This window comes from Balaenoptera physalus (genome assembly GCF_965194825.1).
Source record: "Balaenoptera physalus genome assembly, chromosome: 14".
In the NCBI taxonomy this organism is placed as follows: Eukaryota; Metazoa; Chordata; class Mammalia; order Artiodactyla; family Balaenopteridae; genus Balaenoptera; species Balaenoptera physalus.
Window position 1 is genome coordinate 18,655,101 of NC_138893.1, and position 288,358 is coordinate 18,943,458.

The window sequence follows — 288,358 nt, forward strand, 5'->3', positions numbered from 1 at the left end:
CATCTGCTTGGTGACAATTTGCATGTCTTGTGTGGAGAAGAGTTGATTTGAGTCCTTTATCCATATCTAAAATTGGGTTGTCAGTCTGTGTTGATGAGTTGTAAAAGTTCTTGATATATACTAAATAAAGACTCATCAGATATATAATGTGGAAATATTTTCTTCCATTCTGTGGGCTGTCTTTTCACCTTCTGTATTGCATCTTTTGATGCGCAAAGATTTTTAATTTTGAGGAAATCCAATTTTTTTTTTTTTTTAATTTTATTTATTTATTTATTTATTTATTTATTTATTTATTTATTTATTTATGGCTGTGCTGGGTCTTCGTTTCTGTGCGAGGGCTTTCTCTAGTTGCGGCAAGTGGGGACCACTCTTCATCGCGGTGCGCGGGCCTCTCACTATCGTGGCCTCTCCTGTTGCGGAGCACAGGCTCCAGACGCGCAGGCTCAGTAATTGTGGCTCACGGGCCCAGTTGCTCCGCGGCATGTGGTATCTTCCCAGACCAGGGCTCGAACCCGTGTCCCCTGCATTTGCAGGCAGACTCTCAACCACTGCGCCACCAGGGAAGCCCCCAATTTTTTTTTTTTTCATTTTGTTGCTTGTGCCTTGCTGTCAGATCTAAGGAACCGTTGCTAAATCCAAGGTTAGGAAGGTTTATCCCCATGTTTTATTGGAGAGTTTATACAGTTGTGCCTCGGTGTCTGTAGGGGACTGGTTCCAGGACACCACGCAGATACCGAAATTCACAGATGCTCAAGTCTCTTATAATAAATAGTATGGTATTTGCAAATAACCTAGGCACATCTTGGCTGTATACTTTAAATCATCCCTAGATTACTTATAATAACTAATACAATATAAATGCTGTATAAATGTTGTAAATACAATATAAATGCTATGTAAATAGCTGCTGGTTTGTGGCAAATTCAAGTTTTTCTTTTTGAAACACTTTCAAACATTTTTTTCTTATATTTTTGATCTGGAGTTGGTTGAATCCATGGATGTGGAACCCGTGGATACAAGGGGCTGACTGAAATTTTACTTTTTACATTTAAGCCTTTTATGTATTTTGAGATACTTTTTAGTATGTGGCATGAGGTAAGGGTCCAGTTTCATTCTGCTGCATGTGGATAGCCAATTGCCTAGCAGCACCATTTGTTGAAAACACCATTTCCCCCAATTTGGTGCTGTGGACCGTTGTGTAAAGTCAGTTCATCATAGATGGATGGTGTATTTCTGGGATCTCCATTCAATTCCATCTGTCTATATGTTTTTATTTGTTGTTGTTGATGTTTTGGCCGCGCCACGCATCTTGTAGGATCTTAGTTCCTGGACCAGGGATTGAACCCGTGCCCTTGCAGTGGAAGCGCGGAGTCTTAACCACTGGACCGCCAGGGAAGTCCACATCCGTCTATATGTATATCTTAATGCCAGCGTCACAGTGTGTTCCCACACAGTGGGGAAGTGTGCACCTCCAACTTTGATTTCCTTTCCAAAAATTGTCTTGGCTCTTTGGGGTCTCTTGAAATCCAATATTTTGGGGTGTCCTATTTTGCTCCCCTTCACACAGGTGTACCCCGATTTGCTTATGCATTCATCTGAAGACATCCTGATTCCTTTAAGGTTTAGACATTATGAGTAGAGTTCCGTGCATAATAGCGTCCTTGTTTCTGTTTGAATATAGTTTAGCAGTGCCATTGTGTGAAAACTGGAGGCATGATGGGTGGATCTTAAGGTGTGAAAATTGTTTGGCTTGGAAAATACTGCCAAACTGTATCTCAAGAGGCCGTGTGTGCGTTCCATCAGCAATGGAGAGTTGCTGTTGTTCCTCACCCTGCAGTGATCTCTATCGTCATTGTGTGAGGAGCTTAGCAGTTCTAATTGGGGTGTAGAGCTGTCTTGTTGTTTTACTTTGTGATTCCCTGATGGTATATGGTGCTGATCCTACTTTTGTCCACTTATTATCTGTATATCTTCTCTGACCAGGTGTCTGTTTCGATCTTTACCCAGTTTTTTATGCAGCTGTTTGTTATATAGTTCTTTGTGTAATGTGAGCACAAATTCTTTATCGGATATGTGTTTTGTAAATACTTCTCTCTCAGTTTTTTTGCTTGTCTTTTGGTTTTCTGAATATTTTACCGAGTAGAAATTTCTTTAAATTTTATAAAGTACATGTTACTAATTTTTTTCCTTTTGTGTGTGGGCTGTGGGTGTTGTGTGTTAAAAGTCAAACCTCATGATCTTTGTGACCTAACCCATGGCCATGTATGTTTTCTTCTATGTTATTTTTTAATATTGTTTGTAGTTTTCTATTTTAAATTTGTCTGTGGACAATGTTGAATGACTTTTGGTGTAAGTTGTAAAGTTTGTGTCTACATTCACTTCATTGCATATGGTTTCTTAACTGTTCTATAACTATCTTTCTAGAAGTCTGGGGATCTTTGCCTGCATCTGTTTGGATTTGCAAAATGTAGTTATTTCAGCAGGACGGCCAGCAGGGATCTAGGCCTCCACTGAACTGTGGGCAGGTGCAGCCTGCATTTCACAGTTAGCAGCCAGAGGGCGACAAGCCCGCCTCTCTTTCCAGGGCAGTGCCTGTCTGTTCTGCCCACAGTCTTGGCTCTGTGCACAGCTGACAGGAGCCTGGTCTCCTCAGGACCCACTGGGGTTTGGCCTTGGGACAACTTGGGGCTGCGTTCACACTGAGAGGAGCTCATTTTCCTCAGGACCAGCTGGGAGGGGCCTCCATGGGAAGAAAAGATGAGGAAAAAGTGGGGAGAAGTTTCTTGTGTGTGGCTGACTGCTGGGAGGGTGTCCGTCTTCAGAGGAAAATTGTGGGTTTTAGTGAGTTTTGTGTGCAGTGTTGATGGTGTCCAGTGTCCTTCTTTGGCTTGTGGTGTTCTGTTTTCCGGACGATTTATTGAGGGGACTGTCCTTTCCCTGGTGTATGTCCTTTGCAGCTTTGTCATCAGCTAACTCACCACATATGTGTGGGCTTACTCCTGCATTCTGTCTTCTATTCCTCTGGCCCATGTGCCTCTTTTTGTGCCACTTCAACACGGTTTGCTTATGTAGCTTCGTAATATGGTTTAAGTCATGCAATGAGTTTCCTCCAGCTGCTGTTCTCCTTCCTCAGGATCCCCTTGGCTGTTTGGGGTCCTACGTGGTTCCATACAAATGTCAGGATTGTTTGTTCAGTTTCTGTGAAAAATGCCATTGGAATTTTGGTTGTAATTGCATTGAATGCATGTACTGTTTTGGGTAGAATGAACATTTCATCACTACCACTTCTTTGCATCCATGAGCACAGGATCTCTTTCCATTTATCCGAGTCTTCAATTTCCTCATCAATGTCTCAACGATTTCAGTGTGCAGATATTTCACATCTTTGGATACATTTATTCCTAGGTGTTTTGTTCTTTTGATGTTATTGTAAATGGGATTGTCGTCTTAACTTCTCTCTCTGATGGTTCATTATTAGTGTATAGGAACATGACTGAAGTTTGTGTGTTGATTTTGTATCCTGCAGCTTTACTGAATTCATTTATTAGTTCTAAGAGCTTTTTGGTGCTTTGATGTGGAAAACAGGAACTAGAAATCCCTCTGTTTCTACCACATCCAGGTCATCCATAACACCCAAGACACGGTGGCTCCTAATAGAATCTTCCCACAGTTTCCCTTAAAAACAGGTGAAACCCTACAAGAGTGACTTGCATCATCACTTTGGGTGAGCAGGATCTGGGTAGGGCTTGGCCTCTGTAACCAAGTTTGATGTCTTCTCAACTTCTCTGTTCTTGTGTTGACATGGTTGTTTTGAGAAGTAATTTATTTTCCAGTCATTTCAAACGTACAGAAAATTTTCAATAGCAATACTCAAAGTACTCACATTTGCCCCTTCACACAAAATACTCCAGTGTGTTTTACCCCAAACAAGGACACTCTCCCAGGGAGCCAGCACATAACCCCCAAATGAGGATCACTACAGTTTTTTATAATAAATCCAATCTACAAGTCCACTTCAACTTTTACCAGCTGCCCCAACTCTATGGAAGTGTCTTTTTCCATTCTGACTTAGTTTTCCTTCTTTCTTTCTTTTTCTTTCTTTCTTTCTTTCTTTCTTTCTTTCTTTCTTTCTTTCTTTCTTTCTTTCTTTCTTTCTTTCTTTCTTTCTTCCTTCCTTCCTTCCTTCCCTCCCTCCCTCCCTCTCTCTTCCTCTGTCTCTCTCTTCCTCTATCTCTCTCTCTGTCTCTCTCTTTCTTTCTCTCTCTTCCTCTCTCTCTTCTCTCTCTTTCTCTCTCTTCCTGTCTCTTCCTCTCCCTTCCTCTGTCTCTCTCTCCCTCCTTCTTTCTTTCTTTCTTTCTTTCTTTCTTTCTTTCTTTCTTTCTTTCTTTCTTTCTTTCTTTCTTTCTTTCTTTCTTTCTTTCTTTCTTTCTTTCTTTCTTCCTTTCTTTCTTTCAACTCTGACTGAGACTCTCCCTTATATTCAAAAGCTTGATGGATTTAAAGCACAAGATAAGCATGTGATCTGGGTGGCATTTCCTGTGTGGCTTCTTTCACTTAGGACATTGTCAGTGTTCATCCATGTTGTAGCATGAATTAATCCTTCAGTTTTTTCATTGTGATTAAAAACACATAACGTAACACTTACCAGTCAAACCGTGGCTTTAACTACACCTGCATTGTTATCAAAATATCCTCCCTATCCCTCTCCCGGACTTTTTCGTTTCCCCAAGTGAAACTGTATCCATTAACCACTGAGTCCCCACAGCTCCTCACAACCGCATTCTTCCTGTCTATTCATGTGACTCATTTGGCTACCATATGTAAGTGGAATCATTGAATTTGTTCTTCTCTGACCAACTTATTTCACTTAGCATAGTAAATTCAAGGTTCAACCACATTGTAGCATGTGTCAGAATGTCCTTAGTTACCAAGGCTAAATAATATCTTCTTGTGTATGTACCACATTCTGTTTATCCATGTATCTGTCTGTGGACACTTGGGGGATTTTCCAGCCTTTGTTATTGTTGATGATACTGGTATGAATATGAGTATACATATATCTGTTCCAGTCCCTGCTTTCAAATGTTTTGAGTAAATACCCTGAAGTAGAACTGACAGATCATATGTTAACTCTGTGTTTAACTTTTTGAGGAGCTGCCATACTGTTTTCCACAGTGGCTGCACCATTTTACTTTATTGGTGTACATGGCAGACTAATATGTCAGTTCATGGATGTGCTGCATTTTGTTTATATACACACCTCTTGATGGGCCTTTTAACTATTTTGACCTTGTGGCTATTGTGAACAGTGCTGCCGTGAATATTCGTGTACAAGTTTTTGTTTGAACACCTGTCTTCACTCCTTGAGTGTCTAACACCAGGAGTGGAGTTGCTGAACCAAATTGTACTGTACATTTATATTTTTGAGGAAATGTCAAAGTATTGTACACATAAGCTACACCATTTTCCATTTCCACAAGCAATGTTTAAAAATTCCATTTGCTCCACATTGTTGCCAATATTCGGTATTTTGAATTTTTCTTTTTTTTAAATGTTACTAAAGATTTTTAATAACAAAAAAAACCTGGCAAACAAGTTTTCAAATCATATAGAAAGTGTTGAACAAACCAGAAAGAAGATTAATAAATAGAAACTCTATAAAAATCTAGGATGAAAATGCCATCTTCAGAAATCTTTGATACTATTACTGCTGTAAACATGGGTACATGCCTACTCAGACTCTTTTAATCTATTACTTAGAAAGCAATTTTATTTTATTTATTTTTTAAATCTTTATTGGAGTATAATTGCTTTACAATGGTGTGTTAGTTTCTGGTTTATAACAAAGTGAATCAGTCATACGTATACATATTTCCCCATATCCCCTCCCTCTTGCGTCTCCATCACACTCTCCCTATCCCACCCCTCTAGGTGGTCAAAAAGCACCGAGCTGATCTCCCTGAGCTATGCGGCTGCATCCCACTAGCTATCTATTTTACATTTGGTAGTATATATAAGTTCATGCCACTCTCTCACTTAATCCCAGTTTACACTTCCCCCTCCCAGTGTCCTCATGTCCATTCTCTATGTCTGCGTCTTTATTCCTGTCCTGCCCCTAGGTTCTTCAGAACCTTTTTTATTTTTCTTTTTAGATTCCATATATATGTGTTAGCATATGGTATTTGTTTTTCTCATTCTGACTTACTTCACTCTGTATGACAGTCTCTAGTTACATCCAGCTTATTACAAATAACTCAATTTCGTTTCTTTTTATGGCTGAATAATATTCCATTGTATATATGTGGAATATTATTCATTCATCTGTCGATGGACACTTAGGTTGGTTCCATGTCCTGGCTATTGTAAATAGAGCTGCAATGAAAACTGTGGTACATGACTATTTTTGAATTATGGTTTTCTCAGGGTATATGGCCAGTAGTGGGATGGCTGGGTCGTATGGTATTTCTATTTTTAGTTTTTTAAGGAACTGCCATACTGTTCTCCATAGTTGCTGTATCAATTTACATTCCCACCAACAGTGCAAGAGGGTTCCCTTTTCTCCACACCCACTCCAGCATTTATTGTTTGTAGATTTCTTAATGGTGGCCATTCTGACTGTTGTGAGGAGATACTTCATTGTAGTTTTGACTTGCATTTCTCGAATGATTAGAGATGTTGAGCATCCTTTCATGTGTTTGTTGGCAATCTGTATATCTTCTTTGGAGAAAAGTCTATTTAGGTCTTCTGCTCATTTTTGGATTGGGTAGCTTGTTTTCTGATATTGAGCTTCATGAGATGCTTGTAAATTTTGGAGATTAATCCTTTGTCAGTTTCTTCATTTGCAACTATTTTCTCCCATTCTGAGGGTTGTCTTTTCATCTTGTTAATGGTTTCCTTTGCTGTGCAAAAGATTTTACGTTTCATTAGGTATCATTTGTTTATTTTTGTTTTCATTTCCATTTCTCTAGGAGGTGGGTCACAAAGGATCTTGCTGTGATTTATGTCAGAGTGTTCTGTGTCTGTTTTCCACTAAGAGTTTTATAGTGTCTGGTCTTACATTTAGGTCTTTAATCCATTTTGAGTTTATTTTTGTGTATGTTGTTAGGGAGTGTTCTAATTTCATTCTTTTACATGTAGCTGTCAAGTTTTCCCAGCACCACTTATTGAAGGGGCTGTCTTTTCTCCATTGTATAGTCTTGCCTCCTTTATCAAAAATAAGGTGACCATAGGTGCGTGGGTTTATCTCTGGGCTTTCTATCCTGTTCCATTGATCTATATTTCTGTTTTTGTGCCAGTACCATACCATCTTGGTTACCGTAGCTTCGTAGTAGAGTCGAAGGGAGCCTGATTCCTCCAGCTCTTGTTTTCTTTCTCAAGATTGCTTTGGCTATTCGGGGTCTTCTGTGTTTCCATACAAATTGTGAAATTGTTTGTTCTAGTTCTGTGAAAAATGCCATTGGTAGTTTGACAGGTATTGCAGTGAGTCTGTAGATTGCTTTGAGTAGTAGAGTCATTTTCACAATGTTGATTCTTCCAATTCAAGAACATGGTATATCTCTCCATTTGTTTGTATCATCTTTAATTTCTTTCATTGGTGCCTTATAATTTTCTGCATACACGTCTTTTGTCTCCTTAGGTAGGTTTATTCCTAGGTATCTTATTCTTTTTGCTGCAGTGGTAAATGGGAGTGTTTCCTTAGTTTCTCTTTCAGATTTTTCATCATTAGTTATAGGAATGGAAGAGATTTCTGTGCACTAATTTTGTCTCCTGCTACTAATAGTTTTCTGGTAGCATCTTTAGGATTATCTATGTGTAGTATCATGTCATTTGCAAACAGTGACAGTTTTACTTCTTCTTTTCCGATTTGGATTCCTTTTATTGCTTTTTCTTCTCTGATTGCTGTGGCTGAAACTTCCAAAACTATTTTGAATAATAGTGGTGAGAGTGGACAACCTTGTCTTGTTCTTGATCTTAGAGGAAATGGTTTCAGTTTTTCACCATTGAGAAAGATGTTGGCTGTGGTTTGTCATATATGGCCTATATTATGTTGAAGTAAGTTCCCTCTATGCCTACTTTCTGGAGGGTTTTTAGCATAAATGGGTGTTGAATTTTGTCAAAAGCTTTTTCTGCATGTATTGAGATGATCATATAGTTTTTTCTCCTTCAGTTTGTTAATATGGTTTATCACATTGATTGATTTGCGCATATTGAAAGATCCTTGCATTCCTGGGATAAACCCCACTTGATCATGGTGCATGATCCTTTTAATGTGCTGTTGGATTCTGTTTGCTAGTATTTTGTTGAGGATTTTTACATCTATGTTCATCAGTGATATTGGCCTGTAGTTTGCTTTCTTTGTGACATCTTTTTCTGGTTTGGTATCAGGGTGATGGTGGCCTTGTAGAATGAGTTTGGGAGTGTTCCTCCCTCTGCTATATTTTGGAGGAGTTTGAAAAGGATAGGTGTTAGCTCTTCTCTAAATGTTTGATAGAATTCGCCTGTGAAGCCATCTGGACCTGGGCTTTTGTTTGTTGGAAGATTTTAAATCACAGTCTCAATTTCCGTGCTGGTGATTGGTCGGTTTCTATTTTCTATTTCTTCCTGGTTCAGTCTTGGAAGGTTGTGCTTTTCTAAGAATCTGTCCATTTCTTCCAGGTTGTCCATTTTATTGGCATAGAGTTGCTTGTAGTAATCCCTCATGATCCTTTCTATTTCTGCAGTGTCAGTTGTTACTTCTCCTTTTTCATTTCTAATTCTATTGATTTGAGTCTTCTCCCTTTTATTCTTGATCAGTCTGGCTAATGTTTTATCAATTTTGTTTATCTTCACAAAGAACCAGCTTTTAGTTTTATTGATCTTTGCTATTGTTTCCTTCATTTCTTTTTCATTTATTTCTGATCTCATCTTTATGATTTTTTTCCTTCTGCTAGCTTTGGGGCTTTTTTTTGTTCATCATTTTCTAATTGCTTTCGGTGTAAGTTTAGGTTGTTTATTTGAGATTTTTCTTGTTTCCAGATGTAGGGTTGTATTGCTATAAACCTCCCTCTTAGAACTGCTTTTGCTGTATCCCATAGGTTTTGGGTCGTTGTTTTTACATTGTCACTTGTTTCTAGGTATCTTTTCATTTCCTCTTTGATATCTTCAGTGATCTCTTGGTTATTTAGTACTGTATTGTTTAGCCTCCATGTGTTTGTATTTTTTAAAGATTTTTTCCTGTAATTGATATCTAGTCTCATAGCTTTGTTGTTGGAAAAGATACTTGATATGATTTCAATTTTCTTAAATTTACCAAGGCTTGATTTGTGACCCAGGATATGATCTATCCTGGAGAATATTCCATGAGCACTTGAGAAGAAATTATATTCTGTTGTTTTGGGATGGAATGTCCTATAAATATCAATTAATTCCATCTTGTATAATGTATTATTTAAAGCTTGTGTTTCCTTATTTTTTAGTTTTGGATGATCTCTCCATTGGTGAAAATGGGGTGTTAATGTCTCCCACTCTGATTGTGTTACTGTCGATTTCCCCTTTTATGGCTATTAGCATTTGCCTTATGTATTGAGGTGCTCCTATATTGGGTGCGTAAATATTTACAATTGCTATATCTTCTTCTTGGATTGATCCTTTGATCATTATTTAGTGTCCTTCTCTGTCTCTTGTAATAGTCTTTGTTTTAAAGTCTATTTTGTCTGATATGAGAATTGCTACTCCAGCTTTCTTCTGATTTCCATTTGCTTGGAATATCTTTTCCCATCCCCTCACTTTCAGTCCTTATGTGTCCCTAGGTCTGAAGTGGGTCTCTTGTAGACAGTATATATATGGATCTTGTTTTTGTATCCATTCAGCCAGTCTATGTCTTTTGGTTAGAGCATTTAATCCATACATTTAAGGGAATTATAGATATGTATGTTCCTATTACCATTTTCTTAATTGTTTTGGGTTTGTTATTGTATATCTTTTCCTTCTCTTGTGTTTCCTGCCTAGAGAAGTTCCTTTAGCATTTGTTGTAAAGCTGGTTTGGTGGTGCTGAATTCTCTTAACTTTTGCTTGTCTGTAAAGGTTTTAATTTCTCCATCAAATCTGAAAGAGATCCTTTCTGGGTAGAGTAATCTTTGCTGTAGGTTTTTCCCTTTCATCACTTTAAATATGTCCTGCCACTGCCTTCTGGTTTGCAGAGTTTCTGATGAACGATCAGCTGTTAACCTTATTGGGATTCCCTTTTTTGTTATTTGCTGTTTTTCCCTTGTTTCTTTTAATATTTTTTCTCTGTATTTAGTTTTTGATAGTTTGAATAATATGTGTCTTGGCGTCTTTTTCCTTGGATTTATCCTGTATGGGACTCTCTGCCCTTCCTGGAGTTGATTAACAATTTTCTTTCCCATATTAGTGAAGTTTTCAACTATAATCCCTTCAAATATATTCTCAATCCCTTTCTTTTTCTCTTCTACTTCTGGGACCCCTATAATTCGAATGTTGGTGCGTTTAATGTTGTCCCAGAGGTCTCTGAGACTGTCCTCAATTCCTTTCATTCTTTTTTCTTTATTCTGCTGTGTGGTAGTTATTTCCACTATTTTCTCTTCCAGGTCACTTATCCGTTCCTCTGCCTCAGAATAAGCTTCCTCTGCCTATTCTGCTATTGATTCCTCTAGAAAATTTTTAATTTCATTAATTTTGTTGTTCATCATTGTTTGTTTGCTCTTTAGTTCTTCTAGGTCCTTGTTAAACGTTTCTTGTATTTTCTCCACTCTATTTCCAAGATTTTGGATCATCTTTACTATCATTACTGTGAATTCTTTTTCAGGTAGGCTGCCTATTTTCACTTCATTTGTTTAGTCTTGTGGGTTTTTATGTTGCTCGTTCATCTATTGTGTGTTTCTCTGTCTTCTCATTTTACTTAACTTACTGTGTTTGTGCTCTCCTTTTTGCAGGCTGCAGGTTTGTAGTTCCTGTTGTTTTTGGTGTATGCCTGCAGTGACTAAGGTTGGTTCAATGGGTTGTTTAGGCTTCCTGGTGGAGGGAACTGGTGCCTGTGTTCTGGTGGATGAGGCTTGATCCTGTTTTCTGGTGGGCAGGATCATGTCTTGTGGTGTGTTTTGGGGTGTGTGACCTTATTATGATTTTAGGCAGCCTCTCTTCTAATGGGTGGGGCTGTGTTCCTGTCTTGCTAGTTGTTTGGCATACGGTGTCCAGCACTGTCGCTTGCTTCTCATGGAGTGGAGCTGGGTCTTAGCGTTGAGCTGGAGATCTCTGGGAGGGCTTTCACCATTTGATATTATATGGAGCTGGGAGGTCTCTGGTGGACCAATGTCCTGAGCTTTGCTCTCCCACCTCACAGGCTCAGGCTTGACATGCGGCCAGAGCACCCAGACCCTGTCAGCCACATGGCTCAGACTAAAAGGGAGAAAAAAAGAAAGAAAGAAAGAAAAAATAAAGTAAGATACAGTTATTAAAATAAAAGATGAAAAAATTATTAAAAATTTAAAAAATTAAGTAATAAATAGAAGAAAAAGAAAGAAAGAAAGAAGAGAGCAACCAATCCAAAAAACAAATCCACCAATGATAGCAAGCACTAAAAACTATACTAAAAAAAAGAAAAGAAGAAAGAAAAACGAGCAGACAGAACCCTAGGACAAATGGTAAAAGCAAAGCTATACAAACAAAATCACACAAAGAAGCATACATATACACACTCACAAAAAGAGAAAAAGGAACAAAAAAATATATATCTTTTGGGAAGTCTGAGATCTTCTGCCAGTGTTCAGTAGGTGTTCTGTAGGAATTGTTCCACATGTAGATGTATTTCTGATGTATTTGTGGGGAGGAAGGTGATATCCACATCTTGCTCCCCCACCATCTTGAAGGTCTCTCCTAATTTTTCTTGACTATAAGAATTCTAGTGTGTTTGAAAGGGTATTGCATTACGGTACTAGTTTGCATTTCCATCAGCTCTACTGATGTTTTACATCTTTTCATGTCCTTGTTGACCATTTTTATGTCTTGCCTGAAGAAGAGTCTGGTCATGCCCTTTGTGCATTTAAGAAATTGAGTTCTTGGAATTCTCTGGTGGTCCAGTGGTTAGGACTCCACACTTCCACTGCAGGGGGCGCATGTTTGATCCCTGGTTGGGGAACTTGGATCCTGCATGCTGCATGGCCCAGCCAATAAAAATAAAATAAAGGGGAAAAAATGAGTTCTTTATGGTTTTGTTGATGAGTTTCCTGATATGTTTTGGATAACAGACTCTTACTAGATGTATAGTGTGAAAATACTTTCTTCCATTCTGTGGGCTGTCTTTTCACTTTCCAGATAGCACTTTTGATGTGATAAAGTTTTTAACTTTGAGGAAATACTGTGTATCAACTTTTTCTTTAAAGCTTGTTCTTTGGTGTCACCTTTAAGAATCGACTGCTAAATGCAAGGTCTTGAAGACTTATTCCATTGTTTTATTTAAGGGATTATAGAGTCTTCCCTTGGTATCCACTTTGCTAGGGTTTCAGTCTGTGGTTAGAGCCACTGTCAGGGTTTAGGGTTACAGTCATGTTTATGGTTCAGCATTGGAGAGTCAGGGGAGAAGGTGATGGTTTAATGGTCAGGGTCAGGGATTAGAGCTGGGGTGTCGGGATGGAAGGTCTAGATTCCCAGGTTAAGATTGTTAGGTGTAGGGTTATAAGTTAGGAAATGAGGGTTATAGGTTAGGGTTAGGGTTACAGTTAGGTTTAAGTGTAACCTGCCCTCATACTCCTTCTCCATTCTCCATCTCCCTGAGGCCTCCAGGATGGACAGGATTCTCCCAGGGTCACACCTGAGTCAGGTAGGTGAGCTGTATCATTGTTTTCCTGCCCCGCCATCCCCTCCCTGTCCTGGGCTGTAAGAGAAGAATGAAATGTGTGTCCTTGTCTCTGACTGTTTCAATACAACTCAACCTCAGTCGAGGGTTGTGGAGGGCATCTGAAGTCACACAGTGTTTCCCTCTGCCCTTCCTCCCACCTGAAAAGGGTGGTGCTGGCCCCACTCTTCCTGGGCAGTCCCAGGTTCCAGCACAGTTCTGACACGAGGGCACTCAGAAGACATGTGTGTATTTATACAGGACTGTGTGCAGTGACCAGCTGGCCCTTAGGTGCTGCCTTCTTGAGGGCTGTTGGGCCCTCCTGGGACTTGATAGATCCTTTGTCCCATTTGAGCAGGCATCAAAAGAAAATGAAATCTCAGACAGGATAACCCTTGACCTCTGACCATCAAGCTAGGCACCCGTTGTTTCTCCAGTTCAGGCAGCCTAAGCCCTGTCAAGCCCCCATGACCAATTACACCCAAGCTGCATAGACAGCCCCTAGGGATGTTTCCATTACCAACATCCTTGTGGTTGAGAAAAGTGTCTCCTCCCTCAGAGCCTTTTAGCCTGCCAAGACAGGTAATGACCCTCAAAATGTTGAGTGTGGTCCTGCAACAAGAACCATGTGGCAGATCATGTCCCTGCAATCCTTTGGTCTTCTAGTCGTTATAAACTTTTGACATTTATACTTATTAAGCATCAAAGATATGGGGGCAACTGGGCCTCCCAACTGGTGGTTTCCCAGGGGCTGTGTGGCATTGGTGAGCCAAGTGCACCCAGGTGGACTTTGAAAAGTCTGTCGACTATGAATTCTGTGGTATTGAATAATCCTTGGGCCTCCCAGTTCTTCACTGAGCAAGAGTTTCCTTACCTCCCTAGCCTTTGGTCTCTACTCTTTGTACAGGAGAGAGAAGAGACTGGAAAATGAGCAACGTTGTTCTTCGAGGATGGTGAGTAACGTGGCCAGGGAGCAGGTATGCATCCTGGGCCACCACCTCCCAGGAACAAGAATGAGGTCCGGGAAAAAAAAAAAATAGAATGAGGTCCGTGTGGTTTCCTAGGGCACATGTGCTATTCTGGGCCAGTGTCTGAGATGCAAGGACCCGACAGCCAAGGCAGGATCCTTGAGTTTACCACCGTCCTCAACCTTGCTTTTCAGCAAATGAAAGAATTTCTTGCTCTCGTGGGAGGACAGCAAGAGCCTCGGGTGGGTGGCTGCAGCCCTGACCCTACGTGAATGCTTTCCTTCCTTGTGCTTCAGATTCCGTGCTGTGCATCAGGCCATCACTGATATGGAATCTGCTGCTTTCACTGAGGCAGCATCTGTCCTCATGTCCAAGTGCAACACATCAGCTTTCCTGTGGGAACTACATGTCACCTGCTTCCAGTCCAAACAGTTTCAGAGGGCTGACCCCACATTCCACCCACCTGGAAGATGGATGGATGATCGAAGTCTAGCCAATCCCATTTTCTGTCCTCTGCTTGCTGTGATGGGTTCAAGGATGAGAATGTGACCCAAGCCAGGCCAAAGGCATTCCAAATCATGTGTTTTCATGGAGTCCTAGGGAAGGCAAATCCCTTCCAGGTAGAATGGACGTGGAGTGGGTGCCCGCCTGGAGTTGCTGGAGGCCCTGGATGCAGTGAGGGAGACTGTGCCTGTGCATGGATGTCTCAGGTACTCAGCAGGACGGACGGTTGGAGAGGGACCAGGTCACTAGGATAACATGAGCCCTTGGGCCTGACACCTCCAACCCAACTTTTCAGCTTGTCTCTTGTAAGTATTAATTTATTTCTATCATTTATAATAATATTAATTTACTTGACATGAGTAAGCATTTCTAGTCCCTTGTAATCAAAAAAGCCTGACACATCAGGACGAATTGGGCGGGCATGTCTTGGGGAGATGAAGCCACTGGGTGGGGTCAGATCTTAGGGGAGCTGCCAAACAGCTCTGTGCCTGTTTCGTCTATGTCCCAGGAGAGGGAAACCCTAGAATAGCGAGAGAAGAACTAGCCCAGAGAAAGGGTCATAGGATGGTTCATTGGTGTGCTTGTATTTTCCGTATTTTAGGGTTTGTTTTGTGTGTTATTTTTTATTCTAGATTTACAGGGCGATGTAATAGCTTGCTCTTATTTGATTTTCAATTTCACCTCTCATCCTAGTTTTCTACAGAATTGTCACAGTCAATGAACAAATATGGATACCTTATTATGAACTATAGTCCATACTTTATTCTGGTTCCTTTAATTCTACTTTTTATGCCATTGGATCCCATCCAAGGTATCATATGGCATTGAGTCATCATGTCACTTTAGGATCTTTTTGGCTTTGACATTTTCTCACAGTATCCTTCCCTCAGTGACCTAGGCAGTGTTCAGGAGGACTAGTCATGTATATTGTAGACTGTATCACTTAGTAAATAACTTCGTGTTTTTCTTGTGTTTAGAATGGGGTTTTGCATTTTGAGGAAGTATATTGAATGACTTTTTATCATGGGAACGTACTTCAAGGCAGCTTATCACTGTTCATGTTAACTTGGCCTTCCTGGCTCAGGTAGTGTTTGTCAGATTTTCCCCACTGTGATATTACTTTTTCCCCAAGTCTGTACTGTGTGTTTTCTTTAGGATGAAGTCACTATGCAGAACCCACACGTCAGGAGATGGAAGTTAACCCTATCTTCTTAATAAGTGACTGAGTACAAACATCAACTATTTGGAATTCTTCCACATAGGAGATTTATATTAAACATAACTCATAAACACACACACACACACACACTGTTTAATCATTTATTTTTTACTATTGTGCACACTCCACCCAGATTTTTATTTTAAGCTTTTGGTTATATATCAGCAGAACAGTATTTGGTTGTTCAATTCACTCCTGCTTTTTTCGGACACAGTTCCATCTTGTGGGTTTCCTTTCTTCTTGGTACACATCTTTTTACATGCTTATTGACTGTTTGCATTTCTCTTCTAGAGAAGGGTCTGTTCAAGTCCTTTTCTATTCAGACAATTGGGTTGTCTTTTTGTTTTTGATGATTTGTAAAGGCTCTGGATGTATTCTGAAGAACAGACTTCTCACTCTTTCATAGAGACATACAAGCAAGCAGGCATGATTTCTTTTTTTTTTTTTTTAAACATCTTTATTGCTTTACAATGGTGTGTTAGTTTCTGCTTTATAACAAAGTGAATCAGTTATACATATACATATGTGCCCATATCTCTTCCCTCTTCCGTCTCCCTCCCTCCCACCCTCCCTATCCCACCCTTCTAGGTGGTCACAAAGCACCGAGCTGATCTCCCTGTGCTATGCGGCTGCTTCCCACTAGCTCTCTATTTTACATTTGGTAGTGTATATATGTCCATGCCACTCTCTCACCGGGAGGGGGAGGGGTAAGATGTGACAGGGTCAGGCATGATTTCTAAATAGAGAAACACTAGGCCAGGAATTTGTAGACTTAACATATTCTGCTCCCTGGTGGCCAATGTGCAGGGCATATTTTGGAGGGGTCACAGAGGTCATGGTGTGGTTGTGACAGTCATTCTTAACTTTGAGGATAAAAATCTGCAATTCTACCTGGGATCTTGGGATCCATCAAGGAGATTTTTCTGAATCACCCTGAACACGAAGAGAATCAAGAGCCAAGAGAAAATCTGGGCCGTTGGTTGAGTTGAGGGATGTGCTCAAGCATGTGTATGTGTGTGCTGTTAAAGAAAAAAAACAGTCACTGATACTTATCAAACATAGTAAGCAGACTTTATTCAGGACTGTTAAGATAGGGATACAGACCACTGCCATAGGATTTTACACTGCGGGAGAGAAATTGCATTCAACTCTGAACACAGCATGGGCAAGTGGGAACTTATAGCCAAGGAGGAGGGGAGGCAGGTGTCACTGGATGGAAAGTTCCTAAGAGGCGACAGCATGGATAATTAAGGGAGACTCTGGCTAAGCTGACCTGACAGGATTCCAACTGAAGACAAAGGTGGTCAGATATCATCTGAGGGATGGTGAGGATGAGAAGCCCAGTCAGATATGTATAATCCTTAAATAAATTCATGCAGATGAGAAATGTAGAACTTTGCCCACATGTTAGTCTTTTTTTTTTTAACATCTTTATTGGAGTATACTTGTTTATAATGGTGTGTTAGTTTCTGCTTTATTACCAAGTGAACCAACTATACATATACATATATCCTTATATCTCTTCCCTATTGCGTGTCCCTCTTTCCGACTCTCCCTATCCCATGCCTCTAGGTGATCGCAAAGCACCGAGCTGATCTCCTTGTGCTATGGGGCTGTTTCTCACTAGCTATCTATTTTACATGTGGTAGTGTATATATGTCCATGCCACTCTCTCACTTTGTCCCAGCTTACCCTTCCCCCTCCCCGTGTCCTCAAGTCCATTCTCTAGTAGTTCTGCATCTTTATTCCTGTCTTGCCCCTAGGTTCTGCATGAACTTTTTTTTTTTACATTCCATATAATGTGTTAGCATACGGTATTTGTTTATCTCTTTCTGACTTACTTCACTCTGTATGACAGATTCTATCTCCATCCACCTCACTACAAATAACTCCATTTTGTTTCTTTTTATGGCTGAGTAATATTCCATTGTATATATGTGCCACATCTTCTTTATCCATTCATCTGATGATGGACACTTAGGTTGCTTCCATGTCCTGGCTATTGTAAATAGAGCTGCAATGAATATTGTGGTACATGACTCTTTTTGAATTATGGTTTTCTCAGGGTATATGCCCAGTAGTGGGATTGCTGGGTCATATGGTAGTTCTATTTTTAGTTTTTTAAGGAACCTCCATACTGTTCTCCATAGTGGCTGTATCAATTTATATTCCCACCAAAAATGAAAGAGGGTTCCCTTTTCTCTACACCCCCTCCAGCATTTATTGTTTGTAGATTTTTTGATGATGGCCATTCTGACCGGTGTGAGATGATATCTCATTGTAGTTTCGATTTGCATTTCTCTAATGATTAATGATGATGAGCATTCTTTCATGTGTTTGTTGGCAATCTGTATGTCTTCTTTGGAGAAATGTCTATTTAGGTTTTCTGCCCATTTTTGGATTGGGTTTTTTGGTTTTTTGACATTGAGCTGCATGAGCTGCTTGGAAATTTTGGAGATTAAACCTTTGTCAGTTGCTTCATTTGTAAATATTCTCTCCCATTCTGAGGGTTGTCTTTTTGTCTTGTTTATGGTTTCCTTTGCTGTGCAAAAGCTTTTAAGTTTCATTAGATCCCATTTTTTTATTTTTGTTTTTATTTTCATTTCACTAGGAGGTGGGTCAAAAAGGATCTTGCTCAGATTTATCTCATAGAGTGTTCTGCCTATGTTTTCCTCTAAGAGTTTGATAATGTCTGGCCTTACATTTAGGTCTTCAATCCATTTTGAGTTTATTTTTGTGTATGGTGTTAGGGAGTGTTCTAATTTCATTGTTTTAATTGTAGCTGTCCAGTTTTCCCAGCACCACTTATTGAAGAGGCTGTCTTTTCTCCATTGTATATTCTTGCCTCCTTTATCAAAGATAAGGTGACCATATGTGCATGGGGTTATTTCTGGGTTTTCTATCCTGCTCCACTGATCTGTATTTCCGTTTTTGTGCCAGTACCATATGGTCTTGATTACCATAGCTTTGTAGTATAGTCTGAAGTCAGGGAGACTGATTCCTCCAGCTCCGTTTTTCTTCTTCAAGATTGCTTTGGCTATTCAGGGTCTTTTGTGTTTCCATACAAATTGCGACAATTTTTGTTCTTGTTCTGTGAAAAATGCCAGTGGTAGTTTGATAGGGATGTCATTGAATCTGTAGATTGCGTTGGGTAGTACAGTCATTTTCACAATGTTGATTCTTCCAATCCAGAAACATGGTATATCGCTCCACCTATTTGTATCATCTTTAATTTCTTTCATCAGTGTCTTATAGTTTTCTGCATACAGGTCTGTTTCTCCTTACATAGGTTTATTCCTAGGTATTTTATTCTTTTTGTTGCAATGGTAAATGGGAGTGTTTTCTTAATTTCACTTTCAGATTATTCATCATTAGTGTATAGTAATACAACAGATTTCTATGCATTAATTTTTTATCCTGCTACTTTACCAAATTCATTGATTAGCTCTAGTAGTTTTCTGGGAGAGCCTTTAGGATTCTCTATGTATAGTATCATGTCATCTGCAAACAGTGACAGATTTACTTCTTCTTTTCTGATTTGGATTCCTTTTATTTCTTTTTCTTCTCTGATTGCTGTAGCTAAAACTTCCAAAACAATGTTGAATAATACTGGTGAGAGTAGGCAACCTTGTCTTGTTCCTCATCTTAGTGGAAATTGTTTCAGTATTTCACCATTGAGAATGATGTTGGTTGTGGGGTTTTCATATATGGCCTTTATTATGTTGAGGTAAGTTCACTCTATGCCTACTTTCTGGAGGGTTTTTAGCATAAATGGGTGTTGAATTTTGTCAAAAGCTTTTCCTGAATCTATTGAGATGATCATATGTTTTTTTTTCTTAAACTTGTTAATATAGTGTATCACATTGATTGATTTGCATATATTGAAGAATCCTTGCATTCCTGGGATAAACCCCACTTGATCATGGTGTATGATCCTTTTAATGTGCTGTTGCATTCTGTTTGCTAGTATTTTCTTGAGGAGTTTTGCATGTATGTTCATCAGTGATATTGGCCTGTAGTTTTCTTTCTTTGTGACATCTTTGTCTGGTTTTGGTATCAGGGGGATGGTGGCCTTGTAGAATGTGTTTGGGAGTATTCCTCTCTCTGCTATATTTTAGAAGAGTTTGAGAATGATAGGTGTTAGATCTTCTCTAAATGTTTGATAGAATTCACCTGTGAAGCCATGGGATCCTGGGCTTTGGTTTGTTAGAAGCTTTTATTCACAGTTTCAATTCCAGTGCTTGTGATTGGTCTGTTTATATTTTCTATTTCTTCCTGGTTAAGTGTCGGAAAGTTGTGCTTTTCTAAGAATTTGTCCATTTCTTCCAGGTTGTCCATTTTATTGGCATAGAGTTGCTTGTAGTAATCTCTCATGATCCTTTGTATTTCTGCAAGGTCAGTTGTTACTTCTCCTTTTTCATTTCTAATTCTATTGATTTGAGTCTTCTCCTTTTTTTTCTTGATGAGTCTGGCTAATGGTTTATCAATTTTGTTTATCTTCTCAAAGAACCAGGTTTCAGTTTTATTGATCTTTGCTATACTTTCCTTCCTTTCACTTTCATTTATTTCTGATCTGATCTTTATGATTTCTTTCCTTCTGCTAACTTTGGGGGTTTTTTTGTTCTTCTTTCTTTAATTGCTTTAGGTGTAGGTTAGGTTGTTTATTTGAGATGTTTCTTGTTTCTTAAGGCAGGATTGTATTGCTATAAACTTCCCTCTTTGAACTGCTTTTGCTGCATCCCATAGGTTTTGGGTCATCGTGTTTTCATTGTCATTTGTGTCTAGGTATTTTTTGATTTCCTCTTTGATTTCATCAGTGATCTCTTGTTTATTAAGTAGTGTATTGTTTAGCCTCCATGTGTTTGCATTTTTACAGATTTTTTCCTGTAATTGATATCTAGTCTCATAGCGTTGTGGTCAGAAAAGATACTTGATATGATTTCAAGTTTCTTAAATTTACCAAGGCTTGATTTGTCACCCAAGATATGATCTATCCTGGAGAATGTTCCATGAGCACTTGAGAGGAAAGTGTATTCTGTTGTTTTGGGATGGAATGTCCTATAAATATCAAGTCCATCTTGTTTTATGTATCGTTTAAAGCTTGTGTTTCCTTATTTATTTACATTTTGGATGATCTGTTCATTGGTGAAAGTGGAGTGTTAAAGTCCTCTACTATGATTATGTTACTGTCGATTTCCCCTTTTATGGCTGTTAGTATTTGCCTTATGTATTGAGGTGTTCCTATGTGGGGTGCATAAATATTTACAATTGTTATATCTTCTTCTTTTATTGATCCCTTGATCATTATTTAGTATCCTTCTTTGTCTCTTATAATAGTCTTTGTTTTAAAGTCTATTTTGTCTGATATGAGAATTGCTACTCCAGCTTTCCTTTGATTTCCATTTGCATGGAATATCTTTTTCCATCCCCTCCATTTCAGTTTGTATGTGTCCCTAGGTCTGAAGTGGGTCTCTTGTAGACAGCATATATATGGGTCTTGTTTTTGTATCCATTCAGCCAGTCTATGTCTTTTGGGTGCAGCATTTAATCCATTTACATTTAAGGTAATTATCGATATGTATGTTCCTATTACCATTTTCTTAATTGTTTTGGGTTCGTTATTGTAGGTCTTTTCCTTCTTTTGTGTTTCCTGCCTAGAGAAGTTCCTTTAGCATTAGTTGTAAAGCTGGTTTTGTGGTGCTGAATTCTCTTAGCTTTTGCTTGTCTGTAAAGGTTTTAATTTCTCCGTCAACTCTGAATGAGATCCTTGCTGGGTAGAGTAATCTTGGTTTTAGGTTTTTCTCCTTCCTCACTTTAAATACGTCCTGCAACTCCCTTCTGACTTGCATAGCTTCTGCTGAAAGATCAGCCCCTTGTGCTGGGGTTGTGGCCTTAGAAAAGGTCAAAGTCAAGGTTTCCTCCTGTTCTGTCGACATTGGGTGAGGTCTCACCTGCAAGACTTGGGTCATTTGCCTGGAGGACTGCAAAGGTAAACCAGGGAGCCCCAGGCCAGGCCACCACCCTGGTGCCAACCTTGTAGCCCTCTGAACCTTGCCTGGATGTGTGGAGTGTGTTTGGGGGCTGGATGTTCCTGTCTTGGGGGGTAGGTCTGCCTTCGTCATGGGCAGGCTGATGAGGGGTGAGAAGCCCGGTGGGCTGGACACGTCCACAGCCCCGTCCCAAGCTGGCCAGTCAGTATGGAGTGAGTCCAGGCAGTGATCTTCGGCCCGAAGTTTATGCCAAAGACTCGAGGTCGATCTCTTTGATCCCAGATGGATATGTGATCCTACCTAGGTTTGTGCCTGATCTGGGAACAGAAGATCGAGTGGGCAGAAAAAGCAGTGATAATGGCTGGGCAAGGCCCTGATCCCTTCAGGCCGGGCCTGCCCATCTGCTGGTCACTGTCATGGCAGAGGCCCAGGTTGGAGATCGGCGAGGAGCTCATTGATGGGGACAACCAATGCATCTCCACAAGTGTATGGACACATTGCCCCAGCCCACACCCTGCCCCAACTGCCCATGAGGGCCAGTACCGGCTATGGGTAGTTTGGCCATGAGGGTTATCTGGATCCTGGGCACAGGAGACTATGGTTCCCAATTCTGGGCTACAAATTGAGCTCAGCACAGCTGGCTCTGACCAGGAGCACCGTGCCATGCTTCCCCCCAAGTCAGTTGCAGGACCCAGAGCTCTCCAAGGAGGAGTACAAAGGTGAGTAGGCCAGAGCTGAATGCTGGGCCCCACAGGGTGAGACCCCAGGTGCTGGTCTTGGGCCTGGACCAAAGGCTGGCCTCAGCTGACCCATCTGGTGGACTGCAATTTGCCCACATATAACGAACAGAGGATTGGTCTCAAAGGAGGGAAAGATCTGAAGCCACTCACACCTCCCAAACCCCACCCCCAGCCACAGAAGTGTCACAGATGGTAGAGCAAATTATGCACGGGATGGAGGGGCAGACAAACAGCCATCCAGTGCACTGAGCTGAGACCTACGGGGCCTTGGTCATGTCCTGCCATTCCTGGAGGTCCCAAAGAGATGGAAAGGGAGGAAGGAGAAGAGGACTAGTTATTACATATGCCTAACTCTAACCCTGGCATACTGGCTGCTTTCATTCACCAAGGCAGAGGAAATCATCGCCATAATAAGTGCATGGGAAGAAGAATGAAGACGTATCCAACAGCAGAGGAAAGACTCCAGTTGACCCGATTCCCTGCACAGAAAATGCTGAAGGCGATCCCCCCCCCCACAAATGTAAAACAAAACAAAACAGAACAGAACTCTGGAAACTCAGTTCGATTGCAGGGTAGAAACTTCATCAACATTACAGAAATCGGTTGCCTTTCTGTACACTCACAACAATCTATCTGAATGAGGAAGAAGACAACCCCATTGAAAGTGATGGTAAAACACAGAGAAAATACCTATGAGTCCATCTAACCTCCGCCCTACAAGACCCGCAATTCAGAAACGGGACGAGAGACATATTGATAAAAGAAAATGAAGATGACACGCATGTAACATGGAAAGTTAGGCAGTGCTCATGCATCAGAAGAGTCTGTCTTGTTCAATTGATTCCACACCCCCGAGGCAATCCAGAGAGTCGATGCCATTCCTCTCAAAATACCCACAGATTTTCTCAGACAAGTACAACTTAGAATACCGAAATGGGCCTGGAAACTCAAAAGAACCTAGAGAGTGTCCATACGCTCTTCAGAAAGAAGTACAGACTTCAAACGTCCAACGCTGCTTGATTTCCAACTAGACTACAAACCTAGCATCATCAAGACAGCATGGTATTGGCACACAAGACATCCACATAGATCCAAGCAAGAGAATGGAGAGCCCCGAAAAAAGCCGCACCTGTGTGTTCAAAGGAGGTGAGAAGGTCCCATGGGGACAAGATAGCCTGTACAATGAATGGTGCTGGGGAAGCTGGACCGCTCCACGCACAAGCATCACACTGGTTTCCTTTCTCATACCGCCTACAACAAGAAGCTTACGTTAAATCGACTACTGCAACTTAAATCCTGAAGCCAGGCCAGCCATAGAAGAAACCCATAGGCAGTACGTTCTTGGACCTCAGCCTTAGAAGCATGTCTGAGGATCAGTCTTCTCAGGCAAGGGAAACAGAAGCACAATAAAGGCAGTTGGGGCTCCAGGCGACTGAAAAGTGTTTTAGATGGCACAGAGAAAGCATCCACACTACGAAAAGGCAGCGGAGCGAACGTGAGAAAACATTGATTTGCAAACGATGGAAATGAAGAGGGGATCATCTGGATAACAGACTGAGAAGTCTCACAATGCACACCACTGAGACCCAAAAACACTAACTGAGGCTGAACCCTAACAATGTGTGTGTGTGTGTAAGTATGTGCACCTGTAGGTATTCTATACATAATATACCTAGATTATATATAATAAACATATTCTATATCATGAATTTATTATATAGAATAAGTTTAGGATACATAATATATATATATATAATAGACAATATGTATTATATATATTATGTATCATAAATTTCTCTACACAATATGTATATACTGCATATATATTATGTATCATACTTAGAGATACAAATACTTGTGTGCTCATGCACGCACACACGCACAAGCCACACGATCACAGGGAAGAGGAATTGAGTAGAAGTCACAGACTTTTCCTATGTCCGTCTATAGGCAAGGACCAAATCACAATGTCCATCCATTGTGGATGGGTGGGGATTTCCACAAGGATATGTGACCTGGAGGCAAGACTGCCAGGAGCCAATGCAGGGGCTGCCCACCCCAGAGGCTGAGGAGACAAGTGGACCTGAATCTACTTGTAACAGGAGGGGCTGGAAGGTTGTAAGCCAGAGAAGGCAATGTGTGAAATTTCTTGACCTTCAGCCCTCCCACGGCAGGAGTGGGATGTAGGCTGGAGAATGAGTGATTCTCTGGAGATCCCAGAGTAGACCCAGGCTTGTTTCAGCTGGATTCTGCACTAGGCCAGCCCGTGATGCCTTCCTTCCTATGTGCAGTTTGTGCCTGTGTCCATGTGATACCAGCCCTCCATTTGATACCAGCCTACGAGTTTGACAGGCACTGTAGGTGCTTCTAGGTCTATCCGCCTAATGGCTTCCCTAGGAAGTTGATATGAGAATGAGCACCACTGTGCAGATGGGGAGACTGGGGAGGAGAGGCCCATGGCTTGTACAGGGCCACATCACTGATGACATGGAGGAGAGTCACCAGGTCTTGAAAGCAGCTGTGTCCACAGAGGTGGCACCCTGGCTCTGCCCCAGCCATGTTGTTGTCACTGGTCTGGGCCAGGGGACAGCAGGACTTGACCTCACTTCCCTGGCGATAGAGCCCAATGCAACCTGGAACTTGAGGAATGAGGCATCCACACCCTAGAGGAGTCCTCACCCCAGGTCATGGGGCTGCAATCATGGTTCTGCTGTGTCCAAATGTGTTGCAGCTGTGACCTCAGGAGAGGTCACAGTCAAGGTGTATTACACGGCAGTCAACCTTGGGTCAAGTCTCACCTGAACTGTCTTGGGCCATTGGACCGGGGGACCCCAAATGTAAACCAGGGAGCCCCAGACCAGGCCACAGCCCTGTCGCCAGCTGGGTAGCCCTCAGTCCCTTGCCTGGAGGCGTGGAGTGGGTTTGGGGGTGGGTGTTCCTGTCTTGTGTGGTGGGTCTGCCTCCAGCTTGGGCAGGCTGATGAGGGGTGAGAAGCCTGGTGGGCTGGACACGTCCACAGCCCTGCCCCAAGCTGGCCAGTCAGTATGGAGTGACTCCAGGCAGCAATCTTCGGCCCGAAGTTTATGCCAAAGACTCGAGGTCGATCTCTTTGATCCCAGGTGGATATGTGATCTGACCTAGGTTTGTGCCTGATCTGGGAGCAGAAGATCGAGTGGGCAGAAAAAGCAGTGATAATGGCCAAGCGGGGCCATGATCCCTTCAGGCCGGGCCTGCCCGTATTCTGGTCACTCTCATGGCAGAGCCCCAGGTTGGAGATTGGAGAGGAGCTCATTGATGGGGACAACCAATGAGTCTCCACGAGCGTGGAGACAGGTTGCTCTACTCCGCACCCTGCACCAACTGCCCACGAGGGCCAGGACTGGCTCTGGGGAGTGGGGCCATGGAGGTTTCTCTGGATCCTGGGCACAGGGGACTACAGTTCCCAATCCTGGGCTATGAAAAGAGCTCAGCACAGCTGGCTCTGACCAGGAGCACCATGCCATGCTTCCCCCCAAGTCAGCTGCATGACCCAGAGCCCTCCAAGGAGGAGTACAAAGGTGAGCAGGCCGGGGCTGAATGCTGGGCCCCACAGGGTGAGACCCCAGGTGCTGGTCTTGGGCCTGGACCAAAGGCTGGCCTCAGACCACCAATCTGGTGGATGGCAATTTGCCAACAGATATGAACAGAGGATTAGTCTCAAAGGAGGGAAAGGTCTGAAGGCACCCACAACCCCCAAGCCCCAACCCCCAGCCACAGAAGGGTCACAGATGGTAGACCAAAGTACGTACGGGAAGGAGGGCAGACGAACAGCCGTCCAGCTCACTGAGCTGAGTCCTATGGGGCCTTGGCCATGTCCTGCCATTCCTGGAGGACCCAGAGAGATGGTGAGGGAGGAAGGAGAAGAGGGCCAGTTATTACATACACCTAACTCTAACACAGTCTGCTTTCATTTACCAAGGCAGGGTACGTCATCGCCATAATAACAGCATGGTAAGAAGAAAGAAGTATCTGACGGCAGAGGAAAGACTCCAGTTGACCCAATTCTCCGCATAGAACCTACTGCCGGGAACCCCAGCTCCCCCACAAAAAGTAAAACAAAACAAAACAGAACAGAACTCTGGAAACTCAGTTTGATTGTAGGGTAGAAACTTCATTGACGCTACAGAAATCGGTTGTGTTTCTGTACACTAACAACAATCTATCTGAATGAGGAAGAAGACATCCCCATCGACAATGACGGTAAAACACAAAGAAAATACCTATGAGTCCATCTAACCCACGACCTACAAGACCCGTAACTCAGAAAACTGGATGAGAGACATACTGATGAAAGAAAATGAAGATGACATACATGCAACATGGAAAGATAGGCGGTGCTCATGTATCGAAAGCGTCCATCTTGTGCAAATCATTCCACACACCCGAGGCAATCCAGAGAGTTGATGCCATTGCTCTCAAAATACCCACAGATTTTCTCAGACAAGTACAACCTAGAATACCGAAATGGGTCTGGAAACCCAAATGAACGTAGAGAGTGTCCATACGCTCTTCAGAAAGTAGTGCAGACTTCGGACATCAAACACTGCCTGATTTCCAAATAGACTGCAAACCTGGCATCATCAAGACAGCATGGTATTGGCACAGAAGACAACCACATAGATCCAAGCAAGGGAATGGAGAGCCCCGAAAAAAGCCATGCTTAAGCCATCAAAGGAGGTGAGAGGGTCCATGGGGAGAAGATAGCCTGTGAACTGAATGGTGCTGGGAAAACTGGACCGCTCCATGCACAAGCATCACACTGGATTCCTTTCTTGTGCCATGTACAACAAGAACCTCACACCAAATCGACTACCACATCGTAAAACCTTAAGCCAGGCCAGCCCTAGAAGAAACCCATAGGCAGTAAGTTATTGCACCTCAGCCTTAGAAGCATGTCTGTGGATCGTTCTCCTCAGGCAAGGGAAGCAGAAGCACAATAAAGGCAGTTGGGGTTCCAGGCGACTGAAAAGTATTTTAAACGTCACAGGAAAACTGTCCTCACGATGAAAAGGCAGCCGAGTGAACGTGAGAAAACATTGATTTGCCAACAATGGAACTGACAAGGGGATCAGCTCCAATACAGACTAAGTCACACAACGCAAGCCTTTCAGACACAAAAACCCTAATTCGAAACTGAACCCTAACAAGGTGTGTTTGTGTACGTATGTGCATCTGTAGGTATTCTATACATAATATACCTAGATTATATATAATAAACATATTCTATATCATGAATTGATTATATAGAATAAGTTTAGGATACATACTTTATATATTATAGGCAATATGTGTAATATATATATTATGTATCATAAATTTTTCTACATAAAACGTATATAATACATACATATTGGGGAAAGCTGGGAATCCAGAATCCGCGAAAGACATTCTCCATCCTGTCCCAGCCACTGAGTGACCTGGGCCCTTTGGCTGAGAGGGTCTTCATTGTCTTGCCAGGTGTCAGGCCTGTGCCTCTGAGGTAGGAGAGACAAGTTCAGGACACTGGTCCACCAGAGACCTCCTAGATCCATGTAATATCAAATGGAGAATGCTCTCCCAGAGATTTCCTTCTGAACGCTAAGACAGAGCTCCATTCAACAACCAGCAAACTACAGTGCTGGACACCCTATGACAAACAACTAGCAAGAGAGGAACACAACACCATCCATTAGCACAGAGACTGCCTAAAATCATAACAAGGTCACAGACACCCCAACACACACCACTGGATGCCATCCTGCCACAAGAAAGAAAGGATCCAGCCTCATCCACTGGAACACAGCCACCAGTCTCTTCCACCAGGAAGCCTACACAACCCACTTAACCAACCTTAGCCACTGGGGGCAGACACCAAAAACAATAGGAACCATGCACCTGCAGCATGCGAAAAGGAGACCTGAAACACAGTAAGTTAAGAAAATGAGAAGACAAAGAAACACACAGCAGATGAAGCAGCAAGTTAAAAACCCCAGACAAAACAAATGAAGAGAAAAGAGGCAGTCTACCTGAAAAAGAATTCAGAGTAATGATAGTAAAGTTGATCCAAAATCTTGGAAATAGAATGGAGAAAATACAAGAAACGTTTAACAAGGACCTAGAAGAACTAAAGAGCAAACAAACAATGATGAACAACACAGTAAATGAAATTAAAAATTCTCTAGAAGGGATCAATAGCAGAATAACTGAGGCAGAAGAACGGATAAGTGATCTGGAAGATAAAATAGTAGAAATAACCACCACAGAGCAGAATAAAGAAAAAAGAATGAAAAGAATTGAGGACAGTTTCAGAGACCTCTGGGACAACATTAAACACAACAACATTCGAATTATAGGGGTCCCAGAAGAAGAAGAGAAAAAGAAAGGGGCTGAGAAAATATTTGAAGAGATTATAGTTGAAAACTTCCCTAATATGGGAAAAGAAATAGTCAATCAAGTCCAGGAAGCACAGAGAGTCCCATACAGGATAAATTTGAGTAGAAACACGCCAAGACACATATTAATCAAACTATCAAAAATTAAATACAAGGAAAATATATTAAAAGCAGCAAGGGAAGAACAACAAATAATATACAAGGGTATCCCCATAAGGTTAATGGCTGATCTTTCAGCAGAAACTCTGCTAGCCTGAAGGGAGAAGCAGGACATATTTAAAGTGATGAAAGGAAAACACTTACAACCAAGATTACGCTACCCAACAAGGATCTCATTCAGATTCGACAGAGAAATTAAAACCTTTACAGACAAGCAAAAGCTAGGAGAATTCAGAACCACCAAAGCAGCTTTACAACAAATTCTAAAGGAACTGCTCTAGGCAGGAAACACAAGAGAAGAAAAGACCTACAATAACAAACCCAAAACAATTAAGAAAATGGTAATAGGAAATACATATCGATAACTACCTTAAATATAAATGGATTAAATGTTCCAACCAAAAGAGATAGACTGGCAGAATGGATACAAAAACAAGACTCATATAAATGCTGTCTACAAGAGACCTGCTTCAGACCTAGGGACACATACAGATGGAAAGGTAGGGGACGGAAAAAGATATTCCATGCAAATGGAAATCAGAATAAAGCTGGAGTAGCAATTCTCATATCAGACAAAATGACTTTAAAATAAAGACTATTGAAAGAGACAAAGAAGGACACTACATAATGATCAAGGGATCAATCCAAGAAGAAGATATAACAATTGTAAATATTTATGTACCCAACATAAGAGCACCCTAATACATAAGACAAATGCTAACAGCCATACAAGGGGAAAATGACAGTAACACAATCATAGTAGGGGACTTTAACACACCACTTCCACCAATGGACAGATCATCCAAAATGTAAATAAATAAGGAAACACAAGCTTTAAATGGTACATTATACAAGATGACTTAATTGATATTTTTAGGACATTCCATCAGAACAACAGAATACCCTTTCTACTCAAGTGTTAATGGGATATACTCCAGAATAGATCATATCTTGGGTCAAAAATCAAGCCTTGGTAAATTTAAGAAAATTGAAATTGTATCAAGTATCTTTTCTGACCACAACACTATGAGACTAGATATCAATTACAGAAAAAAATCTGTAAAAAATGCAAACACATGGAGGCTAAACAATACACTACTTAAGTACCAAGAGATCACTGAAGAAATCAAAGAGGAAATCAAAAAATACCTAGAAACAAGTGACAATGAAAACACGACAACCCAAAACCTATGGGATGCAGCAAAAGCAGTTCGAAGAGGGAAGTTTATAGCAATAAAATCCTACCTCAAGAAACAAGAAACATCTCAAATAAACAACCTTACCTTACACCTAAAGCAATTAGAGAAAGAAGAACAAAAAAACCCCAAGGTTAGCCGAAGGAAAGAAATCATAAAGATCAGATCAGAAATAAATGAAAAAGAAAGGAAGGAAAATATAGCAAAGATCAATAAAACTAAAAGCTGATTCTTTGAGAAGATAAACAAAATTGATAAACCATTAGCCAGACTCATCAAGGAAAAAAGGGAGAAGACTCAAATCAATAGAATTAGAAATGAAAAAGGAGAAGTAACAACAGACACTGGAGAAATACAAAGGATCATGAGAGATTACTACAAGCAACTCTATGCCAATAAAATGGACAACCTGGAAGAAATGGACACATTCTTAGAAAAGCACAACCTTCCAGACTGAACCAGGAAGAAATAGAAAATACTAACAGACCAATCACAAGCACTGTAATTGAGACTGTGATTAAAACTCTTCCAACAAACAAAAGCCCAGGAAAAGATGGTTTCACAGGTGAATTCTATCAAACATTTAGAGAAGAGCTAACACTTATCCTTCTCAACATCTTCCAAAATATAACAAAAGGAGGAACACTCCCAAACTTATTTTACGAGGTCACAGTCACCCTGATACCAAAAGCAGACAAAGATGTCACAGAGAAAAAAATCTATGGGCCAATATCACTGATGATCATAGATGCAATATGCTCAACAAAATACTAGCAAACAGAATCCAACAGCACATTTAAAGCATCATACACCATGATCACGTGGGGTTTATCCCAGGAATGAAAGGATTCTTCAATCCACACAAATCAATCAGTGTGATACAACATATTAACAAATTGAAAGATAAAAACCAGATGATCATCTCAATAGATGCAGAAAAAGCTTTTGACAAAATTCAACACTCATTTATGATAAAAACCCTCCAGAAGGTAGGCATAGAAGGAATTTACCTCAACATAATAAATGCCATATATGACAAATGCACAGCCAACATCGTTCTCAATGGTGAAAAATTGAAAACATTTCCTCTAAGATCAGGAAGATGACAAGGTTGTCCACTCTCACCATTAATATTCAACATAGTTTTGGAAATTTTAGCAACAGCAATCAGAGAAGGAAAAAAAATAAAAGGAATCCAAATCGGAAAAGAAGTAAATCTGTCACTGTTTGCAGATGACATGATACTATACAGAGAGAATCCTAAAGATGCTACCAGACAACTACTAGAGCTAATCAATGAATTTGGTAAAGTAGAGGGATACAAAATTAATGCAAAGAAATCTCTTGCATTCCTATACACTAATGATGAAAAATCTGAACGATAAATTAAGGAAACCCTCCCATTTACCATTGCAACAAAAAGAAAAAGACACCTAGAAATAAACCTACCTGAGATGATAAAAGACCTGGATGCAGAAACTATAAGGCACTGAGATTGGAAGAATCAACATTGTGAAAATGACTATACTACCCAAAGCAATCTACAGATTCAATGTAATTCCTATCAAACTACCACTGACATTTTTCACAGAACAAAAACAAAAATTTTTGCAATTTGTATGGAAACACAAAGACCCCTAATAGCAAAAGAAATCTTGAGAAAGAAAAACGGAGCTGGAGGAACCAGGCTCCCAGACTTCAGTCTATACTACAAAGCTACAGTAATCAAGACAGTATGGCACTGGCAACAAAACAGAAATATAGATCAATGGAACAGGCCAGAAAGCCCAGAGATAAACCCATGCACCTATGGTCAACTTATTTTTATAAAGAATGCAAGAATATACAATGGAGAAAAGGCAACCTCTTCAATAAGTGGTGCTGGGAAAACTGGACAGATACATGTAAATGAATGAAATTAGAACACTCCCTAACAACATACACAAAAATAAACTCAAAATGGATTAAAGACCTAAATGTAAGGCCAGACACTATAAAACTCTTAGTGGACAACCCACTCAGAGCACTCTATGACATAAATCACAGCAAGATCCTTTTTGCCTCACCTGCCAGTGAAATGGAAATATACACAAAAATAAACAAATGGGACCTAGTGAAACTTAAAAGCTTTTGCACAGCAAAGGAAACCATAAAGAAGACAAAAAGACAACCCTCAGAATGGGAGAAAATATTTGCAAATGAAGCAACTGACAAAGGATTCATCTCAAAAATTTTCAAGGAGCTCATGCAACTCAATATCAAGAAAGCAAACAACCCAATCCAAAAATGGGCAGAAGACATAAATAGACATTTTTCCAAAGAAGATATACAGATTACCAACAAACATATGAAAGGATGCTCAACATCAGTAATCACTAGAGAAATGCAAGTCAAAACTACAAACAGGTATCATCTCACACCTGTCAGAATGGCCATCATCAAAAAATCTAGAAACAATAAATGCTGGAGAGGGTGTGGAGAAAAGGGAACACTCTTGCACTGTTGGTGGGAATGTAAACTGATACAGCCACTATGGAGAACAGTATGGAGGTTCCTTAAAAAACTAAAAAGAGAACTACCATACGACCCAGCAATCCCACTACTGGGCATATACCCTGAGAAAACCATAATTCAAAAAGAGTCATGTACCAAAATGTTCATTGCAGCTCTATTTACAATAGCCAGGACATGGAAGCAACCTAAGCGTCCATCATCAGATGAATGGATAAAGAAGTTGTGGCACATATATACAATGGAATATTACTCAGCCATAAAAAGAAATGAAATGGAGGTATTTGTAATGAGGTGGATGGAGTTAGAGTCTGTCATACAGAGTGAAGTAAGTCAGAAAGAGAAAAACAAATACAGTATGCTACCACATATATATGGAATCTAAGGGAAAAAAAAAAGGTCATGAAGAACCTAGTGGCAAGATGAGAATAAAGACACAGACCTACTAGAGAATGGACTTGAGGATATGGGGAGGGGGAGGGGTGAGATGTGACAGGGTGAGAGAGTGTCATGGACATATATACACTACCAAATGTAAAATAGATAGCTAGTGGGAAGCAGCCACATAGAACAGGGAGATCAGCTCGGTGCTTTGTGACCACCTAGAGGGGTGGGATAGGGAGGGTGGGAGGGAGGGAGATGCAAGAGGGAAGAGATATGGGAACATATGTATATGTATAACTGATTCACTTTGTTATAAAGCAGAAACTAACACACCATTGTAAAGCAATTATACTTCAATAAGGATGTTAAAAAAAAAAAAAAACTAAAATTGGAACTACCAAACAACCCAGCAATCCCACTGCTGGGCATATATCCTGAGATAACCATAATTCATAAGAGTCATGTAGCACAATGTTCATTGCAGCTCTATTTACAATAGCCAAGACATGGAAACAACCTAAGTGTCCACTGACAGATGCATGGATAACAAAGATGTGACACATATATACAATAGAATATTACTTGGCCATATAAAGACACGAAACTGAGTTATTTGTAGTGAGGTGAATGGAGTTAGAGTCTGTCCTACAGAGTGAAGTAAGTCAGAAAGAGAAAAACAAATACCGTATGCTAACACATATATATGGATTTAAAAAAAAAAAAAAGGTTCTTAAGATCCTAGTGGCAGGAAAGGAACAAAGACGCAGATGTAGAGAATGGACTTGAGGACATGGGGAGTGGGAAGGGTAAGTTGGGAAGTGATAGATTGGCATGGACATATATACACTACCAAATATAAAATAGCTAGTGGGAAGCGGCCACATAGCACAGGGAGATCAGCTCGGTGCTTTTTGACCACCTGGGGGGGGGATAGGGAGAGTGGGAAAGAGGGACATGCAAGAGGGAAGAGATATGGGGATATATGTATATGTATAGCTGATTCACTTGGTAATAAAGCAGAAACTAACACACCATTATAAACAAGTATATTTTGGGGGCCTCCTCTCCCATCTCAAGAGCCAGGAAGAGTGCAGAACTTGAAGGGCCCTTGAACACAGAGGACACCAGCTAACTAGGAGCTTAGAGGGCTTTTCCTCCAGAGTTTTACTAGCCTTTGGAAATCCGAAAGATGATTTATTTCCTTTGTATTACATTATTGTCTAGATGAGGGGTTGGCACAGTTTCTTAAAATTGGCCAGAGGGAAGATATCTTTGGCTTTAGTAACTGTTTTACAGCCTCTGTCACAGAACCCAGCTCTGCTGTCATCCTGTGAGAGCCACCATGGAAAACGTGCAGTGAATAAGCATGGCTGTTATTTCCTAGCAAGACTTCATTTACAAACACGGGCAGCAGCTGCAGTTTGCTGGCCCCTGGTCTATACTTAGGTAAAACGTAAAATGTAAATGTATTGTGTCAGTGTGACTTTCTTTCTGCCTGTAATCATATGTGGTCACCAGCCAGTCACATAATAGTTACTGACTTTTTTTTCATGAAAAATGCAGCTCCTCTCCCTGTGCTATGTCGCTCACTGTCCAAAGGCCTGCCAGGTAGGAAGATGCAATGGCACAGTGTTTCTTGGTGACAGAAGACTTGAGTTCCAAGTCGTCACTGTGGCTGGAGCACAGTGTCCAGTGTGAGGGGCAGGCGTGGGGGGGGTCATCTGCAGAGAAGATTCTGCTTGGTACCCAGAACCCTTGGTGGAGGCTTCTGGAAGACGGGTTTAGGAATTGGAACTCAATCCTGGGAGTGGTGGGGAACCACTGACGAGTTTTACACAGAGGAATGTTTTGTTTATTTATTTATTACCATGCAGAACACTAAACTTTACTAACTTTATTTATATATTGAACAGTTCTAAAGTATTTACTTCTTGCTTTGACAAAAAATGAAAAAAATACAGGAGCACTGAGCAACTCCTCTTTAGGAGAAAAGTGTTATATATACAGCTGTGGAGAGTTACGGTTCCTCCTTGACATATGACGAAAAACAGTAATAAAAAAGTGCTTCATTGATCAACAAAGGTCTAAGAGCTGCAAGCATTTATTCATACTATACAACAGACACAAGAAACACGTATCGTAACCTCTGGCATATGTCACGAGGACCTGCACAATCTTTAATTAGACTGACTTCTCCCTCCCTGCAAGGCCAGACCACACAGAGTGTGGAAAACTTACACCGTTTCACTAAATTCAAATTCTGAGCAACCTGCTGTCACTGGGAAGTCAGAGACACGCTCAGATGCTCTTGGATTTGCCTGGACTGACAGTTCCATGGAGGGCTTCTGGGCCACATGTTAACTACACCCAGGCACACACAGGAGCCAGCTTCCTGAGCCACAACTTGCCCTTAGCCAGGGAACTGCTTCCAAAGGGTCAGGAGGGTTCCCAGGCCTCACCCCCACTGCCCACCACAATCCACCCTGTTAGCAGTTAGCAGCTGTTAGCAGAGACAGGCATGGCCCTTCTCCTGAGAGGGAGGGCAGGCACAAGACATGGATGCTGAGATGACAAAGCACAGACCTAAACTCGGCAGAGGAGTGTTTTAGAGACACCTTTCTAGGTGTTTGTGGAGTCTGGACCGAGGGGTGTTCTGTGGGTCTGACTTGGAGGCTGGAAGATTTTGAGTAAATGATGTGGGGATCCAGGGGAGTAGAGGTGCTGCCCTTAGCTATGGACGTGGTGCTCAGGATGCAGAAGGGGCAGTTCTGATGATACTGATAGATTAGTGGTTCTCCCAAAGTGAGCAAGTATTGAATCACCTGGAGGACACGTGAGCAAAATTGCTGGGCCCACCCCAGAGGTTCTGAGGCAGGAGGTCTGAGCTGGGTTCTCAGGTGATGCTGCTGCTGGTGGTCCGGGACCACCTTCTGAGAAGCTCTGCCTTGGAAGGTCCAGATGATGAGCCTCAGAGATTTGGCTGATGGTATAAAGGCGAGGGAGAGGGCAGGAAAAAGGAGGGTATGTGACCAGATTTCCAGCTTGGGCGACAGGGGAGAGGGTGGTGCTGTTTACTGTGTGAAGTACAAGAGGAGCAGTTTGGGAGAACAGTTAATTCAGTTTAGGTCTTACTGAATTTACAGATAATCTCCTGAAAGATACTCAAATGTAACTGGTTATTTGTGTCTAGGCATCAGGAAACAGAGCCTAGAGAGAGAGAGATGGAGGAATCTTCACCTCGTAGATGATCCCTGAAGATGTTATGCATTGAAAACTGCCTTCAGGGTGAGAATAAAGCAGGGCCTGACATACAGATGAACGTGTATGCAATGGGCAGGTGGAAAGCACCATGGGGCAGATAAAGTGCAGTCAGAGGTGGGGCAGAAATAAAGATTAAGAAAACAGATTGTGTATTAAGTGATGTAAAATATTGCTTAGAAGTCAAGGAAGAGCAAGACTGAAAAGTAGTCATTGAATTTGCCAAAGTAATCGTCAATATACTTGCAGATGTAGAGAGCAGTCTGGGTGGGGTGCAGGGTCGCTGGCCAGGTCTCTGCAGGCTGAGGCTGGATGGAGAGTCAGGGTTAGATAGGGAGATCAGAGTGGGTCAGCGCAAATGTGTGATGAGAGCCAGCGGCTTTGTGTCAGGTGGGTTATGAGTGGGGAAAGAGAAGTACCTTTTTTTAAACAAGCTTGGGAATGTTTAGAGCCTGTGCAGATGGTGATGGGAGGGATCCAATAGAAAAGGCGAACTGATGGATAGCCTGTGGTCCTGGAAAGCAGAGGGAGGGCATGTGTAGCTCAGGTGGGGGTTGGCCTGGGACACGGACAGGAACACGTGTGTGAAAACAGCCATGAGAAGGGGGACGCAGTGCAGGTGGGCTTTCTAGGTGATTCACAGGAAGGTGAGGGAGTGCTGGCACCTTCCGTTTTCACTGTGCATTAGGTGACGTCCACCGCTGCATTGGGTGAGTAGGGGTGTTTGAGACCAGATGTTTGAAAATGGTGTGTAAACGGTTCATTTGGATGTCCCAGAACTGGGCCTGAGGGCTGGTGGTAGGGATGGGGGTGTGGTGGAGGCCGGCGGAGGTTCAGGGTGGTGGGTTAATGTCAGCTCTGCCGCAGCACTAGGTGTGGCAAAGGCAAAGCAAGGCATGGAACTCAGGCTGGCACTGTGCCGGGTGATGCATCTGAAGGTGAGTGAGGATGGGAGTTGGGAGTGGAAACAGCTGACAGATGAGGTCACTCCAGCTTAGAAAGGGGAAGTGACTTACCTGTGGCCGAAATACTTTGGGCAGAGCCAGAAATCTAAGTCTCCTGACACTCAAGTCAGTCACTTTCCTGCACACCACCCTGCCTCTGTGAGAGAAGGAAAAACTTCCACTAGAAACAGATTCTAACTTTCCCCATGTTCTTGGTGGCTAATGGTACCATTGCATTCCTTAACTGTGGTTGGTAATGAGTATTTCTTTAATAAAGCAATTGTGTGACTTCTGGGTCAGGTGAATGTGCTGTAAAGAATCCTGGATATTTTTTTAAAATTTATTTATTTATTTATTTTTTTGCTGTGTTGGGTCCTCTTTTCTGTGCGAGGGCTTTCTCCAGTTGCGGCAAGCGGGGGCCTCTCTTCATCGCGGTGCGTGGGCCTTTCACTGTCACGGCCTCTCTTGTTGTGGAGCACAGGCTGCAGACGTGCAGGCTCAGTAGTTGTGGCTCACGGGCCCAGTTGCTCCGCGGCATGTGGAATCTTCCCAGACCAGGGCTCGAACCCGTGTCCCCTGCATTGGCAGGCAGATTCTCAACCACTACGCCACCAGGGAAGCCCTGGATATTTTTAAAGCTGTTTGAAAAAGATTTTGGGAATCCTTGTAAGTAAATACTGGGGTTTCAAAGATGGAACACGGCCTAGGAAGAATGGAGCTAGTATTAGTAGCCGAAGAAATCTGCATGGAAAATCAGTACCTGAAGACGTACTTTAAATACTGCCCTGAAAGGAGAACTTTAAAAACGAGAATTTTCCCACAGTGTTCCATATGAAAACCTCAGTGTCACAAGTTCACTTGGAGGAGCCGCCTGGGAGGAGGTCAGTTTTGTTCAGAGACTGAAGGGATGGGCCATGGGTGCAGCTAAGAAACGCGTTGGCATGTCCTGATACCTGTGAGTCTACAGAGACAACATGTGAGCCTGCAGGTTAGGAGTAAGGCTCCTGGTTGTTTTCACCATGGTTTTTTAAGGCCAAGCTTCTCGAGATACCAAATGGGCTGTAGTGAAGGTCTTACTGATCCCGTCAAGGGCGTTAGAATAGGGTATCCTTGAAAACAAAGCATCTGATGCAAAGTCAAAATATAACTGAGGTTAGGGATTGACATTAATGGAATCTGAATCTGAAAGTGGCCTCCTTTTGTAGTAAATATTGGTTGTATGTTTTCTATATATTTACTGAAGGTGGACGGGGAAGAGGACATCTGGGCACATGGAGGTGGAGAAGGAGGACAGTTGTGTCCTGAGGAGGGTCACGGGACGCAGTGGAGAAGGCCTTTCCAGTTTTCTATTACAAATGCAACCAATGTTTACTGCAGTATGAGGTGATTTTCAGATTCAAAATAGATGGCAACAGAAGCCAAGGCAAGATCCGAGGAGAAATCCTGCATTATGCAACTTAGAATGCTGATCTTGATTAATGCTCTGCAACACAGGCTCTGAGATTCATGCAACAAGAGGCAGAGGGTCTCTGAGGGGCCCCCATTGATGCATCCATCACTCCTGTTCCCAGGTGTCAGTTACAGAACTGAAAGACAGTGGTCTACATATGCTGACTCCCATAGTACTTGGGAGAAGTACAATATATACTGAGGAGTATAACATCTTGTTTGCTGTCTAATAAGAAAAATTTACTCTCATACAGGATATATTGAGTTGATATTTAAGAAGCTGCCCCTGATTTATCAGGCACCAGTCTGATAGTAGTATTGTGTCAATTCAGTTGACAACTGCTATAGGCGCATTCTTTAAAATGGTATCTTGACAAAGCAGGAATTTCAGACTCACTGTGGACACAGGCAATGAAAACCTAAAGGTGGGGGATGCTTTCATTAGTGTGAGCGGGAAAATGAGAGAGGGAGTGATTAGGTCCAAGGCAAATGCAAGTTAAGTGAACCCACGTGGGTCTGTTTTGTTCCCTCAGTCCAGGTGTTAAGAATGAGGAGAGTCAGAAAACTGGGGCTAATTTCTTGTTCTTGATGCCATGAGACACATATTGTAGATGATCTGTGGCCTTGAGGATCCTGGTAACAGAACTAAATTGTTTCCATACTTCAGCACTTCTCTGTTTTGCAAAAAGATAAATAGGTCTGCAGGCATTATGGGGGAAACTGAAAGTGGTCTTGGGGAGCAAACATTTGTCATCAGGGGAGCTATTTTTCCCTTTCAAAAAAAGTCTTTATTTTCACAGTGCCTGGCCCAAAGTAGGTCTCAACGAATGATATTTTTACAGCAGCATCATTAACAACAAAACCAATGAATATCAGCCAACATTTAGTCTAAGGGTCAAGACCTGTGCTTAGTGTTTAACATAGATCACTTAAATTGATTAATTTTAATTTAAACATTTATGTACTTAACCCTACTTGCATTTCCTGGTGTGAAAACTGAGACTTAGAAAGTGTTACTTGCTAAGTCACACAGTTCTGTAAGCGGCAGAGGCTGAATCCACACCCAGGAAAGCTGACCCCATGTCTCCTGCCTTTTCTTCACCTCCTGTAGCTGATCTGTTGCCAAAGCTGTTGATTCAGAGATGCTGCTACCCCTTGAACAGCACGGGGGTCAGGCCTCCGAACCCCCGCAGTGGAGCATCCCCCCGTAAGTTACGGGCAGCTCTCCACCTGCAGCCGCGATTCTCTCTGCAGACCATGTGGTTCTGAAGTGTTTCCTCTTGAACAAAATATGCATATAAGTGGACCCGCGCCAATCAGTCCCGTGTTGTTCAGGGGTCACCTGTCTATCTATAAACTCTGGACTTGTTTCTCTTCTGTTGTCGTCACTCTGGTGCACGTCACCTCTGTGCCTTCTACTTGGCCTCCGTGTCCCCTCTTGCGCCTCAGCTCCTTCTGACCGACGAGTGATCCCGTCACCTGCTGGAGATGCTCACTCTGACCTGAGGCAGCCTCAGAGCCCTCATTCATGCCTGCAGGGCCCTCCCTCAGCGGGCTGCTGGCTGGGTCTGCAGCTCCTAAAATTCTTGTTTGGCCTCCAGTTTTGGAATGTCCGACTGGCTAAGCCTGAGTTTGGACTCTGAAAATAGGAGTTTTGATCAGCCAGGTTTGGGAAAGCCTTGCTCCAGAAAATGTGTTCTGTAAAAATTAGTTGTTGCTTTGCTGTAGATGCTGCTTTTTGCCTATTTCCTTTAACTCCAAGGAAGTCCTACCTTTGAATTCTCAAGAGTTTTTGCTCAAGTGATGAGATCCGCTGGGTGAGCCCTAAGCTTATTGACAGAACATCTTCCCCAGACGGCTGGTTAATGCTTTGGTCCACTTTCTGTGTGTAATTGAGAAGCTGCTCAGCTGAGAGAGATGGAGCTGGACTCCATGTGGTTGACAGACTCTTCAGTGGAGATAATATCACGTCTAATTTCTTAGGGGAACTTTCTCTGTTTAATTCTTTCATTGTTTTTATTTGAAAAATGTTGAGATGTTAAAATGCAGATATTCAGACCTGGAAATGTAACTCTGAATAAATCTCTATCTTTAACAAAAAAGTTTATTAAATTTAATCTTATTCAATATTTACTGTGGCCCCAGGCATAATCCCTGGGATTTTTTTCCTTTATATATTTATAAGCATGTTCTTCTGAATTTTACTTTTGAAGTATAAGGGGTTGTGGAACATTGAAGTTAGAGACTATTAAGACTGAGAATAATTATTTTTGAGTTTATCAAAGTATCAAACAATTCTATAGAAAAAAAATTTTTAAGCTTTTCAATAAACTTGTCTACAGGGTAAGTAGTCTAGATTAAGATGTTTTTACCTACTGCATATACAGATACAGGTAAAGTTATTTTTTACAGATTAATTTTTACAGATATTTTAATGTCTACCATTATCACATATACCAGGTTATTTCTGATTTAATTTGTAAGCTATTTAATTGTTTCACATAAATGCATATGCATAAAACGAGCAAGGTACTATAAATGTTAGATTCTTCCATGTCTTTGTTCTGTTAATTGTCAAGCATTTCTACTGCATTTATTCTATTGCAGTGTTGATTTTTATCCCCCTGTTTGTGCATAAGAGAAATTAGGTGGCCATTTCTTCTAGGTAAGTCTCTATGCTCAGCAAAAAGAGCAAGTGAGGTGTTAATTTCAGTGAAAAGTAGAACTCAGCTTCATTTTGAAAGTTTCTTTACATTCATGCCCCGGGAATCCAAGTATCACGTATTTACCTCTGCCCTCTTGATGATTTCAAATTATGGAAAGGCAATTCCCAGAACAGGATTACAGTTGACTCTTGAACAAACAACGTGGGGTGAGGGCTACTCTCTGAGCAGTCTACAGGCTGCCTATAATTTATAGTGAGCTCTCCATGTCTGCCATTCAAGGAGCTGGTTGGGCTGCACTATTTACTATTGAGAAAATCCGAGTATAAGTGGACCTGCGCAGCTCAAACCCTTGTTGTTCAAGGGTCAGCTGTAATTTCCAAGGCTACAGAGTTGCTGGAAGACGTTTTCAAACTTGAGCACCACAGAATATATTCCATGGAAAGTTAATTTTAGTACTTTTGATTTTTAAAATGTAAAATATTTGTTCATTTAGCAAATTTTTAAAATTGGAGAGAAATGTAAGCTGCTTTCTACATTGCTCAAGAAAAGAGTCATTGTAGTTTTCTTTCTCTAAGAACAGATGAAAACAAGTATAGATATAGTTCTGGTTACAGTCATATTAGAGAAAATAATCCAATATTTTGAATGCTAATGTTGATGAAGTTATAGGATTTTTTGTACTCTTCCGACCCAGCACTTTTTCAGTTAAAGCTTGGGATAACTCCCTTCAGTTGAGTTTTTGGTTAAAACAACACACCTTCCCTTTTAGAGAAAACAATTTTCATTAAGTTGAATTTGCTAAGCCATTATCTTCTTTAGCTAAGGGATTAACTTGTATTGAAATATTCTTTCACTTTTAAAGATTTGTACAAAACTTTGTGAAGGAGCTTATATCAAGATATAAAGATCATGGATGCTTACAGATATGATGATGGGCTACAAATCAGACATAGTGAACACAGAGTACTCATGGGAACCGGTTAACCTCTTCCGTACCCAGCAGTAAACTACCATTGATTAAACGAGACACCAGGCCATCCCATGTTCTCCTTAGCTATGAGCAAGAAGTGGTGTCTTTGAGCATGAGCAAAGTTTCCACAAGGTAAGACCAAGCAAACAAAATGAAGGCACCTCCTACTCAGGATCTTGTTGGGTCATGACTTTAATTAAGATCACCCTGACCTTTAATAATACTTTGAAATTAAAATCCAACTAAAGAGCACTGAGCTAAGGGATGAAAATTGATTTTGTTTCTAAGCTCTGTTACTAGTTGTGTTACCTCACTGGTAAAATGAAGTCCAGTTCCATGACCCTTCAAATAACAGTAACATTTGTGGAGCCGTTACTTTGCTAATGATTTTACACATGTCATTTGATCTTCCACACCTTATAACACCCTGGAGGTATTATTATTAATGTCTATTTTAGAGAGAGGGAGACTGGGCATTTTAAATAGCAAGAAATGGTCCCCATCTAAGTCCGTAGAACTCTGACACGCCTCCTCTTGATGACTGTGTCTGTCATGCAGAGGCCGTTGAAATTCTTTCAGAATCAGTACAGTCTATGGACACAAACATGTTAGCATCTCTTAAGTATGGTCTAAGGCAAATGCACAAGTTCTAACAGGAGGCTTCCTTTGTTAATAACTTCAGAAAATAAGTGATATGTAATAAGATGAAGCTAATAAACTATCTTTCCTGGATAGCTTGTGGATACATGGGTCTTATCAATAAATTTGTTGATTCTAAGTCCCGATTGTGATGTTACTATAAGTGCTTGGTCTTTAGAAATGGATTGTCAAGGCCTCTGTTTTGTGTAGTTGTGTTTGCGCTCTGGAGAGTGGCTGGTCTCTGAATGAGGATGATCACAGCTGTAGCCATGATCAAATGTCTTTCCTTCTTCTCAGCAACCGTCCAGCCACTGGTTCTGAGCTGGGACTCTTTCTCATTTTATTGGGAGGTTTGCAGTTTTATGTGACCTTCCTCAATTTCATCTTATATGGACTAATTCTTCTTGCAAGACTTTTGGAAAACTTGCTTCTACATTTCTACCACCGTTTTGTCCTTAACTATCCAATTTCCAGGCCCATCAACATATTTCAGGTATTTATGAAAATATGTCTGTTCCCTTAGTTTTGAGAATACACTTTCCTTAACTTCTAGTAGGATTTGAGGCAGCTTTAGACAACGCTTCTTGCAAACTCCGCTTGCTGCATAGCACGATTTCTTCTCCTTCTTCCTGCTGCTAAAATGTAGAAAGTCAAGTCCTTGAGTTTCTCTCCCCTCCCTCCCCCCGTTCTTTGTCTTCACACATGCATGTGCCCATGGGCTAGCCTGCATGCAGACACCCAGCTCCTGTCACACCTGCACCTCTGATTGTGGATCTGTCTGCCTGATGAAAAACTTGACCTCGGTGTTCCACTGGCATCTCAGATTCAACTTACTTGAAATCAAACTCCTTTGCAGAACGTCATCAAGTGGTCCTCCTTTCTCAAGGGCATGACTGTGGCTTTCTTCCATGTGTAAAACCTTGCCCACCTCTGCACTGAAACCCTGTGACCCCCACCTGTGTCCCTCAGCTCCTGGGAAGTCTGCCTCTCCGCCCAGGGCTCCCACCATGTCTCTGCTCTGGGCCTCTTGCCTGGATCAGTCCCCGTACATCCCATCCCCTTCTCTTTGTGGCTTATTCTCACCAGGACCGGGTCTGCCTTATTTCCTGCTCATGTGGTGCACACCCTTGTTGGATCCCCACTCCCCGCATTTGCCCTGCCCACTCTGACCCTCCCCTGCTCCCCTGAGGACACTGTGCTTCTCTGTTCCTGATTTGCAGATTTCTCCCTTATCCTGAATGCTCTCTAGCCATATTTTTGTTTCCAATAATAATTTTCATTTTTTAAATGTCAAATTTTATTTTTTTAAATACTTTTAGAAACTTTCTAAGAAGGTTTCCTGATCACCTTAACCAGGGGGAATCTGGCTTCATTTTGAATCACTGCCACACAGGTGCTGTTCCGGAGGTTCATGCCAGTCTTCTGTTTTATAGTATGTCTGCTCATTTTATATTGATAATAGCCCATGGGATTTTGACTGAAGTGTTTTGAGTTTAGGCACACTGGAATTGAATCCTAGCTTGTTTACCCTGTAACTGTATGTATGATTTGTGGCAAGTTATTTATTTGAGGCTCAGTTTTTTCATCCATAAAATGAGGAAGGTAAAAGGAATTTTGATGAGGATCAGATAAATTATCGGGTACTTATGTAAGTAAAGGAATTTTCGGAGCTTATGGTTAGATCCCAGAATGGCTTTGAGTCTTGGCTTGCTGGCACTTACCCTGTGGGATCGGTCAGTTCCTGTGTCGTCCATGGGCCTTTGTTACTAGTTGGTTAGATGGGGAGGTTGTTAACCTCATGACAGCACAGAGTGGGTGCCAGGGCCGTTTTATCTTTGTTATCATTAATAAATATATTCATGCCCAGACGTTTCCAGGTAGTGGTCGTATCATCTCATTGAATCTTCCATAGTTCTCCCTCCCTCCCTCCCTCTCCCCCTGCCTCCCCATGAGCTGGATGTGTTACTAGTTTACAGGTGAGGAAGCGCAATGCTCCACAGCTAAGTTTCTAGAAGAAGACGGTGCTAGGATTTATGATTTAAACCCAGGAATTGCCTGGCTTTAATTTCATGTACTTTGTGTTACATCATGATGAAGCTAACGTGCAGTAGAGGATTCAGTCAATGGTAACATTCATACCCACCTAGGAATAGTACGTGGTTCATGTCTTTGGGGAGCTCATGCTCTCGCAGGGGAGAGGGCAGCACACAGACAACACTCACACAGAGGAAATGCTGATACAGATGCTAAACGTGCTGCTGAATCACAGACGATCATGCACTCACTGCCTGGAGAAGGAAAGAGGGAGAAGCCCCCATAGAGAGGAGGCATTCAAAGCGGCACTGGAAGTTTAAGTAGGAGTTTTCCTGGCGGAAAACTGAGCTGTCTTTGATTGAAGAAGTCATTCTGCCCCAGAGGTTCTGATGGATCCTGGCACATCCAGGAAATGAGGAGGCATCCTGGGCAACAGGAACAAAGGGGGACTTCAGAAGGATGAGAGGAGACAGGTAGGCAGATGGCCATCTGTGAGGTCATCGTCAGAGGCCATACCAGGACCTGGAATTCCATCTCAGAATCACTGTAGATCTACAAGGTTTTTCCTGGCAAGAGATTTGCATGCTTATCGTTTGCTTTTAGTGAGGTCTTACTGCATGGTGTGAGGTGGATGCAGGAGACTGGCGACCAAGGAAGAGAATATTGAAATCGTTCAAACTAGGTCCGAGAGTGAAAGCAGTTGGGGTGAATGAGAGTCTAATTCTAGAGGCCTGTCTGAGTTTTAGATGATTGATTGGTTTTGGCAACTGACTGGATTTAGGATGTGCAGGGTTGTCAAAAGCCAAGGTTTCTAGTTTGGGAGACTGGATGGAAGATGTAATTTTTGACTAATTTTTAATAATTCATACTCTCAAAAATTTTGAACAATTCACAGTTTGTTAGTTTACCAAAGGACTCCTTAGTTACATCATTTAATTGAATGCTGGCACATCAAACTCATGAGATTCCTTTGTTTAATAGTGGCTAGAACTTGGGATTTTTATGAATGTGTGTCACTGAGAAGAAGGCCCATGCAGAAGGAAGATTCAGCTTGGTTTGTGACACATCAAAAGCATTTGTTTAAATTCCAACCCAGTCAGTTCTTATGAAATTTCATTTTAGGATACTTCAGATTTATTGATTACTTGCTCAAAAGACTTAAGTCTCTGCAGAGGAGTTTCTATTTAATTCATCTGTGTTGTGTATGTTGTGTTTTCAGAGACATTCTGAGGAGGCCACGCTGCATCAGGAACCTGGCTCTCTCCATGGTGATGTGGTGGGAGGTGGTGGCCAGTAGGCTTGTCTCTGAAACAGGCCATGCACTTGCCTCCCAAGAGGTTTTTTTTGGTTATTTTTGTGTTGTTTTTTTGGTTTTTTTAAACGCTTCCAACCTCTGAACTAGAGCAGGCCAGAGCTGACAGGCTGTTTGACCCTGGGATGTTAAGAAAAATCCAATTTTGTGGTGGAAAGGCCTCATGCAAAATAGAAAAGCTGTCAGAACCTGTTTCCCAAAAAGATAAAGCAAAATGTTGTGACTACCAAGATGGAATTTGAGCATCTGCATGTTCGTAAGCGTCACCGAGGATGAACAGACACAGTTGCTAATTGTCTGAGCAATAACACGTGGGAAAGATGAGAAGAAAGAATCAAAAATAAGGTCTAGAAACATATAAAAATTTATTTTGCTACTTGAGAAGGCTTTTGAAAGATTCAGGAAGAGTGGAAGAACAGAATTTTCAATTTGAAGTTCATTTACCCTTAATTGTACTTCTGAAATCCAGAAAATGAAAGTTAAACCTTTTTTTTTTTTTTTTGGTCATAGAAGGTGTGTAAATATAGACTTTATAAAACTATGGATTTCGCTAACAGTTTGCTTTGTTCACTCTGACAGGTTATTGTTCCCCCTGCAGTGCTGTGCTGCTAGGTAATACTTTATGGGAAGACCATCTTCTGAAGCTGTAGAAATGTAGATCAGTTTACAGAATTTACAGTGTATCTGGAATAAAATAGTTGCTCACAGTTAATTATTTCCAAGAACTGAAGTGTGTGTTTAGTTGTGGGAGATGTGTGGGCGTGCATGGCTTCACTAAAATGGTGTTCTCTAGGTCACTGTTATATTAGGTTAGTGCTTTCCTTGAGGTGTCAGTCACTGGGAGCAATAATAACTTTGCTGTCTGGGTCATCTGAAGGTGAGAGCACTAAATGATTACAATATTAACTATTATTAATAAATGCAATTAGTACTATTTATCGAGCATTTGCCAGATATTGAGGCACTGTGGTTTGCAAAAATTATCTCATACTATCCTTATTGTATCCAGGAAATTGTGAGGTTCAGGGAGATTAAGTAACTTTTTCAAAATTAAGACTATGAACCAAGGTTTAAATTAATGTTTGTAAACTCTAAAAGTACCTTGCTAATTATCAGAGAATCCTACCACTTTCTTTCTTTTTTTTTTTTATTTCTTTCCGCTGAATAATACTGGAAGCTCTGTTATATACATAAGCCAGCCAGAATGTCAAGTTGTATTCAGCTTGGATTTTTTTTTAGAACAACATCATTTTTTGGGTCTCAGAGTATAGGCTCTGTGTACTGCAGGAAGGAGCTTATCTGCTTAGTTGGATGTAGGAAAGCTTACTTTCTTTTTCTGGATTTGCAATGACCTTGGGTAAGTCAGCTGACCTCCCTGGCTGATGTTCACAGCATTATTGCTGTTATATCATAAATGTATTCTTATCAGTGCCCCAAGTGAGGTCTCTGAGACACGTTTTCTCTGTTATATATGATTAAGAAAGAGACATTTATGCTTGAGTGAATTTTTTCTTCATAGTCAAACAACAATTCAGATATTAAGTTAAATAGTAATGGATTTCTAAATATAGGTCAAATACTTCTAAAAAATCAGAGAACTCCATCTGCTTTCCCTTGCCCAACTTTGATCCTCCTACTATAGTAAAAGGCTCTTCCAATGTCTCACATACCTGCCTTGTCCCTCTTGTCAGTGCACTGCTGACCAGCTCACCTGTCCTGTAACTGTGCATGATTTATTATCAAGCAACCTTCTTTTGAACCTCAAATGAAGCTCCTGTTTTATCCAGATTCTCTTAAGATCTATATTTGAGAAAATGACAGGTTGAAGATTTGTAATTTAAGTGTTTAAATTCAGATATGACATCTCTGAAAAACGGACCATAACACCGTATTGTATGTTCAATATCATAATTGTTATTCATTCTTTGGAATCTCAAGTCATATTCTCGTCATCATGTGAATACCCTCTACTCCCCAGCCACACACCATGTTACTGTGACAACAAGTAGAACTCATGTGATGTTTTCTATCCAACTGATTTCTTAAGTATTTGGACTAACTGAGTCTGACCACCCACATCCTCTGTAAATTAAACCAGAAACAGGAGTTACACTGTTTCCAGTTCCCTGAATATACATGCTGTGGGGTTAGCTCAAATGTTGCAAAAGATATATGGACAGTGATATACAGTGAGGCTGATAGCCATAGATGCTTTGCTTGACTATTTATATGTGGGCAGTGATTTCCAAAGGGACTGATAGATGATGATGCTGTGGCTGCACTTGTTGTATGTGGACACTGATTTCCAGTGAGACAGATAGCCGTTGATGCTCTGGTTGCGCTTGTTATATGTGGATACTGTTTTACAGTGAGACCGATAGCCATTGAACTGTGGCAGCCCTTGGTATATTGAACTGTGGCAGCCCTTGGTATATTGAACTGTGGCAGTCCTGATATCCAGTGACTGATAGCCGTTGATGCTGTGGTTGCACTTTGTATAGGTGGACACTGTTTTCCAGTGAGATTGATGGCCATGGAGGCTGTGCTCGCCATTGTGATATGTGGACACTGATTTTACAGTGAAACTCTTAGCCGTTGATGCTGTAGTAGACCTTGTTATATGTGAACACTGATTTCCGGTTGGACTGATAGCCATTGAACTTTGGTTGACCTTGTTGTATGTGGACAGAGATTTCCAGTTAGACTGATAGCCGTTGATGCTCTGGTTGCACTTTTTATATGTGGGCACTGATTTCCAGGGGGACTGATAGCTGTTGATGGTGTGACTACCCTTGTTATATGTGGATTGACTTGCAGTGAGACAAATATCTGTTGATCTGCGATTGTCATTGTGATATGTGGACACTGATTTCAAGTGAATTGATTTTCGTTGACATATGGTTGCCCTTGTTATATGTGGACCCTGAATTCCAGTGAGACTGATAACCTTTGATGCTGTGGTTGCCCTTGTTATATGTAGACACTGATTTCCATTAGGTCTGATAGCTCTTGACACTGTGATTTCACTTGTTGTACATGGAATCTTACTTGGAGTGAGACGGATAGCCGTTGACCTGTGGCTGCCCTTGGTACATGTGGACACTGTTTCAGGTGAGACTGATAGCAGTTGATGCTGTGGTTGCCCTTGTTATATGTGGACACTGATTTCCAGTGAAACATAGCTGTTGACCTGTGGTTCCCCTTGTTATATGGGTACACTGATTTCCAGTGAGACTCACAGGCGTTTACCTATGTTTGAACTTGATATATCTAGACACTGATTTCCAGTGAGACTGATAGCTCTTGAGTTGTTGTTGCCCTTGTTATTTGTGCACATATATTTACAGTGAGTTGATAGCCGTTGATTCTGTGGGTACACTTGTTAATTGTGTTCACTGATTTCCAGTGGGACTGACAGCTGTTGAAGCTGTGGCTGCTCTTCTTATATATGGACCATGATTTTCTGTAAGACTGATATCCATTGATGCTGTGGCTGCCATTGTTATATGTGGACCCTGATTTCCCGTGGGACAGATAGCTCTTGATGCTGTGGCTGCCCCTTTTATATGTGGACACTGATTAACATTGAGACTGATAGCCTTTGATGCTGTGGTTGCCCTTGTTATATTTGGACACTGATTTTGAGTAGACTGATAGCTGTTGACCTCTGGTTGCCCTTGTTATACGGGGACACTGATTTTCGGTGAGACTGAGAGCCGTTGACCTGTGTTTGTCCTAGTTATATGTGGACACTGATTTCCAGTGAGACTGATATCTGTTGATTCTGTGGTTGCCCAATATATATATGGACCATGTTTCCAGTGAGACTGATAGCCGTTGTTGCTGTGGTTGACCTTGTTATAGGTTAACACTGATTTCCAGTGAGAATGATATCTGTTGATGCTGTGGGTGCCCTTGTTATATATGGGCACTGATTTCCAGTGAGACTGATAGACGTTGATGTTGTTGCTGACTTTGTTATATGTGGACAATGATTTCCAGTGGGATTGATAGCAGTTGAATTGTGGTTACACTTGTTATAAGTGGACAGTGATTTCCAGTGAGACTGATATCCATTGATTCTGCTGTTGCCCTTGTTGTATATGGAGACTGATTTCCAGTGGGACTGATAGCCATTGATACTGTGGTTGTTCTTGTTATATGTGGCCAATGAATTCCAGTGAGATTGATAGCCGTATTCTGTCAGTGCCCTTGTTGTATGTGGACACTGATTTCCAGTGAGACTGATAGCTGTTGACTTGTGGTTGCCCATGTTACATGTGGACACTGATTTCCAGTGAAATTGATAGCCGTTTACCTTTGTTTGCACTTGATATATCTGGACACTGATTTTTAGTGATACTGATAGCTGTTGAGTTGTTGTTACCATTGTTATATGTGGACAAATATTTACAGTGATTTGATAGCCGTTGATGCTGTCACTACACATTTTAATTGTGGACACGGATTTCCATGAGTCTGACAGCCATTGACCTGTGGCTGCCCATGTAATATGTGGATTGTGATTTCTGGTGAGGCTGATAGCCGTTTACCTGTGGCTGCCATTGTTATATGTGGACCCTGATTTCCAGTGAAATTGATAGCCATTGATGCTGTGGTTGCCCTTTTTATATATGGATACTGATTTCCAATGAGACTCATAACCTTAGACCTGTGTTTGCTCTTGATATATTTGGACACTGATTTCCATTGATACTGATAGCTCTTGATACGGTGATTGCCCTTGTTATACATGTTCCAGGTCACTTACCCGTTCTTCTGCCTCAGTTATTCTGCTATTGATCCCTTCTAGAGTATTTTTAATTTCATTTATTGTGTTTTTCATCATTGCTTGGTTCCTCTTTAGTTCTTCTACGTCCTTGTTAAATGTTTCTTGTATTTTGTCTATTCTATTTCCAAGACTTTGGATCATCTTTACTATCATTATTCTGAATTCTTTTTCAGGTAGACTGCTTATTTCCTCTTCATTTGTTAGGTCTGGTGTGTTTTTACCTTGCTCCTTCATCTGCTGTGTGTTTTTCTGTCTTCTCATTTTGCTTATCTTATTGTGTTTTGGGTCTCCTTTTCGCAGGTTGCAGGTTCATAGTTCCTGTTGTTTTTGGTATCTGTCCCCAGTGGCTAAGGTTGGTTCAGTGGGTTGTGTAGGCTTCCTGCTGGAGGGGACTAGTGCCTGTGTTCTGGTGGATGAGGCTGGATCTTGCATTTCTGGTGGGCACGTCCACGTCTGGTGGTGTGTTTTGGGGTGTCTGTGGCCTTATTATGATTTTAGGCAGCCTCTCTGCTAATGGCTTGGGTGGTGTTCCTGTCTTGCTAGTTGTTTGGCATAGGATGTCCAGCACTGTAGCTTGCTGATCGTTGAGTGAAGCTGGGTCTTGGTGTTGAGATGGAGATCTCTGGGAGATTTTTACCATTTGGTATTACGTGGAGCTGGGAGGTCTCTTGTGTACCAGTGTCCTGAAGTTGGCTCTCCCACCTCAGAGGCACAGCCCTGATGCCTGGCTGGAGCACCAAGAGCCTTTCATCCACATGGCTCAGAATAAAAGGGAGAAAAAATAGAAAGAAAGAAAGAGGATAAAATAAAATAAAGTAAGATAAAATAAAATAAAGTTATTAAAATAAAAAATAATTATTAAGAAAAAAATTTTTTTAAGTAAAAAAAACCAAAAAACAACAAAAAAAGACAGACAGACCAAACCCTAGGACAAATGGTGAAAGCAAAGCTATACAGACAAAATCTCACACAGAAGCATACACATACACACTCACAAAAAGTGGAAAAGGGGAAAAAATAATATATCCTGCTCCCAAAGTCCACCTCCTCAATTTGGGATGATTTGTTATCTATTCAGGTATTCAACAGATGCAGGTACATCAAGTTGTTTGTGGAGCTTTAATCCGCTGCTTCTGAGGCTGCTGGGAGAAATTTCCCTTTCTCTTCTTTGTTTGTACAGCTCCCGGGGTTCAGCTTTGGATTTGGACCCACCTCTGCCTGTAGGTCGCCTGAGGGCATCTTTCTTCGCTCACACAGGACGGGGTTAAAGGAGCAGCTGCTTCGGGGGCTCTGGCTCACTCAGGCCGGGGGGAGGGAGGGGTATGGATGCGGGGCGAGCCTGCAGCGGCAGAGACCGGCGTGACGTTGCAGCAGCCTGAGGCGCACCGTGCGTTCTCCCGGGGAAGTTGTCCCTGGATCAAGGGACCCTGGCAGTGGCAGGCTGCACAGGCTCCCGGGAGGGGCAGTGTGGAGAGTGACCTGTACTTGCACACAGGCTTCTTGGTGGCGGCAGCAGCAGCCTTAGCGTCTCATGCCCGTCTCTGGGGTCCGTGCTGTTAGCCGCGGCTCGCGCCCATCTCTGGAAGTCGTTTAGGCGGTGCTCTGAATCCCCTCTCCTTTTGGGAGGTCTGACGTCTTCTGCCAGCGTTCAGTGGGTGTTCTATAGGAGCAGTTCCACGTGTAGATGTATTTCTGATGTATCTGTGGGGAGGAAGGTGATCTCAGTGTCTTACTCTTCCGCCATCTTCTCCTCTCTCCACACTTGTTATACATGGACACTAGTTTCCTTTAAGACTGATAGCCATTAACCTGTCATTGCATTTGTTATATTTTGAAACGGATTTGTGGTGAGACTGATAGCCGTTAAGCTGTGGTTACACTTGTTATATGTGGATACTGATTTCCAGTGAGACTGATAGCTGTTGATGCTGTGGTAACTCTTGTTATATGTGGACAATGATTTCCAGTGAGGCTGACAGCCACTGATGCTGTGGTTGCTCTTATTATAGGTGGACACTGATTTCCAGTAAGACAGATAACCGTTGAGCTGTGCTTGATTGATTACATTTGTACACAGTTTTCCAGTGAGACTGATAGTCGTTTATGATCTGGTTGCTCTAGTTATATGCGGACACTGATTTTCAGTGAGACTGATAGCCGTTGACCTGTATTTCCCCTTGTTAGGTGTGGACACTGATTTCCAGTGAGGCTGATAGACGTTGATGCTTTGGTTGCCCTTATTATATGTGGACCCTGATTTCCATAGAGACAAATAGCTGTTGAGCTGTGTTTGCCCTTGGTAAATGTGGACACTGTTTTCCAGTGAGAGCTTTAGCTGCTGATGCTCTGGTTGTGCTTGTTAAATGCGGACACTGATTCCCAGTGTGACTGATAGACGTTGAACTGTAGTTCCAATTGTTATATGTAGACACTGATTTCCAGTTAGACTGATAGCCACTGACCTGTGGCTTCCTTGTTATATGTGGACACTGATTTCCATTGTGACTGTAAGCCGTTGATGCTATGCTTCCCCTATTTATATGTGGACACAGATTTCCATTGAGATTGATACCATTGAAATTTGCTTGCCCTTGTGAAATGTGGATACTGTTTTCCAGTGAGTCTGATAGTCTTTGATGTTGTCCTTGCCCTTAATATATGTGGACACTGATTTCCAGTGAGACTGTGAGCCGTTGAGCTGTGCTTGACTCGTTAAATGTGGACACTGTTTTCCATTGAGACGGATAATCGTTGATGATCTGCTTGCCCTTGTTGTATGTGGATAGTGATTTCCAGTGTGACTGATAGACGTTGATGCTCTGCTTGCCATTGTCCTATGTGAACACTGATCTCCAAAGAGACTGATAGCCATTGTTTCTGAGGTTGCCCTCGCTATATGTGGACAGCGATTTCCAGTGAGACAAATAGCTGTTGAACTGTGCTTTCCCTTGTTTAATATGGACAATATTTTCCAGTGAGACTGATAATCATTGATGTTCTGGTTGTGCTTGCGCTCGATATATGCGGACACTGAATTCCAGTGTGACTGATAGACATTGATGCTCTGCTTTCCCTTGTCCTATGTGGACACTGATTTCAAGTGATACTGATAAATCTTGACCTGTAGTTCCCCTTGTTATATGTAGACACTGATTGCCAGTGAGACTGATAGCTGTGGACGTGTGGCTGCCTTATTATATGTGGACCATGGTTTCCAGTGAGACTGATAGCCATTGATGCTGAGGTTGCCCTTGTTATAGGTGGACACTGATTACCAGTGAGACTGATAGGCATTAACCTGTTCTTTCCCTTTTTAAACGTTAACACAGATTTCCAGGGAGACTGATAGCCGTTGAACTGTGGCTTCACTTTTTATATGTGGACAGTGATTTCCAGTGAGGCTGATAGCAGTTGACTTGTGGCTGCTCTTGTTTTATGTGGACCCTGAATTCCAGTGAGACTGATAAACTTTTTGCTGTGGTTGTCCTTGTTATATGTGGACACTGATATCAAGTGATAGGTATAGCCATTGATGATGTGGTTGCCATTGTTATATGTGGACCCAATTCAAGTGACATTTATAGCTGTTGATGCTGTGGTTGCCCTTGTGTTATGTGGATTCTTATTTCCAGTGAGATGGATAGAGATTGACCTGTGGCTGCCCTTGGTACATGTGGACACTGTTTCCAGTGAGACTGATACCACTGATGCTGTGGTATCTTTATTATAGGTGTACACTGATTTCCAGTGAGCCTGATACTCTTTGAGCTTTGCTTGAGTTGTTAAATGTGGACACTGTTTGCCAGTGAGACTGATAGTCTTTGATGATCTGGTTGCCCTTGTTATATGCAGACACTGATTTACAGTTAGACTGGTAGCCATTGACCTGTAGTTCCCCTTGTTATATGTAGACACTGATTTCCAGAGAGACCAATAGCTGTTGAGGCTGAGGTTGCTTTTTTTATATTTGGACAGTGATTTGCAGTGAGACTGATAGCCATTAAGCTGTGGTTGCCCTTGTTATATGTGGACACTGATTTCCAGTGGGGTTGCCAGCTGATGATGCTGTGGGTGCCTTTGTAATATGTGGACTCTGATTTCCAGTGGACTAATAGATGTTGACGTTCGGTTGCCCTTGTTATAAGGGGACGCTGATATACAGTGTGACTGATAGTTGGTGACCTGTGGTTTACCTTGATATATGTGGACACTGATTTTCAGTGGACATGATATCAGTTGACCTGTGGTTGCCGTTGTGTTATGTGGACCCTCATTACCAATGAAACTGATAGCCCTTGATGCTGTGGTTGCCACTGTTATATGTGGACACTGATTTCCTGTGTGAGTGGTAGCCATTGATGCTGTGGTTGACCATGATATATGGGGAAACTGATTACCATGAGACCAATCCCCGTTGATGCTGTGGATGCCCGTGTTATTTGTGGACACTGATTTGCAGTGAGACTGATAGCAGTTGACCTGTGGTTTCACTTTTTGTAGGTGGGCAATGATTTAATTGGGACTGATAGCAGTTTTTATGTATTTGCCCTTGTTATATGTGGACACTGATTTACAATAAGACTGATATCCACTGATCCTGTGGTTGCCCTTATTATATGTTGACACTGGTTTCCAGTGGGATTGATAGCTTTTGACCTGTGGTTGCCCTTGATATACGTAGACAGTGATTTCCAGTGGAACTCAGAGCTGTTGATACTGAGGTTGCCCTTGTTATATGTGGCCACTGATTTCCAGTGAGACTGATATCCTTTGATTCTGTGGTTGCCCTTTTTATATATGGACACTGATCTCCAGTGAGAATGATTGCTGTTGACCTGTGGTTGCCATGATATACGTGGACACTGATATCCACTGGGACTTATAGCCATTGATACTGTTGGTGCCCCTGTTACATGTGGACACTGATTTCCAGTGAGATTGATAGCCGTTGATGCTGGAATGCCCTTGTTATATGTGGACACTGATTTCCAGTGAGCCTGATAGCTGCTGACCTTTTGTTGCCCTTCTTATATGTGGACAGTGATTTCCAGTGAAACTGATAGCAGTTGCCCAGTGATTGCCATTCTTATATGTGGACAATGATTTCCAGTTTGACTCTTAGCCATTGAACTGTCGTTGCACTAGTTATAAGTGAATAAAGATTTCCAGTGTGATTGATGGTCGTTGATTCTGTTGTTACATTGTTTATATGTGGACACTGTTTTCAGTGAGACTGATAACCTTGATTCTGTGGTGGACTTTGTTATATGTGGACACTGATTTCCCGTTGGATGGATAGCCATTGAACTTTGGTTATACTTGTTTTATGTGGAAAGTGATTTACAGATAGACTGATAGCCATTGATTCTCTGGATGCACTTTTTATACGTGGACTCTGATTTCCTGTGGGAGTGATAGCTGTTGATGGTGTGACTGTCCTTGTTATATGTGGAAACTGATTTCAAGTGGACTGATTGTCGATGACCTGTGGTTGCCCTTGTTATATGTGGACCCTGAATTCCAGTGAGACTGATAACATTTGGTGCTGTGGTTGTCCTTGTTATATGTGGACACTGATCTCCACTGGGACTGGTAGCTCTTGGTGCTGTGGCTACCCTTGTTGTATGTGGATTCTTATTTCAGTGAGATGGATAACCATTGACCTGTGGCTGCCCTATTTACATGTGGACCTTGTTTCCAGGGAGACTGATAGTCGTTGATGCTGTGTTTGACTTCTTAAATGTGGACACTGTTTTCCAGTGTGACTGATAGTCGTTGATAATCTGGTTGCCCTTGTTATATGCAGTCGCTGATTTCCAGTGAGACTGATATCCATTGATTCTGTGGTTGCCCTTGTTATATATGGACACTGATCTCTAGTGAGAATGATAGCCTTTGACCTGTGGTTGCCAAGATATACGTGGACACTGATTTGCAGGGTGACTGATAGCCGTTGATACTGTCGGTGCCCTTGTTATATGTGGACAATGATTTCCAGTGAGACTGATAGACGACCTCTAGTTCCCCTTTTTACATGTAGACAGTGATTTCCAGTGAGATTGATAGCCATCCACCTGTGGCTGCCTTGATGTATGTGGATCCAGGTTTCCAGTGAGACTGAAAGCCATTGATGATGAAGGTTGCCATTGTTATAAGTGGACACTGAATTCCAGTGAGACTGAAAGCCGTTGACTTGTCGTTGCCTTTATTATATGTGGACACTGATTTTCAGTGAGGCTGATAACCGTTGATGCTTTGGTTGCCCTTATTATATGTGGACACTGATTTCCAGTGAGACTAATAGCTGTTGAACTGTGCTTGCCCTTGTTAAATGTGGCCACTCTTTTCCAATGAGACTGATAGGCGTTCATGCTCTGGTTGTCCTTGTCATATGTGGACATTGATTTTCAGTGTGACTGATAGCTCTTGACCTGTGGTTTCCCTTGTTATATGTGGACACTGATTTTCATTGGATGTGTTAGCAGTTGACCCTGGTTGCCCTTGTGTTATGTGGACCCTCGTTATCTGTGAAACTGAGAGCTGTTGATACTGGGGTTGCTGTATTTATATGTGGACACTGATTTCCTGTGTGAGTGATAGCTGTTGATGCTGTGGCTGCCCATGATATATGGGAAAACCGATTTCCATGAGACCGATAGCCGTTGATGCTGTGGCTGCCCGTGTTATAGGTGGACACTTATTTCCAGTAAGACTGATTCCCATTGCCCTCTGGGTACACTTGTTATATGTGGACACTGTTTTCCAGTGAGACTGATAGCCATTGATGCTCTGGTTGTGCTTGTTATATGCAGACACTGATATCTAGGGTGACTGATAAACGTTGATGATTTGCTTGCCCTTGTTATATGTGGACACTGATTCCCAGTGAGACTGATAGATGTTGACCTGTAGTCCCCTTATTATATGTAGACACTGATTTCCAGTGAGATTTATAGCCGTTGACCTTTCGCTGCCTGGTTATATGTAGACCCTGATTTCCAGTGAGAATGAAAGCCTTTGACCTGTGGTTGCCCTTGTTGTAGGTGGACACTGATTTCCCTTGAGACTATTAACCATTGATTCTATGCTTTCCCTATTTATAAGTGGACATAGATTTCCATTGTGATTGATAGCCATTGAGCTGTGGTTGCCCTTGTTATATATGGACACTGATTTCCAGTGAGACTGATAGCCACTGATACTGTGGTTCCATGTTTTATACGTGAATACTTATTTCCAGTTGGACTGATAAAGGTTGATGCTGTGGTTGACCTTGTTATATGTGGACACTGATTTCCAGTGAGACTGATAGCCGTTGATGCTGTGATTTCCCTTATTATATGTGGACAATTATTTCTAGTCAGACTGATAGCCATTGTTCTTTGCATGCCCTTGTTAAATGTGGATACTGTTTTCCAGTGAGACTGATAGCAGTTGATGCCATGGTTGCCCATGTAATATGTGAACACAAATTTCCATTGAGACTAATATTTTTTGACCTGTGGTTGCACTTGTTATATATGGACACTGATTTCCAGTGAGACTGATAGCCATTGAACTTTGCTTGCCCTTTTTAAATGTGGATGCTGTTTTCCAGTGAGTCTGATAGCTGTTGATGCTCTGGTTGCCCTTGTTATATGTGGGCACTGATTTCCAGTGAGAATAATAACCATTGACCTGTGCTTGCAGTTGATATACTTGGGCAGTGATTTCCTGTGGGACTGATAGCCGTTGTTTCTGTGGTTGCCTTTATTATACACAGAAACTGAATTTACAGAGAGGCTGGTAGCTCTTGATTCTGTGGTTGCCCTTGTTATATGGTGACATTTATTTCCAGTGGACAGATAGCAGTTGACCTGTGGTTGCCCTTGTTGTATGGGGACACTGATTTCCAGTGCGAATGATAGCCGTTCACCTGTGTTTTCCCTTCTTATATGTGGACACAGAAATTCCATGGGACTGATAGCAGATGAACTGTGGTTACCCTTGTTTTATGTGCACAATGATTTCCAGTGAGATTGATAGCCATTGATGCTGTGGCTGCCCTAGTTATATGAGACACTGATTTCCAGTGAGACTGATATCTCTTGATGCTGGGGTTGCACTTGTTATAAGTGTACACTGATTTTCCGTGAGACTGATTGACGTTGATTCTGTTCATGCCCTTGTTATATATGGACACCGATTTCCTGTGACACTGATGGCAGTGGACCTGTGGTTACCCTTGTTATATGTGGAATCTGATTTACAGTGAGACTGATAGCATTTGATGCAGTGGTAACCCTTCTTATATGTGGACACTGATTTCCAGTGAGATTGATAGTAGTTGAACTGTGATTGCCCTTTTTAAATGTGGACACTGTTTTCCAGTGAGACTGATAGCTCTTGATATGTGCTTGCCCCTGTTATATATGGACACTGATTTCCAGTGAGACTGATAGCCGTTTATCTGTACTTGCCCTTGTTATACATGGACACTAATTTCCAGTGAGACTGATAGCCGTTGCTGTGTGCTTGCCTTTGTTACATGTGAAATCTGCTTTCCAGTGAGATTGGTAGCAACTGAGATGTGGTTGCTATCGTTATCTGTGGACACTGATTTCCAGTGAGGCTGATAGCTGTTGATTCTCTGGTTGCCCTTGTTATATATGGACAATTATTTTCAGTGAACTGATAGCAGTTGACCTGTGGTTGCCCTTGTTTTATGTGGACAATGATTTCCAGTGTCATTGATATCCATTGATGTGGTGGCTCCCCTCGTTATATCTGGACACAGATTTCCAGTGAGACTGATAGCTGTTGACCTGTGTTTGCCCTTCTTATATGTGGACAATGATTTCCAGTGAGACTGATAGCCGTTGCCCTGTGGTTGCTATTGTTATATGTGGACAATGATTTCCCATGTGACTCCTAGCAGTTGTACTGTCATTGCACTTGTTATACGTGAATAAAGATTTCCAGTGTGATTGATAGTTGTTGATTCTGTGGTTGCACTGGTTACATGTGGACACTGTTTTCCAGTGAGACTGATAGCCTTCATGCTGTGGTAGACTTTGTTATATCTGGACACTGATTTCCCGTTGGACGGATTATGGTTGAACTTTGGTTGCACTTGTTGTATGTGGACAGTGATTTCCAGTTAGACTGATAGCTGTTGATGCTCTGGATGCACTTTTTACATGTGGACTCAGATTTCCAGTGAGCGATAGCTTGACTGTGTGATTGCCCCTTTTATATGTGGACACTGATTTCAAGTGTACTGACAGTCGTTGACCTGTGGTTATCCTTGTTATATGTGTACCCTAATATCCAGTGAGAATGATAACCATTGATGCTGAGGTTGTCCTTGTTATATGTGGACACTGTTTTCCAGTGAGACTGACAGCCATTGATACTATGGTTGCGCTTGTTATATGTGGAAACTTATTTTCTTTGAGACTGGTAGCTGTTGACCTGTGGAAGCCCTTGTTTAATGTGGATACGGATTTCCAGTCAGATTGATAGCTGTTGACCTGTGGCAGACCTCGTTATGTGTCGACCATAATTTCCAGTGACACTGATAGAGTTTGATGCTGGGGCTGCCTTTGTTATATGTGGAAAATGATTTCCAGTGAGACTGATAGCCATTGATGCTGTGGTTGCCCTTGTTATATGTGCACACTGAATTCCACTGAGACTGATAATCCTTGTTGCTGTGGTTGCCCTTGTTATATGTGGACAGTTATTTCCAGTGAGACTGATAGCCGTTGATGCCTTGGAACCAGGAACCAAAAGTCTATGGGCCAAATCCTGGGATACGAATAGAGCTCATCACAGCAGGCTCTGACCTGGAGAACTGTGCCAAGCTTCCTCCCGAGTCAGGTGCAGGACCCAGAGCACACCAATGTGGAGAACAAGTCTGAGCAGGCTGGGGATGGATAAACTGCTCCACAGGGTAAGCCTACAGAAGCTGGTCTTAGGTCTGGACCAAAGGCTGGCCACAGACCTCCATCTGTCTCACTGCAATTTGCCAACACATAACGAACAGACAAATGGTCTCAAAGGGGGGATGGGTCTGAAGGTACACCCACCCCCTCAACCCCCACTCCCAGTCTGAGAATGGTTAAAGATTGTAGAGCAAATTATGGCTGGGACAGAGGGACAGATGAACAGTGGTCCATCTCACTGAGCTCATCCCTATGGGGTCATGGCCTAGTACTGCCATTCCTGGAGGACTTAGATGGAGAGGGAGGATGGAGAAGACAGCCAGTTATTGATTATGCCTAACTCTGTCACTAGCATGCTGTCTGCTTTCATTCACCAAGGTGGAGGAAGTCCTCACCATAATAACAGAATGGAAAGAAGAAACAAGAAGTACCCTCGGCTGAGGAAAAACTCAAATTGACCCGATTCTCTGCATAGATGATGCTGAAGATGATCGCAGGGTACAAACTTCATCGATGCTAGATAAGTAGGTTGCCTTTCTGTACACTCAAAACAAACTAATAGAATGAGAAAGCAGGAAGACAACCCCGTGGACAATGACGGTAACAACACAAAGAAAATACCTAGGAGACCATCTAACCCACGACCTACAAGACCCACAACTCAGAAAATGGGACGAGTGACACATTGATGAAAGAAAATGAAGACGACACACACCCAACATGGAACGATAGGTGGTGCTCATTGATCGGAAGAGTCTGTCTTGTGCAAATGATTCCACATCCTTGAGGAAATCCAGAGAGTCGATGCCATTTCTCTAAAAATACCCACGGATTTTCTCAGACAAGTAACCAAGAATTCCCAAATGTGTCTGGAAACCCAAAGAACCTCGAGAGTGTCCATACACTGGTCAGAAGGAAGTGCAGAATACGAAGGTCCCACACTGCCTGATTTGCAACTACACGGAAAACCCACAATCAACAAGACAACATGGTATTGGCACACAAGATATCCACCTAGATCCAAGGAAGAGAACGGTGAGCTCCAAAAGAAAGCCAAGCTTGTGCAGTCAAAGGAGATGTAAAGGTCCCATGGGGACAAGAGAGCCTGTGCAATGAATGGTCCTGGGGAACCTGGACTGTTCCATGCACAAGCATCACACTGGATTCCTTTCTTATGCCACTTACAACAAGAACCTCACACCAAATCAACTACTGCAATGTCAAAGCTGAAGACAGGTCAGGCCTAGAAGAAACCCATAAGCAGTACATTCTTGGACCTCAGCCTTAGAAGTATGTCTGTGGATTGGTCTCCACTGAAAAGGGAAACACCAGCACAATAAAGGCAGTTGGGGATCCAGGCTCCAGAAAAGGGTTTTTGACAGAAGAAACAAAGCGTCCACACGATGCAAAGGCAGGGGAGCGAACGTGTGAAAACATTGATTTGCAAATGATGGAAATGACGAGGGGTATCAGCTGGGAAACAGATGGAGAATTCGCACAATGCAAGCCTTCGAGACACAAAAACCCTACCCTGAAGCTAAACCCTAACAATATCTGTGTGGATATGTATATGCATCTGTAGGTATTCTACACATAATATTCTTAGATTATATATAATAAACATATTCTATATCATGAATTTATTATATAGAATAAGTTTAGGATACATAATATATATATTAAGGGCAATATGTATAATATATATTATGTATCATAAAACTTTCTACTTAATACTTATATAATACATAAATGTTATAATCATACGTAGAGATACAAATATGTGTGCGCTCACACGTGCACACAAGCACAAGCCACACGATCACAGGGGAGAGGAATTGAGTAGAATTCACAGACCTTTCCTAAGTCTGTCTGTAAGCGAGGACAAAATCAAAATGTCCATACATTCTGGAGTGGTGGGGATAGCCACAAGGATATATGAACTGGAAGCAAGACTGCCGGGGGCCAATGGAGAGGCATCCTATGCCGCAGGCCAAGAGGAGGCATGTGGACGTGAATCTACCTGCAACAGGAGGACTTGGAAATTTTTATGCCAGAGGGGTTGATGTCTGAATTTTCATGACTTTCAGCTCTCCTTCGGTGGGAGTGGGATGTAGGCCAGAGGACGGGTGACTCTCCCGAGATCCCAGAGCAGGCCCAAGGCTTTTTCAGCTGGATTCTTTGTTAGGCCAGCCCCTGAGGTACTCCTTCCTTTCTGCAGTGTGTGCCTGTGCTCCGTGTGATACCAGCCCTCCCTATGATACCAGTCTGCACTTTGACAGGCACTGTAGGAGCTTCCAGGTCTATCCTCCTAATGGCTTCCCTAAGAAGTCAATGCCAGAATGAGCGCCACTTTGCAGACGTGGAAACCTGGGAGGAGAGGCCCATGGTTTGTACAGGGTCACATCCCTGATGACATGGAGGAGAGAGGCCGGGTCTGAAAGCAGCTGTGTCCACAGAGCCAGGGCCATTACTCTGCCCATGCCGTGTTGGTTTCACTCACGTGGGCCAAGGGGCCCCAGGATGTGACCTTGTTTCCCTGGCAATAGAGCCCAGCAGAACCTGGAACCTGGGGAATGCCGCATCCACATCCTACTGGAGCCCCTGCCCAGCTCACTTGGCTGCAAAAATGGTTCTGTTGTATCCCCATGTGCTGGGGCTGTGGTCTCAGGAAACGTCACAGTCAAGATGATCCTCCAGGGCTGTTTAAGTTGGGTCAGGTCTCACACGAGGTGCCTTGGGCGACTGTCCGGGAGGACCCCAAATGTAAGCCTGGGAGCCCCAGGCCAGAACATTACACTGATGTCAGGCTGGTAACAATCTCTCCCTTGCCTGGATGTGTGGAGTGTTGTTGGGGGTGGGTGTTCCTGTCCTTTGGATGGGTCTGCCTCCAGCATGGGCAGGCTCATGTGGGTTGAGAAGTCTGGTTGGCCGGACACATCCACAGCCTTGTCCCAAACTGGCTGGTTGGGATGGAGCGAGCCCAGGCAGCACCCTTTAGCCTGAGGTTTATGCCAAAAACTCTAAATAGTTCTCTTTGTTCCCATTTGGATGTGATCTGACCAGGTCTGTACCTGTCTGGGATCAGAAGTTTGAGTGGGCAGAAGAAGCGATGGTAATGGCGGGGTGGTGCCCTGATACCTCCGGGCCGTGCCTGACCTTCTTCTGGTCACTGTCATGGCAGTGCCCCACGTTGGAGATTGGCGAGGAGCTCAACAATGTGGAAACTCAATGCATCTCCCTGAGTGTGGGACCGAGTCCTGCCCCCCCGCCCCCACTACCCACAATGGCTAGCGCTGGCTCCAGAGCTTGTGGCCATGGATGGTTCTCCAGAACCAGGACCCATGGACCTATGGTGTCCAGTCCTTGGCTACAAAGAGAGTTCGGCACTGCCGTTTCTGACTTGTAGCACTGTGCCAAGCTTCCCCCCTAGTCAGCTACAGGACCCAGAGCACACCAAGGCAGAGAACAAAGGTTAGCACAGGGGGGTTAAATGCTGAGCCCCACAAGGTGAGCCCCTAGAGGCTGGTCTTGGGCACAGACCAAAGGCTGGCCACAGACCACCCAACTGTTGGACTGCAATTTGCCAAAACCTAAGGAACAGAGGCTTGGTCTCAAAGGAATGAAAGTTCTGAAGAGCCCCTAACACGCCCAACCCACCACCACCAGCCACAGAAGGGTCACAGATGGTAGAGCAAATAACGCCTGGGTTGGAGTGGCAGATGAACAGCGGTCCAGCTGACGAAGCTGAGCCCTATGGGGCCCTGGCCTAGTCCTACACTTCCTGGAGACCTCAGAGAGATGGAGAGGGTGGAAGGAGAAGAGGGTCAGTTATTGCATATGCATAACTCTCACCGTGGCATGCTGGCTGCTTTCATTCACCAAGGCGGAGGAAGTCCTCACCACAATAACGGCATAGAAGAAGTATCTGACGCCAGAGGAAAGACTCAAATGGACCCAATTCTCTGCACAGAAAATCCTGAAGGCAACCCGTCCCCCACCAAAGAAAAATAAAACAAACCAGAACAGTACTCAGGAAATTCAGTTCGATTGCAGGGTACAAACTTCATCAACACTATGGAAATCGGTTGCATTTATGTACTCTCACAACAAACTATCCAAATGAGAAAACAAGGAGACAGCTACATGGACAATGACGGTAACAACACAGAGAAAATACCTCGGAGTCCATCCTACACACGGCCTACAAGACCATAACTCAGAAAACGGGTGAGAGACATATTGATGAAAGAAAATGAAGACAACACACACCCAACTAGGAAAGATAGGTGGTGCTCATGGATCGTAATAGTCCATCTTGTGCAAATGATTCCACACCCCGAGGCAATCCAGAGAGTCGATGCCATTCCTCTCAAAATACCCATGGATTGTCTCAGACAAGTATAACCCAGAATTCCCAAATGTGTATGGAAACCCAAAGAACATAGAGAGTGTCCATACATTCTTCAGAAAGAAGTGCAGACTTCGGACATCCCATGCTGCCTGATTTCCAAATAGACTGCAAAACTACCATCATCAAGACAGCATGATATCGGCACACAACACATCCAATAGATCCAAGGAAGAGAACGGAGACCTCCGAAAGAAAGCCACATTTGTGCCGTCAGAGGAGGTGAGTAGGTCCCATGGGGACAAGATAACTTTGCAATGAATGCTGCTGGAGAAACAGGACCACTCCATGCACAAGCATTAAAACCCAGCCATCAGTGCAAGAAGCAAAACAGAAGGTCGTGTCTCTGCCTGTTCCCCCCACTGTGGTCAAATTACATCCTGCTGGTCATAAGAGGTGTTCTGTTAAGTCCAGCTGGTGAGCAGGTCATCGAAAAAAAAAATTGTCATATTCCTACTGCAGTGATTTGACTCTTTTTAAGAGAAGTCATTTCTGCTATTTTTCAGAATCAGGAGCATACCTTGTTAAACTGTATAATCTTGAGGATCTCACATATTATTTTTGACATATTGTTCTATGTCATTAAAACTTTTTAATAGCATGATTGAAGATTTTAATTGTGAAAGTTTGGTCCTACATAAAAGCAGAGGTGTGATGAAGTTCCATGGGCCCACCACCCACTTCCCATAATTATCAGCATTATTTACCCTGTAATAGCTTCATCACCTCCACCCCTCACCACCCTTTTTTTTATGGACTTATTTGGACAACTTCCTGGCATCATGTTATGTGTATCTCAAATATTTAAGTCTGCATCTCAAAAATGCACTTTTTAATATACCACAATGGCATCATTATATTGAAAGCACATAGAAATCATTGTTTAGGGCTAGTGTTAGGGTAGCCCTAACCTCAACAGACATCACTAGTCTGTTAACTATGCATTCACAGACTGTCTGAAACCCTGGGTGAGAATAGGTCCAGGCTGACATGGTGTGACCCATGCTCAGGCCTCTTCTCTCTCTTCCCACAGGGACAGCTTGGGTGCTTGGTGGGCAGTGCTGTGGACTTTACAGTTCCCCCATTGAGGGGCTTACCAGGTTTACCTGTCTCCTTGTGTTGACTCTGAATGACTTGTGGGTTTGTGGATGACAGCTTGATGTCTTCTTTGCAGATTTTTCAGTTGACCATTTTATGATGGTTTTTCCATCTATTCATTAAGTGAACCATTAGGGATTGCAGTTTTCTCATTTTGTCATTTCTTTGCATTTTTAGGTGGAATTTTCCTGTAATGAAAAATTTAATCACTAGGTATAATTGTTAACCCAAAATCCAGTTCGTACTGGAAAGGCAGATTAAATGCTTTATTTATTTCCCATTATTTTTCTGTTATCAGTGGCAATTGGTGCACTAGCATTCTCCAGTGACATCTATTTAGTTTTACTTTTCTTATTCCTTTTCATATATTCAGTGTGTTTAAATTAATTGAGTCATTAATCTTTCTATACAAACATGACTTCTGACGGCTGCAAGTAAGCTCTCATCTATATAAACTGTCATTTTTTTAAACATGTCTTTACAGTTGAACATTTTAGTTTCTTTCCTTATTTTTTTTTTTTAACTAATAACGGTCCATTTATTATTGTACCAGGAACTGTTCTGAGCACGTTACATGTATTATCTCATCTAATCTTCACAGTAATCCTGTGATGCATCACTCTGGGATAGTTTCATATAACATGTTTTCCAAAGTGGAATTTTTGGGTCAAGGGGTGAATTTTTAAAGATTACTGACACACATGGCCAAATTGCCCCTGAGAGCTTCCCCAGTCAATTCTGATACCCACTTCTGGGTTTCAGGGTTCCTTGAGTCTGGGTTGAAAGACCCTGGAGGAAAAAACTCTCAGTGCCTAGTTTGAGGTTTTGATTTCTCATCTTCTTCCTGAGAGGGATGCCACTTCTCCTATCCTCTGCTGTCTGATGCAGTAACAGGGGTCTGCCTGTTTGAAGGGGAGGAGTATTTGCAGCTGGAGTGAGTCCATAGGCATGAAAACGGGAAGAGTTGAGAGGAGGACATCAAATGAGCCTGAACACGCTGAGCAGAGCAGCCAGGAAAGGCGTCTAGAGAGACCGTGCCTTGCGAGGTGGAGAGAACAGACAGAGCATCAGGGGGTGAGAGGAAAGTGTTCTAAGGAGTCAGAGTGAGTCCACAGTGAGAATTTCCGGAGAGATTAAATGCAGAGTGGGCTGAGCCAGGAGGGAGGGGTCAGAGGTGGCAGGTGTGGGTGATTCTGGCTACTAGGTTTCTTCTAATTGAAGTAAGGTCGATTTACATTGTTGTGTTAGTTTCAGGTGTACAGCAAAGTGAGTATTCTTGAGGTTGAATACCATTATAAGTTATAACAAGATACTGGGTATAATTCCTTATGCTATACTGTAAATCCTTGCTGTTTATCTGTTTTATATATAGTAGTTTGTGTCTCTTGATCCCATACTCCTTATATGTCCCTCCCCACTCGTTGGTAACCATGAGTTTTTCTATGTTTGTGAGTCTGTTTCTGTTTTGTAAATAAGTTCATTTGTATCATATTTTAGATTCTACATATAAGTGATATCATATGGTATTTGTCTTTTTCTTTCTGACTTACTTCGTTTTGTATGATAATCTCTGTGTTCATCCATGTAGCTGCAAATAGCATGATTTCATTCTTTATGGCAAATTAATATTCCATTTTATATATGTACCACATCATCTTTATCTATTCATCTGTTGATGGACACTTAGGTTGCTTTCATATATTTGCTATTGTAAAGAGTGCTGCTATGAACACTGGGGTGCATGTGTCTTTTTAAATCATTTTTTTTTTGGATATATACCCAGCAGTGGAATTGCTAAGTCATATGGTAGTTCTAATTTTAGTTTTTTGAGAAACCTCCATGGTGTTTTTCGTTGTTACTGCACCAATTTACATTCCCACCAACAGAGTATGAAAGTTCCCTATTCTCCACATCCTCTTCAACATTTGTTATTTGTATGTATTTTGATGATATAGCTACCTGTTCTGATGTGAAAGGAAACAAAGAAATGGGACAGTAGCTGGTGGTGGGGAATGATGTGGGCTCAGGGAGAGTTTTTATGGTTAAGCTTGTGTTTGTGATTCTGGTAATGTCCAGTCAAGAAGAGTGTGTTCATGATTCAGAGAGAGAAGTCACAGTTAAAGAGTGAAGTTCCATGCATGCAACAAGGAATTAGATAGAGGACACAGATACACACGTATCTTGACAAAGCAGGAATTTCAGACTCACTGTGGATATAGGCAATAAAAACCTAAAGGTGGGCCATGCTTTCCTTAGTGTGAGCAGGAAATCATGAGAGGGAGTGATTAGGTTCACGGCAGATGCAGGTTAAGTGAACCCAAGTGGGTCTGTTTGGTTCCCTCAGTCCAGGTGTTAGGAATGAGGAGAGTCAGAAAACTGGGATTTATTTCTTTTTCTTGATGTCATGAGATACATACTGTAGATGATCTGTGGCTTTGAGGATCCTGGTAACATAACTAGATTGTTTCCATACTTCACCACTTCTCTGTTTTGCAAAAAAAAAAAAAAAAAATGTCAGCAGCAATTATGGGGGAAACTGAAAGTGGTCTTAGGGACCACACATTTGTCATCAGGGGAGCTTTTTTCCGTTTCCAAAAAAGTCTTTATATTCACAATGCCTGGCCCAAAGTAGGTCTCAACGAATGATGTTTTTACAGCAGCATCATTAACAAAACCCATGACTAGCAGCGAATATTTAGTCTAAGGGCCAAGCCCTGTGCTAGGTGTTTAACATGGATCACTTAAACTGATGAATTTTAATTTAAACATTTATTTATTTAACCTTACTTCCATTTCCTGGTGTGAAAACTGAGCCTTAAAGAGTGTTACTAGCTAAGTCCCACATTTCTGTAAGCGGCAGAGGTGGAATCCACACCCAGGAAAGCTGACCCCATGTCTCCTGCATTTTCTTCACCACCGGTAACTGATCTCTTGCCAAAGCTGTTGATTCAGAGATGCTGCTGCCCCTTGAACAGCGCAGGGGCCAGGGCCTCCGAACTCCCACAGTGGAGTATCCTCCCATAAATTACAGGCGGCCCTCCAACTGCAGCCGTGGTTCTCTCTGCAGAGCGTGTGGTTCTGAAGTGTTTCCTCTTGAACAAAACCCACGTGTAAGTGGACATGCACCCATCAGACCCGTGTTGTTCAGGGGTCACCTGTCTATCTAGAAACTCTGGCCTTGTTTCTCTTCTGTTGTCGTCACTCTGGTGCACATCACCTCTGTGCCTCCTACTTGGCCTCTGTGTCCCCTCTTGCGCCTCAGCTCCTTCTCCACCGACGAGCGATCCCATCACCTGCTGGAGATGCTCACTGTCACCTGAGGCAGCCTCAGAGCCCTCACTCATTCCTGCAGGGCCCTCCCTCAGCGGGCTCCTGGCTGGGTCTGCAGCTCCTAACATTCTAGTTTGGCCTCCAATTCTGGAAAGTCTGACTGGCTAAGCCTGAGGTTGGACTCTGGAAATAGGGGTTTTGATCAGTTAGTTTTGGGAAAGCCTTGCTCCAGAAAATGTGTTCTGTGAAAATTAGTTGCTGCTTTGCTGTGGAAGCTGTTTTTTGCCTTTGTTCTTCAACTGCAAGAAGGTCCTACCTTTGAATTCTCTAGAGTCTGAGCTCAGCTGATGAGGTCCACTGGGTGAGCACTAAGCTTATTGACCAAACATCTTCCTCAGAAGGCTGGTTAAGGCTTTGGTTCACTTTCTGTGTGCAATTGAGAAGCTGCTAAGCTGAGAGAGATGGAGCTGGTCTTCAGGTTGTTGACAGACTCTTCAGTGGAGATAATGCCACCTCTAATTTCTTACATGAACTTTCTCTGTTTAATTCTTTCATTGTTTTTATTTGAAGAATGTTGAGATGTTAAAATGAAGATATTCAGACCTGGAATTGTAACTCTGAAGAAATCCCTATCTTTAACAAAAAAAATTATTAAATTTAATCTTATTCAATATTTACTCTGGCCCCGGGCATAATCGCTGGAATTTTTTTTCCTTTATATATTTATAAGCATGTTCTTCTGAATTTTACTTTGAAGTGTCAGGGGTGGAACATTGTAGTTAAAGAATATTAAGACTGAGAATAATTATCTGTGAGTTTATCAAAGTATCAAACTATCCAAGAGAGAAAAAATTTTTAACTTTTCAATAATCTTCTCTACGGCGTATGTATTATAGATTAAGAAGTTGTTATGGACTGCATATACAGATACAGATAAAGTTATTTTTTACAGATGCATTTTTACAGATATTTTTATCTGTACCATTATCACATATACCAAGTTATTTCTGATTTGATTTGTAAGCTATTTAATTGTATCACATAAATACGTATGCATAAAATGAGCAAGGTACTATAAATGTTAGATTCCTCTATGTCTTTGTTCTGTTAATTGTCAAGCATTTCTACTGCATTTATTCTATTGCAGTGTTGATTTATATTCCCCTGTTTGTGCATAAGAGAAATTAGGTGGCCATTTCTTCTAGGTAAGTCTCTACACTCAGCAAATATTGCAACTGAGGTACTAAATTTCATTCAAAATTAGAACTCAGCTTCATTTTGAAAGTTTCTTCTCATTCATGCCCAATATTCATCACATATTTAGCTCTGCACTCTTCTGGTGATTTCAAATTATGGAAAGCGAATTCCCAGAACAGGATTACAGTTGACCCTTGAACAAACAACTGGGGTGAGGGCTACTCTCCGAGAAGTCTACAGGCTGCTTATAATTTATAGTGAGCTCTCCATGTCTGCCGTTCAACCAGCTGGTCGGGCTGCACTATTTACTATTGAGAAAATCCGAGTATAAGTGGACCTGCGCAGCTCAAACCCTTGTTGTTCAAGGGTCAGCTGTAATTTCCAAGGTTACACAGTTGCTGGAAGACGTTTTAAAACTTCAGCACCACAGAATATATTCACTGGAAAGTTAACTGTAGTCCTTTTGATTTTTAAAATTTAAAATATACTTTCATTTAGCAAATTTTTAAAATTGGAGAGAAATGTAAGCTGCTCTCTACATTGCTCAAGAAAAGAGTCATTGTAGTTTTCTTTCTCTAAGTACAGATGAAAACAAATATAGATATAGTTCTGGTTACAGTCATATTAGAGAAAATAATCTAATATTTTGAATGCTGATGTTGATGAGGTTACAGGATTTTTTGTACTCTTCTGACCAAGCACTTTTTGAGTTTGGGATAACTCCCTTCCCTTCAGTTGAGTTTTTGGTTAAAACAACACACCTTCCCTTTTAGAGAAATCAAATTTCATTAAGATGAATTTGCTAAGCCATTATGTTCGTTAGCTAAAGGATTAACTTGTATTGAAATATTCTTTCACTTTTAAAGATTCGTGCAAAACGTTGTGAAGGAGCTTTTATCAAGCTAACACATATCTATGGAATCTAAGAAAGAAAAAAAAAAAGATCATGAAGAACCTAGTGGCAAGACGGGAATAAAGACACAGACCTACTAGAGAATGGACTTGAGGTTATGGGGAGGGGGAAGGGTAAGCTGTGACAAAGTGAGAGAGTGGCATGGACATATATACACTACCAAACGTAAAATAGATAGCTAGTGGGAAGCAACTGCATAGCACAGACAGATCAGCTCGGTGCTGTGTGACCACCTAGAGGGGTGGGATAGGGAGGGTGGGAGGGAGGGAGATGCAAGAGGGAAGAGATATGGGAACATATGTATCTGTATAACTGATTCACTTTGTTATAAAGCAGAAACTAACACACCATTGTGAAGCAATTATACTCCAATAAAGATGTTTAAAAAAATCCTAAGAAAATATCAGCACATCTAATCAATTAAAAAAAAAAGATATAAAGATCATGGATGCTTACAGATATGATGAGCTACAAATCAGACGTAGTGAACACAGAGTACTGATGGGAACCTTTTAACCTCTTCTGAACCCAGCAGTAAACTACCATTGATTAAACAAGACACCAGGTCACCCCATGTTCTCCTTAGCTATGAGCAAGAAGCAGTGTCTTTGAGCATGAGCAATGTTTCCACAAGGTAAGACCAATCAAACACAATTAAGGCACCTCCTGCTCAGGATCTTGTTGGGTCATGGCTTTAATTAAGATCACACTGACATTTAATAATAATTTGAGATTAAAATCCAACTGAAGAGCACTGAGCTAGGGGATGAAAATTGATTTTGTCTCTAAGCTCTGTTAGTAGTTGTGTTACCTCACTTGTAAAAGGAAGTCTAACTCCATGACCCTTCAAATAACAGTAACATTTGTGGAGCTGTTACTTTGCTAATGATTTTACACATGTCATTTGATCTTGCATACCTTATAACACCCTGGAGGTATTATTATTAATGTCTATTTTAGAGAGAGGGAGACTGGGCATTGTAATTAGCAGGAAATGGTCCCCATCAAAGTCTGTAGAACTCTGACACGCCTCCTCTTGACGACTGTGTCTGTCATGCAGAGGCCGTTGAATCTCTTTTAGAATCAGTACAGTCTATGGACACAAACATGTTAGCATCTCTTAAGTATGGTCTAAGGCAAATGCACAAGTTCTAACAGGAGGCTTCCTTTGTTAATAACTTCAGAAAGTAAGTGATATGTAGTAAGATGAAGCTAATAAACTATCTTCCCTGGATAGCCTGTGGATACATGGCTCATATCGATAAATTTGTTTGTTCTAAGTACCGATTGTGACATTAGTATAAGTGCTTGGTCTTGGGAAGTGGCTTGTCAAGGCCTCTGTTTTGTGTAGCTGTGTTTGCGCTCTGGAGAGTGGCTGGTCTCTGAATGAGGATAATCACAGCTCTAGTGGTGAGCAAATGTCTTTCCTTCTTCTCAGCAACCTTCCAGCCACTCGTATGTTCTGAGCTGGGACTCTTTCTCATTTTATTGGGAGGTTTGCAGTTTTATGTGACCTTCCTAAATTTCGTCTTATATGGACTAATTTTTCTTGCAAGATTTCTGGAAAACTTGCTTCTACTTTTCTACCACTGTTTCATCATAACTATCCAATTTCCAGGCCCATCAGCATTTTTCAGATATTTATAAAAAGATGTCTGTTCCCTTGGTTTTGAGAATTCACTTTCCTTAACTTCTAGTAGGATTTGAGGCGGTTTTAGAAAATGTTTCCTGTAAACTCCTCTTTGCTTGCTGCAAAGCACGATTTTTCCTCCTTTCTTCTTCCTGCTCCTAAAATGTAGAAAGTCAAGTCCTTGAGTTTCTCTCTCCTCCCTCCCCCCCTTCTTTGTCTTCACACACGCAGGTGCACATGGATTGACCTGTATGCAAACACCCAGCTTCAGTCACATCTGCAAGCTCTGACTATGCCTCTGTCTGGCTGCTGAGAGACTTGACCCCGGTGTTCCACTGGCATCTCAGATTCAACTTACCTGAAATCAGACTCTTTGCGAAATGACCTCATGTGGTCCTCCTATCTCAAGGACATGACTGTGGCTTTCTTCCAGGCGTAAAGCCTTGCCTTCCCCTGTACTGAGGCCCTGTGGCCCCCACCTGTGCCCCTCAGCTCCTGGGAAGTCTGCCTCTCAGCCCAGGTACCCCACCATATCTCTGCTCTGGACCTCTTGCCTGGATCAGTCCCCGTATAGCCCATCCCCTTCTCGTTGTGGCTTATTCTCACCAAGACCACGTCTGCCTTATTTCCTGCTCATGTTGTGCACACCTTTGTGGTATCCGCACGCCCTGGCATTTGCCCTCCCCGCTCTGACCCTCTCTTGGTCTCCTAGGACCCTGTGATACTCTGCCCCTGATTTGCAGATTTCCCTCTTTTCCCGAATGCTCTCCAGCCATATTTTTTGGTTGCCAATAATAATTTTCATTTTTTTAATGCCAAATTTTATTTTTTTAATACTTTTTAAAACCTTCCAGGAAGGTTTCCTGATCACCTTAACCAGGGGGAATCTGGCTTCATTTTGAATCACCAGCACACAGGTGCTGTTCCTGAGGTTCATGCCAGTCTTCTGTTTTATAGTATGTCTGCACCTTTTATATTGATAGTAACCTATGCAATTTTGACTGAAGTGTTTTGAGTTTAGGCACACTGGATTTGAATCCTAGCTTGTTTACCCTGTAACTGTAAGAATGATTTGCGGCAAGTTATTTATTTGAGGCTCAGTTTTTTCATCCATAAAATGACGAAAGTAAAAGGAATTTTAATGAGGATCAGATAAATTATCGGGTACTTAGGTAAGTGAAGTAATGTTCGGAGCTTATGGTTAGATCCCCAACTGGCCTTGAGTCTTTGCTTTGCTGGCACTTACACTGTGGCATTGGTCAGCTCCTGTGTCCTCCATGGGCCTTGGTTACTAGTTGGTTAGATGGGGAGGTTGTTGACCTCATGCCAGCACTGAGTGGGTGCCAGGGCCGTTTTACCTTTGTTATCATTGATACATTTATTCATGCCCAGATGTTTCCAGGCAGTGTTCATGTATCATCTCATTTAATCTTCCATAGTTCTCCCTCCATCCCTCCCTACCCGCCCCCCCCATGAGCTGGTTGTGTTAGTAGTTTATGGGTGAGGAAGCACAAGGCTCCTCACCTAAGTTTCTAGAAGACAATGCTAGGATTTATGATTTAAACCCAGGAGTTGCCTGGCTTTAATTTCATGTACTTTGTGTTACATCATGATGAAGCTAACATGCAGTAGAGGATTCAGTAAATGTTAGCATTCATACCAGCCTAGGAATAGTACGTGGTTCATGTCTTATGGGAACTCATGCTCTTGCTGGGGACAGGGCAGCACACAGACAACACTCACACAGAGGAAATGCTGCTACAGATGCTAAACGTGCTGCGGGAACACACGATGATGTACTCAACAGCCTGGGGAAGGAAAAGGGGGAGAAGCCCCCCATAAAGAGGAGGCATTCAAAGTGGCAGTGGAAGGTTAATAGGAGTTTACCAGGTGTAAAGCTGAGCTGTCTTTGAGAGAAGAGCTCATTCTGCCCCAGAGGCTCTGATGGGTCCTGTCACATACAAGAAATAGGGAGGCATCCTGGGCGGCAGGAACAAAGGGGGACTTGAGAAGGAAAAGAGGAGATGGGTTGGCAGGTGGTCATCCATGAGGGAATCATCACAGGCCAGACCAGGACCCGGAATTCCATCTCAGAATCACTGGAGATCTACAAGGTTTTTCCTGGCAAAGATGGGCATGCTTATCTTTGCTTTTGGTGAGGTCTTACTGCATGTTGAGAGGTGGATGCAAGAGACTTGTGACCAAGGAAGAGAGTATTGAAATCGTTCAAACTATGTCCGAGAATTAAAATGGTTGGGGTGAATGAGAGTCTAATACTAGAGGCCTGTCTGAGTTAGAGATGATTGGTTTTGGCGACTGACTGGATTTAGGATGTGCAGGGTTGTCAAAAGCCAAGGTTTCTAGTTTGGGAGACTGGATGGAGGATGTAATTTTTGACTAATTTTTAATAATTCATACTGTCAAAATTTCTGAACAATTCACAGTTTGTTAGTTTACAAAAGGACTCCATAGTTACATCATTTAACTGAAAGTTGGCACATCAAAGTTAATTAGATGCCTTTGTTTAATAGTGGCTAGAACTTGGGATTGTTATGAATGTGTGTCACTGAGAAGAAGGCCCATGCAGAGGGAAGCATTCAGCTTGGTTTGAGGCAGATCAAAAGCATTTGTTTAAATTCCAACCCAGTCAGTTCTTATGAAATTTCATTTTAGGATACTTAATATTTATTGATTAGTTGCTCAAAACTCTTAAATCTCTGCAGAGGAGTTTCTGTTTAATTCATTTCTGCTGTGCAGGCTTTGTTTTCACAGGCTTTCTGGGGAGGCCATGCTGCATCAGCAACCTGGCTTCCTCCATGGTGATGGGGTGGCAGGTGGTGCCCGGCAGGCTTGTCTCTCAAACCGGCCATGCACTTGCCTCCAAGGAGGATTTTCTTTTTTTTTTTAATGCTTCCAACCTCTGAATTAGAGCAGGCCAGAGCTGACAGGCTGTTGGACCCTGGGATGGTAAGAGAAATCCACTTTTGTGGTGGGAAGGCCTCATGCAAAATAAAAGAGCTGTGTCAGGCCTTGTCTCTCAAAAAAGTAAAGCAAAATGTTCTTACCACGAACGTGGAATTTGAGCATTTGCATGTTGGTAACGGTCACCGAGGATGAACAGACACAGTTGTTAATCGTCTGAGCAATAATACGTGGGAAAGATGAGAAGAAAGAAGGAAAAATATGGTCTAGAAACAAACAAATATTTATTTTGCCACTTCAGAAGGTTTTTGAAAGCTTTAGGAAGAGTGGAAGAACAGAATTTTCAATTTGAAGTTCATTTACCGTTAATTGTACTTCTGAAATCCAGAAAATGAAAGTTAAAGATTTTTTTTTTTTTTAGACGGTGTGTAACTAAGGACTTTATCAAACTATGAATTTACCTAACAGTTTTCTTTGTTCATTCTGACAGGTCATTTTTCCCCCTGCAGTGTTGTGCTGTTAGCTAATACTTCATGGGGTGACCATCTTCTAAAGCTGTAGAAATGTAGATCACTTTACAGCATTTACAGTGTATCTGGAATAAAATAGTTGCTCACAGTTAATTATTTCCGAGAACTGAAATGTGTGTGTAGTGGTGGGAGATGTGTGGGCATGTGTGGCTTCACTAAAATCGTGTTCTCTTAGTCATTGTTATATTAGGTTAATGCATTCCTTGAGGTGTCAGTCACTGAGAGAAATAATAGCTTTATTTTCTGGGTCATCAGAAGGTGAGAGTAGCAAATTATTACAATATTAACTATTATTAATAAATACAGTTGGTACTATTTATCAAGCATTTACCAGAGCTTGAAGCACCGTGATTTGCAAAAATTAACTCATACTATCCTCACTGTACCCAGGAAAATTGGAAGTTCAAGGAGATTAAGTAACTTTTTCAAAATTATTACTATGAACCAAGGTTTAAATTAATGTTTGTAAACTATAAATGTACCTTGTTAATTGCCAGAACATCTTACCACTTCCATTTGTTTTTTATTTCTTTCCATTGGGTAATACTAGAAGCTCTGTTACATATTTAATCCAACCAGAATATCAAGTTGTATTCAGCTTGGATTTTTTTAAAAAACATCATTTTCAGGGTCTCAGTGTATAGGCTCTTTGTACTGCAGGAAAGCTTATCTGCTTAGTTGGAGGTAGGAAAATTTACTTTCTTTTTCTGGATATGCAATGACCTTGGGTAAGTTAGCTGACTTCCCTGGGTAACGTTCACAACATTATTGCTGTTATATCGTAAGTGTATTCTTATCAGTGCTGCAAGTAAGGTCCGTGAAACACGTTTCCTCCCTAATATATGATTAGGAAAGAGACATTTAGGCTTGAGTGAATTTTTTTTCTTCCTAGTTAAACAACAAATCAGACATTAAGTTACATAGAAATGGATTTCTAAATATAGGTCAAATACTTCTAAAAAATCAGAGAACTCCATCTGCTTTCCCTTGCCCAACTTTGATCTTCCTACTATAGTAAAAGGATCTTCCGAGATCCCACATACCTTCCTTGTCCCTCTTGCCAGTGCACTGCTGACCAGCTCACCTGTCCAGTAACTGTGTATGACTCATTATCAAGCAACATTTTTTTGAACGTCAAATGCAGCCCCTGTTTTATCCAGATTCTCTTAAGATATATATTTGAGAAAGTGACAGGTTGGAGATTTGTAATTTAAGTGTTTAAATTCAGATGAGACATCTCTGAAGAATGGACCATAACACCTTATTTGTATGTTCTATATCGTATTTGTTATTCATTCTTTGGAATGTCAAGTCTTCCTCTCATCATCATGTGAATACCCTCTACTCGCCAGGCACACATCGTGTTACTGTGCCAACAAGTAGAACTCAGGTGATGATTTCTTTCCAACTGATTTCTTAAGTATTTGGACTAACTGAGTCTGACCACCCAAATCCTCTGTAAATTAAATCAGAAACAGGAGTTACACTATTTCCAGTTCCCTGACTTTACTTGCTGTGTGATTAGCTCAAGTGCTACAAAAGATATGAGGAGAGTGATTTCCAGTGAGGCTGACCGCCATTAATGCTGTGCTTGCCCTTTTATATGTGGACATTGATTTCCAGTGACACTAATAGTGGTTGATGCTGTGGCTGCCCTTCTTGTATCTGGACACTGATTTCCAATGAGACAGCTAGCCATTGAACTGTGGCTGCCCTTGGTATATGTGGACCTTATTTCCAGTGAGACTTAGAGCCACTGATGCTGTGGTTGCCCTTGTTATAGGAGGACACTGATTTCCAGTGAGTGTTAGCGGTTGATGCTGTGGTTGCCGTTGATATATATGGACACAGAAACCAGTGAGAATATATCCGTTGACCTGTGGTTACCCTTGATATACGTGGACACTGATTTACTGTGTGACTGATAGCCATTAATACTGTGGTTGCCCTTGGCATATGTGGCCACTGATTTCCAGTGAGACTGATAACCGTTGATTCTGTCAGTGCCCTTATTATATGTGAATACTGATTTCCAGTGTGCATGATAGTCAATGATTCTGTGGTTGCACTGGTTATATGTGGACACTGATTTCCAGAGAGACTGTTAGCAGTTGAGGCTGTCGTTGACCTTGTTTTATGTGGATACTGCTTTCCATTGAGACAGATAGCCACTGATGCTGTAATAGACCTTGTTATATGTGGACACTGATTTCCCGTTGGACGGATATCTGTTGAATTTAGGTTGCACTTGTTGTATGTGGACAGTGGTTTCCAGTTAGATGGATAGCCATTGATGCTCTGGATGCACTTTTTAAATGAGGACTCTGATTTCCACTGGGAGTGATAGCTGTTGATGGTGTGACTGCCCTAGTTATATATGAACACTGACTTCCAATGAGACAAATATATGTTGACCAGCAGTTGCCCTTGTTATATGTGGACACTGATTTCAAGTGGACTGATTGTCGTTGACCTGTGGTTTCCCCTGTTATATGTAGACCCTGAATTCCAATGAGACTGATAACCTTTGATGCTGTGGATGTCCTTCTTATATGTGGACATTGATTTCCAGTGATACGTATAGCCATTGAAGGTGTGGTTGCCATTGTTATATATGTGAACTCAATTCCAGTGACACTTATAGCTGTTGATGCTGTGTTTGCCCTTGCTATATGTGGACACTGATTTCCAGTGGGACTGAAAGTTCTTGATGCTGTGGCTTGATGAATGTGGACTCTTATTTCCAGTGAAATGGATAGCCTTTGACCAGTGGCTGGCCTTAGTACATGTGGACTCTGTTTCCAGAGAGACTGATAGCCATTGATGCTGTGGTTGCCACTGTTATATGTAGAGAGTGATTTCCAATTAGACATAGTCATAGATCTGTGGTTCTCCTTGTTATATTGGTACAGTGATTTCCAGTGAGACACATAGAGGTTGACCTGTGTTTGCACTTGATATATCTGGACACTGATTTACAGTGAGACTGACAGCTGTTTAGTTGTTATTGCCCTTGTTATACTTGGAAAAATATTTACAGGGTGTTGATAGCCATTGATTTTGTGGGGACACATTTTAATTGTGTTCACAGATTTCCAGTGGGACTGATAACTGTTGAGGCTGTGGAGGCTCTTGTTATATATGGACTATGATTTCCTGTAAGACTGATATCATTTGATGCTCTGGCTGTCCTTGTTATATGTGTATCCTGATTCCAGAGGGACAAATAGCTGTGGTTGATGCTGTGGTTGCCCTTTGTATACATGGATACTGATTTCCAGTGAGACTGATAGCCATTGATGCTGAGGTTGCCCTTGTCATATGCGGACACTGATTTTCTGTGAGACTGGTAACCTTTGACCTGTAGTTCCCCTTGTTATATGTAGACACTGATTTCCAGAGAGACAGATAGCAATTGATGCTGAGGTTGCCCTTTTTATATGTGGACATATTGATTTCCATTGAGACTGATAGCCGTTAAACTGTGGTTGCCCTTGTAATAGTTGGACAGTGTTTTCCAGTGAAGCTGATAGTCGTTGATGCTTTCATTGCCCTTATTATAGGTGGACACTGATTTCCAGTGAGACTGATACCCGATGAACTGTGGCTGCCCTCATTACATGTGGACCAAGACTTCCAGTGAGAGTGATATTCATTGATGCAGTGGCTGCCCTTGTTATATGTGGGCAAAAATTTCCAGTGAGACTCATAGCCTTCGATGCTGTCATTGCACTTTTTATATGTGGACACTGATTTCTAGTGAGAATGAATGTCGTTGATGCTCTTGTTGCACTTGTTTTATGTGGAGACTTATTTCCCGTGAGACTGACATCCGTTGATGCTGTGGTTGCTCTTGATATATGTGGAAACTGATTTCCATGGAGACTGAATGCCTTTGTTGCTCTGCTTTCCCTAGTTATATGTGGACACTGATTTCCTGTGAGACTGATAGCCATTGATGCTATGGTTTCCCTTGTGATATTTGGACTCAAATATCCAATCAAACTGATAGCTGTTGCTCTGTGGTTTCCCTTGTTATATGTGGACACTCTTTACCAGTGAGACTGATAACCCATGATGCTGCGGTTGCACTTGTTATATGTGGACAATGATTTCCAGTGAGACTGATAGCCGTTGACCTGTGTTTGCATGTGATATATGTGGACTCTGATTTCCAGTGAGAATGAAACCCAGTGGTGCTGTGGTTGCCTTTGTTATATGTGGACATTTGTTTCCAGTGTGGCTGATAGCCGTTGACCTGTGGTGTCCCATGTTATATGTGGAGAGTGATTTTCAGTGAGACAGATAGCAGTTGAACTGTGGTTGACCTTGTTATATGTGGAAAATGATTTCCAGTCAGACTGATAGTCCTTGATGCTGTGGATGAACTTGTTATATGTGGACACTCATTTCCAGTGAGACTGACATCCATTGATGCTGTTTTTCCCTTGTTGTAGTTGGCCACTGATTTCCAGTGCAAGTGATATCCGTTGACCTGTGGTGCTCTTGTTATATGTGTACAAAGATTTCCAGTGAGACTCTTAGGTGGGGATCTGTGCTTCCCCTTATTATATGTAGACACTGAGTTCCAGGGCGGCTGATAGCTGTTGATGCAGTGGCTGCCCTTGTTATATATGGACACAGATTACAAGTGAGACTGATAACCATTGATGCTGTGATTGCCCTTGTTTTATATGGGGACACTGATTTCCAGTGACACTGATAGCCGTTGATGCTGTGGAACCAGGAACCAAAAGTCTATGGGGCCCAATCCTAGGCTATGGAAAGAGCTCATCACAGCATGCTCTGACATGGAGAACTGTGCCAAGCTTCCTCCCGAGTCAGGTGCAGGACCCAGAGCACACCAGTGTGGAGCAAAAAGGTGAGCAGGGCGGGTATGAATGCCCTGCCCCACAGGGTAAGCACACAGAGGCTGGTCTTATTTCTGGACCAAAAGCTGGCCTCCGACCTACATCTGTTTGTCTGCAATTTGCCAACACATAAGGAAAAGATGATTGGTCTCAAAGCGGGATGGATCTGACGGCACAGCCATCCACTCCATCCCCCACTCCCAGCCAGAGAATGGTCACAGATTGTAGAGAAAATTACTGCCAGGATGCTGGGCAGGTGAACAGTGTTCCAGCTCACCGACCTGAGTCCTATGGGGCCCTGACCTACCCGTGCCCTTCCTGGAGGCCTTAGAAAAATGGAGAGGGAGGCTGGAGAAGATTGCTAATTATTGCATAAGCCTAACTCTGATTTCCAAGTAGACTGTAAACCTACCATCATCGAGACAGCATGCTATTTGCACACAAGACATCCATATAGACGCAAGGAAGAGAATCGAGAGCCCTGAAAGAAAGCCAAGCTTGAACGGCCAAAGGAGGTGAGAAGGTCCGATGGGGACACCATAGCCTGTGCAATGAATGGTCCTGGGGAAACTGGACCACTCCATGCACAAGCATCACACTGGATTCCTTTCTCATACGACACACAACAAGAATCTCACACCAAATCGACTACTGCAATGTCAAACCTGAAATCAGTCCAGGCCTAGAAGAAACCCATAGGAAGTATATCTTGAACCTCAGCCTTAGAAGCATGTCTGTGGATTAGTATCCTAAGGAAAGGGAAGCAGAGGCACAATAAATGCAGTTGGGGCTCCAGGCTACTGAAAAGTGCTTTTGAGGGCGCAGGAAAAGCGTCCTAACAAAGAAAAGGCAGCGGAGCGAACGTGAGAAAACATTGATTTGCAAAAGATGGAATTGACGAGGGGGAACATCTGGAAAGCAGACAGAGAAGTCACAAAAAGTAAGCCTTCGAGACACAAAAACCCTAACCGGAGCTGAACACTAACAATGTGTGTGTGTGTATATATGGGCACCTCTATGTATACCATACATAATATACCTAGATTATATATAATTAATATATTCTATATCAATAATTTATTATAAAGAATAAGCTTAGGATACATAATATGTATATTAATGGTTATATGTATAATATATATATTATGTATCATAATTTTTTCTGCTTAATAACTATATAATACATACATATTATGAATCATACATAGAGATACAAATACTCATGCGCTCACGGGCACACACATGCACAAACCACACGATCACAGTAGAGAATCAAGTAGAAGTCATAGAGTTTTCCCAAGTCCGTCTGTAGGTGAGGACCAAATCACAATGTTCATCCATTCTGCAGGGGTGGCAATATCCACAAGGATATGTGACCTGGAGGCAAGATTACCGGGAGCCAAAGGAGGGGCAACACACCACGGAGGCCAAGAGGAGACATGTGGACGTGAATGTAACTGCAACAGGAGGACCTGGAATGTTGTATGCCAGAGGGGTCGATGTCTGAAGTTTCTTAACGTTCAGCCTTCCCTTGGTGGGACTGGGATGTATACGGGAGGATGAGTGACTCTCCCGAGATCCCAGAGCAGAACAAAGCTTGTTTCAGCTGGATTCTGTTCTAGGCCAGCCCCTGAGGCAATCCTTCCTTTGTGCAGTGTGCACCTGCGCTCCATGTGATACCAGCCCTCAATGTGATACCAGCCCTCAATGTGATACCAGCCTACAGGTATGACAGTGACTGTAGGGGCTTCTAGGTCTATTGGCCTAATGGTTTCCCTAGGAAGTCGATGACAGAATGAGTGCCACTTTGCAGATGGGGAGACTGGGGAGGAGAGGCCCATGGTTTGTACAGGGCCACATCCCTGGTGACACGGAGGAGAGAAGCCGGGACTGAAAGCAGCTGTGTCCACAGAGCTGGGGCCATGGTCCTGCCCATGCCGTGTTGGGTCAACAGTCTGGGCAAGGGAACCCCAGGAGGTGATCTCACTTCCATGGCAATAAAGCCCAAAATAAACTGGAACCTGGGGAATGAGGCATCTGCATTCTAGAGGAGCCCCTCCCCAGCTCATGTGGCTGTAACCTGGCTCTGCTGTGTCCCCATGTGCATTGGCTGTGGCCTCAGGAAATGTCACAGTCAGGGTGATCCTCCAGTGCTGTTGATGTTGGGTCAGGTCTCACGGGAGTTGCTTTGGACCATTGTTGGGAGGACCCCAAAAGCCACCTGGGAGCCCCATGGCAGGCCACCACCGTAATGCCAACCTGGTAGCAATCTCTCCCTTGTCTGGATGTGTGGATGGTTGCCGGGGGTGGTTGTTCCTGTCCTGTGGGGTGGTTCTGCCTCCAGCATTTGCAGGCTCATGGGGGGTGAGAAGCCTGGTGGGCCAGACATATCCACAGCCATGTTCCAAGCTGGATGGTTGGGGTGGAGTGAGCCCAAGCAGCATCCTTTAGCCCAAGGTTTATGCCAAAACTCTAGGTGGTTTCCTTAGGTGCCGGGTGGATATGTGATCCGACATAGGTCTGTGCCTGATCTGGGAGCAGAAGGTGGAGTGGCAGAGTAAGCAATGATTATGGCCGAGTGGGGCCCTGATCCCTCCAGTCTGGGCCAGCCCTTCTGCTGGTCACTGTCATGGCAGAGCCCCACGTTGCAGATTGGCTAGGAGCTCACTGATGTGGACAGCCAATGTATCTCCCCAAGTGTGGGGCAGAGTCACACAACCCTGCACCCCGCCCCCACTTCCAAAGAGGAACAGCACCATCTCCAGAGAGTGTGGCCATGTAGGGTTCTCTGGAACCAGGGCCCAGGGGTTTACAGGGCTCAATCCTGGGCTATGAAAAGAGCTCAGCACAACCAGTTCTGACCTGGAGCATCATGCTAAGCTTCCCCCAGAGCCATCTACAGGACCCGGAACACACCAAGTCAGAGCACAAAGGTGAGCAGGCTGGGGATGAATCCTGGGCCCCACATGATCAGCCCCAAGAACATGGTATTGGGCATGTACAAAAAGCTGGCCTCAGGACACCCATTTGGTGAACTGCAATTTGTGAACACATATCGAACAGAGGATTGGTTTCAATGGAGGGAAAGGTCTGATGGGACTTCCACCCCTCCAACCCCCCACCCCCAGCCACAGAAGGTTCAAAGATAGTAGAGTAAATTACACCTTGGAGGGAGGGGCAGACGAACAGCAGTTCACCTCACTGAGCAGAGCCCTACGGGGCCCTGGCCTAGTCGTGCACTTCCTGGAGGACTCAGAGAGATGGAGAGGGAGGAAGGAGAAGACAGCCAGTTATTGCATACACCTACCTCTAACACTGGTACACTGTGTACATTCATTCACCCAGGAGGAGGAAGTCCTCGCCATAATAACAACATGGAAAGAAGAAAGAAGAATTATCTGACAGAAGAGGAAAGACTCCAATTGACCCGAATCACTGCACAGAAAATGCTGGAGGTGACTCTCCCCAAGAGAAAGCAAAACAAGATAGAACAGAACTCAGGAAACTCAGTTCGAGAGCAGGGTACAAACTTCACTGGTGCTACAGAAATTGGTTGCCATTTTTACACACACAACATGATCCAAATGACAAAGGAAGGAGACAGCCCCATGGACAATGACGGTAACACAAAGAAAATACCAAGGAGACCATCTAACCCATGACCTACAAGACCCGTAACTCAGAAAACGGGACGAGAGACACATTGATGAAAGAAAATGAAGATGACACACACCCAACATGGAATGATATGTAGTGCTCAGGGATTAGAAGAGTCCGTCTTGTGCAAATGATTCCAAACTCTCGAGGAAATCCAGAGAGTCGATGCCATTCCTCTCACAATACCCACGGATTTTCTCAGACAAAGTACAACGAAGAATTCCCAAATGTGTCTGGAAACGCAAAAGATCCTTGGGAGTGTCCATACACTCTTCAGAAAGAAGTGCAGATTTCGGACATCCCACCCTGCCTGTTTTCCAAACAGGCAAACCTAGACTGCAAACCTACCATCATCAAGACAGCATGGTAATTGCAAACAAGACTTACACATATATGCAAGGAAGAGAATGGAGAGGCCCAAAACAAAGACAAGCTTGTGCAGTCAAAGGCAGTGAGAAGGTCTGATTGGGACAAGATAGTCTGTGCATTGAATGGTTCTGGGGGTACTGGACCACTCCATGCACAAGCATCACACTGTATTCCTTTCTCTTCCCACCTACAACAAGAACCTCAAAACAAATAACCTACCACAATGTCAAAGCTGAAGTCAGGCCAGGCCTAGAAGTAACCCATAGGCAGTACATACTTGGACCTCAGCCTTAGAAGCATGTCTGTGATACGGCCTCCTCAGGCAAGGGAAACAGAAGCACAATAATGGAGTTGGGGCTCCAGGCGACAGAAAAGGTTTTGCGACGGAACAGGAAAAGCATCCAAACGACGAAAAGACAGCAGATCAAATGTGAGAAAACATCTATTTGCAAACGATGGAACTGACGAGAGGGATCATCTGGAAAGCAGACTGAGAATTCGCAAAACGTAAGCTTTCGAGACACAAAATCCCTAAACAAAGATGAACCATAACATTGAGTTTGTGTGTATGTATGTGCATCTATAGGTATTCTATACATAATATACCTAGATTATATATAATAAACATTGTATATCAAGAAATTATTATAGAGAATAAGTTTAGGATACATAATATATATAAGAAGGGCAATATGTATAATATATATTATGTATCATAAATTTTTCTACTTAATACCTATATAATACATACATATTATGAATCATACTTAGAGATACAATTAAGCGGGCCTTGACTTGCACACACACACACAAACTACATGATCACAGGAGAGAACTGAGTGGAAGTCACAGACTTTTCCCAGGTCAGTCTGTAGGTGAGGACCAAATCACTAAGTCCATCTATTCTGGAGAGGTGGGGATTTCCACAATGATATGGGACCTCGAGGCAAGCCTGCTGTGAGCAAATGCAGGGGCAACTCACTCTGGAGAGCAAGAGAGACATGTGGATGTAAATCTACCTGCAACTGGAGGACCTAGAAGGTTTTATGAGAGAGGGGTCAATGTCTGAAATTTCTTGACTTTCAGGCCTCCCTCGGGGGGACTGCGATGTAGGCCAGAGGATGAGTGACTCACCCGAGATCACAGAGGAGACCCAAGCCTGTGTCAGCTGGATTTTGTGCTAGGCCAGCCACTGAGGCAATCCTTCCTTTGTGCCATGTGCACCTGCACTCCATGTGATACCAGTCCTCCATGTGACACTAGCCTACAGGTTTGATAGGCACTGTAGGTGCTTCTAGGTCTGTCAACCTAATGGCTTCCCTAGGAAGTCGATACCAAAATGAGTGCCACTTTGCAGATGGGGTGATTAGGGAGGAGGGGGTCCATGGTTTTTACAGGGCCACATCCCTCATGACACATGGATGAGAGCAGACTGGTCTGAAAGCAGCTGTGTCCACAGTCCCAGGGACATGACTTTGCTCATTCCATGTTGGTGTCACTGGTCTGGGCTAAGGGACCCCTGGAGGTGACCGCACTTCCCTGGCAATAGAGCCCAACAGAACCGGGAACCTGGGGAATGAGGCATCCACATCCTAATGGAGCCACTTCCCCAGCTCACTTGGCTGCTGGGATCCCCATGTGCTGGGGCTGAGGCCTCAGGAAACGTCAAAATCAGGGTGATCCTCCAGGGTTGTTGGAGTTGGGTCAGGTCTCACATGAGTTGCCTTGGGCCACTATCCGTGAGGACCGCAAAGGCAAGACTTGGAGCCCCAGGTCGGGACACAACACTAATGTCAGTCTGGTATCAATCTGTCCCTTCCCTGGATGTGTGGAGTGTTGCTGGGGGTGGGTGTTCCTGTCCTGTGGTGTAGGTCTGCCTCCAGCATGGGCAGGCTGGTGAGGGGTGAGAAGTTCGGTGGGCCAGACACATCCACAGCAATGTCACAATCTGGCTGGTCGGAACGTAGCAAGCCCAGGCAGCGCCTTTTAGCCCGAGGTTTATGCCAGATCCTCTGGTGCTTCACTTTGGTCCCAGTTGGATATGTGATCCGACATTGGTCTCTGCTTGATCTGGGATCAGAAAGTCGAGTGGGCAGAAGAAGCAATGATAATGGCCACGTGGGGCCTTGATCCCTCCGAGTGAGGCTGAACCTTCTGTTGGTCACTGACATGGCAGAGTCACACATTGGAGATCCATGAGGAGCTCAACGATGTGGACACCCAATGCATCTCCTCTAGTGTGGGGCTGAGTCACGCCACCCCACTCCCCGCCTCCAGTGCCCACGAGGGCCAGCGCCACATCCAGAGAGAGTGGTCGTGTAGGGTTCTCTGGAACCAAGGCCCAGGGTTATATGGGGCCCAATCCTGGGCCACCAAGAGTGCTCAGCCCAGCCAGATCAGACCTGGAGCATTGTGCTACGCTTCCCCTGAGCCAGGTACAGGACCCAGAGCACACCAACGCAGAGCACAAATATGAGCAGGTCGGGGATGAATCCTGGGTCACAAAAGGTGAGCCCCCAGAGCCTGGTCTTGGGCACGTACCAAAGGCTAGCCTCGGACCACCCATCTGGTGGACTGCAATTTGCCAACACATAACGAACAGAGGATTGGTCTCAATGGAGGGAAAGGTATGATGGAACCACTACGCCCCCCTCCAATGCCACACCACCAGCCACAGTAAGTTCACAGATGGTAAATCAAATTTCATGGGGGACGGAGTGCCAGACGAACAGCATTCAACCTCAGTGAGCTGAGCCCTATGGGGCCCTGGCATAGTTGTGTCCTTCCTGGAGGACCCAGAGAGATGGACAGGGAGAAGGGGAAGACAGCCAGTTTTTGCATACATCTAACACTAACACTGGTACGCTGGCTACATTCATTCACCAGGGCGGAGGAAATCCTCGCCATAATAATGGCATGGAAAGTAGAAATAAGAATTATCCAATGGCAGAGGAAAGTCTCCAATTGACCCGATTCTCTGCACAGAAAATGCTGAAGGCAATCCTTCCCTAGGAGAAATCAAAACAAAACAGAACAGAACACAGGAAACTCAGTTCGATAGCGGGGTAAAAACTTCACTGACACTAGAGAAATTGGTAGCCTTTCTGTACACACACAACAAACTATCCTAAAGAGAAAAGAAGGACACAACTCCATGGACAATGATGGTAACAAACAAAGAAAATACATAGGTGTCCATCTACCCAGGACCTACAAGATCTGTAACTCAGAAAACAGGACGAGAGACACATTGATGAAAGAAAATGAAGACGACATACACCCAACATGGAATGATAGGTAGTGCTCACGGATCAGAAGAGTCCATCTTGTACAAATGATTCCACAGTCTCGAGGAAATCCAGAAAGTCGATGCCATTCTTCTAAAAATACCCACAGATTTTCTCAGATAAGTACTACCAAGAATTCCCAAATGTATCTAGAAATGTAAAAGATACTTGAGAGTGTCCATATACTCTTCAGCAAGAAGTGCAGATTTCGGATATCCCACGCTGCCTAATTTCTAACTAGATGGCAAACCTACCATCAGGAAGACAGCAGGGTATTGGCACACAAGACATCCACATAGATGCAAAGAGGAGAACAGAGAGCCCCATAGGAAAGCCAAGCTTGTGTGGTCGAAGGAAGTGAGAAGGTCCAATGGGGAAAAGATAGCCTCTGCAATGAATGGTCCTGGGGAAATTGGACCATTCCTTGCAAAAGCATCACACTAGATTTCTTTCCCATGTCATCTAGAAAAAGAACCTCACACCAAATCGACTACTGCGATGTCAAACCTGAATTCAGGCCAGACCTAGAAGTAACCCATAGGCAGTACATTCTTGGAACTCAGTCTCAGAAGCATGTCTGTGGACCGGTCTCCTCAGGCAAGGGAAACAAAAGCACAATAAAGGCAGTTGGGTCTCCTGGCGACTGAAAAGTGTTTTCAATGGAAAAGGCAAAGCGTCCCCATGAATAAAAGGCAGTGGAGTGAATGTGCAAAAACACTGATTTGCAAATGATGGAACTGAGGAAGGTGGTCATCTGGAAAGCAGTCTGAGAAGTCGAAAATGTAAGGCTTCAAGACACAAATCCCTAATGGAAGCTGACCCCTAACAATGTGTGTGTGTGTCTATGTATGGGCAACTGTAGGATTTCTATACATAGGATACCTAGATTATATATAATAAACATATTTTATATCAAGAATATATTATATAGAATAGGTTTATGATCCATAACATATATATATTAAGGGCAATATGTTTAACATATATATTATGTATCATAAATTTTTGTATTAATACCTATATAATACGTACATATTATGAATCATATGTAGAGATACAAATACGCCTGTGCTCATGCGAACACACACACAAAACCCACAGGATCACAGGAGAGAACTGAGTAGAAGTCACAGACATTTCCCAAGTCCATCTGTAGGCGAGGACCAAATCACAATATCCATCCATTCTTGGGAGGTGGGGATTTCCACAAAGATATGTGACCTGGAGGCAAGACTGCCAGGAACCAATGCAGGGGCAACCCACACTGGAGACCAAGAGGACACATGTGGACGTGAATCTACCTGCAACAGGAGGACCTGGAAGGTTGTACGCCAGAGGGTTTGATGTCTGAAATTTCTTGATGTTCAGCCTTCCCTCGGTGGGACTGGGATGCAGGCTGGAAGACAAGTGACTCTCCCGAGATCCCAGAGGAGACCCAAGCCAGTTTCAGCTGGATTCTGTGCTAGGACCGCTCTTGAGGCAATCCTTCCTTTGTGCAGTGTGCACCTGCACTCCATGTGATACCAGCCATTGATTTGACACTAGCCTACAGGTTTGACAGGCACTGTAGGTGCTTCTAGGTCTATCAACCTAATGGCTGCCCTAAGAAGTCAATGCGAGAATGAGCACAACTTTGCAGATGGGGAGACTGGGGAGGAGAGACCCATGGTTTGTACAGGACCACATCCCTGATGACACAGAGGAGAGCAGCCGGGTCTGAAAGCAGCAGTGTCCACAGAGCCAGGGCCATGACTCTGCCCATGCCGTGTTGGTGTCCTTGGTCTTGGCCAGGGGACCCCAGTAGGTGACCTCACATCCCTGGCAATAGAGACCAACAGAACCTGGAACCTGGGGAACGAGGCATCCACATCCTATTGGAGCCCCCTTCCCAGCTCACATGGCTGAAAACATGGTTCTGCTGTGTCCCCATGTGCTGGGGCTGTGGCATCAGGAAACTTCACAGTCAGGGTGATCCTCCAGGGCTATTGACATTGGGTCGGGTCTCACACGAATTGCCTTGGGCCACTGTCTAGGAGGACCCCAAATGCAAGCCTGGGAGCCCCAGGCCAGGACACCACACTCATGCCAGGGTGGTAGTAATTGGTCTCTTGCTTGGATTGTGGAGTGCTGTTGGTGGTGGGTGTTCCTGTCCTGTGTGATTGGTCTGCCTCCAGAATGGGCAGGCTCATGATGAGTGACAAGCCCACTTGCCCAGACACATCCATAGCTGTGTCCCAATATGGCTGGTTGGGATGGAGAGAGCCCAGGCAGAGCCTTTTATCCCAAGGTTTATGACAAAAATTCTAAATGGTTCTCTTTGGTCCCGGTTGGATATGTGATCAGACCTATGTCTGTGCCTGATCTGGGATCAGAAGGTCGAGGGGGCAGAAGAAGCAATGATAATGGCCAGGTGGGACCCTGATCCTTTGGGGCTGGGCCAGCCCTTCTGCTGGTCATGGTCATTGCAGAGCCCCACAGTGAAGATCGGTGAGGAGCTCAACTATGTGGACATCCAAAGCATCTCCTCTAGTCTCGGGCCGAGTCATGCCATCCAGCACCCGCCCCCACTGCCCATGTGTGCCAGCACCAGGTCCAGAGAGTGTGGCCATGGAGGGTTCTCCAGAACCAGGGCCCCGGTTTCTACGGGTCCCAATCCTGGGCTACCAAGAGAGGTCAGCCAGCCGGATCTGACATGGAGAATTGTGCTATGCTTCCCCCCGAGCCAGCTATGGGATCCGAAGCACACCAAGGCAGAGCACAAATGTGAGCAGGCCTGGGATGAACCCCAGGCCTCACAGAATGAGCTTCGAGAGCCTGGTATTGGGCACATATCAAAGGCTAGCCTAAGCCCACCTATCTGGTGGACTGCAATTTGCCAACACATAACAAACAGAGGATTGGTCTCAATGGAGGGAAAATTTTGATGAAACCTGTCGCCACCCAAACCCTGCACCCCCAGCCACAGAAAGTTCACAGATGGTAAGTCAAATTATGCCTGGGAGGGAGTGTCAAGTGAACAGCATTCCAGCTCATCGAGCTGAGACCTATGGGTCCCTGACCTAGTACTGCCCTTCCTGGAGGACTCAGAGAGATGGAGAGGGAGGAAGGAGAAGACAGCCAATTATTGCATACACCTAACAATAACACTGATATGCTGGCTACATTCATTCACCAAGGTGGAGGAAATCCTCGCCATAATAACGGCATGGAAAGAAGAAAGAAGAATTATCTGACAGCAGAGGAAAGACTCCAATTGACCCGATTCTCTGAACTGAAAATGCTGAAGGCAAGCCTCCCCCAGGAGAAAACAAAACAAATCAGAACAGACCTCAGGAAACTCATTTCCATAGCAGGGTACAAACTTCACTGATGCTACAGAAATTGATTGCCTTTCTGTACACACAAAACAAATTATCCTAATGAGAAAGAAAGCGACAAACTTGTGGACAATGAAGGGAACACACATAGAAAATAACTAGGAGTCCATCTAGTCCATCTATGTATGATTCATTATATGTATGTATTATGTAGGTATTAAGTAGAAAAATTTATGATACATAATATATATTACACATATTGCCATTAATATATATATTATGTATCCTAAACTTATTCTGTATAATAAATTCTTGACATACAATATGTTTATTAAATATAAACTACCTATATTATGTATAGAATACCTACAGATGCACATACATACACACACACACATTGTTAGGCTTCACTCGGTTAGGGTTTTTGTGTCTCGAAACCTTGCGTTTTGTGACTTCTCGGTCTGCGGTCCCGATGATCCCCCTTGACAGTTCCATCGTTTGCAAGTCAATGTTTTCTCACGTTCGCTTCACTGCCTTTTCGTCGTGTGGATGCGTTGCCTTTTCCGTCAATACCACTTTTCAATCGCCTGGAGCCCCAACTACCATTATTGTGCTTCTGTTTCCCTTGCCTGAGAAGACCAATCCACAGACATGCTTCTAAGTCTGAGATCCAAGTATGTACTGCCTATGGCTTTCTTCTAGACCTCGTCTGACTTCATATTTGACATTGCGGTTGTCAATTTGCTCTGAGTTTCTTGTTGTTGGTGGCACGATAAAGGAATCCAGTGTGATGCATATGCATGGAGAGGTCCAGTTTCCCCAGGACCATACACTGCACAGGCTACCTTGTCCCCATCAGACTTTCTCATCACCTTTTACCGCACAAGCTTGGCTTTGTTTCGGGGCTCTCCATTCTCATCGTTGCAAATATGTGGATGTCTTGTGTGCCAATACCATGCTGTCTTGATGATGGTAGGTTGGCATTCTATTTGGAAATCAGGCAGCTTGTGACATATGAAATCTGCACTTCTTGCTGAAGAGTGTATGGACACTCTCGAGGATATTTTGCATTTCCAGACACATTTGGGAATTCTTGGTTGTACTTGCCTGAGACAATCCGTGGGTATTTTGAGAGGAATGACATCGACTCTCTGGATTTCCTCAAGAGTGCGGAATCATTTGCACAAGACGGACTCTTCCGGTCCATGATCACTACCTATCATTCCATGTTGGGTGTGTGTCATCTTCATTTTCCTTCATCATTGTGTCTCTCATCCCGTTTTCTTAGTTACGTGTCTTTTATGTCGTGGGTTAGATGGTCCCCTAGGCATTTTCTTTGTGTTGATACCATCATTGTCCACAGGGTTGTCTCCTTCCTTCTCATTCTGATAGTGTTGTGTGTGTACAGAAAGGCAAGCAATTTTTGTAGCATCAGTGAAGTTTGTACCCTGCTATCGAACTGAGTTTCCTGCATTCTGTCCTGTTTGTTGTTGTTGTTGTTGCTGTTGTGGGAAGGTTGCCTTCAGCATTTTCTGTGCAGAGAGTCTGGTCAATTGGAGTATTTCATCTGCTGTCGGATAACTCTTCTTTCTTCTTTCCATGGCGTTATTATGGCAAAGACTTCCTCTGCCTGGGTAAATGAATGTAGCCAGTGTACCAGTGTTAGAAGTAGGTGTATGCAATAACTGGATGTCTCCTCCTTCCTCCCTCTCCATCTCTCTGAGTCATCCAGGAAGGGAAAGACTAGGCCATGACCCCATTGGTCTCAGCTCTGTGAGCTGTACCTCTGTTCATCTGCCCCTCTCTCCGGGCATAATTTATTCACCATCGGTGAACATTCTGGGGCTGGGGTTGTGAGAGTGTGGATTCCATCAGACCTTTCCCTCCATTGAGACCAATCGTCAGTACATTATATGTTGGCAAATTGCTGTAAACCTGATGGTTGGTCTGAGGTCAGCATTTCGTATGTGTCAAAGACCAGGCTCTGGAAACTTACCCTGTGGGGCCCAGGATTCATCCCCGGCCTGCTCACCTTTGTGCTCTGCCTTCGTTTGCTCTGGTCCTGTAGCTGAATCGGGGCTAAGCTTATCATGATGCTCCAGGGCATATCCAGCTGTGCTGAGGTCTCTTCTAAGAGCAGGATTGGGCCCCGTAGACCCCTGGTTCCTGGTTACAGAAAACTCTCCATTGCCACAATTTCTGGAGCCGGCGCTCACTCTTGTTGGCAGTGGGGTGGGGTGCAGGGTAGCGTGACTCAGCCCCACACTCTGGGAGAGGCTTTGGGTGTCCACATTGTTGAGCTCCTCGATGATCTCCAACGTGGGGCTATACCATAGAGTGACCAGCAGAAGTGCCCACCAAGACTGGAGGGATCAGTGCCCCACCCGGCCATTATCATTGCTTCTTCTGCCCACTCAACCTTCTGCTCCCAGTTGAGGCACAGACCTAGGCAGGATCACATATCCACCCGAGACCAAAGAGAACTACCTAGAGTTTTGGGCATAAACCTTGAGTTAAAAGTGTGGTTGGGCTCTCTCCATCCCAAACAGCTACTTGGGATATCGCTGTTGATGTGTCTGGCCCACCAGACTTCTCACCCCTTATGAGCCTACCCATTCTGGAGGCAGGCTCACCCCACAGGGCAGGAACACCCAGCCCCAATATCACTCCACACACCAAGGCAAGGGACCGATTGCTACCAAGGTGGTGTCAGATCGGTGCACTGGCCTGGGACTCCCAGGCTTGTTTTTGGTGTCCTCCCGGACAATGGCCAAAAGCAACTCACATGAAACCTGACCCTACACCCACAGCCCTGGAGGCTCACCCTGATTTTGATACTTCCTGTGGACACAGTCCCAGCAAAAGGGGACTTTGCAGAGCCATGTTTCCAGCCACGTGAGCTGGGGAGTGGGCTCCCCTAGGATGTTGATGTCTCATTACCCAGGTTCAGGTTTCTGTTGGGCTCTATTGCAGGGAAGTCAGGTCACCTCCTGGGGTCCCTGGCCCAGAACAATGACACAAACACGACATGGGAAGAGGCATGGCACCGGCTCTGTGGACACAGCTGCTTTCAGAACCGGCTACTCACCTCCATGTCATCACGGATGTGGTCCTGTAAAAACCATGGACCCCTTCTCCCTAATCACCCCATCTGCAAAATGGCGTTCACTCTGGCATCAACTTCCTAGGGAAGACATTAAGCGGATAGACCTACAAGCACCTACAGTGCCTGTCAAACCTGTAGGCTGGTATCACATGGAAGGCTGCTATCACATGGAGCACAGGTGCACACTGAATGAAGGAAGGATTGCCTCAGTTGCTGGCCTAGCAGAGAATCCAGCTGAAACTGGCTTAGGACAGCTCTGCGATTTGGGGGGTGTCACTCGTCCTCCAGCCTATATCCCAGTCCTGCCGAGTGAGGGCTGAAAGTGAAGAAACTACAAATATTGACCCCTCTAGCATACAATCTTCCAGGTCCTGCTAATACAGATAGATTCACGTCCACATGTCTCCCCTTGGTCTCCGTGGTGGGTGACTAATTTATGGCTCCCAGCAATCTGGCCCCCAGGTCACATATCCTTGTGTATATCCCCAACCCTCCAGAATGAATGGACATTGTGATTTGGTGCTCACCTACAGATGGACTTGGGAAAAGTCTGTCTTCTACTCAGTTCTCTCTTCTGAGCTTGTGGTTTATACGTTATTTCTGCACATGAGCACATGCATATTTGTATCTCTACATATGATTCATTATATGTATGTATTATGTACGTATTAAGTAGAGAAATTTATGATACATAGTATATATATATTTTTTACATATTGTCCTTAATATATATATTATGTATCCTAAACTTATTCTATATAAAAAATTCTTGCTATAGAATATGTTTATTATATATAATCTAGGGATACTACACACATACATACACACACACACATTGTGAGGGTTCAGCTTCATTTACAGTTTTTGTGTCTCAAAGACTTGCGTTTTGTGACTTCTCTGTCTTCTCTCCAGATGATTCCCCTTGCCAGTTTCATAGTTTGCAAATCAATGTTTTCTCATGTTCACTCCATTGCCTTTTCCTCCTATGGACGCCTTGCCTTTGCCTTTGAAATCCCCTTTCAGTCGCCTGTAGCCCCAACTGCCTTTATTGTGCTTCTGTTTCCCTTGCCTGAGGAGACCGATCCACAGACATGCTTCTAAGGCTGAGGTCCAAGCATGTACTGCCTATAGGTTTCTTCTAGGCCGGGCCTGACTTCAGATTTGACATTGCTGTGGTTGATTTGGGGTGAGGTTCTTGTTGTTGGTGGCCCGAGAAAGGAATCCAGTGTGATGCTTATGCAGGGAGAGGTCCAGTTTCCCCAGGACCATTCATTGCACAGTCTGTCTTGTCCCCATTGGACTTTCTCACCTCCTTTGTCCATACAAGCTTGGCTTTCTTTCGGGGCTCTCCGTTCTCTTCCCTGCATCTATGTGGATGCCTTGTGTGAAAACACCATGCTGTCTTGATGATGGTACATTTGTGGTCTAGTTGGAAATCAGTCAGCTTGGGACGTCTGAAATCTTCCCTTCTTGTTGAAGAGTGTATGGACACTCTTTTGGATCTTTTGCATTTTCAGACACATTTGGGAATTCTTGGTTGTACTTGTCTGAGATAATCCGTGGGTATTTTGAGAGTAATGGCGTCGACTGTCTGGATTTCCTCGAGAGTGTGGAATCCAGTTGCACAACACGGACTCTTACAGTCCATGAGCACTACCTAACATTCCATGTTGGGTATGGGTCGTGTTCATTTTCTGTCATCAATGTGTCTCTCGTCCCATTTTCTGTGTCTTGCAGATCATGGGTTAGATGGTTTCCTAGGCATTTTCTTTGTGTTGTTACCATCATTGTCCCCGGGGTTGTGTCCCTCCTTTCTCATTCAGATAGTGTTGTGTGTGTAGAGAAAAGCTAGCAATTTCTCCAGCATCAGTTAAGTTTGTACCCTCTTATCGAACTGAGTTTCCTGAGTTTCATTCTGTTTTCTTTTGTTTTCTCATGGGGAAGTGTCGCCTTCAGCATTTTCTGTGCAGAGAATCAGATTAATTGGAGTCTTTCCCCTGCTGTCGGATAATTCTTCTTTCTTCTTTCCATGCTGTTATTATGGGAAGACTTCCTCTGCCTTGGTGAATGTAGCCAGCATACCAGTGTTAGGGGCAGGTGTATTCAATACCTAGCCATCTCCTCTTTTCTTCCTCTCCATCTCTCTGCATCATACAGTAAGGTTTGTAGTATGCCATGGCCCCATGTGCCTCAGCTCAGTGAGCTGTACCTCTGTTCATCTGCCCTTCCATCCCCAGCATAATTTGCCACATTTGTTAACCTTCTATGGTTGGGGTTGGTGGAGTGGGGTTCCATTAGAAGTTAACCTCCTTTTAGACCAATCCTCTGCTCATTATGTGTTGGCAAATTGCAATCCACCAGATGGGTGGTCTGAGGCCAGCCTTTGGTATGTGCTCAAGACCAGGCTCTAGGAGCTCACCCTGTGGGGCCCAGGATTCATTCCCTGCCTGCTCACCTTTGTGCTCTACCTTGGTGTGCTCTGGGCCGTGTAGATGACTCATGGGGAAGCTTAGCATGGTGCTCCAGGTCAGACCCGGTTCGGCTGAGGTCTCATCATAACCCAGACTTGGTCCCCATAGACCCCTGGGCCCTGGTTACAGAGAACCCCCCATGGCTACACTTTCTGGAGCCGGTGCTAGCTCTTGTGGGAAGTGGGGTTGGGGTGCGGGATGGCATGACTCATCCCCACACCTGGGGAGAAGCATTGGGTTTCCACATCAGTGAGCTCTTCGCGGATCTCCATCATGGGGCACTACCATGACAGTGACGAGGAGAAGGTTCAGCCAACACCAGAGCAATCAGGCACCACACGGCCAATATAATTGCTTCTTCTGCCCACTTAACTGTCTGCTCCCTGGTCAGGAACAGTCTTATGTTGTATCCCATATCACCTGGGACCAATGAGAACCACCTAGAAGTTTTGGCATAAACCTGAGCTTAAAGGTGGTGCCTGGGCTCGCTCCATGCCGACCAGCCAGGTTGGGACATGGCTGTGGATGTGTCTGGCCCACAGGGCTTCTCACCTGCATGAGCCTGCCCATACTGGAGGCAGACCCACCCCACAGGACAGGAACACCCAGCCAGAATATCACTCCACACACCCAGGAAAGGGACAGATTTGTACCAGGGTGGTGTCAGGGTGGTGGACTGGCCTGGGGCTCCGAGGTTTCTGTTTTGGTTCCTCCCAGACAATGGCCCAAGGCAGCTCACCTGAGACCAGGCCCAACGTCAACAGCCCTGGAGATTCACTCTGACTGTGACATTTCCTAGGCCAAGCCCAGCACATGGGAACACAGCAGAGCCATGTTTACAGCCATGTGAGATATGGACTGGGCTCCTCCAGGATGTCGATGCCTTGTTCCCTGGGTTCCAGTTTCTGTCGGGCTCTATTGCCAGTGAAGTTAGGTCACTTCCTGGGGTCCCTGGCCCAGAACAGTGACACAAACACGACATGGTAAGAGCCATCGCCCTGGATCTGTGGACACAGCTGTTTTCAGATCCGGCTGCTCTAATCCATATCATCAAGGATGTAGCCATGTAGGAACCATGTGCCCCTCCTCCCGAATCTCCATATCTGCAAAGTGGTGCTCATTCTGGCATCAACATCCTAGGGAAGGCATTAGGCAGATAGACCTAGAAGCAGTTACAGTGCCTGTCAAAACTGTAGGCCTGTATCACATGGAGTGCTGGTATCACATGGAGGAGAGGTGCACACTGAACCATGGAAGGCTTGTCTCAGGGGCTGGCTTAACAGAGAATCCAGCTGAAATATGCTTGTGACTGCTCTGGGATATGCGGAGTGTCACACGTACTATGGCCTATATCCCAGTCCTGCCGAGTGAGAGCTGAACTTCAAGAAACTACAGATATCAACCTCTCTGGCATACAACCTTCCAAGTCCTACATTGCAGGTAGATTCACGTCCACATGTCTCCTCTTGGCCTCAGGGCTGGGTAGCTCATGCATTGGCTCCCAGCAGTCTTGCCTCCTGGTCACATATCCTTGTGGATATCCCCACCCCTACAGAATGAATGGACATTGTGATTTGGTCATCACCTACAGACTTACTTGGGAAAAGTCTGTGACTACTAATCAATTCTCTCCTGTGATCTTTGGCTTATGAGTGTGTGTGTGAGTGAGTGCCCATGTATTTGTATCTGTATGTATGATTCATTACTTTTATGTATTATATAGGTATTTAGTAGAAAAATTTATGATACATAATATATATATATTATACCTATTGTCCTTTATACATATATTATGTATCCTAAAGTTATTCTATATAATAAATTCTTGATATAGAATATGTTTATTATATATAATCCTGATATATTATGTATAGAATACGTACACGTGAACATACATACACACATACACATTGTTAGGGTTTTATTTTGGTTAGTATTTTTGTGTCTCGAAGGTTTGCGTTTTGTGACTTCTCAGTCTGCTCTCCAGATGATCCCCCTCGTCAGTTTCATCATTGGGCTATCAATGTTTTCTCACGTTCGCTGCGCTGCCTTTTCATCCTACGGACGCTTTGCCTTTGCCTTCGAAATCCCTTTTCAGTCACCTGGAGCCCCAAATGCATTTATTGTGCTTCCGTTTCCCTTGCCTGAGGATACCTAAGGCTGAGGTCCAATAATGTACTGCTTATCGTTTACTTCTAGGCCTGGCCTGACTACAGATTCGACATTGATGTAGTCAATTTGGTGTGAGGTTCTTGTTGTTGCTGACACGAGAAAGGAATCAACTGTGATGCTTATGCATGGAATGGTCAAGTTTCCCCAGGACCATTCATTGCACAGGCTATCTTGTCACCATCAGCCTTTCTCATCTCCTTTGAGCGCACAAGCTTGGCTTTCTTTCAGGGCTCTCCATTCTCTTCCTGGCTTCTATGTGGATGTCATATGTGCCATTACCTTGCTGTCTTGATGATGATATTTTTGCAGTCTAGTTGGAAATCAGGCAGCCTGGGACGTCTGAAATCTGCACTTCTTGCTGAAGAGTTATGGACACTCTCGAGGATCTTTTGCGTTTCCAGACACATTTGGGAATTCTTGGTTGTACTTCTCTGAGACAATCCATGGGTATTTTGAAAGGAATGGATTCGACTCTCTTGCTTTCCCCAACAGTGCGGTATCATTTCCAAAAGACGGACACTTCCAGTCCATGAGCACTACCTATCATTCCTGAAGAGGATTGCTTCAGGGTCTAGCCTAGCACAGAATTGAGATGAAACTGGCTTGGGACTGCTCTGGGATCTGGGGAGTGTCATTCGTCATCTGGCCTACATCCCAGTCCTACTGAGCGAGGGCTGAACATCAAGAAACTACAGACATCGACTCTCTGGCATACAAACTTCCAGGTACTCCTTTGCAGGTAGATTCACGACCATATGTCTCCTCTTGGTCTCCGGGTTGGTTGGCCCATGAATTGGCTCCCAGCAGTCTTGGTTCAAGGTCATATATCCTTGTGAATATCCCCACCATTCCAGAATGAATGGACATTGTGATTTGGTCCTCGCCTACAGACTGACTTGGGTAAAGTCTGTGACTTCTACTCAATTCTCTCTTGTGATCTTGTGGTTTATGTGTTTTTGTGTGTGTGAGTGCAGGTGGATTTTTATCTCTACGTATGATTCATTACATGTACGTATTATATAGGTATTTAGTAGAAAAATTTATGATACATAATATATATATTATACATATTGCTCTTAATATATATATTTTGTATCCTACACGTATTGTATATAATAAATTCTTGGTATAGAATATGTTTATTATATATAATCTAGGTATATTATGTATAGAATACATACAGGTGTACATACATACACACACACACACATTGTTAGGATTCAGCTTCGGTTAGGGTTTTTGTGTCTCGAAGGCTTGTGTTTTGCGACTTCTCAGTCGTCCCTCCAGATGATCCCCTTCCTCAGTTTCATCGTTTGCAAATCAGCATTTTCTCACTTTCACTCTGCTGCCTTTTTGACCTAGGGAGGCTTTGCCATTGAGGTCGAAATCTCTTTTCAGTCACCTGGAGCCCCAACTTCCTTTACTGTGCTCCTGTTTCCCTTGCTTGAGGAGACCATTCCACAGACAATTTTCTAAAGCTGAGGTCTAAGAAGGTATTGCCTATGGCTTTCTTCTAAGCCTGGTCAGACTTCAGATTTGACAATGCAGTAGTCGATTTGGTGTGAGGTTCTTGCTGTTGGTGGTGGGAGAAAGGAGTCCAGTGCGATGCTTATGCAGGAAACTGCTTATGCAGTTTCCCCAGGACCATTCATTGCACAGGCTATCTTTTCCCCATCAGACTTTCTCACCTCCTTTGACCTCACAAACTTGGCTTTCTCTCGGGGCTCTCCGATCTGTTCCATGCACCTATGTGGATGTCTTGTGTGCCAATACCTTGCTGTCTTGTTGATGGTAGAATTGCAGTCTAGTTGGAACTCAGGCAGCTTGGGACGTCTGAAATCTGCACTTCTTGCTGAAGAGTGTATGGACACTTTCTTGGATCCTTTGCATTTCCATACTCATTTGGGAATTCTTGGTTGTACTTCTCTGAGACAATCAGTGGGTATTTTGAGAAGAATGGCATCAACTCTCTGGATTTCCTCGAGAGTGTGGAATCACTTGCACAGGACGTACTCTTCTGGTCCATGTTGGGTGTGTGTCATCTCCATTTTCTATCATCAATGTGTTTCACATCCCGTTTTCTGAGTTACGTGTCTTGTAGGTTGTGGGTTAGATGGTCTCCTAGTCATTTTCTTTGTGTTGTTACTGTCATTGTCCGCAGGGGTGTCTCCTTCCTTTCCCATACAGATAGTTTTGTGTGTGTACAGAAAGGCAAGCAATTTCTGTCACGTTAGTGAAGTTTGTACCCTGCTATCGAACTGAGTTTCCTGAGTTCTTTCCTCTCTTTTTTTTTTTTTTCCCCCCCTTGGGGGAGTGTCGCCTTCAGCTTCATCTGTGCCGAGAATTGGGTCAATTGGAGTCTTTCCTCTGCTCTTGGATAATTCTTCTTTCTTCTTTCCATGCATTTATTATGGCAAAGACTTCCTCTGCCTGGGTGAATGGATATAGCCAGTGTACCAGTTTTAGAGGTAGAGGTATGTAATAACTGGATGTCTCCGCCTTCCTCCCTCTCCATCTCTCTGAGTCATCCAGGAAGGGGAGGACTAGGCCATCGCCCCATCCGCCTCAGGTTGGTGAGCTGTACCTCTGTTCATCTGCCCCTCCCTCCCGTGTTTAATTTGCTCTACCATCTGTGAAAATTCTGTGGCTGCAGTTTGGGGCTGGTGGTTCCATCAGAGTTTTCTCTCCATTGAGACCAATCCTCTGTTCGTTATGTGTTGGCAAATTGCTCTCCACCAAATATGTGGTCTGAGGCCCAGCTTTGGTTCGTGCCCAAGGCCAAGCTCTGGGAGCTCACACTGTGGGGCCCAGTAATCCACCCCAGCCTGCTCACCTTTGTGCTCTAGCTTGGTGTGCTCCAGGTCTGGTAGCCGTCTCAGGGAGAAGCTTAGCACGATGCTCCAGGTCAGATCAGGCTGTGCTGAGGTCTCTTCGTACCCCAGGAATGGGCACCATAGAATCCTGGGCCGGGTTTACAGAGAAACCTCCATGGCTACACTTTCCAGAGCTGGCGCTGGCCCTCATGGGCATTGCTGGTCAGGTGCGGTTTGGTGAGACTCGGCCCCACACTTGGGGAGAGGCATTGCGTGCCCACAATGGTGAGCGCCTCAGCAATCTCCAACGTGGGGCTCTACCATGACAGTGACCAGCAGAAGACCCTGCAACGACGAGAGGGATCCAGGCTCCACCTGGCCATATCATTTCTTCTGCCCACTCGACCTTCTGCTCCCAGGTCGGGCACAGACCTAGGTCAGATCACATATCCACCCGGGACCAAAGAGATACACCTAGAGTTCTTGGCATAAACCTTGGGTTAAAGGTGCTGGCTGGACTCCCTCCATCCCAAACAGCCAGCTTGGGACATGGCTGTAGATGTGTCTGGCTACTGGTCCTCTCACCCCTCATGAGCCTGCACATACTGGAGGCAGCCCCATCCCACAGGACAGGAACACTCACCCCCAATATCACTCCACACAGCAAGGCAAGGGACAGTTTGCTACCAAGGAAGCATCAGGTCAGTGGACTTGCCTGTAGCTCCAAGGCTTGTCATTGGGTTCCTCCCATACAATGGCCCAAGGCAAATCACATGAGACCTGACCCAACGTCCACATCCCTGGATGCTCACACTGATTGTGACGTTTCCTGAGGCCACATCCCCAGCACATGGGGACACAGCAGAGCCATGATTACAGCCACATGAACTGGGGAATGGGCTCCTCTAGGATGTTGATGCCTCGTTCCCCAGGTTCCAGTTTCTGTTTGGCTCCATTGTCAGGGAATTAGGTCACTTCCTGCAGTCCCTGGCCCAGACCAGTGACACAAACTGGACATGGGAAGAGCCATGGCCCTGGCTCTGTGGACAGTACTGCCTTCAGAACCAACTGTGCTCCTCCATGTCATCAAGGATGTGGCCCTCTACAAACCATGGGACTCTCCCCCCGAATCTCCCCAACAGCAAAGTTGCACTCATTCTGGCATTGACTTCCTAGGGAAGACATTAGGCAAATTGACATAGAAGCACCTACAGTGCTTGTCAAATCTGTAGGTTGGTATCATATGGAGGGATGGTATCACATGAGCACAGGTGCACACTGAAGCAAGGAAGGATTGCCTCAGGGGCTGGGCTAGCACAGAATCCTCCTGAAACTGGCTTGGGACTGCTCTGGGATTTGGGGTGTGTCACTCATCCTCCGGCCTACATTGCAGTCCTGCCGAGTGAGGGCTGAACATCAAGAAACTACAGACAATGACCCATCTAGCATAGAACATTCCAGCTCCTCCTGTGGCAGGTAGATGAACGTCCACATATCTCCCCTTGGTCTCTGGGTTGTGTGGTCGATGCATTGGTTCCCAGCAATCTTGCCTCCAGGTCACATAAACTTGTGGGTATCCCCACCCCACTAGAATGAATGAACATTGCTATTTGTTCCTCGCCTACAGACGGACATGGGAGAAGTCTGTGACTTCTACTCACTTCTCTCCAGTGATTCTTTGGTTTATGTGTGTGTGTGCACGTGAGCACCCGCGTATTTGTATCTATGTAGGATTCATTATACGTATGTATTATATAGGTATTAAGTAGAAATATTTATAATAAATATATATATTATACATATTGCCTTTAATATATGTATTATGTATCCTAAACTTATTCTATATAATAAATTCTTGGTATAGAATTTTTTTATTATATATAATCTATGTTTATTATGTATAGAATAACTACAGGTGAACATACATACACACACTGTTAGGGTTCAGCTTCACTTAGGACATTGTGTCTCTAAGGCTTGTGTTTTGCAACTTCTCGGTCTGCTCTCCATATGCTCCACCGCTTCAGTTTCATTGTTTGCAAATCAATGTTTTCTTACATTCGCTCCACTGCCTTTTCATCATGTGGATGCTTTGTCTTTGACGTCAAAATACTTTTTCAGTGGCCTGGAGCCCCAACTGCCTTTATTGTGCTTTTGTTTCCCTTGACTGAGGAGACCGATCCAAAGACATGCTTCCATGGCTGAGGTTCAAGAATGAATTGCCTATGTATTTCTTCTAGGCCTGGCTGACTTCAGACTTGACATTGCAGTAGTCGATTTAGTGTGAGGTGCTTGTTGTTGTTGGCAAGAGAAAGGAATCCAGTGTGATTCTTAAGCATGGAGTGGTCCAGTTTCCCCAGGACCATTCATTGCACAGGCGATCTTGTCCCGATCGGAGTTTTTCACCTCCTTTGAGCGTACAAGCTTGGCTTTCTTTCTGGTCTCTCCATTCTCCTCCTTGCCTCTATATGGATGTCATGTGTGACAATACCATGCTGTCTTCATTATGGTGGGTTTGCCGTCTAGTTGGAAATCAGTCAGGTTGGGACATCTGAAATCTGCACTTCTTGCTGAAGAGTGTTTGGATAATCTCCAGGGTCTTTTGCGTTTCCAGACACATTTGGGAATTCTTCATTGTACTTGTCTGAGACAATGTGTGGGTATTTTGAGATGAATGGCATTGAATCTTTGGATTTCATTGAGTATTTGGAATCACTTTGACAAGACAGACTCTTCCAGTCCATGAGCACTACCTATCATTCCATGTTGGGGTGTGTCTTCTTCATTTTCTTTCATTAATGTGTCCCACGTACCGTTTTCTGAGTTACGTGCCTTGTAGGTCATATGTTAGATGGTCTCCTAGGCATTTTCTTTGATTTGTTACCGTCATTGTCCATGGGGTTGTGTCCTTCCTTTCTCATTCGGATAGTGTTCTGTGTGTACAGAAAGGCAACCAATTTCTATAGCGTCAGTTAAGTTTGTATCCTGCTATCGAACTGAGTTTCCTGAGTTCTTTTCTGTTTTGTTTTGTTTTCTCTTGGTGGCGGGTCGCCTTCAGCAATATCTGTGCAAAGAATTGGGTGAATTTTAGTGTTTCCTCTGTTGTCGGATACTTCTTCTTTTTCTTTCCATGCCATTATTATGACGAAGACTTCCTCTACCTAGGTGAATGAATGTAACCAGCGTACCAGTGTTAGAGGTAGATACATGCAATAACTGTCCATCTCCTCCTTCCTCCCTCTCCATCTCTCTCAGTCATGCAGAAAGGAGAGGACTAGTCCATGGCTCCATGGGACTCAGTTCGGTGTGCTGTACCTCTGTTCGTCTGCCCTTACTTCCCGGGTGTAATTTGCTCTACCATCTGTGAAACTTATGTGGCTGGTGTTTGGGTTTTGGGGGTTGCATCAGACCTTTCTCCCCATTGAGACTAATCCTCTGTTCATTATGTGTTGTCAAATTGCAGTCAATTTGAGGCCAGCCTTTGGTATGTTCCAAAGACAAGGCTCTGGGAGCTCCCTCTGTGGGGCCCAGGATTCAGCCCCAGCCTGTTCACCTTTCTGCTCTGCCTTGGTATTCTCCGGGTCCTGTAGCTGACTCGGTGAGAAGCTTAGCATGATGCTCCAGGTCAGATCCGTCTGTGCTGTGGTCTCTTCATATCCTAGGATTGGGGTCCATAGACCACTGGGCCCTGGTTACAGAGAACCCTTCATGGCCACACTTTCAGAGCTGGCTCTGGGCGTCGTGGGCAGAGGGGCTGAGGTGCGGGGTGGCATGACTTGGCCCCACACTTGGGGAGAGGCATTGGGTGTCCACATCGGTGACCTACTCAGCGATCTCCAAGGTGGGGCTCTACCATGACTGTGAGCAGCAGAAGGGCCCACCAAGACCAGAGGGATCAGGGCCGCATGGGGCCATTATCATTGCTTCTTCTGCCCACTCGATCTTCTGCTCCCAGGTCAGGCACAGACCTTGGTCGGATCACATATCCATCCGGGACCAAAGAGAACCACCTAGAGATTTTGGCATAAACCTCGCTTTAAAGGCCCTGCCTGTGCTCTCTCCATCCTGACCAGCCAGCTTGGGACATGGTGGTGGATGTATCCAGTCTACTGGGCTTCTCACGCCTCATGAGCCTTACCATTCTGGAGGCAGACCCACCCCAAAGGACAAGAACACCCAGCCCCAATATCACCCCACACACCCAGGCAAGGGACAGATTGTTACCAGGTTGGCATCAGGGTGGTGGAATGGCCTGGGTTTCCCAGGTTTGTCCATAGGATCTTCCCGGACAGTTGTCCAAGACAACTCACGTGAGATCTGACCCAACATCAACAGCCCTGGAGGCTCACCCTGATTGTGAGGTTTCCTGAGGCCACAGCCCCAGCACATGGGGACACAGCAGAGACATGTTTACAGCCATATGAGCTGGGGAGTGGGTTCCCCTAAGATGTCAATGCCTCATTCCCCAGGTCACAGTTGCTGTTGGGCTCTATTTCCAGGGAATTTAGGTCACTTCCTAGGGTCCCTGGCCCAGAACAAGGAAACAATCACAAGGGAAGAGCCATGGCCTCAGCTCTGTGGAGACAGCTGCTTTCAGAACCGGCTGCTATCCTCCATGTCATCAGGGATGTGGCCCTGTACAAAGCATGGGCCTCTCCTCTCAAATCTCCACATCTGTAAATTGGCGCTCATTCTGGCATTGACTTCCTAGTGAAGGCATTAGGCAGAAAGATGTAGAAACACCTGTCAAACCTGTAGGCTGGTATCACATGGAGCACAGGTGCACACTCAACCAAGGAAGGATTATCTCCATGACTGGCCTAGCACAGAATCCAGCTGAAACAGGCTTGGGATTGCTCTGGGATCTGAGGAATGTCACTCGTCCTCCAGCCTACATGCCAGTCCTGCCGAGCTAGGGATGAATGTAAGAAATTACAGACATTGACCCCTCTGTCATACAACCTTCCATGTATTCCAGTTGCATGTAGATTTACGACCACATGTCTCCTCTTGTTCTACGGCTTGGGTGGCCCATTCATTAGCTCCCAGCATTCTTGCCTCCAGGTCACATATCCTTGTGGAGATCCCCACCCCTCCAGAATGAATGGACATTGTGAATTGGGCCTCACTTACAGACGAACATAGGAAAAGTCTGTGACTTCTACGCAATTTTCTCCTGTGATCTTTTGGTTTATGCGTGTGTGTGTGCGTGAGTGCATGCATATTTGTATCTCTACGTATGATTCATCATAGGTATGTATTATATAGGTATTATGTAGAAAAATTTATGACACATAATATATATATTACACATATTGCTCTTAATATATATATTATGTATCCTAAACTTATTCTATATAAAAAATTCTTGACATAGAATATTTTTATTATGTATAATCTTGGTATATTATGTATAGAATACATACAGGTGCACATACATACACACACATTGTTAGGGTTTAGCTTCGGATAGGGTTTTTGGCTCTCAAAGGCTTGCATTTTGGAACTTCTCGGTCTGCTCTCCAGACGATCTCCCTCGTCAGTTTCATCATTTGAAAATCAATGTTTTCTCATGTTCACTCTGCTGCCTTTTCGTCCTATGGAGGCTTTGCCTTTGAGGTCAAAATCCCTTTTCAGTCGCCTGGAGCACCAACTGCCTTTTTTGTGCTTCTGTTTCCCTTGCAAGAGGAGACTGACCCACAGAAATGTTACTAAGGCTGAGGTCCTGGAATGTACTTCCTATGAGTTTCTTCTAGGCCTGGATTGACTTCAGATTTGACATTGAGGTAGTCAAATTCCTGTGAGGTTCTGGTTGTTGGTGGCACGAGAAAGGAATCCAGTGTGATACTTATGCATGGAGAGGTCCAGCTTCCCCAGGAGCATTCATTGCACAGGCTCTCTTGTTCCCATCTGATTTTCTCACCTCCTTTGACTGCACAAGCTTGGCTTTCTTTTGGAGCTCTCCGTTCTCTTCCTTGAACCTATGTAGATATATTGTTTGACAATACCTTGCTGTCTTGATGATGGTAGGTTTGCAGTCTACTTGGAAATCAGGCACCTTGAGACGTCAGAAATCTGCACTTCTTTCTGAAGTGTGTATGGACCCTCTCGAGGATATTTTGCGTTTCCAGACACATTTGGGAATTCTTGGTTGTACTAGTCTGAGAGAATCTGTGGGTATTTTGAGAGGAATGGCATCGACTTTCTGGATTTCCTAGAGTGTGTGGAATCATTTGCACAAGACAGACTCTTCCAGTCCATGAGAACTACCTATCATTCCATGTTTAGTGTTTTTCGTCTTCATTTTCTTTCATCAATGTGTCTCTCAGCCCATTTTCTGAGTTACGTGTCTTGTAGTTTGCAGTTTAGATAGTCTCCTAGGCATTTCCTTTGTGTTGTTACAGTCATTATCCATGGGGTTGTGTCCTTTCTTTCTCATTCAGATACTGTTTTGTGTGTCCAGAAAGGCAAAAAATTTCTGTCGCGTCAGTGAAATTTGTACCCTGCTATCTTACTGAGTTTCCTGAATTCTGGTCAGTTTGTTTTGTTTTCTCATGGGGGAGGGTTGCCTTCAGCATTTTCTGTGCATAGAATGGGGCCTGTTGGAGTCTTTCCTCTGTTGTCGGATAAATTTTCTTTCTTCCTTCCATGCTATTCTTATCGCGAAGACTTCCTCTGCCTGGGTGAATGAATGTAGCCAGCATACCATTGTTAGAGGTAGGTGTATGCAATAACTGGCTGTCTCCTCCTTCCTCCCTCTCCATCTCTGAGTCATCAGGTAGGTGAGGACTAGGCAATAGCCCCATGGGCCTCAGCATGGTGACCTGTACCTCTGTTTGTCTGTCCTTCTCTACCGGGCATAATTTGCTCTACCATTTGTGGAATTTCTGTGGTGGGTTTGGGGGGTGGGGTTTCCTTCAGACCTTTCCCTCCATTGAGACCAATCCTCTGTTCGTTATGTGTTGACAAAGTGCAATCAACCAGATGAATGGTCTTAGGCCAGCCTTTGGTATGTGCCCAAAACCAGTCTCTGCAACTCACCATGTGGGGTCAGGATTCATCCCCGGCCTGCTCACTTTGGGCTGTTCCTTGGTGTGCTCTGGGTCCTGTAGCTGACTGAGGGGGAAGCTTAGCATGATGCTTCAGGTCAGCCCCACCTCTGCTTATGTCTCATCGTAGCCCAGAATTGGGCCCCATCAACCCCTGGGCCATAGTTATATAGAACCCTCTATGGCCACACTTTCTGAAGCTGGTGCTGTCTCACGTGGGCAGTGGGGCTGGGGTGTGGGTTTGCATGACTTGGCCCAAACTCGGTGAGAGGCATTGGGTGTCCATATCAGTGAGCTCCTCAGTGATTTCCAACGTGGCACTCTACCATGACAGTGACCAGTAGAAGGGCCCGTCAAGACTGGAGATATCAGGTCCCAACCCGGTCATTATCATTGTTTCTTCTGCCCACTCGACCTTCTGCTCCCAGTTCAGACACAGACATATGTCAGAGCACATATCTACCTGGGACCAAAGAGAACAGCCTAGAATTTTTGGCATAAACTTGAGGATAAAGGCTCTGCCTTAGCTTGCTCCACCCGACCAGCCAGCTTGGGACATGGCTTTGGATGTGTCTGGCCTACCGGACTTCTAAACCCTCATGAACCTGCCCATTCTGGAGGCATACCCACTCCATAGGACAGGAACACCAATCCCAAATATCACTCCACACAAAGAGACAAGGGACAGATTGCTACCTGGGTGGCATTAGGGTGGTTGAATGGCTTGGGGTTGTAAGGCTTGTCTTTGGATTCACCACGGACAATGGTCCAAGGCAACTCACGTGAGATCTGAGCCAATGTAAACAGCCCTGGAGGCTCACCCTGATTTTGACGTTTCCTGAGGCCACAGCCCCAGCACTTGGGGACACAACAGGGCTATGATTACAGCCACATGAGCTGGGGAGTGGGCTCCTCTAAGATGTCAATGCCTCATTCTCCAGGATCCAGTTTCTGTTGGGCTCTATTGCCAGGGAAGTTAGGTCACCACCTGGGGTCCCTGGCACAGAACAGTACACAAACATGACATCAGAAGACCCATGGCCCTGGCTCTGTGGACACAGCTGCTTTCATAAAAGGCTCTCCTCCTCCATGTCATCAGGGATGTGACTCTTATAAACTAGGACCCTCTCCTACCAAATCTCCCCATCTTCAAAGTGGCGCTTATTCTCGCATTGACTTCCAGGGAAGGCATTAGCCGGATAGACCTAGAAGCACCTACAGTGCCTGTCAAATCTGTAGGCTGGTATCACATGGAGCAGAGGTGCACACTGAACCAAGGAAGGATTCCCGCAGGGGCTGGCCTAGCACAGAATCCAGCTGAAAGAAGCTTGGACTACTCTGTTATCTGTGGATTGTCACTCTTCCTCCGGAGTACATCCCACTACTGCCGAGTGAGGGCTTAATGTCAAGAAACTACAAACATCAACCCCTCTAGGATACAACCTTCCAGGTCCTCTTTTTGCAGCTAGATAGGTAGATTCACGTCCACATGCCTCCTCTTGGTCTAAGGGTGGGTTCCCCATGCAATGGCTCCCAGCAATCTTTGCTCAGGTTCACATATCCTTTTGGATATCCTCAACCATCCAGAAAGAATGGCCATTGTGATTTGGTCCTCGCCTACAGATGGACTTTGGAAAAGTCTGTGACTTCTACCAATTCTCTCCTGTGATTTTGTGGTTTATGTGTGTGTGTGCCCATGAGCGCACGTGTATTTGTATCTCTACGTTTGATTCATAATATGTATGTATTACATATGTATTAAGTAGAAAAATTTATGATACATTATATATTATACATATTGCCCTTAATATATATATTATGTATCATAAACTTATGGTATATATAAATTCTTGAGGTAGAATATGTTTATTATATATAATCTAGGTGTATGATGTACAGAATACCTACAGGTACAGATATATACACACACACACACACTGTTAGCGTTCAGCTTTGGTTAGGGTTTTTGTTTCTCAAAGGCTTGATTTTGTGACTTCTCGGTCTGTTCTCCAGATGATCTCCCTAGTCAGTTTCATTGTTTGCAACTCATTGTTTTCTCGCATTCGCTCTGCTGCCTTTTAGTCTTGCGGGTGCTTTACCTTAGCCATTGAAATCCCTTTTTAATTTTCTGGAGCCCCAGCTGACTTTATTGTGCTTGTGTTTCCCTTGTGTGAGGAAACCCATCCACAGACATGCTTCTAAGGCTGAGGTCCAAGTATGTACTGCCTGTGGGTTTCTGCTAGGCCAGTTCTGACTGCAGATTTGACACTGCGATAGTCAATTTGCTGTGAGTTTCTCGTTGTTGGTGGCACAAGAGAGGAGTCCAGTGTGATGCTTATGCATGGAGAGGTCCAGTTTCCCCAGGACCATTCATTGCACAGGCTTTCTTGTCCCCATCAGACGTTCTCACCTCCTTTGTCCACAAAAACTGGGCTTTCTTTCAGGGCTCTCTCTTCTCTTCCTTGCATGTATGTGGATGTCTTCTGTGCCAATACCTTGCTGTCTTGAAGACGGTGGGTTTGCAGTCTAGTTGGAAATCAGGCAGCTTGGGACGTCTGAAATCTGCCCTTCTTGCTGAAGAGTGTATGGATACTCTTGAGGATCTTTTACGTTTCTAGACATATTTGGGAATTCTTGGTTGTACTTGTCAGTTAAAATCCGTGGGTATTTTGAGAGGAATGGCATTGACTCTGTGGATTTTCTTGAGAGTGTGGAATCATTTGTACAAGATGACCTCTTCTTGTCCATGAGCACTATCTATCATTCGAAGTTGGTTGTTTGTCGTCTTAATTTTCTTTCATCAATGTTTCTCTCGTCCCATTTTCTGAGTTATATGTCTTGTAGGTCGTGGGTTTGGTGGTCTCCTAAGCATTTTCTTTGTGTTGATACCGTCATTGTCCACAGGTTTGTCTCCTTCCTTTCTCCTTTGGATGGTTGTGTGTGTACAGAAAGGCAACTAATTTTTGTACCATCAGTGAAATTTGTACCCTGCTGTCGAACTGAGTTTCCTGAGTTCTGTTTTATTTTGTTTTCTCTTGGGGGAGGGTCGCCTTCACCATTTTCTGTGTAGAGAGTCAGTGCTATTGGAGTCTTTCCGCTGCTGTCGGATAGTTCTTCTTTCTTCTTTCCATGCTGTTATTGTGGTGAAGACTACCTCTGCCTGGGTGAATGAATGTAGCCAGCATACCAGTGTTAGAGGTATGTGTATGCAATAACTGGCCATCTCCTACTTCCTCCCTCTCCATCTCTCTGAGTCATCCACAAAGGGGAGGACAAGGCCATGGCCCCATGGGTCTCAGCTCAGTGAGCTGTACTTCTGTTCGTCTGTCCCTCCTTCCAGGCATAAATTGCTCTACAATCTGTAAACCTTCTGTGGCTGGGGTTTGGGGCATGGGGGTTCCCTCAGAACTTTCCCTCCATTGAGACCACTACTATGTTCGTTATGTATTGGCAAATAGCAGTCCACCAGATGAGTGGTCTTAGGTCACCCTTTGTTATGTGCAGAAGACCAGGCTCTAGGAACTCACCCTGTGGGGCCAGGATTCATCTGTGACTGGCTCACCTTTGTGCTCTTCCTTGGCGTGCTCCAGGTCCTGTAGCTGACTTCGGGGGAAGCTTAGGATGATGCTCCTGGTCAGATCCGGCTGTGCTGTGGTTCTTAGTAGCCCAGGTTGAGCTCCGTAGACCCCTGCCCCTGCTTACAGAGAACCCTCCATGGCCACAATCTCCAGAGCCGGTGCTAGCCCTGTGGTCTCTGGGGGTGGGGTGCAGGGAGGAATGACTTGGACCAACATTCAGGGGGAGGCACTGTGTGTCCACATCAGTGAGGTCCTCACCGATCTTCAACCTGTGGCTCTACCTTGACAGTGAGCATCAGAAGAGCCCGCCAAGACCGTTGGTGTCAGGGCACCTTCCGGCCATTATCATTGTTCCTTCTGCCCACTCGACCTTCTTTTCCCAGGTCAGGCAGAGACCTAAGTTGATCACATACCCAGCCGGGACCAATGAGAACTACCTAGAGTTTTTGGCATAAATCTCATGTATAAGGCGCTGCCTTGGCTTGCTCCATCCCAACCAGCCAGCTTGAGACATGGCTGTGGATATGTCTGGCCCACCAGCTTTCTCACCCCTCATGTGCCTGCTCATTCTGGAGTCAGACACACCACACTGGACAGGATCACTCACCCCCAATATCAGTTCACACAACCAGGCAAGGGACAGATTGTTATAAACGTGGCATCAGGTTGGTGTACTGGCTTGGGGCTCCCAGGCTTTTCTTTGGATTCCTTCTGGACAATGGCCCAAGGCAATTCACGTGAGACCTGACTCAACGTTAACAGCTCTGGAGACTCACCTTGATTGTGACGTTTCCAGAGGCCACAGCCCCAGCACATGGGCACACAGCAGAGCCATGTTTACAACCGGGTGAGCTGAGGAGACGACTCCACTAGGATGTCGATGCCTCATTCCCCAGGTTCCAGTTTCTGTAGGGTTCAATTGCCAGGGAGTTAGGTGACCTTCTGGGGTCCGTGGCCCAGAATAGTGACACAAACACGACATGGGATGTGCCATGGCCCTGGATCTGTGGACACAGCTGCTTTCAGAACCGGCTACTCTCCTCTATGTCATCACAGATGTGGCCCTGTAAAAACCATGGACCCCTCCTCCCGAATCACCCCATCTGCAAAGTGACGCTCATTCTGGCATCGACTTCCTAGGGAAAGCAATACATGGATAGACCTTGATGTACCTACAGAGCCTGTCAAACATGTAGGCTGATATCACATGGAAGGCTGGTATCACATGGAGCACAGTAGCACAATGAACCAAGGATGGAATGCCTCAGGGGCCAGCCTAACACAGAATCCAGCTGAAACAGGCTTGGGACTTCTCTGGGATCTGGGGAGTGTCACTCGTTCTCCGGCCTACATCCCAGTCCTGCTGAGCAAGGACTGGACGTCATGTAAATACAGACATCAACGCCTCTGGCATACAACATTCCATATCCTCCTGTTGCAGGTAGATTCACGTCCATATGTCTCCCCTTGGTCTCTGGGGTGGGTTGCATATGGTTTGGCTCCCGGCAATCTTGTCTCCAGGTCACATATCCTTGTGGATTCCACATCTCTCCAGAATGAATGGACATTGTGATTTGGTCCTCGTCTACAGACAGATTTGGGAAAAGTCTGTGACTTCTACTCAATCTCTCCTGTGATCTTGAGGTTTTTGCGTCATATATTTGTATCTCTACATATGATTCATTATATGTATGTATTATATAGGTATTAAGTAGAAAAATTTATGATACATAATATATATATTATTGATATTGTCCTTAATATATATATTATGTATCCTAAACTTATTCTATATAATAAATTATTGATAAAGGATATGTTTATTATATAAAATCTAGGTATATTTTGTATAGAATACCTACAGGTGCACATAAATAGACACACACACATTATTGGGGTTCAGCTTTTGTTAGGGTTTATGTGTCTCGAAAGCTTGCGTTTTGTGACTTTTCGGTCTACTCTCCAGATGATCCCCCTCGTCAGTTTCATCGTTTGCAAATCAATGTTTTCTCACGTTCGCTCCACTGCCTTTTCGTCCTATGTAGCTTTGCCTTTGCCGTCGAAATCCGTTTTCATTCACCTGGAGCCCCAACTGCCTTTAATGTGCTTCTGTTTCCCTTGGCTAAGGAGACTAATTCAAAGACATGCTTCAAGACTGAGGTCCAAGTAGTTACTGCATATGGCTTTCTTCAAGGTCTGGCCTGACTTCAGATTTGACATTGTAGTAGTTGATTTAAGGTGAGGTTCTTGTTGTTGCTGGCATGAGAAAGGAATCCAGTGTGATACTTATGCATGGAGTGGTCCAGTTTTCCCAGGACCATTCATTGCACAGGCTATCATGTCCCCATTGGACTTCCTCACCTCCTTTGACCACACAAGGTTGGTTGTCTTTCATGACTCTCCATTGTCTTCCTTGCATCTATATGGATATCTTGTGTGCCCAAACCATGCTGTCTTGATGATGTTAGGTTTTCCGTCTAGTTGGAAATCAGGAAGGTTGAGAAGTCTGAAATATGCACTTCTTTCTGAAGAGTTTATGGACACTCTTGAGGGTCTTTTGTGTTTCCAGACATATTTGGGATTTCTTGAATGTACTTGTCTTTGACAATCCGTGGGTATTTTGAGAGGAATGGCATCGACTCTCTGGATTTCCTCGAGAGTGTGGAATCATTTGTACAAGATGGACTCATCCGGTCCATGAGCACTACCTATCATTCCATGTTGGGGGTGTGTCGGCTTCATTTTCTTTCATCAATGTGTCTCTCGTCCCGTTTTCTGAGTTACATGTCTTATAGGTCGTGGGTTAGATGGTATCCTAGGCATTTTCTTTGTGTTGTTACTGTCATTGGCCATGCGGTTGCCTCCTTCCTTTCTCATTCGAATTGTGTTATGTGTGTACGGAAAGGCAACCAATTTCTGTAGCATCAGTGAAATTTGTGCCCTGCTATCGAACTGAGTTTCCTGAGTTCTGTTCTCTTTGTTTTGTTTTCTCTTGTAGGAGGGTCGCTTTAAGTATTTTCTCTTCAGAGAATAAGGTCAATTGGAGTCTTTCCTCTGCTATTGGATAATTCTTCTTTCTTCTTACCATGCTGTTATTATGGTGAAGACTTCCTCTGCCTTGGTGAATGAATGTAGCCAGCGTACCAGTGTTAGATATAGGTGTATGCAATAACTGTCTGTCTCCTCCTTACTCCCTCTCCATCTCTCTGAGTCATCCAGGAAGGGGAGAACTTGGCCATGGCCCCATGGACCTCAGTTCTGTGAGATGTACCTATGTTCGTCTGCCCCTCCCTCCTAGGCATAATTTGCTCTACCATCTGTAAAGCTTCTGTGGCTGGTGGTGTGGGAGTGGGGTTTCCATCAGACCATTCCCTCCATTGAGACCATTCCTCTGTTAGTTATGTGTTGGCAAATTACAGTAATCCAGATGGGTGGTCTAAGGGCAGCCTTTTCTACGTGCCAAAGACCAGGCTCTGGGAATGCACCCTGTTGTGTCAATATTCATCCTCTGCCTGCTCACCATTGTGCTCTTCTTTGGTGTGTTCTGGGTCATGTAGCTGACTCAGAGGGAAGCTTAGCATGATGCTCTGGGTCAGATCCGTCTGTGCTGAGGTTTCTTCATAGCACAGGGTTGGGGCCCATAGACCCTTGGGCCCTGGTTAAAGCAAACCCTCCATGGTCACACTTTCCAGAGCCGGCGATGGCCCTTGTGGGGGTTTGTTTGGGATGCGTGGTGGCGTGATTTGGCCCAACAATCAGGGAGAGGCATTGGGTGTCCACATTGGTGAGCTCCTCGCCAATCACTAACGTGGGGTTCTAATACGTGAGTGAACAGCAGTAGTGCTGGCAAAGACCGAAAGGATCAGGGCCCCAACCGACCATTACAATTGCTACTTCTGCCCACTCGACCTTCTGCTCTCAGTTAGGCACACAGTTAAGTCGGATCACATATCCACCAGTGACGAAAGAGAACCACCTAGAGATTTTGGCATAAACCTCGGGTTAAAGGTACTGCCTGGGCTCGCTCCATCCGGAGCAGCCAGCTAGGGACATGGCTGTGGATGTTTCAGGCCCAGTGGCCTTCTCACCACTCATGAGCCTGCTTATTCTTGAGGCAGACCCGCCACACCGGACAGGAACTCCCACCTCCAATATCACTCCACACACAAAGCCAGGGGACAGATTGCTACCTGGGTTGCATCAGGGTCGTGGACTGGCCTGGGCGCCCAGGTTTCTTTTGGGTTCCTACCAGACAACTGCCCAGGGCAACTCACGTGGGAATTGACCCAATGTCAACAGCCCTGAAGCTCACCCTGATTGAGATGTTTCCTGAGGTCGCTGCTCCTGCACATGGGGACACAGTAGAGCCATGTTTACAGCCACATGATCCGGGGAGTGGGCTCCCCTAGGATGTCGATGCCTCATTCTCCAGGTTCCAGTTTCTGTTGGGCTCTAATGCCAGGGAAGTTAAGTCACCTCCTGTGGTCCCTGGCCCAGAATAGTGACACAAACATGACATGGGAATAGCCATGGTACCGGCTCTGTGGACAGAGCTGCTTTCAGAACCGGCTGCTCTCCTCCATGTCATCAGGGTTATGACCATGTACAAACCATGGGCTTCTCCTCCCGAATCTCCCCATAAGCAAAGTGGCGCTCATTCGGACATTGATTTCCTAAGGAAGGCATTAGGTGGATAGGCCTAGAAGCAACTACAGTGCCTGTTAAACCTGTAGGCTGGTATCACATGGAGGGCTCTACCACATGGAGCAGAGATACACACCAAACCAAGGATGGATTGTCTCAGGGGCTGACCTAGCACAGAATCCAGGTGAAAGAGGCTTGGGTCTGCTCTGGGATTTGGGGAGTATCACTCGTCCTCTGGCCTACATCCCTGTCCTGCCAATCGAGGGCTGAACGTCAAGAAACTACAGACATCGACCCCTCTGGAATTCAACCTTCCAGGTCTTCCTGTTGCAGGTAGATTCACGTCCACATATGTCCTCTTGGTCTCCGGGGTGGGTTGCCCATGCATTGGCTTCCACAGGCTTGCCTCCATGTCACTTATCCTTGTGTATATCCTTACCCCTCCAGAATGAATGGACATTGTGATTTGGTCCACGCCTACAGACGGACTTGGGAAAAGCCTGTGACTTCTATTAAATTCTCTCCTGTGATCTGGTTGTTTATGCATGTGTGTGCAAGTGAGTGCACACATATTTGTATCTTTATGTATGATTCATTATATTTTTATATTATATAGGCATTAAGTAGAAATATTTATGATACATAATATGTATTATACATATTGCCCTTAATATATATATAATGTATCCTTAATTTATTCTATATAATAAATTCTTGATATAGAATATGATTATTATATATGATCTAGGTATATAATGTATAGAATACTTAAAAATGCACATACATACACAAACACACTGTTAGGGTTCAGCTTCAGTTAGGGCATTGTGTCTCTAAGGCTTGCGTTTTGCAGATTCTTGGTCTGCTCTCCAGATGATACACCTCGTCAGTTTCATCGTTTGCAAATCAGTGCTTTCTCACGTTCTCTCCACTGCGTTTTCTTCGTGCAGATGCTTTGCCTTTGACGTCGTAATCACTTTTCAATCGACTGGAGACCCAGCTGCCTTTATTGTGCTTCTGTTTCCCTTGCCTGAGGAGACCAATCCACAGACATGCTTCTAGAGCTGAGGTCCAAGAATGTACTTCCTATGTGTTCCTTCTAGGCCTGGTCAGACTTCAGATTTGACATTGTGGTAGTCGATTTGGTGTCAGGTTTTTGTTGTTGGTGGCTGAGAAAGTAATCCACTGTGATTCTTATGCATGGATCGGTCCAGTTTCCCCAGGACCAGGCATTGCACAGGCTCTCTTGTCCCCATCGGACTTTCTCACCTCCTTTGACTGCACAAGCTTGGCTCTCTTTCGGGGCTCTCAGTTCTCTTCCTTGCATCTATGTGCATGTCTTGTGTGCTAATACCATGCTCTCTTGATGATGGTAGGTTTGCAATCCAGTTGGAGATCAGACAGCTTCTCTGTCTGAAATCTCCACTTCTTGCTGAAGAGTGTATGGACACTCTCGAGGGTCTTTTGCTTTTCCAGACACATTTTGGAATTCTTGATTCTACTGGTCTGAGACAATGCGTGGGTATTTTGAGAGGAATGGCATCGACTGTCTGGATTTCCTTGAGACTGTGGAATCACTGGCAGAAGACGGACTCTTCGGTCGATGATCACTACCTATCATTCCATGTTGGGTGTGAGTCGTCTTCATTTTCTTTCATCAATGTGTCTCTCGTCCCATTTTCTGAGTTACGTGTCTTGTAGGTCGTTGTTTAGATAGTCCATTAGGCATTTTCTTTGTGTTGTTACCGTCATTGTCCATGGGGTTGTCTCCTTCCTTTCTCATTTGGGTAGTGTTGTGTGTGTACAGAAAGGCAAGAGATTTTTGTAGCATCAGTGAGGTTTGTACCCAGCTATTGAACTGCGTTTCCTGAGTTCTGTTTTGTTTGGTTTTCTCTTCTGAGAGGGTCGCCTTCAGCATTTTCTGTGCAGAGAATCGTGTCAATTGGAGTCTTTCCTATGCTTTCGTATATTCCTTTTCTTCTTACGATGTGGTTATTATAGAGAAGCCTTCCTCTGCCTGGGTGAATGAATGTAGACAGCCTACCAGTGTTAGAGGTATGTATGTGCAATTACTGGACATCTCCTCTTTCCACCCTCTCCATCTCTCTGAGTCATCCAGGAAGGGGAGGACAAGGCCATGGCCCCATGGGCCTCAGCTTGGTGAGTTGTACCTCTTTTCGTCTGCCCCTCACGCCCGGGTGTAATTTGCTCTACCATCTGTGAACCTTCTGTGGCTGGGGTTGGGAGGATGGGGGTTCCATCAGCCTTTTCTGTCCATTGAGACCAATCCTCGGTTCGTTATGTGTTTGCAAATTGCAGTCCACCACATGGGTGGTCTGAGGGCAGCCTTATGTACGTGCGCAAGACCAGGCTCTGGGAATGCACCTTATTGTGTCAGGATTCAACCCCGGCCTGCTCACCTTTGTGCTCTTCCTTGATGTGCTTCGGGCCCTGTAGCTGAATTGGGGGGAAGCTTAGCATGATGCTCCAGGTCAGATCCAGCTGTGCTGAGGTCACATCCACAGCCCTGGAGGCTCACCCTAATTGTCATGTTTCCTGAGGCCACTGCCCCTGCACGTGGGGACACAGCAGAGCCATCTTTACAGCCAAGTGACCTGGGCGGTGGGCTCCTCTAGGATGTTGATGCCTCGTTCCCCAGGTTCCAGTTTCTCTTGGGCTCTATTGACAGGAAATTAGGTCACCTCCTGTGGTCCCTGGCCCAGAGCAGTGACACAAACACTACATGGGAAGAGCCTTGGCCCCGGGTCTGTGGACATAGCTGCTTTCAGAACCAGCTGCTCTCCTCCATGTCATCAGATATGTGGCCCTGTAAAAACCATGGACCCCTCCTCCCGAATCTCCCCATGTGCAAAGTGCCACTCATTCTGGCATCTACTTCCTATGGAAGGCATTAGGTGATTAGGCCTAGAAGCACCTACACTGGCTGTGAAACCTGTAGTTTGGTAACACATGGAGGGCTGGTATCACAGGGAGCACAGGTGTACCCTGATCCAAGGAAGGATTGTCTCAGGGTCTGGCTTAGCACAGAATCCAGCTGAAACTGGCTTGGGATTGCTCTGGGTTCTGGGAGTGTCATTCGTCCTCTTGCCTACATCCCTGTCCTGCCGAGTGAGGGCTGAAAGTCAAGAAACTACAGACATCGACCCCTGTGGCATACAACTTTCCAGGTTCTCCTTTTGCGGGTAGATTCACATCCACGTATGTCCTTTTGGTCTCCGGGGTGGGTAACCCATTCATTGGCTCTCAGCAGGCTTGCCTCCAGGTCACATATGCTGGTAGATAAACCCAACCCTCCAGAATGAATGGAAATTGTGATTTGGTCCTTGCCTACACACGGACATGGGAAAAGTCTGTGACTTCTACTCAATTCTCTCCTGTGATCTTGTGGTTTATGCAGGTGTTTGCGTGTGAGTGCACGTGTATTTGTATCTTTATGTATGATTGATTATATGTATGTAGTATACAGGTATTAAGGAGAAAAATTTATGATATATTATATATATATATTACACATATGCCCTTTATATATATATTATGTATACTAAACTTATTCTATATAATAAATTCTTAATATAGAATATATTTATTATATATAATCTAAGTATATTATATATAGAATACCTACAGGTGCACATACATACACACGCACACACTGTTAGGGTACAGCTTCATTTAGGGCTTTTGTGTCTCTGATGCTTGCATTTTGCGACTTCTTGGTCTGCTCTCTAGATGATCCCTCTCGTCACTTTCATCATTTGCAAATCAATGTTTTCTCACGTACGCTCCACTGTTTCTTCGTCCTATGGGTGCTTTGCCTTTTCCGTCGAAATCCCTTTTCAGTAGCTGGGATCCCCAACTGCCTTTATTGTGCTTAAGTTTCCCTTGCCTTAAGAGACCAATCCACAGACATGCTTCTAAGGCTGAGGTCCAAGAATGAACTTCCTATTGTTTTCTTCCAGGCCTGGACTGACTTCAGATTTGACATTGTGATAGTCTATTTAGTGTGAGGTTGTTGTTGTAGGTGACATGAGAAATGAATCCAGTGTGATGTTTATGCTTGAAGCGGTCCAGTTTCCACAGGACCAATCAGTGCACAGGCCATCTAGTCCCTATCAGACTTTCTAACCTCCTTTGACTGTACACACTTGGCTTTCTTTCAAGGCTCTCCGTTCTCTTCCTTGCATCTGAATGGTGTCTTCTGTGCCAATACCATGCTGTCTTGATGTTGGTAGGTTTGCAGTCTAGTTGGAGATCAGGCAGCTTGGGGGTCTGAAATCTGCACTTCTTGCTGAAAACTGTATGGACCCTCTCGAGGGTCTTTTGACTTTCCAGACACATTTGGGAATTCTTGGTTGTACTTGTCTGAGATAATCTGTGGGTATTTTGAGAGGAATGGCATCGAGTCTCTGGATTTACTCGAGAGTGTGGAATCATTTGCACAAGATGGAATCTTCTCTTCCATGAGCACTACCTTTCCTTCTATGTTGGGTGTGTGTCATATACATTTTCTTTCATCAACGTGTTTCTTGTCCCGTTTTCTGAGTTACATGTCTTGTAGGTCTTGGGTTAGATGGTCTCCTAGGCATTTTCTTTGTGTTGTTACCCTCGTTGTCCATGGGGTTGTCTCCTTCCTTTCTCATTCAGATAGTGTTGTGTGTGTACAGAAAGGTAAGCAATTTTTTATCGTCAGTGAAGTTTGTACCCTGCTATTGAACTGACTTTTCTGAGTCCTCTTCTGTTCTGTTTTGTTTTGTTTTCTCTTGGGGAAAGGCCACCTTCAGCACTTTCTGTGCAGAGAACCAGGTCAATTGGGGTATTTCCTCTGCTGTCGGATAATTCTTCTTTCTTCTTTCCATGCTGTTATAATGGCGAAGACTTCCTCTGCCTGGGTGAATGTATGTAGCCAACGTACCAGTTTTAGAGGTAGGATTATGCAAACACTGGCCGTCTCCTCCTACTTCCCTCTCCAAATCTGAGTCATCCAGGAAGGGGAGGACTAGGCCATGGCCCCATGGGTCTCAGCTCTGTGATCTATACCTCTGTTCATCTGCCCTCTCTCCCAGGGTTAATTTGCTCTACCATATGGGAACCTTCTGTGGTTGGCATTGGTGGGGTTGGGTTCTATCACACCTTTCCCACCATTGAGACCAATCCTCTGTTATTTACATATTGGCAAATTGCCGTCCACCAGTTGGGTGGTCTGTGGCCAGCCTTTGGTACGTGCCCAAGACCAGGCTCTGGGAACTCACCCTAGGGAGTAAGGATTCATCTACGGCCTGTTCACATTTGTGCTCTGCCTTGGTGTGCTCCAGGTCCTGTAACTCACTCGGTGTGAAGCTTAGTATGATGTTCCAGGTCCGATCTGCCTGTGTTGAGGTCTCTTCGTAGCCCAGGATTGGGCCCCATAGACACCTGGGCCCTGGTTCCCGAGAACTCTCCATGGCCACAAATTTAGGAGCTGGTGCTGGTCATTGTGAGCAGTGGGTATGGGGTGCTGGGTGGTGTGACTCAGCACTAAGGCTCGGGGAGAGGCATTGGGTGTCACCATTGGTGAGCCCCTTGCCAATAGCAAACGTGGGGCTCTACCTTGACAGTGCCCAGCAGAAGGGCTCACCAAGACTGGAGTGATCAAGGCCCCACCCAGCCATTATCATTGCTTCTTTGGCCCACTCGAACTTCTTTTCCCAGGTTAGGCACAGACCTAGGTCAGATTACATATCCACCCGGGATTAAAGAGAACCACCTAGAATTTTTGGAATAAACTTCTGGTTAAAGGTGCTGCCTTGGCTCACTGCATGCAGACCATCCAGACTTGGACATGACTGTGGATGTGTCCTGCCCACCAGGCTTCTCACCTGTCATGACCCTGCCCATTCTGGAGGCAGAACCACCCCACAGGACAGGAACGCCCACCTCTTCTATCACTGCACACACCCAGGCAATGGACAGATTGCTACCTGCGTGGCATCAGGGCTGTGGACTGGGCTGGGGCTCCCAGGTTTGTCTTTGGGTTCCTCCCGGACAATGGCCCAAGGCAACTCATGTGAGACCTGACCCAAGTCAACAGCCCTGGATGCTCACCCTGATTGAGATATTCCCTGAGGCCACAGCTGCAGCACAGGGGACAAAGCAAAGCCATGTTTACAGCCACATCAGCTGGGAATGGGCACCTCTAAGTTGTCAATGCCTCATTCCCCAGGTTGCAGTTTGTGTTGGGCTCTATTGCCAGGGAAGTTATATTACATCCTTGGGTCACTGGCACAGAAGAGTGACACAAACATGACATCGGAAGGACCATGACCCCGGCTCTGTGGACACAGATGCTTTCAGAATGGGCTGCTTGACCCCATTTAATCAGGGATGTGGCCCTGTGCAAACCATGGGCTTCTCCTTCCAAATCTCCCCATCTGCAAAGTGACGCTCATTCTGGCATCGACTTCCAAAGGAAGGCACTAGTTGGATAGACCTAGAAGCACCTACAGTGCCTGTCAAACCTGTAGGCTTGTATCACATGGATGGCTGGTATCACATGGAGCACAGGTGCACACTGAACCAAGGAAGGATAGTCTCAGGGACTGGCCTAGTACACAATCCAGCTGAAACTGGCTTGGGACTGCTCTGGTATCTGGGGAGTGTCACTCTTCCTCTGCCCTACATCCCAGTCCAGCCGACCGAGGGCTGAACATCAAGAAACTTCGGACATTGACCTCTCTGGCATACAACCTTCCAGGTCCTCCTGTTGCAGTTAGATTCAAGTCCACAGGTTTCCTCTTGGTGTTCGGGGTGGGTTGCCCATGCATTGGTTCCCAGCAGTCTTGCCTCCAGGTCACATGTCCTTGTGAATAACCCCACCCCTGCAGTATGAATGGGCATTGTGATATGATCCTTGCTTACAGACGGATTTGGGAAAATTCTGTGACTTCTACTCAATTCTCCCTTGTGATGTTGTGGTTTATGCATGTGTGTGCGAGAGAGCACACGTGTATTTGTATCTCTATGTATGATTCATTATATGTATGTATTATATAGGTATTAAGTCGAAAAATTTATGATACATAATATATATATGTTAAACATATTGCCCTTAATATATATATTAGTATCGTAAACTTATTCTATATAATAAATTCTTGATATAGAATACGTTTATTATATATAATCTAGGTATATTATGTATTGAATACCTACAGGTGCACATACATAAACACTAACACACTGTTAGGGTTGAGCTTCAGTTAGGGTTTTTGTGTCTTGAAGGCTTGCAGTTTGTGACTTCTTGGTCTGCTCTCCAGATGAATCCTCTCATCAGTTTCATTGTTTGCAAATCAATATTGTTTTATGTTCGCTCCGCTGCCTTTTAGTCGTGCGTACACTTTGTCTTTGCCATCGAAATCCCTTTTCAGTCGAATGGAGCCCCAACTGCCTTTATGCTGCTTCTCTTTCCCTTGCCTGAGGAGACCAAACCACAGACAGGCTTCTAAGGCTGAGGTACATGTATGTACTTCGTATGGGTTTCTTCTAGGCCTGAACTGATTTCAGATTTGACATTGCCTTAGTTGATTTGGTGTGAGGTTTTAGTTGTTGGTGGCACGAGAAAGGAATCCAGTGTGATTCTTATGCATGGAGCAGTCCAGTTTCCCCAGGACCATGCATTGCACAGGCTATCATATCCCCATTGGACTTTCACACCTCCTTTGACCACACAAGCTTGGCTTTCTTTCGGGGCTCTCCTTTCTCTTCCTTGTATCTATCAGGATGTCTTGTGTCCCAATACCATGTTGTCTCAAAGACTGTAGGTTTGCCATCTAGTGGGAGATGAGGCAGCTTGGGGGTCTGAAATCTACTCTTCTTGCTCAAGAGTGTATGAACACTCTCAAGTATATATTGTGTTTCCAGACACTTTTGGGAATTCCTACTTGTAATGTATGAGACAATCCGTGGGTATATTGAGAGGAATGGCATCGACTCTGTGGATTTCCTAGAGGGTGTGTAATCATTTGCACAAGACGGAATCTTCTGGTCCATGAGGACGACCTATAATTCCATGTTGGTTGTGTGTCATCTTCATTTTTTTAAATCAATATTTCTTTCGTCCCGTTTTTTGAATAACGTCTCTTGTAGGTGGTGGGATAAACAGTGTCCTAGGCATTTTCTTTGTGCTGTTACTGTCATTTTCTATGATGTGGTCTCCTTTCTCATTCGGATAATGTTCTGTGTGTATAGAAAGGCAAGCAATTTCTGTCTGTCAGTGATGTTTGTACCCTGCTATTGAACTGAGTTTCCTGAGTTCTGTTCTGTTTTGTTTTGTTTTGTTTTTTTCTCTTGGGGAACTGTCGCCTTCAACATTTTCTGTGCAGAGATTCAGGTCAATTGGAGTCTTTCCTTTGCTGTTGGATAATTCTTCTTTCTTCCTTCCATGCCGATATTATGGTGAAGGCTTCCTGTGCATGGGTGAATGAACGTAACCAGCGTACCAGTGTTAGAGGTAGGTGTATGCAATAACTGGCCGTCTCCTCCTTCCTCCACTCCTTCTCTCTGAGTCATCCAGGAAGGGGAGGATTAAGCCATGGTCTCATGGCCTAAGGTTGGTGAGCTGTACGTCTATTCGTTATGTGCTGGCAAATACAGTGCACCAGATAGGTGGTTTGGGGCCAGCCTTTGGTACATGACCAAGACCAGGCTCTGGGATCTCACCCTGTGGGGTCAGGATTCATCCCTGGCCTGCTCACCTTTGCTCTTCCTTGGTGTGGTTCGGGTCCTGTTGTTGACTCGTGGGGAAGCTTAACATGATGCTCCAGATCATATGCAGTTTTGCTGAGGTCTCTTCGTAGCCCAGGATTTGGCCCTGTAGACCGCTGGACCCTAGTTACAGAGAACCCTCCATGGCCACACTTTCTGGAGCCGGCACTGTCCCTTGTGGGCAGTGGGGATGGGGTGCGGGTTGTTGTGAGTCAGCCTAACACTCAGAGAGAGGCATTGGGTGTCCCCATCCATGAGCTCCTTGTCGATCTCAAACATGGGGCTCTCCCATGACAGTGCCCAGCAGAAGGGCCCAACAAGACTGGAAGCTTCAGTGTCTCACCCGGCCATTATCATTGCTTCTTCTGCCCACTCAACCTTCTGATCCAGGTCACGTACAGAACTAGGTTGGTTCACATATCCACCCGGGACCAAAGAGAACCACCTGGAATATTTGGCATAAACCTCATGTTAAAGTCGCTGCCTGGGCTCGCTCCATGCCAATCAGCCATGTTGAGACATGGCTGTGGATGTGTCAGGCCCATTGGGCTTCTAACTCCTCATGAGCCTGCCCATTCTGCAGGCAGACCCACCCCATAGGACAGGAACACAACCCCCAATATCACTCCACACAGCAAGGCAATGAAAGATTGCTACCAATGTGACATCAGGTTGGGGGACTGGCCTGGGGCTCCCAGGCTTGTCCTCGATTTCTACCCGGAAAATGGCCCAAGGCAACTCATGTGAGACCTGACCCATGTCAACAGTCCTGGAGGCTCACCCTGATTATGACGTTTCCAGAGGCCACAGCCCCTGCACATGAGGACACTGCAGAGCCATGTTACAGCCACGTGAACTGGGGAGTGGGCTCCTCAAGGATGTTGAGGCCTCGTTACCCAGGTTCCAGTTTCTGTTGGGCTCTATTGCCAGGGAAGTTAGGTCAACTCCTGTGGTCCCTGGCCCCGTGACAAACATGACACGGGAAGAGCCATGGCCCCGGCACTGTGGACACAGCTGCTTTCAGAACCGGCTGCTCTCCTGCATGTCATCAGGGATGTGGTCCTGTGCAAAGCATAGGCCTCTCCTCCCAAATCTCCCCGTCTGCAGAGTAGCGCTCATTCTGGCATTGACTTCTTAGTGAAGGCGATAGGTGGATAGGCCTAGAATCACCTACAGTGCCTGTCAAACCTGTAGGCTGGTATCGCATGGAGCACAGGTGCACACTGAACCAAGGAAGGATTGTCTCAGGTCCTGGTACAGCACACAATCCAGGTGAAATATGCTTGGGACTGCTCTGGGATCTGTGGAGTGTTACTCGTCCTCTGGAATACATCAACGTCCTGCCAATCGATGGCTGAACATCAAGAAAATACAGACATCAACCACTGTAGCATACAACCTTTCATTACCTCCTGTAGCACGTAGATTCACGTCCACACGTGTCCTCTTAGTGGTGGGTTACCTATGCATTGGCTCCCAGCAGTCTTGCCTCCAGGTCACATATCCTGGTAGATATCCCCAACCCTCCAGAATGAATGGACATTGTGATTTGGTCCTCACCTACATACAGACTTGGGAAATATCTGCGACTTCTACTCAATTCACTCCTGAAATCTGGTGGTTTATGAGTGTCGGGGCGAGTGAGTGCACCCATATTTGTATCTGTATGTATGATACATTATATGTATGTATTGTATAGGTTTTAAGTAGAAAAATTTATGATACATAATATATATATTATACATATTGTCCTTAATATATATATTATGTATCCTAAACTTATTCTATATAATAAATTCTTGATATAGAGTATGTTTATTATATATAATCTAGGTATATTATATGTAGAATACCTACATGTGCACATACATACACACACACACACTTTTAGTGTTCAGTATCAGTTAGGGTTTTTGTGTCTCGAAGGCTTGCTTTTTGCCACTTCTCAGACCACTCTCCAGATGCTCCCCCTCGACTGTTTCATCGTTTGCAAATCTATGTTTTCTAATGTACGCTCCACTGCCTTTTCGTTGTGTGGACTCTTTGCCATTGCCGTCAAAATCCCTTTTCAGTCGAATGGAGCCCCAACTGTCTTTATTGTGCTTCTGTTTCCCTTGCCTGAGAAAACCGATGCACTGACATGTTTCTAAGGCTGAGGTCCAAGAATGTACTGCCTATGGTTTCTTCTAGGCCTAGTCTAACTTCAGATTTGACACTGCGGTAGTCAATTTGGTGTGAGGTTCTTGTTGTTGGTGGCACGAGAAAGAAATCCAGTGTGATTCTTACACAAGGCACGGTCTAGTTTCCTCAGGACAATGCATTTCACAGGCTATGTTGTCTCCATCGGACTTTCTCACCTCCTTTGACCACACAAGGTTGTCTTTCTTTTGGGGCTCTCCGTTCTCTGCCTTGCATCTATGTGGATGTTGTGTATGCCAGTACCATGCTGTCTTGATGATGGTTGGTTTGTCGTCTAGCTGGAGATTGGGCAGCTTGTGGGTCTGAAATCTGCACTTCTTGCTGAAGAGTGTATGGACACTCTCGAGGGTCTTTGTGTTCCAGGCACATTTGGCAATTCTTGGTTGTACTCGTCTGAGACAAACAGTAGGTATTTTGACAGGAATGGGATTGACTCTCTGGATTTCCTCAAGAGTGTGGAATCATTTGCACAAGACGGACTCTTCCGGTCCATGAGCACTACCTATCATTCCATGATGGGTGTGGGTTTTCTATATTTTCTTTCATCAATGTGTCTCTTGTCCCGGTTTCTCAGTTATGTGTCTTGTATGTTGTTGGTTAGATGGTCTCCTAGGCCTCTTCTTTTTGTTGTTATTGTCATTGTCCACTGGGTTGTCTCCTTCCTTTCTCATTTGGATAGTGTTTGGTGTGTAGTGAAGGGCAAGCAATTTCTGTAGCATCAATGAAGTTTGTACCCTGCTATCAAACTGAGTTTCCTGAATTCTGTACTGTTTTGTTTTGTTTTCTCTTGGGAGAGTGTAGCCTTCATGATTTTCTGTGCAGAGAATCAGGTCAATTGGAGTCTTTCCTTTGCTGTTGGATAATTCTTCCTTCTTATTTCCAGGCCGTTATTATGGCGAAGGCTTCCTCTGCCTGGGTGAATGATTGTAGCCAGAGTACCAGTGTTAGAGGTTGGTGTATGCAGTAACTGGCCATCTTCTCCTTCCTCCCACTCCATCTCTCTGAGTCATCCAGGAAGGGGAGGGCTAAGCCATGGCCCCATGGGCCTCAGCTCAGTGAGCTGTACCTCTGTTCATATGCCCCTCCCTCCAGGGCATAATTTGCTCTACCATCTGTGAACATTCTGTGGCTGAGTTTGGGAGGTTGGGGGTTACATCAGATTTTCCCTCCAGTGCAAGCAATCCTCTGATCATTATATGTTGGCAAATTGCAGTCAGTTTGAGCCCAGCCTTTCGTACCAGCCCAAGACCAGGCTCTGGGAGCTCAACCTGTGTGGCTGAGGATCCAAACCCGGCCTGCTCACCTCTTTGCTCTGTCCTGGTGTGCTCTGGGTCCTGTTACTAAATCGGGGCAAAGCTTAGCATGATGCTCCCAGTCGGATCCGGCTGTGCTGACGTCTCTTTGTAGCTCTGGATTGAGCCCCAAAGACCCCCGATCCCTGGTTACAGAGAACCGTCCATGGTCACACTTTCCGGAGCCAGCACAGTCCTTTGTGGTGAGTGGGGGTGGGGATCGGAGTAGGGTGACTCAGCCCAACACTCAGGGATATGCATTGGGTGTCCACATCGGTGAGCTACTCACCGATCTCCAATGTGGGGCTCTATGATGACAGTGACAAGCAGAAAGGCCCGCCAAGACTGCAGGGATAAGGGACCCACCCGGCCATTATCATTGCTTCTTCTGCCCACTCGACCTTCTTCTCCCACATCAGGCACAGAACTAGGTTAGATCACATATCTCTTTGGTGGACCAAAGAGAACCACCTAGAGTTTTTGGCATAAACCTGGGGATAAAGCCGCTGCCTGAGCTTGCTCCATCCTGACCAGCCAGCTTGGGATATGGCCTGGATGTGTCTGGCCCACCGAGCTTCTCACCCCTCATGAGCCTGACCATTCGGGATTCAGAGCCACCTGACATGACAGGAAATCCCACGCTCTATGTCACTACACATACCCAGGCATGGGACAAATTGCTACCTGGGTGGGATCAGGGCGGTGGACTGGCCTGGGGCTTCCAGGCTTGTCTTTTTGTTCCTCCTGGACTATGACTGAAGGCACCCACATGAGACCTGACCCAACGTCTAGAGCCCTGGAGACTCACCCTGATTGTGTCGTTTCCTGAGACCACAGCACCAGCACATGGGGACACAGCAGATCCAAGTATACAGCCACGTAATCTGGGGAGTGGGCTTGGCAAGGATGTCAATGTCTCGTTCCCCAGGTTCCAGTTTCTGTTGGGCTCTATTGCCAGGGAAGTTAGGTGATCTCCTGGGGTCCCTGGCGCTGAACAGTGACCCAAACATGACATGGGAAAAGCCATGCCCGGCTCTGTGGACACAGCCACTTTGTGAACCGGGTGCTCTCCTTCATGTCATCAGGGATGTGGCCTTGTAAAAACCATGGGCCTCTCCTCCTGAATCTCTTGCTCTGATAAATGGTGCCCATTCTGGCATTGACTTCAAAGTAAGGCATTAGACAGATAAACCTAGAATCACCTACAGTGCCTATCAAAGCTGTAGGCTTGTATCACATGGAGGGCTGGTATCACATGGAGCACAGGTGCACACTGAACCAAGGAAGGATAGTGTCAGGGACTGGCCTAGTACAGAATCCACCTGAAACTGGCTTGGGACTCCTCTGGGATCTGGCGAGTGTCACTCATCATCTGGCCTACATCCCCATCCTGCCGAGCAAGGGCTGAATGTCAAGAAACTTCAGACATCGACCACTCAGGTATACAACCTTCCAGGTCCTCCTGTTGCAGGTAGATTCATGTCCACATCTGTCCTCTTTGTCTCCATGGTGGGTTGCTTTGGCTCCCAGCAGTCTTGCCTCTAGGTCACATATCCATGTATATATCCCCACCCCTCCAGAATGAATGGATATTGTGATTTGGTCCTCGCCTACAGAATGACTTGGGAAAAGTCTGTGACTTCTACTCAATTCTCTCCTGTGATCTTGTGGTTTATGCGTGTGTGTGTGCGTGAGCACACATGTATTTGTATCTCTATGTATGATTCATTATATGTATGTATTATATAGGTATTAAGTAGAAAAATTTATGATACATTATATATTATACATACTGCCCTTAATATATATATTAAGTATCCTAATCTTATTCTATATAATAAATTCTTGATATAGAGTATGTTTATTATATATAATCTAGATATATTATGTATAGAATACCTAAACGTGCACATACATACACACACACACACAAATTTAGGGTTCAGCTTCGGTTAGCGTTTTTGTGTCTCGAAGGCTTGCATTTTGCAACTTCTCAGTCTGCTCTCCAGTTGATCCCCCTCGTCTGTTACATCGTTTGCAAATCAATAGTTTCTCACATTCGCTCTGCTTTTTGTCATGAGGACACTTTGCCTTTGTTGTCGAAATCCCTTTTCAGTCAACTGGAGCCCCAAGTGCCTTTATTATGCTTTTGTTTACCTTGCCTGAAGAGGCCGATCCACAGACATGCTTCTTAGGCCTAGGTCCAGGAATGTACTGCCTATCCGTTTCTACTAGGCCTGGTCTGACTTCAGATTTGACATTGTGTTAGTCGATTTGGTGTGAGGTCCTTATTGTTGGTGGCACAAGAAAGGAATCCAGTGTGTTTCTTCTGCATGGACGAGTCCACTTTCCCAGAACTATGCATTGCAAAAGCTATCTTGTCCCCATTGGACTTTCTCACCTCCTTTGACCGCACAAGCTTGGCTTTCTTTTGGGGCTCCCCTTGCTCTTCCTTGCATCTATGTGCATGTCTTGTGTGCCAATACCATGCTGTCTTGATGATGGTAAGTTTTCAGTCTAGCTGGAGATCAGGTAGCTTTGGGGTCTGAAATTTGTAGTTCTTGTGAAGAATGTATTGACACCCTCGAGGTTCTTTTTGCGTTTCCAGACATATTTGGGAATTCTTGGTTGTACTTGTCTGAGACAACCTGTGGGTACATTGAGAGAAATGGCATCGACTCGCTCGATTTCCTCAAGAGTGTGGAATCATTTGCACAAGATGGACTTTTCCTGTTCATGAGCACTACCTATTATTCCATGTTGGGTGTGTGTAGTCTTCAGTTTCTTTCATCAATGTGTCTCTCTTCCCGTTTTCAGATTTACGTGTCTTGTATGTCGTGGGTTACATGGTCCATTAGATGTTTTCTTTGTGTTGTTACCATCATTGTCCACAGCGTTGTCACCTACCTTTCTCATTTGGATAGTGTTATGTGTGAACAGAAAGGCAAGCAATTTCTGTAGCGTCAGTGAACTTTGTACCCTGCTATTCAACTGTGTTTCTTGAGTTCTGTTCTGTTTTGTTTGGTTTTCTCTTGGGGGAGGGTGGCCTTTGGCATTTTCTGTACAGAGAATCAGATCAACTGGAGTCTTTCCTCTGCTGTTGGATAATTCTTCTTTCTTCTTTCCATGCCATTATTATGGCAAAGCTTTCCTGTGCCTAGGTGAATGAATGTAGACAGCGTACCAGTGTTAGAGGTAGGTGTATGCAATAACTGGCTGTCTCCTCCTTCCTCCCTCTCCATCTCTCTGAGTCATTCAGGAATGTGAGGAGAAGGCCATGGCACCAAGAGCCTCAGTTCGGTGGGTGTACCTCTATTCATCTGCCCCTCCCTCCTGGGTGTAATTTTGCTACCATCTGTGAACCTTCTGTGGCTATGGTTGTGGTGTGTGTGTTCCATCACACCTTTCCCTCCATTGAGACAAATCTGCTCTTCATTCTGCTCCTGTTGGTAAATTGCAGGCCACCAGATGGGTGGTATGAGGGTAGCCTTTGGTACGTGCCCAAGACCATGCTCAGGGAACACACCCTGTGGAATCAGGATTCATTCCCAACCTTCTCACCTTTGTGCTCTTCCTTGGTGTAATCAGGTCCTGTAGCTGATTCAGGGGGAAGCTTAGCATGATGCTCCAGGGCAGATTCGGCTGTGCTGTGGTCTCTCCATAGCACAGGATTGGGACATGTAGATCCCTAGACCCTGGTTACAGAGAACCCACAATAGTCACACTTCCCAGAGCTGGAGCTGGCCCTTGTGTGTAGACGGAGTGGGATGCGGCCTCTCGTGCCTCAGCCCACACTCAGGGAGAGGCATTTGGTGTTCACATCGGTGAGCTCCTTGCTGAATTCCAGCATGGGGCTCTACCATGACAGTGACCAGCAGAAGGGCCCGCCAAGACTGGAGAGATCAGTGCCTCACCAGCCATTATCATTTCTTCTGCTGCCCACTCGACCTTCTGCTCCCAGGTCAGGCACAGACCTAGGTTGGATCACATATCCACCAGGGACCAAAAAGAACCACCTAGAGTTTTCGGCATAAACCTCGTGTTAAAGGCGATGCCTGTGCTCACTCAATCCCAACCCACCAGACTGGGACATGTCTGTGGATGTGTCCAGCCCATGGGCTTCTCAAACCCTCATGATCCTGCTCATTCTAGAGGCAGACCCACCACACAGGGCATGAACACCCACCCCCAATGTCACTCCACAAGCCCAGTCAAGGGACAGTTTACTACCTGGTTGGCATCAGGGTGATGGACTGGCCTGGGCTCCCAGGCTTGTCTTTGGGTTCCTCCCAGACAATGGCCCAAGGCAACTCACGTGAGACCTGACCCAACGTGAACAGCCCTGCAGGCTCCCCTTCATTGTGACGTTTCCTGAGGCCACATCCACTGCACATATGGACACAGCAGAGTCATGTTTACAGTCACATGAGCTGTGGAGTGGGCTCCTCTAGGATGTCAATGCCTTGGTCTCCAGGTTCCAGTTTCTGTAGGATTTTATTGCCAGGGAAGATAGGTTACCTCGTGAGGTCCCTGGGCCAGAAGAGTGACACAAACACGACATGGGACTAGCCACGGCACTGGCTCTGTGGACACAACTGCTTTCAGAACCGGCAGCTATCCTCCATGTCATCAGTGATGTATCCCTGTACAAACCATTGTCCTCTCCTCCCGAATTTACCCATCTGCAAAGAAGCTCTCATTCTACATCAACCTCCTAAGGAAGGTATTAGGCGGATAGGCATGGAAGTATCTACAGTGCCTGTCAAGCCTGGAGGCTGTTATCACATGGAGGGCTGGTATCACATGGAGCACAGGTGTGCAATGAACCAAGGACGGATTGTCTCAGGGGCTGGCCTATCACAGAATCCAGCTGAAACAGGTTAGGGACTCCTCTGGGATCCTCAGAGTGTCTCTTGTCTTCTGGCCTATGTCCCCATCCTGCCGAGCGAGGGCTGAACGTCACAAAACTACAGACATCGACCCCTCTGGCATACAACCTTCCAAGTACTCCTCCTGCATGTAGATTCACGTCCACATGTGTCCTCTTGGTCTCCAGGGTGTATTGCCCATGCATTGGTTCCCAGCAGTCTTGCTTGCAGGTCACATATCCTTGTGGATATACCCACCCCTCCAGAATGAATGGACATTGTGATTTGGTCCTCCCCTACAGATGGACTTGGGAAGATTCTGTGACTTTTACTAAATTCTCTCCTGTGACCTTGTGGTTTATAGGTGTGTGTGGGCATGAGCGCACAGGTATTTGTATCTCTATGTATGATTCATTATATTATATAGATATTAAGTAGAAAAATTTATGATACAAAATATATATATTATACATGTTGCCTTTAATATATATATTATTTGTCCTAAACTTATTTATATGATAAATTCTTGATATAGAATGTTTATTATATGTAATTTAGGTATATTTTGTAAAGAATACCTACAGGTGTACATATATACACACACACACACTGTTAGGGTACAGCTTTGCTTAGGGTTTTTGAGTCTCGAAGGTTTCCGTTTTGAAACTTCTCGGTCTGCTCTCCAGATGATCCCCCTCGTCAGTTTAATCATTCGCCAATCAAATTTTTCTCACGTTCGCTCTGCAGCCGTTTCATCGTGTGCAGCTTTGCCTTTGCAGTCAATATACCTTTATAGTCGACTGGAGACCCAACTGCTTTTACTGTGTTTCTGTCCCTTGCCTGAAAAGACCGATCCAAAGACATGCTTCTAAGGCTGAGGTTCAAGAATGTACTGCCTATAGTTTTCTTCTAGGCCTGGACTGACTTCAGATTTGACACTGCCTTAGTCGATTTGTTGTGAGGTTCCTGTTAGTGGTGGCATGAGAAAGGAACCCAGTGTGATTCTTTTGCATGGAGCAGTCCACTTTCTCAGGACCATGCATTGCACAGGATATCATGTCCCTATCGCACTTTCTCACCCTTTTGACCACACAACCTTGGTATTCCTTCGGGGCTCTCCGTTTTCTTCCTTGCATCTATGTGGATGTCTTGTGTGCTAATACCATGCTGTGTTGATGATGGTAGGTTTGCTGTCTACTTTGAGATAAGTCAGCTTGGGTGTCTGCGATCTGCACTTCTTGCTGAAGAGCATATGGACACTCTTGATGGTCTTTAGCATTTATAGACACATTTGGGAATTCTGGGTTGTACTTGTCCGAGACAATCCCTGGGTATATTGAGAGAAATGGCATTGACTCACTGGATTTCCTCAAGAGTGTGGAATCATTTGCACAAGACGGACTCTTCCGGTCCATGAGCACTACCTATCATTCCATGTTGTGTGTATGTCGTCTTCATTTTCTTTCATTAGTGTGTCTCTCCTCCCGTTTTCTGAGCTACGTGTCTTGAAGGTAGTGGGTTAGATGGTCTCCTTGGTAGTTTCTTTCTGTTGTAACCGTCATTGTCCACGGGGTGGTCTCCTTCCTTTCTCATTCGGATAGTGTTGTGTGTGTGCAGAAATTCAAGCAATTTCTGTAGTGGCAGTGATGTTTGTACCCTGGTATCGAACTGAGTTTCCTGATTTCTGTTCTGTTTTGTTTTGTTTTCTCTTGGGGTACCATCGCCTTCAGCATTTTCTGTGAAGAGAATCGGGTCAATTGGAGTCTTTCCTGCACTGTCGGATAATTCTTCTTTCTTCTTTCCATGCGTTTATTATGGAGAAGGCTTCCTTTTCCTCGGTGAATGAATGTAGCCGCGTACCAGTGTTAGAGGTTTGTGTATGCAATTACTGACCGTCTCCTCCTTCCTCCTTCTCCATCTTTCTGAGTTATCCAGCAAGTGGAGGACAAGGCCATGGTGTCATGGGCCTCAGCTCAGTGAGCTGTACCTCTGTTCTTCTGCCCCTCCCTCATGAGCTTAATTTGCTCTACCATCTGTGAAACATGTGTGGCTGTGGTTTTGGGTGTGGGGTGAGGGTTCCATCAGACATTTCTCTCCATTGAGACCAATCCTCTGTTCGTTATGTGTTGGCAAATTGCAGTCCAACAGATGGGTGGTCTGAGGCAGCTCTTGGTATGTGCCCAATTCAAGGCTCTGGGAGCTCACCCTGTGTGGTCAGGATTCATGCCCATCCTGCTCACCTTTTGGCTCTTCCTTGGTGTGCTCTGGGTCCTGTAGCTGACTCATGGGGAAGATTAACATGATGCTCCAGGTCAGATCCGGCTGTGCTGAGGTATATTTGTAGCAGCGGATTGGGCCCTGTAGACCCCGGGGCCATGGTTAAAGAGAACTCTCCATGGCCACAAGTTCCGTAGCCGTCACTCACCCTTGTGGGCTGTGGGGGTGTGTTGCAGTGTGGTGTGACTCGGAGCAACATTCTGGAGGAGGCGTGTCCACATCGGTGAGCTCCTCACAGATATCCAACGTTTGGCTCTACCATGACCATGACCAGCAGAAGGGCCCACCCAGACCAGAGAGATGTGGGACGCAGCCTGCAATTATCATAGTTCTTCTGCCTTTTGGACCTTCTGCTCCCAGGTCAGGCACAGACCTAATTCGGATCACATATCCACCCATGTCCAAAGAGAACCACCTAGAGTTTTGGAATAAACCTCAGGTTAAGGGCTCTGCTTGGGCTCGCTCCACGCGGACCAGCCAGCTTGGGACATGGCTGTGGATGTGTCCAGCCCACTGGGTTTCTCTCCCCGCATGAGCCTGCCCATTCTGGAGGCAGACCCTCTCCACAGGACAGGAACACCCACCCCCAATATCACTCCACAAATCCAGCAAGGGACAGATTTCTACCGAGGTGGCATCAGGGTGGTGGACTGGTTTGGGGGTCTCAGGCTTGTCCTTGGGGTCCTCCTGGACAATGGCCCAAGATAACACACATGAGACATGACCCAACAGAAACATCCCTGGAGGCTCAACATGATTGTGATGATTCCTGAGGAGGCAGCCCCTGCACATTGGGACACAGCAGATCCATGTATACAGCCATGGGACCTGGGAAGTGGGCTCCTCTAGGATGTCCATGCCTCGTTCCCCTGCTTCCAGTTTCTGTTGGGCTCTATTGTCAGGGAAGGTAGGTCAACTCCTGTGGTCCCTGGCCCAGAACAGTGACACAAACACGACATGAGAAGAGCCATGGCCCCAGCACTGTGGACACAGCTGCTTTCAGAACCGGCTGCTCTCCTGCATGTCATCAGGGATATGGCACACTCCAAACCATGGGCTTCTCTTCCAGAATTTAACCATCTGTAAATTGGCACTCATTCTGGCATTGACGTCCTAGGGATGGCATTAGGCTGATAGGCCTAGAAGCACCTACAGTTCCTGAGAAACCAGTAGGCTGGTATCAAATGGAGGGCTGGTATGACATGGAACACTGTTGCACACTGAACCATGGAAGGATTGTCTCAGGAGCTGGCTTAGTACAGAATCCAGGTGAAACTGGCTTGGGACTGCTCTGGTATCTCAGGAGTGTCACTCTTTCTCTGGCCTACATCCCCATTGTGCCGGGTGATGGCTGAACATCAAGAAACTACAGACATAGACACCTCTGGCATACAACTTTCCATGTCCTCCTGCTGCAGGCAGACTAACGTCCACATGTGCCCTCTTGGTCTCCGGGTGGGTTGCCCATGCATTGGCTCCCAGCAGTCTTGCCTCCAGGTCACATATCCTTGTCGGTATTCCCACCCCTCCAGGCTGAATGGACCTTGTGATTTGTTCCTAACCTACAGACAGACTTAGGAAAACTCTGTGACTTCTGCTCAATTCTCTCCTGTGATCTTGTGGTTTATGTGTGTATTTGCAGATTAGCAAACGCGAATTTGTATCTCTGTGTATGATTCATTATATGTATTTATTATATAGGTATTAAGTAGAAAAATTTATGATACGTAATATGTATATAATACATACTGCCCTTCATATATATATATTATGTATCCTAAATTTATTCTATATAATAAATTCTTTATATAGAATATGTTTATTACATATAATCTAGGTATATCATGTATAGAATAACTACAGGTGCACATACATACACACACACACACACATTGTTGGGTTCAGCATACGTTAAGATTTTTGTTTCTCAAAGGCTTGTGTTTTCCAACTTCTAGGTCTGCTCTCCAGATGATCGACCTCTTCAGTTTCATCATTTGCAAATCAATGTTTTCTCACGTTTGATCCAGTGCCTCTTCTTTGTGTGGACGCATTTCCTTAGCCATCGAAATCCCGTTCCAGTCGACTGGAGCCCCAACTGCCTTTATTGTGCTTCTGTTTCTCTTTCGTGAGGAGACTGATTAACAGACATGCTTCTAAGGCTGAGGTCCAAGAATGTACTGTCTATGGGTTTCTTCTAGGCCTGGCCTGACTTCAGATTTGACATTGTGGTAGTCGATTTGGTATGAAGTTCTTGCTGTTGGTTTACACGAGAAAGGAATCTAGTGTGATGAGTATGCATGGAGTGGCCCAGTTTTTCCAGGACCATGATTGGAATGGGCTATATTGTCCCTATCGGACTTTCTCACTTCCTTTGATCGCACAAGCTTGGCTTTCTTTCAGAGCTCTCCATTCTCTTCCTTGCATCTATGTGGATAACTTGTGTGTCAATACCATGCTGTCCTGTTAATGGTAAGTTTGTAGTCTAGTTGGAGATCAGGGAGCTTAGGCGTCTGAAATTGGCACTTCTTGCTGAAGAGTGTATGGACACTCTCGAGGGTCTTTTGTATTTCCAGACACATTTGGTAATTCTTGGCTGTACTTGTCTGAGACAATCCATGGGTATTTTGAGAGGAATGGCTTCGACTCTTGGATTTCCTTGAGAGTGTGGAATTGGAATCATTTGCACAGGACGTACTCTTCTGGTCCATGAGCAGTACCTATCATTCCATGTTGGGTGTGTGTCGTCTTCATTGTCTTTCATCAGTATGTCTCTCATCCCGTTTTCTTTTTTTTTTTTTTTATTCCTTTTTTTTTTTTCACACACACACACTGTATTTTATTTTTACAAGAGCTAAATAGACTGACACCAAGCATTGTACATGGATGACCACAACAAAAGCAACAATGATTGCCATTACCAAACATCTCATCCCGTTTTCTGAGTTACGAGTCTTGTAGGTCGTGGGTTAGATGGTCTCCTAGGCATTTTCTTTGTGTTGTTACCGTCATTGTCCACTGGGTTTTTCCCTTCATTTCTCATTCGGACAGTGTTGTGTGTATACAGAAAGGTAAGCAATTTCTTTAGCATCAATGAAATTTTACCGTTATACTGAACTGAGTTTCCTAAGTTCTGTTCTGTTTTTTTTTTTATTTCTCTTGGGAGATGGTCGCCTTCAACATTTTCTGCGCAGAGATTCGGGACAATTGGAGTCTCTCCTCTGCTGTCGGATAATTCTTCTTTCTTCTTTCTATGATGTTTTAATGGCAAAGGCCTCCTCTGCCTGGTTGAATGAATATAGACAGCGTACCAGTGTTAGAGGTAGGTGTATGCAATAACTGGCTGTCTCCTCCTTCCTCCCTCTCCATCTCTCTGAGTCATCCAGGAAGGGCAGGCATAGTCCATGGTCCCATGGGCCTCAGTTCTGTGAGTTGTACCACTGTTAGTCTGCTCCACCCTCCTGGGGGAAATTTGCTCTACCATCTGTCAACCTTCTGTGGCTGGGGTTGGTGGGTGTGTGCTTCCTTTAGAACTTAACATCCATTGATATGAATCCTCCGTTCATTATGTGTTTGCAAATAGCAGTCCACCAAGTGGGTGGTCAGAGGCCACCCTTTAGTACGTGCCCAAGACCAGGCTCTGGGAACTCATCCTGTGGGGTCAGAATTCATCCCCATCCTGCTCACCTTTGTGCTCTTCTTTGGTGTGGTCTGCGTACAGATGATTTGGGAGGAAACTTAGCATGATGCTCCAGGTCAGATCCGGCTGTGCTGAGGTCTCTTCGTAGCCCAGGTTTGGGCCTCGTAGAACCCTGGGACCTGTTATAGAGAATCCTCCGTGGCCACACCTTCTGGACCCGGCCCTGACCCTGTGGACAGTGGGGGTGGGGTGTGGTGTGGCGAGACTTGGCCCAGGACTCGGGAGGAGGCATTGGGTGTCCACATCATTGAGGTCCTCTCCGATTTCCAACGTGGGGTTCTACCATGACAGTGACCAGCATAAGGGCCTGCCAAGCCGAGAGGGATCAGGAACTCATGCTGCAATTATCAGAGCTTCTTCTGCCCACTCGACCTTCTGCTCCCAGGTCGGGCACAGACCCATGTCTGATCACATATCCATCTGAGACCAAAGAGAACAACCTAGAGTTTTTGGCATAAAGCTCAGTTTAAAGGTGCTGCCTGGGCATGTTCCATGTGGACCAGCCAGCTTGGGACATTGCTGTGAATGTGTCCGGCCCACCAGGCTTCTCACCCCTCATGAGCCGGCCCGTTCTGTTTACAGACCCACACCACAGGACAGGAACATGCACCCACAATATCAGTCCACACACCCAGGCAAGGGACAGATTGCTAACAGGGTGGCATCAGGGTGGTGGACTGGTTTGGGGCTCCCAGGCTTGTCTTTGGGTTCCTCCTGGACAATGGCCCAAGACAACTCATCTGAGACCTGACCTAACATCACCAGCCCTGTAGGCTCACCACGATTGTGACATTTCCTGAGGTCACAACCCCTGCACCTGGGGACACAGCAGATCCATGTTTATTGCCACATGACCTGGGGAGGGGGATCCACTAGGATGTCCATGCCTCATTCCCCAGATTCCAGTTTCTGTTTGTATCAATTGCCAGGGAATTTAGGTCACCTCCTGCGGTGTCTGGCCCAGAACAATGACACAAACCAGACATGGGAAGAGCTATGGCCCTGATTCTGTGAACAGAGCTGGTTTCAGAAAGCAGCTGCGCTCCTCCATGTCATCAGGGATGTGGCCCTGTACAAACGATGGGCCTCTCCTCCCGAATCTCCCCATCTACAAAGTGGTGCTCATTCTGTAATCGACTTCCTAGGGAAGGCATTAGGTAGATAGGCCTAGACGCACCTACAGTGCCTGCCAAAGCCGTAGGCTGGTATCACAAGGAGGGCTGGTATCACATGGAGCACAAGTGCACACTGAACCAAAGAAGGATTGTCTCAGTGTCTGCCCTGCACAGAATCACACTGAAAAGGCTTGGGACTGCTCTGGGATCTGGGGAGTGTCTCTCGTCCTCTGGTCTATATCTCCATCCTGTCAAGTGATGGCTGAAAGTCAAGAAACTACAGACATCGACCCTTCTGGCATACAACCTTCGAGGTCCTCCTGTTGAAGGTCGATTCACGTACACTTGTCCTCTTGGTCTCCCGGGTGGGTTGCACATGCATTGGCTCCCAGCAGTCTTGCCTCCAGGTCACATAACCTTGTGGATATCCCCACCCCTACAGAATGAATAGACATTGTAATTTCATCCTCCCCTACAGACGGACTTTGGAAATGTCAGTGACTCCTACTCAATTCACTCCTGTGATCTTGTGGTTTATGCGTGTGTGTGCGTGTGTAGGGACGTGTATTTGTATCTCTGTTTATGATTCTTTATATGTATGCATTATGTAGGTATTAAGTAGAAAAATTTATGATACATAATATATATATTATACATATTGTCCTTAATATATATATTATGTATCCTAATCTTATTCTATATAATAAATTCTTCATATAGAATATGTTCATTATATATAATCTAGGTATATTATACATAAAACACTTACAGGTGCACATATATACACACACACACACTGTTAGGGTTCAGCTTCGATTAGGGTTTTTGTGTATTGATGGCTTGCATTTTGTGACTTCTTGGTCTGCTCTCCAGATGATCCCCATGGTCAGTTTCACCGTTTGCAAATCAATGTTTTCTCATGTTCGCTCCACTGCCTTTTCTCGTGCAGATGCTTCACCTTTGCTGTGAAATACCTTTCCAGTCAACAGGAGCCCCAACTGCCTTTGCTGTACTACTGTTTCCCTTTCCTGAGGAGACCGATCCATTATACATGTTTCTAAGGTAGAGGTCCAAGAATGTACTACTTAATGGTTCTTTCTAGGCATGGCCTGAGTTCAGATTTGACATTGCAGTAGTTGATTTGGTGTGAGGTTCTTGTTGTTCATGGCACGAGAAAGGAATCCAGTGTGATTCTTTGGCATGGAGCAGTCTGGGTTCCCCAGGACTATGCATTGTGCAGGCTATATTCTCCCCATCGTACTTTCTCACCTCCTTCGATCGGACACCTTCTCTTTCTTTTGGGGCTCTCCGTTCTCTGTCTTGCATCTATGTGGATGTGTTGTGTGCCTATACAATGCTGTCTTGATGATGGTAGGTTTGTAGTCTAGTTAGAGATCAGGCAGCTTGCGTGTTTGAAATCTGCATTTCTTGCTGAAGTGTGTATGGACACTCTCGACGGTCTTTTCCATTTCCAGACACATTTAAGAAATCTTGGTTGTCCTTGTCTGAGACAATCTGTGCCTATTTTGAGAGGAACAGCATCGACTCTTTGGATTTCCTTGTGAGTGTGGAATAATTTGCACATGATGGACTCTTCTGGTCTATAAGCACTACTTATCATTCCATGTTGGGTGTGTGTCGTCTTCATTTTCTTTACTCAGTGTGTCTCTCATCTCGTTTTCTGACACATGTGTCTTGTAGGTTGTGCGTTAGATGGTCTCCCAGGCATTTTCTTTGTGTTCTTACCGTCATGGTCATCAGGGTTGTCTCCTTCCTCTCTCATTCAGTTAGTGTTGTGTGTGTACAGAAATTCAAACATTTTCTTTTGTGCTAGTGAAGTTTGTACCCTGCTATCAAACTGAGTTTCCTGAGTTCTGTTCTGGCTTGTTTTGTTTTCTCTTGAGGGAGGGTCGCCCTAAGCATTTTCTGTGCAGTGAATCGGGAAAACTGCAGACCTTCCTCTGCTGTTGGATAATTTTTCTTTCTTCTTTCCATGCCTTTATTATGGCGAAGGCTTCCTCTGCCTGGGTGTATGAATGTAGCCTGAGTACCAGTGTTAGACATAGGTGTATGCAATAACTGGATGTCTCCTCCTTCCTCCCTCTCCATCTCTCTGAGTCATCCAGGAAAAGGAACACTAGACCATAGCCTCATGGGCCTCAGCTGGGTGATCTATATTTCTGTTGGTCTGCACCTCCCTCCCAGGTGTAATTTGCTCTACCATCAGTGAACCTTGTGTGCCTGGGGTTGGGGAGGTGGGATATCCATGAGACCTTTCGCTCCATTGAGACCAATCCTCTCTTCCTTATGTGTTGGCAAATTGCAATCCACCAGATGCGTGGTCTGAGGTCAACCTTTGGTAAATGCCCAAGACCATGATCTGGGATAGCACCCTGTGTGGTTAGGATTCATCCCCGGCCTGCTCATCTTTGTGCTCTTCTTTACTGTGCTAACGGTCCTGTGCCTGACTCGGGGGGAAGATTAGCATGATGTTCCATGTCAGATCCGTTGGTCCTATGGTCTTTTCGTAACCCAAGATTGGGTTCCGTAGACCCCTGGCCCCTGGTTACATAGAACCGTCCATGGCCACACATTCTGGAACCTGTCCTGGACCTGGTGGGCAGTGGTGGTGGGGTGTGTGTTGGCGTGAATTGGCCCAACATTCGGGAAGAGGCATTGGGTGTCCAAATCTGTGAGCTCCTCGCCGATCTCCAGCATGGGCCTCTACCATGACAGGGACCAGCAGAAGGGCCGGCCAAGACTGGAGGAATAGAACCCCATCCGGCCTTTATCATTGCTTCTTCTGCCTGCTCGACCTTCTGCTCCCAGGTCAGGGCAGACGTAGTTCAGATCATATATCCACCTGGGACAAAAGAGAACCACCTAGAGTTTTGGCATAAAGCTAGGGTTAAAGGCACAGCCTGGGCTCACTTCATGTGGGCCAGCTAACTTGGGACATGGCTGTGGATGTGTCCGTCCACCAGGCTTCTCACCCTACATGAGCCTGCCCATTCTGGAGGCAGACCAACACCACAGGACAGGAACACCTACCCCCAGTATCACTCCACACAACAAGGCAAGGGGCAGATTGCTACCAGTGTGGCATCAGGTTGGGGGATGGCCTGGGGCACCTGGGGTGTCATTGGGTTCCTCCCAAACAATAGCCCAAGGCAACTCATGTGAGACCTGACCAAAGGTCAACAGCCCTGGAAGCTCAGCCTGATTGATAAGTTTCCTAAAACCACAGCCGCTGCACATGGGGAAATAGCAGAGCCATGATTACAGCCACATGAGCTGGCGAGTGGGCTCCTCTAGGATGTCAATGCCTCGTATCCCAGGCTCCAGTTTGTGTTGGGCTCTATTTTGAGGGAAGTTAGGTCACTTCCGGGGGTCCCTGCTCCAGAACTGTGACACAAACGCGATATGGGAAGAGCCGTGGACCCGGATCTGTTGACACAGCTACTTTCAGAACCGGCTGCTATCCTCTATGTCATAAGGGAAGTGGCCCTGTACAAACCATGGGCATCTCATCCCAAAACTCCCCATCTGAAAAGTGGCACTCATTGTTGCATCAACTCTCTAGGGAAGCCATTAGGCAGACAGGCATAGAAGCACTTACAGTTCCTGCTAAACCTGTAGGCTGGTATCACATGGAGGGCTGGTATCACATGGAGCACAGGTGCACACTGACCCAAGGAAGGATTGTCTCAGGGGCTGGCCTTGCACAGAATCCAGCTGAAACCGGCTTGGGACTGCTCTGTGATCTGAGGATTGTCACTCGTTCTCAGGCCTACATCCCCATACTGCCGAGCGAGGGCTGAACGTTAAGAAACTACAGACATTGAACCCTCGGGCATACAACCTTCCAGGTCCTCCTGTTGCAGGTAGATTCACGTCCACATGAGTCCTATTTGTCCCTGGGGTGGGTTCCACATGCACTAGCTCCCAGCAGTCTTGCCTCTAGGTCATACAACTTTGTGGATATCCCCACCCCTCCAGAATGAATGGCCAGTGTGATTTCGTCCTCCCCTACAGACTGACTTGGAAAAAGTCTGTGACTTCTATTCAGTTCTCCCCTGGGATCTTGTGGTTTATGCCTGTGTGAGCGAGTCTGCACGTGTATTTGTATCTCTATGTATGATTCATTATATGTATGTATTATATAGGTATTAAGTAGATAAATTTATGATACATAATATATATATTATACATATTGTCCTTAATATATATATTATATATCCTAAACGTATTCTATATAATAAATTCTTGATATAGAATATGTTTTTATATATAATCTATGTATATTATACATAGAACACCCACAGGTGCACATATATACACACCCACACACTGTTAGTGTTCAGCTTCAGTTAGGGTTTTTGTGTCTCGAGGGCTTGCCTTTTGTGACTTCTCAGTCTGCTCTCCACATGACCCCATCATCAGTTTCATTGTTGGCAAATCAATGTTTTCTCATGTTCGCTCTGCTGCCTTTTGGTCATGCAGACACTTTGCCTTTGCCATCAAAATCCCTTTTCAGTCGACTGGAGCACCAAGTGCCTCTATTGTGCTTCTTGTTCCTTTACCTGAGGTGACTGATCCATTACACATGCTTCTTAGGTGGTGGTGCAAGAATGTACTGCCTATGGGTTTCTTCTAGGCCTGGCCTGACTTCAGATTGACAGTGTAGTAGTCCATTTGTTGTGCAGTTGTTTTTGTTGGTGGCACGAGAAAGAATCCAGTGTGATTCTTAGGTATGGAGCAGTCCAGGTTCCCAGGACCATGCCTTGTGCAGGCTATCTTGTCCCCATTGGACTTTCTCACCTCCTTTGACCGGACAAGCCTGGTTTTCTTTCGGGGCTCTCTCTCCTCTTCCTTGCATCTGTGTGGATGTATTGTGTGCCAATACCATGCCGTCTTGATGATGGTAGGTTTGCAGTCTAGTTGGAGATTAGGCAGCTTGGGTGTCTGAGATCTGCACTTCTTGATAAAGAGTATATGGACACTATCAGGGGTGTTTTGCATTTCCAGACACATTCGGGACTTCTTGGTTGTCCTTATCTGAGACGTACGTGGCTATTTTGAGAGGAATGGAATCGAATCTCTGGATTTCCTCGAGAGTGTGGAGTCTTTTGCACAAGATGGACTCTTCAGGACCATAAGCACTACCAATCATTCCATGTTGGGGGTTTGTCGTCTTCATTTTCTTTCATCAATGTGTCTCTGGTCCCATTTTCTGAGTTACCTGTCTTGTAGGTCGTGGGTTAGATTGCCTCCTAGGCAAATTTGTGTTGTTACAGTCATTGTCCACAGGGTTGTCTCCTTCCTTTCTCATTCGGATTGTGTTGTGTGTGAACAGAAATTCAAGCAATTTGTGTAGCATCAGTGAGGTTTGTACCCTGCCATCAAATTGAGTTTCTTTAGTTCTCTTCTGTTTTGTTTTGTTTTCTGTTGGGGAAGTTTTGCCGTCAGCATTTTCTGTGAAGAGAATGAGGTCAATTGGAGTCTTTCTTCTACTGTCAGATAATTCTTCTTTCCTCTTTCCATGCCTTTATTATGGCAAAGACTTCCTCTGCCTGTGTGAATGAATGTAGCCAGTGTACCAGTGTTAGAGGTAGGTGTATGCAATAACTGGCTATCTCCTCCTTCCTCCCTCTCTGTCTCTCTGAGTCATCCAAGAATGGGAGGACTAGGCCATGGCCCCATGAGCCTCAGCTTGGTGTGCTGTACCTCTGTTCATCTGCCCTTCCCTCCTGGGCATAATTTGCTCTACCATCTGTGAAACTTCTGTGGCTGGGGTTGGGGGTCTGGGGTGCCATCAGGTCTTTAGTTCTGTTGAAACCAATTCTCTGTTCATCATGTTTTGCAAATTGCAATCTACTAGATGCATAGTCTGAGGTCAGCCGTTGGTACGTGCCCGATACCAGTCTCTGGGATTGCACCCTGTGGAGTCAGGATTCATCCCCAGCCTGCTCATCTTTCTGCTCTTCTTGGTGTGCTAAGGGTCCTGTAGCTGTCTCGGGGGGAATGTTAGCATGATGTTCCATGTCAGCTCCGGCTGTGCTACGGTCTCTTCACAACCCAGGATTGGGCCCTGTATACACCTGGGCCCTGGATACGTAGAACCCTCCATGGCTACACATTCTGGAACTGGCGCTGGACCTTGTGGGCAGTGGAGGTAAGGTGCACGTTGCTGTGAATTGGCCCAACACTCGCAGAGAGGCATTGGGTTTCCACATCCGCGACCTCCTCAACGATCTCCAATGTGGGACTCTACCATGACCATGACCAGCAAAAGGGCCGGGCAAGATCAGAGGGATAAGGGCCCCACCCAGCCATTATCAATGCTTCTTTGGCACATTCGACCTTCTGCTCCCAGGTCAGGGCAGACCTAGGTCGGATCACATATCCACCTGGGATGAAACAGATCCACCTAAAATTTGGCATAAAACTCGGTTTACAGGCGTGGCCTGGGCTTGCTTCATGTGGACTAGCTAGCTTGGGACATGGTTGTGTATGTGTCCAGCCACTGGGCTTCTCACCCTCCATGAGCCTGCCCATTCTGGAGGCAGACCCACCCACAGGCCTGGAACACCCAACCCCAATATCACTCCACACAACAAGGCAAGGGGCAGATTGCTACCAGGGTGGCATCAGGTTTGTGGACTGGCCTCGGAGTCTCAGGCTTATCTTCGGGCTCCTCCCAGACAATGGCCCAAGGCAACTAACGTAGACCTAACCCAACATCAACAGCCCTGGTGTTTCACCCTGACTGTGACGTTTCCTGAGGTCACAGCCCCAGCACATGGGGACACAGAAAAGCCATGTTCACAGCCAAGTGAGATGGGGAGTGGGCTCCTCTAGAATGTCGCTGCCTCGTTCCCCAGGTTCCAGTCTTTTTTTCTGCTCTATTGCCAGGGAAGTTAGGTCACTACCTGTGGTCCCAGGCTCAGAACAGTGACACAAACATGACATGGGCAATCCCTGGCCCCAGCTCTGTGGACACAGCTGCTTTCAGAACGGGCTGCCCTCCTCCATGTCATCAAAGATGTGGCCCTGTACAAACCATGGGCCTCTCCTCTCGAATCTCCACATATGCAAGCTGGCACTCACTGTCGCATTGACTTCCTAGGGAAGGCATTAGGTGGATAGGCCTAAAAGCACCTACAGTGCCTGTCAAACCTGTAGGCTGGTATCACATGGAGGGCTCGTATCACCTGAAGCACAGGTGCACACTGGATCAGGGAAAGATTGTTTCAAGGACTGGCCTAGCACAGAATCCTACTGAAATAGGCTTCAGATAGCTCTGGGATCTGGAGAGTGTAACTCGTACTCTCGCCTACATCCCAGTACCATTGAGTGAGGGCTGAACGTCAAGAAAAGACAGACATCGACCCCTCTGGCATACAACCTTCCAGGTCCTCCTGTTGCAGGTAGATTCACGTTCACACGTGTCCTCTTGGTCTCCGGGGTGGGTTGCACATTCATTGGCTCCCAGCAGTCTTGCCTCTAGGTCACATAACCTCGTGGATATCCCAAACCCTCCAGAATGTATAGACATTGTGATTTCGTCTCCCCTAAGGACAGACATGGGAAAAGTCAGTGACTTCTACTCAATTCTCTCCTATGATCTTGTGGTTTATGCATGTGTGTGCACGTGAAGGCACGTGTATTTGTATCTCTATGTATGATTCATTATATGTATGTATTATATAGGTATTAATATGAAAAATTTATTATAAATATCTTATACATATTGTGCTTAATATGTATTATGTATATGAAACTTATTTTATATAATAAATTGATATAGAATGTTTATTACATATAATCAACGTATATTATACATAGAACAACTACAGGTGCACATATATACACACTCACGCACTATTAGAGTTCAACTTCGTTTAGGGTTTTTGAATCTTGAAGGCTTGTGTTTTGTGACTTCTCGGTCTGCTCTGCAGATGATCCCCCTCGTCAGTTTCATCGTTTGCAATTCAGTGTTTTCTCATGTTCGCTCTGCTACATTTTCGTTCTGAAGATGCTTTGCCTTTGCCATCGAAATCCCTTTTCAGTCGACTGGAGACTCAGCTGCCTTTATTGTGCTTCTCTTTCCCTTGCCTGCGGAGACTGATCTGAAAGACATGCTTCTAAGCTGAGGTCCAAGAATGTACTGCCAATGGGTTTCTGTTAGGCCTGGTCTGACTTCAGATTTGACATTGCAGTAGTCGATTTGGTGTGAGGTTCTTGTTCTTGATGGCTTGAGAAAGGAATCCATTGTGATTCTTAGGCATGAGTAGTCCAGGTTTCCCAGAACCATGCATTGCACAGGCTATCTTGTCACCATTGGACTTTCTCACCTCCTTTGATTGGTCAAGTTTGGCTTTCTTTCGTGGCTCTCTGTTCTCTTCCTTACATCTATGTGGATGTCTTGTGTGCCAATACCATGCTGTCTTCATGATGGTAGGTTTGTAGTCTAGTTGGAGATCAGGCAGCTTGTGTTTCTGAAATTTGCACTTTTGCTGAAGAGTGTATGGACACTCGCAAGGGGCTTTTGCCTCTCCAGACACATATGGGACTTCCTGGTTGTCATGTGTGAGACAATTCGTGGGTATTTTGAGAAGAATGACATCGACTCTGGATTTCTTCCAAACTGTGGAATCATTTGCACAAGACAGACTCTTTTGGTCCATGAGCACTCCCTATCATTCCATTTTGGGCGTGTGTCACCTTCATTTTCTTTCATCAATGTGACTCTCGTCCGTTTTCGAAGTTACGTGTCTTGTAGGTCGTGGGTTAGATGGTCTTCTAGGCATTTTCTTTGTGTTGTTACAGTCATTGTCCACAGAGTTGTCTCCTTGCATTCTCATTCGGATACTGTCATGTGTGTACAGAAATTCAACCAATTTCTGTAGTGTCAGTGAAGTTTGTACCATGCTATCGAACTGAGTTTCCCGAATTCTGTTCTCTTTTGTTTTGTTTTCTTTTGGTGGAGGGTCGCCGCCAGCATTTTCTGTGCAGAGAATCGGGTCAACTGGAGTCTTTCCTCTGCTGTTGGAAAATTCTTCGTTCTTCTTTCCATGCCTTTATTATGGTGAAGAACTCCTCTGCTTGGATGAATGAATGTAGCGAGCATACCAGTATTAGAGGAAGGTATATGCAATATCTGGTCGTCTCCTCCTTTCTCCCACTCCATCTCTCTCAGTCATCCAGGAAAGGCAAAACTAAGCCAGGTCCCGTTTGGCCTCAGCTCAGTTAGCTGTACTTCTGCCCCTCCCTCCTGGGCGCAATTTGCTCTACCATCTGTGAAAATTCTGTGGCTGGATTTGGGGGTGTGGGAGTTCCATCAGACCTTTCCCTCCATTGTGACCAATCCTCTGTTCATTATGTGTTGGCAAATTGCACTCCAGCAGATGGGTGCTCTGACGTCAGCCTTTGGTACGTGGCCAAGACCAGGATCTGGGATCTCACCCTGTGGGGTCAGGATTCATCCCTGTCCTGCTCACCTTTGTGCTCTTCCTTGGTGTGCTCCGGGTCCTGTAACTGACTCGGGGCAAAGCTTAGCATGATGCTCCATGTCAGATCCGGCTGTGCTAGTCTCTTCGTAACCCAAGTTTTGGCCCCATAGACTCCTGGGCCCTGGTTACAAAGAACCATCCAGGGCCAAACATTCCACAGCCAGCCCTGGCCGTTGTGGGCAGTGGGGGTTGGGTTCACATTGGCGAGACTCAGCCCAAGACTCAGGGAGAGGCATTGGGTGTCCACATCAGTGAGCTCCTTACTGATCTTCAGCTGGGGGCTCTATCATGACACTGACCAGCAGAAAGGCCCACCAAGACCGGAAGTATCAGGGCCCCAACTGGCCATTATCATTGCTCCTTCTGCCCACTCAATCTTTTACTCCAAGGTCAGGCGCAGACCTAGGTCGGATCACATATCCTCCTGGGACCAAAGAGAACCACCAGGAGTTTTGGCATAAACCTCGGGTTAAAGGTGCTGCCTGGCTTCACTTCATGTCAACCAGCCAGCTTGGGACATGGCTGTTGAAGTGTCCGGTACACTCTGCTTCTCACCCTTCACGAGCCTGCCCATTCTGGAGGCAGTCCAACCGCACAGGAAAGTAACACCCACCACCAATATCACTCCACACAACAAGGCAATGGACATATTGTTACCAGCGTGGCATCAGGTTGGTTGACTGGCATCAGACTCCCAGGCCAGTTTTTGGTTTCCCTCTGGACAATCGCTGAAGGCAACTCATGTGAGACCTGACCGAACATCAACAGCCCTGGAAGCTCACCCTGATTGACGTTTCCTGAGGACACAGTCCCAGCACATGGGGACACGGCAGAGCCATGATTGCAGGCCACATGAGGTGGGGAGTGGGCTCCTCTAGGATGTTGATGCCTCATTCCCCAGGTTCCTGTTTTTGTTGGGGTCTATTGCCAGGGAAGTTAGGTCACTTCCTGGGGTCCCTGGTCCAGAACAGTGACACAAACATGACATTGGAAAATCCATGGCCCCAGCTCTGTGGACAGACTGCTTTCAGAACCGGATGCCCTTCTCCATGTCATCAGGGATGTGGCCCTGTACAAACCAAGGGCCTCTCCTCCCGAATCTTCCCATCTGCAAAGTCACGCTGATATTGGCATTGACTTCTTAGGCAAGGCATTAGGCAGACAGTCCTAGAAGCACCTACAGTGCCTGTCAAACCTATAGGCTGGTATCACATGGAGGGCTGGTGTCACATGGAGAAAAGGTGCACACTGAACCAAGGAAGGATTTTCTAGCCTAGCTAGAATCCAGCTAACACAGGCTTGGGACTGATCAGGGATCTGGGGAGTGTCATTTATCTTCTGGCCTACATCCCTATTCTTCCAAGCAAGAGCTGAATGTCAAGAAATGAAGGACATCGACCCGTCTGCATACAACCATCCATGTCCTCCTGTTGTGGGTAGATTCACGTCCATTTGTGTCCTCTTGGTCTTGGGGGTGTGTTTCCCATGCATTGGCTCTGAGCATTCTTGCCTTCAGGTCACATATCTTTGTGGATATCGAACCCCTCCAGAATGAATGGACATTGTGGTTTGGTAATCGTCTACAAATGGATTTGGGAAAAATCTGTGACTTCTACTCAATTCTCTCCTGTGATCTTGTGGTTTATGCGTGTGTGTGTGCGTGAGAGCATGCGTATTTGTATCTCTATGTATGATTCATTATATGTATGTATTATATAAGTATTAAGTAAAAAACTTATTATACATAATATATATTATACATATTGCCATTAACATATATATTATGTATACTAAACTTATTCTGTACAATAAATTCTTGATAAAAATATGTTTATTATATATAATCTAGGTATATTATACATAGAACCCCTACAGGTGCACATTTACAAACACACACACACTGTTAGGGTTCAGCTTTGGTTAGGCTTTTTGAGTCTAGAAGGCTTGCCTTTTGGGACATCTCGGTCTGCTCTCCAGATGATCCCCCTCATCAGTTTCATCGTTTGCACATCAGTGTTTTCTCACATTTGCTCTCCTACCTTTTCGTCGTGTGGATGCTTTGCCTTTTCCGTCAAAATCGCTTTTCAGTCAACTGGAGCTCCAACTGCCTTTATTGTGCTCCTGTTTCCCTTGCCTGAGGAAAACGATTTATCAAACATGTTTCTAAGGCTGAGGTCCAAGAATGTACTGCCTATGTGTTTCTTCTAGGCCTGGCCTGACTTCAGCTTTGACATTGCAGTAATCTATTTGGTGTGAGGTTCTTGTTTTTGGTGGCACGAGAAAGGAATCCAGTGCGATTTTTAGGCATGGAGTGGTCCACGTTCCCCAGGACCACGCATTGCGCAGGCTATCTGGTCCCAATCAAACGTTCTCACCTCATTTGATCGGACAAGATTGGCTTTCTTTTGGTGCTCTCCATTCACTTCCTTGTATCTATGTGGATGTCTTGTGTGCCAATACCATGGGGTCTTGATGAGGTAGATTTGCTGTCTAGTTGGAGATCAGGTAGCTTGTGTGTCTCAAACCTCCACTTCTTGCTGAAAAGTGTATGGACACTCTAGAGGGTCTTTTGCGTTTCCAGACTGATTTGGGACTACTTGGTTGTCCTTGGCTGAGACAATCCGTGGGTATTTTGAGAGGAATGGCATCTACTCTCTGGATTTCCTCAACAATGTGGAATCATTTGCACAAAACGGACTCCTCCGGTCCATGAACACTACCTATCATTCCATTTCGGGCCTGTGTCGTCTTCATGTTCTTTCATCAATGTGTCTCTCGTCCCATTTCTGAGTTACATGTCTTGTAGGTCTTGGGTTAGATGGTCTCCTAGGCATTTTCTTTGTGTTGTTAATGTCATTGTTCATGGGGTTGTCTCCTTACTTCTCATTCGGATAGTGTTGTGTGTGTACAGAAATTCAAGAAATTTTGGTAGTGTCAGTGAATTTTATACCCTGATATCCAACTGAGTTTCCTGAGTTCTGTTCTGTTTTGTTTTGTTTTGACTTGGCGGAGGGTCGCCGTGAGCATTTTCTGTGCAGAGAATCCAGTCAATTGGAGTCTTTCATCTGCTGTCGGATAATTCTTCTTTATTCTTTCCCTGACGTTATGGTGAAGACTTCTTCTGCCTGGGTGAATGATTGTAGCTAGCGTACCACTATTAGAAGTAGGTGTATGCAATAACTGGCCGTCACCTCCTTCCTTCCTCTCCATCACTCTGAGTTATCCTGGAAGTGGAGGACTAGGCCATTGCCCCATAGGCCTGAGGTCTCTGAGCTGTACCTCTGTTATTCTGGTCCTCCCTCTGGGGTGTACTTAGCTCTACCATCTGTGAAACATCTGTGGCTGAGTTTGGGGGGGTTGGTGTTCCATCAGACCTTTCCTCCACTGAGACCAATCTTCTGTTCATTATGTTTTGACAAATTGAGTCCACAAGATGGGTGTTCTGAGGCCATCCTGTGGTCAGTGTCCAAGACCAGGCTGTGGGATCTCACGCTGTGGGGTCAGGATTTATCTCCGGCCTGCTCACCTTTGTGCTCTTCCTTGGTGTGCTCAGGGTACTGTGGCTGATTCAGGGGGAAGCTTTGCATTATGCTCCATATAGAATCTGTCTGTTCTACCGTATTTTCGTAACCCAAGATTGTGCGCTGTAGACCCCTGGGCCTGGTTACAGAGAACCCTACAGGGCCACACTTTCTGGAGCCGGCACTGTCCCCTGTGAGCAGTGGGAGTGGGGCGCGCCTTGGCGTGACTTGGCCCAACACTCATGGCGTGGCATTGGCTCTCTACATCGGTGAGCTCTTCGCTGATTTCCAACTTGGGGCTCTACCATGACAGTGACCAGCAGAAGGGCCTGCAAAGACTGGAGGTATCAGGGCTTCACGTGGCCATTATCATTGCTTCTTCTGTCAACTCAACTTTCTGCTCCGAGGTCAGGCACACACCTAGGTCAGATCACATATCCACCTGGGACGAAATAGTACCACAAAGAGTTTTTAGCATAAACCTCGGGTTAAAGGCACTGCCTGGACTAGCTTCATGTGTACCAGCCAGCTTTTGACATGGCTGTGGATGTGTACAGCCCACCGGGGTTCTCACCCCTCATGAGCCTGCCCTTCTGGAGGGAGACACACCCCACAGGATAGGAACACCTGCCCCCAATATCACTCCACACAATAGGGCAAGGGACAGATTGCTACCAGAGTGGAATCAGATTGGAGGACTGGCCTAGGGCTCGCAAGTTTGTCTTTAGGTTCCTCCTTGAAAATGGCCCAAGAAAATTCTCGTGAGACCTGACCTAAAGTCAACAGCCCTGGAGGCTCACTCTAATTGTGACGTTTCCTGAGGACACAGCTTCAGCACAAGGGGACACAGCAGAGCCATGATTACAGCCATGTGAGCTGAGAAGTGGGCTCTTCAAAGATGTCCATGCCTCATGCCCCAGGTTGCAGTTTCTGTTGGGCTGTAGTATCAGGAAAGTTAGGTCACTTCCTGTGGTCCCTGTCCCAGAAAAGTGATACAAACATGACATTGGAAGAGCCATGGGCCTGGCTCTGTGGACACAGCTGCTTTCAGAATTAGCTGTTCTCCTCCATGTCATCAGGGATGTGGCCCTGTACAAACCATGGGCCTCTCCTCCCGAATCTCCCCCTCTGCGAAGTGGTGCTCATTTTGCCATTGACTTCCTAGGGAAGGCATTAGGCAGACAGGCCTAGAAGCACGTACAGTGCCTGGTAGGCTGGTATCACATGGAGGGCTGCCATCACATGGAGCAGAGTTGCACACTGAACCTAGGAAAGATTTTTTCAGGGTCTGGCCTAGCACAGAATCCAGGTGAAACAGGCTTGGGACTCTCTCGGATCTGGGGAGTTTCACTAGTCCTCTGGCCTACATCCCAGTCCTTCAAAGTGAGGGCTGAACGACAAGAAACTATCTGATATTGACCCCTCTGGCATACAACGTTCATAGTCCCCCTGTTGCAGGTTGATTCACGTCCACATATCTCCTCTTTTCCTCCGGGCTGGGTGGCCCGTGCATTGGCTCCCAGCAGTCTTGCCTCCAGGTCATATATTCTTGGGGATATCTACACCCCTCCAGAATGATTGGACATTGTGATTTGGTCCTCGCCTACAGATGGACTTAGGAAAACTCTGTGACTTCTACTCAATATTCTCCTCTGATCTTGTGGTTTATGTGAGTTTGTGCGCGTGAGCGCACGCGTATTTGTATCTCTATTTATTATTTATTATATGTATTATATAGGTATTTAGTAGAAAAATTTATGACATAATATACATATTATACATATTACCCTTAAAAAAAATATATATATATATATATATATATATATATATAAAATGTATCCTAAACCTATTCTATATAATAAATTCTTGGTAGTATATGTTTATTATATATAATCTAGGTATATTATGTATAGAATACGTACAGGTGCACATACAAACAGAAACACACGTTGTTAGGGTTCACCTTCCATTAAGGTTTTTGGGTCTCGAAGGCTTGCATTTTGCGAATTCTCAGTCTGCTCTCGCGATGATCTCCCTCGTCAGTTTCACCGTTTGCAAATCAATGTTTTCTCAGTTTTGCACCGCTTCCTTTTCATCCTTCAGACACTTTGCCTTTGCTGTCCAAATCCCTTTTAAGTCACCTGGACACCCGACTGCCTTTATTGTGCTTCTTTTTCCCTTGCCTGAGGAGAACGATCCAGACATGCTTCTAAGCCTGAGGTCCAAGAATGTACTGCCTATGGCTTTCTATTATTCCTGGCCTCACTTCAGATTTGACACTGCGTTAGTCGATTTGGTGTGAGGTTCTTGTTGTTGGCTTGTGAATGGAATCCAGTGTGATGCTTAGGCATGGAGCAATACAGTTTCCCCAGAACCATTCATTGCTCAGGCTATCTTCACCCCATCGGACTTTCTCACCTCCTTTGACCACACTAGCCTGGATTTCTTTCAGGGCTCTACGTTCTCTTTCTTGCATCTACTAGGATGTCTTGTGTGACAATACCATGCTGTCTTGATGATGCTAGGTTTGCAGTCTAGTAGGAAATCAGGCAGCTTGGGACGTCTGAAATCTGCACTTCTTTCTGAAGAGTGTATGGACACTCTCGAGGATTTTTCGCATTTCAAAACACATTTGCGATTTCTTGGTTGTCCTTGTCTGAGACAATCCATGGGTATTTTGAGAGGAATGGCTTGGATTCTCTGGATTTCCTCAAGAGTGTGGTATGGTTTGCACAAGACAGACTCTTTCAGTCCATGAGCACTACCTATCATTCCATGTTGGGTGTGAGACTTCTTCATTTTCTTTCATCGGTGTGGCTCTCGTCCTGTTTTCTGAGTTATGTGTCTTGTAGTTCGTGAGTTAGATGGTCTCCTAGTTATTTTCTTGTGTTGTTACCATCATTGTCTACGGGGTTGTCTCATTCCTTTCTCATTCTGATAGTGTTGTGTGTGTACAGAAAGGCAACCAATTTCGATAGCATCAGTTAAGTTTGTACCCTGCTATCGAAATGAGTTTCCTGAGGCTGTTCTGTTTTTTTTTTTCTCTTGCAGAAGGGTCGCCATCAGCATCTTCTGTGCAGAGAATTGGGTCAGTTGGAGTCCTCCTCTACCATCGGATAATTCTTCTTTCTTCTTTCCATGCCTTTATTATGGTGAAGCCTTCCTCTTTCTGGGGAATGAATGCAGCCAGTGTACCAGTGTTAGAGGTAGGTGTATGCAGTAACTGGCCGTCTCCTCCTTCCTCCTTATCTCTCTGACTCATCCAGGAAGGGGATGACTAGGCCATGGCCCCATGGGCCTCAGCTCGGTAACCTGTACCTCTGTTCATCTTCCTCTACCTCCCAGGTGTAAGTTGCTCTACTATGTGTGAAACTTCTGTGGCTGGGGTTGGGTGGGGTGGGGGTTCCATCAGACGTTTCCCTCCATTGTGACCAATCCTATGTTCATTATGTGTTGGCAAATGCAGTCCACCAGATAGGTGGTCTGACTGAGGTCAGCCATTGATACATGCACAAGACCAGGCTCTGGGATCTCACCCTCTGGAATCAGGACTCCTCCCCAGTCTGCTTACCTTTGTGCTCTTCCTTGGTGTGCTGTGGGTCCTGTAGCTGACCGGGGTGAAGTTTATCATGATTCTCCTTCTCAGATCCAGCTGTGCTGCGGTCTCTTCGTTAAGCAGGATTGGGCCCCGTAGATCTGTGGTTCCTAATTACGGAGAACCCTCCATGGCCACACACTCCAGTGACAGTGCTGGCCCCTGTGGGCGGTGGGGGTTGCTGGAGCATTGGTGTGACTCTGCCCAACACTCGGGAAGAGGAATTGGATGTCCACATTGGAGGCCCTGGCCGAGCTCCAACATGGGGCTCTATCATGACAGTGAAAAGCAGAAGGGTCCACCAAGACCGGAAGAATAAGGGCTCCCTTGGCCATTATCATTTCTACTTCTGCCCACTCGACCTTCTGCTCCAACATCAGGCACAGACATAGGTCGTATCACATATCTACCCAGGACCAAAGAGAACCACCTAGAGTTTATAGCATAAACCTCAGTTTAACGGCACTGCCTGGGCTCTCTCCATACTGAGCAGTCAGCTCGTGACATGGCTGTGGATGTGTCTGGTCAACCAGGCTTCACACCCTTCATGAGCCTGCTGCCAATTCTGGAGGCAGACCCACCCCACAGGACAGGAACAAACACCTGCAATGACACTCCATCCAACAAGGCAATGGACAGATTGCTAACTGGGTGGCATCAGGTTGCTGGACTGGCCTGTGGCTCCCAGGCCTGTCTTGGGTTCTTCCCAGACAATGACCCAAGGCAACTCACGTGAGATCTGACCCAACTTCAACAGCCCTGGAGATCACTCTGATTGTAAGGTTTCCTGAGGCCACAATGCCATCATATGGGGACACAGCAAAACCATGATTACAGCCATGTGAGCTGGAGAGTGGACTCCTCTAGGATATCAATGCTCTGTTCCCCAGGTTCCAGTTTCTGTTGGGTTCTATTGCCATGGAAGTTAGGCCACTTCCTGTGGTCCATGGCCCAGAACAGTGACAGAAACACAACATGGGGAGAGCAATGGCCTGGGCTCTTTGGAAACAGCTGCTTTCAGAACCAGCTGCTCTCCTCCATGTCATAAGCGATGTGGCCCTGTACAACCATAGGCCTCTCCCCCCGAATCTCCCCATCTGCAAAGTGGTGCTCATTTTGGCATCAACTTCCTAGGGAATGCATTAGGAGGATAGCCCTAGAAGCACATACACTGCCTGTCAAACCTGTAGTCCGGTATCAAATGGAGGGCTGATATCAAACGGAGCACAGGTGCACACTGAACCAATGAAGGGTTGTTTCAGTGGCTCATCTAGCACAGAATCTAGATGAAACGGCCTTGGGACTGCTCTGGGATATGGGGAGTGTCACTCGTCCTCTGGCTTACATCCCCAAACTGCCGAGCGAGGGCTGAAAATCAAGAAATTACAGACATCGTCCCTTCTGTCATACAACTTTCCAGGTCCTCCTATTGCAGGTAGATTCACGTCCACATGTGTCCTCTGGTTCTCTGGGGTGGGTTGTCCATGTATTGGCTCCCAGCAGTCTTGCCTCCAGGTCACATACCATTTTGGATATCCCCACCCTGCCAGAATGAATGGACAGTGTGTTTTTGTCCTCGCCTACAGACGGACTTGGGAAAATCCTGTGACTTATACTCAAAACTCTCATGTGATCCTGTGGTTTATGAGTGTGTGAGGGCATGAGCTTTTGTTTCAGTTGCCTGAGGAGACTGATCCATAGACATGCTTCTATATCTGAGGTCCAAGAATGTACTGTCTATGGGTTTCTTCTGGGCCTGGCCTGACTTCAGGTTTGAAATTGCAGTAGTCAATTTGGTGTGAGGTTCTTGTTGGTGGTGGCAGAAGAAAGGAATCCAGTGTGATTCGTAGGCATGGAGCTGTCCAGGTTCTTCAGGACCATGCATTGTGCAGGCTATCTTTTTCCCCATCAGACTTTCTCACCTCCTTTGATGGGACTATATTAGGTTTCCTTCTGGGTGTCCCTTCTCTTCCCTGCATCTATGTGGATGTCTTGTGTGCCAATACCACGCTGTCTTGATGAGGGTAGGTTTGCAGTCTAGTTGTAGATCAGGAAGCCTGGTGTCTGAAATCTGCACTTCTTGCTGAAGAGTGTATGGACACCCTCGAGGCTCTTTTGCAATTCCAGACACATTTAAGAATTCTCAGTTGTCCTTGTCTGAGGCAATCTGTGGGAATTGTGATAGGAATGGCATTGACTCTCTGGATTTCCTCGTGAGTGTGGAATCATTTGAACAACACGGACTCTTCCAGTCCATGAGCACTACGTATCATTCCATGTTGGGTATGTGTCGTCTACATCTTCTTTCATCAATGTCTCTATCATCCCATTTTCTGAGGTACGTGCCTTTTAGGTCATGGGTTAGTTGATCTCCTAGGCATTTTCTTTCTGTTGTTACCGTCATTGTCCACAGCGTTGTCTCCTCCCTTTCTCATTCAGATACTGTTGGGTGTGTACAGAAATTCAAGCAATTTCTGTAGCGTCAGTGAAGATTGTACCCTGCTATCGAAATGAGTTTTCTGAGTTCAGTTCTGTTTTGGTTACTTTTCTGTTGGGGGAGGGTCACCGTCAGCATTTTCTGTGCAGAGAATTGTGTTAATTGGGATTTTTCCTCTGCTGTCGGAAAATTCTTCTTTTTTCTTTCGAAGTGTTTATTATGGCGAAGCATTTCTCTGCCTGGGTGAATGAATGTAGGCAGCGCACCAGTGTTAGAGGTAGGTGTATGTAATAACTGGCCGTCTCGTCCTTCGTCCTTCTCCATCTCTCTGAGTCATCCAGGAAGGTGAGGACTAGGCCATGGCCCCATGGGTCTCACCTTGTTGAGCTCTACCTCTGTCGGTCTCCCACTCTCCCCTGGGCATAATTTTCTCTACCATCTGTGAAACTTCTTTTGCTTGGATTAGAGAGGTGGGATTTCCGTCAGACCATTCACTCCATTGTGACCAATCCTCTGTTCATTATGTGTTGACAAATTGCAGTCCACCAGTTGGGTGGTCTGAGGTCAGCTTTCGGTACATGCCTAAGACCAAGCTCTGGGATCTCACCATGTGGTGACAGGATTCATCGCCATCCTGCTCACTTCGTGCTCTTCCTTCATGTGTCTGACTTGCATGGAAGCTTAGCATGATGCTCAATATCAGATCCCACTGTGCTGCGGTCTCGTCGTAAACCAGGATTGGGTGCCGAAGATACCTGGGTTGTGGTTACAGAGAACCCTACGGCGTCACACATTCCGGAGCCGGCACTAGCCATTGTGGGCAGTGGGGCTGGGGGAGTGCATTGGCGTGACTCAGCCCAACAGTCGGGCAGAGGAATGGGGTGTCCACAACGTTGAGCTCTTCACCCATCACCAACGTTGTTTCTACCATGACAGTGACCAGCAGAAGGGCCCGCCAAGACCAGAGAAATCAGGGCCCCACCCGGCCAGTATCATTGCTTCTTCTGCCCACTCGACCACCTGCTCCAAGGTCAGGTGAAGATCTAGAAGGGATCCCACATCCACCTGGGATAAAACAGAACCACTAAGTGTTTTTGGCATAAACCTCGGGTAAAAGGCGCAGCCTGGGCTCGTTTCATTTGGACCAGCCAGAGTGGGACATTACTGTGGATGTGTCAGGCCCACTAGGCTTTTCACGCCTCATGAGCCTGCCCATTCTGGAGGCAGACCCATCCCACAGGACAGCAACACTCATGCCCAATATCACTCCACCCAGCAGGCCAAGGGACAGATTGCTACCAGGTTGGCATCAGGTTGGTGGACATGCCAGGGGCCTCCAGGCTTCTCTTTGGATTCCACCCAGGCAATGACCCAAGGCAACTCACGAGAGACCTGACCCAACATCAACAGCCCTGGAGATTCACCCTGATTGTGACGTTTCCTGTGGCCACAGTCCCAGCACATGGGGACACAGCAGAGCCATGATTACTGCCACGTGAGCTGGGGAGACGGCTCCTCTAGGATGTCGATGGCTCATTCCCTAGGTTCCAGTTTCTGTTGGGCTCTATTGCCAGGGAAGTTAGGTCCCATCCTGTGGTCCTGGGCCCAGAACAGTGACATAAACACGACATGAGAAGAGACATGGTCCCGGCTCTGTGGACAAAGCTGCTTGCAGAACCAGCTGTTCTTCTCCATGGCATCAGGGATGTGGCGCTGTACAAACTATGGGCCTCTCCTCCCGATTCTCCCCATCTTCAAAGTGGTGCTTATCTTGGCATCGACTTCCTAGGTAAGGCATTAGGCGGAGAGGCCTAGAAGCACCTACCGTGCCTGTCAAAATTGTAGGCTGTATCACATGGAGGGCTGGTATCACATGGAGCACAAGTGCACACTGAACTAAGGAAGGATAGTCTCAGGGACTGGCCTAGTACAGAATCCAGCTGAAACTGGCTTGGGATTGCTCTGGTATCTGGGGAGTGTGACTCGTCCTCTGGCCAACATCCCAGTCCTGCCGAGCGAGGGCTGAACATAAAGGAAGGACAGACGAAGATTCCTCTGGCATACAACCTTCCAGGTCCTCCTGTTGCAGGTAGATTCAAGTCCACATGTGTCCTCCTCGTTTCGGTGTGGGCTGCCCATGCCTTGGCTCCCAGCATTCTTCCCTCCACATCACATACCCTTGTGGATATCACCAACCCACCAGAATGAATGGCCATTGTGATTTGGTCCTTGCCTACAGAGTGACTTGGGAAAAGTCTGTGACTTCTACTCAATTCTCTCCTGTAATCTTGTGGTTTATGCTTGTATGTGTCATGAGTGCACGCATATTTGTATCTCTATGTATGATTCATTACATGTATGTATTATATACGTATGAAGGTGAAAAATATGATACATAATATATATATTATCCATATTGCCCTTCATATATATATTAAGTATCCTAAACTTATTCTGTGTAATAAATTCTTTATATAGAATATGTTCATTATATATAATTTAGGTATTTTTTTTATAGAATACCAACAGGTTCACACACATACACACACACTTTGTGCTCTTCCGTCGTGTGCTCCGGGTCCTGTACCTGACTTGTAGGGAAGTTTAGCATGATGCTCCATGTCAGATCCGGCTGTGCTGCGGTCTCTTCATAACCCAGGATTAGGCCCGGTAGACCTCTAGGCCCTGGTTACATTGAATCCTCCATGGCCACACATTCCAGAGCCACCACTGGCCTTTGTGGGCAGTGCGGGTGGGGTGTGCGTTGGCTGACTCGGCCCAACACTCAGGGAGAGGCATTTGGTGTCCACATCAGTGAGCTCCTCACCAACGTTCAACGTGGGGTTTTACCATGACAGTGACCAGGAGAAGGGCCTGCAAAGCCCGGATGGATCAGGGCCCCTTCTGGCCATTATCATTGCTTCTTCTGCCCACTCGACCTTCTGCTCCGAGACCAGGTGCAGAACTAGGTTGGAGCATATATCCACATGGGATGAAAGAGAACCACCTAGAGTTTTAGGCATAGTCCTCAGGTTAAATGCGCAGCCTGGGCTCACTTCAAACGGTTCTTCCAGCTTGAGACATGGCTGTGTATGTTTCCGGCCCACCTGGCTTTTCACCACTCATGAGCCTGCCCATACTGAAAGCAGACCCACTCCACAGGACAGCATGACCCACGTCCAATATCATTCAACACAAAAGGCAAGGACAGATGGCTAGCAGGGTGTCATCAGGTTGGTGGACAGGCCTGGGGCTCTTAGGCTTGTTTTTGCGTTCCTCCCAGGCACTGGCCGAAAGCAACTCACGTGAGACTGGACCCACATCAACAGCACTAGAGACTCACGCTCATTGTGATTTTTCCTGAGGCCACAGCACCAGCACATGGGGACTCAGCAGAGCCATGTTTACAGCCAGGTGAGCTGGGGAGCAGCCTCCTTTAGGATGTCAATGCCTCGTTCCTCATTTTCCACTTTCTCTTGGCTCTATTGCCAGGGAAATTAGGTCACTTCCTGGGGTCCCTGGCCCAGAACAGTGACACAAACATGACATGGGAAGAGCCATGGCCCCTGTTCTGTGGACACAGCTGCTTTCAAAACTGGCTTCCATCCTCCATGTCATCAGTGATGTGGCCCTGTAGAAACCATGGACCACTCTTCCCAAATCTCCCCATCTTGAAAGTGGCACTCATTTTTGCACCAACTTCCTAGGGAAGGCATTAGGTGGATAGGCCTAGAAGAACCTACAGTGCCTGTCAAACCTGTAGGCTGGTATCACATGGAGGGCTGGTTTCACATGGAGCACAGGTTCACACTGAACCAAGGAAGGATTGTCTCAGGGGCTGGCCTAGCACAGAATCCAGCTGAAACATGCTTGGGACTGCTATGGGATATGGGGAGTGTCATTCGTCCTCTGGCCTACACCCACGTACTGCCAAGTGAGGGCTGAACATCAAGGAATGACAGACATCGACCCCTCTGGCATACAACCTCCCAGGTCCTCCTGTTGTACGTAGATTCACGTCCACATGTGTCCTCTTTGTCTCATGGGTGGGTTGCACATGCATTGGCTCCCAGCATTCTTGTCTCCATGTCACATATCCTTTTGGATATCCCCATCCCTCCAGAATGAATGGACACTGTGATTTGGTCCTCACCTACAGAAGCACTTTTGGGAAAACTCTGTGACTTCTACTCAGTTCTCTCCTGTGAACTTGTGGTTTATGCATGTATGTGTGTGTGAGCGCACATGTGTTTGTATCTCTATGTATGATTCATTATAGGTTTGTATTATATACGTATTAAATAGAAAAATATATGATATATAATATATATATTATACATATTGCCTCATATATATATTATGTATGTTACACTTATTCTATATAATAAATTCTCCATATACAATATGTTTATTATATATAATCTAGGTATATTATATAAAGAACACCTGGGCTTCCCTGGTGGCGCAGTGGTTGAGAATCTGCCTACCAATGCAGGGGACATGGGTTCGAGCCCTGGTCTGGGAAGATCCCACATGCCGCGGAGCAACTGGGCCCGTGAGCCACAATTACTGAGCCTGCGCGTCTGGAGCCTGTGCTCTGCAACAGGAGAGGCCGCAACAGTGAGAGGCCCGCGCACTGCGATGAAGAGTGGCCCCCACTTGCCACAACTAGAGAAAGCCCTCGCACAGAAATGAAGACCCAACACAGCCATAAATAAATAAATAAATAAACCCAAAGTTTAAAAAAAAAAAAAAAAAAGAACACCTACAGGTGCACATATATACAAACACACACACACTGTTAGGGTTCAGCTTTGGTTCGGGTTTTTGCGTCTCGAAGGCTTGCCTTTCACGACTTCTCGGTCTGCTTTCCAGATGATCCCTCTCGCCACTTTCCTCGATAGCAAATCAATGTTTTCTCATGTTCGCTCCATTGCCTTTTCATCGTGCACATGCTTTACATTTGCCGTTGAAATCACTTTTTGTCAACTGGAGCCCCAACTGCCTTTCTTGTTCTTCTGTTTCCCTTTCCTGATGACACCAATCCATTAGACATGTTCTAAGGCTGAGGTCCAAGAGTGTACTGCCTATGGGTTTCTCTAGGCCTGGCCTGACTTCAAATTTGACATTGCAGTAGTCGATTTGCTGTGAGGTTCTTGTTGTTGGTGGCACAAAGAAGGAATCCAGTGTGATTCTTCAGCATTGAGTGGTCCAGGTTCCCCAGGACCATGCATTGCCCAGGCTATCTTGTCACCATGGGACTTTCACACCTCCTTCTTTTGGACAAGCTGTCTTTCTTTCGGGGCTCTCCATTCTCTTCCTTATATCTATGTGGATGTCTTGTGTGCCAATACCATGCTGTTCTGATGATGGTAGGTTTTCAGTCTAGTTGGAGATCAGGTGCTTGGCTGTCTGAAATCTGCACTTCTTGCTGAAGAGTGTATGGACTCTCTCGAGGGTCTTTTGCATTTCCAGACAGATATGGGACTTCTTGGTTATTCTTGTCTGAGACAGTATGTGGGCATTTTGAGAGGAATGGTATTGACTCTCTGGATTTCCTCGAGAGTGTGGAATCATTTGCACAAGTCAGGCTCTTCCGGTCCATGCACACTACCTCTCATTCTATGTTGGGCATATGTCGTCTTCATTTTCTTTCATCAATTTGTCTCTCGTCCCGTTTTCTGAGTACGTGTCTTGTAGGTTGTGGGTTAGATGGTCTCCTAGGCATTATCTTTGTGTTGTTACCATCATTGTTCACGGGGATGTCTCCTTCATTTCTCATTCAGATATTTTTGTGTGTGTGTACAGAAACGCAACAGATTTCTGTAGAGTCAGTGAAGTTTGTACCCTGCATTCAAACTGAGTTTCCTGAGTTCTGTTCTACTTTCTGTTGTTTCCTTTTGGGGGAGCGTCGCCTTCAGCCTTTTCTGTGCAGAGGATCAGGTCAATTGGAGTATTTCCTCTGCCATCGGATAATATTTCTTTCTTCTTTCCATACTGTTATTATGGTGAGAACTTGCTCTGCCTTGGTAAATGACAGCAGCCAGCCTGCTATGGTTAGTGTTAGGTGTATGCAATAACTGGCCCTCTTCTCCTTCATCCCTGTTAATGTCTCTGAGTCCCCCAGGAATGGCAGGACTAGGCCAGGGCCACATAGGGCTCAGCTCAGTGAGTTGGACCACAGTTCATCTTCCCTCCTTCCTGGGGGTGTACTGCTCTACCATCTGTAAGCCTTCTGTGGCTGGGGGTTGGGGGGGTGGGGGTTCCAACAGACCTTACCATCCTTTGAGACCAATCCTCGCTTCGTTACATGTTGGCAAATTGCAGCAGTCCAACAGACAGATGGTCTGAAGCCAGCATTTTGTCCATGTCCAAGACCAGCCTCTGGGGTCTCACCCTGTGGGGCCTAGCATTCATCACCTGAACACTCACCACTGTGCTCTCCCTTGGTGTGCTCTGGGTCCTGTAGCTGACTAGGGGGGAAGCTTAGCACAGTGCTACAAGTCAGAACTGACTGTGATGAGCTCTCTTCGTAGCCCAGGATTGGACCCCGTAGGTCCCTGGGCCCTGGTTCTGGAGAACCATCCACGGCCACACTCTCCAGATCCAGGGCTGGCCCTCGTGGAGAGTAGGGAGGGGGGGGGGTGTGGGGTGGGGCACCTCGACCCCACACTCGGGGAGATGCGTTGGGCGTCCACATCATTGAGCTCATCGCCGATCACCAACATGGGGCTCTGCCATGACAGAGACAAGCAAACGGTCTAGCCCAGGCTGGATGGATCAGGGGCACACCCGGCCATTATCATTGCTTCTTCTGCCCACTAAACCTTCTACTCCCAGATCAGGTACAGACTTAGGTCGGATCACATATCCACCCAGAGCAAAGAGAACCACCTAGAGGATTTCACAAAACCTCAGGCCAAAGGGTGCTGACTGGGCTCACTCCATCCTGACCAGACAGCTTGGGAAATGGCTGTGTAAGTGTCTGGCCCAACAGGCTTCTCACCCCTCATCAACCTGCCATTGCTGGAGGCAGACATACCCAACAGGACAGGAAAACCCAGCACAAACACCGCTCCACACAACCAGGCAAGGGACAGAGGGCTACCGGGCTGGCATCAGGGTGGTGGCCTAGTCAGGGGCTCCCAGTCTTGCCTTTGGGGTCCTCCAGAAAATGGCCCAAGGCAACGTGCGTGAGACCTGACCCAACGTCGACAGCTAGCCCTGCAGAAACTGCCCTGACTCTGACGTTTCCTGAGGCCACAGCCCCAGCACATGGGGACACAGTAGATCCATGTTTACAGCCACGTGAGTTGGGGAGGGGGCTCTAGGATGTGGATGCCTCGTTCCCCAGATTCCAGGTTCTGTTGTGGTCTAGTGCCAGGATGTGAGTTCACTTCCTGGGGTCCCCTTACCCAGAGCAGTGACAGAAACACGGACTGGGCAGAGCCAGGTTCCCAGCTCTGTGGACACAGCTGCTTTCAGACCTGGAGGCTCTCCTCCATGTCATCACGGATATGGCCCTGTACAAACCATGGGTCTCTCCTGCCCAATCTCCCCATGTCCAAAGTGGCTCTCATTCTCGCATTAACTTCCTAGGGAAGCAATTAGGCAGATATACCGAAAAGCACCTACAGTGCCTGTCAAATTTCTAGGCTGTTAACACATGGCAGGCTGGTATCACATGGAGCACAGGTGCACACTGCCCAAAGGAAAGATTGCCTCAGGGGCTGGCTGAGGACAGAATCCAGTTGTAACAAGCTTGTGCCTGCCCTGGGATCTCGGGAGCGTCACTCGTCCTCTTGCCTACATACCAGTCATGCCAACAGAGGACTGAAAGTCAAGAAACTACAGACATCAACCCCTCTGGCATACAACCATTCAGGTCCGCCTGTTGCAGGTAGATTCACGTCCACATGTCTCCTCTTGGTCTCCAGGGTGAGTTGCCCATGCAACTGGCTCCTGGCAGTCTTGCATTCAGGTCACATATCCTTGTGAAAATCCCCACCTCTCCAGAATGGATGGACATTGTGATTTGGTTCCCGCCTACAGGCAGATTTAGGAAAAGTCTGTGACTTCTACTCAATTCCTCTCTCCTGCGACCGTGTGGCTTGTGTGTGTGTGCGCACGTGAGCGCATGCATATCTCTATCTACATATGATTCAAAACCTGAATGTATTATATAGGTATTATGTAGAAAAATTTATGATACATAATATATATGTTATATATATTGCCTATAATATATATTACGTATCCTAATCTTATTCTATATAATAAATTTATGATATAGAATATGTTTATTATATACACTCTAGGTGTATAATGTATGGAATACCTACAGGTGCACATACGTACACACATACACATTGTTAGGGTTCAGCTTCGGGTTAGGGTTTTGTGTCTGGAAGGCTTGCATTGTGCGACTTCTCAGTCTGTTTTCCACGTGATCCCCCTCCTCAGTTCCATCGTTAGCAAATCAATGTTTTCTCACGTTCGCTCCATTGCCTTTTTGTTGTGCGGATGCTTTGCCTGTGCCGTTGAAAAACCTTTTCAAGTCGCCTTGGGCCCCAACTGCTTTTATTGTGCTTCTGTTTTCCTTGTCTGAGGAGACGGATCCACAGACATGCTTCTAAGGCTGAGATCCATAATGCACACTGCCTATGGGGTTCTTCTAGGCCTGGCCTGAACTCGGGTTTGACAGTGTGATAGTCCATTTGGTGTGAGGTTCTCGTTGTAGGTGGCACGAGAAAGGAATCCACTGTGATGGTTGTGCATTGGACGGGTCCAGTTTCCCCAGGATCATTCATTGCACAGGCTATCTTGTCCACAAAGGACCTTCTCACCTCCTTTGACCACACAAGCTTGGCTTTCTTTTGGGGCTTTCCGTTGTCCTCCTTGGACCAACGTGGATGTCTTGTGTGCCAATACCAGACTGTCTTGATGATGGTAGGTTTGTAGTCTAGTTGGAAATCAGGCAGCGTGGGACATCCAAAATCTGCACTTTTTTCTGAAGAGTGTATGGATACTCTCAAGGTTCTTTTGCATTTCCAGACATATTTGGGAATTCTTGGTTGTACTTGTCTGAGAAATTCTGTGGTTATATTCAGAGGAATGGCATCGACTCTCTGGATTTCCTCGAGTGTGCGGCATCATTTGCACAAGATGGACTCTTCCAATCCATGAGCACCACCTATCTTTGCATGTTGGTTGTGTCGTCTTCATATTCTTTCATCAATATGTCTCTCGTCCCATTTTCTGAGTTACGGGTCTTGTAGGTCATGGGTTAGATGGACTTCTAGGTATTTTCTTTGTGTTCTTACCGTCATTGTCCATGGGATTGTCTCCTTAGTTTCTCATTTGCATAGTTTGTTTTGTGTTTACAGAAATGCAACCAATTACTGTAGAGTCAGTGAAGTTTGTACCCTGCAACTGAACTGAGTTTCCTGAGTTCTGTTCTCTTTTGTTTTCTTTTTTTGGGGGGGGGTCGCCTTCAGCATTTTCTCTGCAGAGAATCAGGACAAATGGACTCTTTCCTCTGCCATCAGATTATTCTACTTTTTTTTTCCATGCCATTATTATGGCAAGGAATTCCTCTGCCTGCGTAATGAAAGCAGCCAGGGTGCCAGTGTTAGAGTTAGGTGTATGCAATAACTGGCCCTCTTCTTCCACCCTCTCCATCTCTTGAGTCCTCCAGGAAGGGTAGGATTACCCCAGTGTCCCATAGGGCTCAGCTCAGTGAGCTGGACCTGCTGTTCCTCTGCACCTTTGTCCTGGGTGTAAGTTGTTCTACCATCTGTGAACCTTCTGTGGCTGGTGGTGGGTGGTTGGGGAGGTGGGAGTTCCATCAGACCTTTCCCTCCATTAAGGCCAATCATCATTTCGTTAAGTGCTGGTTAATTCCAGTCCACCAGACCACTGGTGTGATACTGGGCTTTGGTCCATGCAAAAGACCAGTCTCTGGAGGCTCACCTCGTGGAGCCCAGCATTCATTCCCAGCCTGCTCACCTTTGTGCTCTGCCTTGTGTGATCTGGGTCCTGTCCTACACTAGGGGGAAGTTTGGCATGGTGGTAGAGGTCAGAGCCGGCTGTGTTAGCTTATTTTGTAGCCCAGGATTGGACCCCATTGACGCCTCCGCCATGGCTCTCGAGAATCCTCCATGACCACACTCTTTGGATCCGGCTCTGGCCCTCTTGAACAGTGGGGTCAAAGTACAGGGTGGGTCGAATGGACCCACATTTGGGGAGATGCATTGGGTATCCACATCATTGAGCTCCTCACCAATCTCCAACGTGGGGTTCTGCCATGACAGTTACCAGTAGTAGGTCCAGCCAGGACCGGAGGAATCAGGGCCCCACCCGGCCATTATCATCGCTTCTCTGCCCACTCGACCTTCTGCTGCCAGATCAGGAACAGACCTAGGTCAGATCACATATCCACCTGGACAAAAGAGAACCATGTAGAGTTTCTGGCATAAACCTCGGGCAAAAGGGCGTTGCCTGGGTTTGCTCCATCGTGACCACCCAGCTTCGGACATGCCTGTGGATGTGTCTGGCACACCAGGATTCTCAACCATCTTGAGCCTGCTCATTCTGGAGGCAGACCAACCCAAAGGACAGGAACACCCACCAACAACACTCCCCACATCCAGGCAATGGACACATTGCTCCCAGGCTGGCATCAGGGTGGTGGCCTAGCTGGGGTTCCCAGGTTGGCCTTTGGGTTCCTCCAGAACAGAAGCCCAAGGCAACTCGTATGAGACCTGACCCAATGTCAACAGTCCTGGAGGATCACCCTGGCTGTGACTTTTCCTGAGGTCACAGACCCAGCACATGGGGACACAGCAGAGCCTTGTTTACCACAACTTGGGCTGGGGAGGGGGCTTATCTAGGATGTGGATGCCTCGTTCCCCATGTTCCAGTTTCTGTTGGGCTCTATTGCCAGGGAAGTTTGGTCACCTCTTGGAGTCCCTTGTCCCAGACCAGTGACAGAAACACAGCATGGGCAGAGCCAAGGCTTTGGCTCTGTGGACACAGCTGCCTACAGACTTGCTGCTCTCCTCCATGTCATCACGGTTGTGGCCCTGTACAAACCATGGGCCTCTCCTCCCCAGTCTCCCCATCAGCAAAGTGGCGCTCATTCTGGCATCGACTTCCTAGGCCAGCCATTAGGCAGATAGAACTAGAAACACCTACAGTGCCTGTCAAACATATAGACTGGTTTCAAATTGAGGGCTGGTATCACATGGAGCGCAGGTGCACACTGAACAAAAGAAGGATTGCCTCAGGGGCTGACCTAGCACAGAATCCTGCTGAAACAGGCTTAGGTCTGCTCTGGCATCTTGGGAGAGTCACTTGTCCTCTGGCCTAAATCCCAGTCCCGCCGAGGGAGGGCTGAAAGTCAAGAAACTTCGACCCCCGTGGCAAACAACATTCCAGGTCCTCCTGTTGCAGGTAGATTCACGTCCACATATCTCCTCTTGGCCTGCGGGGTGGGTTGCCCCTGCATTAGCTCCCGGCAGTCTTGCCTTCAGGTCTCATGTCCTTCTGGAAATCCCACCCCTCCAGAATGGATGGACATTGTGATTTGGTCCTCGCCTACAGATGGACTTAGGAAAAGTTTGTGACTTCTACTCAATTCCTCTCTCCTGTGATCGTGTGGCTTGTGCATGTGTGTGTGCGTGAGCACATGCCTATCTGTATGTCTACATCTGATTCATAATATATATGTATTATACAGGTATTAAGTAGAAAAATTTATGATAAATAATAATATACATATTGCCCCAATATATATATTATTTTAAACTTACTCTGTATAATGAATTCTTGATATAGAATATGATTATTATACATAATCTAGGTATATTATTTATAGAATACTTACAGGTGCGCATACACACACACACACACACACACAATTTTAGGGTTCAGCTTCGATTAGGGTTTGTTTGTCTTGAAGGCTTGTGTTCTGCGAATTCTCAGTCTGCTTTCCCGAATATCCCCTTCCTCAGTTACATCGTTTGCAAATCATTCTTTTCTCACGTTTGATCCACTGCCTTTTTGTCATGGGGACTCTTTGCCTGGGCCTTTGAAAAGCCGTTTCAGTTGCCTGGAGCCCCAACTACCTTTATTGTGCTTCTGTTTCCTTTGCCTGAGGAGTCCGATCCAAAGACATGTTTCTCAGGCTGAGGTCCAAGAACGTACTGCCTATTTGTTTCTTATAGGCCAGGGTTGACTTCAGGTTTGACACTGTGGTAGTCTACTTGGTGTGAGGTTCTTGTTGCAGGTGGCACGAGAAAGGAATCCAGTGTGATGCTTGTGCATGGAATGGTCCAGTATCCCCAGGACCATTCATTGCACAGGCTATCTTGTCCCCATAAGACCGTCTCACCTCCTATGACTAAGCACAAGCTTGGCTTTCTTTCGGGGCTCTCCATTCTCTTCCTTGCATTTATGCAGATGTCTTGTGTGCCGTTACCATCCTGTCTTGATGATAGTAGGTTTGCAGTCTACCTGGAAATCAGGCAGCGTATGACGTCCGAAATCTGCACTTCTTGCTGAAGAGTGTACGGACACTCTCGAGGATCTTTTGCGTTTCCAGACACATTTGGGAATTCTTGGTTGTACTTGTGTGAGAAAATTCTTGGTTATTTTGAGAGGAATGGCATCAACTCTCTGGATTTCCTCGAGACTGTAGAATCATTTGCACAAGACCTACTCGTCCGATCCTTGAGCACTAGTTATCATTCCATGTTGGGTGTGTGTCATCTTCATTTTCTTTCATCGTGTCTCTTGTCCCATTTTCTGAGTTATGGGTCTTATAGTTCGTGGGTTAGATGGACTCTTCGGTATTTTCTTTGTGTTGTTACCGTCATTGTCCACGGGTTGTCTCCTTCCTTTCTCATTCATAGTGTTGTGTGTGTACAGAAAGACAAGCAATTTCTGTAGTGTCAGTGAAGTTTGTACCTTGCTATTGAACTGAGTTTCCCCGGTTCTGTTCTGTTCGTTTTTTTTTTTTTTCTAGGAGGGTCACCTTCAACATTTTCTGTGCAGAAAATCGGGGCAATTGGAGTCTTTCCTCTGCCATTGGATAATTCTTTTTTCTTTCCATGCCATTATTATGGCAAGGACTTCCTCCACCTGGGTGAATGAATGTATCCAGAGTACCACTGTTAGAGGTAGGTGTATGCAATAACTGGCCATCTTCTCCTTCCTCCCTCTCCATCTCTCTGAGTCCTCCAGGAAGGGCTTGTCTAGGCCAGTGTGAACTGGACCACTGTTCATCTGCCCCTCCCTCCTGGGCTTAATTTGCTCTAACATCTGTGAACATTCTGTGGCTGGGTTTGGGGGAGTCGGGGTTCCATCAAACCTTTCCCACCATTCAGACCAATTTTCTGTTCGTTATGCATTGGAAGATTGCAGTCCACCAGATGGGTGGTCTGAGGCCAGTCTTTGGTACATGCCCAAGACCACGCTCTGGGGCTCATCCTGTGGGGCCCAGGATTCATCTCCGGACTTCTCAACTTTGTGCTCTGCCTTGATGTGCTCCGGGTCCTGTAGCTGACACGGTGGGAAGCTTAGCACAAGGCTCCTGCTCAGATCTGGCTGTTCTGAGCTCTCTTCATAGCCCAGGATTGGGACCCGTGGAACTCTGAGACCTGGCTCGACAGAATCGTCCATGACAACACACTCCAGAGCTGGCGTTGTCCCTCGTGGGCAGTGGTGGTGAGGGGAGGGGTGTTGTAACTCGGCCCCACACTCGGGGAGATGCATTGGGTGTCCACTACCTTGAGCTCCTTGCCAATCACAATGTACGTCTATGTCATGACAGTGACCAGCAGAAGACCCGGCCTGGCCCAGAGGGAGCAGTGCACCACCCAGCCATTATCATTGCATCTTCTGCCCACTCGAACTTCTGCTCCCAGATCAGGTATCTCACTGGACATTAGGGTCCACACATAATGAGGGCTGCCACAGGTCAGCAGCTATTCGTCTGCCTGTAAACTGGTGGCCATGTTAAGCAAGGGCATCCACAGCTTCAATGGCTTTTAGTCTGAAAGGAAATCAGTGTCCACATATAAGAAGAGCAGGCACAGAATCAACAGCTATAAGTCCCAATGGAAATCTGTGTCCACACATAACATGGGCAACTACAGGAAAACGGCTAACAGTCTCACTTGAAATCACTGTCCACATATAACAAGGGCTACCAGAGCATCAAGTGCTATCAGTCTCCCTGGAAATAAGTGTGCACATACAACAAGGGAAACCACAGCATCAAAGGCATTCAATCTCACTGGAAATAGGTGTCCACATATAACAAGGTGAACCACAGCTCAACGGTATGTCTCACTGAATATTACTTTCCACATATAACAACTGCAACCATAGGTCAACAGCTATCATTCTCACTGGAAATCAATATCCACATACAACAAGGTAAACCACAGCATAAAAGGCAATCAGTCTCCCTGGAAATAAGTGTTCCTGTATATCAAGAGCAACCACAGCATCAATGGCTATCAGTCCCACTGGAAACAAACATGTGTCCACATATAACAAGGGCAAGCAGAGCATCAACAGCTTTCAATCCCCCTGGAAAAAAGTATCCACATATATAAAGTCCAATCATATCATCAAAGGCTCTCAGTCTCATTGGAAATCACTGCCCACATATAACAAGGGCAGCCACTGCATCAACGGCTATCAGTCTCACTGGCAATCTGTGTCCACATGTAAAAAGGGCACAAGAGCAACAACGGCAAACAGTCTCACTGGAAATTAGTGTCGACATATAACAAGTCAAACCACAGCATACAAGGCTATCAGTCTCACTGGAAATAAGTGTCCACATATAACAAAGGCAACCACAGTATCAAAGGCTATCATTCTCACTGGAAATCACTGTCCACATATAACTAGGGAAACCACCAGTAAAAGGCTAACAGTCTAACTAGAAATCAGTTTCCACATATAAGACAGGCAACCACAGCATGACGGCTATCAGTCTCTCTGGAAATCAGTGCCTATATATATCATGGGTAACCAGAAGTCAACTGCTGTCAGTCCCACTGAAAATCAGTGTCCATATAAAATTAGGAAAACCACAAGTCAATGGCTAACAGTCTAAGTGAAAATCTGTGTCCCTGTATAAGAAAGGCAACCAGAGGTCAACAGCGATCAGGTTCATTCAGTGTCCACATATACAAATGGAAACCAGAGCAAAAACAGCAATCAGTTTCACTGGAAATTAGTGTCAACATATAACAAGTGCAACCACAGCATTAATGGCTATCAGTCTCACTGAAAATCAGTGCTCATATAAAACATGTACAACCAGAGGTCAACTGCTTTCAGTCCCACTGAAAATCAGTGTCCATATAACTAGGGAAGCCACCAGTCAACAGATATCTGTCACGCTGGAAATCAGTGTCCACATATAACAAAGGCAACTACAGGACAAAGACCATCAGTCTCACTTGAAATCACGGTACGCATAAAACCAGGGTTACCACAGCATCAACTGCTATCAGTCTCACTGGTATTCAGTGTGCACATATAAAAAGAGCAACCACAGCATTGCCTGCTTTCATTCTCATTGGAAATTAGTGTCCACCTACAACTAGGGCAACCACAGCATCAAGGGCTATCTATCTCATTGGATATTAGTGTCCACATTATCTAGGGCAACCACAGCCTCATCTGCTATCAGTCTCACTTGAAATCAGGGTTGACATATAACAAGGGCCGCCACAGGTCAACGGCTATCAGTCTCACTTGAAATCACTGTCCACATAAAACCAGGGTACCACAGCATCAACTGCTATCAGTCTCACTGGAATTCAGTGTGAACATATAAAAACGGCAACAACAGCATCAACGGCTGTCAGTCTCACTGGAAATCTGTTTCCACATATAACAAGTCCAACCACAGCATCAAAGGCTATCTGTCTCACTGGAAATCAGTGTGCACATATTCAAATGCTCCAACAGAATCAACACTTTTCAGTCCAACAGGAAGTATGTTTCTACATATATCAAGGGCAACCACAGCTTCAACAGGTATCAGTCTCAATGGAAATAAGTATCCATATATAACAAGTGCGACCACAGCATCAATAACTATCAGTCTCACTGGATATCCGTGTCCACATATAATAAGACAAACCCCAGCAAAGGGCAATCAGTCTCACTTTAAATCATTTTCCATGTATAACAAAGGTAGCTAGAGCATCAAAGGCTATCAGTCTCACTGGAAATTAGGTTCAACACATAACGAGGGCCACCACATGTCAACAGCTTTCAATATGACTGGAAATCAGTGTCAACATTAAACAAGGGCATCTACAGGTCAAAGTCTACCAGTCTCACTGGAAATAAGTGTCCACATATAACAAGGGCAACCACAGCATCAAAGGCTCTCAGTCTTACTGGAAATCAGTGTGCACATAGTAAAAGGGCACCCACAGCATCAACCAACATCAGTCCAAACGGAAATATGCGTCCACGTATACCAAGGGCAACCACAGCCTCAAAGGATAGTAGTCTCAAAGGAAATCAGTTTCCAAATATAACAAGTGTGACCAGAGTATCAATGGCTATCAGTCTCAGTGGATATCAGTGGCCACATATATGAAGACCAAATACAGCAAAAAGGCTAACAGTCTCACTGGAAATCATTTTCCACGTATAACAAAGTAGCCACAGCATCAAAGTCTATCAGTCACACTGGAAATTAGGGTCGACACATAACGATGGCTGCCACAGATCAACAGCTAAAAATCTGACTGGAAGTCCATGTCCACATTAAACAAGGGCATCCACAGTTCAACGGCTTTGAGTCTCATTGGAAATCAGTGTCCACATATAACAAGGGGAACCAGAACATCAACGGCAATTAGTCTCAATGGAAATCAGTGTGCACATATTAAGAGGGCAATCACAGCATCAACAGTTATCAGACTCACTTGAAATCAGGGTTCACATATTACAAGTGCAACCACAGAAGCAACGGCTATCAGACTCACGGTAATTATTGTCCACATATAACAAGTGCAGACACAGCATCAACTGCTATCAATCACACTTGAAATCAGTGTTCACATATAACACGGGCATCTACAAGACAATGGCTATCAGTTTCACATGAAGTCACTGTCCACACACAACAAGGGATACCACAGCATCAAGGGCTATCAGCCTCTATGGAAGTCAGTGTCCACATATAACTATGGCAACCACAGAATCAACGGCTGTCAGTCTCACTGGAAATCAGTGCCCAAATATAACATGGGCAACCAGACATCAACTGCTACGAATCCCACTGAAAATCAGTGTCCACATATAACTAGGGAAACTGCAGCAACAAGAGCAAACAGTCTCACTGGAAATCAGTATCCACATATAACAAGTCCAACCACAGCATCCAAGGCTCTGTCTCATGGGAATTCATTGCCCACATATAGCAAGGGCAGCGACTGCATCAACGGATATCAGTCCCACTGGAAATCATTGTTCTTGTATATCAAGGGCAAACACAGCATCAATGGCTGTTAGTCTCACTGGAAATTACTGTCCCTATATAGCAAGGGCAACCACAGATCAATGGCTGTCAGTCACAATGGAAATCTCTGTCCACATATATCAACAACAACAACAGGTCAACCGCTATCAGTCTCAATGGAAATAATGGTCCACATATAACAAAGGCAACCACAGAATCAACGGCTATCAGTCTCAATGGAAATCACTGTCCACTTTTAACAAGAGCAGCTACAGCATTAACGGCTATCAGTCTCATTGGAAATCAGTGTCCACATATAACAAGGGTAACCACAAATCAACGGCTCTCAGACTCACTGGAAATCAGGGTCTACTTGTTCCAAAAGCAACCACAGCATCAATGTCTATCATTCTCACTGGTAATCAGTGTCCACATATAATAAGGGCAGGTACAACATCGATATTTATCAGTCCAAATGGAAATTATTGTCCACATATAACACTGGCAACTACAGGACAATGGCGATCAGTCTCTTTTGAAATCACTGTCCACATATAACAAGCGCTACCACAGCATCAAGAGCAATCAGTCTCGCTGTAAATCAGTGTCCACATATATAAAGGGTAACCACAGCATCAACGGTTATCAGTCTCACTTGAAATCAGTCTCCACATATAACAAGTCCAATGAGAGCATCAAAGACTATTAGTCTCACTGGAAATATCTGCCCACATATAACAAGGGCAGCTACTGCATCAACAGATATCAGTATCACTGGCAGTCATGGTCCACACGTAGTGAGGGCAGCCACAGTTCATCAGCTATCAGTCTCTCTGGAAATCAGTGTCCATATATAACAAGGGTAACCACACGTCCACTCCATTCAGTCCCAATCAAAATCAGTGTACTCATATAGCAAGGGCAACCACAGGTCAACCTCTATCAGTCTCACTGGAAGTACGTTTCCACATATAACAAGGGAAAGCACAGGATCAAGGGCTACCAGTCCTACAGGAACTCAGTGTCCACGTATAACACAGGCAGCTACAGGACAACAGCAATCAGTCTCATTTGAGAACACTGTCCGCATATAACAAAGGCTACCACAGCTTAAAGGCTCACAGTCTCAACTGAAATCAGTGTACCCATATAACAAAGGGAACAAAGGGAACCACAGCATCAACGGCTGTCAGTCTCCCTGGAAATTAGGGTCCACACATGATGAGGTCTACCAGAGGTCAACGACTATCAAGCTGACTGGAAGTTAGTATCCACATTAAACAAGGGAAACCGCAGGTCAACAACTATGAGAGTGAATGGAAATCAGTGTCCACATATAGAAAGTGCAGGCACAGCATCAACAGCTATCAGTCCGACTGGAAATCAGTGTCAATATAACACGGGCAATTACAGGACAATGGCTATCAGTCTCACTTGAAATCATTGTCTATATGTAAGGGCAACCAGAGCAACAACGGCAATCAGTCTCCCTGGAAATTAGTGTCCACATATAACAAGTCCAACCATAGCATCCAAGGCTCTCAGTCTCACTGGATATCAGTGTCCATATATAATAAGTCATCCACAGAATTAACACCTATCAGTCTCACTGGAAATCAGTGTGCACATATAACATGAGCACCAAATGCATCAACAAATATCATTCTCACTGGAAATCTGTGTGCAGATATATCAAGGGCAAACATAGATCAATGGCTATGAGTCTCACTGGTAATCACAGTTCACATACAACAAAGGGAACCAGAGGTTAAATGCTCTGTCTCAGTGCATATCACTTTCCACTTGTAACAAGGGCAACCACCAGTTAACGGCTATCATTCTAACTGGAAATCTGTGTCCACACATAACAAGGGGAACCACAGCATCAATGGCGATCCATCCACTGGAAATCAGTGTCCACTTTTATCAAGGGCAACCAGAGGTCAATGACTATCAGTCTCACTGGAAATCAGTGCCTACATATAACATGGGCAACCAGAAATCTACTGCTATCAGTCTCACTGAAAATCAGTGTCCACATTTAACTAGCGACACCACAAGTCAACGGCTATCTGTCACACTGGATATCAGTGTCCACATATAACAAGGGCAACCAGAGGTCAACAGCTATCAAACTCAATGGTAATCAAAGTCCACATATAACAAGGGCAACAACAGCATTAATGGCTATCACTCTCACTGGGAATCAGTGTCCACATAACCTTGGGAAACCACAGGTCAATACCTATCAGTCCCACTGGAAATCAGTGTCCACATATAACACGGGCAATTACAGGACAAGAGCTATCAGTCTAACTTGAAATCACTGTCCACATATAACAAGGTCTACCACAGCATCAACCGCTTTCAGTCCCACTGGAAATATGTGTCCACGTCTATAAAGGGCAACAACAGCTTAAACGGATATCAGTCTCACTGGATATCAGTGTCCACATATAACAAGAACAACCACAACAAAAAGGCTATCAATCTCATTGGACATCATCATCCACATATAACAAGAGTAGCCACAGCATCAAAAGCTATCAGTCTCACTGGAAATCTTTGCCCACATATAACAAGGGCAGCCACTGCATCAACGGCTATCAGTCTCACTGGTAGTCAGTGTCCACATATAACAATGGGAACCACAGGTCAACGGCTATATCTTTCTGTATATCATTTTCCTCATATAAAAAGGGCAACCACAGGTCAACAGCTATCATTCTCACTGGAAATCATTGTCCACATATAACAAGTTAAACCACAGCATCAAAGACAATCAATCTAAATGGAAATCAGTGTGCATATATAACAAGTCCAACCATAGCATCAAAGGCTATGAGTCTCATTGGAAATCTGTGTGCATATATAAAAGGGCCCCCACTGCATCAAAGGCTACCAGTCTCACTGGAAATCAGTGTCCACATATATCAAGGGCAACCACAGTATCAACGGCTGTCAGACTCACTGTAAATTAACGTCCACATAGAGCAAGGGCAATCACAGGTCAAAGTTTATCAGTCTCACCTGAAATCATTGTCCACATATAACTAGGGAAACCACCAGTCAATGGTTAACAGTCACACTTGAAATTAGTCTCCACATATAACAAGGGCTACCAGAGCTTCAAGGGCTATCAGTCTCACTGAAAGTCAGTGGCGACATATAACAAGGGCAACCACAGGTCAACAGCTATCAGTCTCACTGGAAATCGGTGCCCACCTATGACAAGGGCAACCTCAGCATCAATGGCTATCAGTCTCTCTGGAAATATGTGCATTCATATAACCAGTGGAACTAAGTTCAATGGCTATCAGTCTCACTGTAAATCATTGCCTACATAGAACAAGGGCAAACAGAGCATCACCGGCTATCAGTCTCACTGGAAAACAGTGTCCACATTTAACAAGGGCAAGCACAGCTCAACGGTTATTAGTGTCACTGGAAATCAGCGTCCAACTATAATAAGGGCAACCAAATATCAACAGCTATCGGCTTCACTGGAAATCAGTGTCCACATATTAAAGGCAGCCACAGCATCCACAGCTATCAGTCTCACTGGAAATCACTGTCCACATATACAAGGGCAACCACAGGTCAACAGCTATCAGTCTCAATGGAAATCACTCTCCACATAAAAAATGGGAAAGCATATCATCAACTGCTAAGAGTCTAACTGGAAATCAATGTCTGCCTATAACAAGGGCAGCCACAGCATCAACGGTTATCAACCTCATGGAAATCACTATCCCCATATAACTTGGGCAACCACAGCATCAACAGCTATCAGTCTCATGGAAATCAGTGAAATCAGTGTCCCTATATACAAGGGCAGCCACAGTATCAACGGCTATCAGTCTCATAGGAAATATGTGTCCACATATAAAAAAGGCATCCACAGTATCAACGGCTATCAGTTTCACTGGGAACCAGGGTCAACATAACACAAGGGCAACCACACTTCAACTGGTATCAGATCTACTGAAAATCAGTGTCCACATATAATAAGGCAAACGAGAGCAACAGCTATCCATCCACTGGAAATCAGTGTCCATATATAACAAGGCCACCACAGCATCAATGGCTCTCAGTCTCTCTTTTAATCAGTGTCCACATATAACAATTGCAGCCACAACATCAAGAGTTATCTGTCCAAATGTAAATTAGTGTTCACATATAACAAGAACACCCACAGCATCAACGGTTATCAGTCTGACTGTTAAACAGTGTCGACATATATCAAGGGAAACCACAAGTCAGCAGCTCTCAGTCTCACTGGAAATCAGTGTCCAAATATAACAAGGGCAACCAGAGTTCAACGGCGAACAGTCTCACTGGAAATCGTTGTGCATATATAACATGGCAAGCACAGGTCAAAGGCTATCAGTCTCAATCGAGATCAGTGTACAAATAAAACAAGGGCAACTGCAGCATCAACAGATATCACTCTAAATGTTAATCACTTTCCATATATAAAAATCGCAGAGAGGAGCTTCAAGATGGTGGGGAGACGAGGAGATCACCTTCCTCCCCACAGATACATCAGAAATACATCTACATGTGGAACTGCTCCTATAGAACACCTACTGAATGCTGGCGTAAGACCTCAGACCTCCCAAAAGGCAAGAAACTCCCCATGCACCTGGGTAGGGCAAAAGAAAAAAAAAAAAACAGAGACAAAAGAATAGGGATGGGACCTGCACCAGTAGGAGGGAGCTGTGAAGGAGGAAAGGTCTCCACACACTAGGAAGCCCCTTCGCAGGCGGAGACTGCGGGTGGCGGAGAGGGGAAGCTTCAGAGCCACGGAGGAGAGCACAGCCACAGGGGTGCGGAAGGCAAAGCGGAGAGATTCCTGCACAGAGGATCGGAGCCGAGCAGCACTCACCAGCCCGCGAGGCTTGTCTGCTCCCCCGCCGGGGCGGGCGGGGGCTGGGAGCTGAGGCTCGGCCTTCGGAGGTTGGATCCCAGGGAGAGGACTGGGGTTGCCTGCGTGAACACAGCCTGAAAGGGGCTAGTGCACCACGGCTAGCGGGGAGGGAGTCCAGGAAAAAGTCTGGACCTGCTGAAGAGACAAGAGACTTTTTCTTCCCTCTTTGTTTCCTGGTGCGCGAGGAGAGGGGATTAAGAGCGCCAGAGACGGGCATGAGCCACGGCTATCAGCGCGGACCCCAGAGACAGGCATGGGACGCTAAGGCTGCTGCTGCCGCCACCAAGAAGCCTGTGCGCAAGCACAGGTCACTATCCACACCTCCCCTCCCGGGAGCCTGTGCAGCCCGCCACTGCCAGGGTCCCGTGATCCAGGGACAACTTCCCCGGGAAAACGCATGGCGCTCCTCAGGCTAGTGCAATGTCACGCCGGCCGCTGCCGCCGCAGGCTCACCCCACATCCGTACCTCTCCATCCCCCTGGCCTGAGTGAGCCGGAGCCCCCGAATCAGCTGCTCCTTTAACCCCGTCCTGTCTGAGTGAAGAAGAGATGCCCTCAGGCGACCTACACGCAGAGGCGGGTCCAAATCCAAAGCTGAACCCCAGGAGCTGTGCGAACAAAGAAGAGAAAGTGAAATCTCTCCCAGCAGCCTCAGGAGCAGCGGATTAAAGCTCCACAAACAACTTGATGTACCTGCATCTGTGGAATACCTGAATAGACAACGAATCATCCCAAATTGAGGAGGTGGACTTTGGGAACAACGATATATATATTTTTTTCCCTTTTTCTCTTTTTGTGAGTGTGTATGTGTATGCTTCTGTGTGTGATTTTGTCTGTATAGCTTTGCTTTTACCATTTGTCCTAGGGTTCTGTCTGTCCAGTTTTGTGTTTTTTTTTTTAACGTTTAAAATTTTTTTTCATAATAATTATTTTTCATTTTAATAACTTTATTTTATTTTATTTTATCCTCTTTCCTTCTTCCTTCCTTCCTTCCTCTCTCTCTCTATTTCTCTCTTTCTTTCTATTTTTTCTCCCTTTTCTTCTGAGCTGTCTGGATGAAAGTCTCTTGTTGCTCCAGCCAGGAGTCAAGGCTGTGCCTCTGAGGTGGGAGAGCCAAGTTCAGAACACTGGTCCACAAGAGACCTCCCAGCTCATGTAATATCAAACGGCGAAAATCTCCCAGAGATCTCTATCTCAACGCCAAGACCCAGCTTCACTCAACGACCAGCAAGCTACAGTGCTGGACACACTACGCCAAACAACTAGCAAGACAGGAACACAGCCCCATCCATTAGCAGAGAGGCTGCCTAAAATCATAATAAGGCCACAGACACCCCAAAACACACCACCGCCACACACACTTCAGACGTGGACATGCCCACCAGAAAGACAAGATCCAGCCTCATCCACCAGAACACAGGCACTAGTCCCCTCCACCAGGAAGCCTACACAACCCACTGAACCAACCTTAGCCACTGGGGACTGACACCAAAAACAAGGGGAACTACGAACCTGCAGCCTGCGAAAAGGAGACCCCCAAACACAGTAAGTTAAGCAAAATGAGAAGACAGAAAAACACACAACAGATGAAGGAGCAAGGTAAAAACCCACCAGACCTAACAAATGAAGAGGAAATAGGCAGTCTACCTGAAAAAGAATTTAGAATAATGATAGTAAAGATGATCCAAAATCTTCAAAATAGATTAGAGAAAATACAAGAAACGTTTAACAAGGATCTAGAAGAACTAAAGAGCAAACAAACAATGATGAACAACACAATAAATGAAATTAAAAATTCTCTAGAAGGGATCAATAGCAGAATAACTGAGGCAGAAGAACGGATAAGTGACCTGGATATAAAATAGTGGAAATAACTATTGCAGGGCAGAATAAAGAAAAAAGAATGAAAAGAACTGAGGACAGTCTCAGAGACCTCTGGGACAACATTAAACACACCAACATTCGAATTATAGGGGTCCCAGAAGAAGAAGAGAAAAAGAAAGGGACTGAGAAAATATTTGAAGAGATTATAGTTGAAAATTTCCCTAATATGGGGAAGGAAATAGTTAATCAAGTCCAGGAAGCACAGAGAGTCCCATACAGGATAAATCCGAGGAGAAAAACGCCAAGACACATATTAATCAAACTATCAAAAATTAAATACAAAGAAAACATATTAAAAGCAGCAAAGGAAAAACAATAAATAACACACAAGGGAATCCCCATAAGGTAAACAGCTGATCTTTCAGCAGAAACTCTGCAAGTCAGAAGGCAGTGGCAGGACATATTTAAAGTGACGAAGGAGAAAAACCTACAACCAATATTACTCTACCCAGCAAGGATCTCATTCAAATTTGATGGAGAAATAAAACCTTTACAGACAAGCAAAAGCTAAGAGAATTCAGCACCAACAAGCCAGCTTTACAACAAATGTTACAGGAACGTCTCTAGGCGGGAAACACAAGAGAAGGAAAAGACCTACAATAACAAACCCAAAACAATTAGGAAAATGGGACTAGCAACATACATATCGATAATTACCTTAAATGTAAATAGATTAAATGCTCCAACCAAAAGACACAGACTGGCTGAATGGATACAAAAACAAGACCCGTATATATGCTGTCTACAAGAGACCCACTTCAGACCTAGGGACACATACAGACTGAAAGTGAGGGGATGGAAAAAGATATTCCATGCAAATGGAAATCAAAAGAAAGCTGGAGTAGCAATTCTCATATCAGACAAAGTAGACTTTAAAATAAACACTATTACAAGAGACAAAGAAGGACACTACATAATGATCAAGGAATCAATCCAAGAAGAAGATATAACAATTGTAAATATTTATGCACCCACCATAGGAGCACCTCAATACATAAGGCAAATACTAACAGCCATAAAAGGGGAAATCGACAGTAACACAATCATAGTAGGGGACTTTAACACCCCACTTTCACCAATGAACAGATCATCCAAAATGAAAATAAATAAGGAAACACAAGCTTTGGACATGGACAAGGACAAGGACATGGGGAGGAGGAAGGGTAAGCTGTGACAAAGTGAGAGAGTGGCATGGACATATATACACTACCAAGTGTAAAATAGATAGCTAGTGGGAAGCAGCCGCATAGCACAGGGAGATCAGCTCGGTGCTTTGTGACCACCTAGAGGGGTGGGATAGGGAGGGTGGGAGGGAGGGAGATGCAAGAGGGAAGAGATATGGGAACATATGCATATATATAACTGATTCACTTTGTTATAAAGCAGAAACTAACACACCATTGTAAAGAAATTATACTCCAATAAAGATGTTAAAAAAAAGGGAAAAAAAAGGCAGCCACAGCATCAACAGCTATCTGTCTGACTAGAAATCAGTGTCCACAATTAACAAGTGCAGCCACAGGATCAATGGCTATCAATCTCACTGGAAAAGAGTGTCCAAATAAAACAAGGGCAAACACTGGTCAATTGCTATCAGTCCCAGGTAAATTCAGTGTTCACATATAACAAGAGAAACCACAGGTCAACGGCTATCATTCACACTGGAAATTAGTGTCCTCATATAACAAGGGCAAACACAGTTCAACTGCTATCAATACACTTGAAATCAGTGTCCACATATCACAAGGGCCACCACAGAATCAATGGCTATTAGTCTGACTGGAAATCAGTGTCCACATATAAAAAGGGCAACCACAGCATCAACGGCTATCAGTCTCACTGGAAAATCAGTGTCCACATATATAACAAGGTCAACCACAGGCCAACTGCTGCCAGTACCACTGAAAATCAATGTCCACATATAACAAGGGAAACCACAGTTCAACGGCTATTTATCACGCTGGAAATCCCTGTCCACATATATCAGCGGCAACCACATGTCAAAGGCTTTCATTCATAGTGGAAATATTGTCCATATATAACAAGTGCAACCACAAGGCAACGGCTATCTGTCTCACTGGAAATCAGTGTCCGCATATAAAAAGGGCAACTTCAATATCAACGGCTAACAGTCTCACTGGCAATCAGGGTCCACATATAACAAGGGCAAGCACAGTATCACTGAATATCATTCCCACTGGAAATCAGTGTCCCCATATAACAATTGTAGCTACAGCATCAAGAGTTATCTGTCCAACTGGGAATCAAGGTCCACATATAACAAGGGCAACCAGAGATCAACGGTTATCAATCTCACTGAAATTCAATGTCCATATAACAAGGGCAACCAGAATTCAATGGCTATTAGTCTCACTGGAAACCATTGTCCATATATAACAAAGGCAACACAGGTCAACGACTATCAGTCTCCATCAAAATCAGTGTACAAATATAACAAGGGCAAGCACAGCATCAACGGCAATCAGTGTCACGGAAATCAGTGTCCACATATACCAACTGTAGCCACAGGTCAACCACTATCAGTCTCACTGTAAAGCAGTGTCCACATACAACTACTGCAGCCACAGCATCGACATCTATCAGTTCCACCGGAAATCATTTTCCTCATATAAAAGGGCAAACAGCATCAACAGCTATCAGCCTCAATGGAATTCACTGTGTACATATCTTTTGTAGCAATTGAGCTAATCCCACAGAATGTATTGTCAGGGAACTGGAAATAGTGTAACTTGTTTCTGATTTAATTTACAGAGTATGTGGGTGGTCAGACTCAGTCCAAATTCTTAAGAAATCAGTTGGAAAGAAAACATCACATGAGTTCTACTTGTTGGCACATTAACACAGTGTTTGGCTGGGGAGTAGATGGTATTCACATGATGACGAGAGTAAGACTTGAGTTTCCAAAGAATGTATAAAAAATATGATAAAGAACATAGAAATATGGTATTATTGTCCATTCTTCAGAGATGTCACATCTAAATTTAAACCGTTAAATTACAAATCTTCAACCTGTCATTTTCTCAAATAGAGATCTTTAGAGAATCTGGATAAAACAGGGGCTGCATGTGAAGTTCAAAAGAAAGTTGCTTAATAATGAATCATGCACATTTACTGGACAGGTGAGCTGGTTAGCAGTGCACTGACAAGAAGGATGAGACATTTATGTGGGACCTTGGAAGAGCCTTTTATTAAAGTAGGAGGATCAAGCTTGGGCAAGGGAAAGCAGATGGAGTTCTCTATGTTTTTAGAAGTTTTTGACCTATATATAGAAATCCATTTCTATTTAACTTAATATCTGAATTGTTGTTTGACTATGAAGAAAAAAAATTCACTCAAGCGTAAATGTCTCTTTCCTAATCATATATTAGGGAGGAAACGTGTTTCATGGACCTTACTTGCAACACTGATAAGAATTCACTTATGATATAAGAGCAATAATGCTGTGAACATCACCCAGGGAAGTCAGCTGACATACCCAAGGTCATTGCAAATCCAGAAAAAGAAAGTAAGGTTTCCAATATCCACCTAAGCAGATATGCTTTCTTGTAGTAAAGACAGCATATACTCTGAGACCCTGAAAAATGATGTTCTCTAAAAAAATCTAAGCTGAGTACAACTTGACATTCTGACTGGATTAAATATGTAACAGAGCTTCTAGTACTACCCAGCAGAAAGAAATAAAAAAAAAAAAAATGGAAGTGGTAGGATGCTCTGGCAATTAGCAAGATATTTTATAGTTTACAAACACTAATTTAAACCTTGGTTCACAGTCTTAATTTTGAAAAAGTTACTGAATCTCCCTGAACCTCACATTTTCCTGGGTAAAATGAGGCTAGTATGAGATAATTTTTGCAAATCAAAGTGCTTCAAGCTCTGGTAAATGCTCGATAAATAGTAACAACTGCATTTATTAATAATAGTTAATATTGTAATCATTTACTACTCTCACCTTCAGATGACCCAGACAACAAAGCTATTATTTATCTCAGTGACTGACACCTCAAGGAAAGCACTAACCTAGTATTACAATGACTAAGAGAACACCATTTTAGTGAAGCTATGCATACCAACACATTTCTTACCACTACACACACACTTCAGTTCTAAGAAATAATTAACTGTGACCAACTAATTTATTCCAGATACACTGGAACATGCTGTAAAGTGATCTACATTTCTACAGCTTCATAAGATGGTCTCCCCATAAAGTATTAGCTAACAGCACAGCACCACAGGTGGAACAATATCCTGTCAGAGTGAACAATGCAAACTGTTAGGTAAATCCATAGTTTTATAAAGTCCAGAGTTACACACTTCTATGACCAAAAAACTTTTTTTAACTTTCATTTTCTGGATTTCAGAAGTACAATTAAGAGTAAATAAAATTCAAATTGAAAATTCTGTTCTTCCACTCTTCCTAAAGCTTTCAAAGGCCTTCTGAAGTAGCAAAGTTATTTTGTTTGTTTCTAGACCTTATTTTTCCTTCTTTCTTGTATTTCCCATGTATTATTGCTCAGACGATTAACAACTGTGTCTGTTCATCCTCGGTGACCCTTACCAACATGCAGACGCTCAAAATTCCATCTTCGTGGCCACAACATTCTGCTTTATCTTTGTGGGAGACAGGTCCTGACACAGCTTTTCTATTTTGCATGAGACCTTTCCACCACAAAAGTGGATTGATTTCTCTTATCTTTCCAGGGTCAAACAGACCATCACATATGGCCTGTTCTAATTCAGATGTTGGAAGAATTAAAAAACAACAACAACAACAACAAAAAAACGCTCTTTGAGGCAAGTTCATGGCCTGTTTCAGAGATAAGCCTGCCGGACTCCACATCCCACCCCATCACCAAGGAGGGAGCCAGGTTTCTGTTGCAGCATGGCCTCCTCAGAATGTCTCTGAAAACACAGCATACACAACACAGATGAATTAAATAGAAACTCCTCTGCAGAGACTTAAGACTTTTGAGCAAGTAATCAAAAAATCTGAAGTATCCTAAAATGAAATTTCATAAGCACTGACTGGGTTGGAATTTATAACAAATGCTTTTGATCTACCTCAAACCAAGCTGAATGCTTCCCTCTGCATGGGCCTCCTTCCCGGTGATACACATTCATAACAATCCCAAGTTCTAGCCACTATTAAAAAAAGCCATGGAATTAGTTTGATGTGCCAGCATTCAGTTAAATGATGTAACTAAGGAGTCCTTTGGTAAACTAACAAAGTGTGAATTGTTCAAAATTTTTGAGAGTATGAATTATTAAAAATTAGTCAAAAATTACATCTTCCATCCAGTCTCCCAAACTAGAAACCTTGGTTTTGACAAACCTGCACATCCTAAATCCAGTCAGTCGCCAAAACCAATCATCTAAAACTCAGACAGGCCTCTAGAATTAGACTCTCATTCATCCCAACTGCTTTTGCTCTCAGACCTAGTTGGAACGATTTCAATACTCTCTACCTTGGTCGCCAGTCTCCAGAATCCACCTCTCACCATGCAGTGACACCGCACCAAAAGCAAAGACAAGCATGCCTTTCTCTTGTCAGGAATATCCTTGTAGATCTCCAGTGATTCTGAGATGGAATTCCAGGTCCTGGTCTGTCCTGTCCTGTGACGATGCCCTCACGGATGGCCATCTGCCCACCAGTCTTCTCTCGTCCGTCTCAAGTCCCCCTTTGTTCCTGCCAACCAGGATGTCTCCCCGTTTCCTGGATGTGCCAGGATCTATCAGAGCCTCTGGGGTAGAATGAGTTTTTCTCTCAAAGACAGCTCATCTTTCCACCTGTCAAACATCCACTTAACCTTCCAGTGTCGTTTCAAATGCCACTTTCCTCCCACAGGCAGTTGAGTGCATCATCGTCTGTGTTCCCGCAGCACGTTTAGCATCTGTAGCAGCATTTCCTCTGTGTGAGTGTTGTCTGTGTGCTGCCCTCTCCCCAGCGATAACATGATCTCCCCTAAGACATGAACCACTTACTATTCCTAGGTGGGTATGAATGCTAACATTGACTGAATCCTCTACTGCACGTTAGCTTCATCATGATCTAACACAAAGTACATGAAATTAAAGCCAGGCAACTCCTGGGTTTAAATCATAAATCCTCGCACTGTCTTCTTCCAGAAACTTAGCTGTGGATCCTTGTGCTTCCTCACCTGTAAACTAGTAACACAACCAGATCATGGGGCGGGAAGGAGGAGGGAGGGAGGGAGAACTAAGGAAGATTAAATGAGATGGTACATGAACACTGCCTGGAAACATCTGGGCATGAATATATTTACCAACGATAACAAAGATAAAACTTCCCTGGCACCCACTCAGTGCTGGCATGTGGTCAACAACCTCCCCATATAACCTACTAGTAACAAAGGCCACGAAGGACACAGGAGCTGACCAATGTCACAGGGTAAGTGCCAGCAAAGCCAAGACTCAAGCTCAGGTGGGAATCTAAACATAAGCTCTGAACATTACTTCACTTACCTAATTACCCAATAATTTATCTGATCCTCATCAAAATTCCTTTAACTTTCCTCATTTCATGGATGAATAAACTGAACCTCAAATAAATAACTAGCCACAAATCATACATACAGTTACAGGGTAAACATGCTAGGATTCAATTCCAGTGTGCCTAACCTCAAAATGTTTCAGTGAAAATCACATGGGCTATTATCAATATAAAAGGTGCAGACATACTATAAAACAGAAGACCGGCATGAATCTCAGGAACAGCACGTGTGTGGTGGTGATTCAAAATGAAGCCAGATTCCCCCTGGTTAAGGTGATCAGAAAACATTCTTGGAAGGTTTATAAAAGTATTTAAAAAAATAAAATTTGACATTAGAAAAATGAAAATTATTATTGGAAACCAAAAGGTATGGATGGAGAGCATTCAGGAAAAGGTGTGAAATCTGCAAATCTGGGACAGAGAAGCACACCAGCCTCAGGGGACCAGGAGAGGGTCAGAATGTGGAGGGCAAATGCGGGGGAGGACATATCCCACAAGGGTGTACACCACATGAGCAGAAATAAGGCAGATCCGGTCCTGGTGAGAATAAGCCACAATGAGAAGGTGATGGGATGTATGGGGACTGATCCAGTCAAGAGGCCCAGAGCAGAGACATGGTGGGGACCCTGGGCTGAGACGCAGACTTCCCAGTAACTGAGGGGCACAGATGTGACAACAGGGCCTCAGTGCAGAGGAGGTCAAGGTTTTACAACTGGAAGAATGCGACAGTCATGTCCTTGAGAAAGGGGGACCACTTGACGATGTTTTGCAAAGGAGTCTGATTTCAGGTAAGCTGAATCTGAGATGCCAGTGGAACACTGAGATCAAGGCTTTCAGCAGGCAGACACATGCGCAGTCAGAGCTTGCAGTCTGACTGGAGCTGGGTGTCTGCATGCAGGCCAGTCCCTGTGCACATGCCCGTGTGAAGACAAAGAAGGCGGGAAGGGAGGGGAGAGAAACGCAAGAACTTGACTTCCTACATTTTTTCAGCAGCAGGAAGAAGAAAGGAGAAAAAATCGTGCTTTGCAGCAAGCAAAGATGAGTTTACAGGAAGCATTGTCTAAAACCGCCTCAAATCCTATTAGATGTTAAGGAAAGTGAATTCTCAAAACTAAGGGAACAGACATCTTTTTATAAATATCTGAAATACGCTGATGGGCCTGGAAACTGGATAGATAAGGATGAAACAGTGGTAGAAAAGTAGAAGCAAGTTTTCCAGAAGTCTTGCAAGAAGAATTAGTCCACATAAGATGAAATTGAGGAAGGTCACATAAAACTGCAAACCTCCCAATAAAATGAGAACGAGTCCCAGCTCAGAACATACGAGTGGCTGGAAGGTTGCTGAGAAGAAGGAAAGACATTTGATCACGGCTACAGCTGTGATCATCCTCATTCAGAGACCAGCTACTCTCCAGAGCGCAAACACAGCTACATAAAACAGAGGCCTTGACAAGCCACTTCCCAAGACCAAGCACTTATACTAATGTCACAATCAGGACTTAGAACAAACAAATTTATCGATATGAGCCATGTATCCACAGGCTATCCAGGGAAGATAGTTTATTAGCTTCATCTTACTACATATCACTTACTTTCTGAAGTTATTAACAAAGGAAGCCTCCTGTTAGAACTTGTGCATTTGCCTTAGACCATACTTAAGAGATGCTAACATGTTTGTGTCCATAGACTGTACCGATTCTAAAAGAGATTCAAAGGCCTCTGCAGGACAGACACTGTTGTCAAAAGGAGGCGTGTCAGAGTTCTACAGACTTAGATGGGGACCATCTCCTGCTAATTGCAATGCCCAGTCTCCCTCTCTCTAAAATAGACATTAATAATAATACCTCCAGGGTGTTATAAGGTGTGGAAGATCAAATGACATGTGTAAAATCCTTAGCAAAGTAACGGTTCCACAAGTGATACTGTTATTTGAAGGGTCATGGAGTTAGACTTCATTTTACCAGTGAGGTAACACAACTAGTAACAGAGCTTAGAAACAAAATCAATTTTCATCCCCTAGCTCAGTGCTCTTTAGCTGGATTTTAATCTCAAATTATTATTAAATGTCAGTGTGATCTTAATTAAAGTCATGACCCAAAAAATCCTGAGCAGGAGGTGCCTTAATTGTGTTTGCTTGGTCTTCCCTTGTGGGAACTTTGCTCATGCTCAAAGACACCGCTTCTTGCTCATAGCTAAGGAGAACATGGGATGGCCTGGTGTCTCGTTTAATGAAGGGTAGTTTACTGGTGGGTTCAGAAGAGGTTAACTGGTTCCCGTCAGTACTCTGTGTTCACTACGTCTGATTTGTAGTCCATCATATCTGTAAGCATCCATTATATTCATATCTTGATAAAAGCTCCTTCACAATGTTTTGCACAAATCTTTAAAAGTGAAAGAATATTTCATACAAGTTAATCCTTTAGCTAAAGAAGATAATGGCTTAGCAAATTCATCTTAATGAAAATTGTTTTCTCTAAAAGGGAAGGTGTGTTGTTTTAACCAAAAACTCAACTGAAGGGAGTTATCCCAAGCTTTAACTCAAAAAGTGCTGGGTCAGAGGAGTACAAAAAGTCCTGTAACTTAATCGACATGAGCATTCAAAATATTGGATTATTTTCTCTAATATGACTGTAACCTGAACGATATCTATATTTGTTTTCATCTGTACTTAGAGAAAGAAAACTACAATGACTCTTTTCTTGAGCAATGTAGAAAGCAGCTTACATTTCTCTCCAATTTTAAAAATTTGCTAAATGAACGAATATTTTCCATTTTAAAAATCAAAAGTACTAAAATTAACTTTCCAGTGAATATATTCTGTGGTGCTGAAGTTTTAAAATATCTTCCAGGAACTCTGTAACCTTGGAAATTACAGCTGACCCTTGAACAACAAGTGTTTGAGCTGCACAGGTCCACTTATACTTGGATTTTCTCAATAGTAAATACTGCAGCCCGACCAGCTGGTTAAACGGCTGACACAGAGAGCTCACTATAAATTATACGCAGCTTGTCAACTGCTCGGAGGCTAGCCCTCACCCCACACTGTTTGTTCAAGGGTCAACTGTAATCCTGTCCTGGGAATTCCCTCTTCATAATTTGAAATCACCAGAACAGGACAGAGCTAAATATGTGATACTTGGATTCTCTGGGCATGAATGAGAAGAAACTTTCAAAATGAAGCTGAGTTCTATTTTTGACTGAAATTTACACCTCAGTTGCTCTATTTGCTGAGCGTAGAGACTTGTCTAGAAGAAATGGCCACTTAATTTCTCTTATGCACATACAGGGGCATAAAAGTCAACACTGCAATAGAATAAACACGGTAGAAATTCTTGGCAATTAACAGAACAAAGACATGGAAGAATCTAACATTTATAGTACCTTGCTCTTTTTATACATACACATTTATGTGAAACAATTAAATAGCTTACAAGTCAAATCAGAAATAACTTGGTATATGTGATAATGGTAGAGATAAAAATATCTGTAAAAATTCATCTGTGAAAAATAACTTTATCTGTATCTGTATATGCAGTCCATAAGAACTTCTCAATCTAGAATACATACCCTGTAGATAAGATTATTGAAAAGTTAAAAAATGTTTCTTTCTACGATGGTTTGATAGTTTGATAAACTCACAAATAATTATTCTGTCTTAATATTCTGTAATTTCAATGTTCCACAACCCCTTATACTTCAAAAGTAAAATTCAGAAGAACATGCTTTCAAATATATAAAGGAAAAAAAAATCCCAGGGATTAGGCCTGGGGCCACAGTAAATATTGAATAAGATTAAATTTCATAAACTTTTTTCTTAAAGACAGGGATTTATTCAGAGTTACAATTCCAGGTCTGAATATCTACATTTTAACATCTCAACATTTTTCAAATAAAAACAATGAAAGAATTAAACAGAGAAAGTTCACGTAAGAAATCAGAGGTGGCATTAGCTCCACTGAAGAGTCTGTCAACCACCTGGAGACCAGCTCCATCTCTCTCAGCTTAGCAGCTTCTCAACTACACACAGAAAGTGAACCAAAGCCTTAACGAGCTGTCTGGGGAAGATGTTCGGTCAATAAGCTTAGTGCTCACCCAGTGGACCTCATCAGCTGAGTTAAACTCTAGAGAATTCAATGGTACGACCTCCTTGCAGTTAAAGAACAGAGGCAAAAAGCAGCTTCCACAGCAAAGCAGCAACTAATATGCATAGAACACATTTTCTGGAGCAAGGCTTTCCCAAACCTAGCTGATCAAAACCCCATTTCCAGAGTCAAAACTCAGGCCTAGCCAGTCGGGCCTTCCAAAAGTGGAGGCCAAACTAGACGTTTAGGAGCTGCAGACCCAGCCAGGAGCCCGCTGAGGGAGGGCCCTGCAGGCATGAATGAGGGCTCTGAGGCTGCCTCAGGTCAGAGTGAGCATCTCCAGCAGGTGACGGGATCCCTCGTCGGTGGAGAAGGAGCTGAGGCGCAAGAGGGGACACGGAGGCCAAGTAGGAGGCACAGAGGTGACGTGGACCAGAGTGACGACAACAGAAGAGAAACAAGGCCAGAGTTTATAGATAGACAGCTGACCCCTGAACAACACAGGTCTGATCGGTGCGGGTGCACTTACACGTGGATTTTGTTCAAGAGGAAACACTTCAGAACCACACGCTCTGCAGAGATAACCGCGGCTGCAGGTGGTGGAGGGCCGCCCGTCACTTATGGGAGCATGCTCCACTGTGGGGGTTCGGAGGCCCTGACCCCCGTGCTGTTCAAGGGGCAGCAGCGTCTCTGAATCAACAGCTTTGGCAACAGATCAGCCTCAGGGGGTGAAGAAAAGGCAGGAGACATGGGGTCAGATTTCCTGGGTTTGGATTCCACCTCTGCTGCCTACAGAAACGTGAGACCTAGCAAGTAACACTCTCTAAGTCTCAGTTTTCACACCAGGAAATGGAAGTAGTGTTAAATAAATAAATGTTTAAATTAAAATTAATAAATTTAAGTGATCCATGTTAAAAACTAAGCACAGGGCTTGGCCCTTAGACTAAATGTTGGCTGCTAGTCATGGGTTTTGTTGTTAATGATGATGCTGTAAAAACATCATGCATTGAGACCTACCTTGGGCCAGGGACTGTGAAAGTAAAGACTTTTTTGAAAGGGAAAAAAATCTCCCCGATGACAACTATGTGGTCCCCAAGACCACTTCCAATTTCCCCCATAATTGCTACTGAGTTTTTTTGTTTGTTTTTTTTTTGCAAAACAGAGAAGTGCTGAATTATGGAAACAATTTAATTCTGTTACCAGGATCCTCAAAGCAACAGATCATGGACAGTATGTGTCTCACGGCATCAAAAACAAGAAATAAGTCCCAGTTTTCTGACTCTCCTCATTCCTAACACTTGGACTGCGGGAACCAAACAGACCCATGGGGGTTCACTTAACCTGCATTTGTCATGGACCTAATCACTCCCTCTCGCATTTTCCTGCTCAAACTGAGGAAAGCATCGCCCACCTTTAGGTTTTCATTGCCTGTGTCCACAGTGACTCTGAAATTCTTGCTTTGTCAAGATACCAATTTAAAGAACGGGCTTATAGCAGTTGCCAACTGAAGTGACAAAACAGTGCTATCAGATTGGTACTGCGACTAGAGTCTGCTCTGACCGCTCTGGGAACACCAGATCCCTGCGTTCATCGTACACCTGTGTTTCTACAGTAAGCACGGGGATGCAGCACTGCACCATCACGAAGACACCTCCACGGAAGATTTCATGTGCATTGGGGCATGCAGAGTGTGTAGCCTATTATGACACAGGTAAGGTCCTTTGAGACAGAAAATGCAGACTTCGGTGGTGAAGGAAGGTGTCTGAGTGACATCTGACTCTGAAGAGCATCCTCTGACACAGAGCGAACTGAACTAGGAAGTAACAGTTCAGGAGCAGAAACAGGAGCTCTCACCCAGCCCCACGGACAGTCGGGGAAACTGAGAAGCACTTAGGAAGGTGAAGGACATTGTTTGGAGAAACAAAAAGGGAGGTGGGTCACGAGCTGGAGAAGGAGACAGGTCATGGAGGTCCAAGGAATCTGGGCTTCATTCTGACAGAAAAACAACTAAAAAGGCTTTACGTAGGAATATGGTGCGGTCAAATGTCATCACGGGGTTTCTCAACTGCTGGCATTGGTACCGGACACTCTCTGATGGGGGAGGGGTCCTGTGAAGTGCTGGGCAGCACCCCTGGCCTCCACCATTAGATGCCAGCTGCGCCCCTCCCCCATTGTGGCGACCAAATATCCTCAGACACTGCCAATCCCACGCTGGAAGGACCGTGGCCCTGAACTGAGAACCACAGGCTGGAGCGAAGAGCCGGGACTGAAGACCCAAGACGGTAACTGACAAGGCAGATGAGAAAGCCAAGCAAGTGACAGCCGAGCTGAAAGGTGACTTTCCTGATTCCTCTCATAGAACGTGGCCGCACAACCTAGGCCTCCAAAATCATCTAGAGAATGTTCTAGGCCCACCCTGTGCAAACTCCTCTCCACCTCTGAAGCCCCTTTCACCTGGCAGTGTCATCATGGACCCCTCAGAGGGGACCCTGGCCGGCCTTCGAGGCCCCGCCCACCTCTCGAGGCCCCGCCTTCACCCCGCGGCCCCTCATTCCTCTCGAGGCCCCATAACCCCGCGTCTGCTTCTCAGAACGTCCTCCACCAACCTGGGGGACGTCAAGTCTCAGCCGACACCTGAGCCCCTCAGTTCTAATCACTCCACAGACTGGACTTCGGAATGAGGAGACCAGCTCCGCCCCTCAGGTCTTAAAGGATATCCTCCAGCCAGGCCTCCCGTGAATCCATTCCGTCTACTCTCTCTACACCTGTTCCTCACTGTCCCTGAGAACTTTATCCCAATGTACTTCTCTCCACTGTATCTTAACTTACGAGATTTGTTCGCTTACCCTTTTAAGTATATGACCCATTCCCTATGCTAGTAACCCCAGTTCCTCTGTCCTCCAGAATTGCCGCCACAATGTCCCAAAGAGTCGTGAGTTCTAGATGTCCAAACGAAAATGACCATCTTGCCCGAAACCTGTTCTCACTTTCACATTCTCAGAATCACCCTCCACCCACAGGTGTGAATCAGAAACCAAAGAAAGCATCCAATCAAACGTCGAGTCCTGACAACGGTAAATCCTGAATATTCCCCACATCTGTCTCTTTCCTTCCCCACTGCCCCTGTTTCAGTTTAGTAACTTTTACCCATCACCCAGACACTAATTTCAAATTTCTTCAATCCATTCTCCATTCTGCCTCCAGAACCATTTTTTTTTTTTATAAATGCCAATCTGTTTATGGTTTAACTACCATAAAATTATTTAAAAGCATCACCAGGATGACATAAATGTCCTTGTGTACACGTCTGGCCTCCTTTCTACCCATCAGTCTCCCAGTTTACAATCCAGAACCACCTGCACTCCATGGTCACCTGCATCTCCATGGCGAGCACACACACTCCTTTTATAGCCGGTCCCCGCAGCCAACTCCTCGTGGACTCTCAGGTCCTGCCCCGAGTACTACCTCCCGAGCTACAAGGAGACTCAGTCAACCCTCCCCTTTTGCTCCCCATACTGTGCATGTCTCCACTGGGACCCCAAATACGATAACACTGCACACATCCAACACTCACTGTACACCCCACACTGTGCAAAAAGTTTTACTTATATTTATGCCTTCTTCTTACACAGAAACTACTGTATCACTCCTCATTTTACAGAAGAGACAAACTGAGAAATTAAGCATTAAATTTACCTTAGTTGCACAGTAAAGTGGAAACTCCAGGGCTCAAATCCAGGACAATCTGACTATAGAGCCCGCTTTAACCAAGCGGCGGCCGCGGGCGGGTCTGGGCCCCCGGCCGGTAGGGGCGCTGGGGACGGTGGGGGTCGGTCCAGGCCCGGCAGGGCCCCGGTGGGGCGACTAGGGCCGGGGGCTGTTGCCGCAGCTGCTGGAGGCGGGTCCCCTGCTGGATGTCCGAGAGCAGGTCCTCCTGCCCCGCGACCGAGTAAAAGCTGTGGAGATGTGTCTGTCCTGCGCCCCGCCGCGGCCTCGGACTCCTCGGCCACCGCCGGGCCGGAAGCTGGGGCCCCGGGACGCGTCACCTCGGAAGGGTCGGCACAGTCGGTATCGGACCGGCCCGTCTCGTGGGCCGACAGCCTGAGGACAGAGGTTCTGGTGACCAGGGAGTGGGCGCTGTCCAGCTCGCCGGCCTGCAGGGCCTGGGGGTCCGGCACAGCCTCACGGGAGCCGCCGGCACCTCTGCCCTTGGACAGGGTCTTCCGGAGGCGCAGGCTGGAAAAGACCGAGGCCCTGGCGTCCAGCCGGCTCTTCTTCCTGCCTGGGTCCCCGCTGCCGCCCCCCTCGCCTTGCCGGCCCGGAGCCTTCGTGCCCCCTCCCGCCTTCTTTGCGCCTCAGCCTCGCGGGGGCTCCATGCAGGGCATCGCCACACTCCTCTTCGGCTTCGCCCCCTAGTTCTCCAGGCTGCCGCCACCGCCGCCGCCGCCGCGAGCGCTCAGGCCACGCCGGCCCCTCGGCCCAGCAGCTGTGGGGTCCCGGCAGCTGTGGGGTCCCGGCGAATCGGCAGCCGGCGAGCCGCCGGACCGACTGACGCAGACCGCGCGGGGCCGACCGCGCTCACGCAGCGCCGCCAATGGCCGCGCGGAACGCACAAGGCCCCGCCCCCTACCGGCCCCTCGGCCCGGTCCTCCCGACCCCTTGGCCATGGAAGCGCCCAGAGCGTCCCTTGTCTGGGGACCTTAATATCCGCCCCCGAATCCAGCGTCTTGTGCTCCCCGAAGAGTTAGCGGGTGGAAGATGTACGCCTAACAAAAAAAATATTTTAAAGGGGAAAAAGGGAAGCCAAATTCCAGTGTAGAGGTGCGTAATCTCAAGGACACGTACACTACCCCCTCCAACCTGCCTGCAGAAGCATGGCTCTTTAATAAACACTTGTCGAATGGACTGGTCTTTTCTTCAACAATTGATCCTCTTAAACACCGTTAATGTGCTTGACCAATGGTTTAGGAAAGGTTCCTACACATAGCGCTGCTTTTATGTTCATGCAGACCTTGCATCTCTATGAGAGAACATAGCGGTCATTTCAAAATTTCATTTTTCAAACTTTTTTTGACAAAATGGCAAGGTGGGGAAATCAGAAAATACTAAGAGATTAGACTTGATTAAAATGCTAATCTCTGAATTTCTATGCATTTGCCATATAAACCAAACAGCATTTATATTCAAAAAGGGTACATATTTTTAACTCCCAGGAGGTCAAACTCATCAGTATTAAACATGTCCCTACTGTGGCCGCCTACAAGAAAGAAAAGGACGAGGGACTTCCCTGGCCGTCCACTGGTTAAGACTCCATGCTCCCAATGCAGGGGTTTCAGGTTCAATCCCTGGTGTAGGAACTAAGATCCCACATGCCACACAGCGCAGCCAAAAAAAAGAAAGAAAGAAAAGGATGAGAATGAGAGGGAAACACCCTTGGCACAAATACAAGAAATCATATGTTATGCCTTAAACCGCCACTCTCCCAAGCTAACCCTTCAAGACAGACTTTGTCCTTGCCTCTGTAACAGGGAAGAGCCAATTTTGACTCCACGTTGGATCTGTCTTTGACTTTAACCTTTGCTTTTCATTGCTTTTGTTATTATAATCATACATAATGGCCTGCCTCAGGGAACCCTGCCCACCTGTGGATGGCTGCAGGAAAGAAGAAATTAACACATCCCTTCCCCGAGGCTGATGGCCCTTTTTGCTTTACTTCCTCCATGCCTCTCCCTCTCTATTCTGCCTTTTTATTTTACTTCCCCCTAAGATGCTGTGAAAGAAACTGGCATCCAGACCCCGATAAGATGGTTATTTTGAGACACAAGTCTGCCATCTTCTCGGTCAGCCGGCTTCCCGAATAAAGTCGTATTCCTTACCTCAACACCTCGTCTCCGATTCATTGGCCTATCGTGTGGCGAGCAGAGCGAGCTTGGATTTGGTAACACCTTTACTCTAAAAGTTCCCTGTCTAGGGGAGCAAAATTTGCCACTCCGAAATGTGTCTCTTTGGCATTAGGATTAAATTAGGCTGATTATTTTTAAGAAACAGAAGACGAAGGAGGACTTTCTTTTTACTTCCACTTAGCAGCCTAAAGAATTCAGGTATTAGAGCTGAACAGAGTTATCCGCAGAGATACCCGCCAGGAATAAGCACTGGGTGTGACGGTGGAGACTCAGTGGGCCCAGAGATCAGAGCCCACTCTGTCCCTTGTCTCCGCTGGCCCAGCAAACACTCCTTTACCAAACCTTTGCTTTTCCATCTCCACATGAATGTACTTCCTCCCCTTTGAAGTCCCAAACCACTAACCCCAACATCCTCTGTTGCCTTTAGCTGAAGATGGTATTTAAGGTGAGGGCTTCGGCCATTTTGGCCGCGATTCAGTTTTCCTGGGTCTCTCCCATGTATACATTTATTAAACTTTTGTGCGATTTTCTCCTGTTAATCTGTGTCATGTCAATTTAATTCTTAGACCAGCCAGAAGAACCTAGAAGGGTAGGGAAAAACTTCTTCCTCCCTGATAACTGTTACAGAGTTTCTTAACATTCTGCTTCACTATTAATATAAAAATTTTCCTCACTGTAAATCTTGTCACTATTTTAATTACTTAGGAAATTTAGTTACCTAAATTTGTTGCCAAAATCTTGGCTCTTTGTGCACCGATGCCAAACAGAAATACGGAGACAGAGTTATGGAGGAAAAGAAAAAGTGGCTTTATTTCTTTGCCAGGCAGAGAGGGGGCACAGTAGGCTAGCGCCTCAAGAACGGTGCCCCCCTTCACTGGGGACTAGGGAGAGGTCATATAGTCAGGACTCGTGGTCAGAGGTATGTGATAAGGATCAAGGCAGTAACAGTCCTGCATTCTTCTTTCTTCTGCAACGTTTCAGAAGGGTGGGGGTGCTGACAAGATGTGGGTGTGTGCAAGGTCTCAGGTGGCCGGTCTTCTAATCTTGATCAGCTTCTCTGGTCCCTTTAATCTCGCCTCAGGTGGTTTCCTGGCTGCTCCTCTCTTTTAGCAACTGTTCGAATCTGCCCTTTGGAACTCAGAAGGTCAAGGAGGCTGGAGCCTTGCCTACAAGAAATGGGGGACAGAAAGGCCACCGTGCCCGGGAGCCCCACAGGGCCCTGCTCGGCATCATATTTACAGGCTTTTTTTTTTTTAATAAATTTATTTGTGGGCTTTCACTAGTTGTGGCGAGCCGGGGCTACTCTTCGTTGCGTTGCTCGGGCTTCTCATTGTGGTGGCTTCTCTTGTTGCAGAGCACGGGCTTTAGGCGCGCGGGCTTCAGTAGTTGTGGCACGCGGTCTCAATAGTTGTGGCTCACGGGCTCTAGAGCGCACTTGAAGCCGTGTCCCCTGCATTGGCAGGTGGATTCTTAACCACTGCGCCACCAGGGAAGTCCCTTTAAAGGCATTTTTAAACATCATTGGCATCTAAAGAAGCTCCAAGCGGTAAATTAAAATATGATTAAAGTGGCATTAATCAGTAATGATACAACTATTTAAGTTAAAAGTTAATTGTTAATCACTTTGAAAATGTGGATACCTAACTAACATGTTAGTGTTTTTAAAGTAAGCCCAGGGGCTTCCATAGTGGCGCAGTGGTTAAGAATCCACCTGCCAATGCAGGGGACACGGGTTTGAGTCCTGGTCTGGGAAGATCCCACATGCCGCGGAGCAACTAAGCCCGTGCACCACAACTACCGAGCCTGCGCTCTAGAGCCCGCAAGCCACAACTGCTGAAGCCCACATGCCTAGGGTCCGTGCTCCGCAACAAGAGAAGTCACCGCAATGAGAAGCCCGCGCACCACAATGAAGAGAAGCCCCCGCTCACCGCAACTAGAGAAAGCCCGCATGCAGCAACGAAGACCCAACGCAGCCAAAAATAAATAAATTAAAAAAAATAATAAACCCAAAGGAGGAAAAAGTACATGTTACGTGATGCATTTTAAATGCAGCATGCAAATGTTCCTTTGCATATTGTGAACCAACATTTTAAACCTCCCTCCTTAACCATTTTATCCAAAAAAATCTATTTTTAAGTCCTATAACTCTTTGATGTAAAAGCATCATGCAGCAATAATTACTAGCCTTTTTTGAATTATTTTCTTAAAAATAGATGCTAACTTAAGGGCAGGTGGCCCTTTTGAGTAAATAGTTCTGAGAAATCAACTTTAATAACTTTGCCAGGGACTATTGCAGTCTCTGAGCAATTCCAGAGGACTTGAAAAGCCTGTTTCAGGTCTTTCGCAAGACCGCTTTCTCCCAGAATCCAGGCTCCTCACAGGGCACAATTTGCCTGAGGCTGTAAAAATTTTCTGCTTCTTTGAGGACTGAGGTACTATCGTTCTTTATTTTTGCTTTTTCTTTAACAAGACATCTTTAATTCGGAACTATCTGTTTCCTTACTATTTTTTCCGAGATATATTCTACAAGTTCTGAAGATAAAAGAGGAGAAGGAGAGAGGAAGGCAAAGAGGGAAGAAGAAAGAAAGGGAAATTGAGAGAGAAGACTGCTGATTTTTTCACATCCTTTGTGAAACAACAGATGACAGTTGTGTAGCAGGTCACAGATGACAAAGCTCTATTACATGCAAAAGCTTATTGGAAACTCAAATGAGTGTGCTCCGTAGGTAGGTAGGTAGTTTCAATCCAACTTAATTAATAAACAAGGTCAGACTAAGGTTTTTCCAAGGTCACATAGCAGCAAGAGTAATACTTGAACCTACAAATTTAGATCCCAAATTCTTTATAACAAACAACACTACATAATTTACTTTTCCAGGGACTGGAAGAAATGAAAATATTTATTTTGTTCTTCTGTCATAAGGAATCTCCTGCAAAGCTAAAAAGTTTTGTAAAGGAAATTGGCCTTTCTACCTGAAAGGGATCATTCGGGAACTCTTAAGTACGTTGTCAACAACCATTCAGAATGAACTATAGAAAGCCCACCCTGAGCGTCTCAGCCCACAATATACCTAGTTCAGGGGCAATAAGCTACAAAAAGCATCCTAGAGACAGAGCCCAGGAGAAATTAAGGTTGAGGAAGCCAATTCTTAGCCTTAGAGTAGCATTCTTCAGTAGAAACATAATGTGAGCCTTATCAGTAATTTTTAATTTAATAGTAGCCACACTAAAAAGGTAAAAGGAAAGTAACTTTACAGATGAAAGTATTTTAATAATATACTTTAACCCCAAATATCCAAAATAGTTCAAGAAAAAAAATCAATAAAAATTACTAAGGAGATGTTTTACGTTCTTTTTTTCGTACTAAGTCTTTAAGTCCCAGCATCAATTCCAATTTGAGACAAACCCCCAGGGAAACTGATTGCGAATTTCAATCCTGAAGCACAGCCTAGAGACTGGACTCGCGGGTCTACATCTGACTCTGGTATCATTTTGTCCAGGACCACGTGCTCACCCCTCTGCCTGCTTTTCTTTTACAGGCGGTACCAACCCGGCAACACCATGAAGACACAATGAGCAAATTGCCTAAGAATTCCCAACGCGAAAGGCCTCTAGGGAGTGCGTCCAGATATTTGACTTTGCAAAATTTATTGATTTTTAATTTAATTTCATTGTGGTTGGAGGACATACTTTTTGTATTTCTATCCTTTCTATGACTTTTAGGGCCCAGCATATGCTCTGTCCTGGAGAATGTTCCATGTGTCCTTGAATGCATTTCCTTTAATATCTTAGATTCCGATTCCATTGTGGAAGCTCCCACCTGGACTACAAATGATCTATTGCAGTAAGTAACCACTTACCTCTGTTGCCACCTCTGTTCTCATGAAATCCAGCCTAACTCTCCAGTACAAACCATGTGTGTCCAGGAGACATTGCATTTTCTTTCTGGGCCGAAAAACAAACAGGATAGCCCATTGGGTAAATTCATCATGAGAATCTGGAGTGGCATTCCAAAAGGAACTTTCCAAGACCCGTTCATCCTGTGAATCAAGGGAGGTAAAATACTGCCTTTCTGTGTATTATACTTATTCCATAATCTGGAAATTTTCACTGTTAAGTATGTCGGTGTCTGACAAGTGGTGCAAATTAATGCTTGACTACATTCTTTATCTGGTGGAGGGTTCAAAGTTCTAGAATCTAAAGAAAAATCCAACCTGAACCCCAAGACTGTCAGCATCTGTGACCCTCAAGGGGGGAAGGCATTCTGTTTCCTATACAGGAAGGTACTTCCCTGAGTGACACCGAGTGAGGAAAGACACTTTGAAGGCATAAAAGACATTGGCAGTTTCCACAGAATCAAGTTTGTGAGTTGAAATGTTTGTGGAGATTTACACTGACACCTTGTTAGTAAAATTGGGTTGACTTCTGCTTGAAGATTCATTGATTCTCTGCCCTTTTGTCTTTTGCTCAAGACCATCTCGCAGAACAAACCGTATGGACAGCAAGGGGGGAAAGTGGCAGGGGCGGTGTGATGAATTGGGAGATTGGGACTGACATATAGACACTAATATGTATAAAATGGATAACTAATAAGAACCTGCTGTATAAAAAATAAATAAAATAAAATTCAAAAAGACAGTTAGAATGGGCATCATCAGAAAATCTACAAACAACAAATGCTAGAGAGGGTGTGGAGAAAAGGGAACCCTCTTGCACTGTTGGTGGGAATGTAAATTGATACAGCCACTATGGAGAACAATATGGAGGTTCCTTAAAAAAGTAAAAATAGAATTACCATATGACCCAGCAATCCCACTACTGGGCATATACCCAGAGAAAACCGTAATTCAAAAAGACACATGCACCCCAATGTTCATTGCAGCACTATTTACAATAGCCAGGTCATGGAAGCAACCTAAATGCCCATCAACAGACGAATGGGTAAAGAAGTTGTGGTACATATATACAATGGAATATTACTCAGCCATAAAAAGGAACGAAATTGAGTCATTTGTTGAGACGTGGATGGATCTAGAGACTGTCATACAGAGTGAAGTAAGTCAGAAAGAGAAATACAAATATCATATATTAACGCATGTATGTGGAACCTAGGAAAATGGTACAGATGAACCAGGTTGCAGGGCAGAAGTTGAGACACAGATGTAGAGAACAAATGTATGGACACCAAGGGAGGAAAACTGCAGTGGGGTGGGGATGGTGGTGTGCTGAACTGGGCGATTGGGATTGACATGTATACACTGATGTGTATAAAATTGATAACTGATTAAAAAATAATAATAATTAAAAAAAATTCAAAAAGAAAAAAAGAAGAATTCAAGATTAAAAAAAAAAAAACCATCTCTCAGAACAGAGGTGCTTCTGCAGCACCGGTGCAGTCAAGTTTTTTCAAACCCCTTTGCTATTAATCACCAGCCCTAATAAAGTCTGGTTCTTGTTTTACTGACTTAAGCAAAAAAAAAGAAAAAATCCAGCATCAATTTCACACTAGCGGCCACATCTCAGTTCAGACTGGCTGCACTCACTTGTACGGCAGCCACGTGCAGCGAATGGCTGCTCCTTCTGGACAATAAGGCCTTGCCTTTGATTTCTCAGAGCTTCTGGAGCAACTCTTAGAATCTGCAAAGGCTAACCCAAACTGTTATTCAATTGTTAAAAACGGTGCTGTGTATTTTGATGGACTTAAAAATAGATATTAAATAGTAGATATTAAAGTTCTATATATTTTCACGGGTAAGCATAATATTTCTTATTTAACCCACCGTGGGAAAAATATTTTACCATGCTTTTCTTAACCATTCAGTTTATTAGGGTTTTAATAGGGGTAAGTCCTTGCTCTGAACAGAGCTTGCCATCACGAAAATAAGAATTCACAGAACCGGAAGGACGGTGGGAAGAGATTCCAGTGTAAATATGGAAATAGAAATAAAAAGAACAAAGAGTGTCACTCATCAGCCCCTTTTAAGGGGGTTAAGTCGCAATCCACTGCAGACGGTGCGCCCTGGGGGGAATTCAGGATGGAAAAACAGTGAAGCCTCCTGTGCCTTTGGATATATGGGCCCCTAGATAGTCAAGATGCATGTCCAAGGAAGAATTTCAATGGTCCCAGATTCTCGCATCTTCCCATACACAGAAAAGCATTAAAATCATTAACTTGCGATATTTGTGATTGGTCAAGCCAGTCTTTTACTAACGCTTGACTACTGTACTTCCTGCCAAAACAATTCGTATGGAAACTGGCCCTACCCCACCTCTTCAGATCAGCTCCTCAGAGCTATGGAGAGGCAGGCGTCCCCCACACTAGAATCCTCAGTAAGGTCCCCGCATAAAACCAAAACCCACTGTTCTCGTGTTGTGCATGTGGGGTTTCTTTTCAGTCAAAAGAAGAGAGGAAATAATATTCCAGAGAGAACTCCAAGTTTAGTCATCTTTCCTCTGCCTTGACTATTAAGATAAGAGCTGCCCACAAACATTGGGCCAAACACATGACTTTTCATTAAGCCAAGACTCCACAATAGCGTGCACACACTTTTTTCCCTAATAAATGTTTGTCCATTCCAGAAGATGATCTTAATGTTGATTTAAATCACATTGCTCCCTGAAATATTAAAAGATGTGTTTACATGGAATTCTAAATGTCAGCATTTTCTCCCGGAATGTAAGAGTCAACTTGGTTAATTATCACAATATGGGAAAAGGCAAAAAAGAGTGAAGGAGAGAAAATAAATGTTTCAGTTTAGGGGCAATGGCTTGCCTGCTCACTACAAAACCTTTGCATTTCCACACAGAAATTAAGCGCACTTGTTTCGAAAGGAAATGAATCCAAGGCAAGTTCTGAAAGGAAATGAATCCAAAGCAAATCTGCCATCTCTCAAAGCAGATCCTTCCAGAGAACTGCCCTCAGGTAATTTACATTCACTAGGGAACGGCTACTTGCCAATTTTATTTTTGCAACACAAAGTAGCGGTTTCTGAAAAGCTTTGCATCAGCTTCCTTTTCCTCAGGGGAGCAGATAAAGGCTGGCGGGAGCTTTGCTTCCCCTCGCTTGTGTTGGAGCTTCAGCTGTACAAACCTGACCTCAGGGTGCTCACTGGGGAAGGGGAAAATTTTACCCTTGACAACATTATTCGTTTTCCTTGTGATAGTATAGTAACAGTAATAGTATAGAAAGGACTGCCATCAGAGTTTCAAGGCCAAGTGACTCCATTACTTGCTTACTGGGAATTAATTTATGTCTTTACCTCAACACTTTAAACCCTGCCTACCTCAGGGATTAGAGAGGCAGGAAAAGAAAAGGGATTGGGAAGTCTGCCCTTCCTTGCCCCCGATGCTACATTAAAGACTGCTGGAGCGGACTTCCCTGGGGGCACAGTGGTTAAAATCCGCCTACCAATGCAGGGGACACGGGTTTGAGCCTCGGGAAGATCCCACATGCCGCAGAGCAACTAAGCCCATGTGCCACAACTACTGAGCCTGCAAGGCACAACTACTGAGCCCGCGTGCCACACCTACTGAAGCCCGGCACCTAGAGCCCGTGCTCCGTAACAAGAGAAGCCACCGCAATGAGAAGCCCCTCGCACCGCAACGAAGACCCAATGCAGCCAAAAATAAAATGTAAATTAAAAAAAAAAAGAACAACAGAGCTTTTCCGTGCATTCGTCTCTTCTTGTCTTCTAGAAGCTTCCCAGTCTGGGAAACATTTTCTAGGCATTTATTCCTCAGCCCCATGAAAGCTGCTGGGACTTCGTTTAAGGCAGATGCATATATATAGTATTGAAAATGACAACAAAAATTCAAATAGCAGTTGAAGAGTTGAGTGCTTCCTTTCACAGTTTACAGTGGCCCTTCTTGGGACTCAGTGGGGTTGTTGAATCTGAGGAGCCCGGGGAGAAAGGCCAGGGTGTGCCAGCTTGTCCTCATCGAGCCCACAGCTTTACTGGCCTCAGGGAGGTTGGAATGAGCTCGTTCTCCTGAGCCAAGGTCAGCTGCACACGGAAGTCGGCCGAGTGCAGCTCGGCTCCCGTGCACCCCCAGCCTGCTGGTCTCCAAAATGGATTAACCCCACAAAGCGGCAGCTCCTCCGATATTCAAGGAGCTTGTGAGCAGTGACGAAGGCATTCCTTGAAGCCTGACCTGTCTGTCTTACTGCTGATTTTAACAGACTTGCTCCCTGCGCTCAAGGAACTTACAGTGTAACAGGTGAGGCGAGACAGACACTGAACGAGCCAATAAACTACCTAATTACAAATTGTGATGCCTGCGGACTTGGAGGTTAGGAACAGGTGCTTTGTCTACGAATGGGAATAAGTCAAGGAACGCCCCTCCAGGAGCCTGATACACATAATGAGACATGGAGTTGGAGAAGGATTCAGGCAGGCAAAACGTGTGAGAAAAGTATTTGGGCAGAGGAAAGAGTATGAATCAGGGTAGGTAGGCCCCGCAGTTCACTGGTAACAGCAACTGGTGAGGTGGTTCCGTGCCTCAGAGGCTATGACCCCACTTTCAGGGCATCGGAGCTCCTGGGACATCTCTAAACATTTAATTTCCATATACCACCTGTTTTCAGTATAACAGAATGGAGTATAAATCATTTAATGCCCTTTAAGAACCATCTGATCCTTGCAATTATTTATGTCGCTAGGGTATGAGGCAAGTGACCATATGAAATGGGGGAGCAGAGATTAGTGGACCCACCATGGGGGCACCTGCAAACTGACTCTCTCACCGCCCCCTCCCCCCCATTCTGATAGGTATCCAGCCTCTGTCCTTTTTCTGTCCCTAAAACCACTGGAAAAGACCTATTTTAACCATCTCCTACTTCCACCCTCACCATTCTACGATAATAAATTAAATCCCCCCTCCTTTCTTTAACGCTACTTGTTTAAAGTAGCTTCAGTGTGTAGGGAGCATTGGCCTTAGAGAAAATGGGTTTGAATCTTGACTTTACCATTTATCCTGAGTGATTTGGGACAAAAAGTCTCTCTGAGATTATATTTCCCCATCTGTAAAATAAATATAATAGCGGCTATTGTATAAGATCATTGCTAGGATTGAATTAGACAATGTGTACAAATGGCCTAGCATATATTAGGTGCTCAATAAATGTAGAACAAAGGAAACGAGTCAGTTATGTAGTCCAAATACGTCCAGATGTCTTACAACCTCTTCCAGGCCTCCTAGAAACACAGAGAGGCAGAACTGCTAATTCACCAAGACTGAGGAAGTGTGCCAGGCATGAGAAGCTGGACATTCTCAAGTTCTGTTGCTTAGGTGTTCTGAGCTGTTGTCATCTTGTCAACAAAGACCTTTCACTTATGCCACCCTCAGATGAGTGCCAAGGGCTGAGTGTTTTTCTGATTGGCCCAGGGTTTTCCTGCCCCAGATGCTGGATTTTATCCACCACAGCCTCAGAGGCGTGGGTTAGGAGAGCCTGAGCCCTGAGTCAGTGTACCCAGGACTCTGACCAGAAGATGCTGTCTGAGCCGAGCTTTGGGTCCACTTCAGGGACAGAATTCCCAACCAGACAGGAATCTACCCAGTACCCCAGGTCTGACTGCATCTGGGAGGTTCCTCAGAATACATTTTCTGAGCTAGAGTACATTTTCATGATCTAATAGTAGAAATTAATAGTTTTAGTCAATGGATAGACAAAAGTAGTCTATCCATACAATGGAACACTATTCGGCAGTAAAAAGTAAGGAGGTACTGATACATGTTAGCATATGAATGAACCTCAAAAACATTATAATAAGTGAAAGAGCAAGACAAAAACACCACATCTTTTACAATGCCTTTTATATAAAATGTCCAGAAAAGGCAAATTTATAGAGACAGACAGTAGATTAGTGGTTGCCTGGGGCTGGGGGTAGGAAGGGGGAGCGACTGTAAATGGAAATGAGTTTCATTTTGGGGGGGATAAAAAATGTTTTAAGATGAGATTGTGGTGATGGTTACACAATTCTGTGAATAAACTAAGGAATCATTGAATTAAAATAGGTGAACTTATGGTATGTAAATGACGCCTCCAGAAAACCATCAGTAAAAAATTAATTTGAAAAGTGAGTAGTTCTCACTTTGGGCCTCAGCTTGGAGGCCGTAATTTCCAGACAAGAAGTGGCCTGTGTCCCACTGCTCTGCAGCCTCTGCCTGGGTGCCCAAGTTCAGCTCCCCACTCAGGCCCAAAGGAGCCTCACAGTGGCTCCAGAGATGAACGCTCCCAAGTCCTGAAGCTGGGAGAGGCCAGGGGATGAACTCTCTCCAAGATCCTTCAGGGGGGGCCCTGCTGACATGCTGGTTTTAGGACTTCTGATCTCTAGAACTGTAAGGCAATACACTGGTGCTATTTTAAGTCACAAAATTTGTGGCAATTTGTTACAGCAGCATTAGCAAACTGATGCAGTGTTTAAAAGATGAATTCCCACACTGCATGGATTATCCTCAGAAGGACTTAAAATTTAGCCTTTAGGCCTTACTCATTCGCAAATTGTATTTCTATGAATACAGGGGAAAGCCTTATTAAAAGACTATTAGGAAAAGGTGCTGCTTCGGTTGTCTTCCTGTGCTGGGTGCCAGAATCTTGACTGCAATTGTTAATTTGGAGCATGCTGATTCAGACATTATACAAAATCCTACATAAGGTGGTTTTTCACTTTGCGACATTAAAATGATAACAAGGATTGATTAAGACTGATTTAGCTACACTAAAGAATCAGAACCCCAGTTTACTTAACAACTAACTTAAAAAGGGGGGAGGGATAAATTGGGAGATTGGGATTGACATATATACACTACTATATATAAAATAGATAACTAATAAGAAGCTACTGTATAGCCCAGGGAACTCAATTCAGTACTCCGTAATGACCTATATGGGAATAGAATATAAAAAAGAGTGGATATATGTATATGTATAACTGATTCATTTTGCTGTACAGCAGAAACGAACACAACATTGTAAATCAACTATACTCCAATAGAAAATTTTTTAAAAAAACCATTAACTTAGAGCATAAATAATGTATAGGCTTTGTTAAAGTTAGCTCCTCATTCTTTATTAAGTTTAGTATGCTCTAATCCTGCTCTTTGGTTTCAGTTTCTCCCTATAGGATGATAACTCTCTCTGGCCTCAGCCTGACTATAACGCACCCCAAATCCACTCGCCTCCTTCACATTGCCTCTAGGTTGACTCGGACATTCCAAATCCCCACCCCACCTCCCATCTCATGCTCTAGCATCCTTTAGTCCCTCACTTATGAGGTTGTCAGTTAGAGAAACCAGAAGGTCACTCTAAATGCTGGTTAATTTTTTTTTTTAATTCCTAAACATTCCTTACATCTGCCCTCCTCCCTGCCCCAGCCATGGTTCAGCTCTAAGCCCTCAGGCTCTCTCTCCAGGACCACTCTCACTGCTTCCTCACTCATCTACCTGAAGGCACGTAAAGGTCAATCCATTCCAAGCAGACCACAGAAAAAAATTCTAACATGCAAATCTAATCATATACCACCTCTAAGTTAAACCCACTCCTTACTCACCAGCTTTAATTGAAGGCCCTGAATGATCTGGACCCTAACTCTTCAGTTTTGTGCTAAAGTTGTATATGTGATTGTTTCCCCCAACACCTTAGGAAATCCACAGGCTTCTAGGGAAACTGACTTCTGCCCTGCCTGGTATCTAGTATCTGCAATGGAATATATGACTTAATACAGAAATACTATTTTAAAATGTGCACAGGACCTCTGCTAGTTGAATCAGAGTGGATCTGGGACTGTGGCTGGAATTTCTTGCACAAAGTATCTGGGTAGATGCACCAGAGACCGGGGATGCTGGAAGCCAATTTAGCACCAGGAAGGAAGCAAATATGGCCTCTGTGGGGCACACATGTGTCCTGGGATGAAATCATGAACCTCTGCATGAAATTATGCCTGAGGGCTATGTTACCTTGAAATGTTTCCATTATGTCAGTAAATAAATTCCTTTATTATTTAATGTATTTAAATCGAGATTTATATAATGGAGAGATATCCTGTGTTCATGCATTGGAAGACTAAATATTGTTAAGATGTCAATTCTTCCCACCCTGATCTATAGATTCAACACATCCCAGTCAAAACCCAGCAAACTATTTTGTGGATAATAACAAACTAATTCCCAAGTTTGTGTGAAAAGGCAAAAGATCCAGAATAGCCAACATAATACTGAAAAAGAATAAAGTTGGGAGACTGACACTACCAGATTGCAAGACTTACTATAAACGATGGCAATTAAGACAGTGTGGTATTGGTTTAAAAAAAATAGACATATGGATTAATGGAAAAGAAGGGTCCAGAAACAGATCCACCTCAATACAGGCAAGTGATCTTGGACAAAGAAAAGAAATAAAGGCAATTCCGTGGAGAAAAACAAATAGTCTTTTCAACAAATGGTGCTGGAAAAATTGAACTTCCATATGAAAAAAAAAAAAAAAAATCTAGACACAGACCTTACACCAGTCACAAAAATTAACTCAAAATGGATTATTGTAAAGAAAAAAGTTTCCCTCTACTCACACATACAATACTTCTGCGACCAGATGTGTGGGTTTTCCACACCAGGCAATTCTCCGACACCTCCTGGATGTCCTAAAATTCAATTCAATTCAATTCTGACACCAGCCAGACTCAGCACAGACCCCATGAGGTGGCCTGCCCCCGCTTCAGATGCCAGCTCCAAGTCCAAGATGTCCCCTGTGCTTCTGGCTATAAACCAGAGTTTCCACAACCCCCTCCTGAGGCTCAAACATTTTCTAGAACAGCTCAGAGAACTCGAGGAAACACTTATGTTTACAGGCTTATTCCATACTAAAGGACACAGGTGAATAGCCACAGGAAGAGATATGGGGGTGAGGTCCAGAACGGTCCTGAGCACAGAAGCTTTTGTCCCCTTGGAGTTGGGGTGCACTACCCTCCAAGCATGTGGATATGTTCACTGACCTGGAAGATCTTCAAACCTCACACTTTCAGGATTCTTCGGAGACTTCATCATGTAGGCATGACACATCAACTTCATTTCCAGCCCTCCCCTCTCTCCTGTCTCCAGAGAAGGGGGGTGGGCTGCAAGTTCAAGCTTCTCATCCCGCTTACTCTTCCTGGTGATCAGCCTCCCCACCCAGGAGCCCACCAAGAGTTCTCTCATCAGAAGAAAAGATGTTCTCATCATCCAGGAAATTACAGAGGTCTCAGGAACTCTGTGCCAGAAAGTGGGGAGATATATATACTACTATTTAACAATTATAGACCTAAATATGAAGCACTATACTATAAAACTTCTATAAGAAAATATAGGAGGAAATTTGTGTGACCTTGGGTTTGGTCATGAGTTTTTAAGTATAATCTCCAAAGTACATTCCATGAAAGAAAAAAAAAGAAAAATTAACATTTATTAAAAGTAAAGATGTCTGGGACTTTCCTGGTGGCGCAGTGGTTAAGAATCCGCCTGCCAATGCAGGGGACACAGGTTCGAGCCCTAGTCCGGGAAGATCCCACATGCCGCGGAGCAACTAAGCCCATGCGCCACAACTACTGAGCCTGCACTCTAGAGCCCACGAGCCACAACTACTAAGCCCACGTGCTGCAACTACTGAAGCCCACGTGCCTAGAGCCCGTGCTCTGTAACAAGAGAAGCCACTGCAATGAGAAGCCCATGCACTGCAACAAAGAGTAGCCCCTGCTTGCTGCAACTAGAGATAGCCTGCACACAGCAGCGAAGACCCAATGCAGCGAAAAATAAATAAATGAATAAATAAATAAATTTATTTAAAAAAAAATTACATGGAAGTAAAATGATCAGTGGTTGCCAGGTATTCTGGCAGGGGAGGAACAAAGAAATAGGAGGTGCACAGGGGATTTTTAGGGGGGAGGAATGGGTTTTCTCTCACTATAAGTCAAAATCCATAACCCTACCTGTACTTTATACTCTAGTCTGTGAGCACTTTATGCTGTATTCATTATTCATTCATCATTTCCTCAAGAAGTGATTATCGGGCACTATACAGTATGTTACGCATGTCCTAAACCAGAATATTCTGTATGCATTTTGACTTAACTTCATCCCTTACTGGAATTTCTTTCTCCATTAGTTGCTTAGCATTTGCATATTTAACATTCTAAACTCTCCCCAGTCATCAAGTGCTCTGAAAAGACATACATAGTGCCTCTCCCCACCAAGAGTTAGTTCATCCTCTTGTCTTACCCGAGCTTCTTCTATACTTGAATATTTCACCATATGGACTGTCATTTAGCTACATCTCTTCTATAAGCTCTTAGAGTTGGGGGAGCATTGTCATTAAAATGACTTTGTAAATTACAACCACCAGTCAGTGAAAACCTTGTGAAACACTAAAGGTTCAAAGAAATATACTTTTAATATCTGTTTTGTGTGGGACTATAAAACACACAAAATAAAAATAATGCAGGTTTTTAGTAAGGTTCAGAGATCTTTACATGGAAAGAAGAAACATTATTAAAAGCCAAAACCATGCAAAATGTAATCAAGTGATCAACATCCGTGGGCTGTAGATTTCTGGGAGGGCCTCAGGAGTTAGGGGACGAGTAGGACCTGGATCCAGGGACACGGGCTTGAGGACTGTGGACCAGAATGTAGCATCCCAGCCAAAATCTCTCGTTAACAGAGATGGTAACTGTCTTTCTTTCTTTTCTTTTCTTTTTAAAAATATTTATTTATTTATTATTTATTTTGGCTGCACTGGGTCTTAGTTGCGGCACACGGTATCTTCGTTGCAGCACGCTGGATCTTTAGTTGTAGTATGCGGGCTCTTAGTTGGGGCATGCATATGGGATCTAGTTCTCCAACCAGGGATCGAACCCAGGACCCCCTGCACTGGGAGCACAGAGTCTTACCCACTGGACCACCAGGGAAGTCCCTCTTTTATTATTTTTTAAATCAGTTAATAGATTATATTTTTTAGAGCTGTTTAGATTCACAGCAAAATTGGGCGGAAAGTACAGAGTTTCCCCACATACTCCTTGTCTGAATACACGCAGCTTCCCCCATGATGGGCATCCTGCTCCTCGTGGTCCTTCTGCTTCAGTCAAGGACCCTGCCCTGCACTGCAACGTGTGCTTGTCTTTCCTAGTGGGTAAGAATTTTCTTAGTTTCGGGAAGGTTCTAAATGTTTAGGAAAATCAAAACCATAGCAATAATATTATTGTGTTAAGGAACATACATATTTTGCATGTAAGAAATTCATGCATGTTCCTTAACACTATTAGAACTTCAGCTTTATAACTAAAATGTCAGATGGAGCAATTGATTTAGACTTGTGATTTTTAAGTTGAAATCTTCCTGAGTTGCAACATTTACGTGACCTTTACTAAACTTCACTGTGTTTATAAGTTCAATTTATTACATTTATAAGAATTATATAATACTTAGGTTTTATTTATTAGGTCAAAATACTTGTAAACGAAATGGGATGTATTATGTTTGCAAATGCAGTTTAAAGATATAAAATGTGTAAATAGGCCAGACTTAACATTAATAACAGCCCCCCTACAAGTGACAGTTAAGAATTGCTCCAAAAAATATGATTATAGTAATACGAACTTTAAATCTTTGAGAAGAGCTAGGGTTTTGAGTCTGTGACTTATTTTAAAAATCTCAGTAGACTTTTTGGAATAGATGCAGTTTCCTTTCAGGAAAACATATTAAACAAAGTTAAATATGAGAGGTTTTTTAAACGTCTCATATAAACTTTTCCAGAGTAAATCAACCATTCCTTTAATCTTTCAAATGTCTATAATTGTATCAATCAAAATAAAGTGTTTTTTTTTTTAAATGTAATATTTATTTATTTATTTATTTATTTGACTATGTTGGGTCTTCGTCTCTGTGCGAGGGCTTTCTCCAGTTGCGGCAAGCGGGGGCCACTCTTCATCGCGGTGCGTGGGCCTCTCACTATCGCGGCCTCTCTTGTTGCGGGGCACAGGCTCCAGATGCGCAGGCTCAGTAGTTGTGGCTCATGGGCCTAGTTGCTCCGCGGCATGTGGGATCTTCCCAGACCAGGGCTCGAACCCGTGTCCCCTGCATTGGCAGGCGGATTCTCAACCACCGCGCCACCAAGGAAGCCCAAAATAGTGTGGTTTTCAGAAGTATTTATTTGCACCGGGTCTTAGTTGTGGCATGTATGCGGGATCTAGTTCCTCGACCAGGGATCGAACTTGGGACTCCTGCATTGGGAGCGTGGAGTCTTAGCCACTGGATCACCAGGAAAGTCCCTAAAGTGTTTTTTGTTTTGTTTTGCATTTATCTCTTTGCAATCATGCAGTGAAATTCCAGAGCACAGGGACAATGTCTCATTTATAGTTGATTCTGCAGTGTCTGGCATAAGGCTTTGGCACACAGTAAGTGCTCAATAAATGCTGAACACAATACAAAGGTTCTGGAAAAGATGGCAAAGTGTGACAAAGTGGCTCAAATTTACATTCATTCATTGTCAAAATATTTGTACCAAAGCAGTACAAGTGTATCCGAGGTGACTTGAAGCATGATTAATATTTTGGTCAAATCTCAAAGGGAAAAAAATGTGTAATAGCTCATCTCACTTCTCATCCATTCTTGTGTCAGTTAAATCCACAGGAATTGCTGTTGGGCCTTTAACTTTGTGCATCTTGTCCTTGAGTAGCACTGAGGCTTCTGAATTCATTGAGTGTTTCTGGATGTTGATTTAAACATTGACTTTGCTGTAGTGAAAAGAACTTGGAAAGAAGGAACCTGTGTTCAGGTCCTGATCCTGTCACAGCCCAAATACACCAGAGCAGCTGTGCAGCCTGGGTCAGTTGCTTACCTTCTCTGAGTATGAGTATCACTTTCCTAGTCAGTAAAAGAAAATGATATCAGTACCTGCCTCATAGCAAGTCTGTGTTTATAAAATGCAGTCGTAATGTATGAATTCAGGGAAACTATACAAATGAAGGACACATGCTATATGCTAACGGTAACTGTTTCTCTCTCTGTCTCGACATTGCCTTCTAGGTCCTTCCTACTCAGAGTGTGGCCTGTGGCCCAGCAGCACCAGCCTCACCTGGAGCTTGTTGGATGTGCAGAATCGCAGTCTCACCCCCCCAGCCCTACCGAATCAGAGGCTGCGTGTTGACAAGGTCCCAGATGACTGCACGTTACAGCTTGAGAAGCACTGTCTACACAGGACTGAAGGGGTGAATGTGTTCCTTTCTTATCGCTGCTGTAATAAATCTCCACAAACCGACTGCTTGAAACAAGTGTATGATCATACAGTTCTGGAGGCGGAAGTCCTAAACTCAAGGTGTGGGCAGGGCTGGTTCCTTCTCAGGCTCCAGGGGAGGTTCATCTCCTTGATTTTCCAGCTCCTGGAGGCGCCTGCATCCTGGGCTTGTGGCCCCTTCCCCCGTCGTTGCTCTGACCACTGCCTCTGGCTTCAACCTTCCTCTCTGACTCTGACTCCCCGACCTCCCTCTTTCACTAACAGGACCTTTGTGATGACAGTGGGCCACCCGGATAATCCAGGATACCCTTCCCACCTCAAGTTCTTAGACTTTAATCACGTCTACAAAAATCCCTTTTGTCGTGCAAAGTAACATATTCACAGGGGTATTAGGACACGGGCATCTCTGAGGGGCCATTGTTCTGTCTGTAACAGATTCCGTGTGACTAAGCTTTGCTCAGTTCATCAGAAATCTATTTCAAAACAGTGGCAACTGAATGACATGCTCGCATTAATTGGTTGATTCGATCATTTGTATCCTCACTGTTTCAGGGCCTAAAGGCTGTCCAACGATTCACTTATGTTCTTTGTCCTCACTCTCTTCCACTCCCACCCCCCCAACTCCTCTCTCTTCTGCGTGCCCACCCCACATTTCACCTTTACTCTCAACGAATGACTTGGCCTCCCATTTCACAGAGAAGTTACAGTCCCTCCCATTTCACAGAGAAGTTACAGTCTATCAGACATTTTTGCTTGAAAATGACACACCACACGGCATGCGGAACTTCCCTGACCAGGGACTGAACCCTCATCCCCTGCAGTGGAAGAGCCAAGTCTTAACCATTGGACCACCAGGGAAGCCCCACCAGACATTTTTGATGATAGGTGATTCTATAATATTTTGGCATATATCCTAGAAGGAGTTTAGAGAATTACGTAGAATTGCTATAATAAAACTCCTTTCATTCCCTCTACGTACTTATTATATGAACAGGGTGTTTGGTTATTTTTTTTAAATTTGCATTATAAAAAGAAAACTATGAATAGAACTGATGCTGAAGCTTGTCTTATTTTATTAATATGTAATATTTATCCACAGATATATGAATTAAATTTTAAAGGCCCTACTCATCTCATTAGGAGAGATATTTCAATAATATTTTACTTTTTATGTTAATAGTTTTCAAAATTATAAAACGTTATGCTATTTTACCAATTATGTACTAAAATAATTATATCTAAATTTAGGATTAATATTTTATTACATTCATATTTTTGTTGCAGATAGGTATGGTACGTTGATTAATAGAATACAGTATAAAGTTCAGTTAGGGAAATTAAAAGGATATGAATGTTCAAGGAATGAAGGTACATTTTGAAGTTGCTAAACTGCTAAAAAAAAAGAGCTTGTTTTTGTTTTTGTTTTTGTTTTTTAGCTCGTCTATCTTCTCAATGTGTGATGGTGGATACCAAAGTGCTAGAGTATTTTGATTTCATTGACTGTATTTCAAAGATACAATATTTTTTAATATGCTAGAAATTATGTCCTTTGCAACTATTTACATATAAAAAGAATATGTTTGGATCTCAAGTTTAAAATGTGTGAATTACCTGCTGTATAAAAAAATAAATAAAATAAAATTCAAAAATTTTAAAAAAAGGTGTGAATTGTACACATTTTTTCAAACATTTTTTAGGGTACTGAGCAAAGCAGTTTGAAGACCCAGGAGCTACAACATTGGTTTTCAAGCCTAAGCACGCACCAGAATTCCTGGAAGGTGGTTAAAACGCAGGTCGCCGATCTCCTCCGCAGACATTTCTCACTCACTTGGTCCGGAGTGGAGCTGGGGAATTTGCATTTTTCATCAGTTCCCAGGTGGTTCGAACGCTGCTGGCCCCCACCCTGAGAACCGCAGTCCTGCTCTAGAATTACTAGCCTACGTGCAGTTGACTAAACTGGAAACACGGGTATCCCCCTCTCCACTTGCAAATAGGAAGCGAGTGTAACCACCCCTCCCCATCCCCCGCCCTGGTCCAGCGCAGCCCCGCCTTCACCCGGATCCCCGCCGCAGCCCCGCCCTCACCCGGATCCCCGCCGCAGCCCCGCCCTCACCTGGATCTCCGCCGCACCCCACCTCACGCCGTCTCTCCGCAGCGCAGCCAGAAAAACCTTCCCGAAGCTCAGCTGCGATTAGTCACACGCTTTCTCAGAACCTTCCCTAACCCTCCGTTAGACTGAAGATGCACGACCAAATATCCTCCTGTGTCTCTTGGTCTCGGCTCATTTTTAGAGCTTCATCCCCCATCTCCAATCCTCACCACGACTGTAAACTCCAAGTCTACTGGAGTATTTCTTGTCCTTTAATGTGCTCTGCTCTTTCTCACCTCTGGGATGCAATTTAAACTCTGGAGGAAACTCCTCTGCTCCCCCAACCCTTGTTCACTGTGCTGAGTCCTACTCACCTCCAGATTGCTTGTTAGAAGTCACTTCATCCAGAGCTCTTCCTGGTCTCTTTACAACCAGCTCGAATCCCGCCAAATGTGCTCTCATGACCTTACTGCTGGCTTCAAGGATCACACATTCCATTTTTTTTTTAATAGTAATATTTTTAAAATTTATTTTATTTATTTATTTGGCTTGTTGGGTCTTTGTTTCTGTGCGAGGGCTTTCTCTAGTTGCAACGAGCGGGGGCCACTCTTCATCATGGTGCGCGGGTCTCTCACTGTCACAGCCTCTCGTTGCGGAGCACAGGCTCCAGGTGCGCAGGCTCAGTAGTTGTGGCTCACGGGCCAAGTTGCTCCGCGGCATGTGGGATCCTCCCAGACCAGGGCTCGAACCCGTGTCGCCTGCATTGGCAGGCGGATTCTCAACCACTGTGCCACCAGGGTAGCCCCACACATTACATTTGATGGTACTTGCCTGTTTGCTTGCCTGTCTCTCTCCGTCCAGATTTCAGTTCTCTGGGGAAAGGACCTTGTCTTGTTTACCGTTGTATCTCTGGTTACAGTGCTGGAGCATAGTAGATATGCCGCAGATGTTTGTTGAATGAATTCATGTTCCTCCCGTTCGCATGGCACCAATGCTGAAATGAGGAGCACAGAATAGAGTCATGGTCTCTGCCGCTAGCATTTCCACAGAAGACGGTGGCAGGAAGACAAACACACTGAGAAAGAGAAGACAGTATGGTTTACTGTGAGAGTGAGTGACGCAGAGTGTAAGTGCAACAGAAGTTTCAAAAGAAGGGAGATCGTGCTTGATGGATTGTTTGGAGGAGACCAAATGAAGACCTTGAATCTCCCCATTTTCTTTTCATGACTTTTCTAGTTGAGGACAAACGGTATTTTGTGAGCCTTTGGGCAAGGCAGTGAGTTATTTATTTAGAATCAATCTTTTCTGTGACTGGGAGCTATTACATGAAGAGAGGCTGGGCAGCCTGCCCTATGACCTTAGTGCAGTAAGTTCAAAGCTTGTAACTTCTATTGATTATTATTATTTTTGCATCAGTTCATATCTGGTCCCAGGGAATGTAGACAGATACAGAATTTCAGTTTTTGGAAGCTGCATGCAGTTTTATTGCAGCAAGGAGGTGAAAAATGGTTCCTGCAAAATCTAGTTTAGTGAATTGCTCTAGTTGAAAAAGATGTAATAATAGTGTTTTCTTTCAAAGATATTTAAAGGCACACATTTTCCTTCAAGTCTTATATACTATACAGAGTGAAAGTACTCAAAGATTCTTAGAATCATGCATTCTTACATCTATGACAAAGGCAGTTTTAAAAAGCCTTTTTAACAAATATTAAATTTTAACAAACATTAAACATTTTGCGGCGAGCGGGGGCTACTCTTTGTTGCGGTGCGCGAGCTTCTCATTGCGGTGGCTTCTCTTGTTACGGAGCACGGGCTCTAGGCGCGTGGGCTTCAGTAGTTGTGGCACGTGGGCTCAGTAGTTATGGCTTGTGGGCTCTAGAGCGCAGCCTCAGTAGTTGCGGCTCATGGGCTTAGTTGCTCCGCAGCATGTGGGATCTTCTCGGACCAGGGCTCGAACCCGTGTCCCCTGCATTGGCAGGAGGCTTCTTAACCACACACCACCAGGGAAGTCCCAACATTAAACATTTTAATAAGTATTGGAAATGTTGACCTGGCATTTTATTAAAAAGTTCAAATTTGTGATAGTAGTGGTTATTAAAATACCATTTAGCAAACATGTAAGTTTCTCCCGTGTGAGAAGCAATTTGGTTCTGCTCTCACTGGTCCATGTGACCATCAGGCAATAGAAGTACTCCTGCCCATGTGTTTGCATAACTTACTTACAAGTAAATATTATGCATGTTTATTTCTTTTAAATGTATTTTTATTGAAGTATAGTTGATTTACTGACATTTTCTTAATAGGTATTTATTTTCCTGCACGATTTTATTTATTTATTTTATTTATGGCTGTGTTAGGTCTTCGTTTCTTTGGTTTTTTTTTTTTTTTTTTGTGTGCGAGGGCTTTCTCTAGTTGTGGCAAGCGGGGGCCACTCTTCATCGCGGTGCGCGGGCCTCTCACCGTCGCGGCCTCTCCTGTCACGGAGCACAGGCTCCAGACGCGCAGGCTCAGTAATTGTGGCTCACGGGCCCAGCTGCTCTGCGGCATGTGGGATCCTCCCAGACCAGGGCTCGAACCCGTGTCCCCTGCATTGGTAGGCAGACTCCCAACCACTGTGCCACCAGGGAAGGCCATGCATGTTTATTTAACATATACTGCTGCAGTTTCCCTGATTATTTCTGTAAAGAAAGTATCCAGAAAAAAATTAAGGCTCCAAATAAAATCCTTCAGGGACAAAAGGGAATAGCTACAAATAGGGCAGGAACAGCTGAGAGTGTGACTTGCAGACACAGGAGCGGGGACGCTTGCAGACTAGGAAGCCCTTCTGGAGAAATGATCTGGGGCAGCATAGTAAGTAGGTGTATGTATGAATGTTCGTGGGAGGCTGTTCTGAACATAAAGGGCAACAGAACACAGGGGTGGGTTTTGTGGAGTGGGCCAGGGAGGCAAAGCCTGCAGTGAGAGGATGGGCTTGGGCAGAGCAGTGCATGAGCCTCGTGTAGGAGGCTGGAGGGCCAGAAACGCACACAGATGCCACATGAGTCAGGTGTGCGTGAAGCTGGGAAGGCTGAGAAAAGGCAGCAGATAGGCATGTAGCAAACAAGGGCAGAACTGTCGGAGTGGGTGACGTGTGGCTGGAGAGGAAGGGGCAGAGGCGAACAGTGAGGAGGGAACACGTCACAATACTGACCGTGCACGAAAGTGAAGCATGCGCAGTGATTTCGTAAGATCGATGCTGTATGTTCTTTAGAGAAAGTAGCTATAGGGGTTCCAGAAGGGCGACCAACTCATTTTTAATGCTGAAGAAAACCCACAAAGTTCACAAATGAGAAACATAAGCATTAGTTTTTAATGCCATTAATAGGTTGGATGAGATTGGGGGCGTTACTAAAGACCCACACCAAACCATATCAAAGGGAAAGAGAATTTCATACTGACGAATAGGGAAAGTATGGTTCCATGTACCAGACAATAATTTTGGAGTATATAAAATTTATTAATTGGACTGACCCTGTTTAAATGATAATTATTGTGCATATCTGTGCAGCACACATCTAGGTTTATAAAATACAGCATAAGAATATTAAATATACTTTGCCATCAAAGTAAAAAAGAGGCCATTATACTTGACTGAATGCATTCCCCTAATAAGGCACAGTGTAAATGAGCACTTTTCACAGCCTCGACTCAAGGGTCATACACAGATATGAGTGGATAAGCGGAGAAGTAAATATTAGCTTCTTCCACCAATTTATTTGCTTCTGAGGCTTAAAATATAGAATACATTCTCCTTTGTCTACTGTGCTTTATAAGGAAGTTAGTTTCAGAGTCTAAGGAACTGAAAAACAATTGACTTAAACAGAACTATTCTTTCCTGGAAAATATATGTTGCAATTTATAAAAGGAATATCTGGGTTTGTTTTTGTTTTTGTTTTTACAATGTTGCAAAAGCTTGCAGTCAGCTGATAGTGCTTAACCATCATCTTTAGGCTTCACAGTGTGCTGATAATTTTGGCAAAATTCATGGGAACTTCCAAATGAGAAAGACTTTAAAACTACTGACAGAGAGCATCGTGAATTCTTGAAGCACTTTTTGGCGGGGAGTTAAATGTTTTAAATCCCTGCGGTTAGCTCTTCTCACAGCAGACCCAATGCTGAGGTGAACTCCTGGTTAATGACCTTGTTCAAGGTCACCGAATAAATCAGTTTCAGTTCTAGGGCTGGACTTCTAACCTCAGAGTCCTTACGTGTAGCCTGTCTCCTGAGCTGAGTTTCCAGTAATAGACTCGTTAGATACTTTGGGTTTTCGGATCTGGTTTAAAAATTCAATGTGAGTAAACCATGAAAACAGGTAACACGTGCAATTTACATACTTTACAGCATTGCTTAGTGCTGAGTAAAAATCTAGATGCCCTCAGATCCAGACACATCCAGGTTTAGAAATGCTTTATTTTGGCCAATAAACTGTTGAAAACTTTGGGTTTCAATTAGTTGCCAAGATTGAAAAATGACAAGTATTGTGTAGCTGGCTTTCTGGCTTCTTTTTAAAATTTTAAAGATCTGAGCTAATGTGTAGTATAGTGAATATAGACAACAATATTGTATTATAATCATCAAACTTGCTAAGAGACTAGAACTTATTTATTCCAACCACTAAAAGGAAATGGTAATTATGTAACCTGATAGAGGTGCTAATTATCGCTACAGTGACTGTTACACTACAATATGAAATGTATCAAATTGACATGTTGTACACATTAAATTTACGCAATGTTATATGTCAAGTATATGTCAGTAAACATTATTTTAAAGAGCTGAGGATATTGGCCTATAGTCGCAAATGATAAAAATCCTCTGGAGCTGGGGAGCATGGCCCCCTTCAGATGGCATAGTTCATACCTGCCTTCACATGGCTTCTTCATTCATTACATGAAGAGCCTGGGCCTGCAGACATGTGAATTAGAGAAGCTTGCTGTGGAGGGGTCCCGTCACAGCACCAGATTAGAAACTTCAGTAGTTTCAAGGCCATTTTCCTGAGCTGCCAGGCAGAGCCTTTACAAGGGATGGTCCTTCCATCTCATCTTTCTTATCATCTTATCTCTCTCCACTTATCTTTCTCTGCTCCCTACCATCACCCTCCTGTTTCCATTCCAACTACTAGGATTTCCCTGAATATAAAGTACACTATGCTATATCTAAAATACTCATTGTGCCCTAAATACAATGTGTACATGTTGATACTCATGATTGTACACATACTGCTGATTTACCTTGCCCAAAGAGCCTTCTCCATAGTATCCCTATTCTCCAGGGCAACTTTCTACATACTTTCCTATCAGTTCTAATATGACTTTTTTTTTAAATTGAGGTGTAGTTGATTTACAATGTTTCAGGTGTACAGCAAAGTGATTCAGTATACCTGTGTATATACATATATATATATATATAGTTTTTCATATTCTTTTCCATTATAGGTTATTAAAAGATAGTGAATATAGTTCCCTGTGCTATACAGTAGGCCTGGTTGTTTATCGACTTTATTTTATTTTTGCAAAACCAAATTTTACTTAAAGCACAAATACATTACTTTTTGCAAACAGATCCATGACACGTGACTAGACAGTGAGGTCAGATAGCCACATAGTGCACATTTAAGTCCGCGGTGGCTTCCAGGTGCTGAGGGAGTGGCCCCAGGCCCTTGGACACAGATGTCTGGGCTGGCTCTAGGGGGTGACAGTTCAGGCTGAAGTTTAATGCCTTGAATACTTGCTTCACTTGAGTACCACGCAGTGGCAGCTCTTGACATTATTAAAAAGGACACAGTGCATTAAGGGGAAGGTTACAGACGGGTTTGGTGAATGACTAATTTTCACTACATAAACACACGAACTTAAGTGACTGTATCAGCCATTCTAACATCTGTATAGAAATTCCCAGGAAGACGTGTTCCGCAAGGCTAATTGTAAACCAGGACATACATTTGGAAGTCGGTCCCTTGCGGTGCCTGCAACAGGAGTGTCCTTGAGACGCTGTGGTGGCAGGACAGGTCGCTTTCCAGAAGAGCTGCCTGGGGTCTAGCAGCTTCATCCTTCAAGCCCCCCTTGGTGCACGTGGGCTTTGGGGGCCGTCTTGGGGAGGACAGGGCAGAGGCACTCCTCAATGAATAAGGCCGGGTACAAACTTGGGCTTCGCGCTCCATCCTGCAGTCCCCCCACCCCTTAGCCCAAGTGAGTGATGAGGAAGAAGCCACAGCAGCCAGCAGGGTGGGAGCGGCCGTCCTGCTTCCCTGCTGGGGTCTCCCCGAGTTGCTGGTGGTTGAGCACGCTGACGAGGGCTGGTGTCTCCTTTCTGCAAAAGCACCAGTGCACACGGGTAGGATGCAGGGTGGGGCTGTCCTGGAGCCCCTCTAGTGACGGTTCATGGGACAGCAGTAGGGAAGCAGCTTAACGGCCCAGCCAACCTGGTACTTTTTGAGAGCAGCTGACCCGTGAAAGAGAAGCTCCAGCCCACGGTCTTCAGTGTTGCCGGTGGGGCAGCAAGCGGAGGAACTGGGCCACATGTGCGTGGAGAAGCTGGTGTGCTGGGCACAGACCTGCCCAGAAGGACAACGACCAGCCCTTGGGGTCGGCTTGGTGTGGCGGCTCCTCCGGCCAAGGCGGCTCCCACTTCTTGCTGGAAGAAGGCTGGCCCGACCCTTGCGGGGAGGCAGGGCTGTGAAGTGGTCAGTCTCCTCCCCGCTGGAGGGTCAAGCGTGGTTCAAGTCACAGCTTCAGCAGACGCCGCTGTTTAACCAGTTTCTGTTCCCTTAGGAAACAAAGACCCACAACCAAATCCTACACGACAGTAAACACGGTTTCTCCACAATATTGCTTAGGAAAATCAAGAGCCAGCAATCCAGTCATCCTAAAGGTCCCAAGTGTCGCGGGCAAGGGGGATTTTTCTGGGGAGACGGATCCCTGCGTGGGGTGGGCTAGTTCTGTGCCCAGAGGCCTGTTGGGGTGCGTGACCCCGGGGCATCAGGACTTCACAGTGACGCGATCCTCGGAGGAATAGAGGCCCGAGGGTGAAAAATGAGACCAAAACCAACCGGGGGGTCTGCTCTCCTGGGTTTAGGCTGACGCCAGAGCTCTGCATGCGGATGCGGGGAAGTGGGCGGACACGGGGCTGGGGGGAGGGAGGGAGCCGGCCGAGGAGGCGGGGAGAGGTGGGGCTCCACAGTGCGGTCTCCACGTCCGAAAACCCCAAGTAGCCGAGATGAACGCGCCAGCAGGTTCACTTCTGCAATCCAGCGCGTGCAGTGAGCGCTGGACCCCAGGTCTCTACCAGATGCTACCGGACGCTGCGACGGTAGCGGAAGGCTGGGTGATGCAGAGGAGAAACGCTGTAAGGTCAGGATTCACCACCGCGCATCCTAGGTCCTGGCGCCAGGCCAGTCGCAGGCACAGGAACAGAAGAAACAATACCAACCCCCCAGGTTGTGTTCACGGAAGAACGCAGGACGGCTCTCAGAAATACCGTGGCGGGGTGGTGTGCTTTGGAATGGAAGCCGTGTCCCTCCAAGGAAGCAAGGGCGGGCCGCGCGCCCGCACCCAGTGCCTGGAAACGCGCCCGCGGGCCCACGAGGCGCCAGGAGCGCCAGGAGCGCCCAGAGGCCTGGCTGGAACTGCGGGGGGAGGCGTCCGTAATGAGGTGACAGCTGGTTCTCGGGAGGGTGGAGACCAAGTTCCAAGGCCACGAGCACCGTGAACTCAAACCCAATTCGATCCCGGCTGTGGAATGGAAACCTTTCTTCTGACGTGTCCGTGAGCTGCTTCACGTGGCTCTGGCGAGGTCGCTGTTGATCTCGGCGGCCAGCAGCGCGCACGCGCCCGGCACGGCTTGGGTTCTGCTTGTTGGGCTCGCCCTGCAGGACCAGCTTCTCCAAGTTCACGGAGGCCGCCGACACCGTCCCGGGCTCCAAACCGCACTCCTCCGACAGGTGCCGCATCTCTCGTCTGAAACTCCTGATTTTGCTCCGCGTCAGCTGGATGTGCGGGAACTGCTCCCGGAAGGTCCCGTTCACGTGCTTCTCCAGGTCGGAGGGCTTCACCTGCTCTAACACCGCGGGCGTGCAGGACACGAGGACGAGGACGCGCTCGTGCTGGCCGCGGGGCCGCTGCGGGTCGCCAGGAGGCGGGGCGGTACTCCAGGGCGTCCCCCGCGGCGGCCCCTCGTTCCGAGCCGGCCGGCGCCGCCCTGGGCGGGACGGGGTTGCATCCGGACCCCAGCAGAGGGCGGGGCCGCTGGGCCGGGCGGTCCGGCTTGAGCTTGACCAGGGCGTTGGTGGGTACAGGAACTTGGCGTAAGATGCGAACTTTCCATCCGCCCCCAACTCAACGCCTTCCAACAGGAAGACGATCTCGGAAGACACGGACACACACCGCCGGACGGATCCTCTGCTTCTGGCTGTCCACCCTCAGGCCACTGGCCCACAAGCCTTCTCCACAGGTCTGGGCCGAGAAGGCTGCACACAGGGACCGCTGGGCACAGATCAGCACGATCCTGCTTTGCTTGGTGTCCTACTGCCTCACGTTCTTGGTGAAGTGGGTCTCCTTCAGGCCTTTGTGTCTCGGGATCCGGATACATGTTTGGTTCTTTGGACCGAGACACATCCAGCTGCATCTCCAGAACCTTGAACGAGCAGCGCTGGGAGGCGATTCGCCTTCTCTGGCGCTACCCGTCCAGGCCCAGGCCGGGGGCACGGGCGGCTATCGATTTTACATATAGTAGTTTGTATCTGTTAACCCCAAACTCCTAAGTTATCCCTCCCCCCCTTTCCCCTTTGGTAAGCATAAGTTTGTTTTCTATGTCTGTGAGTCTATTTCTGCTTTGTGAATAAGTTTCATTTGCATCATTTTTTTTATATGCCATGTGTATGTGATATCATATATTTGTCTTTCTCTGTCTGACTGACTTCACTTAGGTCCATCCGTGTTGCTGCAAATGGCGTTATTTCATTTTTTTAAATGGCTGAGTAGTATTCCAGTATCACTTCTTAAGCGAAGACTTCTCGAATCAGCCCACTTCCATCCTCTCCAGTGTTCCTCACTTTCTCCTCCTGGATCTTCTGTTACAGCACATAGCAACTTGCCTTATGGTAATCTGGCTATTTATCTACCCAGCCTGCCCCAATAACACCCCCCTGCACTGTGTTATTTTCCTCTTTGACCTCAGGATCTGGCTTTCTTCCACTTCCAGGTAGCTTCTTCCATTCCAGATTAACTCTGATAGGAGACTTCTCCTCTGCAAGTTTGAGGCAAGCACCACTGCTAGCTGAGCACTTTGGTCCAGCCAGCTTGACCTACCAAGAAAGGGGGACCAGACATTCCTCTCTAAATTGCTGGTTCAGGAACCCTTCCACATGTCCTTGACAACAGGGATAAGTCTGTTGTGATGTACCAGTCCCTGACCTTGGGACGTATGGCACAGAGTAAAGAATACAAATTCCTAATATCTGCAGTCCAGTGTGTTGTTCGACCTATTAGATAATTGGGTGGAGCCTCCTGACTGCTGTTCGTAGACGCTATAAGATCCCAATTTCATGCCTCTTCTCCACAACCAAAAGTTCAAAAGAAATCCAGCAAACCTCCCATGTCTAGTTTTTTGTTTCGTGTTGTTTGTATTTGCGTTTCAAAAAATAAACACACAGAGCCCATGATTTATGTGGAAGCCTCAAAGTGTGGTGTTTCTGTTGTCTCACTGGTTTTGCAGAGGCAGAGCTGGATCCAACCACTGACAGCACAGAAGTTCGTTCTGGGCACAGGCAGGGGAGCCCTACATTGAGCTGGGGTGGTCCAAAGAGGCTTTTGCAGAACACACTCTTGCTTGAAGATGGAGGTACTTGCTTGAAGGGAGTGTGCACACCCTTTCTGGTTCTTGACTTTCCCTAATGTGGGGATGGGGGTTAAGACGGGGTAGAGCAGAGTTGCTTGGCATAAGAGCCTGTCACTTTCCAGAAGGGGTAGCACCACCAGGCAGCACTGTATCATTTCAACTTAAGAAGGAACATAAATTTGTGGTTCAAGAGCTATCAGAACTGCTTCTGGGCAGTGTCACAGTGTGTTGATCTTGGGGAGTTTGGGCCCTGCTTTTGACCTTTGCTAAATCTAAAACCTTAATGAAAATGATATGTTCTGCAAGCGGCATTATTTCATTCTTTTTTATGGCTGAGTAATATTCCATTGTATATATACTGTATAGCACAGGGAACTCTACTCAATACCCTGTAATGACCTAAATGGGAAAAGAATCTAAAAAAGATTGGATATATGTATATGTATAACTGATTCACTTTGCTGTACACCTGAAACTAACACAACATTGTAAATCAACTGTACTCCAATAAAAATTAATTTAAAAAAAAGAAAAAAATGATATGTTCTGGTTTCCAGCCAAGGTTTGCCTTCAGATCTTTACGGAGGTGGATCATGCAAATGGAACCTGGAGTCTGCTTGGCTCCCCGTGTGGAGCTCAGTGTTTATGAGGCAGGGTAAAGATCTCATCCTTGTGGGTTGGTTACATCTGTGCTCTGCTTCTGACCACACCCCTTCTCCTCTGTGTGTGCGTGACTGAGAGAGAGGTTTGGAGACGATGGAAATGAACCCTGGCTGAGATCAAGAGATGATAGTAAATAACAAAACGTCCATATGTGCCTGTTTTTCTTCTTCCTGTTCTTTACCCATCACAACTCCGGTCTCCCTTCAATATTTGGAAAATAAACCACATAAAATATTGTGATATCTTCTTATTACTTCCCATGTGAAAGAAGATTCCCCGGGATGTACTGTGACTTGTGAAGCTTCCTTCTTAAGATGAACTGATCTATGTATCTATGTATCTATGTATCTATCTATCTGTCTATCTATCTATGTATCTATCATTGACCTATCCATCCATCAATCATCTATCTATCCATCCATCCATCAATCATCTATCTATCTATCAACCATCTATCAGTCATCTATCTATCAGCCTGTCTGTCTTGATCACCTTAACCAGGGGGAATCTGGCTTCATTTTGAATCACCGCCACACAGGTGCTGTTCCGGAGGTTCATGCCAGTCTTCTGTTTTATAGTATGTCTGCACCTTTTATATCAATGATAGCCCATGCGATTTTGACTGAAGTGTTTTGAATTTAGACACACTGGATTTGAATCCTAGCTTGTTTACCCTGTAACTCTATGTATGATTTGCGGCAAGTTATTTATTTGAGGCTCAGTTTTTTCATCCATAAAATGAGGAAAGTAAAAGGAATTTTGATGAGGATCAGATCAACTATCGGGTACTTAGGTAAGTGAAGTAATGTTTGGAGCTTATGGTTAGATCCCCAACTGGGCTTGAGTCTTGGCTTTGCTGGCACTTACCCTGTGGCATCGGTCAGCTCCTGTGTCCTCCGTGGGCCTTTGTACTAGTTGGTTAGATGGGGAGATGGTTGACCACATGCCAGCACAGAGAAGGTGCCAGGGCCTTTTTATCTTTGTTATTGTTGATGCATATATTCATACCCGGAAGTTTCCTGGCAGTGTTCATGTATTTTCTCATTTAATCTTCCTTAGTTCTCCCTCCCTCCCTCCCCACCCTTCCATGAGCTGGTTGTTACTAGTTTACAGGTGAGGAAGCACAAAGCTCCACAGCTAAGTTTCTAGAAGAAGATGGTGCTAGGATTTATGATTTAAACCCAGGAGTTGCCCGGCTTTAATTTCATGTACTTTGTGTTAGATCATGATGAAGCTAACGTGCAGTAGAGGATTCAGTCAATGGTAACATTCATACCCACCTAGGAATAGTACGTGGTTCATGTCTTAGGGGAGATCATGTTATCGCTGGGGAGAGGGCAGCACAGTGAATACTCACACAGAGGAAATGCTGGTACAGATGCTAAACGTGCTACGGGAACACAGACGATGATGCACTCAACTGCCTGGGGAAGGAAAGGGGGAGAAGCCCCCCATAGAGAGCGGGCATTCAAAGCGGCACTGGAAGGTTAAGTAGGAGTTTGTCAGGTGGAAAGCTGAGCTGTCTTTGAGAGAAGAACTCATTCTGCCCCAGAGGCTCTGATGGATCCTGGTACATCCAGGAAATGGGGAGCCATCCTGGGCAGCAGGAACAAAGGGGGACTTGAGAAGGATGAGAGAAGATGTGTGGGCAGATGGCTATCCGTGAGGGCACCGTCACAGGCCAGACCAGGACCCGGAATTCCATCTCAGAATCACTGGAGATCTACAAGGATTTTCCTGGCAAGAGAAGGGAGTGCTTGTCTTTGCTTTTGGTGAGGTCTCACTGCATGGTGAGAGGTGGATGTAGGAGACTGGCAATCAAGGTAGAGAGTACTGAAATCGTTCAAACTAGGTCCGAGAGCGAAAGCAATTGTGGTGAATGAGAGTCTAATTCTAGAGGCCTGTCTGAGTTTTAGATGATTGGTTTTGGCGACTGACTGGATTTAGGATGTGCAGGTTTGTCAAAACCAAGGTTTCTAGTTTGGGAGACTGGATGGAAGATGTAATTTTTGACTAATTTTTAATAATTCATACTCTCAAAAATTTTGAACAATTCACACTTTGTTAGTTTCCCAAAGGACTCTTTAGTTACATCATTTAACTGAATGCTGGCACATCAAAGCTAATTAGATGCCTTCCTTTAGTAGTGGCTAGAACTTGGGATTGTTACGAATGTGTGTCACTGAGAAGAAGGCCCATGCAGAGGGAAGCATTCAGCTTGGTTTGAGGTAGATCAAAAGCATTTGTTTAAATCCCAACCCAGTCAGTGCTTATGAAATTTCATTTTAGGATACTTCAGATTTATTGATTACGTGTTCAAAAGATTTAAGTCTCTGCAGAAGAGTTTCTATTTAATTCATCTGTGTTGTGTATGCTGTGTTTTCAGAGGCATTCTGAGGAGGCCACGCTGCATCAGGAACCTGGCTCCCTCCATGGTGATGGGGTGGGATGTGGAGCCCGGCAGGCTTATCTCTGAAACAGGCCATGAAGTTGCCTCAAAGGACGGTTTTGTTTTTTCTTTAAACTCTTCCAACATCTGAATTAGAGCAGGCCAGATCTGACAGGCTGTTTGACCCTGGAATTGTAAGAAGAATCCACTTTTGTGGTGGAAAGGCCTCATGCAAAATAGAAAAGCTGTGTTGGGACCTGTCTCCCAAAAAGATAAAGCAAAATGTTCTGACCACGAAGATGGAATTTCAGCATCTGCATGTTGGTAAGGGTCACCGAGGATGAACAGACACAGTTGTTAATCGTCTGAGCAATAATACATGGGAAAGACGAGAAGAAAGAAGGAAAAATAAGGTCTAGAAACAAACAAAAATTTATTTTGCTACTTGAGTAAGCTTTTGAAAGCTTTAAGAAGAGTGGAAGAACAGAATTTTCAATTTGAAGTTCATTTACCCTTAATTGTACTTCTGAAATCCAGAAAATGAAAGTTAAAGCTTTTTTTGTTTTGATCATAGAAAGTGTGTAACTATGGACTTTATAAAACTATGGATTTACCTAACAGTTTGCTTTGTTCACTCTGACAGGTCTTTGTTCCCCCTGCAGTGCTCTGCTGTTAGCTAATACTTTATGGGGAGACCATTTTCTGAAGCTGTAGAAATGTAGATCAGTTTACAGCATTTACAGTGTATCTGGAATAAAGTAGTTGTTCACAGTTAATTATTTCTGAGAACTGAAGTGTGTGTGTAGTGGTGGGAGATGTGTGGGCATGTGTGGGTTCACTAAAATGGTCTTCTTTTAGCCATTGTTATATCAGGTTAGTGCTTTCCTTGAGGTGTCAGTCACTGAGAGAAATAATAGCTTTGTTGTCTGGGTCATCTGAAGGTGAGAGTAGTAAATGATTAAAATATTAACTATTATTAATAAATACAGTTGGTGCTATTTATCGAGCATTTACCAGAGCTTGAGGCACTGTGATTTGCAAAAATTATCTCATACTATCCTCATTGTACCCAGGAAAATGTGAAGTTCAGGGAGATTAAGTAACTTTTTCAAAATTAAGACTATGAACCAAGGTTTAAATTAATGTTTGTAAACTCTAAAAGTATCTTTCTAGTTGTCAGATCATCCTACCATTTCCGTCTTTTAAAATTTCTTTCCATTGGGTAAAACTAGAAGCTCTGTTACATATTTAATCCAGCCAGAATGTCAAGTTGTATTCAGCTTGGATTTTTTTTAGAAAACATCATTTTTCAGGGTCTCAGAGTATAGGCTCTGTGTACTGCAGGAAAGCTTATCTGCTTAGTTGGACGTAGGAAACCTTACTTTCTTTTTGTGGATTTGCAGTGACCTTAGGTAAGTTAGCTGACTTCCGTGGTGATGTTCACAGAATTATTGCTGTTATATCATAAATGTATTCTTATCAGTACCACAAGTAAGGTCCGTGAGACATGTTTCCTTCCTAACATATGATTAGGAAAGAGACATTTACACTTGAGTGAATTTTTTTTCTTCATAGTCAAACAATATTTCAGATATTAAGTTAAATAACAATGAATTTCTAAATATAGGTCAAATACTTCTTCTTTTTTTTTTTTTTTTTTTAAATAAATTTATTTATTTATTTATTCATTTCTGGCTGTGTTGGGTCTTCGTTTCTGTGCGAGGGCTTTCTCCAGTTGTGGCAAGCGGGGGCCACTCTTCATCGCGGTGCGCGGGCCTCTCACTATCACGGCCTCTCTTGTTGCGGAGCACAGGCCCCAGACGCGCAGGCTCAGTAACTGTGGCTCACGGGCCAAGCTGCTCCGCGGCATGTGGGATCCTCCCAGACCAGGGCTCGAGCCCGTCTCCCCTGCATTGGCAGGCAGGCTCTCAACCACCGCGCCACCAGGGAAGCCCGGTCAAATACTTCTAAAAAATCAGAGAACTCCATCTGCTTTCCCTTCCCCAAATTTGATCCTCCTACTATAATAAAAGGATCTTCCAAGGTCCCACATACATGCCTCATCCCTGTTGTCAGTGCACTGCTGACCAGCTCACCTGTCCAGTAACTGTGCATGATTCATTATTAAGCAACATTCTTTTGAACCTCAAATGTAGCCCCTGTTTTATCCAGATTCTCTTAAGATCTCTATTTGAGAAAATGACAGGTTGAAGATTTGTAATTTAAGTGTTTAAATTCAGATGTGACATCTCTGAAGAACGGACCATAACACCATATTTGTATGTTCTATATCATATTTGTTATTCATTCTTTGGAATTTCAAGTCTTACTCTCATCATCATGTGAATACCCTCTACTCCCCAGACACACACCGTGTTACTGTGCCAACAAGTAGAACTCATCTGATGTTTTCTTTCCAACTGATTTCTTAAGTATTTGGACTAACTGAGTCTGACCACCCACAACCCCTGTAAATTAAATCAGAAACAGGAGTTACACTATTTCCAGTTCCCTGACAATACATTCTGTGGGAATAGCTCAAGTGCTACAAAAGATATGTGGACAGTGATATACAGTGAGGCTGAGAGCCGTTGATGCTGTGCTTGCCCATTTATATGTGGACACTGATTGCCGATGGGACTGATAGATGTTGATGCCGTGGTTGCACTTGTTATATGTGGATACGATTTTACAGTAAGACTGATAGCCGTTGATCTGTGGCTGCCCTTGGTATATGTGGACCCTGATTTGCAGAGAGACTGTCAGCTGTGGATGCTGTGGTTGCACTTGGTATAGGTGGTCACTGATTTCCAGTGAGATTGATAACCGTTGATGCTGTTGTTGCCTTTGTGATATGTGGACACTGAATTACAGTGAAACTGATAGCCGATGATGCAGTAGTAGACCTTGTTATATGGACACTGATTTCCGGTTGGATTGATAGCCATTAAACTTTGCTTGACTTTGTTGTTTGTGGACAGAGATTTCCAGTTAGCCTGAAAACCGTAGATGCTCTGGTTGCACTTTTTATATGTGGGCACTGATTTCCAGTGAGACTGATAGCTGTTGATGGTGTTGACTGCCCTTGTTATATGTGGACACTGACTTGCAGTAAGACAAATATCTGATGACCTGCGATTGACATTGTGATATGTGGGCACTGATTTCAAGTGGATTGATTGTCGTTGACATGTGGTTGCCCTGGTTATATGTGGACCCTGAATTCCAATGAGACTGATAACCTTTGATGCTGTGGTTGTCCTTGTTATATGTACACATTGATTTCCAGTGACACGTATAGCCGTTGATGATGTCGTTGCCATTGTTATATGCAGACCCAGTTTCAGTGACACTTATAGCCATTGATGCTGTGGTTGCACTTGTTATATGTGTACATTGATTTCCAGTGGGTCTGATAGCTCTTGATGCTGTGACTGCACTTGTTGTATGTGGAATCATATTTCAAGTGAGACAGATAGCCGTTGACCTGTGGCTGCCCTTGGTTAATGTGGACACACTTCATGTGATACTGATAGCCGTTGATGCTGTGGTTGCTCTTGTTATATGTGGACACTGATTTCCAGTGAGACATAGACGTTTACCTGTGGTTCCCCTTGTTATATGGGTACACTGATTTCCAGTGAGACATAGAAGTTTACCTGTGTGGGCACATGATATATCCAGACACTGAATACCAGTGAGACAGATAGCTCTGGAATTGTTGTTGCCCTTGTTATTTGTGCACATGTATTACAGTAAGTTGAAAGCCATTGATTCTGTGGGTATACTTGATAATTGTGTTCTCTGATATCCAGTGGAACTGATAGCTGAGGCTGTGGCTGCACTTGTTATATATGGACCAGGATTTCCTGTAAGACTGATATCCATTGATGCTGTGGCTGCCCGTATTATACGGGGACCCTGATTTCCAGTGGGACAGATAGCTGTTGATGCCATGGCTGGCTTTTTATATGTGGACACTGATTAACATTGAGACTGAAGCCGTTGATGCTGTGGTTGCCCTTTTCATATTTGGAGACTGAATTCGAGTGAGACTGATAGCCATTGACATGTTCTTGCGTTTGTTATATATGGACACTGATTTCCAGTGAGACTGATAGCCGTTGAACTCTAGTTGCCGTTGTTATATGGGGACACAGATTTCCGGTGGGACTGATAGCCACTGACCTGTGTTTGTTCTAGTTATATGTGGACACTGATTTCCAGTGAGACTGATATCCGTTGATTCTATGGTTGCCCTATTTATATATGGACCCTATTTCCAGTGAGATTGACAGCCATTGTTGCTGTGGTTGACCTTGTTATATGTGAACACTGATTTCCAGTGAGACATAGGTTGACCTTCGGTTTCCCTTATTATATGTGGACACAAATTTCCAGTGAGACTGATAGCTATTTACTTTCCTTGCACTTGTTAAATGTGGATACTGTTTTCCAGTGAGTCTGATAGCCGTTGATGCTCTCGTTGCCCTTGTTATATGTGGACACTGATATCTAGTGAGACTGATAGCCGTTGACCTGTGGTTTCCTTATTATATGTGGACCCTGATTTCCATTGAGACTGATAGCCATTGATGCTGAAGTTGCCCATGTTATATTGGACACTGAATTCCAGTGAGACTGAGAGTCTTTGAATTGTGGTTGCCCTTTATAAATGTGGACACTGATTTCCAGTGAGACTGATAGCCGTTAACCTGTGGTTGCCCTTGTTATATGTGCACACTGATGTTCAGTGAGGCTGATAGACGTTGATGCTTTGGTTGCCCTTATTATAAGTGGACACTGATTTCCACTGAAACAAATAGCCATTGAACTGTGCTTACCCTCGTTTAATGTGGACACTGTTTTCCAGTGAGACTGATAGCCGTTCATGATCTGGTAGTACATTTTATATGTGGACACTGATTTCCAGTGGGACTGATAGTCGTTCATCTGTGGCTGCCTTATTATATGTGAACGATGGTTTCCAGTGAGACTGATAGCCGTTGATGCTGTGGTTGCCCATGTTATATTGGACACTGATTTCCAGTGAGACTGATAGCTGTTGATGCTGTGAATGCCCTTGTAATATGTGGACACTGATTTCCAGTGGACAAATACATATTGCCTACAGTTGTGCTTGTTATATCTGGACCCTGATTTCCAGTGTGACAGATAGCTGTTGACCTGTGGTTTCCCTTGTTATATGTGGACACTGATTTTCAGTGGATGTGATAGCAAGTGACCTGTGGTTGCCCTTGTGTTATGGGGACCCTCGTTACCAGTGAAAATGATAGCTGTTGATGCTGTGGTTGCCATTCTTATATGTGGACCCTTGTTTTCTGTGTGAGGGGTAGCCGTTGATGCTGTGGCTGCCCCTGATATATGGGGAAACTGATTTCTATGAGACTGAGAGCAGTTGATGCTGTGGCTGCCTGTATTATATGTGAACATTGATTTCCAGTGAGCCTGATAGCAGGTGACCTGTGGTTTCAATTTTTATAGGTGGCCAATTATTTAATTGGCGCTGATAGCTGTTGATATGTGGTTGCCTTTGTTACATGTGGACACTGATTTCCAGTGAGACATAGCTGTAGATCTGTGGTTCCGTGTTATATGGGTACACTGATTTCCAATGTGATGCTTAGACATTGACCTGTGTTTGCACTTAATATATATGGACACTGATTTCCAGTGAGACTGATAGCTGTTGAGTTGTTTTTGCCCTTGTTATATGTGGACAGATATTTACAGTGAGTTTACAGGGGCTGATTCTATGGGTACACATTTAAATGTGTTCACTGATTTCCAGTGGGACCGATAGCTGTTGAGGCTGGGAATGCTCTAGTTTTATGTGAACCATGATTTCCTCTAAGACTGATATCAGTTGATGCTGTGGCTGCCCTTGTTATATGTGGACACTGATACCAGTGGGACACATAGTTGTTGCTGCTGTGGCTGCCCATTTTATATGTGGACACTGATTAACATTGAGACTGATATCCGTTGATGCTGTGGTTGCCCTTTCTATATGAGGACACTGATTCCCAGTGAGGCTGATACCTGTTGACCTGTGGCGGCCCTCTTTACAGGTGGACACTGATTTCCCTGAGACTATTAGCCATTGATGCTATGCTTTCCCTATTTATAAGTGGACACAGATGTCCATTGAGATTGATAGACGTTTTACTGTGGCTGCTCTTGTTATATGTAGACACGGATTTCCAGTGAGACTCATAGCCATCAACCTGTGTTTGCCCTTGATATATTTGGATACTGATTTCCAGTGAGACAGATAGCGGTTGACCCGTGGCTGTCTTATTATATGTTGACGCTCGCTTCCAATGAAACTGAGAGCCGCTGATGCTGAGATTGCCCATGTTATATTGGACACTGAATTCCAGTGAGACTGAGAGTCGTTTAATTGTGGTTGCCCTTATTATATGTGGACACTGATTTCCAGTGAGGCTGGTAGCTGTTGATGATTTGGTTGCCCTTATTGTAGGTGGGCATTGATTTCCAATGAGACTAAAGCCATTGAACTGTGCTTCCCATTGTTAAATGTGGACAGCTTTTTCCGGTGAGATTAGAAGCCGTTCATGCTCTGGTTGCACTTGTTATATGCGGACACTGATTTCCAGTGTGACTGATAGACGTTTATGCTCTGCTTGCCCTTTTTATATGTGGACATAATTTCCAGTGAGAATGATACAATTTTATCTGTAGTTCCCCTTGTTATATGTAGACACTGAATTCCAGTGAGACTGATAACATTTTATGCTCTGGTTTTCCTTGTTATATGTGGACACTGATTTCCAGTGTGACTAATATCTGCTGATGCTGTGGTTGCCCTTTTATATGTTGACACTGATTTACAGGGGGATTGATAGCTTTTGAACTGTGATTACCCTTGATATACTTGGACAGTGATTTCAGTGGGACTCAGAACTGTTGATACTGTGGTTGCACTTGTTATATCTGGCCACTGATTTCCAATGAGACTGATATCCATTGATTCTGTGGTTGCCCTATGTATATACGGACCCTGTTTCCATGAGTCTGATAGCCTTTGTTGTAGTGGTTGACTTTGTTATATGTGAACACTGTTTTCCAGTGAGATATAGGTTGACCTTCATTTCCACTTATTATATATGGACATTGATATCCAGTGAGGCTGATAGCCATTGACCTGTGGCTGCTTATTATATGTGGACCCTTCTTTCCAGTGAAACTGATAGTCTTTGATGCTGAGGTTACCCATGTTATATTGGGACACTGAATTCCAGTGAGACTGAGGGCCGCTGACTTGTGGTCGCCCTTTATCTATGTGGACCCTGATTTCCAGTGAGACTGAAAGCCATTAATCTGTGGTTGGCCTTCTTATATGTGGACACTGATTTCCAGTGAGGCTGATAACCGTTGATGCTTTGGTTGCCCTTATTATAGGTGGACAGTGATTTCCAGTGAGACTAATAACCGTTGAACTGTACTTGCCCTTGTTAAATGTGGACACTGATTTCCAGTGAGACTAATAGCCGTTCATCTGTGGCTGCCTTATTGTATATGGACCCTGGTTTCCATTGAGACTGATAGCATTTTTGCGAGGTTGCCCATGTTATATGGCACACTGAATTGCAGTGAGACTGAGATTCATTGACTTGTGGTTGCTCTTTATATATGTTGACACATTTCCAGTGAGACTGTTAGTTGTTGATGCTGTGGGGTCCCTTGTAATATGTGGACACTGAAATCTTGTGGATGAATAGATGTTGACCTGCAGTAGCTCTTGTTATTTGTGGACACTGATTTCCAGTGTAACAGAAAGCTGTTGACCAGTGTTTTCACTTGTTATATGTGGACACTGATTTTAGTGGACGTGATAGAATTTGACCTGTGGTTACCCTTGTTTTATGTGGACTCTCGTTACCACTGAAACTGATAGCTCTTGATGCTGTGGTTGCCATTCTTATATGTGAACCCTGGTTTCCTGTGTAAGTGTTAGCCATTGATGCTGTGGCTGGCCCTGAGATACGGGGAGACTGATTTCAATGAGACCGATAGCTGTTGATGCTGTGACTGCCTGTGGTATATGTGGACACTGATTTCCTGTGAGAGTGATAGCAGGTGACCTGTGGTTTCACTTTTTAAAGGTCGACAATGATTTAATTGGGAATGATAGCAGTTGATATGTGGTTGCCCTTGTTATATGTGGACACTGATTTCCAGTGAGACATAGCCATAGATCTGTGGTTCCCCTTGATATATGGGTACACTGATTTCCAGTGAGACATTTTGCCACTGACCTATGTTTGCAATTGATATATATGGACACTGATTTCCAGTGAGACTGATAGCTGTTGATATGTTGTTGCCCTCGTTATTTGTGGACAAATACTTACAGTGAGCTGAGAGCCGCTGATTCTGTGGGTACACATTTGCTTTGTGTTCACTGATTTCCAGTGGGTCTGATAGCTGTTGAGGCTGTGGCTGCTGTAGTTTTACATGAACCATGATTTCCTCTAAGACTAATATCATTTGATGCTGTGGCTGCCCTTGTTATATGTGGACCCTGATTACACTGGTACACATAGTTGTTGATGCTCTGGCTGGACTTTTTATATGTGGACACTGATAAACATTGAGACAGATATCCATTGATCCTGTGGTTGCCCTTGGTATATGAGGACACTGATTTCCATTGAGACTAATAGCCGTTGACCTGTGGTTGACTTCTTTATAGGTGGACACTGATTTCCTGGAGACTATTAGCCATTGATGCTATGCTTTCCCTATTTTAAGTGGACACAGATGCCCATTGAGACTGAAAGCCTTTTTACTGTAGCTGCTCTTGTTATATGTAGACACTGATTTCCAGTGAGACTCATAGCCGTCGACCTGTGTTTGCCCTTGATATATTTGGATACTGATTTCCAGTGAGACAGATATCAGTTGACCTGTGACTGTGTTATTATATGTTGACCCTGATTTCCAATGAGACTGAGAGCCGTTGGTGCTGAGGTTGCCCGTGTTATATTGGACACTGAATTCCAGTAAGACTGAGAGTCGTTGAATTGTGGTTGCCCTTGTTATATGTGGACACTGAGTTCCAGTGAGGCTGATAGCCGTTGATGCTTTGGTTGCCCTTATTATATGTGGACTTGATTTCCAGTGAGACTAATAGCCGTTGAACCCTGCTTGCCATTGTTCAATATGGACAGTCTTTTCATTAAGGCAAAAAGCCGTTCATGCTCTGGTTGCACTTTTTATATGCGGACACTGTAGACATTTACCTGTAGTTCCCCTTGTTATATGTAGACACTGAATTCCAGTGAGACTGATAACATTTGAGGCTCTGGTTTTCTTTGGTATATGTGGATACTGATTTTCAGTGAGACTGATATCTCCTGCTGCTGTGGTTGTCCTTGCTATTTGTTGACACTGATTTCCAGTGGGATTGATAGCTTTTGACCTCTGGTTGCCCTTGATATACTTGGATAGTGATTTCCAGTGGGATTCAGAGCTGTTGATCCTGCAGTTGCGCTTGTTATATCTGGCCACTGATTTCCAATGAGACTGATATCCGTTGATTCCTTGGTTGCCCTATATATATATGGACCCTGTTTCCAGTGACACTGATAGCCATTGTTGCTGCAGTTGACTTTGTTATATGTGAACACTGATTTCCAGTGAGACATAGGTTGACCTTCATTTCCCCTTATTATATGTGGACACAGATTTCCAGTGAGACTGATAGATATTGATATTTGCTTGCTCTTGTTAAATGTGGATACTGTTTTCCAGTGAGTCTGATAGCCATTGAGCTCTGGTTGCCCTTGTTATATATGGACACTGGTATCCAATGAGACTGATAGCCATTGATGTGTGGCCACCTTATTATATGTGGACCCTTGTTCCAATTGACACTGTTAGCCATTGATGCTGAGGCTGCCCATGTTATATTGGACACTGAATTCCAGTGAGACTGAGAGCTGTTGACTTGTGGTTGCCTTTTATATATGTGGACGCTGATTTCCAATGAGACAGATAGCCGTTAACCTGTGGTTGTCCTTCTTATATGTGGACACTGATTTCCAGTGAGGTTGATAAATTTTGATGCTTTATTTGCCCTTATGAGAGGTGGACGGTGATTTCCAGTGATACTAATAGCCGTTGAACTGGGCTTGCCTTGTTAAATGTGGACACTGCTTTCCAGTGAGATTGATAGCCATTCATCTGTGGTTGCCTTATTATATGTGGACCCTGGTTTCCAGTGAGACTGATAGCCATTGATGCTGAAGTTGCCCATGTTATATTGGACACTGAATTGCAGAAAGACTGAGAGCCATTGACTTGTGATTGCCCTTTATATATGTGGACATTGATTTCCAGTGAGACTGATATTTGTTGATGCTGTGTGTGCCCGTATAACATGTAGACAATGATTTCCAGTGGACAAATAGAGGTTGACTTGAGGTTTCCCTTGTTATATGTGGACTGATTTCCAGTGAGACTGATAGCTGTTTATGCTGTGGGTGTCCTTTAATATGTGGACACTGATTTCCAGTGGACAAAAGATGTTGACCTGCGGTAGCCCTTGTTATTTTTGGACACTGATTTCAAGTGTGACAGATAGCTGTTGATCTGTGGTTTCCCTTGCTATACGTGGACACTGATTTTAGTGGACGTGATAATATGTGAACTGTGGTTACCCTTGTGTTATGTAGACACTCGTTACCAGTGAAACTGATAGCTGTTGATGCTGTGGTTGCCGGTCTTATATGTGGACCCTGGTTTACTGTGTGACTGGTAGCTGTTTATGCTGTGTCTGCCCCTGATATATGGGGAAAGTGATTTCAATAAGACCGATAGCTATTGATGCTGTGGCTGCCCGTGTTATATGTGGACACTGATTTCCTGTGAGACTGATAGCAGGTGACCTGTGATATCAGATTTTATAGGTGGCCAATGATTTCATTGGGAATTGTAGCAGTTGATATGTGGTTGCCCTTGTTATATGTGGACACTGATTTCCAGTGTGACTGATAGCTGTTGTGCGGTGGGTGCCTGTGTATTTTGTGGACACTGATTTCCAGTGGACGAATAGATGATGACCTGCGGTAGCCCTTGTTATATATGGACACTGTCGCCTGCATCTGGAGATTTGGGACCCATGGCATCAGGACCAGGCAATATTACTCTAAAGGGGGTGCCTTTGCTGACTCATGCTCACCAAGCCTCTCAGCCCAACGAGTGTCCAGCCTTAGGACCCATACAGCTGTGTGTTTAGATACAGTCAATCCAGGTTGCATCGCAGCCCCTGAACGAATTCTGTAAGAATTTATCTCTCACTCAGTGTCTTTTTTTTTCTTTTTTTTTTGTAATTTACTTTTATACTGGGATGTAGCTGATTTTCAGTGCTGTGTTTCTTGCTGCTGTACATCCACTTGATTCACTAACAGAGAGACATCGAAAAATTCTTTTCCAGATTCTTACCAGTCGTATATAATCTTTTCCAGTGTGTAGACTGTGCTGAGTCCAGTCCTTTGAGGTATAGAGTAACTCTTGTTGATTCCCTATTTGGTCTATGGAACGGTATGTGTGCTCATCTCAAACTCCAGGTTTATGCCTCACCTCAAGCGACCTTTGCACTCTAGCAGTTATAAGTGAGTTTTCTAAAAGTGTGATTCTGTGTCTCTTTTGTCATTTAGTTCATGTGTCGCAATTTTGATATTACACCTATAACTGATATCTTATAAGTCTCTTTTTCTGTCTGACTTATGTCACTGAGAATGATCGTACCTAAGTACACCAGAGTTGCTGCAACTGGCCTTATTTCATTGATATCATGGCTGAGTTATATTCCATTGTAAATAAGTATCACATCTTCTTTATCCATGTTTTCCTTCCAGGGAAATTCCGGTTGTATCCAAGTCGAGGCTCTTGTAAACAGACCAGCACTAAACGTTGTGGTGCCTGTGTCCTGTCAAGTTTTGGTTTTCCCAAGATATATGCCCATGAGTGGAAGTGCCATATGCTCTGTAGCTTTGTTGCTTAGATTTTTTTGGGAAATACAATACACTACTCCAGAGTGCCGTTGGCAATTTACCTTCCCACAATCAGCGTAAAAAGGCTCCCTTTTCTCCACACCCTATCCTGCATTTCTGGTTTTTACACTTTGTGAGGATGCCCCTTCTGACTGATGCAAAGTGATATCTCTGTGTTGTGTTGATTTGCACCACGAAACTTCTTGGTTGGCCAAAAGGGCATACGCGTTTTTCCTGAATATATTCAGGAAAAACGCATACACCCACTTTGGCCAATGACATCTTTGAAGAAGTTCTGCCCCTGTCCATGTGCTTTCGAGGCGAGACAAAACTCCCTATTGAAATCCCGTTCCCGCAATTCTGCCTTGCTTTCAAGTTCTTTTTCATGACTTACCTCAAGGCATTTTTCCATGTTAGGTATCATTTACAATCCTGCAGGATTGTGAATTGCAGTGCCCCTGAGCCCCAATTTTCAATTTGTTTCTTTGGCATCTGGCCACAAAACAGCAGGATTGCTTCAAGGCCTATTCTGGTTCCGAGGGCAAGCTGGGCCTTTGGTCAATTCCTCTTCCTCATTGGAAATTAGAGTGGCATGCGCCTGTCCAAACACCTAGGCGTTGTTTCTCATTGTTACCCCCGTCCAGTTCATCCTCCAGACAAATTCCAAACTGTGCGAAAAAGGGTGTTGAAGGTGCTGATATCCCCAAGGGGGGAGATTGTAAGGAAAGAGGCTGGAGGTGGGAACCTGAGCACCAGGAGATGAGATGAGCTTGTTTTTCCAAACTCTCCCCGATCCGATGGGGTACCATCCTCTGTGTGTCCCATGCATGTTTTAGCTGTACGAAGGGTCGCCTGGATCTGGAGATTTGGGACCCATGGAATCAGGACCAGGCAGTATTACTCTAAAGGTGTTGCCTTTGCTGACTTCTGCTCACCAAGACTCTCAGCCCCACGAGTGTCCAGCCTTAGTTCCCATCCAGCTGTGTGTATAGATATGGTCAATCAAGGTTGCCTTGCAAACCCTGAACGAATTGTGTAAGATTTTACCTTTCACTCAGTGTTTTTTTTTGTGTGTGTGTGATTTATTTTTATAATGGGATGTAGCTGATTCTCAGTGCTGTGTTTCTTGCTGCTGTACATCCACTTGATTCACTTACAGAGAGACATCGATAAATTATTTTTCCGATTCTTACAAGTCATATATAATCTGTTCCGGTGTGTAGAGTGTGCTGAGTGCAGTCCTTTGAGGTTTAGAATAAGTCTTGTTGATTCTCTATTTGGTCTATGGAATGGTATGTGTGTTCATTTCAAACTCCTGGTTTACGTGTCACGTCAACCGACCTTTGCACTCTTGCAGTCATAAGTGAGTTTTCTAAATGTGTGATTCTGTGTCTATTTTGTCATTCAGTTCATGTGTAGCAATTGTGATGTTCCACCTATAACTGATATCTTATGATAAGTATCTTTCTCTGTCTGACATATGTCACTGAGAATGATTGTACCGAAGTACACTCAAGTGGTTGCAACTGGCCTTATTTCATTGATTTCATGATGAGTTATATTCCATTGTAAATACGTATGACATCTTCTTTATCCATGTTTTCCTTCCAAGGAAATTGTGGTTGTATCCAAGACAAGGTTCTTGTAAACAGACCAGAACTAAACGTTGTGGTGCCTGTGTCCTGTCGAGTTTTTGTTTTCCCTAGATATACGCCCATAAGTGGAAGTGCTGTATGTTCTGTAGGTTTGTTTCTTAGATTTTGTTGGGAAACACAATACACTTCTCCAGAGTGCCGTTGACAATTTACCTCCCAGAATCAGCGGAAAAAGGCTACCTTTTCTCCACGCCCTACCGTGAATTTCTGGTTTTTACTCTTTGTGAGGATGGCTCTTCGGACTGATGGGAAATGATACCTCTTTGTAGTGTTGATTTGCACCACCCGCCTGCTTGGTTGGCCAAGAAGGGCGTATGCTTTTTTCCTGAATATATTCAGGAAAAAAGCATACGCCCTTTTTGGTCAAGGTTATTGTTGAAGAAGTTCTGCCCCTTTCCATGTGCTTTCGAGGAGAGACCAATCTCCCTTTGAAATCCCGTTTCGGCAATTCTGCCTTGTTTCAAGTCCTTTTTTGTGACTTACCTCAAGACATTTTTCCACGTTAGGTATCTTTTACAATCCTACATGATTGTGAATTGCAGTGCCTCTGAGCTCCATTTTTCAACTTGTTTCCTTCGGAACTGGACACAAAACAGCAGGATTGCTTCAAGCCCTATACCGGTTCCGAGGGCAAGCTCATCCTTTGATCAGTTCCTCTTTCTCATTGGAAATTAGAGTGGCATGCGCCTGCCCAAACACCTTGCCATTGTGTCTCATTGTTCCCCCCATTCCATTTCATCCTCCGGACAAATTCCAAACTGTGTGAAAGAGAGTGTTAAAGGTGCTGGCTTACCCACCTGGGGAGATGTTTAGGAAAGATGCTGGAGGTGGGAACCAGAGCGCCAGGAATTGAGGTGGTTTTTCCAAACTCTTCCCGATCTGATGGTGTACCATCCTCTGGGTGTCCCATGCATGTTGTAGCTGTACGAAGGGTTGCCTGCATCTGGAGATTTGGGACCCATGGGATCAGGACCAGGCAGTATTACTCTAAAGGGACTGCGTTTGCTGACTCATGCTCACCAAGCCTCTCAGCCCCACGAGTGTCCAGCCTTAGGTCCCATCCAGCTGTGTGTTTAGATATGGTCAATCCAGGTTGCCTCGCAGACCCTGAACGAATTGTATAAGAATTTACCTTTCACTCAGTGTCTTTTTTTTTTTTTTTTGTAATTTATTTTTATAATGGGGTGTAGCTGATTTTCAGTGCTGTATTCCTTGCTGCAGTACATCCACTTGATTCACGTACGGAGATACATCGATAAATTCTTTTCAGATTCTTACCAGTCGTATATAATCTTTTCCAGTGTGTAGAGTTTGCTGAGTCCAGTCCTTTGAGGTTTAGAGTAAGCCTTGTTGGTTCCCTATTTGGTCTATGGAACGGCACGTGTGCTCATTTGAAACTCCTGGTTTATGCCTCACCTCAACCGACCTTTGCACTCTAGCAGTTATAAGTGAGTTTTCTAAATGTGTGATTCTGTGTCTCTTTTGTCATTTAGTTCATGTGTAGCAATTTTGATATTCCACCTATAACTGATATCTTATGAAGTCTCTTTCTGTCTTACTTATGTCACTGAGAATGATCATACCTACGTACACTCGAGTGGCTGCAACTGGCCTTATTTCATTGATTTCATGGATGAGTTATATTCCATTGTACATGCATATGACATCTTCTTTATCCATGTTTTCCTTCCAAGGAAATTTCAGTTGTATCCAAGTCGAGGCTCTTGTAACAGACCAGCACTACACGTTGTGGTGCCTGTGTCCTGTTGAGTTTTTGTTTTCCCAAGATATACACCCATGAGTGGAAGTGCCATATGCTCTATAGCTTTGTTTCTTAGATTTTTTTGGGAAACACAATACACTTCTCCAGAGTGCCGTTGGCAATTTACCTACCCACAATCAGCTTAAAAAGGCTCCCTTTTCTCCACGCCCTATCCTGCATTTCTGGTTTTTACTCTTTCTGAGGATGCCCCTTGGGACTGATGTGAAGTGATATTTCTTTGTAGTGTTGATTTGCACCGCGCGCCTGCTTGCTTGGCCAAAAAGGGCATATGCGTTTTTTTGTGAATATATTCATGTAAAATGCATATACCCTTTTTGGCCAACGACATCGTTGAAGAAGTTCTGCCCCTTTCCATGTGCTTTCGAGGTGAGACCAATCTCCCTCCTGAAATCCCATTCCCAAAATTCTGCCTTGCTTTCAAGTCCTTTTTGGTCAGTTACCTCAAGGCATTTTTCCACGTTAGGTATCTTTTACAATCCTGCAGGATTGAGAATTGCAGTGCCCCTGAGGTCCACTTTTCAACTTGTGTCTTTGGGAACTGGCCACAAAACAGCAGGATTGCTTCAAGCCCTATTCCGGTTCCCAGGGCAAGGTGAGCCTTTGGTCATTTCGTCTTCCTCATTGGAAATTAGAGTGGCATGTGCCTGTCCAAACACCTAGGGCTTGTCTCTCATTGTTTCCCCCCATTCCAGTTCATCCTCCGGACAAATTCCAGACTGTGCGAAACAGGATATTGAAGGTGCTGACTTCCCCTAGTGGGGAGATTGTTAGGAAAGAGTCTGGAGGGGGTAACCCGAGCACCCGGAGATGAGGAGATGATGTGCCTTTTCTTAAACTCTTCCCGATGCAATATTGTACCATTATCAGTGTGTCCCATGCATGTTTTAGCTGTACGAAGGGTCCCCTGCACCTGGAGATTTGGGATCCATGGAATAGGGACCAGGAAGTATTACTCTAAAGGCGTCGCATTTGCTGACTCATCCTCACCATGCCTCTCAGCCCCACGAGTGTCCAGCCTTAGGGCCCATCTAACTGTACGTCTAGATGTGGTCAATCCAGGTTGCATCACAGCCCCTGAGCGTATTTTGTAACATTTTCTCTCTGTCTTTTTTTTAGTTTTTTTGCAATTTATTCTTATAATGGGGTGTAGCTGCTTTTCAATGCTGTCTTTCTTGCTGCTGCACATCCACTTGTTTCACTTACAGAGAGACATCCATAAATTCTTTTTCAGATTCTTACCAGTCGTATATATTCTTTTCTGGTGACTAGAGTGTGCTGAGTGCAGTTCTTGAGCTATAGAGTAGGTCTTGTCGATTACCTATTTGGTCTTTGGATCGGTATCTGTGTTAATTTCCACCTTCTGGTTTATGTCTCACCCCACCCCACCTTTCCCCTTTAGCAGTCATAAGTGTGTTTTCTAAATGTGTGACTCTGTTTCTGTTTTGTAATTTAGTTCATGTGTAGCCATTTTTAGATTCCACCTATAAATGATACCTTATGTTAAGTGTCTTTTTGTGTCTGACTTATGTCACTTAGAATGATCGTACCTAAGTCCACCCGAGTTGCTGCAACTGGCCTTATTTCATTGATTTCATGGCTGAGTACTATTCCATTGTACATAAGTACCATATCTTCTTTATCCATTTTTTCCTTCTAAGGACATTTATATTGTTTTCAAGTTGAGGCTCCTGCAAAAGTGCTGCACTAATATTTGAAGTGCCTCTGTCCTATCGATTTATGGTTATCCTGAGATATACCCCCAGGAGTGGAAGTGCTGTATGCTCTGTAGCTCTATTGTTTTTTAATTAATTAATTAATCTTTTTTGCCTGTGTTGGGTCTTCGTTACTGCACGTGGGATTTCTCTAGTTGCAGGAAGTTGGGGCTACTCTTCGTTGAAGTGCGTGGTCTTCTCATTGCAGTGTCTTGTCTTCTTTTGGAGCCTGGGCTCTAGGTGTCAGGCTTCAGTAGTTGTGGCACACGGGCTCCGTAGTTGTGGCTCACGGGCTGTAGAGCACAGGCTCAGTAGTTGTGGCGCACAGGCTTAGTTGCTCCGCAGAATGTGTTATCTTTCTGGATCAGGGCTCGAACCTGTGTCCTCTGCCTTGGCAGTTGGATTCTTAACCTCTGTGCCACCAGGAAGTCTCTGTAGCTCTATTTTTTAGAATTTTTAGGAAACATCATACCCTTCTCCAGTGTGGCTGTTAGCAATTGACATTCCCACCATCAGCATAGCAGGGTTCCATTTTCTCCACGTCCTCTCCTCCATTTCTTGTTTTTACACTTTGTGAGGATGGCCATTCTGACTGGGGAAAAGTGCTACATCTTGTAGTGTTGATTTGTATTTCCCGCATGTTTGGTTGGCCACAAAGTTCGTATGGGTTTCAACCTGTACACCCTTTTTGGCCAACTGAATCATAGGCAATGTTGAGCAGCTTTCATGTGCTTTAACAGCGAGTCCAATCTACCTCTTGCAATCCGGTTCCTGCAATCCTGCCTTGTTTTCAAGTCCTTTTCAGTTACTTACCCCAAGACATTTTCCCACCATAGTTGTCATTTACAACCCTGCAGGCGTTGTGGATTGCAGTGACCCTGAGCAACTGTCTTCAACTTGTTTCTGGAACCGGCCACAAAGTGGCAGGATTGCTTCAAGCCCCATTCTGGTTACAGGGCCAGCCTGAGCCTTTGGGAAATTCCTCTTCCTGATTGGAAATTAGAGTGGCATGTGCTGTCCAAACACGTAGAGCTTGTTTCTTATTCCTTCCCCCCCCTTCCCTTTCATCCTCCTGATAAATTGCAAGCCATGCACGACCGGCTGTTGAGGGTGCTGACTTCCCCAGGTGGGGAGACTCTAAGGAAAGAGGCTGGAGCAGGGAACCCCTCCCCCAGGACATGTGGAGATAAGGTGACTTTTCCAAACTCTTCCCGCCCATTCGACCCCCCATCCTCTGGGTTCTGTCCGGACACCGCGGGGTTTCCAGCGGTGCGGGGCTCTGGCACCGCCCTGCAGGGAGCAGGCCTGCTACCCGCGCCTGCAGCGCCGCCTGCTGGTCTCTCCGTCCTCCCATCAGGCACAGTATTCCACCTTCCCTGCTGCCTCAAATGATCTGTCTCCTCACTGTCCTGTGATGAGCCCCTCGTCCCCACCGCCATCAACCCCAGCTCCACATCCCTCCTCCAGCCTCAGGGATGACCCAGGACTGGGCTCCCCACCTGCCCACCCTTGGTCTGTGTCCTCAGTTCACCTGTGCAGACAGGTGAGGATCCCCTCCAGAGGCTCCCAAACACTTCACCCCTACATCCTCCCTGGGGTCGGCCCACGTCCTGTCCGGATGTTCCACCCTCACCAAGCCCCCAAGTACATGGCAAGGGCAGGCATCAGGCTTGTTGCGTGCACTGCTGTGCGTCCTGCTGTATACACAGACATGACCCTGCCCCAGGGTGCAGGAAAGGCAGCCTTACCTCGGGATGTGGGGAGAGGGGCTGCCCACAGGGTGGACATCAGCTCTCGACTCACCAGGCAAGGGCAGCCGGGTTCTCGCTCCTTGGACCCTTTCTCACCCAGCCGGACCATGACCCGGCTTTATTCCCACACCCGTTGTCCCTCCATTGGCCTCGCTCTTGTGAGCAGAGCAGGACAGTGTGGTCTGTGGTTACAGGCTGAGACACACAGACACTGGCTGACCCGTGTGCACCCATGCTGACCACATGGAACAGGCACTGCACCAGGGCCTGTGCGGTGTAGGTTCACCTGCCCACAGGGAGGCCGGGCCTCTGTCCTGGCTCTAGGAGGTCACCTTGAGTGTGACAGGAGTGTCCGTGCTCCATGGGCCTCAGTCCAGGCTGGTCTGTGCTGATGGCACGATGCACGGTGGGGCTTCCTGAGTCCCCCCTCCGGGGGCTGGAGGCCAAGGTGAGGCACATGGTGGTCCCCACATTGACATGACAGACCCCAATAAACCCTGCACTTCAGGACTCAGGTGGGATTTCCTGGCCTGCCACAGCCGAGGATGCTGGACCCTGCTCGTCACTTGTGTCCTCGCTGATTTTATCTTGCATCCTTCACCATAATAAACCCTGGGTATAACAGCTTCAGGGAATTCTGGGAGCCTCCAAGAAAAAAGAAGTTGTGGAGGGGGTCTCTGAGTTCCCAACTCTGCAGTTGGGGTCAGAAGTCGGTGGGGAGGATCTTGGGGCCCTGGAATCTGAAGGGCCCCTCTACCAGGGGAGGGGTAGGAGATCCTGGGTGGTAGTTAAGCTGAGTCCAAGGCCCTCCAGCATAGGAGGCATCCTAGCCCCAGGGATCCTGAAGAAGCTGGCTCCCTCCTCCCCTCCACCTCCAGGCCTGGTCTCTGCTCTTGAGAAATTCCGTAGGGTGGAGTCTTGGTGCTGGAGGTGCCCCGATGCTGTGGCCTCCTGAGCCTCCAGTGAGGATAAGGGGAGTGGGGGAAAACTTGTTCACAGAAAGGGAGCTTCTGCCGGAACAAAGGCTGGGTCTGCTGCCCCCGACCCCAGGTGCACTGGGGCAGGAATGTGAGAGCGAGGCTCCTTCCCCTCCCAAGACACACAGGACACATGGGCGCTGGTCGCTGGACTCCCACACAATATTAAAATCTCCCTCGCAGGCCTGTTGGGTGAGAGACACTATTTAAAGACTATTAATGGGGCCAGGGGGACCCAGAGGGTGAAGCTGGGGTGGGGAGAGTTGGAAAATCACCCAAGGACATGCTCTCCCTGCAGCGACCCCCCAGGTGAGCTGAGGTGGAGGTGGACCCATCAAGTCAGAGCCCACATTCGGGGTCTTTGAGGGACAAATAGCCAAGCACCCCCAGTACTTGCCTACACCTGCTGCAATTAGGGCCTGCCCTGTCTTCTTCATGGCCAAGTTCTCACCCCTCCCAGAAGCCCTCTTGGGGGTTAATGGGATGGGGGTGCCCATGGCAGGACCGGAGGGTCTGTGGTGGGCTGGAGGCCACGTGGCAGGCAGGAGGGCTCCCACCCATCCTGCTGGTCCCCACCTCCTGGTCATAGGCCCGCACAGAGTCCACCAGGCTGTGGATGTGGTAGAAGGTGCAGAGGTCCGGGGACCGGTCCAGCCCATGCAGGTGTCTGACCACCGAGCAGTCAATGTAGAGTATTCTCAGGAAGCCCTGGTCGTGCTCGCACCCTCCCAGGAAGGACACGTCAGCATGGTTCCTGGAATGACCGGAGGTCGGCCAGAAGCGCCCCCCACCCAACTTCACTGTTACCACAAGAAACAAGAGGCAACTCCGTGCAGAAAGACAGAACATCACCAGCCTGATGCTGTCCTGAGGAAGGTCGGCTGGCATCAGGGAACTGGGTGCTATAGTGGGTTGAGTGGGGGGTCCCCCCAAAAGTTATGTCCAAGTCATGCCCACCAGAATCTGAGAATGGAACCTTATTTGGAAGTAGGGTCTTTGCAGGTATAATTAGTTACGGATCTGGAGATGAGGTCATCCTGGATCTGGGTGGCCCTAAATCAGGGTCAGTGTCCTTCTAAGAGACAAGCGGAGAGACACAGACACACAGGAGACACCATGTGAAGACAGAGGTAGAGACGGGAGGAATGCGGCCACAAGCCCAGGGATGCCTGGAGCCCCCAGAAGCTGGAAGAGGCAGGCAGGACCCTCCCCTGGAGCCTCCGGAGGGAGCGCGGCCCTGGGACACCTTGACCTCAGACGTCTGGTCTCCAGGACTGAGAGAGGACAGGTTTCTGTTACTCTGGGCCTCCATTTGCGGTCGTTTGTCACAGCTGCCCTGGGAAGCTAATGCAGCTGGTGAGCAGCTCCCTGGGCTGATCTAAACCCTCCCTCCTCCCGTTAGGGGCAGCCCCCTGCGCCTGGGCTGTTTGCACAAACTATGTGGTTCATGCTGAGCCCCGGCTCCCCTTCTGGGCACTGGCATTTTGGAGGGTGAGGGCAGACAACACCACGTGACCAGCCCCCAGCCAGGTGCCAAGCCTCTAATGAGCTTCCCTGGGAGGACGGCGGTGTGGGTAACTGTCATGGTTCTGCCCTTCGTCGCTGGGGGAAGAGACACCACAGAGACCCTCGAGGGAAGGAGGGGGCATGAAGGGTCATGAGGTGACCGCAGCAGGGGCCCTCCCTCCCGGGCATCCCTACTGCGTGCTGTGACCCATCTCAGCTGTGAGCACACAAGCCACAAGCATGTGCTGGGTCCTGTGAGCCTCCCAGCCAGTCCCTGAAGGTGAGGGCGGCCCTGCAGACCCCAGCCCTTTCCTCCACGTCTAGTAGGTGGAAGAGCCACTTCTCCTTGCCATTCCAGAAGCGGTTCTGGGGCTGTCCTGGGAGGGCTTCTGGGGTTATGCGGGCTGAGCCCCTGTTGCTATGCACCCACTTCCCCACAAGAACGTCCAGAGCAAGCAGTTTGCCCTGTTGCCTGAATGGCCCCCCACCAGTTTTCTCAGGAAAGAATCAGGGGGTTCTGTAGCAGCGTCTGCAGGCAGCTCTGCTTCTGGACCCACGTTCACATCTTCTGTGTAAACACCGAGAACCTTCCCTGACACGTGCCCCCAGCTGACCACCTCCGCATGCCGACCACAGGCCCCAGTGCAGGCGTCAGACTGACCGCCTGTCTCAGCCTCCTCCTCTTGTTGTCAGAGCTGCTCCAGGCCCTTGCTCAAAACCCGTGGACCCACCATTAACAGGGCTGTCCTCCACCCCCCAACTTCAGCAGTTCACCTAAGTATTTAAGTTAAAGGGTCCAGAGATAAGAAAGGAAGCTACAAACAAACAAACAGATGGAACCAGCTGGGACCAAGATGGCAACGAATGTGACCTCCAACAGACCCTGAGTCTCCTCACAGGTTGAATTGACTATATCAGCATATTAAGTGACACACCTATTGGTGGCCATGACTGGACATGAAGGACCAAAGACGGGTAAAAGGAGGTGGTACCCCACTCGCTTGGGAAAAGCCCTGTCCCTTCCCCGGAAGGCCTCTTCATCCCCATCATTAGCCTCACTCCTCCTCCCTTTGTCTTTACTCTTTAAAATTAAACCACTCTCTCCAGGAGGGCGAGAAGTTGATCTGTGAACTGAGTTCCCACTTCTCCATTCTTTGGCCACTGAACAGAGCCTGTGCTGTGTTGGTCTCAGCTTTGGTTTTGTTATTTGCCTACTTGAACCCACATGGAAAAAGGAAACGTTCCCCGCTGAGGCAGAGCGCCTCGCCAGGCTCGGGCCCGAGCAGGGTCCATGTGACTTCACTTGGTAACAGTCTGTAAAGGGACGGCGGTCTCTGCCCGTGGGGTGGTGGGAGGGAACACCTGGAGCCACAGCACCGGTTCCGTGGACAGCACGGCCCCTCGTGGGCCTGGACCGTGTGCTGTCGTCCCCCCACGCCTGACACCCCCTGACAGTCATGACGCGGTGACACTGGCTGCTGGGCGTCCAGTCAGGAGGGACCAGAGGCAGCACCTGGGGCCAGATCAGACGTGCCTTTTCACGGGCAGGGGACATGGGAGATATTAGGACTTTGTGTCTAGAAAACTAACCAAGCGGCTAGAAGGTGATCTGAGCTGTGGACGTGAAACCCACGTGCGAGGTGAGAGCTCCCACTGGACACTGGCTTGGAAGCTTCCACACAGGGGATGACCACACCAGTGCTTCCCGCCCGACCCCTCCAGGCCTCCCTGGCGGGCACGGCTGGACCTGCGCTCCTCAGGCTCCCCGACCCCGAGCCTGAAGGTCTGATGCTGGCAGGGCCTGGGGACGCGAGTGGTCACCCCACCAACGCTGCTCGGCTCCTCCTCCCCAGTGACCAGGGGAGGGAAGCCCCGTGGAGTCTGAGGCCCGGCACAGGCAAAGCTTGTCGCACCCCCTCCTCAGGACCCCCGGCCCCGCCCTGCTTCCTCAGCCCACCGTCTGCCCCTCCCGGTGCCCGCATCCCACCGACCCGCATTCCTGGTGTGGACGTCCAAGTACACAAGCTGCTCCGTGTCCTCTTCCCACGTGGGACACCCCCATCCCCGCTTCTCCCTAATGATGGCCTGGACCTCAACTGCTCTGGGCAGGAAGAGGGCCGAGGAGGAGGCCGGCCTGTCCCATCTGCCTCCCGGGGGCCCAGACACAGGGCTCGGGGGCGGCTGGGCCTTGAGGTCTGGATGCTTCCAGGTGTGGGATGAACCTGCCACTGCCCACTGGAGCTGCTCTTTCCGAGATTCAGGAAACCGGGGGACCTACCAAACAGAGCCCATCCCCAGGCTCTGCTGCAAGTCTGCTCGGATTTGCTCTCCTGATCCTGAAGACAGACCTGCGGGAAACAAGGCCTGCGATTCCCATACTGACGCTGTTCTCTGGAATTTCCACTAGACCCCTTCCTACCCTGTTCTGAGCAAATTACTAGTCAATCCACGCTACCATCACCCCACGAGCAGACTAGGAAGCTGAGGCTCCGAGAGGCCAAGTAATCCAGCCGGAAGCAAGCTGTGGGACCACGGAGTGGGGTCTGCACCCGCCGCCCGCCCAGGGGGACTGCCCACTCCCCACAGCTTCCACACCTGTTCCCTTCGCCCCCCTCCCGGGACCAGCTCACAGAGCCTCCTCTTGGGGGATTCACTTACCTTCTTCTAACAGGATCCGTCTCACTATCCTGTTTTGGGATCATCTGGAAGGCGTGTCACTCTGAAGCAGGTTCAGCTTCATGTCACCAGGGCAGCTTTCCTGGATCACACTTACTACCTGCACGTCCACTCCCAGCTCAGACCTAGAAAGGCCCCCTTGGCCCCGAGACCCGTGGCTCTGCCTGGGCTCCCACCCTCTCCTGCCTGGTCCATCCCTCTCATGTCCCCTGCAGGGTCACCAGGAGCTGCCACCTGCCCCAGGCAGGCTGTCTGCTCTGTCCTGGGGAGGCCTCCGTGGTGTCAGGTGGACGACACAAGAGGTACCCATGGGGCCTCCCTCACGCAGCACAGTGGCCAGCACCCGCCTACTGACCGCATCACTCTAGATGGACAGGGGTTCAGGGAATCTGTGGCATCTCCTGGTTCTCATTTCATCCCAGCACTGCCCACAGGGAAGTTGCTAAGCAACTCTGTGCCGGCTGCACAGAGAGGACACTCATACACACGCCCCCCTCCCAGCACACGTGGCTCTCGTGGCCAAGCCCCTCCCGGGATATGGAGCTCACCTGGACAGGTACCCAGCAGCCCCCGGGGCTCTCGTGGTCAGTCCCCTTCCAGGATATGGAGCTCACCTGAGCAGGTACCCAGCAGCCCACGGGGCTCTTGTGGTCAGGTCGTTCCCAGGATATGGAGTTCAGCTAGGCAGGCACCCAGCAGCCCACGGGGCTCTTGTGGTCAGGCCCCTCCCAGGATATGGAGCTCACCTGGGCAGGCACCTAGCAGCCCATGGGGCTCCCGTGGTCGAGCCCCTCCCCGGGTATGGAGCTCACCTGGGCCAGCACCCAGCAGCCTACAGGGCTCTCGTGGTCAGGCCCCTCCCTGGGTATGGAGCTCCCCTGGGCAGGTACCCCAGCAGGGCTGGGCACACAGGAACCATGCACGTGGCCCTCATTGCAGAGCACCCCCAGCCCACCTGTCGCTCAGAGCTGACACAGAGCACCTCAGAGCAGGGCTTGAACTAACAAACAGCAGCTCCGACAGGTCTGTGGCCCTGGGCTTCACTGTGTGTGGCCTCCTTCCACCGGGTCTTCCAGAGGCTTCCACTGCAGCCGGGGCACCAGGCCTCTGTCTCCACCCACCACCCCTCTTCTCCCTGACTCCTTGGTCCCTCTCATTAGGAGAGGGTCTTCTTGAAGTTGTCTCCCACTCATGGACCAGACAAAATGATTAGAAAACAAGCCAGGGCTGCCGCCCCTTGTCTATCCTGACTCTCAGGACCCTACACCTGTTCCTTGGACCTGGCCGGTGCAGCAAGGCCCATTTTCTGCAACTCTGAGCCCCTGAGGGACGAGGATTGGCTGACCTGGGCAGCCTGACCCGGCCGGCCAGCCCTCCCAAGGTGTGCCTGGGTTGAGGTCTATATAAACACCCACGGCTCTGTGGGTGGCCCGGTGTGAGTGGGGCTCTGCTGGACTTTCTGCAGGAGTTGCCGGGCTGCCACCTGCTAAAGAAGAGGATGTGTCACCAATACCTGCCGTTGGAATTTCTCCCTGGTAGAGGTGAGGAAAGAAAAAAGCAGTGGGGGCCAGGCGAGGAGGGGCACCTCAGGTAGGGAAATGGAAAGCTTCCAGAAGAATGCCTGGGTCCAGGACCATCCTGCCTGGCCTGCAGATACCAACTCGGCCTGCGTGCTGTCGCTGGCGTGACTCCAAGGCCTTTCCTCTGGGCTTTAAAGTCTTCGTACATATTCAGGTGTTTTATCTGGGAAGGGTGGAAAAAGTTCAGGAGCAGCTGGCCGGGAGGTCAGCTCACGTTTACTCAGAGGTGCCTCGGCACGGTCCCCCAGCCTTGCAATGAGGACGCTCCTTGCGGCGGGTGGGGGGGTGGTGCTGCTGGCTGCATGGGAGACGATTCCCCACCTGTGACCAACTTCAGAATTGTTTACCACTGGGGCAAGTGTCCTGGTAGGGTTTTCATCTTTGTAACTAGTGGGTTCTTAATGAGCAACGTGAACGGTGACATCAGAAGTCCTGAATCAGGATGGAAATACTTATCCCTAACATGTACAGGCATAAAAACCTGGGGAGGCCATGTGCAGCCGGCACCCTTAGGGACGGGCTTCCGACTGACCCCTCAACGTTCTGGTGTCCAGCCACTGCTTTAGGATCTCTGGGGCCCAATGCTGACTCTCAGGTCTCTGCAATCCAGCCTCTGTCGGCCTTTAATGAGACCCGCACTTCCAGGATCCTACAGAGTAGGGTCTGTGTGACCATTCTGTGGCTTGTGTAACAAATGACCACAAGCTGGGTGGTTTAAAACAACAAGAATTCATCCTCCCCCAGTCCTGGAGACCAGACATCTGAGATCAAGGTGTTGCAGGACGGAAGTCTCTCCAGAGGCTCCAGGATAGGGTTCTTCCTGCCTTTTCCAGCTTCTGGGGGCTCAGGAGTCCCCAGGCCTGTGGCTGCATCCCTCCCATCTCTGCCTCTGTCTTCACGTGGCTTCTCCTCTATGTCTGTGTTTCTCCTCTTTTGTCTCTCACAAGGACTCTCTCAATTGGATTGAGGGCCACCCTAACCCAAGATGACCTCACCTTGAGATACTGAACTGCATATACAAAGACGCTTTTCCCAGGTAGGGTCCTGTTCACGTGTTCTGGGGGGGCACATCTTTTGGGGCCAGCATTCAACCCATTACCTGTGTATAAAATAACCTTCTTTTAGGAGATTACCAAGGTCCCGTATAGACTGGCACAGAGAGCAGCCATGTGGGTGGGGGTCTGGGAAGAATGAGGACCCTGGAATCGCCTGGAAGGGATGAAGTCCTGGCTGCATTAGGTGAGCTCTTCCACCACGTGGTCCATGGAAACAGCCACTCTACTCTGTCCGTGGAAAGGGACCCAGTGCCGAGTCCAGAAATGGTTATATTGCAAAGCTGGCTCTTCTGGGATTTCATCATCAGTAGTATCATGTAACCAATAACTATGGGCTTGGAGGAGTCACTCTCTGGCACATGATGACAGCACTGTCACTTTAGGCTCATCAAACCTAGAATAGGAATGTTTGAAGAAGAAGAATTTGGGAGATGACGAAGCTTGGTTGTCAAGGAAACTGAGCAGGTTTGTCAAGGAAACTTCTCCCTTAAACTGAAGGCAGGGCTGGGAGAGCTGGACTCCAGGGATCATTTAAAGGGGCTGCTCTGAAGCACCATCACCTGAGAGGTGGTCTCAGCGTGAGCTGGGGTTTGAGAAAAGTGTGATGAGATTGAGCCTGACTTTCTGTGACAGCTGGGGAGGGGTTTGTAAAGCACCTTGGCTTTTAAAGCAAAGTTTGTTGCACAAAGTGTCTCCCAAAACTGGGCTGAAGCTCAAGATGTCTCTGTCCCCTTCTTGTGAGAGTCCAGGGCAGGTGCGTGTCGGAGCCCAGGCTCTATCCCCCTTGTTTCTCCTCCCTGCTTCCAGGTGAGGGCTCCAACCAGCAGGGTGGGGTGACCAGGTGGGCATCCTGCCCTCAGTCCTAGGATGCAGGATGGTCAAGGCTCTCACCACCTCCACCCCTTCCACTTGGTAACACGAGACACTACGCCCCAGTTGTAAGGGGTGGGAAGGCTGGGAGGTGCAGGGTAGCTGTGAACAGGAAAAAGGGAAATGGGTTCTGATGGGCCGCTGCGCGGCTCTGCTGTGAGGGTCACCTGGATCCTAGCGCACAGACTCTGGGTCCTGTGAAGCTTCGATGCTTTGTGGTTCTGGAAATCCTGTAGGAGACGGTCCACAGCAGGTGAAGCTAATGCTCTCAGTGGAGGTGGTGAAGCCAAAGATCCGCAGTTCAGACTGAAGGTGCCGATGTGGGCGTACATACAGGACAAAACCATCTCGTGTGAATGGACTTCAGGCACGTTTAACATGAGTGTAGTCATGTTAAGGCCTAGCGTATTCTATCTTGTGCCTCTCCTCAGGAACCCCCTCCTCAGTTCCTGAGGATCCTGTAACTCCCGTACAGGGGGATGGAGAGTGGGCTCTGTCCAGTCTGAGCCCTGAGTTACCCTGCGTGTGAGTCTGCTCAGGACCGCCATAACAAATACCACAGACTGGGCCGCTTGAATAACAGACCTATCATCTCCCAGTCCTGGATGCTGTCTGAGATCAAGGTGTATGCAGGCTGGTTTCTCCTGAGGCCTCTCTCCTTGGTGCTTAGACAGCCATCTTCTCCCCAGGTCCTCACGTGGTCTCCCCCTTTGCCTATCTGTGTCCTAATCTCTTCTTGTAGGGCACCAATCCTATTGGATTAAGATCCACCCTAGTGACCTCATTTTTACCTTGATCACCTCTTTAAAAATCCCATCTCCAAATACCGCCACATCCTGGGGTCCTGGGGGTTAGGGATTCAGCATGTGAATTTGGGGGGACGTGGCTGAGCCTATCCCATCCTCCTTAGGAACCAAGTGTGCCTCGGTCCTTCCTTCCCTCAAGTTACACGAGGTGATGTAATGGCTCAGGGAGAGGCCACTCGTGCAGAGTCTGTGTCCCAGCTGGGGAGCCCTTCTCTGCTCTCTCTGATCAGGCCGTGGCAGTGCCAGTCCCCTCCTGAGGTGAGAGGTTCTGGGGTTTCCTGCCGTGTCGTCTGGCCGGCTGAGATGTTCATTGTCAGGAAACCCAGGAGCCAGCAGCCTAGTGGGGGTGCCGGGGACTCTCAGGGCCTTGGCAGATGTCTCTCCCAGCAGATACCCTAGCGAAAGTGGGGAAACTTTTGGGGGATTACAACTGGGAGAGAGTCATAGTCTCGTTTATGCTTCAGAAAGACCATGTTGGGGTGGGATGTGAGGTGCACCGTGTGGGCAGGGAGCTTTGCCAGGGCCTGATGGAGGAGCCAGGCACAGGATCGGGCTTGGGCCAGGGCTGTGGGCGTAGAGGGGAATTAGTGTGGGAACTGGCCACAGACTGTTGTTGAAATCTCGGCTTCCCTGTGCACCGAGGCCGAACAGAAATACGGAGACAGGGATTTTGGAGGAAGAGAGAGATGGCTTTATTTTTCTGCCAGGCAGCAGGGAAGACACAGCCGGCTGGAGCCTCAAGAACTGGGCACCCCCTCCTTGGGAATCAGGGAAGGTTTTATACGTGGGGCTCTCGCAGTCCAGGGTATAGGATGAGGATCAAAGTAGTGAAGGTCTTGCATTCCTCCTTTCCTTTGCATTATTTCAAAACAGTCATAGCTGGCATCAGGCCGCCCGGTAGTTGGGGTCCGGCAGTCTGGTAATTGCGTCCGTTTGCCTCTGGTTTATCGGCCGGTGACCTTGTTTCTGAAATGCAAAGACTATAGGGGGTGACTTGTTATGAGGGGCATATAGAATGTACGTGCTGGACATAATAAGGTTAGGGAGTGAGAGGCAGGGGATGTAACTCACACAGAGTTAGGGGTGATGGGTGCCAGAGGTAAATTACGTGGTGTCAGGGAGTGAGGTTCGCTTTGTAAAGTACAAATCTAGTTACTACAAATTAGTGACAAAGTAAAACAAGGAGTGATGAACTCTTTCAGGCCAGGTTATGTTTCTTCTCTAGCCTGTTCGCTGTTCCCTTTGTTTTCCTTGTTCTCAGGGGAGGGAAAACTTCATTTCTATTTTTGCTGCAACAAGACTCTGGAGGAGCAGATGACAGTCAATGGGGCACAAGGAGAGTGGGAGCCTGGGAGACCCCAGTGTTACTGAACAAAACTTGGGTCCGCTTGCCCGAGTGCAGTAAAGCCATTCTACTGACACCGGGTGTGGTGAAGGAAAGTGCAGCTTTAATTGTACAAGTGCCAATACAAGGAGGCCAGGTGGCTTGTGCTCTAAATCCCCGAACTCCCTGAAGGATTTCAGCACAGCAATTTTAAAGACCAGTTGAAGGAGGGGGGTCGCAGGGTATGCGATCAGCTGGTGCATAATTCTCTGGTTGATGGTGAGGTAACAGGCGGTTAACACTCTAAATTCTTAGGCCCCAGAAGCTCCGGGGCTACCTGTTCATGATCATCAAGTAGCTAATTTCTTCCACTTGGTGGTGGAGGAAGCGTGCATCAGATGCTGTTATCCAGGTACTTCAGATAGGAGCTCCAGCAGAGCATGTGGGGGAGGGGTCTGTCCTGGGAAGGCCCCGTAGGGGCTTGCTCTGTTACACCCGGTGCCTGGGCTCGGCAACCAGGGAAGGTGGGGCTGCTCCTGGGTGTGGGGTGCTGCAGGATCCCGGTCCTCTGAGAGGCCTTTTAGCCCCCAAGGTGAGATGGGAGTGCAGTGGCTAGACAGAGGCGTCTGGCCTGGGAGAGGGGTCCAGGCTGGAAATGTCACTGGAATCATCGCAGGGAGGAAGAGAAAAGGCAAAGTGGGGACAGATGGGTCACAGCAGACTACTTGCAGGTGACTGCGGTCCTGGTGGAAGCAACTCAGAGCCAGAAAGGAGTGGCCGTCAGGGGCTCAGCTCCATTCCCTTGTTCCTTTGTAAAACCACTGTGTCAGAGTTTGAGACACTGCTAGTAGATATCTGGGCCCAGTGCTGCCATGGCCTCATCAAAGGGGCCCAGGGGGAACACAGAACCACGGCAGGCCCTGCCCATGTCCGCACTGGGAATGAATCCCATAGGGGCTCCTGGGCTCACGGACTTGAGGGAACCTCTGTCCTCAGGACTGGTCTTCCTCCTTCCTCTCACCCGCTGGTCAGAGGCCCAGGAACCCCCATCCTGGCTCCACCCCCAGGGCCTGGATTCTGGGACAGCTTAGGGGTAAGCAAGACCCTCATGTTCCTTTATCTGCCTGGGGGCAAGAATGTCTTAAACGCTGCAATTGACTGATGATGGAGGGCTGAGTGTTTCCAGCAGGTATGGGTGGAAAGATGGGGCATGAAGTTCCTGTGTCTGCAGGGTCTTCCCAGCGTGAAGATCTGTGTGTTTCCCCCGGCCAGTCAAAATCCGCCCAGGAAGCCCAGATCCAGGATTACGAGGGCAGAGGCTCTCCCCTTGCTTATCTGTAACTTCCCACTCCCACAGCAAGGAGCCTGGCTCCCACCATCTGCCAGTTATGTATGCATTGCTCCTTTCCAGGTTACATGTGCAGAGGTTTCAGAATTGTTAGCTACTACACCCTGGAAAGAACTTCGTAAAATAAAGCCCACTGTTTATATACGGTCCATTTTGCCTTTAATCTACAGATTCCATTCATTTCCAAAGGTAACTTAGGTCAGCACCTTTGATCCCATCCCCTACGGTGAGTTGTTTCCATATATTTCTAATACAGTTAGACTCTGTCACATAATGTATTCCATCCTGCAACACTCCTACATCCTAAATAACTAAATTTGAATAGATTATGATTGGCCCCTTGGGCTACACACATCTATGGGTTTAGACAAATGCATAGTGACAGGTATCCATCCTAGAGTGTCACATGCAATACTTCAAATCCCCCACCGCATGATCTGCTTATCATCTGTGTAGCTTTGCCTTTCCCAGAGTGTCACCAATGGGGTCATACTGTGTGCAGCCTCCTCAGCCTGGATGCTTTCACGTAGCAGTATATACTGAAGATTTATCCATGTCTTTCCATAGGTTGATTGTGCATTCCTTTTTGCTCAGTAGTATTCCACTGCATGTGTATGGGCGGAAAAACAATTTTCCCTCTACTTTTCTAGGTTCTTGGTTGAGGCCCCCCTGCCCCTATAATAAAAGACAGATTACCAGGAGAAAAGCAGATGTTTAATAACATGTATACCTTGTGAATACAGGGGGGATACCACGGAAAACTGAGTCACTCCCTGAAATAACCAAAACCATCCCCTTAAATACCATCTTCAGCTAAAAGCAGAAGAAAGATTCTGGGGAAGGAGGGAAGACCAGTTATGGCAGGTTATCAATCAAAGCACAGTAAACAAGGGTATGATTGTTTGCACATTTAAGTCAGGACTTCTCCATTGAAAAGAGTTACTTAAGATTTAATTATCCTTCTGTTTTTGGTGCAAAGAGGGACATACCCTTATAAATGGAGATTTCTCTATTGTAAATGTCCTTCATAAAACGGCAATCTCAGTTTTCTGAGATTTTTTAAAAATAAATTCATTGTTTTATTTTTGGCTGCATTTGGTCTTCGTTGCTGCGTGCAGGCTTTTCTCTGGTTGTGGAGAGCAGGGGCTACTCTTCATTGTGGTGCGTGGGCTTCTCATTGTGGTGGCTTTTCTTGTCGTGGAGCACAGGCTCTAGGCGTGCAGGCTTCAGTAGTTGTGGCACACCAGCTCAATAGTTGTGGCTCGTGGGCTCTAGAGTGCAGGCTCAGTAGTTGTGGTGCACAGGCTTAGTTGCTCTGCGGCATGTGGGATCTTCCTGGACAAGGGCTCAAACCCATGTTCCCTGCATTGGCAGGCAGACTCTTAACCACTGAGCCACCAAGGAAGCCCCCCCCCCTTTTTTTTTTTAAGGCAGACCAATAATCCTTATGCCAGAGAGACCTATTTTGGGGTGGCATATTTTACTCGCCTTGACATGGATGTACCCTAATTTGCTTATGCATTCATCTTTTGAAGGATATCTTGATTGCTTCAAGTTTTTAGCCATTATGAAAGTGCTGCTGTGCATAATTGCATCCTTGTTTGCATTTGGACATAGATTTTCAAAGCAGTTGCCTGAATACTGGAAGCATGATTGTTGGATCCCAACGTGAGACTTGTTTAGCTTTGGAAAAAACTGCCAAATTGTCTTACAAAGTGGCTGCACGTGCATCCCCCCAGCCATGAGGGAGAGTTCCTGTTGTTCCTCACCCTCTAGCATTTGGTATTGTCATATTTTTGGAGTTCAGCAGTGCTAATAGGTGTGCTGTGATATCTCATGATTTTAATTTGTAATTCCCTAATGGTATATGATGTTGAGCTTGTTTCTGTATGACTTTTACTATCTGTATATCTTTTTTGGCGGGATGTCTGTTCAGATCATGCTGTTCATGTTCACGCTGAGAGGAGCCCTGTCTCCTCAGGACCCGCTGGGGCTTTGGCTTCTGGAACACTCTGGGCTGAGTCCACGCTGACGGCCGGTCTTCGGGACAAGCCGGGGTCAAGTCCACACTAACAGAAGCCGGGTCTCCTCAGGACCCTCTGGGACTTCAGCTTTGGGACACTGCGGGGTCCAGTTCATGCTGACAGGACCCTGGTCTCCTCAGGACCTGCTGGGAGGTGACGCCGCTGAGGGAAAAGGTGAGGAAAAGTGGGCAGAAGGTTCCTGTACGTTGCTGACCGCTGAGGGTGTCTGTCTTCAGAGGACCCAAGAGAGGAAGGGCTTGATGTGGAAAATTGGGTTTTGGGCCCTTTTGTGTGTGGTGTAGACAGAGTTCAGTGTTGTTCTTTGGCGTGTGGCATCTGGTTTTCCCGGCACCGTTTATTGAGGGGACTGTGCTTTCCCTGGTGTATGTTCTTGGCTCCTTTCTTGTGAATTAACTGATCACATACCTGTAGGTTGATTCCTGGGCTCTCTGCTCTGTTCCTCTGGTCTGTGCGCCTGTTTTTGTGCCAATTCCACACTTTTTGGGGACTGTAGCTTCATTGTGAAGTGTGAAGTCAGGGAGCAAGATGCCTCCAGCCCGTTCTCCTTCTTCAGGGTGGCTTTGGCTCTTCTGGGTCCTTTGTGGTTCCACACACATCTTAAGATTGTTTGTTCTGTTTCTATGGAAAATGTCATTAGACTTTTGGTAGGGATTGCATTGAATGTGTACATTAATTTGTCTAGAATGCATATTTATTTTTCTTTTTTTTAACATCTTTATTGGAGTATAATTGCTTTACAATGGTGTGTTAGTTTCTGCTTTATAACAAAGTGAATCAGTTGTACATATACATATGTTCCCATATCTCTTCCCTCTTGCATCTCCCTCCCTCCCACCCTCCCTATCCCACCCTTCTAGGTGGTCACAAAGCGCAGAGCTGAGCTCCCTGTGTTATGCAGTTGCTTCCCACTAGCTATCTATTTTACCTTTGGTAGTGTATATATGTCCATGCTACTCTCTCACTTTGTCACAACTTACCCTTCCCCCTCCCCATATCCTCAAGTCCATTCTCTAGTAGGTCTGTGTCTTTATTCCCGTCTTGCCACTAGATTCTTCATGACCTTTTTTTTTTCCCTTAGATTCTATATATATGTGTTAGCATACTGTATTTGTTTTTCTCTTTCTGACTTACTTCACTCTGTATGACAGACTCTAACTCCATCCACCTCACTACAAATAACTCCATTTCGTTTCTTTTTATGGCTGAGTAATAGTCCATTGTATAAATGTGCCACATTTTTTTTTACTTAAAAAAAATTGGGGACCACACCATGTGACATGCAGGATGCAGAATCTTAGTTCCCCAACCAGGGATAGAACCTGCGCCCCCTGCAGTGGGAGCTCAGAGTCCCAACCCCTGGACAGCTAGGGAAGTTCCACCTTAGAATGCATATTTTCACACTATTCTTTTTACCCATGAGCACGGGGTATCTTTCCATTTATTTTTGTCTGTTCATTTTCCTTTATCAGTGTCTTCCAGTTTTCAGTGTGCAGGTCCTTCACGTCCTTGGTTAAATTTACTCCTAGTTATCTTTTTGGATGTAATTGTAAGTGGGATTTATTTTTTAATTCTTTTTCTGATGGTTCATTATCAGTGTATAGAATCACAAATGACTTTTGTGCATTGATTTTTCTTTCTTTTTTTTTGTATCCTGCAGCTCTACTGAATTCATTTTTTAGTTGTAACAGTTTTTTGGTGGTTGAATGTGGAAAACTAGAATTCAGAAATCCCACTGTTTCAACGCATCCAGGTCATCCACAGCACCCAAGACATAGTGGCTCCCAATGTAATCTTCCCATGGTGCCTCTTGTAGTATGTGGACTCCTACAAGGGTGATTGGCATCACCACTGTGGGTGAACTGGATCTGGGTAGGGCTTGGCCTCTATAACAGAGTTTGATGTCTGTATTTCTGGCTTGGTACGACATGGTTGTTTTGATAAGTACTTTATTTTCTAGTAAATTTCAAGTGTATAAATAACTTTAAATAGCAGTATAAAGTTTTCCACATTCACAAAATGCTCCAGTTTGTTTTACCCTGTGAGAGTGGGAGGGCCACTCTCCCAGGGAACCAGCACATAACTCCAAAATGAGGAATAATTATGGTTTCCACATTATAATCCTATCCACAGACCTGCTTCAAATTTCACCAGCTGCCCCAGCTTTGTGGAAATGTATTTTCCCATTCGAATCCAGTTTTTCTTTCTTGGAACCATCACTGGGGCTTTTCCTCACTTTAAAAACCTTGTTGGATTTAAAGTGTACAAGATGAGCATGATCTGGGTGGTTTTTCTGTATGGCTTCTTTCACTTAGGATGTTTTCAGTGTTTATCCACATTGTAATATTGATCATTATTTCACTCATTTTTTCCATTGTGATTAAAAACGCATAACATTTACCATTGAAACCATTTTTTAAAGCTTTTAAAAAAAATTATTTTATTTTATTTTTTATTTTTTGGCTGTGTCGGGTCTTTGTTGCTGCGCGCAGGCTTTCTCTAGTTGCAGCGAGGGGGTCTACTCTTCGTTGCCGTGTGCAGTCTTCTCTAGTTGCGGAGCACGGGCTCTAGGCGCACAGGTTTCAGAAGTTGTGGTTCGCAGGCTCTAGAGCACAGGCTCACTAGTTGTGGCGCAAGGGCTTAGTTGCTCCGTGGCATGTGGGATCTTCCAGGACCAGCGCTTGAACCCGTGTCCCCTGCACTGGCAGGTGGATTCTTAACCACTGTGCCACGAGGGAAGCCCCATTTAAACCATTTTTAAGTATACAGTTCTATGGCATTAACTACATTCACATTGTTGTAAAAATATCCTCTCCATCCATCTCCAGAACTTTATTTTCCCCATGTGAAACCGTAGCCATTAAACACTAACTCACCTCAACCCCTGGCAACCTTATTCTACTTTGTCTTTGAATTTGACTTATCTGGATACCTCATACTAGTGGAATCATAGAACGTTTGTCCTTTTTTGTGTCTGGCTTGTTTCACTTAGCATAATGACTTCAAGGTTCACCCACATTGTAGCATGTGTGAGAATTACCTTAGTTTTAAAGGTTGAATCATATTCCATTGTGTATATGCTACACTGTACTTATCCATTCATCTGTTGAAGGAGTGTGTTGTGTTGCTTCCACCTTTTGGCTATTGTGAATAATGTTGCTATGAATATGGGGTACAAATACCTGTTCCAGTCCTTGCTTTCTAATATTTTGGGTGTACACCCTGGAGCGGAATCAAGGGATCATACATTTTCCATGTTTTTCAGGAGCCACCATACAGTTTTCCACAGCGGCTGTATAATTTTACTTTATTCCTTTATATGACAGAATAATGCAACTTATGGATCTACCTTATTTTGCTTATCCATTTACCTGCTGATGGACATTCAAATCTTTTCTACCTTGGGCTATTGTGAACAGTGCTGCTATGAATAATTGGTGTACAAGTTTTTGTTTGAACACCTGTTTTCCATTTTTTGGGTATATATCCAGGAGTGGAGTTGTTGAACCACATGGTAATTATATTTTATATTTTTGAGTAAATGCTAAAGTTTTGTACACATAGACTGTACCATTGTACATCTCCACAAGTAACTTTTAAGGGTTCCAATTTCTCTACATTGTTGCCAACATTTATTATTTTTATTTATATATTTAAAAATTTATTTTAAAGTTTATTTTTATTCTAGTGTGTGTGAAGGGGCACCACACTGTGGCTTTAATTTGCATTTTCATCATGACTACTGATGTTTGACATCTTTTCATGTCCTTGTTGACCATTTGTATGTCTTGCCTGGAGAGCAGTCCATGCAAGCCATTTGTCTGTTTCAAAAGTTTTATTGTTTGTCTTTTTGTTGATGAGTGGGAAAAGTCCTGGGTATATTCTAGGTAAAGAGTCTTATCAGATATATAATGTGCCAGTATTGTCTTCCATTCTGTGGGCTGTTTTTTTACTTTCTGGATAGCCTCTTTTGATGCACAAAGGTTTGTAATTTTGAGGAAATCCAATTTGTCTATTTTTTCCTTTCATTTCTTATGCTTTACTGTCAAATCTAAGAAACCATTGCTAAATTCATGGTCAGGAAGATTTAATTCCTTGGTTTATTTGAGAGTTCATACAGTCATCCCTCAGTACCCACTAGGCCAGGCTTTAGGCCTGAGGTTGAGTCAGTGTGAGGGTTCAGGGGTCATGGTTTAGGGTTACGGGTCATTGTTGGAGAGTCATGGTAGAGGGCTGTGGTTAAAGGGTCAGGGTTGGGGAGTAGAGTTCAGGGGTCAGGGGCGAGGGTCTAGTGGTCTGGGGTTAGGGTTGTTGGGGGTTAAGGTTAGAGGTTAGGGTTCTTAAGGTAAAGGTTAGAGTTAGGTTTAAGCACAATTGGCCCTCATTGCCTTCCCCTCTCCTTCTCTCTGAAGCCTCCAGAATAGATAGGACTTGCCCAAGGTCAAACAGGAGTCAGGGAGCTGAGGTCAGTAACTGTTTTTCTGGCCTCCCTTCCCTCAGTCCTGGTTTCTGAGAGAAGAATGAAATGTCTGTTCTTGTCTCGGACTGTTTCTTACCCAACTCAACCTCTGTCAAGGATTGGGGAGGGTGTCAGAAGTCATGCATGGTTTCCTTCTGCCCTCCTACCTGGGAAGGGTGATGCTGGCCCTACTCTGCCTGGGCAGCCCCAGGTTCCAGCCCAGCCCAGACAGGAGGGCACTCAGTGGACATGTGTGGATTTATACAGGACTGGGTGCAGTGACCTGCCAGCCCCCAGATGCTGCCTTCTTAAGGGCTGGTGGGGCCCTCCTGGCACTGGAGGCATCCTTTGTCCCATCTGAGTGGGAATGAATAGATGATCAAGTCTCAGGCAGGACAGCCCTTGACCTCTGACTATCCAGGCAGGCATCTGTGTTCCTCTAGCTCAGTCCAGCCTGGGAATTGTCAGGCCCTCATGTACAGTTACAGAGCTGACCAGGATGCCAGACAATTCAACAGCTACCTGAGCAGGGTAGACATTCCTTTGAGAAGTTTCAACTACCAACATGCATGTGGTTGAGAAAAAGGCCTCCCCCTCACAGCCTCATAGGCTGCCAAGAGAAGTAATAATCCTCTAAACATTGGAGTGTGTCCCTGACACAACAACCATACAGCAGACCATGGCCCTGCGATCCTTTGTCCTTTCAGTCGTTAGAAACTTTTGATATTCATAGTCATTAAGAATCAAAGATATGGGAGCAACTGGACCTTCCAATGGGAGGTTTACACTGACACTGCATTGTCTTGGAGAGCCATATGCATCCATGTGGCCTCTGGAAAGCCTGCCAATTATGGGTTCCATGGCTTGGAATAATTCTTGAGCCTCCCATTACATCGTTGCACAAGAGTTTCCTTACCACCCTAGCATTTGGTTTCTTCACTTAGTAAAGGAGAGAGAAGAAACTGGAAAAGGAGCAGTATTGTTTTTCAGGGATGGGCAATTAATATGGCCAGGGAAATGGCATAACTCAAGGGCTCCCACCTCTCAGGGGCAGGAATGAGGCCTGTGTGTCTTCTGAGGGCACATGGGCTGTTCTGGGCCAACCTCTGAGATGTGAGGACCTGATGCCCAAGGAAAGAGACTTGAGTTTACCACCACCAACGATCCTGACTTGTCAGCAAGTGAAAGAACTTCTTGCAGTCTTGGGAGGACAGTAAGAGTACTGGATGAGTAGCTGCAGCCCCTGACCCTAAGTGAACCTCTTTCTTCCTTTTGTGTCGGATTCTATGCTGTGCAGTGAGCTGTCGTTGACTTAGAATCTGTTGCTTTCTCCCAGCCAGCATCTGTTCTCATGCCCAAGTGCCTCAGTTTTCCTTTGGGAATTACATCTCACCTGCTTCTAGTCCAAACAGTTGCAGAAGGATGAGCCCATGTTCCACCCAGCTTGAAGATGGGTTTACAGCCCACATCTAGCCAGTCCCATTTTCCGTCTTCTGGTGATGGGCCAAGGATGAGAATGCAACCCAAGCCAGATCAAAGGCATTTAAAACCATGACTTTCTTGGAATCTAAGAAAAGGAGAAACTCTTTCTCGGAAAATGGATGGTAAGTGGTTGTCAGCTTAGAATTGCTGTTGGCCCAAGGACAGTGAGAGAGCCTGTGCCTGTGAATGGGGTCCCCCAAAGGCACTGAGCAGGACAAAGTTTTGGCAGAAGCAAGGTCACACTGAGATAGTGTGAGCCACTGGACCTGCCAGGTCCAAATCCATTCTTCAACTTGCCACTTGCAAGTATTAATTTATTTCTACCCTTACGAGAAATACTAATTTATTTTACTTCAGTGAGTGTGTCCAGTCGCTGGGAAAAGAAAAAGTCCTAGTTGATACATCTGAATCAATAATCCCTGATCCTTCCTCAGGTGTCCTCACTGGGTAAGCATGGCTGGGGGAGATGAAGATTCTGGGTGGGATCACATGTTAGTGGAGCTGCCAAACGCTCTGTCCCTGTTCCTTCCCTGTCCTGGTAGAGGGAAACCCTGGAACAGTGATAGGATAACCAGTATGGGGAAGAGGTTCCTCAGTGATTAATTGGTATTTTTGTATTTTCCTTAATTTAGGGTTCATTTTGGTAATGTGTTTTTACAAAGAAATCACCCGTTTCCTCTAGATTTCCAGTTTGTTACTGTAGGTTTCTCTTATTTGACATTTAATTTTTCCTGTCTAATTTTATACAGAATCATGACAAATAATGAACAAATATTGATACTTTATTATTAACTGAAGTCCCTATTCATGTTCCCTTTGTTATACCTTTCCTTGTTCCAGGATCTCAAAGGACATGGGGTCATCATGTCTGTTTAGTCTCTTCTGGGCTTTGACAGTTGCTCAGACTCTCCTTGTTTCCATGACCTTGACAGTGTGGAGGAGGACTGGTCAGGTATTTTATAGACTGCCGGGCACTGGGATTTGCTTGGTGGTTTTGTCGTGGTTAGACTTGGCTTTGAAAAAGCAGACCACAGAGGTGAAGTGCTTCCTCTTCACTATATATCAAGAGGACAGGTTCTTAAGGAAACTTCTCACTTATATTCTTAACTTTGGTCACCTAGCTGAAGTAGTGTTTGTCAAGTTTTCCCACAGTGAGGTTAATTTTTTCCCATGTCCATCCTGTGTGTCTTATTTAGGATGAAGTCATAATGCAGAACCCACACTTGAGGAGAGAGGGCTTAGCTTCACATCCTTGGTGGACAGCTGAGTGGCTATATATATTATTTAGAAGCTTTCTGCATAGGAGATTTCTATTTAACACCATTCATCAAAAACTGTGTAATTTATTTTTACCAGTTTGGACACATGAATAATTATTGTAATCTTTTGGTTATAATCCAGTACTACATTATTAGACTGCTTAGTTAATTTTTGCTTTGGCTGTTGAGAGCTTTTTCCATTTGCTCCTGTTTTCATTTTACATAATTTTTCTTTTGTGGGTTTTTAAATTTTTTGGTACTTCTTTACTTTCTGATATTTTAAGATTATCCTGCTTCATAGATTTACTGTCTCAGTCCTAGCATCAGCCCTTTCTTCAAAGAGCCCTTGTTCCTTTTATTAGAGAATGGTATTAAAAACTTACATGTGGGAGTTAAATATGCTCAGCTGACAGTGCATAGAAATATATGCATGTATTGCAGCCTACGCATATACACATAATTATAAAGATTTCCATGTGGAACTATGTATAGGCTAAAGATAGTTTATACTGATATCTCCAACCGGATCTGTTATGACATGGATATTGTAACCTTCTCCCTTTGTTTGACTGTAACATACCACTCCAGTGGTAAGAAACCTGGCTTCCACCATTTGTCATTTATTAAATTCAGAGCTTGTTCCATTTGATTACTGATATAGTAGTTTCAGTACTGTTAGCTACTACCCTTCATGGGAAAGAACACAGAGTCCACTGTGTATGTATGGCACATTTTGTCTTTGGCCTACAGATTCTGTACATTTCCAAAGTTAACTTAGGTCAGCCCATTTGTCTCACTACCAACAGTGAGTTTTTTCATACATTTCTGAATCAGTTAGATTCTTTGCTACATTCTGTATTCCAGTCTTTGACACTCCCATATCCTAAGTAGCTAAGTTTGAATAGATGGTAAATTACTTGTTGGGTTGTAAAAATCTGTGGGTGTAGACAAATGCATAGTGACAGGTATTCACCACTAAATTATCATATGGACTATTTCAACCACATATTCCGTAAACTGTTTACCATGTCAGTTTTGCCTTTTCTCGAATGTCGTACAAATGAGGTCATACAGTGTGTAGCACTTCAGACTGGATTCTTTCATTTAGCAATGTAAGTGTTAGATGTATCTATTTTTTTTTTTTTTGCACGGGTTGATGGTCCATTCCTTTATATCTCTGAATACTATTGCATTGCATGTATGTGAGAGGAAAAATAATTTTCCCTCTACCCTTCTATGTTCTTTATTGAGATCTGCCTTGTAATGAAAAAGAGACGAACTGGAGAAAACAATCAGAAGTTTAATATATACCATGCGTACCTCCTGTATACTTGAAAGATACCCAGGAAAGCTGAGTCACTCCCTGAAATGGCCCAAGCCGTTACCTTAAGTGCTATCTTCTGCTGAGAACAAAAGAAAGATGTTAGGGAATGGAGGAAGCCATTTAAGGGATGTTATTAGGCAAAGTCCAGTAAACAAGGGTATGGTTGTTACACAGATTTACATCCAGGCCTATTTCATTGACAAGCTTTTTCTTTTTAAAAAAACCATTTATTTATTTGGCTGTGCCGGGTCTTAGTTGCGGCCTGTGGAGTCTTTAGTTGTGGCATGCGGGCTCTTAATTGCAGCATGTGGGATCTAGTTCCCTGACCAGGGATTGAACCCTGGTCCCCTGCATTGGGAGTATGGAGTCTTAACCACTGGACCAGCAGGGAAGTCCCAACAAGCTTTTCTTGATATTTAGTTATCATTCAATTCCTGGTCCAGAGTGGGACATACCCTTATAAATGGAAATATCTTTAATAAATGTAAATGTACCTCCTAAAAGGGCATTTTCTACTTGGTTTTGAAAGATTCTCCTGGGTCTGCTGTTTCTTAAATTAATCAGTCCAAAATAATGTTTTTGTCAAATGGGCATATTTTGGGGTGGTGTATTCTGCTCCCCTTGACATGTATGTGCCTTAATTTGCTTATGAATTCATCTACAGAAGGACATCCTGATATCTTTAAGTTTTTAGCCATTATGAATAGAGCTGCTGTGCATTACTTGATGTTAGTTTTGGTTTGAACACAGTTTTTCAAAGCAGTTGTCTAAATACAAGAGGTACACTTCTTGGATCCTAAGGTGAGACTTTTTAGATTTGGAAAAAACTGCCAAACTGTCTTCCAAAGTTGGTTGTACATGCATTCCACCAGCATCTTGAGTATGTTCTTGTATGCTTATTTACTGCCTGTTTATCTTCTTGGGCCAGGTGTGTGTTTCAATCTTTACCAAATTTTAATGGTGTTGTTGACATAATTTGAGTACAAATCCTTTATCAGATATGTGTTTTGGAAATAGTTTCTTTCAGTTTGTGGTTTGTCTTTCGGTTTTCTGAATAAGGTCACCAGACCCAAAGTCATATAGATTATCTTTTTTTTTTTCTAGGATTTTTATAGTGTGGTAATTTAAGTTTGTCTATGGGCAATTTTGAGTGAATTTTGGTTTAAGTTGTAAAGTTTGTGTCTACATTCATTTCATTACATATGGTTTGTAATTAATTGCTCCTTAACCATCTTTTGAGAAGATACAGTGAGATACTTGGCTCCATTTCAGTTTGGATTTCCAAGCTTAGTATATACAGCAGAACTGCATTCCGGATGAGGTCTCTGGGTTTGGAGTGCGGCACTCCCAGTACTTCTCTGACGCCCCACAGGGGGCACCGAACCCCCCTGTCTGACCCTGGGAGCACAGGTGCACCCTGCCCACAGACTTTGCTCTGTGAGAAGCAGACAGGAGCTTTGTTTCCTGTCAGGGCTTAGGCTTCTGGACCATGAGGCACTATCCACACTGACAGGAGCTGGGTTTTCTCAGGAACCACTGGTGAGGAGACTCCACAAGAGGAAAAATGAGCAAGTGTGCAGAATCTTCCTGTGCAGCTGACTGCTGGGTGGGTGGGGTTCATCTTCAGGTGACTCAGGAGAGAAAGGGTTTAATGTGGAATCTTGTGTGCTTTTAGTTAGTTTTATGTGCAGTTTAGTTGGTGACCAGTGTCGTTCTTTGGAGTCTGGTGTCTAGTTTTCCTGGCACTGTTTGTTGATGGCTTTGGGTAGAACAAACATTTTAATAATAGTAATTTTTCTGATGCATGAGCATGGAATATTGTTTTCTATTGTGTCTTCAATTTATTTATCAATGCTTTATAGTTTTCTGAGTACTGCCCTCAAAGGCTGAAGGCTTCAGCATGCCTCCAGAAAGACACAGAGTATTTGCAAGTCTTTGAGAACCAAGAGAACCGTCTTCACTTTTCTGAAAAGGGCATCTTATTATTTCACAGCATGGCCATTTTCAATCTGGCTCCCAGGGGTGCCCTCCCACCTTCTTTATTTCTCTGAAATTGGCCATGGTGGTTTGGCTGTCCCCAATCCCCACACCAGGTGACAAGGCCAGTGGGGCCAGCTCCTGGTGGTTCTTAGCGTCGTTGGAGATTCACCCAGACTCTCAGCCTGAGATTGAACATGGATTCCCCTGCTTCTCCCCATCACCAGTTCTCATCTCCTCCTCTATCTCTTTTCCTCTTGCTTTTCAGTCTCAGATTTGCCTGATGGTCACCACTCACAGTTCCCACAGAGCCCAGATATTTCTCCTTGAAGGAAAGGTTCTGGAAAATCAGAGGAATAAATAAAGAATGCAGCTGATTCCCGCCTTGTGCTGACGCCCAAGAGGGTGAGGAGAGTGAATGTTTTCTCATTAGAATTTTAAATCCTCCAAGTAATAGATCATTGGGGGGGCATCCGGTGTCTTCCTGCTCATTCTAGTAATGTCATTCCTGAATTTTAATGTGGTAAATAATTTAAATTATAAATACGCTGAGGGGGATATCTATTTAAAAAATGTTAGAGGTAACTCCAAGGGATTTACAACAAACAAGGACACAGAACCCTGTGTCCAGACACTGGCTGAGAGATTCCTACCCTGAGCCGCAGTCCCCTGGAGGGCGGAGTGGCCATGACTCTCCTCCCGCAGGTGAGCCTACACAGGCACATCCCACGTGGGACCACTGCATCACAGAATCTTAGAGTGGCCAATGGCAGGCAGCTGGCCAGCAGCCTGGGACAACCCCAGGGTGAGGCCTTAGGAAGGGAAAGTGTCAGAGACTCAGAGATAACTTGAAGAGACAGTTCAGGCTTTAAGGACATCATCAGAGATGTACTTAGGGACATATTTAGGGCCTTAGTCATGGACAGGTTCAGGGCGTTATTTAGTGACAGCTTAGACTATAAGGGACAGCGTCAGGGCCTAAGTTAGGGACAGTGTCAGTGCTTCAGTTAGAGATAACATGAGAGCCCTAGTTAGACAGAGTTCAGGCTGTTACTTAGGGATATTTTCAGGGCCTTAGAGCCAGCATCATGGCCATAATTAGAACCAGTGTCAGGGTGTTAGTTAGGGCCAAAACTAGGGTGTTTGTTAGTTAGGGAAAGAGTCAGGTCATTAGTTACAGACAGTGTCAGGGTTTTAGGTAGGGCCAGCAGCAAATCCTTAGTTAAGAAGGGTGTCAGGGCCTCACTTAGGGGCAGCATCAGGATGTTAGTTAGGGAGAGTCAGGACATTCGAATGTCAGATTCTGAGGTAGAGACAGCATCAGAGCCTTAGTTAGGGACAGCGTCAGAGACTTACCTAGGGACATATTCAGGGCCTTAGTTATACACGGGATCAGGTTGTTATTGAGAGATACATGAGGCTATTAGGGACAGCATCAGGGTGTTAGGGAAAGAGTCGGCCGTTATAGACAGTGTCAGTGCCTCAGGTAGAGACATCATCACAGCCTTAGTTAGGAAGAGGGTGAGGGCCTTGTTTAGGGACAGGGTCAGGCCAACAGTGAGGGACATCTAAGGTTATTAGGGACATCGTCAAGACCTTAGATTGGGCCAGCATCAGGGCTGTAGTGTCGACCAGTGTCAGGGCATTAACGAGGGACAAAATTAGGGTGTTAGTTAGGGAAAGAGTCAGGTCATTAGTTACAGACAGTTTTAGGGTCTCAGGTAGAATCGGCATCAAGGCCTTAGTTAGGAAGAGCATCAGGGCCTCAGTTAGGTTCAGCATCAGGACGTTAGTTAGGGCCAGCAACAGGGCCTTAGTTAGGGACAGTGTTGTCAGGCCCTCAGAGATAACTTGAGGGCCTAAGTAAGAAAGAGTTTAGGCCGTTAGTTAGGACAGTTCAGAGACTTTCTTAGCGGTATATTCAGGGCCTTAGTAATAGAATCAGGGTGTTATTTTGTGACCACTTAGGCACTAAGGGACAGCATCAAAACCTAAGTTAGGGAGGGTGTCAGCATCTTGGGGCTAGTGTTAGGGACTTTGTAAGTTATAGCTTAGGCCATTAGCTAGGGACAGTGTCAGGGACTTATTAAGGGCAGTGTCAGAGACTTAATGAGGGACATCTTCAGGCCCTTAGTTATGGACAGGATCAGGTCCATACTTGGGACCATTGTCAGGCCATTATTTAGGGTCACTGTCACGGCCTTTTGTAGAGACAGCATCAAGGCCCTTAGTTAGGAAGAGGGTCAGGGCCTTAGGACAGGGTCAGAGACTTACTTAGGCACATATTCAAGGCCTTAGTAATGGAAAGGATCAGGACCACAGTGAGGGACATCTAAGTCTATTAGGGACATCATCAGGGCCTTAGATAGGGTCAGCATCAGGGTCGTACTTAGGACCAGTGTCAGGGCGTTATTTAGTGACAAAATTAGGATGTTAGTTAAGGAAAAATTCAGGAAATTAGTTACAGGCAGTGTCACCTTCTCAGGTAGAGACTTCAAGGTCTTAGTGAGAGCATCAGCACCTCAGGTAAGAACTGCATCAGGCCATTACTTAATGACAGTGTCAAGGCCTTAATTAGGGATAGTGTCAGGGCCTCAGAGAAAACTTGAGGACCTTAGTAAGAGACACTTCAGGCTGTTCGTTAGGGACATCATCAGGGCGTTAGTTATGGACAGGGTCAGGGTATTAGTGAAAGACAGCTCAGGCAATTAGGCACCCCGTCAGGGCCTTGGATAGGGGCAGCGTCAGGGAGTAGTTGGGGAAAGAGTGAGACCGTTAGGTAAAGACAGACTCAGGACCTTAGTTAGAGACAGTGTCAAGTTCTTCATTAAAGACACTGTTATAGCCTCATTTAAAGATAACTTGAGGGTCTTAGTTAGAGATAGTGTCAGGAACTTAGTTATGGACATCCTTAGGGCCTCAGTTAGAGGTAATTGGAGGGCCTTAGTAAGAGACATTTTGGGTCATTAGTGACATCGTCAGGACCTTAGTGCTGTCTTCAGTACATCATTTATGGGCCACATCAGGGCATTAATGAGGGACAGCTCATGTTATTAGGGAGCATATCAGGGCCTTAATTAGGGACTGTGTCAGGGCCTTTGTTAGGGAAAGAGTGAGGCCATTAGTTAAAGACAGACTCAGGGCCTTAGTTAGAGACAGCCTCAGTCCTTAGTTAGGGAGAGTGTCAGGGCCTCAGTTAAAGATAAGTTGAGGGCCTTGTTAAGGACAGCCTCAGGGCCTCAAGAAGAGCACAAGGACCTTAATTAAGGTCAGTGCCAAGGCTTTAGTTAGAGACAGTACAGGCCAATAGTTAGGAACATAATCAGGACCTTTGTTAGGGACAGCCTCAGTCCTTAGAGACAGCATTAGGACCTTAGTTAGGGAGACAGAGAAATTCATAGTTAGGGAAAGCTCACGCCATTCTAGACAGCTCAGGGCCATAGTTAGTGTCAGGGTCAGGGCCTGGTGGTGAAATCAAGCAGGGCCCTGTGGGGTTCCTGGGCACGAAAGCCTTTCCCATGTCTCCTGTTTCCTGTTTGTTGGGAATAGGCTCCAGGCTGCACGACCTTCCCTGAGATCCAAAGGGCAGATTCGAACAGTTACTAATCAGGGAAGGGAGGGGATGTAGAGACAAGGGAGGAACCATCAAGAAACAATAGTGCAGCCTTGAGTCAGGATCCTGGTTCTGCCTCAAGGAATGTACGTAAGAGTATCTTTGGGCTCTTTACCAACCTAAAACCCCCACAAAATAGAAGATTTTAGTGTTCTCCATTCCAGAGAAGCTCATCAAGAGACCATCTGAGGCCAGATTAAAGGAAGTTAAGGCCCTGTACACACACTAATCCTTAGGAGCAAGTGTGTCCTTAAACCATTGCTGTAAAACTCCTCACCAGATCCTCCTGCATTGGGACGCATTGTTTTTGAGGGCACGAGTTTTCTGTGTCCCCCTTTGGCTGTCAAAGCAGTAAAGCTATTCTTTTCTACTTCCTCCAAACCTCTCTCTCTGAGATTCGATTCGGCACTGGTGCACAGAGGTCGAGTTTTCGACATCAAATTTAGTACCCAATGTGGGGCTGACTTGAGGATGGCCCCTGTGGGTCATCTGACTTGATCAGACACTCTGAGATTTTCTCCACGCCAGCCTCTTTCGAGAGAGTGTAGGGTTGGAGAATTCCTTTAGAGGCCAGACCACCTGGGACCCTTGCCTCGAAAGGCCGAGCCCCAGTCATCCCAGCAGTTAGAACTCTGGGGCAGGAGTAGATGGTGGAAGAGGGGCCAACCTAGCAGCTTCCAAGGCCGCCTTTTCCTTGAGGACGTTCCTCTCTTCCTCCTGCCTGGACTTCCCCGAATGTCAAGGGATTGTTTGGGGGAACCAGAAAAATAGCATTTGGGATGTTGCAACACCTCAGCCAGCGTGTGGTAAGTCCCCTGGCATGCACTCTGAGTTCCTTTTAGCCCTGTACATTTGGGGGAAACTTGGCTCCTATTTGGGTGACTTTTCATTCCAGGAAATCTCATTTGGAAGGTGCACCACTTGGACAGAGGTCACAGGCTAAGTTGAGACTTGGAAGCTGATTTGAGTCTTGTGCTGTTTGGTTTTTGGTTCCTTCGGTTTAAGGCTTCCATTGGTGTTAGGATTTTGTTTTGTTCTTAGTCTGCGTGTGACTGTTCTATGGTTTAAACATAAGAAGTGCTTCTTCTTCAGTTCCATCTGATAGCCAATGGGCAAAACTCTGACAGACTGGTCAACCTATAGGTGTAAACCTAAGACTAAGAAAAGAACGAAATTCTATTGTAATTTTGTCTGGCCAATGTATGGATACATTCTTGAAAAATGAGGAAAAGTGGTCTTTGAATGGTAGCCTAAATGACTATATTATCCTTCAGCTAGAGTTATTTTGTCACAGGAAGAGAAAGACAAAAGAAGTTCCATATGTTCAAACATTTATGAAGCTACATAATAAACAAAGTGAGCAGCTAGGTAACAGGCTGATGGTACAAAGAGAAAAGAAAGTCACTTTGTACTAGAGCTGGTTGTGTCTGAATGCAGAGAAAATTAAGGGGCAACATAAGATGGATACAGAAGGTGATGAACATTTGTGAAAAGGGAACACTGAGGAAAGAGTTGTGCATGACCGGGATTTTCTAAGACGGATTTTGTTGGAAGTGGGTTAGGGCAAGCCTGGATTTGGTTTCTCCCTCCAAAGTTTTCTTGGAATGCTGCTTTTGATAACAGCTTGTGTGTTCCTTTGCCTATGTCTGTGATCTCTATTTTTGTTTGAAATCTCTTTACTTTGGTTCAGTGAATAAATGTTGTTTGGCCAATTCTAACAGTTCTTTTGATCTCCAGCTAACTTTGAGATGCTTTAGAAGGCCCTTGAGCCATCTCAGAGAGAAATGTTTGATTAGTATGTTAAATTACATGGAATTCCTAAAAATCTAGTATGTCCTGGTAAAATCTTATCAGTCATAATTCTAGTTATTTTTAAATGTTGTATGTAACAGCAATAATGGTTTCTTTTGTCATTTACATTGTGATCCAGTGTTTAACCATGACCTTTTAAGTCTTTATGTGATTTATAGATAGTTACTGTTGTGCTCTAACACTTTGCAAAATGCTCCATCTTCAAGAAGATCTATGTGAAGGACCTTTTGGCAAGCACAGGTCTCTGATAAATTTCATATCATAATGCCAAACTGGGTAAGAAATGAAAAATCTTAATGGAGAATCTGATGGCTTCATATAAAGTTAACAAAAGGATTGGTTACTGAGTGAACAGGTGAATATGGTTATAATGTTTTTGTTTTTTTGTTACTGGCTTTGATCTGTGTTTTCCAGACACAGGGAAGTCCTTCCCCTCAAGCTACTTAGGACTTGGAGCAATTGGATAAATGACACCTCTGTATTGAAGTCTGTATTTATGAAAGTTACTGTGTTGCCTTCACTTTGCCCTGATGTTTAAGAGAAAAGGAAAGATTCCTAGTGAAGTTATCAGGATGTAATTACTCATGATGTATCACTGTTTGCTTTAGGTCTAATGCTAAAAGCACATACACAATGCTTGTGTGACAACTGGGTATGAATAATAAAATGTATGGCCTATATAAAGAGTTTTCTCATTAACATACCTCTGAGCATGTTCACGATACCTGATCAGTATTCCCCCAATGTGGATTAACTAGGCAAATATAAAGGAGGCCTAGCACTGAGGGACATGATCTACACCTGGGCCAAACAGCTGAATCATTGTGGCACTGAGAGATTGACATTTTGATCATCAATGATTTCTATTGAAAAACTTGTAATCAAAAGGGAAAAAACTCTTCATGTATTGAGGTGTGAGGAAGTCACTCTGGCTTATATATGGTTTAACTTAAATTTTACTGACCAAAGTGGCCTGTTTTGTGGTCTTTTGGATATGGGTTGTACATCTGCTTTGGCATTGAGGAAGAGAATGCATTTGACAGTCAAAAAGGAGTAACTATGGTTCAGACATCCAAGATAAACCTAAGTGACCATTGTAGGTGTGATTTAGATGCATTCCTGTATTTTTGTTTTGTTTTGTTTTCTTTTTACGGTTTTTTTTTTTTTTTTTTTGCTGTGAACCATTTTTTAAGTCTATTGAATTTGTTACAGTATTGTTTCTGTTTCATATTTTGGTTTTTAGGCCACGAGGCATGTGGGATCTTAGCTCACCATCCAGGGATCAAACCGGCGCCCCCTGCACTGGAAGATGAAGTCTTAACCACTGGACCGCCAGGGAAGTCCCCGCATTCCTGTATTGTTCAACTTGAATTTCTGAGCTATATCAGACTCGGGATGCCACTAGCCATTCTCAAAACAATGTCTGCTGGTAGCTGCAACCCTACGTTTTCAAGGACTCCTCTCTTAACTATTAAATTTCAAACAATGATGTTAGATCAGATACTAATAGAAAGATGAGGCATATGTGTAGTGGTCAATAGCTCCTGTTATGGATACGTCAATACTACATCAGAATTTAAAACCTACTTAGGTAGAATTAGACAACTGGCTACGAAGTCTCTCTGAAGTTCCAGTTTCAGACCAGGTTTCAGACTTATTCTCCTGAATTCCTAAGGGAATGAGATCTACTTTTGCTATTAAATTTTCAGTTGTTACTCCTCCTATTTTAACTGGATTGGTTGCACCAAAATGGGGGGCCAAGGGACTGAGATGTTAATCATACAGGTCTCAGGTACAGGACTTGGAACTCAAATATTTCTAACGTGGTATCCATTCCAGTAGATTTAAGCAGGACTGTGCCCCATTTCAGCAGGAAGTAGCCAGAGCGGTCGTCACCCTGTTCCCTGAAAGATGTGGGGAAAGATAAAAGTGAAGTGGGGATTAAAAACGAGTTCCTGTGTCAATTTTATGATTAATGTCTCAATCTGAAATGATTATTCCTTTTCTTGTCAAAAATCTGTTCTCCTCAAGATTGAGGAGTATCCAGAAGAGGAGGAGTGAAACTGAGAGGGACTCTGTGGTCTCCTGGGCACAGAAGCCTTTCTGTGTGCCTCCTAACTTGTTTGTAGGGAATAGACTAGAGACTCCAGGGCCTTCCCTGAGTTCCAAAGGGCAAATTAGAACAGTTGCTAATCAGGTAAGTGAGGGGATGCAGAGACAGGGAGGAATAGTCAAGAAACAATAGTGCAGCCTTGAGGCAGTGTCCTGGTTTTGCCTCAAGGGATACACATAACAGGATCTTTGAGCTCCTTAAAGAACTAAAACCCCCAACAAATGGAAGATGTTAGCATTCTTCATTCCAGAGGAGCTCATCAAGAAACCATCTGAGACCAGATTAAAGGAGTGTAGGCGCTGCATACACACTGATCCTTATGAGCAACCACACTCTTGAACCATCGCTATAAAACACCAAATCCTCCCGCATTGGGACACACAGCTGTTGAGGGTATGAACCTGCTGTGTCCTCCATTGGCTGGCAGAGTGATAAAACTAATCTTTTCTATTTTTCCAAAACACTGTTCTCAAGATTTGATTCAGAACCGGTGCAGAGAGGCTGATTATTCAGTATCAGTTAGGTATAGAGTCAGGCAGTTAGTTAGAAAGAGTGTCAGGTCTATAGTTATGGAAAGCCTCAGGGAATTAAGGAGGGACAGACCAAGATATTACAGACAGCATCAGATCCTGAGTTAGGGAGATTGTCAGGGCATGACGTAGGACCAGCATCAGGACTATAGTTTGGATCAGCATCACGGTCTTAGTTAAAGTTATTGCCAGGACCTGAGTTAGGCAAAGTGTCAGAGCCTGAGTTAGGGACAGCTTCAGGGCCTGAGTGAGGTCTAGTGCCAGGCTGTTAGGTAGGATCAGCATCAGGGCCTTAGTTAAAGACATTATCAGGGCCTGAGTTAGGTACAGCAACAGGGCTTCAAAGGGACAGCCTCAGGGTCACACTTTGGGACAGAATCAGAACTTTAGTAGGGAAAGCGTCAGGACCATGGTAAGAGATGGATCAAGATATTAGCTCAAGATAGTGTCAGCACATTATTTATTGACGGCAGCAAGGCTGACGTTAGGGACAGCTTCAGGGCCTTACTTAGGGACAGTGTCAGAACCTGAGTTAGACCAAACCTCAGGGCCTAGGGTAAGACTAGGGTCAGGGCCTTTGTTAGGGACAATATCAGGGCCAGTGTTAGGCCTAGCATGAGGGCCTGAGTTAGGCTGAGCGTCAGGGCCTTAGTTAGGGACAGCCCCAGAGCCTCACTTAGGGACAGCGTCAGGGCTTACTTAGGGACAGTGTCAGTACATCGGTAAGAGATAGGTCAGGATATTAGCTCAGGATAGTGTCAGGACTTTAGTTACTGATAGCAGCAGAGCCTTAGTTAGGGACAGTGTCCGGGCCTTAGTTACGACTAGCGTCAGAGCCTTTGTTAGGTACAATGTCAGGGACTGAGTTAGGAATAGTGTCAAGGCCTTAGGGACAGTGTCCGGGCCTTAGTTACGACTAGCGTCAGAGCCTTTGTTAGGTACAGTGTCAGGGACTGAGTTAGGAATAGTGTCAAGGCCTTAGGGACAGTGTCAGGGCCTTGGGACTAATTTCAGGGCCTTAGTTAGAGACAGGGCTTTAGTTAGCATAAGAGGCATGACATTAGCTAGGGACAGGGTTAGGTTAAGGTCTAGGAATAGTGTCAGGAAATGAGCTAGGGATAGTGTGAAGACCTTAGTTACAGAGAGTATTAGAGCCTTACTTAGGACCAGTGTCAGGGCTTCAGGTAGGGACAGAGTCGGAGCCTGACTTAGGGAGAGCTACAGGGCCTGAGTAAGACCTAGCGTCAGGGCCTTAGCTAGGGAGAGCGCCAGGGCATGACTTAGGAAGAGCATCATGGTCTCAAAGACATTTTGAGGGTCTGAGTTAGGTACAGCATCTGAGCCTGAGTCAGGGAAAGCCTAGGGTTTCACTTAGGGACAGTGTCAGTGCTGATACAGGGACAGAGTTAGGACCTTGGTTAGAGAGGGTCAGGATATTAGCTCAGAATAGTGTCAGGACTTTAGTTATTGCCAGCAGCAGGGTCTATATTAGGGACAGCTTCCAGGCCTTAGTTAGAGACAGTGTCAGGGCCTTAGTTCGGATTAGTCAGGGACTTAGTTAGGGACAGCATTAGGGCTTGAATTAGGAAAAGAGACCAGACTTTAGCCAGGGACAGGGTCAGATTACGGTCTAGGCATAGTGTAAGGAAATGACCTAGGGATAGTGTCAAGACCTTAGTTATTGAGAGCATCAGGGTCTTATTTAGGACCAGCGTCAGGGCTTCAGGCAAGGAGAGCATCAGAGCCTGAGTTAGGGATAGCATCAGGGCCTTACTTAGGGACAACGTCTGGGCCTGAGTGAGGGGTAGACTCAGGGATTGAGTTAAAACCAGTGTTGGGGCCTTAGTTAGGGACAGTGGCAGGGCATGACTTAGGAGCAGCATCAGGGTCTCAAACACTTTTTAGGGTCTGAGTTAGGTACAGAGTCTGGGCCTGAGTTAGGGACAGACTCAGGGCTTACATAGGGAAAGTGTCAGGACCTTGGTAAGAGATGGTCAGGATATTAGCTCAGGATAGTGTCAGGACGTTAGTTTTGACGGCAGCAAGGCTGACGTTAGGGACAGCTTCAGGGCCTT